Source organism: Xiphias gladius, chromosome 19 (genome assembly GCF_016859285.1).
Source record: "Xiphias gladius isolate SHS-SW01 ecotype Sanya breed wild chromosome 19, ASM1685928v1, whole genome shotgun sequence".
NCBI classification, from domain to species: Eukaryota; Metazoa; Chordata; class Actinopteri; order Istiophoriformes; family Xiphiidae; genus Xiphias; species Xiphias gladius.
The window spans coordinates 5432985-5685252 of record NC_053418.1 but is presented as its reverse complement, the minus strand read 5'-3'; the positions used below and the strand labels follow the sequence as shown (position 1 = coordinate 5685252).

General features: G+C 41.1%; 6 protein-coding genes, 1 long non-coding RNA gene and 1 other non-coding gene across 16 annotated transcripts; 3 read left to right on the top strand and 5 right to left on the bottom strand.

The window, feature by feature from the left end:
* Positions 1-29514: 29514 nt before the first annotated feature.
* On the bottom strand, positions 29515-125692 carry ksr2 (kinase suppressor of ras 2). The gene is made up of 19 exons (XM_040154335.1): positions 125519-125692; positions 113360-113500; positions 112411-112567; positions 98663-99164; positions 75027-75199; positions 61798-61867; positions 60342-60425; positions 59902-59987; positions 58620-58726; positions 55217-55385; positions 53805-53846; positions 51080-51149; positions 45942-45990; positions 44477-44838; positions 38923-39019; positions 38698-38831; positions 36232-36366; positions 33571-33700; positions 29515-32321 (listed from the first exon to the last, which is right to left on the bottom strand). The coding sequence occupies exons 1-19, from the start codon at positions 125690-125692 to the stop codon at positions 32175-32177; spliced, it is 2829 nt and encodes a 942-aa protein (XP_040010269.1). The 3' UTR covers positions 29515-32174.
* Positions 125693-127014: 1322 nt separating this feature from the next.
* Positions 127015-128217, bottom strand: LOC120805145. Its single transcript, XR_005709519.1, has 2 exons — positions 128107-128217; positions 127015-127180 (listed from the first exon to the last, which is right to left on the bottom strand). It is a non-coding gene; the product is annotated as an uncharacterized LOC120805145 (long non-coding RNA).
* On the top strand, positions 127744-133926 carry rfc5 (replication factor C (activator 1) 5). Its single transcript, XM_040155062.1, has 11 exons — positions 127744-127927; positions 128637-128701; positions 129095-129231; positions 129378-129457; positions 129570-129643; positions 130667-130826; positions 131370-131451; positions 131649-131778; positions 132240-132317; positions 132885-132939; positions 133069-133926. Exons 1-11 carry the CDS (start codon positions 127881-127883, stop codon positions 133166-133168), a joined length of 1008 nt encoding a protein of 335 aa, XP_040010996.1. The 5' UTR covers positions 127744-127880; the 3' UTR covers positions 133169-133926.
* On the bottom strand, positions 133888-155960 carry wsb2 (WD repeat and SOCS box containing 2). Of its 2 annotated transcripts, XM_040155060.1 has the most exons (10): positions 155651-155960; positions 155238-155549; positions 153401-153706; positions 151562-151852; positions 148016-148300; positions 147547-147660; positions 147376-147388; positions 145628-145770; positions 145423-145517; positions 139116-139213 (listed from the first exon to the last, which is right to left on the bottom strand). In XM_040155060.1, exons 1-9 carry the CDS (start codon positions 155700-155702, stop codon positions 145423-145425), a joined length of 1611 nt encoding a protein of 536 aa, XP_040010994.1. In that variant the 5' UTR covers positions 155703-155960; the 3' UTR covers positions 139116-139213. The 2 variants fall into 2 exon arrangements, with proteins under 2 accessions (XP_040010995.1, XP_040010994.1); XM_040155061.1 differs by lacking the exons at positions 145423-145517; positions 145628-145770; positions 147376-147388; ... (4 more) ...; positions 155238-155549; positions 155651-155960 and adding exons at positions 133888-134526; positions 135305-135421; positions 135536-135625; ... (3 more) ...; positions 142617-142785; positions 142987-143283 and having other exon boundaries at positions 139014-139213.
* A 2267-nt stretch (positions 155961-158227) lies between these two features.
* Positions 158228-160163, top strand: pebp1 (phosphatidylethanolamine binding protein 1). Its single transcript, XM_040155082.1, has 4 exons — positions 158228-158458; positions 158763-158872; positions 159289-159389; positions 159697-160163. Exons 1-4 carry the CDS (start codon positions 158324-158326, stop codon positions 159912-159914), a joined length of 564 nt encoding a protein of 187 aa, XP_040011016.1. The 5' UTR covers positions 158228-158323; the 3' UTR covers positions 159915-160163.
* A 766-nt stretch (positions 160164-160929) lies between these two features.
* Positions 160930-231044, bottom strand: taok3a (TAO kinase 3a). 7 transcript variants are annotated; one of them, XM_040155075.1, is made up of 23 exons: positions 230945-231044; positions 230452-230623; positions 230139-230292; positions 204702-204832; positions 195441-195680; positions 191886-191957; positions 190967-191068; positions 190564-190609; positions 189751-189847; positions 189103-189216; positions 188194-188285; positions 187870-187963; positions 185077-185158; positions 181248-181415; positions 179541-179738; positions 177486-177623; positions 170987-171223; positions 169645-169773; positions 168468-168671; positions 167606-167845; positions 166847-167059; positions 166164-166346; positions 160930-162295 (listed from the first exon to the last, which is right to left on the bottom strand). In XM_040155075.1, the coding sequence occupies exons 5-23, from the start codon at positions 195570-195572 to the stop codon at positions 162134-162136; spliced, it is 2703 nt and encodes a 900-aa protein (XP_040011009.1). In that variant the 5' UTR covers positions 195573-195680; positions 204702-204832; positions 230139-230292; positions 230452-230623; positions 230945-231044; the 3' UTR covers positions 160930-162133. The 7 variants fall into 7 exon arrangements, with proteins under 7 accessions (XP_040011009.1, XP_040011010.1, XP_040011008.1 ...); XM_040155076.1 differs by lacking the exon at positions 230139-230292; XM_040155074.1 differs by lacking the exons at positions 230452-230623; positions 230945-231044 and having other exon boundaries at positions 230139-230352.
* A 1665-nt stretch (positions 231045-232709) lies between these two features.
* On the bottom strand, positions 232710-232782 carry trnar-ccu. Its single transcript has one exon. It is a non-coding gene; the product is annotated as a tRNA-Arg (tRNA).
* A 1771-nt stretch (positions 232783-234553) lies between these two features.
* Positions 234554-243363, top strand: suds3 (SDS3 homolog, SIN3A corepressor complex component). Of its 2 annotated transcripts, none has more exons than XM_040156325.1 (12): positions 234554-234771; positions 236527-236596; positions 236728-236783; positions 237565-237636; positions 238418-238437; positions 238562-238718; positions 239036-239131; positions 239391-239452; positions 239552-239573; positions 240186-240291; positions 241160-241244; positions 242573-243363. In XM_040156325.1, exons 1-12 carry the CDS (start codon positions 234660-234662, stop codon positions 242669-242671), a joined length of 957 nt encoding a protein of 318 aa, XP_040012259.1. In that variant the 5' UTR covers positions 234554-234659; the 3' UTR covers positions 242672-243363. The 2 variants fall into 2 exon arrangements, with proteins under 2 accessions (XP_040012259.1, XP_040012260.1); XM_040156326.1 differs by lacking the exon at positions 234554-234771 and adding an exon at positions 235070-235603.
* The last annotated feature ends 8905 nt before the right edge of the window (positions 243364-252268 follow it).

Sequence of the window (252268 nt, the reverse complement as noted above, 5' to 3'; positions counted from 1 at the left end):
ACGCCTTGCCATTATAAGGCGCCGGGTGCCCTGCAAGGTGTTTTTTTGTGTGGCCCGTGTCTCGTGGAGTGGCCCTGCGTCAAAATATAGTTTTGACTGCGCTCCCGTGGCAAGTAAAGTTGAGTTTGAATAACTGGGGGGTCAGTTGGTGTCATTCCAAGTGGCTGGTCCTCGTTAGCCCTGTAGTTAATGGGGACGTGGAGGCTACAGGAAACATACTGTGGGTGCACATCAAGCAGAATGTGGGGGCGACAATAGGGGACAAACAGCAGTTGTTGTTGTTGTTGTTGTTGTTGTTTTATTTTCTGACCGGATTAACTAACCAGTTTACCATCATCCCATGCGGCAGCGCCAAAACAAACACATTTGGAGGAAAGGTTTCAAGTCACCACCGCCACTAAAGCAAAAGAAAAAAAAAAAAAACTCAAGATCACCCAAAATGGTGCCACATTTCATCAAAAACTTCTGACTCCGAGAGAAATTCCGTTCGCTCCCAGTTCTGCCGGCAAGAGAAGTCCAAACACAACAAACGAGCAGCTACAGAGTTGCGTGTTGCCGCTGAGAAAAGGGCAGTTAACCAATCTCCAGGAAACAAGATACATCTACACCAAAATGCAAAGAGAACACAGTGGCTTTATTGGAAATTCGAAATTTAAAAAAAGCAATGCCTAGCGATGTCTACGCACAAAGAAGCTCCGGGACTTGAGAAAACGCGCAGGGACAAGTCATTAAAATGTGTAGTTTGGCTTCATTTCTGCACCGCTCCCCCCAATAGGCATCAGTGCAATCGGCAAAAATGCACAAGATGTTCCCACCGAGCCTGAAACTGGCGGGTATTTCCCAGAGCAACAAGTTCTGGCGACACTTTTTGTGTGTGTGTGTGTGTGTGTGTGTGTGTGTGTGTGTAAAAAACAAGTACAATAATAACAATGAAAATAACACCAACATCAATAAGGCCACAGCTTTTGCACATAAGATCAGGAAGGCTCCATCCATCCTCAGCAATAGCTGTTCTACATCCTCATCCACCAGCGGAATGCGCAGCCTCGTTTCCCACGGACACAAAAGAAAGGGAAAATAACATAAAAGGAGCACAGGGAGTTAAAACGGACATCAACTCACCCCCGAGAACAAGGTCGCTGTCACAACGACCTGCTGCAGTGAAGTTGGGCTAAAACTCCTGCGCTCCCGCGTCTCTCCCCTCAGCGGCGGCGGCGGCACAGCTCTCTCATCCACCAAACGTCTCCCAAGTCGCGGCGGCGCGCTCTGCCCCTCTAGAGACGAGGCATGCTTGTGGCTTTCCGCGCACCGGGGCGCCTTATAAACACAGAGCGACGGGAGACACGGTGACGAGCTGGGGAAGAGCCGTGCTCGGGCATTCAAATGAACTGTAGGTGGGTTTAGTAATGTCGGCTATCGTCATCACACGGCATGAAACAGCCGTCTCTCCTCACAGCCACACTCCTCCTAGAGCCTGCAGCGGGGCCTTCAGACGGAGGGAGAGGGAGAGGCGAGGTGTGCCACTGGCACAACATGACGGCTTTTGGTGGTGATCTCCTTGAACTCGACCTCTAGGTCGGGGATCAATCGGGGGGGGGGATGGAGATCTGAACACTGATCGGTAATAAAAAGAAGAAAAAAAAAACATGAAAACGAAAAAGGAACGAGAAACAAAAACCTGAGGAGCAGAAGTTTTGACTGGCAACGCAGCTCGGTTGTTTGAAAATCCCCTCTTCACTTCTTATGCACTCAACAGACCTTCTCGCATCACAGTCGCATACCACCGAGTTAAAAAAAAACAAAAAAAACCCAAACCAAACAAAAGCAGCCTCGGCGTTATTTTCATGAGAAGAATCCATTGCTTGTGCAAAACTCCTGTTGCTGAGTACGCAGAGAAATGAGCGAAAGAAGGGCTCAACACAAATGTAATCAAACTGACAGCCTGTTTAGAGATTTTATTACTTTTTTTTTTTTTTTTATCAAGCCTTGGTCCTGTCCAAGAATCCCATTGAAATTAAAATCCTTTATTCAAAAGTCCAATCGCAGATACATGTCAGGGTTATAAATGAAACCAATAGCCCGTCTCTTCGGGGTCTTTGCAAGGTTCTTGAATTGTGACCTTGCCTGATCCCTTTAAAATCACGATGCAGGGAAGATCAAGTAGAAGGGGCAAAGTGCTATACGGCTCTGTAGCTCCCCTCTACTACAGTATGTGCAAATAATGGGAACAAGTCGTGTAAATAGGCAGCTCTCCCAGACTTTGGAGAAGTGCAGTGGCAATGAAAAGTAAGGGAGAAATAAAAAGGAAAGTGACTGAAACAGTCAGAGAAGGAGAGCGAGGGGAGAGAGAACCGGCCGGCTCTGGCACACCGTGATGAGTAAGTGATTTCAGGTTGATGTCCGTAAGGCTTCAGTTTACAAAAGCAATGACTTGGAGCTCAAACCCCTGTAATTAACCAGGGGGTGAACAAAGAAAAAGTAAAATGAACCAAACTGAATGAATGCAAAGGCCGCGTCTTCTCCTCATCTTTCCAGTACGAAAAAAAACATAGTTATTGAAACAAAACTGTACTTTCAGACTTTTCTGTTACAAAGTTGTCTATAGGTTTGGTAGAGAGCTGTGATGGGACCTCGACAAGAGGCAGGAATAACGTGAGAGTGACTATCCTTCCTAATCTGTTGTCCAAGAACCAGGAAGGATTACTAATAGCTGGGGGGGGGTGTTTAAGATCTGACCCATTTCCGGACACTTTCACTGCAAGAATTCTTTACCTGGTATATTGCAAAGGTACAGGTACACATTGCTCCCCTGGGTGTCACTATGGCCCTTATCAAACAGGAGCCACAGGTTACGGTGTAATTTCAATTCATTTCAGAGCTCAGTGAGACACATAACACACCCGATCGGACCGCTCTGTGTTTTAGGTTGTGCCTGTGTGCTGGGCTGACGTTTCAGGTCAACTGCTAGATCATCACATCTCATAATATGTCTTTTTCTTTTTGTTTTCACGTTCTGTGTTTTGAAAATGTGATGTTTTTCTCGTCTCGCTTGCTGCTTATTGGAAGAGGTGTGGACCTGTGCTCGGGCCGTTGGAAGAGAGAAATGCTGCTATGGTAGTAGAAGCGACTCTATAAGTAGCAGCAGTAGTTGTCGAGCTACTTATAAAAAGTTAAAAAGAATTAGTAACTTAGGTCCATAAAGATCTTCTTTGGACAAAACCACCCAGTTGTCATCATACTCAGTGTTATTTCAGTATCATGGCTGTCATATTTATATTCTTTACCTTACTTTTCACCTCATCATAGTAGCACCTATCAACATTACATAGCGGTTCACGGTATAAATGAAATACCGGTACTATGTAATTGCTATCTCCTGTGTGACGTATACAAAACAACCTGTCTTCTATCATTCTTTTAAAATCTGAAATACGATTTTAAAAATACCTTTTACTCTGATGTGTGTCACGTGCAGCCATCTCCAGTATACGAGAGAGAATCAAGCTATAGTTGAATCTATGATGAAGTCTAACTGACAACTCACTTTAAATTAAAAGTAAAACTGAAAAGCAAATATGTCTGTGATTGGCTTCATTATTTGGTTGTAACACGCTGACGACGTATAATGAAATAATTTTACCCTTGAGATTAATTGGAAAGTACCAATTTCTGATTAGGAATGACCTTTAAACTTGGAGCCACAGACAATAATTGTGTACTTAACAGATGATTATAATCTCACACTGCAAGTACAGAGCAAGTATCGCCCTCTCAGTTTTCATTTCAGGCAGCAAACTAATGTTCCACCACAAATATTCGGAGCTAGACGCATTGAGCTAAACAGTCGGCGGTGCTAATTTTCCAGTCCAATGCCACTTAACTATTTCAGAAAAAGTGGATGCAGCGAGATAACGCATTGCGCCAGCCAAACTTTAAATGATGGAAAACAATGTGGAAAATACGATTGATACAGGGTGTTTATGTGTGGTTCATCTATTCATTCGAGAGACATTTTAGTGTCCACTGATGTTTCCGTCTCCGTAGCGGAAACCTGAGTGACATTTTAAGCCACCAGATACAAGCATAAAAACATTAGTTTCTGGACATTTTACTGTGGTGTCAATGCTTTTTGTGTTTCTTATAAACAGAAAATGTACATAAAAATGGTGGATGAAAACTCACTTCCTGGGGGGGGGTGAGTGTCATGCTCAAGGGCGCTTAGGCAGGGAACACGTAGCTGCCGATGGATGCACTTTGGCCATTTCGGGAATCAAACGTGACCTTATGGTTGCAGAACGCCTTGTGCAACCCCTCCCTCTTGACATAATCACAGTGAAAATTGGCCTTTGCCTTGCACCAGCTATCACTCGACATGCAGACATAACAGGGTGAAGTTCCCGCACATCACACACACACGCGCACACACTCGTATGCAGAAGAGTAACATGCTCTATTGAAAAAAAGAGATTTCTCCGAACCCACTTCAAGGATGTGTCTTTGGACACACGCAGGCGCGCACGGACTCATTCAGTACGCACATACACACACATTCCACGGTCGGCCTTGTCATTATGTCAATCACTTCCTGCTTGAGTGGTACCATCTGCCCTCTCATAAAGCCACACACCATGTGGATCACTGTGCAAAGCCCCTGCTTAGCCCCGTTACATCGCACATCGAGTTCAGACTCTGTTTAAAATTACATTGGTTTCTTTTTATACATCTTCCCCTCTTCTTATTTATCCTTAGACCCTTAGTCTTTTTTTCACATTAGAGGAAAGAAACAGAACTGTCTTGCATGCGTGTGTGTGTGTGTGTGTTTGTGTGCGTGTGTGTGTGTGTGTGTGTGTGTGTGTGTGTGTGTGTGTGTGTGTGTGTGTAGCTACAGGAGATTTTATATACTATATATGCCTACACGAATATATACTATTTCATGCCTACACGAATATGTGCGCCAGTGATTTCCTCATCACACGAAATCCAGAACAACCATAATACACATGTCGTAGATTTCAGTCTCTTCTTTCAGCACAATGAACCAACAACCAGTCCTTTACCAGACTGGGAAATTATACAGTGGCACATTCATCCCCAGAGCCGAGGATCTGAGCATATTTACCATACATTTAGAGGAACTACTGGTATTATCACAGCAGGGGTGCAGGCATATCCGTGAATGTACAGTGAATATAGACTATGATGACCCAATTTTGCAGATGCATGCGCATCAGTGACATGCAGTAGATACAGGTATGTCTTTTCTTGTCTTACCACTAAAGTGATTTCCCACCCTACCTTTTTCCAACATTGCTAAGAAATTTAATTAGTCATGTCTAGGACAAGTGCTCTGTCTTTTGTTACTATGGCAACTTTTAATAAATCCCCCCCTCCCTTTTTTTGTGATTTCATTGTTACCGATTACATTAATTTGTGCACTTCTATCAGCTAATACACAAAAAACAATTATATGATTCTGTTTCCATGCTTTCAAAATATTTCAAAATATTCCATTTTAATGTGTATGCATTTGGAAAAACTGAAAAAGTAAACTAGTATTTTGTACTTTTTTGTCATTAAATACAAGAATGTTGCTTCCAGACTAGTTTAGACCTTCCTAAACTGGCTGATCCTGGAGGAAGTAAATATAGAATATCTTGTAGAGTACCCCAAAGTCCTTCTTTGGCGCTCTTTTAGTCAGTGTCAGTCTGTTAGTCAGTCGGTTGGTCTACCACTTTGGCCCAGAATTAAATATCTCAACAACTGTAAAGGATTGGCATGAAATATTATACAGACATTCATGGTTCCCTGAGGATGAGTCGTAAATACTTTGGGGATTCCCTGAGTTTTCATCTAACGCCGCTTAACCCTAATTTGATGAGCCTCTGACTTTTCTTGACATTTTCAACCACTATCGGACAGATCGCCACAAAACTGTGTACACACATTCATGTCCACCTCAGCGTGAATTCTAATCACTTTGGTCATAATTGAGTCATCATGTCAGAATCGTACTCAAACACTTACATATGGCTTAGGATTAAATACATGCAAAACTAATGACATTCCCATCCGCCTCAGCTGAAATTACACCCGCTCATCATCAGCATGTTAGCATAGTCATTGTAAGGATGTTAATATGCTGGCATAGCATTTAGCTCAAAGCACCACTGTGCTATAGTACAGAATCATAAAGCTACTGGCACAGCTGTAGACTCTTAGTCTTACTTGTCTCTATATGCAGCCATTAGGTTTCAGTTTGCAAACTTGGTATCTGTTTCCATTATGCAGATGATATGCCGGCCTATATTTCTATTTCACCTGATGATCTCGGCCCTGTTGACAATGCTTTTAAGTGTAATCATCATATCAGTGAAGGGATGGTTCAGCATTGTCTCTTCACTAGCAATGTGGGGGAAAGGTGACAGAGGGAAACTGATCTCTTACCTTACTGTACGTTCTCACAATTGTACATCCCCCGCTGAGAATCTGAGGGTTTAGATTTTTGTATACTCTCATTTCCATTACTGTAATGTATATAAATGTTCCTTTGCATCATGCCAATTTTGGTTTCTTTGCCTTCTTCTCCTTCTGCCTCTGTTTCTTCTCATTCTTGTTGTCCTAATTTTTCTCCTCATTATTCTCCTTCCCATGCTACCTCATCTTCTTGTGCTCATTCCTCTCCTCCTTTTCTCACTGTGCTCTTTCTTCTTCTGGTCATGTTTTTTCTTCAACTTGTGCTTCTCCTCATTCCTTTTGTGCGTCTTCTCCTCTCTCTCTCTCGTCATTATTTTAATGTCTTGGTTGTTTGTTGTCATCTAATTTTCAGCCATTTTTCCATTATTTTTATGTTTAACTTTGAGCTTCTGTGTACCTCTGTATGTCCGTTTCTTTTACTGTGAAGCAATACCAAAAACAACTGAGAGAGAACTTTAGATAATGGCAGTTCAAAGACTTTAGATTTAAACAGGAAATGTCTGCCACTGTAGACAGTTTTGGATCTGTCATTTTGAGTTATATGACTACCACTCAGATTTTAAATGCAAGAGAAATCATGAGTTTATTCAATTTTTTCCATTCTTGCCAGGTCTATTGCTCGAGGCTGATTTACCTCGCTCTTTCCATAATTTAGTTCTGTATGCTTATCAGTGATAAACTGCATTACAAAACAAAGACACTGAAAGGACAGACGGCCTCTTTAATGTCCAGTATATATGCTTTTTAACCAGTCCCATGATTTAGCCTTGAGCTGCTTCCCCCGAAAACATAGTGCAGGGTATGGTCAGGAATAGCTCAAAGACTGTAAGAAATAGGGCACCATTCCTAATGCTATGCATCAATATGGCTAGTACAAAAGGGAGTTACTTCACTTAAAAGTCCATTCTGAAATTTAAGATGTCGGTTCATGAAATCATATAGAAAAAGACTGCATAGAGGATCTTGTCTTTTCACTGTTTATATCTTTAGTCCTGCAATGTACAGCAAATGATAAAATTCAAAGACATTTTCAATTTTAAGCAAAATAATAATTCTACATACATGTCATGCTTCAATTTTATGCAACAATTTGTCTCATTTTGCCTGCTATGACCGTATGCAAGTACCCGTTAGACGTTGGTGTGAATCTGTGTGATTTTGTTTTTATTTTGTTTGTATTTTGTGGCGCCAGACGAGCAATGTAAATATCCTAAATTTCTGAAAAGGTTGTTGTCTGATATGGCTACTTTTAAATTTTTTGAACTGGGCTTTGTTTGTTCATACAGTATGCTTAGGGCCAGATTCAACAGATTATGATCCATGGGCAATATTGTTGAAGCTCGGATGTGGTACATACAAGCTTCCAAAAGGAGCATGTGAAGGCAGATAACCCTGTTCATCAAGCACAGACTGAATGTTTCAGCTCTAAAAACTACTCCAAGCTGACACCCTCATTCCCTGAGGTTCTTTCCGACAACTGCCTTGATGGACAGGAACAATGCGATGTTTTTACTGGTGCCCGTATTGAATACCCAATCTGTGCACAAATAATTAAACTTGAGTGTGTTTGTGTTTGCGCAAAATATTTATTTTGCCTGAATGAGCTCTTCATCAAATAACAGTTATGTGGGCATGATGGCATCATCAAAGCAAAGCCATTTATTGCAAAATGCAAAATTCATGTGCATTCCCATCAATTCTAACCAAGAGTGATTTCCCCAAAGACCAAAAAATCATTTTAGTAAAACCACTGGAAATTCCCAGTTGGCAAAAGGTAAGAGGAATTCTTTTTTACACTATCAACTCTCAGAGAGCAACTGTAATATCTTTTCTCCTCAGCATGAAAGTTGGGGGCTCAGAAGTTGTCAGCTTTACTACTGATGTAGCTGTGCTGGAGAATTCAAAATAAAGTGGGCAATGCAGGCAAAATGGTGATAAAAATGAAAAGGTCTGAATATATGCAAGACCGGGCCAGCGGTTTCCCACTGGCTATGATGTGGAGAGCGTGTTGCTTTTGATGTGATCCGAAACATTACATCAGTGTTGATTCCTCTGTAGCTCCCGGGTGAAACTGAAAATCTGTAAAGACCAGTGGGCCAGTGCGAGGCAGGAACACAGCCAGGGCATTTCATGCAAAATCTATCACTTGAAAAGAAAACACCCACTCTTTGTTGGCATTGAGATTGTCTTGAAACCAACAAATTGAGCACTGCTAAAAGGGTCACGCTGCAGAGCCAAAGACAGAGGATTGAAAAGGGCCAAGGGCAGCGCTGAACATGGAAATGTGCTGTTTGCACTCTGCCAAGGTCATGGGGCAAAATCATTATCGAAACAGATATGCTCCACTTTGTTTCTTGTTTCTCAGCTTCACAACAGACTGTTGAGGATGATAACGGTAGACTGTATGGTTTCAGCCCCAAAAAGCTTGTGGGTGGATTCGAAGAGCTCGCAGTGTATTCAATGTGGGAAGTCTTTTATCCAAACCATATCATGTTTTACTGTACTCCTCTTGACATTTCTGAATATTTTATTATGTGCAGTAGCAGTCCACATCTGCAGCTCAATTTCATGAATCTGAAACATCCAACTATCTGTATTTTACAGCCATTTCATTTTAAACACATTAAATCTAGTTCCTGGAGCACTGTATTCCGAAAACTTTGTAAGAACGACACACCACCTTGGAGTGCGTTGTTTCTCTTGCTTCTAACCAAAATCAAGGAACAAAATTTAAATTTAACATGGATGCAACAGTTCTAATGGCACAACACAGTTTATGGTGCTGCCCATTGGAGAAAATTCCCCAAACTCCCCAGTTGAATACTCAAAGCATGGTACAACACTTAATGGTTGTTTGTTTTCCGAGGATCATTTATTCACAGCAAAATTTTAGCCCCATTAACCTTCCTCAGACTTCATACTGAGCAAGTGACACATTTCTTAAAACCCCTGGCACAGGTTTGATTCAATTTGTGATCGACAGATGAATCACCCTCCACACTCTTACAGGCCCTTTTCACAGCAGACATTTTGACTTGTCATAGTAAGAATAGCACATTAACGATGGCTCCTTTCTATTCAAGTGTGCTAGTGAGCATTGACCGTATGACAGTAAGCCAGCATGCACAACACCAGGACCCTGAAACTGAAGCAGCTAAATGAATTTCAGCCATTATTATCTGTGCTTTTGCTACTTTGACATGTCAAAATGTCTTCAAGCTAAAAAAAAAAAAAAAGGCCCATCAACTGCCACAGGTGTGATTCAATTAACAATCAACAGGAGAGTCTCGCTTGACACACTTATGGTTCCTTCCATATTTGGTCACTATAGAGGTCCTCTTACATATACTGAATACGCCAAGAATAGTCGAGACAATTTTATTCCTGAGATATGTACATGCCCCCCCCAGTTTCCAATCTTTATGCAGCGCTAAGCTAACCAGTGTCTGCAGGGGGCTGGACTTGAAGTCAGCACCATAAAGCATTATTTTGATTTAGTTGTGGAAAATAAATGTACTTTATTGTTCAGTATTCCCCACGTGTCTCCCATTCTTGCCACAGTCTACGGTTGTGACGGTCCTATCAGATAACACATCAAAATTATTCCCTGAGTGCAGAAACTGTGCTGACATTTGCAAGCCGAGAGGAGTGGATACCAACTTCTGATTTAAAATTTGCACTGTGAAAACTAAAACCATGTTATATGACCTTTCAAAGAAATGTGTATGCCATAAAAAAGAAAGTGAAGGCACCTTTGTACAATTAATTTGCCTCTTGAGCCCTTCAAAGTGTTTCTTTACAAATTCAAAAGCAATAGTGGGAGCAAAGACTGTGAAATCCTCTTGCATTTGAAATCGCTGGATATGAAAATTTAGGAAGGAAACCTTCTTTCACTATGGTCTCTGATGACTGGTGAGACCAAGGTGCTCACCAAGTCTTAAACCTTCTTTCATATTGTCCTCTCGAGACCATGAACACAATATGACCAGATGCATTATAGTCCACATGGGGCTGCTTTGACCTATTAGAGAGAACTTTTACTGCATAAGGTATTGAAATTACTTTCCCAAATTCCAATGAAAAACAATACGGGTTTCATGGGAGTGGCGCACAATTTCAAATTCATAACCTACAAGTCGGAGGAGGAGCCCACTGGTGCTATTGTTCTCCGGAACTCTAAATTAGTTTTGCAAAAACTCTGTCCAAACGAGTGCAGTTATGAATTCTATTTGCGTTACAATGGTCTTAAACAATTGACGTGGCTATAGCAAGCAACCATAATGGCTCCAGCAAACATTTATAAATATGTTAGAATCTCTGTGGGAAAATAACAACGCAGATTATTTAGATGAGGTGAACAGGATGAACCATTATCCGGTGAATGCTTCACATTATCATCATATTTCGAGCGCTACCTCTTGATGGCTTGTGCCGGGCCACTTCCATTTTCACCCCACCAACATCTCTGCACCAAAAAGGAAGCTCACTGCAACAGCCTCATCTCTCTATCTTAATGTAGACAATTAAAGTTAAAGACCCGCTTTATGTGTGCATGTGTATTTTAGCATGTTCCCATCTGCTCCTGCCTTCCTTCAAAAATGCTGCCAGGAACAACGGTGACTCCAGTCTCCTCCTCGCCCCAAAAGGTCAAACTTGTCATTAGCTGTGAGGCTCTTCACTGCTTCGTTTCACATAATTCAGAAGCTCTCTGCAAAATAATTGCTGTAGGAGTTCACCCCAGATTCAGGAAGCTGCGCAGTGTCATAGAACACAATGTCCTCTCTGCATTTCGTATTTCAACTGTGATGCGGCAGCTTTAAAAAAAAAAAAAAAACAACAACAGCTCGTGTTGTGTCAAAGTCCTTTTTACTAAACAATGCGAATCAGAGCTCTCTCCAGAATTTACAATATTTAATCACACTATTATTTACTAATGACATATGCAAATAACACACCTATTTATTCATAGCTTTAATGGATTTTATTCCATTGACTTACTATCTATCATATTACTCAATTCGTTTCATAAGTTTGAACTCAAGTACAGTAAAACTAAAAGTAATTCTTCTACATACCGTACCTTTTTTTCCAACTGCACAACGAGTGGTTGTAATGCTGTTAGTCACTACAGGAGTAAAGAATATTGTGTTTTTTCCAGTATCAGATTTCAAAGAAGTGGTTTTCATCCCTGATCCTATGATTGACCTCCCGCTGGTTTTCACTGGAGCTGTCTCATCGGGGAGTGATGTACACAAGGTGAATGAAAGGTGAATCCAAATAACTGCCATTAACTGGAATTAACTGTAATTAAGTGTGTGGTGGGACAGAAAACCAGCGGTAATCAGGGAAGGGATTAGGAGCTGCTGGTTTCCGCTCTTTGAATTTCAGTAACAGAGGCGCAGCTAATCCAAAACAAAAAGACTTTTTTCAGCGCACTTCTGTGTATTTGATTGAAGCAGAGTTAACTAAAAAAAAAACTATGACTACCTCGACTCCTCCAAATTGATTTTCATCAGACTTTGTTGGGCTCCTGTTTCAATCAGTGCACATGTGGGAGGGAAGTTTCTCAATATTGTTTCCCTCACCATTTTACACTGAAGCACACAGGTGTGGTTCAGTGATCCTGGCTGTTAGTCTAGTAAGACAGACAACAAATTCTCCAAATCATATATAATACCACACAAAACACTCGCTTTCCTTAAAATGACAGCAAGGATCAATGAACTGCATCTACACCACACCAAATAGGGTTTTTTTTTCTATTCTTGAGTAAAAACCACATGAAAGGCTCTTATTACAGAAACAATATTCCCCCCCTACACTTGTCTCGTGGTGGTCAGAAGGCAAATTGATGTTTACTTATGGAAAATTGAGATGGGAGTCCGCACAGGCAGAAGCAGTTTCAGTTTTTATTTTTATGTCCACTGATTTGCATTCCCCCTCTGAAGTACTCATTTGTATCCAACAGGGAGGTTCATGAGCCAAACACATCTCAAGCTGACAGAGTTAGTGCCATTCTCATAAACATGAGGACTATGTGCCTCTCCAGATTTCCATTTTCTGACCAAGGTGACATCACATTATACGAGCTGCGATCCAGCTGAAACCTGCAGAGTCTTTCTTCTACCGAATTGTACCGGAGCTCTGGGGATACTGAAATTCTTTGTTTGTTTTTTTAAACACTGGAAACAGGGGCAAAAGGCTGTGATAAAGAGAAGCATTATGTCAAGGATTATTATCTGAGACTCTGCCTCTCCTGGCTCCAGTTTCTGACCAAAGTGACATGTGCCACATCACATCACATGAGCCGTGATCCAGCGGAAACGTACAGAGACTTTATTCTACAGAGCTGAAACAGAGCTCTGGGGATAAAAACCTTGAATGTGGGGGTAAAAGGTTGTGATAAAGAAAAACCTATCAAAGATGATCATCTTTGCCTATGCCACGGTGGTAATGTTTTTAGTCCTAGCACCGTACATTGTGCCCATGACGCCTCATGGGCATAGAAGCAAAATGATGTTTTTCATGGATTCTTCAGTCCAGTGCATATCTAGGCATACAGACCATGGCCATTTCGATTCTCACAAATTTTCCAAAAGTTAGTTCTTGCATAATTGTGGTAAAGTACTGTGGTTTGGTACAGTGACATCCTCATGGAATCATGGCAAAAAAAGGCAAGATATTGAAACTTCGTAGTGTCCAATATTTTTGTTGTAATCCCACAATTTGATCTGAAGAGTCTCAAAGTTTATTGGATCTTCCTAAAAAATTGTAAAATAATTTTGGATTTGGATTTGGATTTGGACTGCCTGTGTGCTATAACAAAATCAGGGAATGTATTTTCCCTTCATTATTTCTAATTTTGTTCTTCTTAACGTTCAACAGAAATTGTTAGTTTTCTCTCTTATTGTTAATTAAAAAAAAAAAAAGCAACACATTACTCCCCTTCACAACTACTAATATTAATGAAGTTCCATGGAGCGGGTGTACTTGACTCACAATGACAAGCAAGCAAAAACCCAAAGATTATTACATCCCCTCAGCAACTCATTTAGGTTTTTTTCAATCTATCATATCCTAAACTGTATATAATGCCTTGGGAGTTTTCCTTTAAATTATACAAGTGCAATACACTCGTTTGCAGCCGTTATCACTATTCTTAGATATACTATTCTTAAGGGGTTGCCAGTTTTGAGAACGGACAGGATTTAGTGGGTTATATGCTCATCAACTTTGGTCAAGATTTCAACCACACTTTTGGCCACAGTGATGGCGTGGCTATATGGCTGTCAAGTCGGTTGGTTGGTTGGTCCATCTCAACAGCTAGGGGATGCATTGATGTTAAATTTTGTACAGACAGTCATGGTCCCCAGAGGATGAATCCTAATTATATCGGTGATCCCGGAGATACCGCTTGAACTGATTGTGTCAAAAATCCTACTCCTTTTCAGAGTCTTAACTCATGTCATGAAACACATATTGATGTTCAGTGTGACTTACATTTCCCGAGAACATCATTTTCTCTGATGTCTATTGCAAATAAACTACCATAAATCATCCATAAAATGTCCAAAAAAGAAGCTTAAGAACTTGCCAAAGAGTCATCACATTTTCAAGTTTTCTTCAGTATCAAAGTAATCCAGTAATAGTTGTCTGTTTTCATGTGGATCATTTATCCACAGGGACGGGGGGGGACCAGTGAATTTGCTGAAAAACCGTAGGTATTTTACCTGGATGGGATTAAAATTGCTGAGCAGCACAGGTAATATTAAAATCATCCCACCTCCTCCAGCGAAATAAATCCGGTCCAAATGTGGCTTTAGTCGTGTTTTTAAAGGAACACATACTGTATATTTAATGCTGAGCTTTGCGCAGCAGTGTGGTGGTTAGAATTGTCACCTCACATTTTGTCTTACTGTGGCTTTCTCCCAGTGCGAGCTGGAGCGGCCCCTTGTGTCTCTTCACTGGATCGGTGAGTACAGACAATAGATGGATGGGTGGCACTTCAGGATTTCTCGACATGGATATTTAGCATTTTGGAAAGTAACCTTTTAACTGCAAAAGTTTAACAGATGATTAACATGCGAAAAAAGGCACACATGTTAATGGTTTGGCTCGCAGAATGCCCGGTTTTAGATTTGAGAAACCGTGTGTGTGAGTGCTATCCTTCAAATTTACTGCCATGAGCTATAATAGATTAGCATCAAATGAGTTCACTTGGCCAATCTTGGTCAATATCAATAGAATAATAAATGAGCTTTTCTAAATTTAATGTCAAGGCAACATAAGCTGCATTAATAGCAACATTAATGATGTCTCGGGGCACCGTATGAGTCAGGCTGTTTGCTTTTTTCTTTTTTCTTTTTTTTAAACATCAATCTTGTCTACGAACAGAGACAAAGGCTTGAAACATGAAGGAGGTGACCTCACTCAGTAGTGTCGCATGAACGTGGGTATTCTAAAGTTTTCGAAGGCATCATGTCTTCTGTTACATTTCTAGATTTACTGTTTGAGTCCCACTATTCGGAAAATCCAAAGGAACCAGAGGGGAAGGTATCTTCACACAAACAGCATGAAGTTATCACTGAAAGTTTTTATTGACAATTTTTTCTTCTCTTCTGGACAGTAGAACCAACCCAAATGTTGCACAAAAAACACAAACTTTATAACAAGGCCTGCAAATTGTAATTCATTGACATTCAGTTCAACAGCAGAAACTAAATAATTTCTGGAAGGGTAGAAAACTTTTATAAATTTTACTGTACAAATTATACAAATGAAGATCCGTTACAAGCTTGAATGACAGATATGCTCTTTCGAGTAAGGACAGCATTACGTTTTGTTGTTGATGTTACTCTGAGGATGGAATCGAAGGCGGGAACCTGGATGGGGAGAAGCATCATGACTGTGTTGCAGCAAAGCATTTTAGGTACAACATGACGACAAATGAGGCAAACAATAGGATATGGTTTACGGAGGGATGGGCCCTGGACAAAAATACTTCTCCTGTACAGCGCACAGTATCCATTCAGGGGCTGAATCACATCTGATTCAACAGTCTGACCGACAATCAAAATATAGACCGTTTTAAAGCAGTTGTCAGCAGAAAGGAGGTTATACTGTACAGTATATTTAGGCTAATCTGTTCAGAGCGGAACAACACTTCCCTTTTGGAAAAGCTGCTTGTATTTGACATCATCCTGTACACTCTCCAGTTTTCATGACTTTGATTTGATGACAGAGATACAGTCACCTTTCACACCCTTCAGAAAAAAAAAAACTGGGAACAAATAAATACTGACAGAACCACTGCGAGAAGCCCTTTCAGTGCGCTCCCTTGTAACAGTCGAACTGAGGGCAATTTCACGTTTTTTTTTCGTGGTGCCAGATGCAGCAACAGATTTCAGTGTCCTCCCTGCTGAATGTCTTTAAAGGAATAGTTCAGTATTTCTGCAAATATCAGCTTATTCTCTTAGTTGACAAAATCAATACCACTCTTAGCCACAGTATACATTTACCTTAAAGACACGAGAGTCACATCAGTCTCCTCATCTAACTCCCAATGAGTATTTCCCAGAATGTGAAACCATTCCTTTAAAGCAAATTGAGATTCAGGATCTTTAATCTTCACCTTTACACACATTTTGTTGTTTTTATAATGTCATGTCCTTTTTTACAGGGTTTAAATGATACTGTTTCGGTGGACAAGTGTGCACATTTTTATAGAACACCACAGACTTTGGGAAAATTCATGTATCTATACATTTCCTGCAGCCCTGTCATGTTTGTCACTGTTGCTGTCAGCAATGAACCGTGAACATTTCTTACCAGGAAAATAATCAAAACTACTCATCTGCGCGGACTCATCTGCATTTGTCAGGGAAAGCTGGCTTCCCACGGATTACTGTGCGGCACGATACCTGTGTCACCTGAAATTATTTTTTTGAGCTACAGAAGATTAGGTGAACGGGAACAGAGTTCATTTTGCAGTCTTCTGTGAATCATGTTTTTCTTCCCGTTCCTTTTTGTTTCTTTTTTAGTGATTTCTTTATTTTTTTAGTTGTCTTGCCACTGTGCTTGATCTCAACAGGGCCCTATTATCCAAGTGCATCTGGGAAGGTTAAGCGGAATTGCGGAGAAAAAGCTCTAACAGGGCTTGTCCGCTGCCAACGCTGGGCACGCTCATACAGGACGCGGAGCTTCATTGCCTAAAATGAACTGTGTTAAACCAGCAGGAGCTAGTTAGGACAGAACTTTCAAGCTTTCAACTAGCGTGGGTGCCAAGTTAAATTCATATTTGCGTTGTGTGTTCATTTCCTTTCCCTCTTTCCACATCACATCACAACAAAAACACATCAATGACCGTGACTGCTTTCATTACCACGAACACAAGCATTGTAGTTCTGAGTCGGCCCCACATACACCGTCCTGCTGTCGTAAATACTCAGCGGTGCACCAAATGTGTATTAATTCACTGCTGAAAATAGTCCCCGACTCATCCGCTATTCACTCTGTTTGAGTAACTGTTGCTAAAAACTACAAAGTCCAGCTTGTTTAGGAAATTATTAAGCATTTAAAAAAAAAAATGAAACTATACATTTGGACCAGTTTTTTAAGTTTCATGTCTTTGGTAGGAACCAGTGGGCTTGAGGCTTAATGCCACAGACAGCATAGGGAAGACAGAACATATGGAGTTTTGATGGATTGACACACTGTTGATTTCAGTCTTTTCATGGGATTTGTTGACATCTAGAGAACTATAGAATATCATCGGCTTTGTCCTTTACTGCCAGCAACACATGTGAAGCATAATAGTTGTCGTTCCTCTAACTGGTCAGGCTGCAGGTTTCAAACCAAAACAGTAGGCAGCAGGATTCTGTAAAGCTGCAGGCAGAGCACACGGTTCAAACGTCTCCCCTGTTTGCATTGTGTAACTCTGCCCGAAGCTTTTTAAACACAGGGCCTGTTTAAAAAGAATCGCCTTCTTTCATATACGGTGACTGTGTACTGTTCATTCTGAATGAGAAATTCAGACATTTTGGAATTTTCTGTTTATCATCTTATAGTTGAACAGTGGCAGGAAAAGGTGAAAATAAAACAAATAATAAAAATAATTACATGACCCATGTAAAAATGCTGTTATTAGCTGGAGTTGTCATAGTATGAAGCCATGTCAATGCCTTAATCAAACTCTTACTTTGCTCACATTATTGGTAACAAATACATTATTGTGTGGCTGTAAAAGTAACCCATGTAACAAACAGATGCAGGGCAAACCAGAGCTGATATAATCTTCTCTATCGAAGCAATGGCATGATTACTGTGTATCCTTTTTTTTTTTTTTTTGCAAACAGTACGGTGAAGATGCATTGAATCTCTGTTAATTGAGTGCTACAGCCCAACCCTGAATCATGAATAAGATTTTTCAGGCCTCTGTAGACCACTGGGAAATTTGCAGGAGCTCAGCTTCGAGTGGCCTCGTCAAAGAGTGTACAGGGAGGTTGAATATTTTATACTCGGCCTTGATTAGCAAATCGGACTTAGGCCTTATTGGAAGATATGTTCCCAAATAAAATCAAAACATAGCTAAAAGTTGTGTAAAAGTTGTAGGTGTATTAAAGGGGAAATATGTATTATAAGTATTTTAGTTTAAAACATTCAAAAATTAACTAAGATTATCAACAGAATTTGAAGAAATAACAGTTTTGACATCATGTCAAACACGACTATGTATTGTGTTGCCGAGATGTCTGCTGAAGTTAGCATGCTAACCAGCTAGCCCCGGTCCTTCCCCGTCTCATAACACCACTTTGTACCTCAAGAGGCTAGAGTGAGTCACTGTAGCGTCCATTCCGTCTTCAGTCCAACACGAGAGGATGAAGAAGTAGTCCTTGCGAGTAGGCTATCAACCTGTGCCGAAGCCGTCCTCTCTCGGCGACGTTCCTCCTTTCCTCAAGCTCAGCAATTGATGCTGCTGCTCCAGCTGCTCACGCTCACGTTACCCGACCTCTCGTGGCTCTTCCTATACCCCCGCCACCACTAGATCCTCCCTGTCTCTCTGACTGTGTGGACTGGGTTTGAAATCGTCGGCGTCAGTCTAACACTAGCCAAAAAAAAAAAAAAAAAACCAACCTACCACTTATAAGAGTGCTGGTAAACCTGTGTGGAAAACATTATTCCCCAGTCCATGCAGGCTTGGCAACACGTCAACAGCTGCCCTATACTGATGTTAGATTTGTCAGAGGTTAGATTTGTTCAAGCTAAAATTAGCTCAACGTGAGGGTGAGGGTTGAAATTTGGTAGTGAGTGGCCAGTGAGCCCAGTCCCCCGACGCGCATCCGGAATGACAGGTACACAGAGAGGGTCAGTAGAGAGACTGACAGGGCCTGTGGGCCGTCAAAAAAAAAATCCATAAAGTTTTCACCGGCCCTGTCAGTCTCTTTACCGACGCAGCCGCCCACCGGGATTTGCCCGAAGGCCAGTCCCACTATGGCACAGGGGAAAGGGAGGGGAGAGGAGCGACCCAAGAGGGCATTTCTTTGTTTCTTACGAGAGGGGTGGACACCCCAGCTTTCTGGTGATATGCTGCCCCTCTATTTATTTGGAGTATGAATTTGACAGTTGGCCAGTTCTTACACGTTGTCCCATTTGAAAGACAAAAAAAGGACTTTTGTTTTTGATTACCACCAGAAACATGTTAAATGCATACTCAAAACTGTCAATGACAATTATCTAAGTCTATTTAATCAGCACTTCAGTAAAAAATGTGCCTATTTACCTTTACCCTTAAGTATTAAACCATATGTTTTCTTTATTCTAATTGCATAGCCTGAGTTCATTAGACGCCTACCTGTGTGGAGGAACAGTTTGAATAATCTATTAGCTCACTGACTCACACAAACACACACATAAAAATACTCTGTCCAATTATCTGTATTTCAGTGACGGAGAGCACGCACACTGTGATACACAAAAACTTCATAAGTCACCTGGAGATTTAATGTTTCGCTTCAGAGTAAACTCAGAGTAAAAGAGAACTCGCATTTGTTCCACTGAATCTTTATATCAATAGAGATATTTAAACATTTGTGTGGAGGGTGGCAAGTTTTTGGAATTCACTTGGAATTCTTCATTCCCTGGCAAGAGATTAATTTGTCAGCCCAGACAAATGGGTGTGCTGATTTCCAAGTTAGCAGACCATATAATAGAATCAATTAAAATGAAATATTCTCTTTGGAAGGTTTGTTTCAATCCACCTGCATTTGCTACGTCTCCACCTTTTCTTCACAAGTGATGACGTGCTCAAGCTCGCCCAGTAAAGCTGAGGAACTATTTTAAGATGTGAGATAAATAGCTTCGTTTCAGTTTTACAATTTCTCTGCGAAACAGTGGAAGAAGTAACTATGAGTGACAAAATAACTTTCAGTATCTACAGATAATACCACGAGCGGTGAAACATTGGCTTTTGGGAGAATTATGGAGCCAGTGAATTTAGAAATTCACACCTGTCTGCATTCAAAAAGAAATGGATTCAAATCCTGGGAAAATTGGGTGACAAAAATAAAGGATCACTTTTTCCTTAATAACCGCTTCTGCTGAGATGAACCTTGAACAAGGCACTTAACCTACCGACTGCACAGATGCAGCTGTTCAGTGGCCACCAATAGAAGTCTTTTGATATGCTGGGCAGCTTGCAGGTCTGAATGTCTGTGCAGCTGTGTTTAATACGTAGCATTCACACGACTGCACGGTGCTCAAACTGTTGTGTCATGTCAACCCTGCCTTCTAGAAATTATGTTAATATACTACTAAATTGTTTTGCAGGTTACGTGGTATGAAACATAATCACTGCCTTGCGTGGGTCGTGTTCTCGGGCGATGATCTTGAGTGAATGAAATGCTGCACTGTAGCACATCATCGTAATTTCTGGGAGACTTGCACATTGTGATGTGGGAGTATTTTTTTGTTACAGGCACATTAAAAAAAAAAAAAAAAAGAAGAGAAAAGAAGAAGAAAAGAAAAAACAAAATGCAGTGGTGCCGTGGCGAAATACAGTCTTCGAAGGATGGCAACCAAAATTACTGACTGTGGTTATCTCAAAAGGTGTCCAAAGGACTCCTTTGCATAATTTGTACACTCCAATTGTTGTAATTAACAAATGCGTAGGGTGGGCTGTTGTGAGAATGTCTCTCAGGGGCTACATAGCTGAGAGTGATATGTCGTACGATCATGGTATCAAAAAACATATTTGCAGCCGGAGATGAGTCGTCATGATGGTGGTGTATGCATGTTGAAATTCCTCAACAGAAAGACAAGGGTGTTGTTTTGGGGAAGGGCTTCAGGCATAGAGCGGAGAAAGGCCTCTCTGTTTGAAAGTCTGCGGTGGCTTTTGTCACCCACTCTGGCAAAGTGGGCCGATACTGACAGCTAAAGGGTCCAATCAGGCATTAGGGGAAACACGTATGTGTCAGAGCTGGAGCGAGAAGGGCGAGCAGGAAAGGTGGGGGGTTGTGGAAGCAGGGTGGGGCAAGAGAGGGGTGGGTGGTTGGTAGGGCAGGCGGGCGGTGGAGCAGATGTTAGTAGAGCTGAGGACGAGCTTCACGCAAAGACACAGTCCCATCGATGCCTCCGTTACAGCCTGGAGCAGGAAGGGGGAGGGAGGAAAAACAGAAACATTATTAAATTTGAAGCCCCGCGGGACACCACACTGTTGACAGACTATGTCCAGACAGCCAACAACGCAGAGCACATGAAATCGAATTTGAAGCACATCCGAATATTTTCAATATTTCAGGTGTTCTTTTAATTTTGGCGTGGACAGCAGTGAAGAGGAAAAACTAGAGTCTGGAAATGAATGCATGAATAGGTTCTGCACCGTGAGTGGAAGCTTTGTCATTGTTATGATAAATTACAAAGAAAAGAAACATTTCTAGTGTGCTTCTGTCTTGTTGCACTAAGCTATCATTACAGAAAATGATGATTTTTTTTCTCACTCAACTTCTCTCTATGAAGAGTAGAATTCCACAAGAGCATAAGGTTTTCTGCCAAAGTTAGAACGGTTCTGGTTATTTCACACGAGAGGTTTTCTTTGTTGTTTATTTTTGCCTGTGCTTTGCCTTGTGTAGTGTTACTACGGTGTACCAACCACAGTATTTCAAAAATGAAATTGTATTAGTCTGCTGTCTGAACATAGCCACACAAGAACACAGAGGCCTAAAGCATTAACTCATTAATGATATACGCACTACACCAAAAATGTCAAATGACTTTGACATAATTGCGTGAAAGAAAAGGACGTACAGTAAATACATTTGCATTAATTACCAAAATTAAGTAAAGGCAAGAGCTAGTCAAGCTTTAAGACATTTATAGTACTTATTCCCACATGATGTGCAGATTAAAAATAAAAACTTTGCATCCAGGAAACCACAATGGGTCTTAGCAAGTCTGAGTGACACTGTCGTTGCACATTATCTGCCAGATGGGCCAGCGTAGGGCCTGCTGGAGGGGAAGACAGGGTCACATCCTCCATCCTCTTGCATTATGTAAGATTTATTTTTGGGATGTACAGTTCAAACTAGTGTGGGTTTGCCAAGTGGTTGTCAGACATTCAGCCACTCTCAGTCTCTTGAGCATGATGTGAAATCACCACAGTTTGACCGCCAGAATCTTCCTCCCCAGATATGTCAGACAGGCTGCCTTGCTGGTTGTAGTTATTGATAACAACAGTATTTCTGGCCTTAGTTTTAAATTTATGCGCTCACGGAATCAGGCCAACTGCTGCGTGGGACTTATTGCAATGCATATACAGGTGTTGCCAGCATGTTTCTTAGCCTCAAGGCATAACAAGCGTTTCCTTGTTGGCATGGCTTTGGGCTCAGCAAAGCTGAACCTTTAGGACGCCCCCCTTTATGTGGCAAACTTAGCAGTGCGTCTGTGTTCTCTCTCTTTTTCTGCCTGTCTTCCAGAAACCCGCTCTAATGAAATACATCTCCGGCATAATAAGCCATGTGGGTGTCTTTAAATGAATAAAGAGAACCCCATAGTCCTTAGAGGCTATGTGGCAGAGCTAATCTGTTTCTGTAAATTGGCTATTTTCAAAGACGTAAACTGTCTGCTTTTGTAGGCCTTCATCATGTTTGTGAAGGTGAACAGTGAATTGATCTAATTAGCCATATTAATCTACCCAAGGGCCTACAAGAAGAAGAAACTCTTTTTAGATTGTCATGCGTCTTCAGTATGTGATGTTCGACGCAAACTGGGATTTGTTCACTTGTGTGGTGCGATTATTGGATTCTGTCAGGTGTCTTTCTAACAACTTGTCTTTCCCAGGACTACGTGACTTGGTGATTCCCTACATTTCCCAGAATACCTCATTAAAAATCCTCAGAAGAACTTGTTTGCACTCAGCTGTGGGTTGTTACAGTACTGTAGATGTGGGCAGACAGAGCAACAGTCATAGCATAGTAAGAGGAAGAGAGAGAAAACATGTGAGTCACACCAATGGCTGTAATAAGAGAGCTGGTTAAAGTTGGGCAAAGTCAGCCTTGCTGCCATTTTGTCCCAGTGGCCAACTGCAGTACTGCAACAACAAAAAAATCCTTATTTAAGAAAAAAAAAAAAAGAAAATCACTATTAAAGCAAGACTATTTAAAGTTTGCTGCACAGTGTCCACGGTGGCCACAAGTGTGATGACAGGATAATGAGCCTGATTTTCCTTTGTCCAGAATTTTCTTGATTCACTTGCTTTTTACATCATCTCTAAGCAAGCTGACTGAGACAGACTGAGACTGCTTAAGTTGTGTTTTGCTTTTGTGATAAAATCATTTATAGATTTACCTGTGACATGCAAAAACACTGTCTACCCCTAGCTCAAGTTACAAAAACTCATAAGGTCAAGCAAACTGATTCAGGTGTGTCAATTACACAATCAAAATATTGTGACCGTTATGTACTGGTCTTTCCAGATTAATGGCCCTGCCACACCAGCATCGGAAACATCAAACCCTTCTTAAACTTTGACACGCAAATTTTCGTCATTGACCAGTAGCAAGCCGTCTTTTCAGTGCGGACCTTTGATGAAACAGAGAGCCAGGAGGTCCGAATGCAGGACGAAGCTGGCGCAGCTTTTAAGTGGCGTTGCACCATCCAATTTAATTTCAACCTCCTCTGTCAGCATATAAACTGTTGCATGACAGAAGCAATGGTGGCAGGCAGTTATGAGACAGCTGTCGATGGTACGAATATGTCCTTTGAATAAATGGTGTGACCTTATTGCCCCATTAGATAACGAGCTAAGGAGCTTGCTAGATGACAGTTAGTGGAGCAAACAGCCCAAAGGAGAGAAAATAGAAAGAACCTTGCTGTATTACCGGTCAGCTCACCGGCTACAGTAGTTCACGAACTAGTCCTGTGAGTAGTCCCAACATTACCAAGCCTCTAGAGCCACATCTTTCGCAAACTGCGCACATGAATTTTGCTGTGCCACTTTAAGGTGTGACGGGCCTTTAAGTAGGGCTTGAGGAGCAAAATCCCTGAGTGTACTGAATTGAGCAAGAGTGCTTTTTATTGCTTATTTATTCAACTTTTCTTTCTTCAAAAAGAATTTTTTTTATTTCTTCTCTAAAATGTTGCGTAGGCTCCCTTTAAAGACTCATATCTAAAACTGTCATCACAATGTCTTGAATGGCAAACAAGATAAGTTCTCTTTCTTAAAAGATGCAAAATTTTTAAAACATTCCCAGAAGCTAGAACATTTTTTTTTTAAATGCTGTGTCTCATGTATGATCTGGCAGGTTCTGGGAAACCAATGACACTAATGCACATGTGCAGTGGTAAAACATAAGCCAACCATTAAGAAATATGACTGTTTTGGGCTCATGCACCAAAAGAAAAACTACATTTAACGACCATCGGAGTGAATAGGTGCCATCTTCTAACATATCCAGTTCTCATAATACATCCATGGTCACAATTACAACATGGCTAGTGGCAGGAATGCATTCTAGCCATTCAAGGCCATCTGCTTGCAGCAGATTTTCCATTTAGGCCTCTTATAAGATGGTTCTTTCCTTTTTTTGTTGTGGCTGCAAATTGGTGACATTTACCACTGATGTTTTATAGAGCTGAAATTTGTGAACGTTTAAATTTCACTAACTTTCTGGACATGTTGTATTTGTTTTGTTTTTTTTTCTTTTATTCTCTTCTATGATGTTCATGTTTGTTGCTGCCATGAGGACCAACTCCTTTCATAGTTACTCTGTTATAGGAACGGTTTGATTGCCAAAAACGTCTTCCCCAGAAACGTCAGACAGGCTGCCTTGCTGGTTATAATTATTTAGCCAGTAAGACATTTCCTCCTTATTAGATAACAACAGTATTTCTGGCATTAGTGTTAAATGCATTTGCTCACAGAATCAGGCCAACAGCTGCGTGGGACTTATTGCAATGCATATACAGGTGTTGCCAGCATGTTTCTTAGCCTCAAGGCATAACAAGCGTTTCCTTGTTGGCATGGCTTTGGGCTCAGCAAAGCTGAACCTTTAGGACGCCCCCCTTTATGTGGCAAACTTAGCAGTGCGTCTGTTTTCTCTCTCTTTCTCTGCCTGTCTTCCAGAAACCCGCTCTAATGAAATACATCTCCGGCATAATAAGCCATGTGGGTGTCTTTAAATGAATAAAGAGAACCCCATAGTCCTTAGAGGCTATGTGGCAGAGCTAATCTGTTTCTGTAAATTGGCTATTTTCAAAGACGTAAACTGTCTGCTTTTGTAGGCCTTCATCATGTTTGTGAAGGTGAACAGTGAATTGATCTAATTAGCCATATTAATCTACCCAAGGGCCTACAAGAAGAAGAAACTCTTTTTAGATTGTCATGCGTCTTCAGTATGTGATGTTCGACGCAAACTGGGATTTGTTCACTTGTGTGGTGCGATTATTGGATTCTGTCAGGTGTCTTTCTAACAACTTGTCTTTCCCAGCACTACGTGACTTGGTGATTCCCTACATTTCCCAGAATACCTCATTAAAAATCCTCAGAAGAACTTGTTTGCACTCAGCTGTGGGTTGTTACAGTACTGTAGATGTGGGCAGACAGAGCAACAGTCATAGCATAGTAAGAGGAAGAGAGAGAAAACATGTGAGTCACACCAATGGCTGTAATAAGAGAGCTGGTTAAAGTTGGGCAAAGTCAGCCTTGCTGCCATTTTGTCCCAGTGGCCAACTGCAGTACTGCAACAACAAAAAAATCCTTATTTAAGAAAAAAAAAAGAAAGAAAAAAAAAGAAAATCACTATTAAAGCAAGACTATTTAAAGTTTGCTGCACAGTGTCCACGGTGGCCACAAGTGTGATGACAGGATAATGAGCCTGATTTTCCTTTGTCCAGAATTTTCTTGATTCACTTGCTTTTTACATCATCTCTAAGCAAGCTGACTGAGACAGACTGAGACTGCTTAAGTTGTGTTTTGCTTTTGTGATAAAATCATTTATAGATTTACCTGTGACATGCAAAAACACTGTCTACCCCTAGCTCAAGTTACAAAAACTCATAAGGTCAAGCAAACTGATTCAGGTGTGTCAATTACACAATCAAAATATTGTGACCGTTATGTACTGGTCTTTCCAGATTAATGGCCCTGCCACACCAGCATCGGAAACATCAAACCCTTCTTAAACTTTGACACGCAAATTTTCGTCATTAACCAGTAGCAAGCCGTCTTTTCAGTGCGGACCTTTGATGAAACAGAGAGCCAGGAGGTCCGAATGCAGGAATAAGCTAGCGCAGCTTTTAAGTGGTGTTGCACCATCCACTTTAATTTCAACCTCCTCTGTCAGAATATAAACTGTTGCATGACAGAAGCAATGGTGGCAGACAGTTATGAGACAGCGTTGTGATGTGTCATGTTTGTTGCTGCCACAAGGACCAACGCCTTTCACAGTTACTCTTATAGGAACAGCGTTCAGAAAGGAAGTTGTATTACCTGCATCCTTGTTGCTTTTATATTTCCTACACAATCAGCTCAGACATTACAACAATCAAAAGATGGATTAAATGAAAAATGGGGACTGATGAACAAAAAATCATGAAGAGATCAAAAAGGTGTCACCCAAAAGGTCACTGGCAAACATCAGGACAAACATGATGAAAAATATCACAAAGAAATATTTAACGAATGACTTACGACATATATTGTTTTCTGGGAGAATTATTTTCCTTTGGACTCACGTTCAGCTTTCTGGTTAAATTCCCTTTCTTTTCTCTCTTTGTTTCTCTCTTACTCGTTTTGAATGAAGCTGTTTTTCACAAAACCCTTCAGTTTCTGCTTTTTTTCTTCTTTTCAATTCAACTGCAACTATTATGTAACCACAGCTGTAACTATAAATACTGAGAGCTTAGATGATACATAAGTTACCGAGCATCTGTTTGGGACGCTGTGGAGCCGCCAAATCTATTGATTCCACGGGATTTTTTTGGGGAGTTACACACATGCTTTCAGTGTTCATTGATGTAATATTAATTTGGATTTTATTATGACAAACATTGATTGAATTATCAGTTATAAAGTCAGTCTGTGAATGTTTTACCTAGTTTAATTATCTCTTCAATTCCAATTGCTTTTATTTTTTTATTCTTTACATCTGTATGTGCTGTAACTAGAAATGCAGTGAACCTTATCAGGTTTCAACACTTTTAAGAATCTCGACAGACACCAAACATCCATGCTCCGATGGGCTTCAGCCGGCATGAGGGGTGTCGTTTTTTTTTACGCTCCAGCAGTCGAGGCTGGACTTCGGAGGTGGAGGTAGAGAAGAAGGAGGAGGAGGACGGGCTCTGCGGACAGGTAGAGCTTTCATCTATCTATCCATTTATCTATCATTCCATTTCCCTGCTCTATATACCCCCACCAACTCACTCACTTTCTTCGACCAGTGAGTCACAGGTCTGACGTTGTGTGCCCCACTCACACGCACACAAAAAAAAAAATCAAACACACACGAGCATGCACACACTGTCAGCAGTATACCAGATAGTTCCGCGGAGTTGAGACAAATGAAAGACGGAAACACACCAGATCTCGGGATTTGAACTGTTTGAACAGCTCTACAGATATAAATTCCTCCATATTTACATTTAAAGCTAATTTTTTTAAAGTGCAAAAAGTGGACAGATTCAGTATCCTTGACACCACTATGGTTTTTCTACAATGTGCATTAAATGATATTCCAGCCAAGCTACACAAAATAACCATTATATACAGAGATGTGAGAAGTTGATGCCAGTCGTTCGCTGGTATCACCCTGTTTACACCTGATATTAACATATGATCAGTATCTAGATATCGTACCTGGATAAGGAAAAATGCATATTGACGTGTGGTGTGAATGCCTGCAGAGCGTTTTGTGCATTCTGCGTGCATTTACACTTTGCATTAACAGGCATCTTTTCCTTATCCAGGCAGGACATCCAGATACAGATCACGTTAATGCCGTGTATAAATAGGGTCTTAGAGATCACTTTTCCCAGCTCCTCTTTGTTTCGGATTACTCTCCCCTTTCAACCATGGAGGGAATCTCTAAAGGCCAAAAAGCTTACAGTATAAGTATTATATTATTATATATAGTGCCGTATTATTACTGAATTTTGTACAGTGTTGGTATATTAGATTACATGCTACATTACATGACATTTTACATTTCTTTTGGCTCTGCTCTAATTAAGCATATCATTCTTTTTATATCACTTTTATATTTCATATTACCGTTATTTATTTATTTTTAAATGTCAATTTTGAGGGTTGTGTCAGAACCAACATCAGTACAGATTGCTCATCTATAACAAAGGTTCACGAGTTCGTACTCCATGTGACTTAAAGGGATAATTTGGCTTCAAGGGAACTGTGCTCTATTTGTTATTTGCCCGCTTTCAGTAGGGTAAACTTATGGATGTCTTTCTAATGTCCCTGCATTCGGGGTGAAGCACTTCCAATGGATGTAATGGAACCAGGTACTCTCCAAGGAAGAGTAGAAATAAACCAGTAAACCTCAAACATAGATGTCTGTGACCTCGACCTTAACAGCTTGATTGTTAGAGCTTGTTTAGGATAGGTGAGTCTCAACCTATTTTCAGAAAGTTTTTCCTTGAAAGGACAATAGTTTAAACAGGTTTTCACGCTAATTGTTTTTTGTTTACTGCTGCAGGATGACACGTATAAGGTTATACAAGGTTTTCTCTTAGTGTGGACACCTGGGAATATTCCTATGCTAATAGAGGCTAAATTTATCTTTTTAGGTCACTGTTTCACAGCGAGCGGCAGAGTGCCTGCTTGCATTATCATTTGCTCACTGCATAAGCAACAGTGGGAAGCAGTATACTTTGGCATAGTTTATCCAAAATGTGTCCCAAAAAATGCATCCGAAAGACTGTCCCAAATATATATCATACTAAATATGGACAAAAACCACACAGACAATGTGGAATAAGATCCTTTTTAAAAACTTTAAAGCTGCTTAAAATGGAAAATTGGATTTTAAGGGTTAAGATGCTTCTGTGTTTAGTTTTTTTTCTGCAATAGAAACACCTGTGGTAAATTGTTTCCGTGTGATGAGTTCAAACTGAATACGGCTCCTGTTCTCTGTGGATAATCAAAGTAGCAGATTTTTAATAGCCATCTTTCGAGCCTACAGGAAATCAATGATTAAAAATATATTGGGTGGAGTATTATGGCACCTTTAAGTATTTAGACCATCAAAAGTTTCACTTTTTAAAATCAGAACAAGGATCACATCAAAAGAAAATTACTTAATGAGTAATCATAAATGATTAAAATGATTATTTTGTTCGATAAATTGGTTCTGTGAAGATGTGTTAAAAATTACAACCAAAGTAAAAATATGAATAAGGGTTGAGTAAGATAAAAGATGACATAAAAGAAACAGAAAACGTCCAAAATGAAAACATCTTTTTATTGTCATACACTTTGTAAAGGATGAGAGCAAATAAAAGAGCTTGTGATCAAAATCTACTCATCACTAAGCCATGGACCATAAGGCATCATTAAATACAAGCTTTTTGGAGCTATCATCTACAATACAAGGACGGAATCAAGGGAAAAAAACGACACAGCATCAATGCTTATGCAATTTGAAGGAAAATGGAGGAAAAGAAATTCAAATGAACAAAAAAACAAAAACGACCAAAAAACACAACACAATTTGTACATTCAAAAGAAAGAAGTCAAAAAATTCACAAGGAATATTAGTATTACGGCAAGTGACGATAAAACAAGGTCTACAATCTGTTATGTACACTTGGCACTAATGTTAGATCTTTGATTGTTGTCCAGTCAGGTTGTCAACTCTAGCATGTGCACAGGTCGTACCTCTTTTTATTTAAATGCTAGTCTAATCCTTTATATACTCTATAAACATACTGAAACAATCTCAAACAAAGCTTTTGAAAAGTTTTGCAAAGCCTGATGTAAAACTTCATTAGGTATTGAGATCAAACGGCTCAATGGACAACAATTCATCAGAAAAATGCTCACATACTTTTTATATATATAGTGTTGAAGGATTATTTTTTTTCATAACAAGAATCAATCTTTGATAGTCCATCTCATGCACTTGAAAGTTGTAAACAGTACAAATATAAATGATCCACTTACAATATTTGAATCCCAGCAATTCCAAAGTAGACAGACAGACTCCAAAAAACAGCAGCAGATTGTTCGTATGCATTTTCCAACACGGGCAGACGTGTAAAGAATGAGGTGGAAAATGGCTATTTAACATGATTGGATTGTCTCTGTCTATTCGACGTGGCTAGAGAGAATCAAAAACAGTAGTATGAATGATGCCACAACTTCCAATTCATGGTGACATGACTCAGATTTGCTATATCTTTAAAACATACATTTAAAATATATTATGATATACAGTTTGAAGTAGAAAAATGGCCTGGGGTGTTTTTCAGCATCCTGATATGTCTTTTCTGATATGTTAAAGGGAAAGTTCAGCCAGATTAAGATACCTACTCGTTCCTTTAACTTTATAATCCAAGAAGTGAATTTACTCTTTAGGTTTGTCTAAATACAATCTTTAATGATATATGTATGTATATATATAAGAATCACAATAAGTGGCCTATAAATTCCAATCAGACAGAAAGTGACATATGGTCATTGTCTGTTGAACAAATCACACAACATTTGTTTTTAAGGTTCATACAGACTGAACACGAAGCATATTTTTATCTTAAGTAAAAGGATTTTTGGATAAAAATTCAAGATGAGGCAAGATTTGAATTTCAAGGCTCCAATTCAAAGAGACCACAACACTGCTTTCAAGCCGCTCCCAACAAATTTGAACAAGCCAAAAACAAACTCAAAGCTTACTTTGACTTTTTTGCCCTTTTAAAGGTCACTTGGTCTCCCTTTGTGTGTCTAACAGTCACATCATTACTGAACTAGGAATCTCAAAACTTCTTTTTCCTGTACAGATCCAAATCATTCTGGTCCTCGGACCCAGGCCCGTTGGCAACAGGTCTTTAATCCATTTTAAACTAATTCATAAAAGAGTTTCATATACTACGCAGAGAGCTAACATGTCGTTTTAGGTAGTTTGTCACTGATTAAGGTCTACAAAGTTCACGAATCGATTGATTTAACTTAAAATCACTGCATTGACTATACAGTTGCAAGCTTTAGATTTTACCAGTAACTATTATATTCTGTATCTATCAATAGCTATTTAAAGTGAATAATTTACATTTACTTCTGGGAAATGGGGGATGGGTGGGCTCAGTGATAGCATTTCTGAAGGGTAATTAGTTCTAGTTCAACAGTTGATGAGATACATTTCAAGTGTCAGCGATTTCACAGAACAGCGTCAAGTGAGGGAGTCCTGGTCTGACCAGCGGCTTCTTTTTTCCAAAGGCTGTTATTGTTCAAACGTCTCGCTTATGTTCACAGGCAATATTCAAACCACAAGCTGATCAGAGAACAGTCTCCCATCAATGAACCGTGCCAACGCAGCTCCACGCAAACAGAGACGCTGGCTTCTTCACATTCAAATGGTACGGTGTAAATAAGAGGACATTTTAAGATAAATAAAGCTTTGAGCTTTGAGACAAACGTGTGACCTTTACAGACATCCACACATGAGACAATGAGGTAACACTGACAACATGGTCTACACAGTTGACAGACATAAGGAATGGCAAAACAATGTTATGAGAATATTCAACGTGTGATGTACAACGGTTACATTCATTCAAAACAAAACATAAAAAAAAAGACATGGGAAAAAAAATCTACATTTGCTCTCAAATGTGTCTTTTAAGTCCAGTATGATGTGATCAGTTGAAAGTTACAAGCAAGATACATCAAGGAAGTAAATCAAATATTATGAAGGGAACAAGTCAATAGTAAAAGACAAAGAAGATAAAGGAAAGATATCCAGTATGGTTTAAATCAAACCAAAGAAAATATGAGTCCCGACTGCTTTGAGAAGCTGGACAGTCAACTTAGGCTGTACACACACATGCCAACATTCCATGAAAATACACACAGCATGGGCAGTTTTCATCACTGGGCTGGCTTTTGGATTCAGTGCATTCTTTAAGGAGGTGGGTTATTTATGTAGAGTTATGGCGGATGATTTTTAAAAGTTGCTGATTGTTTGCTGTTTTGTGTCCCTATCTCATTTGACATACTCAGCTGACTTCCAGAAGTGCCCTGGGTGAGAAAGGCGGCGGTTCCGTTTTGGCAACTTTTCCAGTAAATCTACCAGTTTGGAGAAGCTGGGCCGCTCTTCCTGCTTGTGCGCCCAGCAGAGAAGCAGAATGTCCTGGAAAACATGGAGATACATGGAAAACCGAGTTGTTAGACATCGCGTCTCATCGTCTTTAGATGTATCATACGGAATGCATAGTTACTGAATAAATGTTGTGCATTGGTCTCTTTTATTTAAAAAAAATGTACTTAAAACAGAGGGTTTCAAAGAGACATGAGGCAAAGATTCCGCGTGCGGCAACACGGATGTGTGCATGCTGGTGGTCTGAAAACAACTGGAAGTTGGTTATTTTAGTTTGGCCCAGCGGAGGACAGCTGCGACACACAGGTCATGGAGGCGATCAGCAAAATATATCCGTGTTTTGATACAAAGGCCATAGCAGCCTGACCCTACAAGAGCTAAACAAAAGGTCGGGAACATGTACCCTGAGGTGGGCTTTACTTGGACAGACTAAAGTGATTCACAACAGCCTCAATGTGTGATTTGTAAGGAAATACTAGCAAATAGTGGCATGAGACCTGCACAGATTTGCAGCCACTTAGAGACTAAGCAAACTGAATTAGCGGGTAAACCTACAGATCAGTTCAAATGGAGACTGGAGGTCTTTCAAGGAGAGAGGAGAGGGATGGAGGAGTTTAGCAAGGTGAACTGAAGGCAGCCGAGGAGTCATACCATGTTGCACTGTGCACTGCAAAGACAGGAAAGGCCAATGCCCACAGGGGAGAGGCACAGTTGTCACGATTTCCCACGAGGGGGGCCGAGAGTGTCAGACAATGAAAACCCCTGGTCTATAAGACTTAACTCCAACCTGGCACTCTTTGTAAATATTAGAACAGAAGTTTTTAATAAACTGAAATTCTTTCATGAACTGATATATTTTGTTACCACTGCCTCTTAGTTAAACCTCTTTTATCCACGCATATTAAAACCACCAGGGTAATTGACATGCATTTATGCAGAATTACATAATGGTGGCTAAAAAGTTTCTAATTGTCCTCTTCAGAAGGTTTTTTACTTGAAATTCACTTATGAGCATTCTTCTAAAGACTCTTTGTTACTGGTTATGGTATTAAGATCCATTTAAAGAGCACTTGTGTGAATCCAACCCCCAGACTGGTTATTGCATTTGTCATGCAAAGCAAATTTTTCAGGGATTATAGAACGTGTTTGAGCACAACGACTCTAGAATTCATGGAGTGTGTAAACGTGAAAAATATGCATAAGTTTGAAAAGAAGTTTGAAAAAAAACAATGACCAATGAATTGTGACAAATTAAAAAGGCAAAAAAAAAAAAAACCCTTACTGATATCTCCTTTCCCATGCCAGTTTGGGCGAGGTTGGGCTTCATCCCGCTGCCAATCTGCCATATGATCACCTCCGCTGGCTGACTCTTGTAAGGCCACTCGCGTGCGTGTAACTCGTACCAGATGGTGCTGGGAGGACAGAGGAAGAGAGCAGGTCAGTGCTTTGGACTGCCTAGTCAAGAGAATAATACCGGTGTCTTCAAAACACACCTACAGGGGGTTCACATCCCAGCCGGTGCCAACACTACCAGGCAAACTTTCAGTCACAACAGCTTCAAACCATCAAACTCAATGGTTTCAATCAGCTTTCAGTTGTAGATGATGCCTCTGTACAACAGGATCACGATCTATGCAAAAACTTGCTTTTTGTGAATGAATGTTACCTCGAGCCTTTTAACAAGTTTTGAAGAAATTTCATCCAGAAGTTACTGGATGAGCTACTGCAAAAGCAGAATTACCACAAACCACCCTCCCTGTGCAAATAAGAAGTCGTTGTCATTCTCCTCCCACACATCAAGTTCAAGCAGCATAAAAATAGCTCTTTGCCAGAAGTAGGGGAAAAAAATGACAGCTGATTGTTGATGAATATGTAAAACAGCCATGGGGGTCACCTCAAGGTAACCCAAGGGCTAACAGAGCAGCTGGACATTGTGCGCCAGCACTGCACTCTTCCCTGTAAAATGATATAGTGACGAAACCTCCATATGGGTGACCATCTGAAAATGCAATTGTGTTAGGAGTCAACAGAGCAGGGTTCACGCCCACAAATGAATCAGCAATGGCAGTGGAGGAAGAACAGGAGTCGTGGGGATTTTTAATCAGCTTAGGACGGATGAAAAAAATGGGCTTTAAAGGAGGAGAGGGAGAACACCTTGGTTTGAGAGCAATCTGTATGCAATAACTGAGGGAGCTGGTAAAATGATTTAGGTCAAAATATGTCATATATCACATATTTCTGGTGAAAGAGATTCAAGGCAAGCCGGTGTTCATTACATTTTGGGCCGATTTAAAAGATAAGGCTACTACAACCACCTTAAATGCAAGGCAGAGAAAGGTTTGTTCTACTAAACCAATAAATGCATTTGTTTGATCAAGAATTACTGGAATATTTATAATAATGGACAATATGTTTCCTTACCTCCTTGGCCTCTGTGGTGTGTGTAAAAAGGAATAGTTTGACATTTTGAGAAATAAGCTTATTTGCCTTCCTGCCAAGAGTTAGATAAGAAGACAGAGAGCTGGGCTTGGCTAAGTGTTCTCAAGATTTGGAACATTTGAACTACTACTTACAGAAATCCTTTTACAAGCAACATCCTCACCACTACCATGTGGTAAACATACCCACTATGACAGCTCTGAATGGATAGAGCTATAATAACAGGGGGGAAACAGTATTTCTGAGGAAGTAAAGGTCATGAGAATTAAAGATCCGTACGATATCCTGAATGGTAAGTTGGATTTGGATGTTTCAGTGTGACCAGAAATTGAGTTCCCGCATTTCAACTACAGTGAAGAAGGTAAAACAAAGCTTGAGGGCATACAAGAGCTCACACACTTGTTCCTATTTAAATCCAGAATTTGTCAATATAACCCAAAGTCATAGGGACTTGAGTACGGTTGAAGGCAATCGAGCTGGAGTCACTTAGTAGATTCAAAAGGATTCTAGGGTATGATTTAACCTGAAAATGTAACAAGCCTGACGAAGCATGGCACCGGTGTACGTAGTATCTAAATTTTGGCACCAGGTTACCTATTGCCTGGTCCAATTGCAGTTATTGACTTGTTTTTCTCTCTTTAGCCTTCAGCCTATGCAACTCAGGAGGGATTGACCATTGTAAATGTCCTTTTTCTTAGATGGAATTCACACAAACTGTTGCTGGTGCTGCCCTGAATATAAAACCCAGCACCTCCTGTGCAGCTGAGACTTCACCAGGTAAGCACTCACACCAGACACCAGTTGCGTGGAAGCCCAAAAGTAAAACCTTCCATAGGACTCAGCTTAGCACAGGTTCAATCGGAAAAAAACACTTTATTTTTCTTTTTCACACATTTTTCCCTCTTCCTGCAATTACCCAATCAGTTAAAAAATCAAGAAGGCAACTCCCTCTTGGTTTGTAATGTTCGTTAAACTTAACTTCCAAACCTTCTCTCGTACCCACATGGGAGAACCAATCACTTAACAGTGTTCTCTTTATCTACTCCAATCAGTCTCTCTGATGTGTCTTCCAGCTGCCAAAGCTTATTTGTGCACCATTTCCTTCCCCAGCAACATCATATCCATGTCTCCATTCATGAAGGCCAAGTCACTTTGAGAATATGGGATCTCACCGGTAAAGGGTTATATGGGACAAAGTGGTGTATATGTCAAAGTCAGATTAATTTTTAAGCAATTAACTTGGACATCTAAAGTCTGACAGTAACAGAAGCAAAGTTATCATTTAAAATATCACACATTATTACATTATCTGAGTCTTTGTAGAGTAAGCAGGTAAAATCTGTATCTATAATGAGATCTGAAAACCAGTTACTGAGGGTTGCCTCTTTGTCATGTGATGTGGAGTTTGAGGGCACTGCTCTGTAAAAGATGGACTTGATGTTGAATTCACGTACATATTCGGGATTTGTAAACCCCCTCTGTAACTCAGAACAGAAACACTCACCCAAAAGCAAAGACATCTGACTGTTTGGAGAAGGGAAGTTTGTCCTCCTCCGTTTCCGGAGAGAGCTGCTGGATGATTTCTGGGGCCAGGTGACACAGCCAGCCATTGGGGATCCTCAGTTTGTCTTCTCTCCGGCTGCAGAACGAGGAAAAGTGGAGACGGAGACATGTCAGGGTTGATCCGCTGCATCATGCTGCCAAGCCATTAAAGATGTTAAGATGTATGCAAGTCACACTGCAAGATGGGTCTAATGAAGTCTTGATCACAGTCTGTGGTAAACTGTACAAATATCAGTTTTGATACGTGTCAGATTGTGCAAAGAAAGTCTACTGAATTGTAACACTGATGCAAAGGGAAGAGAAAGATGCAAGCAAAGATGTCATTAACTCACACTAATTCCCTGACTAATTAGAAACATCGATCCTTGATTAAAAGAAAATTATGTTTTGTTTTGGTCTGTTTTTTTTTTTTTTTTTTACAATTCTTTACAATCTCATTTTCATAGTTTTTTAATAGTTTTGGCTACTCATGTTATGTTGAATATTCCCGTGTCTTCAAACGTTATTTGATATGTTGCTGGATAAAATGTTATCATAACTGATAGGCTTGATGGCCAGGACTGCAAAAAGGTGACGTTAATTGTAATCATTGTATGAGCCAGCGTAAGAATGACTAGTTGGTTTTACTGGGAATTACATGCGGTATTTATCTTTTGGTAAACTGCAGGCACGCATGGCGACGAGAGTCTTGTTGTCGTGGTGATGTTGCCAGGCAACCAAATTGGTTTAAAGAAACCAATCACAACATGCTAATTACTGAGCTTTAGTGATGCTGGTAGGCTAGCTGTTTCCACCTGCTTTCAGTCTCCATGCTAGGCTACGATAATTAACTCCTGGCTCTGGCTCCATAGTTAATGCACAGACATGACAGTGCTACCGATCTTATCGTCTAAATCTCGACAAGAGAGCAAATAAGACTGTTTTTCTCTTACTGAACAATAAAGCGACAGTAAACGCAGGAAAATAACGCGTAGAACTTGTAGAAAGAGCTTTCAAACACTATTCAAATATCTAGGGTGGACCGTGAAATTGTGTGTTATTTTTTGCTTTCCCACCAACTTACACCTTGCTGATACGTTCTTCACTTGAGGAATAATTGTCTTAGCTTTTAGTGGTTGGACACAGGAATGGTTTGTAGGCACCTTACTCAAATCTGATTAGTAACAGTATGATTTGTAAACCACTGTAATATTTTAGACCGATTTAGTTAAATAATCCGCCATGTATATGAGAGAATATATCACTTTTAACACAACCCTGCTGTGCAGAAGGACTGCCTGGCGACGGTGTGGGTGTATTCAGACAGCTCGCTGCGCTGCTTTCACTGGTCTCTTTCCAAAAAAGCTCTCACTACCTTGACTGGGGGGTTGATGAAAGCCTTGGACTCATGAGGTCAATCTTGAGCGGATGCCATATGTGATTACAGGCGTGCTCAGCCATGACATGGTAAGTGACAGAAAATAATCTCTATTTGTTAGTGGAGTGAGAGCCAATTTAAAGCGTTTTGATCATCACCAGTGATTCAGTTTTCTTTGTATGATATTTCTGTTTGAACCCTGCGCTTTCAGCCTTATTCAACCACTAGTTCATTTCTCTGCTCATTAGTGACCTGCTGCTCTTTTCTCTCTCTCTCGTGAACACCTCTCTTTAACACTGTTCATGTTATTGAGTGGAGAAGTAAAAATTTCTTCCTTGGCAACAGTAAAGATGGACAGAAGACAGGGACAAATAAAGAGGCAGAGCAGTTTGCAGTCAATTTACACCAATTTAAGTTAAATGATCACACTCATGTAAATTAGCCATGCTATACTTAGAGTGCTGAATCAATATTGTACATAACATCTTGAACTTTGAGTTATTGTTTTTTTCAATACATAGTGCAATGTCATCCACACTGGTTCCTGTAGAAAACAGGATGTTTATACACGATTGCCTCCTGCTGATGATCTAATTGCTGACAAGAGCAAATAAGCAGAAAGGACATTAACATTAAAGAAGAACAAGAATAAGGTTTAAAAAATGTAAACATTTGTTTGATTAAAATTTTTTTAAGTTTTCCATCAAGCAACAAAGCAGATATTCAGTGAAGAGACTCCCAGCCTCTTTTAGTTTAGTGCTGTTTGTTTATGATAATTAAATAGGCTTAAAATGAATCTAGTAATAACAAACTGGTGTTAAAATATGTAAAAAAAAAAGAAAAAAAGAAAAATCTGGCTGTTGTCAAAGAATTTAATTACTGTTTAAATACTGTCTTCTTGTAAATATGTACAGTGCCCACTACCTACACCCCCTGAATTGTGTGTCAGTACTGTTATAAAAATATCAGCCTGTCTCAAAGACAGATTCCTGCATTGCACACGCTGAAAAAAAAGCGCTCCTGTCTCTGATGTGTATTGACCCTAATTACCTGCCAGCTTGCAGAACCCCAGATATGGTGAAGAGTCCAAAATCAGTGATGACGACTTTGCCGTTATCATAAAACACGTTCTTGGACTTCATGTCTTTGTGTAAAATCCCCTTAGCGTGGAGGTAGCCCATCCCCTGATGACAGAGAGAGAGAGATATGTGACTGTTCTGTAATATGATGTGTACCGCCGAAGTGTTCTGGAGAATCAGTGTTGAGTTGTTTTACCTTGACCATCTCTTGTGCGATCTGTCGGGTTTTGTTAACATCCAGCACAACCTTGGCGTCCCGCACCACCGAATAAAGTGTCCTGCCTTTACACAAGCTGAGAGTAGGGGAAAAACACAAGGATACGATATTCAGTGACTGTGTTTTTCTCAACTTCAAAACATTTCACAAGCTTTACAGGAGGGTTTGTGAAGATTCTCGGTCATCGAGGTCATGGTATTCTGTAAATGCTATGCGAAGGCAACTGGACTTGCTTGAAGTTCTTTAAGACGTTTTGCCTCTCATCCGAAAGGCTTGTTCAGTTCTACCTGACTAGTGGGGAGTTTCAGGTATCTATCCTCTGGTGAGATCAGCAACAAAAGTGAGTTGTTGAGGTCACACGAGTCTTTGACCCTCCCGGTCATCATGTGAGTCGTTAGAATCTCACGGGTCCAGGTGTGGATGAGTGCTAACACCTTGAGGGTCCTTAGGGTGACAAGTGAGTCGTTGACCCACCCTGCCAGTCACTTGTCAACTCACTTCTCAACGACTCACTTGTCACCCTAACGACCCTCAAGGTTCTAGCACCCGTCCGCACCTTGACCCATGTGACCTCAACAACTCACTCAACTCACGCTGATCTCACCAGAATATAAATAACTGGAACTCCCCGCGAGTCAGGTAGAACTGAAGAAGCCTTTCGGATGACAGTCTTCAAGAACTTCAAGCAAGTCCAGTTGCCTTCACATGGCAGTTACAGAATTAAAAGGAGAGCTTACCCAAAATTTAGCAAATTTCACTGATGAAAGCCAGTTGATCAAAACACAGTGATCCCTTCTTGTCATTTACTGTTACTGGTCTAATCTGTTGTAAATGGTAAATGGACTGCTCTTATATAGCGCTTTACTAGTCCTATCAACCACTTACCAACCAAAGCGCTTCTACACCATTCACCCATTCACACACACATTCATACAGCGCTCTTTTCATTACATATGGCGCACATACTCACACACCGATGATACATCGGGGGCAATTTGGGGTTCAGTATCCTGCCCAAGGACACTTCGACATGCGGACAGGAGGAGCTGGGGATCAATCCACCGACCTTCTGATTAGTGGACGACCCGCTTTACCTCCTGAGCCACAGCCGCCCCTACATTTGTACATTTGTGTGATGATTTTCTCATTTCGTCAGAGTTGACAAAGTAACAGGTGGGGATGGAGATTGATAAAGCCATGCGAGCGCTGGTGAACATCTGTTATGGGCCACAAAAAGTAGAGAACGAGCATCCCTCTACCACTACCATCCAAGAACATAAAATACTGTGCAGCATCGAATTGAGCTTGAAATGTTGCTTAAAGGTTTTCTGTTTGCCTTTCACTGCCTTTTAATAAATTCAATTTGGGACAATCCATTTATATCTTGCACTGCACTGTAACGGCACTGTTATCTTGATTCTTCCATTTATTTATTCTTGATTCAATTGTAGCTTAGTTTGAGCCCCTTATTTTATTTTAAATCCTATTCAAATGCATCCTTTTATATTGCCTTTTATTTCTTTTTATATCTTGTCTTAAGGCATTTTTATGTCTTATGTAAAGCACTTTGATTGCCTTGTTGTTGAAAGGTGCCATTCAAATGACCTTCAGTGAGGTATTTCATCTGATTTTCTCGGTATTGCAGACATGTCGGAACAATGACAGGAAGGAAAACGCCCCACTGTAATGACGCACAAGCATTATTTCAACATGGTTACCACACCCTCACTATGGAAATGAGCCTTAAGTTACACATGCGTGTAGCAATTTTTTAACAAAGTAAACCAGATAAGAACACACTGTTAAGGCTTTATATAGCTAATTTTTATTTGCTAAATCAATTGTATAAGTGTTGGTGATACATTTGATTTACACTGAACTGTTAGCGGTGGTGTTTGGTGCTATTTTAGCACCAATTTTTCGGCACGTGGGAGATATTGTAGCCGTCAGAAAATCTTTGTAATTACAACTAGGAGGCTGATGTTTTTACGGTCTGTACGATGAGACGTCAACACAGCATAACCATGCGTGAACGCCGCTAATGATGTCACGACACAGTCATTTTCTAATGGCGGGAGTGAGTGTAGACTGTGTACTGAAACCAGTTCTTCACCAACTTGTCTCTTGTAAAGTTTCTTGGTCCGAATGCAAATACAAATACATAATGTGATCAAATTTTTAAGCAGACTGCTCCTGGATTCAGAGTGAACTTCCAGTGGGAAAGCATCCATTGTTGGAATACTGACACACTATTCAGTGTTTTAGCGTTTCAGATACTCTTCTTTCAAATGACTGGATAAGATACCGTTTATCTTCTCAGTTCACACATGGCTCCACTCACTTCATCTAACCCTCCTCATCACCTTTTAAACGTTCAATGTGTGTTTTTTCCCCTTTTAACCAAAACATAGTTTACCCTGAAGTTCACGTGTGTGAGACATTGTCAGTGAGTTAGTGCTGTTTGAGATGTTGTTAGAGGATAAAATGCCATCATTCTGAACTGAAACGTAGGCCAACTTGGTGCCAAGGGGAAGCTGTTACACTGGTTCATGGAGGTGGTGTCACATTTCTGGAGGGCTGCCATCACAACAGCGCATTAATAGACAGCTCAACAACCACCCCCTGCCTCACACCTGAAGCCCTCAACCCTGACTGTGACCAACAAAGGACCCAAGCCAACAGTTCATGCATATTCATTCCTAACAACCGCCTGACAGCAGCCACAGTTCTAGTACCCCTCTTCCCCCTGGGCCTTTTTTAACACAGAAATGAAGCTTATGGCTTTAGTGCTTTAGTGTCACTTCATTTGAAACCTTTATGTGAAAAACGTCTTACCACAAAAAATTACCTCTGCACCTCAGACGCAGGGAATTCAGCTATGCTGAAGAAAAAGAGGCAGCATTTCATGAAACTCAAGATGACGAAAAGCTGACAAAGCCTCCTCAACATGTCGAAAGTCACCACCGTACTTAGAAACAAATAAAAATTGCCATACATGGATAAAAACCCAGGAGTCAAAACGCAGATGACCCTGTGTTCTGTATGCTCGGTAAAATCAATCCAGTCACTCGTGACAAATGAAAAAAGCAAAGAAAAAAGAAACAATCAATATTCATATTTCCACTAATGCAGCCTTAAAAAAAACCCTCATCCTTAATAACCCAATAAACCTTTTAATTTTACTGGCTTGTCATGTTGCACTTTGGGCTGCGAGAGTATGATAATGACTGCATGGTTTACTTGTTTTACTTTTGAACTTCGCTTCTTGTAATACAAGAAGCAGAGTATTGGTGGCTAAAAAAAGCCACCTGTTGCACTGACATTTCATATTATTTTCAGCAATCAGCAGTGGGGATTTACGAGAATCAGCCAGCTCCCCTGCACTCACAACAATTTCAGCTGGCACTCAACCATCCCAATCAGCCAGTCAATCATTCAGTCAATCAGTTATTTAAAACATATTTACCACCGTTATGAATGTGATGGGGAGGGAGTACATTTTTTACATTTAGCTTTGTTTCCTGACACGTTTTTCGAGCCGTGAATTCAGCGTGGAAATCCTTCTCTTTCTTTCTTTTCTTTCTTAATAGGAGAATGAAAGAAAAAAAATAATTTCTTCCACAAGTAAAAAAGACATGAGCGGAAACAAAAGGGCAAATTATTATTTTACCGAGCCTTTCCTTCTTTGTTCACAGCGTGTGTAGATGACAGTGGGAGAGTGGCAAATATCCGAACAATTTCCTTTTGAACATTAATAAGCTGTGCCAATTAGTTAAACAAGAGAGTATTCCTTGTGATGGTCTTTAACAAGAACACAGCCCCGTCTTCCTTGTTATGACTGAGAAAATACTTGCTGCAAGAAATCTGAACACTAATCCGTGAAATAATTAAAGTTGTTCACTACGTGAGAGAATTCATTCAAGTTCAGTCCGACCCTGTACACTTGTATTATCCGCTGTCACAGACTTTAGTCGAGACAGATGTACCATTGCTGTGAGGTGTGGGTGGTTCATCCATTCAGCAACAGTAGTAGCCTGTTCTAATCATAACCTCTGCATGCTTCATTGTCAGCCACTCTAAACTCATTGTCCCGGGGCTTGGGGGGGGGCGCAGATCTATGGCTGATTTAAAATGACTCCCAGGGGACAGGGACTTGGCTCTGGAGGCCGAGCAGCTGCCTAACCACAGAGTAACCGCTCAGAGTTCAGAAGCCGAGCAAACCACAGGTTTCCGAGCGTTGATGTCAACTTTCAGGGGACTCGGTGGCCAGCAAGAAATGAGTGAGGGACACGTGACGATAGGCCAAGTTTTTCTTTTTTATTCTGCATATTTATATCCCTTTTCTCTCAATTGGGAATACCAAATGACTTATGTGGAAATGTTTTGACACTGGAATTTTTTGGCATTGGAAACATAGTAGTTCAACAGGCCGTTGCCTTCATAAATAGTTTCATTGCTTTGGATAAATGCATATTTTTCAGTATGGTTAATACACAAAGTAGGGATAGCCTCCAGGCCAAAACACTTTGGCAGTGTTAGGTTTTATCCACACTTATACTGTAATGCGCATTTGCACATCATATTATACAGCTGCTACAGCTGATTGCTTTATATTCTAAATTTTTACACAATTTTATACATATCAAATATGGTTATAGGTTATTTATATTCAGGTTGCGATATTTTATACTGTTGGCATACTGATATTTTTCAAGATTACAGTGTTGTTTATAAAATCCAACTATCCAAATATATTTAGAAATAACTATATTTATATATCCTTTAATATATTCCTGCGATACATTCGCCCTCATACTGGAAAGATTCCGCATAATGCTTTTCGTCTGGACGCTTTTATTGAATTATTACTGTATTCTCTCTGAATAAAAGTGCTGAAATTCAATAGCATACATTTACATAAACTTACCATATAGTGCTTTTTTATAATTGTAGTTAACGCTTCACATTTTGTAATGGTTGTATTTGCTTTCATTGGATCTTTATATTATATTTGCTCTCATGTTCTTGTGTGTTTTTTGTGCACTGTGCGGCCAATGCTTCAAAACTAAAGCTGTGTCCCAATACCATAGTACATACGCGCGTTTTGAGTATGTAGTGTGTTCACATGTGAAAACTGGAAAAGTATACTCGGAAAAGTCATTGATGGACACTACTGCACACTGGGGGTGAGACAGTATATAAATCTTGACATTTTGTTTTTCTCTTTGTGAGGTTATATTCGCAGTGGCATTTTAAAATCCATGTTTGACTGATGTCAGTCGGTGTGTTTTATGTGTCACGTTGATTTCTTACAGATTAACTGCAACAACAGAATACTATAGAGATTAGAATATAGCATATACTAAATAAGGTTGGCTAATTCAACTGAGGGAAAACATTACTTTTTGCCAGGGTAGTGTTTTTCTGGACATTAAACCTGTAACTATGAGACAGCGCGTTCTACCTACAGCACCTGTAGAGTTGATTTCCCAGTGTATCTGTAAAACACGACCTGTTTTATCTTCATCCTTACCTGGTGATGATGGCCAGATGTGGCGGGCTCATGCAGGCCCCCATAAACAGCACCACATTCTCGTGGCGAGTGTTGCGGTACGCCATCACCTCGCGCTTGAAGGCCTTGAGCTGGTCCTCGTTGTCCCGCTCGATGTCGATCAAGCGGATGGCGACCTCGCCGTGCCAGCGTCCATGGAAAACCTTGCCGAAGCGTCCCTTACCGATCATCTCCCCGATCTCCAGCTGCTCGAACGGGATGTCCCACTCCTGCAGGAAGATGCTGGTCTGGCTGGCCTTGCGTGGGAAGTTGCGCGCCGACAGGAGCGACAGGTTCATCTCCTCGAACTCGTCACCGGAGTCCTCGTTGTTGCCATCCTCGTTCTGTGTTAAGACAAACTGAACTGTTCTTTGGAAGCTGTAGGCCTACATTTCACATTTACACAGATTTTGCAGCTGTGATAATTAAAAATGCCCCTATGCGACACAAAGAGGCCGTGTCAAAATATTCTACCAAGATTTCAAATGCTTATATTCTCACAAATGCCATTCAGCATCTTGAGGATTATAATCTGCTAAAACCTCCTCCAAACTATAGTAAGTAGGAGTTTTACTGGTAAGACAAGCTCTTCATAGTTGCTTATCTGACAACTGAAATGCTTTGTAGTGTCATATCATTTTTATACATTGCTACTATATATATTCAATATCTTTATCTTTTTTTTAATGAACTTTATTTGACCTCTAAAGTTGGACAGCGGTTAAATCCTAGGTCTTATTGTCTTTCAAATGTACGTACTCAATAGATTTATGTACAGTATTTAGGGGTCATCAGAAATGATGTAATGAGCACTGTTTGTTATCATAGATAAGCTGTTTAAAAAAAACCCATAATAAACATGCTTATATGTTGCCTCTACATAAAATGGCACATCATTTTTGTCAAGCTATGTGCATTTCAAAATACTAACTTCTGTTTAGGCCATTACCCACAAAAATAGAGAGTTATGAAAAGGGAAAGCAGCCAGAGGGAAAAAGAACTGGCTGATTTATCTTAATTTGATTTTAAATATAATGTACCGCAGAAGTGAAAGTGACCTATTCAAAGATGCCAGCTGGATTATTATTCAAGGCAATATGCATCACATTTTCTCAAATTATATATCATTGTTACAGGAGCAGCAATGACAAACAGGGAAGCTGCGTATTTCCCTCCTTGCTGCTTTTGACGCATAACTTACCTGGAGGCTCCTCAGAGAGCCGAGCCAAATTATGCTAAATGAGAGAACAGTGGGGGAGACTGTGACAAGTGACGGTGAGAGCTGTATTTTGTCCTCATTCAGATTCACAAGTAATTTCACACTGATATCACCGACAGGAAAAAAATGTGGAGAGGTTGAACAACGTAAAACGCGTGGAAAACTCGCATTCCCATACATTCAAAGGCGTCACAAAGTTCACACTCAGAGATCAAAAGAAGGACTCACATCTGACGTAGGTTCAACTTCGATTTGAAGTAAAGGGTTGCCTTCATTCCTAAAAGCAAGAAGAATAGATGTAGAAATAAATCTCTAAGAAAACAACCTCAATAAAGTAGATCTCTTTTCACACACAACTGATGAGCCTACATTTTCTTTTTATTTAATTTTTTGCTCCACTGATCAGGTTTTGAAATTGTGTTTTGGTTCTTTATTGCCCTAACAGAGTGTGAATGATCCATTTTTGATCTCTAGTGTCCTGACAGTGTTGCATTCCTGATTGATGCCTCCAGAAAGGCTTGTTTTTGCACAGCTGCAACGTTGGGTGTTTGGACACTCGGCACTACCTCTGGGAAGGGAGACTGTGGAAGGAAACTCTTTCACACGGAGACCAACTAAATCTTCATCCATAATGCTGTACCTATGCATGGACTTAATCAAGATTTTAATATTAAACCTTCTGGGTAATGTGTGAATCTGGCTTGTTTTGCATAACTATTTTTTGCCATAAGTATGTTGGTTACTTGTGAACTTTATTGTTAAACTATATAGTTGAATAGTTGTCTAGTGATTGCATTTCTTTGCGCAGGCCTGTTTACCACACCTATATACTATTAAACTATGTGTACTGATCTATTGAGTAATATTTTTCTGAGCAACATAGATTTATTATACTGCATTCTACTGGTTGATCAATCGACTGATGCTTGGATTTAAACTTCGCATCTTTTAAATATTGTAACATTTGTGGATGAGTTACGTGTATAATGCTGATGTAATTGCAGGTAGAAGTTGATCTGGAGCCCACACCTGTGTTCAATCAGAGCAAGTCCGTTCGTGTACGCCGAATGACCCGATGGACGATGTAATATCATAGCGGTATCAAATAAAAACGTTTTGGGAACATCGATTCAGTGAGCAGGGGCCTTGCTCTAGAACTGTTTTTGCTTTCTTGCCAATCCGCCTGATCGGTTATACCGGGTTGTCTATACAGCACGTTGTAGCAATATTGGAGTTTCATGATTTAAAGCAGGATTTATCAAGTTTTACTGTATGCGGCAATGATAGCTGACCTTTCAGTAGGTCAGTGAATGTAAATACTAAAAATGTGCAAGTGCCTGGTGTTGTAACACTTCCACTTTCTACTTTACTGAACTATTATATCTATTATTGAACTGATGGCCCACTGATTGCACCTGTGCCTGCCGAAACTTGGGACCGAACTGTTTGTCATTCAGTTTAGTCATGCTTTTTTTGTGCACCAAGAGCAGTTGTACGCAATGCAATAAAGCTGCAAAGAAAGATATCTCGATCTCAGCTGCATGGTCGGATTTGGGCGGCTATTTTATGAGCGGATAACCTTTTCAGTCTTCTTATAACAAGATACTGAAGACAAGAGGCAGTCTGTTGATGCAGAATTTATTTGTTATAAGGAAGGTCCTTTACTAGGGCAATTTTAATGACTACGAAATGAGCCACTTTCAACGTGACTAGCGAATTGTTTTTTCACTTGTTTTTACACACACTTATTTTACATCATTACACACCAACTTTTTTTTCCTACCATTGCGAGCTGGAGACAGAAACTAATATATACATGTTCCCTCGATTTCCAAGTAGTCCAATTTCCAGCTTTTATTTGATGATAATTTTTTAAAATTTTATCATCCTTAATTTTTTTTGTTTAAATAGTTGACATTTCTTTGGTACTATTCAACTCAATATGGCTGCAGTTGTTTCTGAAAAATTGCTAGACATTTTCAAATTACACTGGAAAGAATTACTGTAGATAACCTGCAGTGGCCCCAGTGTAGCAAAAGCACATTATATCAAGACAATTTGAAGGATAAATGAATAAAGTGTGAACAGGATGAAATGCAAAAAAGGGCATTCCTAATTACTGGCGGCATTTCCTGACCCTAATTTTTATTTTCACAGTCGTTTTATGAACTTTCGAGTGCATTTGCGCCCTGAGTCCCTATTAATTTCTGACCCCAGCATGTACACTGTCACCTACACCGTGGGTGCCAATGACACGACACAAAAGAACCGCTTTTCCGTCTTCAACCCATCCTCCTTCGTCCGCATATCCGGCTGTGTAACATCAGTGTGTAACCTCTCACAACCTTCCTGTGGATCGCAAAGCAATCCCGGACTCTGTGCAAAGACCACAGGTGAGGCAGCATATAAAATAATATGTGATTCCTGTGGCGCCAAGGGCCCCTACCACCGGTTCGATCTCTGCTCTAATGAGGGGATCCTGCCGGGTGTTGGGGTCTGAGACAGGCCCTCATTAACCCTGAGATGAGGCCATTAAGGCCAGAGAAATCTGCCAGCTGCCACTGCAAGAGCATACAAAGATGCGGCCAAGGAGGGACAATAGCATTAATTAAATCAGAAGAAAATAGGTTTCATAACCGTGCTTTTCATAACCGTACTTCAATTTGTCAAAAGGCAAAGAACGAGAGACTGTAAGTATGAGAAAAGGAGAAATAATGAAATAGTAAAATTTTGAATCTACAGAAATAGTAATGAGTAAATGGTCAAAGACACAAACCTGTTGGACGTTTTTCATGTATATTCTCAACCCTCTTTCAAGAGATTTTTCATGATCTCTTTTAACCATTTCTAAATATTCACCTCCATGCATATGACTGCCAGGGAATAAACTGGGGGCATACTGTATCTTCCCAGCTCTTGAAAATGAGCCCAGTGGGGAAATTCATATTTCATTCACCCCCTTGCAAGGAGTTTGGATTGCAGAGCGAGCTACTGTAAAGGACAACCCCTCTTGAACCAGTGGTTCCCTATATGCAGTTACAGTTTCAGGATTTCTCAAGACTTACTGAAAGTTAGACCTAAAAATAGTTTTCTAAGGAGTTAAAACTACCATCTCATACAAAGGATGTTTGGAAATCATCCTTTTACAGTGAACAGGACAAATTAACGGGACACGGGATTATTTTACTATTCTACTCTATTTTCACTCCCGCTCTTTACCGTTAACAACCACGGACGACGAGTGGTCATTGATCGGTTTGGAATCAGTTACCTGCCTCTCTCAGTCACCAGATTAATCCGGTATTTGTACTGGACTTTAAAGACATAAATGTTTTTGTTCAGAAGGAATTCTTTGCCAGTTAATCAATCTGTCTGGAGCCATTTTGGTCCTTTCTGATGCAGCTCTATTAAAACTAAGAAACACCACATTACAAATTGGAAAGTTAGCACTTGCTGGAATATATACGACTTTATATTAATAGCTAAAACATGGCCCTACAGAGACATCTAAATCAGTATCTAGTTAAATGGGTATCTAGTCCACTGCTGTGCTGACTGTAAAATTAAACTAAAAAAAAAGGTTAAACTCTTATTATTATGCTAGCAAGCAACAAAATGAAAAAAAGCCACATGGGAGTTGTAATTGCTGTTTCATGTAGAACTGCACAGATTTTACATATCCATTTGGCTAAAATGGGCTGGCAAATAGCAGTCTGTGGACAAAATCTCTGCCTTGACCAGCTGTTTTTTACTGCCCATCTGCCCAATGAAATAGGAAATGCTTCCTATATAAATTAATATATTTACATAAGGGTCTATTATATCCCCATTAAAAAGGACCATCTTGTCTTCAATGAGTTTCCCTCCCCTAGAGATTAACTGCCTACACAGCTGCAACTCATTCACAATCAGCCCCAGAGAGTCTATAGAGACCAACCTACAGACGGGTAACAAATTAAAGGAAAAACCTAAATAAATGATCGGAGAAACATAGCAAATGCGAATGCCTCAACAAAGGGCACGAGGGGTTAGTGAGTGGTGTGAACCATATGCTGCGACCTTTGCAGTCACCAGATCTCAACCCCAACTGAACACCTATGTGAGATTTTGGACTGACGCGTAGGACGGCACTCTCCACCACCATCATCAAAATGCACGAATGAGGGAAAGTCTTTTGGAAGAATGGTGCTCCAGCCCTCCGGTAGAGTTCCACAGACTTGTCGAATCGATGCCGAGAGACATTGACATTGGCAGCTGGTGGTGGCCCAGCACCTTACTGAGACACTTTATGTTGGTTTTTCCTTTACTTTGTCACCCGTCTGTGTCTTGGCCTGATCCTCTCTGTTGCTTTGTTGCTCTAAAAAAAATAAAATACCTACGCGCATTTGTCGCACCCGGTGCAAAACTGGCATTCGAGCCTTACAGTTCAATAGCTGAATATAATCTGAACATACAGAAAATAATCTTCCTGTCATATCATAATATTTGTGGTAATGAATGTACCAGTAATCCCCAGACAATTCTATCCAAACACAAAGGGAGCCTACTGTGGTGTGTTAATACCATTATTTGTTGTCATATTTTCTTCTGATTCTTATTATTTCCAGACATTGCTTTCCATTTTTTTTTTCTCAAAAGCTGGCAGGTTCTACAGGAATGTGGTATGAAGACATCAAATACAGCCTTTTATTAAAAAAAAAAAATCCAAATACATCACTAGCATGTGCAGCTACATGTCCTATGCTTTAATTTAGAAACTCATACCATTTTCCTTTCACTACCTAAGACCTTTTCAAGACTGTGTTGATATTTCGAAAATAAAATTAACTGTGGCCTTATTTGCTATTGATTAATCCATTACAATCCATGGGTACGGTCCATATTTCATCACAATTGACCATCAGCTTGTAGAATGAGGTTCTCTTGCCCTGTTTCTTGTGATAGATTGAGATCCTAATCTAATTAACATCTGGGTCGAAAGGCATCTCATCATTCCTCCTCCTCTTCCGGTTGTTTTCCCATGACCACTGGCTTCCTCAAAGAGCCAGTGGAAATCCAGTTGGCATCCCTAGTGTAGCATGAACTAAAGGCCATGCTAACATTAGTCTCTGAGTATTCGTCATGTCGGCCCTCGCACTGAAATTGTCGCCCAAATATCTGTGCTCCAATAAATTTGACTTGGCCTTTGACCAGCGGCCACAGAGAGAAAGAGAGAAGATAGAGGAAGAGAAGAGGGAGCATGCAGCTGAGAAGAAGATAACTGAAAGAAGAGATGGATCTAATGAAGATCAAAAGGACTTTCTTAATTTCTTTAAATGTAGCCATGTGGTTTTTATCGATTTCCATCTGTAATAGATTCTACTCACCCTGGTTCAGACAGGACAGGGTGCAGGATGACCTGTGGTGCTCTGCTGGGAGGAGCCTCTGGAGCAACATCTGGAAATATTAGAGTCACAAAATATCACACCCACAAATCAGAACCAAGTTTTGTTCAGTATTAAATCCTAAGTACAGTTTATATTCCTTTCAGCGTTTTAGAAAAATGGAAGGTATCAGCTATAGGTCAGACAGATTTATCTCTATCTTGATTGCCGGATTTGTGGTTCTGCATTAAGGGGTTGAGGAGTAGCTACAGAACAGCAACCTGTGTCCCTGCGGCGGCTAAAGAGATACAAACGTTGAATGGTCCGCTTGGGCTGACGGTGTTTTCTCCTACAAGTTTCTGATACCAGCTGTCATTTTTCATTGTGAAGATAGTATCAAGTAAGGTGACGAAAGGCTCGGAAGTCTTCTTCTTTTCGGCAAGAAACGTAGAAAAGCCATCTCCACTGCGAAACGAAAATGAGATGAGCTAAACCTTCCCACTGCTGCTCATATCACAGAGTAAATTAAATAATGTAAACTCAGTTACTGTGGGAAACATAAGTAAAGCAAGATACAGCCTAACTATGTATGAAACATAGTATTGTGGCAGTGCTATGAACACTATGGTATCTAAGGCGGGACTCCCTTAAACCCCTTGTGTCAAGTAAACCCAGCTTAGACAACCGTTACAAACTTCTAGGATACCATGGAGTCCACTGCTCTCTGATCTGCTTGATGTAAAAGATCATATGACAAGATTGTTGTCTAAAATGTACTTTAACAAAATCCGATCGGATAAGGCTAAAAAGAAATTTCATTGGATACTACCAACCAACAAACAACACTTTCAAAAATCCTGTCTATAACTTTTTCAAACTTCTACATGGAATATATTTCAGTCATTTCAACATACTTTTTATGACAGTTACTTCAACTGACCAGGCTAGCACATTTTTACATATGTACTGAGAATGAGTTTAGGGGGAAAGTAATTAGAGGTTAGCATGAATCCCTCTGATTTACTTATATATTTATATCAAAATACCTCGGCGATGATCGAATCAACAACATATTTTTTTGCTGGCTTGATGGCAGCAAAGGAAAGCAATAAATTCCCTAACACTGTCGGCACTAAGTTTTGGTTATGGGCATTTGTCAGGCATCAAATCCACCATATAATGATGTATTGAGAATACATTGTGCATTTAGTGCCTGACGAGGGTCCATGTCGTCAGTGTGCAAGAATTCAACACTGTCTTTTGAATGATTTTTTTTTCCCTATGCACCTGGTTTGCACTAGAAAAAAATACAGGATAGTCTGACTGGAGCAGAGAACAACGGCTGTACAACTGAAAACCTTCACATTCTCTAAACCACATTCAATGGCTGTATTTTTTTTTCTTTTTCTTTTTGTTTAAATCAGTGTAGTCAATTGCCCCATGGCTCGCTCTGCAGAGTGGAGAGATAATGTGCCGATATAAGGCAATATGATATCACTCTGCTGCGCCTTCACAGTGTCTCTCTTAAAGTATGTAAAATACATTTAATTTGATCACCATAAAATGACATTCAGCAGGTACCGTACATCATATTACAGAGGAAGAGTAGGTTGAATTCTCCTTGCTACTCTTTGGATGCACTCCTGATCAACATGTAAGATGGAGTAAGGTCAGCCGCTGTGTTGCATCTACCTCTGAAAGACATCAGAGGATTCGCTGCCACGCTTGGCGCCTGTGTTGGCACATTCTGACGATTTGTGACACGAAGTGGGAGCCACAGAAAACATTCCCTTTGTGTTATGGTGCATTAGTAGATGGCACCGCTGCCTCACAGCAAGGAGGACCTGGTTTTGTTTTCTGTGCGGAGCCTGCATGGGTGTTTGCATGGATTTACTCCAAAGACCATCAAGCCGGGAGGAGTGGAGGCTCTAAACTGTCCGGTGGTGTGAATCTGAGCCAGTCACGTATTGCTATGACTGTGATCCCTGTGACAGACTGACAACTTTTTCAGGTTATTGTCAACGCTTTCTGCCAAAACAGCAAGCTGGGATATGCTCAAGTTCCTTGTGATACAGAAAACGAGCACTACGTTAAGTCCTACTGTAATTGCCCCTGGGAGGCTTATGGAATTTTTTTTGGGGGGGTTTGTTTTCTTTTCCTTTCTAAACAAGAGCCAGCATTTACAGTAAATTCAATTCGACATGAATGCGGCATTACTTCCACTTACATCATAATGGTTTTAGATTGATGGGACTAACAGTAAGTGGTAGTGTTTTACCGTGTTGTTATGCAGCTCATAAAGGTAGCTGATGTAATTTAGGTGAAAAACAGACAACAGAATATATAATAATCAGAACCTGGGTACCGCCGTGTGCTGTATATTTACTCATTTTCCTAAAACCTGTCTCTCCAGATCTCAATTACACTTCTTTCCTTTTCTCACACCACTCCAGGTTGTCTCGGCTGTAATAACCTGCCAAATGAGTAAAGGCTGTGTGGTACCGGTGTGGACAAAAAGCAAGGACTCCAGGCACTGACAAATCATTAGGATGCCCAAATGAGAAAAGCAATGAGTGGGTGTAGGGGCCAAGAGCCTTAAAGCAGGGGCAAGGAAAGAAGATGAAAATCACCGCCAACATCAAAAGAACCCTCCTCCTCCTCCTTACTCATCCTGGGCTAGTTGCTGTGCATTATGGGTAGGGGTAATGATCAATTATGAGGTCCTTACCTGGGAAGATGAACTGTTGTTTGTATTTGAAATAACTGGAGGCTGCAGAAAGAAACAAAAGGAGAGCTAGAGTTTTATCTGAAGTTGTGTAGCCTTGCCAGTTTTATGTGGCTGTTTGTTTAGTCAGATTAGTTCGTGGAAGGATTATGACACTCGGTTCGGCTTCACGGCACAAATTTAAAGTTCACACAGAGCTTATTTCTCAGTATTCATTTTGGATTAACCATTTAAACTTGGTTTTCACTTCCCTTTATTTACAGGATTTTAGCAGAATCACTACATGTTGTAGCCAGACATGCCATATATTCCTGTTTTCAGAACAAGGTTCACTAGTCAGAAGTGCCGTTCATTTGCATGTAAGTTGGGCATGAGTTGTACATATTCTAGGACTGCTTAGTTTTATGAAATTGCTAAAAGATTTTAGCCTTGCTAGCAGTATCACCCTGGGAATGGCAGTGTCAGGCCGTCTGTCGGTCAGTCCAACACAATACCTCAACAAATTTTGGATGGATTGCCATTAAATTTTACCGACATTCATCATTCACAATGTATCCTACGGATATTTCCTCTAGTGCTACCATTAGGTTGAAATTTGTGATTTTGAGAGAATATCTCAACAACTTTTGGATTCTATTGCCATGAAATTTTGCACAGACTTTTCTTCAAAATTTGTCCCATACTTGGTTTTATACTTGGTTTGACTAAATACCTGCAAAACTGACATTTCACAATTTGTCTTTTGCGCTAATTAGCAAATGTTAGCATGCTAACATGCTAAACTAAGAAGGTAAATATGATAACATTATGCCTGCTTATGTTCTGTATTGTCACTGTGAGCAGGTTAGCATGCAGACATTAGCATTTAGGTCTAAGCACTACTGTGCCTAAATACAGGTCTCACAGAGCTGTTAGCATGGCTGTTGCTTTTAATTCTTGTCTGCTTGTATGCTCACAGATTTGCACATCTGTTGTTTTTGCTTTTTTCTTTCGGGATATTCATGTTCTAATTTTTTGGAACCACAGTTCCCATAATTTTTGGTGGATGCAAACAGGAAATTTAATGTTGCCGTGGAATCGGTAAGTTAACTGTGGCCTACAAAGTAAGTGCTTTTTTTGTTTTGTTTAATTGTTTTGGCCTATATTTGTTTTAAGTCGCCCATGGAAACAGACATTTGTCAGTGAGTTACTTTTGGCACTGAAGAAAACTTCAAAAGGTAAAGATTATGAGGCAAAATCTTGAGTTACAAGGAGTGTCTTTTTTTTCTACTATTCTCAAGCTTATTTTATGTGGGATGGACATTGGATATATTAATATCCTGGTTAACTTTTAGTCAAGGCTTAGGGTTTATTGCCTCCTCTCTGATAACCCTGTCAAATATTTAAATTTGAGTGTCGACGGGACAGTCTCATACCTGTCAAGTTGAACTGTTTCTGTTGCCGCGCTGACTGCGGGGAGGGGTGTAGTGGCGACGGAGGCGTGGCGCTGCTGGGCAGGGGAGGAGCTGGAGAGGACGGAGTGGAGGAGGTGGTGGATGAGGGATTACTGCTGGAGTCTGGTTGGTACGGAACCGGGATGTGATCCTGAGAAGAGACAGAAAAGAGAGACGCTTTACTCAAACTTCAATATTGGTGATTTTGCAAGTCTTAGTCTGTTAATCACAAAATGCTTGAACTCTACTTTATTGTTAGCCTCGATCTGAATCATACCACCAAATTCCTAGATTGATTTTCTACCTCCCAGGCAGCAGTGTGTTTTCATTAATTTCAGCTTGCAAAGACTTGGAACTTGCGTGACAGAGGCAATCCATCACAATGAGCAATGTGCTGCCTCTTTTTTTCCGACAAAGTTATGCTATTATTGTGTCGGGAAGGAAGCACTCTCAAAGCTATCCTGAGTGGTGCTTTCAAGGATGCACCAACATGCAGGGACATAAAGTTAGCTAAAGCTGAATCAGGAAAACTACTTTACATTCATATTTCCATCACATTTGTGCATATTTCACTATATTGGCTGACTCTTAGTGTTCCAGCTGTTCACTTAAACCGATCTGGTCTCACCAAGACCTCGGGTAATTATTCAAGTTTTTGCTGGGAGAATGTAAAGCAGTTCTTCTTTGAGCTGCTTTTGCCACTTCCTATGTTCACCACAGCCATTCACGGACTGTCACTGAAGTCAAGGTCCAGTACAATCAGTTTCTCTGTTCAGTTCTCCAACTGAAGATGTAACTTGTGGAAGAAACAAAGTCTCTTTGTTACCGATTCATTTTTAGGTCTAATTCCAAATTCTATCAATTCTAATACAGGTTAAAGATAATGATTTCACAGTGGAGTCTAAACAACCAAAGCCTGTCTGTCTACCACTTTCTTTCAGTAATAACTTCTATAATAATCACTTTTTTCAATAAGTCTTTCCCGATTGCACTGACTCTGCTGAAAAGCTCTTCATTAAATATATTCTGAAAATTTAATCCAAAAGACCAAGCGTAAGCAAAACTTGGTGGAAAAAAAAAGTCAACTCTTTAAATCTCAGATGTCAGAGCATCCAAGAATGCACCAACAGTTATAGGTTTTAAAACTGTTCCAACAGTTAACCGCAACGTGATGATAATTTGACAGAACATTGAGAAAACAAACTTTTCATTTTGATGGATTATGTTCCTAAGCAAGTCTCAAGTTGATTTTTGGACACCACCAAAAATCAATGGCTGCCTGGAAAGCGGGAAATGCATTTTTATGCTCTGAAAAATGGTCTGAAACGATGCAAAGTATACGCAATCTGTAATGTGAATGAGGTAAAACTGGTGTACAACCAACTCTACAATTTAACTTTTCTTCCCAAATAAAATGACATCCGGTTGCTAAGCAACGTGATATTTGTGGTTATTCTCATCTCTTTGATATCCTTGAAACAATCGCACCATCAGTCCAAAGGATTTAAGTAAGTGGGATAAATAGCTAATGGCAATGACATTACTATCGTTTGCTGCTGAACGTGTGGACTGACTATGAATGTAGCCAAAAAAAAATATACAAAATATCTTTCCTTTTCTATTTGCTCAATGTGTGTTACCCCTCTCTCGTGCGTAGTAGCTGAAGTTGGCGAGAAACTGTACCCTTACTAAAGTGTGTCCCAGTTCAAACAGAACCCTGGATACTTTGAGCCTAAAATCCACTTTTTAATAAAAGTTTAAGTAGACTCTTTAGTTTTGGGTTCATTTAAGTATGACCAAAACACAGGATTAGAACCTGCTATTACTGCTGCACTGATTGACAGGTCTGTAATTTATGTACAAGCACCAGACAACAAAATCAAAAACTGAAAGGCAAAAGTTAATAATTTCTTTAAAAGTGTATTTACATCAGTACATTTGCAAAACACAGAGGTTAGGCAGGACTATATTTTCAGTTATCTTCAGTGCACAAACAATAATTGTTTTTCAGTTTTCAGGTTAAAAATAAGCATATTTGATCACTTAAACACAGATATAATCAAGGCTTTTATAACCTCGAACTGCAAAAATTCACTTCGCAAATTAGGCATGCCACGTGGGAGATATCAGAGACGACCGACAGTGCCCATATATCCTCGTGATGCCAACATTAACTTTTTACTTAGTCGGATTTTTTTTTTTTTTCCCACATTAAATTTCAGAACAAGGATTTAAGTTTTAAGCATTGTATTTAATCATGTGTCTGCACATGCGGGCTCAACTGTAGTCATACATTTGCTCCCGGAGCCCCTTGCAACTTAGTTGGAGTTAGTAGTTACATAAAAGCACTTCACTGAACTGAATTAAGACATTTTTATCACAATCATCATGAAGCTGGTCATTGTGTCGCTTAGAGACCGTCCAACTGTAAAAAATGACCCCATAGATGATCTGTACAAGCAGCTTATTACAACCAATAGTTCTGTTTTATTGTTAGGCTCTAGCAGCTGTAGGAAGTAGTATAGAGTCTGCATTTGGAAGAGGCTGGGGTGGATGGATGGGTTGCCCAAAGACAAGACTTTCCGGCAGGGCTTTCATTTCCCATTTCAAACCCATGGTCATCGTTTTCTGTTGTTTTTTTTTTACCCATGACTGTTCCACAATCTTAACCACGTGTGTATCGATGTGACTGATCCTCTAACCTCTAAACTCTAAGTACTTATTTTAACCCAGACCACGATGATTGCATAAACCTGACCATCTAGTTTTTGTGGCTAAACCTAACCAAAACGTTCTTGGTGTCACTAGGACTTCCAGGAAATTCTAATTTCTAATTCCAATTCTGATTTTCTAAGCCCCCCTGTAGCCCTTTTAAAGATCTGCACGTGTTAAAACCTCCGAAAATTGAGAATAAGTTCCATGCTGTGTCAGGTTATATTTTAGAGTTGCCACTTGCCTTCACATGCAGGAATACGTACATTTATCTCCTGTTCATTCGTCATCCCATAGGAAATATCTAATGGCAACAAAAATGTATAAACATCACCTGATTATGTCCTAATGTCTAATTAGATGTGATGGCAAAACAGTGAAAAAGTGCAGACTCACCTTTCTTAAAACCTCAAATCCGGCATCTCCACTAGTTCTACCACTATAGTTGAGCAGAAATTGCTAGATAAGCTGTTTGGAAAATATCCGGTGGCTGAAAACAAACCCATCTGTGTAAATAGTAATACTGCTGAATTTATTTTTGCATGGTTTCACAATCCCCTGAGAAAGACTGGATGACTCATAACCATTTTTTAGCCCCCAAAAATGTAAAAAATGTGACATGTAGGACAGCTTACACAGAATTTGCAATACACAGTTTATTTTTTACACTCACCTTGTTGATTTTATTGGTTTTGGGGAGCGTCTGACTGATGTGCAGGTCTGTGTACCTGAGCGGGTTGTTGATGTCACATGGCACTGATTCGGTCCGTACCAGACGAGCTACTGCAGAAAAGAAGCACAGAGGAACAATGTAACACTGTGGGAGACAAAAAACAAAAAAAAAAACAATACTCACCTAATAGCTTCAGTAAAATTAGGAAAAACTCATTATCAGGACCTGCTTCTAATGTGAAAAATGAACAAAATGCCCTTTCTTGAACACCATCCATTTGTTATCACATACAGACACTTTGTTAAAAAAAAAAAAAAAAAACTTTCCTCAAGCAAACTATGTCATTAAGAAAATTGTCACTCTTGCTTACTAAAGTACAGTAGAAGAAGTCTAATTAGTGTTCTTTACCTTGAGTTATTCCTTGGTGATCTTATTGGGGGAGAAAGGGAGGAGGGAAGGCAGAGAAAGAACAAAAGAATCTCAATTCCAATAGCAGATAATGGGAATTTTTTTCAGTGCTGTCTCTGTCAGTAAAAACAGTGCATGACGCAATCACACTTGTCAACCCTAAGTGCCTTAATTAATCAGCAGATAACTTTTTATCTACTTAAACCAGCAGAGGCCCTTTCAGTATTTTTTAAATGGGGGCTTGGCTGAGGAAAAAAGTATCTTCAGTAGCTCTATGAATAATCACGAGGGCAGAGAGCAGAGAGCAGCTGAGTTTAAAATCTAGAAATCTCGTTCCGGTCCTAATCCACTGAATATCCACATAAACACAACTCATTGTTAAGCTATTGCCTCTTTTGCAAGGGGTTGGCACGGTAATGACCTTCAGACTGGGATAGTTCCTTTTTCTGGTCAATAGCAGAATTTGTGCCTGACCATTTGTTTGCTAAATGAGTCATTACATTGCCTTTGTCACAGGTGCTCCAAAGCCTCCACAACCACACATCCCATATTCTGTTAAAAAAAAACAAAAAACACAAGTGTAAAAAAATGTGACATTGTGGTTTAACAAGCGGTGGGCCTGCATTTTGAAGGTATTTACTGACCATCAATGGCTAGCTTTGCATGGTGGTGGTGACAGCTCAAATTACCCCACAAATCCCTTCTCCACTGAACAAAACCAGGGGAATGACAACATGTAAATCGGTAAACTCTGGAACTACTGGGAGGCCTGTTTCTCAAATAGCAAGAGGTGCATGTCTTATTTTGGAAGAGGAAAACCGCCTGCCCATAAACACGCGTCGAGGTGCATTCGGTGCATTCAGTGCCTCAATACCTTTAAAGGATTCTCGTCCGCCTCGCTGTATGATCAGTAAATGGCAAGGTGGGGCTTCTTTGGTGCATTTGTTGTGGCACTTCAGCCTGAATTCATACAAAAGGAAAGGAAACTTGATTAGCGTTTGTCTTGCTGTCGCTATTATTTTTTGTTTTGTTTTTTTTACACAGCAGTGAAACCCATGCAAAGCAGGAGCATTAACACGTGGAAAAACAGAGAAGAGATGAAAGTTGCTAATTTATTCAAGTGAGACAAAAAACAAAAGGGTTTGTGTCATCGACGTGTCATCGAGAAAACCAATCAAAAAAGAAAAAAAGAAATGCACAAAAAAACAAGCAAAATAATAACAGATATCAGGAAACGTGCGGGAGCAGACACAAATCACTACCAATGCTGGACTGAATGATAGTTTAGAAAAAAAAACTCTCTTAATTACGTACTTGCAGTTTTTACATTTCAGTCCAAACAACATTCCCTTCCCACATACTATGCATGTCTGGGACATCCAATACTTTGTGGAAAACCTGCAGGCAAAAGAAGAGAGAACGAGTTAAGGACATTTAAAAAAGTCAGGACATCCCTTTCAGCTTGTTGCACATCTATATGACATGACGGAGCTGTGGATTACCGTGAGGTGAACGACGCTTCTGACCTTTTGCCTTTCATAACGTTCTCTCATTCTGACAGACAGCTTATGCCAAAGAAGGCCTCACATTCCCTGCCTAACCTTTCCGTGAGGATAACAGATGCCCGAAGAAGCAACTTCAGTGAAAGTGTTTACCTTCCTAATCTCCCTCACCTGCTGATTTAATTTGGGCCCATTTCATTTTCATTTCTTCGGTAACCCTGTGCAAATGAACATCTTAGACAGTCGCTCTGCAGCGCAGGACTGAGGCCGTGAGATTTACATCAATACAATCAGTCCAAGGGATGGGAGCTCGGAGGCCCCCATCACTCTTAAAGAGTCCAACACAGTCACTTGTCAAACAAATCCACGGTGTGCTCTGCAGTAACCAATTCCCTGCACAGAGAGTCTGAGCGGTCTGAGCACGTATGCGACTATTGGCTGTATTTACTGATGCGACGGCTGCATGCCAGCAGTGGGGCTGGCTGGCTAATGGCAGGTGACTAATGCAGTTTGACAGAATCCAGATCTCTTTATTAGGCCCCTCCTTTGCCTCCATTGAGAGGCACAAATCCACCCAACCCCTGACGGATTCTTTAGTGGACCTTGCTGTCAAATATGAATGATGATGTGACATTAAGGGCAGATTCTGCATAAAGAAATGCTCATTAAGCTCAGACGAGGCCCTAAAGCCACAGTGGTGCTTTGTTTACCAGCTACGCAATTGCACTTACCTTAAGAGGCCAACAATGCCATCAAGAGCACAAGTTAGAAAAATGCAAATTTGCACGTCAAGGAGATTGTTGGATGGAATAGCGGCATTTCTCCTAAAACCAGCCTTAATCTTCAAATAAAGCCTCTATAAATTACATTTGCATTCAGTTTGGCTGCGTATGATGATGCCTAGAGCTTCTCCTTCCACCTCTCTGACTTCCAGCAGGCGAAACACCCACGTTCTGGAGGTTGCTGAGGTCCCAAAACTAATACGGCAATGTTTTACTTTTTAGATCACTACTGTTTGGAGTCAGGCAGGGCGAAAGAGAACGAGAAGGAAAGACAAAGAGATACCAAGAGTCGAGATGAGTTATGTAAGAGGCCCTTGTTAATTGGAACTGGCATTCTATCACAGATGTATTAGTGTATGCACATAGGCAAACTCGCGCACACACACACACACACACACACACGCACACACACACACACACACACACACACACACACACACACACACACACACACTCGCCCACCCACACACTTTCTTTTAGGCCTACCTGTGTTTTATTGAGTTTCCCAGATCTCTTCGAGGAATCTGTGGGGACCAGCGAGGCACTGAGAGAGTGTCTGGAGAGGATGAAACAGGAGAGAGGGAAGGTTGTTATGTTTGTTATTATCTTAGTTTTAGTTTTAGTAAATGGTAATACTGACACAATGTCTTTCAGAATGGACTAAATGTTTTGCATTTAATAGTCATTTCGCGCATATGGCATCTCAGAGGATGAACTGATTTTGTAGCAACAAACAGACATTTTGGTGTCAGACTCAATCAGCTGCCTGCATATCATAGCATCACAATAGTTAAACAGATGCATACATACAGGGCATACGTACATAGTGAGCAGTCATTCTGACATGTATTTAAAGGAAGTGCATTATAAAGAGAACTCAGCCTGTACAGCATTTTACATCGGGCAACAACAAAGACGATATAAGGTAACATAGAATGAAAGACAGCTCTTTCTCGTGCACCCTCACAGGCCTTTGGGCTGAAAACAGAATCAGAATGTCAACGTCCCATTTGAACCGCCTGTTAGAATTGTTTGAATATGTACACAGTGATATCTCATATGATAAGGCTACTTTTGTGCTACCTGTATTCCATTGTGAGGAACACAACCAAATGCTTGGTCCATTAGTGCCTGCGATGACAGCCCAACACATGGTGACAATGGCAGCCTACACAGTGTTGCTAGCGAAGGCGGTCGGATGCGTTGGATATGCACTGAGATGATAGCGCATTCTTATGATGAGCCGTCTGACAATGATTCAATAACAAAAGAGCCATGGTGAAAAAAGCTGACCGAATCATAGGTCACGCTGGAAAGTGCATCACGCAAGATCGTTTTTGTTCTTTTGTGTTTTATTTGGATTTCTGCAGAAAACCCACGTATGACAGGCCTATTTATTTTATTTTATTTATATATATAACACTTTTGACAATTTAGAAATTAACAAATACAGTCAACCGAAATAAATCGTGGAAGAGTATAATTTTCACCACACCAACATCCTTTGAAATTTTGCCTTAAAGAATACTCCACCGATTTAGCCTTGCACTCCTATAATCATCATCAATGCAGAAATCGATGATGCAGAACCACAGATGCTGTCTTTTTTATTCCATGCTTTCTTCTTCCTTGTCAAAACCTACATTACCCACAATGCACATTGACAACCAAAAGTTTAATTGGAATTTCGGGTGTGTTATGGTGGTAAAAGCTAATGTAGCCTTGAGCCTCGAGATGAGGAGCAGGCTAGAGATGTCTGTAACCTCACTTCTTTGTCACTCCACACCCCCAGATTTTTTTCATTATCAAACTTCAGCCCCGACCAGCAATGACTCCAATGACATCACTTGGGGGCAATTTACACAGCTCCCTCTGGAGCCACGAATGGCTTTACGTACCTTTTTTTCACATATGCAGTGGCACTCCCAAAGACCTGTAAATAGTCTTTAATGTGTAAAATCAGTGGTGGACTTCCCCTTTAAGGTTGGTGCTTTGTATGTCTATGCTTGTAGAATAAACTGGTGTTAAAGAGACAGCATAAATTTGCATAAACTGTTCATGTGCATGCACATTGTGCCATCTCTCATTCTTTGCCTTTTCTTGTCATTACCAGTATAGAATTGAAGTCAACAAATGTGCAGCTTTGAATTGACAAAATAAAACCAAAGACAAGAGGAAAGGATACAAATATGAGAGAATCTGTGCTGAAGAGTCTCACGAGTCATTTGTGTAATAATTGAGTAATTTTCTGACAACCGCTATGCAAAGTTATTCATGAGTATTATGTTATTTAAGCTGGAAACGAAGACGGAAGGCAGAAGCAGAGGGGATTTGAGATTTTTGTGTGTTTGGGGGTCCAGGCGGAAGAGGAGGAAAAAAATTAATCAGGGAATTGTGAGAATAAAGAGTAAGCAAACAAACAATTACAAGAAGCTCTTTCCTAAATGCATCCAACTCATAATGCCAGGAAAAGGGAAATGTTGGTCGAGGTGTGCACTGAGATTGATCTCCATATAAGAGGACAGAGGAGATTCATTTCAATTAGGCTGAGAGAAGAAAGATATCTCAGCTGGTTTCAGGTGGAAATCCCCACAATGTTGCCCAAAAAATGAATTGTCTATGGATTTGAGGACATCTTTGTCAATTGTCATATTCATATGCTCTTCCTAATGTGTTTTTATTTTAAGGAAAAAGAAAAGACATTAAGATTGATTGCTTAGGTGCCAATGTTCTTCCTAGAAAACTCTTGAAGACTTGTGGATTGGAGTATTCAGATGAAAACTGTTCTTAGAGACCGGTGGCAGAAGTATTCTCACTGGCTTTCTTTAACCTTATTGGGTAAAGCCAAGGTACCACAGGCAATGGCAATAATGGTTCTTCTTTCATCATCATGAGAGAACCGCAGCTTTGAACCGTTGCTGGACACCTCTGGTTCTATGCTAATTTAGCCTGGCTGGGTAATGTAGCTTTGATGGATGCCAGCAGGGAGACGCTGATATGAACAAGAGATCCAAAACAGACCCACGGAAAACCTACCCAAACCTGACAGTCAGACCTGTTCTTAGACCTGACCTAATTTGTGGTTGACCGAAACCGAGCCTAACAGAGAGAGCACTACAAACACTGGCAGCAGCATGATGCCCTATCAATTAACAAGCAGCCATGGTCAAAAAGTGCAGCGATATTATATTAATGTCCCTAGAATGAATGTAATGTCAGTCAATGTAAGTCCTATTTTCACCTACTCCAACAAAATACTCTGCAGCCAACTGAGCAATAACATAACAGCCAATTTCATAGATGTGAATAGCTGTGAATCACATTCTGAGAGAAAAAATAGCATTTACTGAAATTAACTGATTTCTTAAAACATTTTGGCCTGTGTATGTATGTATGTATGCCTGGATCCATTCAGATCCAGCTGGGTATTAAACGTACTGACACACAAACCTGAGACCCATGGCAAGAAACTGCCAAGCCTGACTTAGTATATTCTGGACTCAGGTCGAGTCTTGTTTGACTTAGGACTGACTCCGTTCAAAGGTCTTCCTAAGTGCTACTGACTTACACCCGTGTGCCTCCTTTCACAAGACTCATACGAACAAATATCTCTACTAACTGATGTGAGACTTCCTAGAGGGATTTTCACTACGTCTGCACTTCCAGCAAGTGTGATGCTGTTCTGCATGTGTCTCCACCACAGACTTGGTGGCCTTAAATCGACACATAAACATGTGTAAATCTGATCCAAATACTTAAAAAAAATATATACATAATTTCCTTTGGACAGCATTGTTCAGAGTTAGTATGTTCTGTTTTGGTATTGATCTTAATGCTTTCTTGTGTAACATTAAATGGTGTTTTGTTCATTAAAAGAGATTTCTTTTAGGGGAACAAAGTCTAGCTCACACAAGCTTGTAATTGGCGTTATGTATGTACTCACTGTAGTCATAGACTTAGTAGCAATTTGCACCTAGTTTATGTCTCCACTTTCTTAAAAAATTATTGGTGATGGACTGAAGCAGATGCTCTGAGCTCTGACGACAGCAGGTAAGATAAGAAATCTTCCTGTGACTCAAACTTCTCCTCTGGTGAGGGGCTCAACCAGTCTTATTAGCTGATTAAGAGGCAGCTAATAATCGTCAGTTGTTGTCAGTGCTAATCACATGGCCCTGGTGCTTTATAGTATTTCCTGGTTCCTGAAACACCCTTCCTCCCCTCCTCCGCCTCCTCCAGTCTCTCCAGAGGCTCTCTGCACTCCGATGCATTGCTCAATTACACTCAATCAACCTGATAACTCAATAAAGAGGGGGAACTGACATCATCTGCTTCTTGTCGGCCTTGTTGGCGACTGGAAGATGATTGGACCTGTCAGCGGCGTGGCCAGGGCTGTTTATCATTGTGTGTGTGTGCTGATGAGATCGCTGCCTGTCTTCGGCGACAATAGTTGATGACTGTGTCGTCTGTCTGTCACGACAATCTTTGATGATCCGACCATTCCTCTGAGAACGGGGAGGTGTAGGTATACGTCACTAATTACTCAAGAGAACAAAGTCGTACACACATGGTCACACATGCCAGTCATGCAAAAACAAAAAAATCAAAAACTTGAGAATTGACAGAAACTTTCAGACATGCAACAGACATGTAGCATTTATGACAAGGACTTGATTTTGTGCCTTTGATGTGAAAATGGGCCTTGGGCGGCTAAATCACAGTTCAGGTCAGGGGATCTTTACAACTAGGATGATGACTAAAATTATAATGGAGCTATTCATCTGTTTTGTTGTATTTCGTTGTGTTGATGTGGATATTTAATTGTTGGTTTGTCGTCCCACTGCCTTGCTTCCCATTAAAAAGCATTCAAATGACACTGGATGCCTTTTTATTGTAAAGCAGTCACAGGAAGCACATTGCATTTGTCATCGCGGTGAACGTTGATGGCGATCATTCATGCGTCCACAAAACAAGATAAGTCATTCCCACATTTTTTTGTCAGTAAATCAATTTAAATTTTTTTATAAGGGAGTAATGGAAGAAGAAGTATTAAACTGGACTTGCTGTTACCCGGTTAAACACAGGTGTCGCCAAATCAACCGGGACTGAAATTGTTAGGATTACAACTTTAACATCTTGGAATCATGTTGGAATCATGATGTATAAAATAAATGTCATCGAAATCAAACATTCTCCTTTCCCAACCATCTGAAAACCCCCACAACATCTACACCAGCGTGAAGTTTAAACCCATGACCTTGAGAAAAACCTTAAGATTCGCTGCTTCGATGCCAATGTTCCTCCTAAAAAGCAGTGTCATGCTTTTTTCCAACAGTTTAGACTTGACACATTCTATTTTCCTGCAGGTGTAATAGCAAAACATTAAAAAAAAAAAGACACAATCACGTTATTTTTGACGTTTCCGTGATATCTCATTAGGCCTTGATGCCACATAAATGCTGAGTGGAAGAGTTTTAAACATTTGTAAAAACGCAACAAACTTCCCAGCATCTCCGTAGGTATCGCCATTTGACATTCCGGGGAAGAGAAACAAAACTGTGAGTGTTGCTGAAGGTCAATAAAGGCACATGTACGAGCACATGCTCTCACACATATGTTTTGATAAACATCCAGTAATGCAGACAAAGTAAAACCATGAAAACTGTAGGGCATGCAAGAACAACATACCAAAACAAAATGGGGTGGGTAGTTTCTACATGCGTGTGTGAATGCGTGTGTTTGTTTGTGTGCGTCTGTGTGTTTGTGTGACAGATGAGCCTGCAGGAGCTGAGAAACCCCAAGGCGCCAGACAACAGTGTCCTCCTCCATCTTCTCTTATTGGCCTCAGCCTAATTAAGCCTAGGCCTTCCTTTCCCCTCCTCCACTGGCCGGCCACATGACACACAGCAGGACGTGGGGTTGAGCGCCAGTGCATGGCTGTGCGTGTGTGTGTATTTTTCTCGTGGGTTAAAAAGACAACTACACGGAAAGACGAAGGAATATATGTCTCTGCCTGTGTGTGGGTTAAACATGGGGTGGGTGGGTGTGTGTATGTGCACAAAGATAAAAAAGAGTACCCAGGTCTAGGAGCCTATTTAGAGCCAAATATAGTTTATTTGACGTTGGAGATGCTGAGATGCCTCTCGGAGTGATTGACTGAGTGCTAAACACTGCTATTCCCCACGGAGGAGAAATTTTTACTGCGGGTAAAAGAGGAAAGAGTGGAGCGTGTGACAATTAAAAAACACAAGATACATACAACACGGGAAAAAAGATACACACACACACAAATTCGAATTTATCTAATTTTTGACACTGTCATCTAGTCGTCTCACCCCCACCTACTCTCATCATTATCAGAATCATCAAGGTTCTGTAGCTCCATGGGCAGAGTGTAGCAGTTTGGCGGCTTGGATGAAAGCTTCGACCAAATCCTTGAACGCAATCAACAGCTAACTGACGCGGTACTATCAAGAGATAATCAATAGCTTGAGACGGGAATACCAAACGAATTCATTAATAATCGACACGAGAACACACAGTTTTAAAGAGAAGCTGAAGCCTGTTTAACAAAATAAGAGTCTGACATGATGGTACATAGCAGAAGAAGTGAACAGGACTGTGAAAAAATGTGTGGGGGCGTTTGCTGCTCAGTGTGCTGCATTATAGCACATGAGTGTTATATGAGCGATATGTTACAGGCTGTTGCGCACTATATTCTCATCGCTCCTCATCCATGAGACTTTCTACAAGGTGAAAGCGCACAACTGAACTGCAGCAAGAACGGAACTAAGAGAGGGGTGGAAAAAACTGGAGGGGTTTTTTTTTTTCGATCCCTGTGTGAGGAAAAAAAAAAACTCCTCCGATGAACAAGAGACAAAGCCAGGTTGCACAGTTGCTATGGCAACAGCTACACGCCGATCAGCCTTTTTTGCAGAATATTGTGCTGTCATCTCTGACAAGCGAGAACACACACACACACACACACACACAGACACATTTACAAATAACCCACATACACACACAAAATCCCTATGATAAAATGACAATAGCAATCCCAACGCTGGAAAAACAGCAATTATCTTGGATGAAACAAGTATCTCTGCAAGGCCTTATAGGTAGTGGGAGTCTTTTAAGAGTGGCGGTTTAAGTGTGCCAGCGAGACAAGGGGGAGGAGAAATGGGAGAACAGATGATGCCTGGAGGCCTCATGGTTCGGTAGGCACTTCCTCAGTTGGAGAACTCAAATGGCTCACAGCACGCAGGAGAGTGCACCGACCGACAGACAGAGCAGGTTTCGGCGGTGAGGCCAATCTGACACTTCGGAGGGCTTTCAAGTGACGTAATGCATCTTCTGGCAGCTACATCAGAGGCCCGTTGCTCTTGGACACCACTGATGAGGAACGGCTAATTGTTTTGGTAAACACACAAATTTGCCATCTCATTAGACGCGAATAGGAATGGACCGTGTCTCAACCGTGATGCTATCTCACCCGCAAGCTGTTCTGTCTCTCAAATTGAAAAAAGTGCTAGAATAAGGATCCCAAAGTGGACTGGAAAGATGCTTAGTGATGCTGAGAGATGGGATCTCAAACATGCATGCAGCATTTAATGCATCATGAACAAACACAATGAACACTTTTACCTCGTACTCTGTCATTTGTAGAGGAAAGCTTTGTTGGCTGGTTGAATGTTATTAAAGCCTGTTGCTTTTTTACACTACCCTGCTGGCTAATTGGCTATTGAAGCAGTTTGTTTGGATTAGCCGCGGTGACAAGACTAAAGGCTAATTTATCGTTTTCTCGCTGCAGAGTTTGCCAGGTTCAGAGTGGGATCGGTGGGATCTTTTGCAAAAAGACAGCATTTCAATATAGATGCAGTAGCAGTAAAGTCTTCACAAGGACTTCTCTGACTTGTGACACCGTTTCTAACACCTGCCCTACTTTCCTAGGAACGAACATAGTAACTATTGACCAGTCCACCTGCTTATTGATTGGAATTTATGACCTCCTCTGCAGGGTTTCGGTAGGTGGAGTGAGACAAGAGCTTTGCACCAGAAATAGAGTAAATTAAGTCCCATGTGCAAAACCTTTACCACCTGGAAAACAGTTTTCTTTACTGGTGACCTGATGCTACAGGAGAAGACATGAACTGCACATTTTTGAACAATCCAGGGCCTCGCATTAAATGAAATTGTCTTGGTTTACCGAGAAAAATACAGAACAGAATACAAAATCATAGAGGATTAACGGAAAGTGCATTACATTATGGAAGTAAAGATATCCTTTCATGAGGGCATTTAAGAGCAAGATTTATCTCTTCTATTCTGCCTACTCTTCAAAAAAAAACAAAAAACTGAATATGTTTGGCTCTCCATGAGTCAGCATGTCAACGTCCATCTCCTCAGACCTATAACTCTATGAAATGATGGTAGAATTACCAGGATTTGCATAAAACTGCGCGTCTTTACTGAAATTCTGAATTGACGCCAACCTCAACTGTTCTTCTGCGATAGCTCCTTTTTTCTCACCCTGTTTTAAATTTAGCCGTTATTTGTAGCCATTATTTATCGTCCAATTCTCCGAGGGACCTCCAATGCGGTGCCACGTTCGGTTGCTAGGAGATCTGTGACGCGAGGTTAGGGAAAGTGGGTGACGTCATTAAAACACATGTAGAAATAAACAGGGTGAGTTATGCACAAGGCGCATGAAGAACATTTAAGCCGTTTATATCCACAAGCACACACTCACAGACTCCCACACTCTCTCTCCCTTTCTCTCTCTCTCCATCTCTCACACACACACACACACACACACACACACACACACACACACACACACACACACACACACACACACACACACACACACACACACACATACACACACATCAGTTTTTCAGCAGAGGTGTGTGTTGGTCCAGTCCCAGGGCTGGTGCATCACAAGCTGGGGCGTCTGTCCGCTCCGACTGCGTGAGCTCAAACAGCCTGAGGCCCTCGCAGTGAGCTGTCCGTGGAAAATGTCCCTCTGTGACCACCATAACTTTCCACATTGGACAAACAATGATTTATCATAACATCTGGAGCAAGTGCCACAACACTGAAACCTGAAAATGTATCATTCGAGTTGACCATGGGGGTACACAACAAAAAACCCAATAGGACGTTTCATGCTTGCAAAAATGAAATAAGTTTTTAAAACTTCTGTTGCGCATACATAGACATAAGCAGACACTGTGCGAGAAAATGGACATGAGCGTGGGTTTACCAGTGCAATAGCCCACCCGACTCCCTGTATTGGCACGACCACTCAAGCTCATTCTCTGCAGACTTCTGTCGATGTTTTGATGAGCTTTTCTAAATTATTTTTAGTTTTTGCAAGCAACGGTCTCTCTTCTTTCTCCACGGTCCAGGTTACAACCCCTTCTTTCCCCACTGCATTTTATGAGCGCATAATAGGAGCAAAATGCAGGGTACAAAACAGGGAGCTAAACAGGTAAATGTTAAACGCCCTGCACGCCCTCACAGGTGTTATTTTGGCTGATCATAGCTACAGTATACTGTTTGTTATGGGAGGTCACAGGATCTCACTACAACTCCATGTACGCTAACAGGAGAGTCAGTGGCTGTGTACAAAATGCACTCTGTTTTCTGTCCGCCACTGTCTTTGGGCATCCAAATTATGAGTGTGAAATTTCTGTACTATATAGTGCCCACAAAGGTTCCCGCAACGGAGCAAAAAATGTCTCCACAGCATGATGATTATTCGAGCAGTAACTGTTCAAAATCTTTTAATTTACTGCTCGCTCTCGAGTAAGCTACAGAGTGTTTTATACAGGGAATAGTGGACGGAGTGATTAGCGACACAGCCAGGGAGACGTCAGACAAGCTCACTCTGTGCACACCTGCACAATAAGTGAAATCAACTCTGTGGGTTTACTATGCGCAGGGCCTTTAAAGAAGCGTTCTCTACCAGGACTGGATTGCTAATCAGTTTGCCCACCACTGATTTCTTTTTAATCAGGCTTCGGCAAGTTGGTGTTTTCCAACGCCACGAGAACAACTTTGTGTTTAAGAGAAGTTCTTGTGTTGATTGTGATTGTGTGTGTGATTTGAATCAGTAGGAACTGGGGGAAAGTCAAAAAGTAGTAATAAATGGACTAACACATTGTGGGTCTTGGTCTTTCCATTGGGTTCATTTACAATAAGGAAAATATAGAATAATGTCAGCTTTATTCTTTTAGATTTCACGCAAAACTACCTGCGTCTTTTCTACAGAATCCAACTATGTGCCAAAGACCTCCCGAGCAAAGATACACTGGTGTGAGTCGTTTATGCGATCTAACTAAATCGTAACCAGACTATCACGAACAGTATCTGGAGGTGGAAAGCCGACCAAAATGTTAGGAGGGTGCTGACGTTTCAGTTCCGACTGGGTACTGGCCTATCCTGAGCAGACAGGTTTGGTCAACTCAGCCACGTGTTTGAATTCAGATGACTAGAGATGAATGTTAAGGCTGGTGGCTGGAGGGTCCTTACGCATGAGACGGCAGTGACACCATAATCCCAAGCACAGACCCGGTACGAATATTTAGCCTGGCTGCCCGGGGCGCTCATACAAGCCTGTACACAGGCTCACGCACGCGTTCACATACAAACATGTATGCCATTCCTAAAATAAGAGCTGGAGATCCCCAGGCCAACTGGGGGGCTATAATAGAAAAAGAAAAAACATATCATTTCTTCGTTATTCATTTTTTACAATTAAGCACAATGAGCACTGAGTGATCAGATGTTTCACTATTTCTATACTATTAAGTCCTACTTTGTCACATACACACCGCTACATAGCATTACATTTTCTTACTCATTTTACCAAACCATACAACTCTAACGTCTGGATAAAAACGTTAAAAAATTGTACCAATAAGTAAGAAAATTGAAAACCTAAATAAAAAGAAATATTTGTGAATGAAAGGGTGGAAAGTGGATTTCAGTAAAAAAACAAAAACAATAACTTGCAGCTTTAAGGGATTGAAAGATTACATGTTACGCAGTGTAAGTTAAATGTTGATGATATGACAGTACAGACAACAACAATGACAAGGTGTGGTGAATTAACAGACAAGGCAGAGAGAAACATTATCTTATCAGTGCCGCTGCTTTTGTTGAATAACACAATCTGATAAACACAGACAGAGGAGCTGATCAAACAGATCAGCGCCTGATAGTCTTGTTATGCTACGTAAGGGATCAGGCAGGTCTGATTACAGTGTTCTGGCAGTCTAGCCTGTATTTGACAAAACTATAAGGCCTGCCTCAGAGACGTACCTCCTATTTACGTGAGAATTGACAGGTGATACTGCTGAGCGACTGCTCCCGGAGAGCCCGAGGGAGCATATAAAACAATATATGACTCCTTCAACCTTCAGAGCTGTCCACAGCGGAGAGCTTATCTTGGATTTTAGGTATACAGGCAGGTTTCCAAACAGAGCTGCGATATCCACCGGGTCTAATAATGCTTTCTAGTACAGCAGGATGAAAAAAAAAAAAAAGGAACACGCACCTCCTCCTAAAAACTCTCCATCTACGTAAGAAGTGCTATCTCTGCTGTAGCTTGGAGCAGACACTGTTAACTTGGAAGAATCCAGCTCAGTGGGTTGTCAGTATGCACTCCCGCGTCATACAGGTGGAGACCTGAGATGGCTTCATTGCGAAGGACTGCAGGGTTATGAGCATTATTTACTGCTTTGTGATCAAATATCATGTCCTTATTTGTTTAACTTTCAGATTTAGATACTTGACTTTCCCAATCCCATAAAAACCTGGGTTTTCAACACCAGTACTTCCGGTGTCAAGTTGGGGTTTTTTTTCAGAACAATGTCAAGTTAAATGTGGCAAGGCGCCTTTATGTCTCAATGACAATGGTGGCATTAGCAGCACTGTTTGAATGACACCAGTGTGGTTTGTTTGGACGGGTGATATTTGAGCTTAGGTACATGAAAAATAATTCTTATTCAACTCCCTTTTCGAAGTAAGAATATAATCCAAATTACGTCCCCTGACAGTTTTAAAAGACTGATGCTGAAGTCCGGTGGACGGCAGCTCCTTATGCCTGGAAAGCTCATATTTAGCCGTATAATCATGTGTTCCAATCTGGAATTGAATAGCAGAGAACATAAACTTTGGCGAGAAGCACAAATACCATAATGTCATCACACCTGAAGAATATAAAGGACCTAGAATCACTGCTGCCCAAATCTGCAGTTTAACATGGTGGGGATGAGAACATAACAAAAAGGGTCAAATACAGCTAAAACCTATTAGTAACCTTTTGGGGGCCGCCATATTGATACAAATCTCTCTAAGTGGTGACTCATCAATGTCCGAGTCCTTAACAAACCATTAACCAATAAGTCTGCAATTGGTTGGTCACTTTCTATTACGCCAACAGAAAAAGCTATTAAGTCACTGTTTATCATAAAGCATTTTTTACAACAATTCTTTTAAGTCCTAAATTGTGAATATTAATAATGTATTAAAAAATTGATTTTGGTAAGTTATAGGTATATTTTTGGGGCACTTTTCCAGAGGATCAGAGGTCAAACGTTGACGTGAGGGGTTGTTTTCTTAGGATTTATTTTTACTAATGGCTTCCAATTGAAGCATTAGTAAATGATTTATTAACCACTGATAAAGCCAATGATTACAACGCACAAATCCTTTGCATAGAGTACCTCATTAGAAAATCGTACTGAAAGGCCTTTCCACTATGGTTTGGGGCAGTGTTCCTTAGTGTAATTGCTCTGCTACTCTTAATACACATGCATACATTAGAAAGTGAGACTATGGAAATGAATTTATACCTGCCGGGGTGCTCTTTCACCTCCACATCTGAATTTTTTCAATCAAATGCACCCTTTTTTTCTGGGTCCCCTCACACATACGGTGCGTGATTATTCCATGTCATGCCGCTACCAAAAATATGCACTGCCGTGTCCCAGATACCTGTTAGTCAAGGTCTACAACTCTCCACAACACTAAGTGACGACCATACATCACTCCTTTCTTTGGCACGACCTCCATTACTTTCTATTCTGTCTGCCTTTCCCCATCTCTTCCTCAGTCTAATGGCTTCCGCAGTGTGCCCATAATGCATCAGCCAATAAGGCCGCCGATGTGCAGCAACACACACCTCCGGTCATTATGGCACAGCCTGATTGTTCATTTGTTGCATTTTCCAACAGAGCTGTACTTCAGTATTTTTTAACGGAAAGAATTATGTTGGTAAGAATGATTAAAGCACGTGAGTGCTCTTTTTTTTAATCACTACGTACCAAGATGTCAAGGCAGACTAATACAGCAAAGTGGAATACTAGATTAGACAAGTGTTGCAAAGCTTATTTTAGGACAAGGGTAAGAAATATACTAAGATGCGATCCGACTGTTTCATCTTTGAAGAGATGACACAGACTAATTTGGGGATAAAAATGTGGATAATCTCTCAACCCAAGTTCAGTTTCAGACCCCAGAGTTCACCAGACTTTTTTACTTATCCAGGCAGAGAGCAGCATGACATCCCAGAAATGAAACAATGCCTGAGAACTAAATAAGCAGATGGGATTAGAATATGAAAGAGATATATTAAAGTTGTTTAAAAAAAAAATCTCATTTCATAAATGCTTGAGTGTGAGCTGATTAAAAAAGAAGAGTTCACTTACTTGCAGAGGGCGTTTCAGCGTGGACAGGAGGCGTGGAAGGGATGAAGGAGGGGAAGAAGAAGGATCGCAGAGATCGTTCATTGTGGAGGGGTGAGCGCTGCGTGGGCAGATTCTCACAGCTGCCCACGCTGCTATGGATCTTAAGGTTCAAGGGCTTGGTCTTCTTCTTGGCTCTGAGGGAAACAAGACAAGTAAAAGGAAAACAATGTGAGTAACATATAATGGCTGTACCCTATATCAAACTTGGGGTAGGGAAAAAATTGCTATTGCAGTTCTAGTATATCTGGACCGACACAGTCTGAACATGTTTGCTTTCATCATTAGGTTTGAGAATGTACCCTGGCCTTACAAAAGGACACAACTTCAAAGCTGAATGGAAAGTTGTATGGCCCTCAAGTGATGCCCAGCTCTGCTATATTTGTTTTTTTGAGGGACAAATTCAAGCCAAATTAAAATACAAAAAATGTTTACAAACAGCTAACGAGGCATCTTGGCCGCTCGGTTAGAAAGTATTTCTTATGCCCTCAGATGGTTGAAAGACTGTAGAGAATGTACATGAAGAGAAAGAGAAGAGGAAGCATGTGCAGGGTGAGAGAAAGGTGCGCCAATACTGTCGTTGCAAAATATCTCCTGGAAAGCACTGAAGAACACACACTGACGACAAAAGCTTAATTTTATCTCACGGTTTTATTTTTCTTTACCTAGTACGAACATGTTGGAGACAAATGTTCGTTTTGACTTCCCCCACCGCAAAAAGTCTTTAGCTGGGCAGGACGCCGGATAACCCATTGACCAACAAACAAACTACTTGTGAATCCATGCCCACCAGCTCTGGGTCACTTGTGATTTTAAATTTGGCAAACTACCTGCGAGCTAGCTACAATGCAACATTTTCTGCACAGCCAAGGGAAACAAACTGCAAATTACGCAGCGCCCACAGTAATTACAGTGTGCTGTAACAACATGGTTACGGGGTTATGATCACGACACCGTGAGCACAAGCCGCTGGCAGAAGGCCAAAAGGAAAACAAACTGCTGACGGGATGGCGAAAAGCATGCGGGATAGGGAGAAGGGAGATAACACGAGAGTACACAAAGAACAAACATTATTTGTTATGTGTATATATATTTTTTTTCTTTTTTTTTCTTATAGTTACATACATAGTCATCGCAAGGATTATCTAAGTGTCTTAAGAAATCTTAAGAAAAAATGTTGAATAAATCTACTACACGGATAGTCCCATTATTTCAGCGGACGGAATAATAGCTGCAGCATTAGCAGTATAAGTAGCGGAGGAATTGATCCAACAGCAGCTTAGTGGTTGTCATAATTTTTCATCAGTTTCACAATATCCACACAATTAGTCTGCACAATCTTACTCATTTGAAAAGACCTAATATACGGACACCTGAAGGCATATTCAATAATTGTAATATATTGCTGCCAGGGATAAAATAAAGTTGTTTTTTTTTTACTGTCTGGCAATTGTTAAACTTGACCATGAAGAGGGTTTGACTTGAGCAAACCTTTCTGTTCTAACAACGTCTAATCAATTACCACATGCAGAAAATGTGCGCTGTAATCCAGCTAAGTTAAAGAAACAGCGAGTGTAGTTTCAGAAAAAGACAGCCAGGTTTTGAGGGAGGCAGCCAGTAGTAGTTTGAAGTATTATCGGTTTCAAGGAAGGACTTGAAACCCGCTCAAACCATCTGAGACGCATCAGTGTGAATCTGAAAGTGGAAGTTTGAGGTTTATTCTGTGACAGGGGAGATGGGATCACGGCTTAATGAATTTCCTCTTTGGACTGAGCTGAGAAGGGGTGTTACCGCATAACACCCAACAGCTGTCTGTCTGGTTACAGCCCTGCTTTTTCGGCAGACGCTTGTAAATTACTTGACAAAGATCTTCTTAAATGAGTTTTTCATGTCAAATCACAAGTCACCAATAATTTTATTTAAAAAAAAAGGTCACTACGACCAGAGTGAACTGAATGGCACAACCTACTCACTCGCTCAGGCTCATTATGAGAGAAAATATGTATTTTTGAAAAATATCTTAGTTGACTCAGAGTACAGACTATTCCAACTTCTAACTTACTTATTTATTACCATTTGGGCTCAAAACACGAGCCTTGTTGAAGCCAGGAGCCTGTATCAAAAAGCAAGATTACTGGGTGACCCAGCAGTCTTTCGGTTTAACTCGGGTTTTTCTAGCATCACGAAGCAGGCTCGCTTTAAGCAGGGCTAGATCATCGTGGTAACCTATGCTGCCGACCAAAACCTGCCAACAGACCCACCCGACATGGACAAAAGCACTTCGTTTACAACAGGACCTCTAACAAACTGAGGACACCACACTAAATACATAATGATGACAATTACAGCGGCATTTAAGCTGCAAATTTGTTTAATCCTCAACAGGATTCCTGACAGTGTAGATGCGTTTAGACTCTTATTCCATCACTGCAACTCAGGATAGGCGAGGCGACTTTGTGATGATAATTGGAAATAAATACCCTCCTGTTTCCTTACATTAGAAAAATAATCCACTCACTGTTAATTACCCCCGAGTAAATTATCAATGCAAAAGACAGATATTCAGTCAGAAAGACCTTATCAGGACTCTACTTCCTTCTCTTTCCTCTCCTCTCTGCTCTTGCAGCAGAAACAGTCTTACATTAGTCTGCTTTTTCATTTATTTTTTTTCTGGGAGGTGTAAGTCCAGTGGAATGATATAAATATGTGTTTCAGGTCTGTTAAGACTTGGCTGTGTTATGACTTCAAGTAGAAGTACGATTTTTCACTCAAATTCACGCAGTATCTTTGATTCCCCTTCAGTTCTCCGGCATCCCCCCCTTGTTTTCAGTTTTCTCTTTTGGCTTTGTCCTGCAGAATGTCCATGTCTGTTACAGACTATATCCTGTAACTTCCCGATGGTTAAAACGCGGTCTGGAGTGATGAGTTAAATTACCGAGGAGCAAGGTGAATATTTAACACCCCACTTCCCCCTGTAACGTTAGTCATGTCCAAATTGGGTTTTAGCTGAACTTGCTTCGTGACAATGGCCCAAAAAGCAAACACACATTAAGAAATACACACAACTAACCCCAGGTGTGCAAGCATATAGCAATTCATCAAGAGACACAAAAGTAAATGCCCCTCTAACCCAAGGAACAACACTGTTTCCTCAGGCTTAGCTGAAGTGGAATGACATGTAGAAAAGTGGCAGCAATGGCTGATTTTTAAGTCTTTAAATGGACTCGTAAACTGATCTGGTCAAAGAGATGCATAGAGACTGAGCCACAAAACAGGTAGGAAACAGAGGAAAGCTGTAGAAAAGAAGCAGAGAGAAGTAGTACGGGTGACAAACAGAAACACAAATAAAAACAAACACCAAACCAATGAAAACAGGACGCAGACAAAACCAGGCCGATATGCAAACAGAAGAGAAGACATTGGTTGAAATCCAGAGACAAAGATGAAAGAGACAGGTGAGAAAAAGTATGAAAAGAAGTGTTTATCCATCAAAAACAGATATTTAAAGTGATAAACGTACGGCTGTGAATCCTAACTTATCATGCAAAGTTACCACTCATTACATGTTAAATCCCATAGATATTTTTTCCTCCCATGTCAGTCTGTCCCTCCCTACGCTGACTCACGTAATTAGACCTGTAAACCAGCCCAGCACTTCACTCCCATCTCCTGCAACGAGGAAGCAGGCTGCAGGTTATCACTTCTCCGTCATAGAGCTTTTGTCAGATATTCCGATTAGCCCACTTTATGCCATTTAAATCTTAATTAAACCATTCATCTCCCGTCATGCATGCCTTTATTCTCCCTCCGAATGATGTGTGGATGTTCAGGGAGGGAAAAGTGAAAATGAATGTAGATATAAAAGGAGAGGATTCCCAATTTTTGTTTTGAAAACGGGTGTCGGTGAAGAGGGGCAGGCAGATGAGGGGGGGGGTGTCAACTCCATAGTGGTTAAAAAACGTATTCAGATACATTTTTCCACTCAGCATATGAAAAGTTCAAGGGAAGAGAAATTTAAAGAATACGGGAAGACAGAAGAAGAGGGAGGTGGGTGACTTGTCAAGTGTCAAGAGAAATCAGCAAAGGTGTGAATAGTTGAGTTGTCCTTTGATCTAGTCTAGGACTGTACTTTACGATGCAGCTCTCACGGATGGAAATCACTGCATGTTTGCTTCACATTTCAGGTAGCATTTTTGAGCCTTTTATCCTCCCGGGTCTTCCATACTGAGTAAACAGGAAACACCAAAGTTTTCTTCGGTATCCTTCAGCCATTTCCACTTGACATATTGCAATGATTCAATTACCCATTGTGTCGTGTTCATTACCTGCTTCCTTCCAGTTATATTCTGTTACAATGCCCCAGTTCTATTGTATCTACTCTGAAGTGATTGGAAGTGCAATATAAAGTTTCCATAACATGCATGGTTACAGGTATGTAAGTATTTGGACAGTGACACAATTTTCATAATTTTACGTCTGTAAACCACCACAATGGATTTGAAACGAAGCCATCAGGACGTGATTTAAGCGTAGACTTTCAGCTTTAATTCAAGGGGTTTTATCTTTGGACCGCATATTGAGAGTTCCTATGAACACCTACCGAATGCAAATTCAACACTTGGAATCAACTCCAGACCTTTTATCTGCGTAACTTGTCATGAAATAACAAGCGAACAGGCCACACCTGACCATGAAACTTATTACCAGTCAAATGTCCAATTACTTTTGAGCCTCTGAAAATGACGGGCTACGTATAAAAATGGTTGTAACTCCTAAACAATTAATGTAATTTTTTTGTTAAACCCCTTGAATTAAAGCTGAAAGTCTTTGCTTAAATCACGTCTTGATGGCTTCGGTTCAAATCCACTGTGGTGGTTTACAGTCGCAAAATTATGAAAATTGGGTCACTGTCCACTGTCCAAATACTTACGTACCTAACTGTATCTGTGTTAATCCAGGAATCAAAAGTCGATGCGATGTTTGTAGATGATATTTTGCTTTCTCTTGCTGATGATCTGTGTAGGTTAGACTTTGACTTTGTCATAAGCTCTGTCAGAGGGAATCAGTGTCGATTTTTTTCAATTTTGACTCTTTGATTTTCATAAACCCATGAAGAGGGATTGAAGCTTTATCCCAAGTTTCCTAGAGTATTACATTTTTGAAAGATGCGATTTTTCACTTCAAAACATGCAAGCAAGCCAGCAAAAAAAGGAACATGACATTCAGGCACACCCACACATGCATTCATCCACCCACTCCCTCCACATCCACTTCCCCCACACTTGCAGAGACACTAATTACAGTGACACCTTCAAGTAAAAGCTCCATTTGATCAAGGACAGAGTGGAGAGCGGGAGAGCGATGATCCTTCAAATGACATATTTCCTTTACTTTCTGACATATCAGGAGGATATTAAAAAGGCTGGGTCATGAATATTGCACAGCTTTCTGCCTAACTAGCAAGCAGTTGATCACTATCCAACTGGCATATCTCAACAGTGATGCTGTGATACTGCGAAATATTCTAGCTCCGTCTAATTAACACGTGTGTCCATCTAGGAGAGTAAATTACTTGCAGGATTCCATCTGCATACCTCCACTTTTTACCTCAGAATTATGCAGAAAGCTCTGCCGAGACCCATATGGCAAGAAAAGCACCCTGTTGCTTTTTATGCAAATAGAAGTGTGGAATAATATCTCTGGCAGTCACTGCTCTTTGCTGCTTTAATAAAGTTGGTGGGAAATGAAATAAAGGTGGCTAGAATAATGATTAAAGCAGAGAGTTACTGCAAGCCCTTTGAGCAGTTTCATCCAAAGAGAGTTGCCTTGCTTTCGTAAGTCTGTGGCATCAGTCAAGAGTCAAATAAAACCTGGGCAGGGTTTTTATTTTTATTTTCTGAGGCAGTATTGTAAAGCAAATGCCAATATAACCTAAAAAGAATCTATTGTTATTGCACAATATGTACAACAATCCAAACGTTCTTAAACTCAATGCATTTTCTAAACTTTAAATTCTCACAGCCACAACCGGTAACTGGTTTTAATGTTGTGGCTCATCGGTGGAAAGCCCCTATGTGTGAGGCAGGGCAAAAAACAAGCAGTCGAACAATCAAACAGGCGGTACATAAAATCCCCAGGTTAGCCAGACTTATGTGGAAAAGAAAACAAAGACTGAGTTGGATATTATTACCCTAAACTATGGGAAGAAATGGGCTCCCTGGTTTGACCTACCATACTTGCCTTTGTGTCCAAACATTTCACGGGCAATAATGGGATTATTACCATCATTTTGGGTGTGGTCCCCTTAAATTTTACCTCTAAATAAAGTGGTTCAGATAATCTGGCTAAACTTTTTGGCTTGTTTTCCAAACTGGTTTGAGACACGTTGGGTTGTAACAATGTCCCCTCATTCCCAAATATCAGCAATAACCTTGGCGAGCACAATGCTATTGTAACCAAGAGTTTGGGTTGGAGAATGGCAGGGACCCAGTTTAAAATACACCTGAATTATCAAAACTGTTTCACTGACAGTTCCTTTTAAGGAGTGTCTATCAAACAGTATTGTATCTCTTGCAAATTCAGTGATATATTAGAGTCACAAAATCTACAAACCTCAACAGTTTGGTATCTGTAAAAGGAGGCACCGAAAAAACAAACATATCATGTAAAAGCTCAACCCTCACTGCTACAGAGGAAGAAGTATTTTAACAAAACTGTCTTGCTGGCTGGTTTATTGTTTTATATAAATGTTATGTATATACAGATCTTGAAGAGTCTCAACCACTGTACCGCTGGATCATCCAAGCAACCATGAGACACTGCCATTGCAGACGTCACTACTAAATATAACAGCATGTTTGTTAATACACGTGTTTCACAGACACATGAGAGGGCGTGTCTGGCAGCCCAGTGTGTGTAGGTGTGTGCGAGTGCCCACGAGCTTTGTTCTGGTCTTGGCCTGATGTCTCAGCATGCCGACATCTGCTGATCACCTGTTGAGATGGTCAGATGATAATAACGCAAGGCTGAAAAACTCCCTTTCCCTCCTTCCCTCTCTTGGTTTCTCCTCTTTAACTGTCAGCATCTCCCACTGGGATACGGGTGGGTGTCAGTGCGCTGTCAGAGGCCAGGGGAGGCACAGCGCTCTCAGTGGGGATGGAAATCGTGCGCTTGTTGCGGATTGAAAGCTGAACGTGATGCTGAGGAGACAGCAAGGCACCCAAGGTGAATAAAGAGAGTGAAACAGGGACTGAAGAAGGGAGCGAGCCTGTGAGAGAGAGACAATGAGAGGGAGAGCGGGGTTGGGAGAGCCAATGACCAGATGAGAAGCGAGATCAGTGGTCTGGGGACCGGGGAGCAGGGGCAGAGGAGTGACAAGTTGACATGTAGTTTTGTCAGTAGTTTCTCAGGGATGTGTGTCTCAGGGACCCTGTCTGGGAAAATAGTTTTATTCCTATATGCTACTGCCATGTGAAGTCATGAGCAAGGATATGGTAATGTTGTTATGGGCATAAAATGTGGTTTATGTTTTCATTCTACAGGATTGTTGTCTGCTTGCAAACCAGTAGAACAACAACTGCTTGTTAGAAAGAATGAACTTCACTAGACACTCTCAAGAGAATGGTTCTCTTAGTAAGTAACTACTGGTATTTGCAGTACCACTTCAAACTACTTCCACTTCAAATCAATGCACAATTGATTATTCAATTAGTCGATTCATCCAGTGTGACAGTTCCTATGTCTTATAAATCTATTAAGTAAATGACCTGTCAAGCAAAACTGTCAAATACTTAATGATCGCAGCTTCTCAAATGTGAAATTTGCTGTTTTTTTCTGTTTTATATGACTGTAAGTTGAATATCTTTGGGTTCTGGACTGTTGGTTCAACAAAACAAGCAATTTGAAGATGGCACTTCTTGTTGTAGGGAACAGTTTTTTAGCTGCCCCAGTGGCATGGCTGTAGGGATGTTAGTCTGTCAGTCAGTTGATCCACCACTTTGGTCCAGATTAAAATGTCTCTACTGGATGAATTGCCACGAAAATTCAAGGTATATATATGTATGTATATATATATTGCTTCATTCATTCGAAAAAGAAATTGCCTATGAATATAATCCAGCCGGTTACATTGCCACGGCAACAAAATTAGGAAAAATGTTTAGTAGTATATGAACATAACTGCTAAAAGAGAGGGTTGGTAGCTTCCACTCTATAGCAATGCAGCGGGAAAAAAAATACCTAGTGTTGGTTAAAATGCATGAATTCTAAAAGGCAGTTCAAGTCAGAAATTGTCAGAAAAAGCTTAAGTAGTCTGCATTGGCCCATCAGAAGCTGAGATGGTGCGTGAGAGCAGTGGAACGTCAAAAACCATCGGGTCAAAGGAAGGACTCCGTAGAGAGTCAGTGCTTAGCATGCTGCTCTGTGAATAAGCATGAGATACTAAGAAAAGATAATATGCCCCAGTCTCTGCATTCATTTGCGTGCCAAAGATTTAAACTTAATTTGCAAGCTACTAGCTAAAGGCAGCATTCTTTTGGTATATTCAATTCAAAAAAACTTGCAAGCATTTCATTTCAAGCATTTGACCCATGATATCTGTTGCTTGAGGACCGTGGGACAGACACTTACACTTGACTGAAGCTTCAAACTGCATATACCAAAAGAAAGCTGTCTAGCTTGTAGCACTGCTTCAGACCTCATTCATTCCACAATCTGTCAAAAAAAAAAGAATTGTGCTCAGTAGGCCATGGGTAATATGCAGTTAGCCAAGAACAGAAAAGTATAATCTAGTCTGATATACACGTGCACTTTCTTCTGGATATAACACCTGTATTGACACAAGGTCTATGGGCCCAGAGTCTTCGATGTGCCATTATATCTGAACAACAACAGCAGCGAAGAGCCACTTACTCTGACTGCAACACCCGTTTTGCTCTTTGCAGGATGCACTAATCTACACAGTTTCAAACTGTGTGACGGAAGCACACGCCCAGTGAGAAAGTATCGGAAGCAGAAGTGGAGACATGGGAGAGAGTTGTTGTCATGGAGATGGAGGACAGCTTCTCCGCTTGTCAGTCAGATGTGATACGGTCAGCGTTAGATTGACGTTTTTGCATCGTCAGTTTAAGCCCTTCTTGTTGTGAACCAATGAGATCAGGTGACAGATTCTCTTGCAGAAACATTTCTTTGTAGAACACAGTTTCTTTCTCTGAAACACCCGATATTTTGTTTTCCGGTTTGGGCAGTAGAGAGTGTGATCCCAAACAAATCAGGAGTCCTGATCCTTAAAACCCTTCGGTCTAGTACCATTTCTTCAGCCGCCATGGTGTCCTGTCTTTGCTGCACATCAGGAATCTCCTCCATCTGGTGATAATTTGTTGTTTCAAGAGACATTATGTGGTCCCACGAAAGAGTCTGTATTGAACTCAGGATGACAACAGGATTCCTCAGTGCAGAAATGCTCTGAATCAATGATGAAATAGTCTTGGCAGCCAACGTTTTGGATGTTTGCCACTGATGGACTAGATTCAAAAACTGTCCTCATGCCTTTTGTACATCCATATAATCTGTTCTGTCTATGTGTACCTCATTTGCCATTGAATTGTTTGGGATGAATAGGAATAGAGAACCATTCATCTCCAAAGCTTTAAAATACAAACAGGTGTTCCAAGATCCTTTGTCCCTACATGTACAAGACCCCCTCCCAAAATAATCCCAATTTGATGTTGTTGGCACAAGTCCTTCTTAATTTTTCGACATATGCAGTAACTGTCCAGTGTGCTATGGCCTTGGATTCTAATCGCAACTGCTACTTTGCTTGCTCTTTTAGTTTCTAGAGCTTTGTCACAGCAGAGTCCAAGGTTGCACATGTGCTACAACAGTTCATCTAGACCTATCAAATAATGTACGTGTCAGAAGTTGTTTCAGTTTGTTTACCCACATGATCCGTTTCAGTCTAAATGAATCGTTTGAAAACAAAAAGAAAAGCCCAGATACAACTTAGAGGTCTTGGCGAGGACAATTAAATTTTCTATTAACTGCATTATGATGCGTAACCTGTTTCTTTTAGTTCTTTTAGCGCCCTTATTTTTTGAACAACTGTATGTACATTGCATTATGACATGACACAGGTTATTTAAATACCTTCCCGCATTTATCCTCGGTCCTAGTTGATTTGGCAGTATCCGTAGGTTTGATGGTTCTGCTTAAAAGTCTGCATTTGTATTAATTTAGCTTTAATAAAGAAGACTATGACGACAGTCAGTAGTGCCGTCTGACATAGTAATACTGACTTCGTGATTAAATTATGTCAAATGTGCCCATGCGCCGGCTGCCAGTCTATCCAGTGCTGGGCCAGGTTGAGGATAACATATTCAATGAAGGAAAGAGTGGAGAGTATTCAGACACTGAACTGAAGCTCCCAAAACTTTATTGGACTGGAAATAAGAGGATGTTTCCACCCTACCCAGTCTTCATCAGGCAAAATGGTTTTGGTAGCTTTAATCCACTGTGCAGATACTCTCCGTTTTTCTTCTGTTTCCTTTAAATGCGTGGGCACACAATTTGAATCCCGCATGGGAAAGATGGACTCTAGTTGTAATAATGAAAAGGCAATTTCAGAATGCAAGTGCACTGAATGGCTATTATTGACAAAAAATTTCAGTAGTAAGTACTAAAATGGTACTTGATATAATGAAAATCATAAGCATTATAAATATAATGTTAATATGAATAAAGTCAATATAAATTTATAAAAACTGTTGTAGGCATTAAATGCATTATATAACCATAGCCAGATGGCTACCATTAACAGGGGTGATAGAGAATCTCCCATTACAATGCACTTACTGAGATGGAAAACGCCACCGTCTTGAACCAGATGCAAAGGAGGAGATATAGAAAATGAATTCCTGCGGGAAGCTCAGAGAGAAATTCCTTACACTCCTTTAACCATCCCTATAAGGTTTTCATCTCTCATAGCTACTCACGTCTTCTCCTTTTATGTTCTATTATGTTGATATTTTTCCCATTGCTCGTACGTCTAGGATTGATTTGACTGCTTATTTGCGTTTTATACTCTTTAACTCTAAACTATAAAAGGTTCAATGGTCATCATGGTCTAAGTGAATTGTATCGTAATTATATACATTCAGTACAAGTACATGACTAACAAGTTTTGTTTTTTTTTTTTACAAATAAACACAATATAGTCATCTTATTATGTAAGAAACCAGCATTTTAAAATCATGAAGTTTTCTCATGTTCCAGCCTCCTGTCACATGCACACTAGCATGTCCGTGTGTGTACTTAGCTGTTGTGCATTTTCCTCAGTATCCAGATGAATCAGAATTTATTTTCTCAATTCAGCCAAAATGAAACCATAGCTCAAACCTTAAACTCTCTAATCCAAGTATTAAAGCAACAGTGCTGGATGCGAAAGCGGCTATCTGGCCTACAGCCATGTGGGTTAAGTGGTAGTTTTGAAGCACAGGCGAGGCAGTATATAACAGTCAACCTAAAAAGAAGGAGGGGGTCAGGGACAATATGGAACCTAGAGCAGATATTATCTGTCTTGACTTTAACATCAGAGTGAAACACTGAGATGAAAGCCTCCGCTTGATGGCCTGAGTGATGAATGATGGTAATAACTCCCTGTATGGTTGTCGGGGAGTAAAATCATACTCTACTGTTAAATAAATCATACGGTGGCTGTCTGTCAGCGCTTGGTCTTTGTCACAGCAATGTTTGACATCATTTGCTCACTCCAGATTTTGAGCTTGATCTTCCCCGCAAGACACACTGAATTTAACTTTAATGATCTTGTTGGAAAACTTCAAGGATTCATATAATTAAATCAAAAGGAAAACAAGATTTCCATAAAATTAACTAAATGCTTTGTGCACAGTGTAAATGCTATAAATCTTTCCTGTGTACTGCTTGGTAATTTCTTAGAGTTCCTTTTTTTTCTTTTTTTTCTTGTCTTTTTAGAAAAGAATTGCGAAACTTTTAAAGATAACTTCTAATCACCCACTCCAATCCTGTTATCCACCCCCAGCCAGCTCCCACTCATTCACAAATTACCACAGAAAAACCATCAGCCTAATAAATGCATTCTCCACCAGCAACAGTGGCATTTGGGCTATCCGCCACTCCTAAACACTCATATAAATTCATAATCATGACTCCAATTTCTGGGCCGCTGGCAAAGGCCGGGATGAGTGATCATTACGGGCCGATAGATGGTTGAATGGATGGAGGGGAGGAGTGGTATCTGTCTGGCTGTTAAGGGCCTGATGTTGACATGCCCTCTCACCTGACTTTTCATTAATGGCAATGGAGCCAAAGCTCTGATTAACATGGATGAGCTTTCGTCCACAGAGAAAAGAAGATACGGACTCGCATATTCCCCCTTTACCCACAGACGCCATTGCTTTGTCCTCCCTTGCTGAAACACACATACATTATTCCATCGGTCTGACATGCGGGGCTTTGTGCATTACACTTGTACGCAGTGAATGTCTTACACGGTCCCACACGGCAGAGCATGTGGGACCAATAATCCTCGAGGGTCAGAGGTCGTCGGCCAGTGTGGCGATGTGTGTGTCCTGGGAGAGGCAGATTTGTATCTCACTGGGTCGTCTGGGGAGCAGCTAAATTTTCAGAGAACACTCGTGAGTTTTTTTTTTCTCCACAAAAAAAGGCAATAAACGTGTCTTCTGATTACAGGTCTGTCCACTAAACAAGGCTCAGCAGCACCAAAAAGGAGTCATTTTAGTCGACTGAATCGAGAAGCGGAGTTCACGCATTTACTTGTGATTTTTTTTTACTTTTTGTATCCTGGAGCTGCCGTTGTACTGGAGCTCCGGCCACTTCTGGTGTTTTATGGTATTTCATATGGACAACTATTAGAAAAACAAACATTAATACCAACGTTTAAAATGTAAAAACACCTGTTTCTGATTGGCCGTCATATGTCTGTCCAGTCCCATACTGGACAGCTGAGTTCCAGTCAACAGTTTCGTCCTAAACCCCAGGACCTAAATCAGTGCAGTGGGTGTGTTAAACTGCAGGTAACCATAGCGACTGTACTTCTGCCTCATTCTGTGTTGCCAGATTAGCCTGGTTTTCAGACCTCTGAACCGTCACCCACGTCTCAGATTTGTCCAGCAACTCAAACGGGGCTCGTGTTGTGCCTACTGACGGCTGCTCTGAAGCAGAAAAGACGTGACCAATCAGAGGTTAGCGGGCAGGGATTAAGAATGGAGTTGTCAGCTTCCTACATAGCTAGTCAGCTTCCGTGCTCCGTTCATGCAAATTAGCAGCAGAAAATTGCCGACAAGCGCGGATAAGATTAGCACAGCTGTAAAAGTTGTTGTGAAAGCTGTAATTCGACCTACAGAAATAACAACTCCTGGAGTAATCTTTACCGTAGTCTTTAATTATATCCTCCCTATCTATTTAGGGGAGCAAAACAGAGCTGTAGCGAATTTAAAACGCTTTGTCATTGCAGTTATGAACACTGTTCCATAATTACTGAATCCATCCAAAACTGAGCCAGAATCTGAAAGTGAATTAGTTTAAGCTGCATATTGAACAATCAGTTTTCTCAGCAAAGTAAAAAAAATTGCCAATTGTGGCAGACATAACAGAATTTTATGTATCTTTCGTCATCCTGCGTTTTTATATACACAGGCTTGCACCTCTGACTATTTATCAAAAGCCACATATTTTCTAAACAGTTGTTCATCTTTTTCTACTGATAATTCCACTGGTAGAGTTTCCAATCCAAGCCCCGCACGCATCTCTTTTAGGACCCCATGTCTACGTGGGTTTAAAAGTTAGGTATCAACGTTCATTCCTGATCTCTGAAACGATCAAATAACAACAGGTCCACTTACTAGCTTTTCTCCGAGCTTGGAACTGTATCACAGTGCTTCATCAGCAGATGGAGTCATAAATCCTGCCAAGGGCCACTGTCTTCCCATTACTGCCTTGTATATGTTTTTTTGTACTCCATGCTATGTGAATGCGTTCTTGACTTAATAACATCTAAAACTGAATCAACCTTGGACAATTTAAAAACATCCTCTCTTTTTCCTCCTTTAGTCAGTGGCCATATAATAATTGCAATAAATCACTCTGAGGTAACCTGGGCTAGAAACAATGGACTTGCTTCACCTTGTTGTGTTCCTTGCTTTGTTCTAAACTTTTATCTCATTAGGACATGTTGCTTACTTGCTACATTTCCCTCTCTTAAAAACACAAGTCCTTTGTTTTTTATTATTATTGTATAGATTAGATGCATACGCACACACATAATTTGTAGTGTTTGTCTCCCTAAAGAAAAAGTCAGCCTTTGCTTAGTTCGGATCACATCATAATTGCAAATTATAGATCTATTTTACTGCTGTGTTTACAAACAGTCCTTATATAAACAAACCTTAAACAGCATCAGACAGGAAAACATGAACTTGTGCTTGCATTAAGAAACCTGAAAATCAATTTGAGAGCAATAACAGGTTCCAGTCCTGCATAGGGGTTTAGCCTATTTGGATTACAGATTGTACCTTAAAGTATCTAGCACCTCATAGCTGCCCTTTAGTGAATTCCCTCTGAGTGACGTTCAACATTTGCCGTCAGTCCACGAAAACCCCGACCTCATCACAGGATCCTTCGCACCAGTGAGAAAACTAAATCCAATACAAAAAAAAAATGTATTTTCTGACTGAATTGGTAGATGTTACAGATGACGGTAGAATAAAACATTGACATGTTCTCAAAAGAGATGCATAATGAGAGGGGTGAGGGGAGGAAGAAAAGGAAAGAGAGAGAGAGAAAGCGGAAAGGAAAGGAGGGAGGGAAATATATGATGTGTACACTAGCGCAGTGAAAGCAAACAGCTAAATTAGTCATGGAATGGATGCAAATTTGCTTCCCCTGAGTGTTGCATGGTAGAATTACCCTGAGAGGAGCAGAGGGTGAATCATGCCAACCCCCGGCGCCATGTGATTTATTAGCAAACATCCAATTCAATAAGAAAGTGTTTAACATTCAAAAAAAAGCTGTGAAAGTCTCATAAGGTGGCATTAACTATATGATATTACCATTTCGGGGCGGGGAGGCATGACAAGATCCCGTGGAAAAACAAACACGCCCACTTTCCAGAACGGTCTTGGCGTGACGTGCCTAGTGGGACTGTGACAGACTGAAAACTCACTTGGCCTTTTCCACGCACACGTTACTACTCATTAACATAGACAACGAGGTTCATTCATTGACACTCCAGCCCAAAGAGCCTCTCTGCTTTGAAAAGGGCACGGTGAGATGCGGGGTGGGGGGGGCGTTGAGAAATAAAGACAGGAGAGGGAGAGAGATAGAAAGGCTGCAACGTAAGCAAAATTAAATTGCTAGGGCACTTCTGCCTAGATATTAAAGTTTAAGTGGTGCTGGGCATCCGGCGCACTCGTGTTTTCTAAGTAAAACTATTAACATGTTGAACAGATAACGTCGGCTTCAAAGAAATATTCCACCCGCAGACACTTCTACGTCGTGTGATATAATCATTTTGCGATGATCAGTGAATTTCAGGAGGTGTTTTATGGCAAAGTTGTACATTTTTTCCAAAGTATTCTCTCTCAAAATTGTCGCATTCGCACTGTCAATATCTACAGGCGGCTTTCCAGAAGGGGAAAAGATGCAACGCCAGACAAAACAATTGAGCATTTTGCGGCATTTTATTCTCCTCAGACCCTACCATCATCACAAAAACTTTCCCACAGCAGGAACTTTTCCACAAAACTCGAGAACCTTTATAAGGACTCCGAAAACGGGCTCGGCCTACCAGGGATTCACAGAGTGACTTACGTATAACAATCATTCGCAGGGGAGCTACTGTGGCATTGCAGCCCTAAACGTCACTGACTGTTCAAACACGGGCCTCATGGCTGCTGCAGCTCGTGTACAACATTCACACAGTAGTCTACCACTTTGTGCAGTTACCCGCTGGTCGAAAAAGACAGAGATAAAAAGAGAGGATGGGAAATCGTGAGAGAGTGGTTATCTGAAAGGTCGGAGCGAGTGAGGCACGATTTGTGCACTTTTGTGCCAAATTGAACTTTTCTGGGGAGTTTCTGTAGATGATTGCTTTTATTCCGATGGAAGTTTTATTGTTGTTGTTGCCGGTGGAACAAAAAAATCTATTAGGCAGTTCTCATCATAGCAGTGAACAGTATTTCATCCCCATCATTGGCGTTTTCAACGACATTAAAGTGTTTCGGGGGATTTTTCAATGCAGTGGAATATAGAGGATCATTTAGTTTTTTAGTGCAACAGTGACAACAGGATAATCCTTGAAAGACAGATTAGAGAAAGATTAGCAAATCTCTTGACTGTGTCAAAAAAGGCACTGCCGGTTTGACTGATTTACAGAGTGTGTGAGCCTGAGCGTTTGTGTTGCCTGCAGTGTGTGTGTGTGTGTGTGATTCCGTGTTTACAGGTGCTCAGCGGGGTGGAAAGCAATTAATTGACTGCAGAAAATGGGGCCCACATTTCAATGTCAAATTAGTAAATGTCGGGAAAAGGACGACATCATTAAGTAATTCTCGCCTTACTGTAAAAATAAAATACACTGACATAAAAAATAAAAAAAATCGAAATTTCTGTCTCTTTAGATGTATGAACACAAGACGGCAGTTTATTTTTTAAAAACGAATCAGAGACATGAGTTGAGCCACACCTTAGTGTATTTGTTAAGATTTTCAGAAATCGATTTTATACTGGACGCGACCAATCATCTCGTGTAAGGTTAAGAGTGATTTGATTACATTTTCCCAGCGCACCAGCAGATGCCTCAGTCATCACACCAAAACAAACAGTAAATCTGGCACTGCATTGATCCCCCGGCAGCGCTCTTTAACCCTGTCTGTTGCAAATCCCTTCTGGGAATAAAGGGTTGCCAAGATGAACATGTTGACAGGAAGTACATGTTTTTTGACTGATGACCAGTAGACGGTGATTTCTTGTTTAGCTTGGAGATTAATTTATCACCCAATTAGATGACCCTTTCCGTTTAGGTTAATGAGTTTCCAAGTCAGGTCTTATTACTTATCATGTAGGTCAGAGAACACATCTTATTTTTGTCTTCTTTAAATGAAATTGAAGCAAAATTTCCATTTCTGTTCTGTAACGGTTGGGTAACAGCCTATTACACGCCCCCTTCTTGTAATTTAACTTCATAATAAATGACAAAATAACTGAAATTGTACAAAATTTTGTGCTTTGCTTTAAGCTCATTTCAATATATTGGCCTTTTCAAGAATGAGTAACATCTGGCTATCAAATGTCAACATCTTCCCTATTGTACCTGTATAACCTCAGAAGCCAGAAGTATTTGCTGTCTGAGATTTTATTAACAGACTACTACTTCCTCAACAAAGTACCCAAAGTCTACAATTGTCTACAAATAAAAACACAAAGGAAAAGTAAATCAAGTAAAAGCAAAGTATTTAAATATGAACTGTAGTGCTACTTGTCAAAACAAGTTGTAATTTTGCATTACATTCACTGTGAATAAATATGCATATATATATATATATATATATAAATATATATATATTTATATATATGACTCAGACTATTTTCAAACTAATTCCTTCCCCTACACTTGGACTTCTTCCTGCACTGCATACATGCTTCAAGCTTTCAACAAAATCTTGCTTTTGAGTCAGAGCAAGTAATTTTCTGGCAAACTGTTGTTTTAATGTACAATAATATAAATGCTACAAATGCAGATCAAATGTTTTACTGTATCATAACCAGCCGAGTAAAAATGTGAGCTCTTAGGTGCTAATGTAGAGTTGGACCAAGTAAAAAAAGAAAAGGATGCAAAAGTTCTTTATTGGCTTCAACTGTAACAGAAAGGACACCGTGTCACTTTCACATGCTACTAATTGGCAAGATTATGCTACTTGTTAAAACAAGTTCTAATTTTACATTACATCTATCAACCAAGAGCCTGAGTCATTACCATAGGAACAAGGATAATCTGCTCATAGGAACAAGCAGATCTGCTGGAAATTTAAATGTAAATTTTATCCTTTGAAATGATCCACCATAGAAAATGTTATCAATATCAATTGTATCTTCATTTTCCGTTAAAGGACTACTAAGAAAAAAATAGATATATTTAAGAAATATTATGTTTTACAAAATGTTAACATATTAAGATCTAGGTCAGAGGTTTGAAATAAAGTATTTTACTCAATAGAGTGAAGGTCCCCTTGTAATAAAGGCTGCGGATGTAACAACCATGTTCAGACTTTTCCTTTTGGCCTCAACACTTAAGGCTTGATGCTGAAGTTGCTTTTGTCTGGTGCAGGGGTAAATATCAAAATTACTTATGTTTTTTTCAATACTCACAGTTAATCAAAGTTAAACAATAACTGCACGATATTTTTCAGTATAGTCCAAAAAAAGTCATACTGGTTTGCAGCGGGAAATGAATAAAAACCTTTGGGTGAAATCAAGTGGAAAAATGATTTAGTGCTGTACTTTTAGTAATGCTTTACACTGTTTCTCTGTAACTATTTCAATCCCTTTTCATCTATTTCTATTATTCTATTTTTGTGTATATCTTTAACGTTGAGATGAACACATTAGTCCACCTTCGATACGCACACTTTAACATTTTGTCATTTTGAGGCCTTCTTCCCTTACCACAGTTTTGTTTGCTTAAGACAACAGATGCAAACAAATTAAATGACAAAATATGTTGTTTATCCACGACCGCTGGAACAACTCGAATAGAAGCCTTTTCTGATCAGCAGGATGACGACATTTGTCTTTTCCTTCCAAAACCATTTCTAGGCACAAAAGTGACTTGGTTTGGGAGAGATCGTGGTTTGGGTTAAATTAAATTTTTATTAAGGCTAGGGGACCTTTGTCCTGATGGCTAAAAGCGACTAACATTGATTATCGGTAGGAAACAGGAAACAGACAGCAGCGTCCTGATTCATTACTACTTCGTTAAGGTTAAGGGACCTTCATCGTCATGGTTACAATAATAACCACGTGTTTAACTTTAGAGAAAAGTCGCAATCCTTTGCTCCCAACAGACAAAAGTCATTATTACTATGGCAACTGGAGGTCTTTGTCACTTGAATGTAAACATACAGTATGTTCTTTTGGGGGATTTGCTGAAATGATGCAACCGTTTTTTTGTTTTTGTTTTTGTTTTTTCTTGGGAGGAAGGTCTTGATGCAATATGATACAAAATCTTTATATTTATTTAAGGGTACCTATTATGCTCATTTCCAGCTCTGTATTTTTATTCTACTCCACTAGAGTAGCTTTGCATGATTCACAGTTCTAAAAAAGTCCTTATTAAGCCCTACTCTGACTGAAACATGCAACATTAGCTCAGGCCACCTTAAGAGGCCTTTTAAGGAGGCCTCCTTTCTTCTGAATGGCCAAACATCTGGAGGCCTGCCAAGGGGCAGCACAGCCAACATTTGTGAGCACCGCCTCATCCTCTTACCAGTGTGGAGGTTCTGAAAGCAAACTGTAAAACTAAGTAACTAGTAACTAAAACAAAGTAACAGAACATGACCAATTAGAAATGGTAACTTCTCGAATCCATTTGTACACATTCAAGCCCGAATCCGATCTGGTATAAGAAAGTGGACAAACATCTGCAGCAGCAAAGATTACAGCAGGACATCTCTGTCCAGAAAATATTACACCCATTACCTGACTTATTGTGTGACATAATGGCAGATTTAGTCTTTTAATCACAATCTGTGTATACAGTTTTTTTCTATATATGTCCCTGATAATAGTTGTACAGGTGGGAAATGCACTAAAATTCTGATTGACGTGGAAAATGTCTGCTATCAAGAAATACAAAAACTTACCATTGCTAGTAAAATATTATTCTGCTTTCGCCAAACGACTGTATGGTTAACCTGCACCGTCAGTTATTTGTATGCTGGAGCACATTAAATGACTGTAACGCTACTAAAGTAGACTGTTTTGGGAGCAGTGCTTGGAGCGAATGACCACATAAAGAAATCTGTGACGAGAAAGTGGACGGAAGCGTTGGAGACCTAGCATTAAGACCAGTCTGACACCTGAGCTTTCTCTCACAGGGATTACTTTTACAAAAGTTTACCTCAATTATTTGAAACTTTAGCCACGTTTATTGTGAAGGTCTGAATTGTAACATTATATATGTGACAGAAAATGAGGAAATTAAATGTATCAAAAACCAAATCCAAAAGGTGGATTCATGTATTTAACTGGAAAACTGTTTTTTTTATTTTGATTTTGGTCCAGATTGCTGGCTCTGGGGAGAAATAAGAATTGATGGACATTACATATAAAATTCATATTATATACTATATGTAAACATTTATTGTTTTTCCTGGTTTTAAACTCCATTAACCAATGTTTTTAAACTAAATAATCCCCTGTTAGTACTGCTCATTCTACTGAGAATCAATGCCTCAATCTACAGCTCTGTATAATCTTCTGCTCAGTCCCTTCTAAAAAATAGAAGCCAAAAATGATCCTAACTGCCCAGGTAAAAATGGCTAAAAGGGAAGAGAACTGAGCATCAAGCGAGCCAAACAGACCCAAATATCTATGTCAGTAGACAGGAAACCAAATCGGTTCTAAAATACAAATGAATATGAAATACAAATACATATATTTGGACTTGCACTTGACAGTTGGTAGGAAAGAATAGCCTACTCCAATCTCCCCACACAGTTGAATATATGCTTTTATAAACATTACGACTTGCAAAATTGGCAGCTGTTTCATCTCGGAGTGAGATTTTCCTGGATCCACAGATATTACTGAGCACATCAGTAAGGAGGCAATTTGCTCATTATTTCTAGGGTGGGATAGAAAGCAGCCTGTGGTTCACTGCAAGCCGAAAGGAAAACATATTATCACACAGAAAAACAGATTAAACCAAGAAGCGCAAAGCTATAAAACAGAAGATGAGGGTCCACACAGACAGACCAGATTATTTGCCACATTTTTACGATAAAAACAACTGGAAACAATTTTCAGACCATGATTGCAGAAACACCCTTGTACAGTATCTGAAAAACACATCTTGGGCAGCTAAAAACAAATTACCATTGAAATAAAGGCTATTACATCTTAGAATGGCCATTAAGAGTCCCTGAAAGCACTTAATGCCAACTCTACAAACAATACACAATGTAGCCATCATTAATAAATAAGTCTTTGTGTGTATAAAGCCAGAACCTGAATATTAACCGTATCTGAAAATCAATCTTGCTTAGATTACCAATTACCAGTGCAATTTGTCCTGTTTTCATAATGTAGTGACTATGACATACCAATAAGAGAAAATGCTCTGCAGAATACAATTAACATAGATTCATATGTCCATATAAATTGTTTGGTACTGCAGATAAGTAATCTTTTAATCTTTTGATCCGAAGTTATTGGAACTACTTGAATGTTTCCAAGGCAAAAGGACGATGGGCAATTATAGTATTTCATTAAATAAAATGTCACTTATCTATCAGTGCCAAAATCAAACCTGAGTTTTCCTTCAGCATGGTATGCCAATCATTCATGCACATTCCACTACACAATCTTTGCGCTGTATTATGGAGATATAATGAGATATCAGGCCATATCTCATTAAGATAAAGGGAGAAAAATGTCTCTTGAGGTCAGAGGGTAATCTCTGGTTAGTGTGTCCTGGCCTCGGTGCCAGGCAATTAAGCAAGAGAAAATGAGGACCTAAAGAGCACTATGAGCTTATTAAAATCCTGAGGTTGGTGACAGTGGGAAATATGCATAGTATGGAAGGAACAGGGTATCGCAGGAAAGTGGCCATTAAAGTATGAAATGTTAAATATTCTTTTCCGGGCTGGTTTGCTCTGCCAAAATTTTTGTAAATTGTTTTTCATCCTGAGCCATTAAGTGAAAAACAAGGTGAGGAATAATAATCTCAATGAAGGATTTAAGGAAACGTAGTCTGGTATGCACTTTCAGGCTTCAAACTTGAGGTATTTACTCTTGCATCATGAAAAAAAACAGATGCCAACTCTGCAATGAAGCCAATTCCCTTGCTCATTCAGATATGAAACAAACAAGTATGAGAGCCTCATGCCAGAACTGAACCACCATGTTGATGATTGCCAGCACCGCCCTCCAACCAATTATGATGTATTATGAGAGGTACTTGGCTACCAGAGAAGCCAGCAGATCTGCCCTGTCTCGATGAGTTGCAACATTTCCAGGCACACACAGGCCATTGATTAGAGGGGCTCAACTCACAGCCTGCAGTCTATCAGTGCTCAGGGACCGGTAATCAATTCTCTAATGCCGTTGGAGCCTATTCACTGCAGCTATGATCCACTCCTCACGGTGCAGATACACGCACACACGCTCACACGCACCGAAATGTGAATGTAGTCCTGTCCACAACCAAGCACACACCGAATATAACCCAGATGGCCATCGTAAAAGCAGAGGACAACTTCCAAATATTAACTTATGAAGTGAAGTAGTGATAGGGCACTGTCATCTAATGGCATTATCAAAATGAGTGCAGCTCTCCTGAGGCGGACTGTAGTTCCTGATTACCTAGCAGTGGTGGACCCTGTTTGTGGCCAAATCTGATCAGCATAGCACCAGACACAGGCATTGCCGGTGGAGAACTCAGCCCAAGGCCCCTTATCTCTACCGACAGGCCGTTGGTTCTTTATGGGCAATGATGTCCTCCTAGTAATTAATCTGATTGGGCTCTGGTGGAAGATTATGTTCTAGTAAAACTGCTGAAAGGAAAGGTGGGGCCCAAACTTTCTTTCTGTGCTACTTGAATCAGATGGAATTAGTGTGAGCCCTTGTACACGTCAGGGAGAGCGAGTAGTGAAATCTCTGGACGTTTGCTTCAGGCAGACCATTTGCTGAAGTTGACTGACCAGTGCTAACCTGGAATATCGTCTCTAAGAAACTTAATGAACAAGAAAATTTTGACAGTGAAACAAATTTGTGCAATAAGAACCATGTAGCAACATCGGACATCATTAAACGCCCAATTCTTTAAAGGCAAACTTAGGTTTTTAAAGGCTTTGTCGCCACTTGAATTGTCACTAAATTCATTACTCAACGCCTCATCTAACACAGTCTTCAGCTTATAAAATACAACGCATTTTTAAAGATGCAACTACCCTACAGTATATAAAGTAATTAAAATTAGGTCTATCTCGACCAACTACGACAATCAGTAATAATAAGTACTAATATAATAAGTAATAGTATAACACTCACAGGAGCCATTTCTTTGAATTATAAGTCCTTGTGGTTTTGATACTTTTGCCGATAATGCCTTTGCACTTTTACTTCAGTGGCATTTTTATTGCAGGACTTGTACTTGTAGTGGAGATCATTTTGGGGGTGTTAGCAGGTCCCAGTCCCAGGTTTTGAATTTTGGCAGTAGGCAACGCTTTTATTTACATTGCAGCATGGGTTGACTCATTAAGAAAACACACAAAGGTCCGAAATAGCCACCACTATTTGCCATTAAAAATCCAGAGGGGTATAACACTTACTTTGGTGTCTGCGTGTCATCCAAACGATTCCCCAGCTGGAACTCGTGGGATTTGCTGCGGTGCAGTGCAGTGAAGCCCGGCAGCAGATGAATGAGTTTGCGGCTAGGCGGAGGTGGTGTTCCTGGGGCCTTCACTTTGTTCCTTCGCCGCATGGGAGGAGTGCCTGGTGGGGTCATGGTGTTGATCACCAAGGGAGTCCGAGGAGGTGTGTGGCCAAAATGTCTCTGGCGGGGTGACGGGGGCAGGGAGCGATGACCGGAGTCCAGGGTCGGGAAGAGCCCTGTGGCAGGGCTATCAACGGTGAGTCGATCGACGTACAAAGGGGGGGCCAGGGCCTGGGGGCTGTGGCACATGTGCTGGTTGTACTTGGACTGGAATTTGGGGCTTTGGGAGAGCTGGAACCGGATCCACTGACTGGCCTCTGGCTGGCACACCGGAGTGTTTTCTTTGCCCGATTCAGAGGTGGGCCACTGGATTGACCAGTCCTGCTTTGCCTGGCTCCCTGTTGGAGGAGTGTAGAGACAAAGACTGTCCTAAAACCAATATAACACCTGGTAGACACACTGACACACTGCGTAAAATGCTTGGTGAAGGGGTTCATGCTAATTATGAACCCCTTTACAACAGAACATATTTTCTTGCTTATTTGTGCTGGTATCAAGCCACGCAAATAGTTTTGGTGTAATTGGTTCTGATTTAATTTGCCTAGGTTTTGAGATATTTGTCTGTGAGCTTTTTGCCTCTACGCCTACGCCACAGAGGGAAATGGAATTTTGTTGGTGTTGCTCACAGCTTTTTAAAAATAAAATCTGAAAAGTCAAACAGCAACATTTCCAGAGACCATGAATTTAACATAATTTTGCAGCACTGAGAGTACTCTGTAGATATCTCAAGGGCAGATATCTCAAAACTTGGGCAAATAAAACCAACACTATCTGCATGTCTAGATACCACTTGGAGACTGAGAAAATGTGTTTTTTTCATAATTTGGGTGAACACTTGTGTGTAGTTTGGCGTATCAGGTCAAACTAAATTGGTTGTTGACATGCTCTTAATACTAAACCATCCCTTAGCTCTACTTCTTGATTCCAGCAGTAAGAGAAATCCTGGCAGCAGGCAGACATTTACGACCAGCAAATGTGCTCTATTTGGGAAATGAAGAATTAACTATGTTGTTATCTGATGTGAGCATATTAGTAGTGCAGTGGTGTTCAAATACGCCGATGCGGAGCAGATTAAGCATGAATGGATGGAGCAAAAAGAGTGACAGAAATGGAAGAGTGCGCCAAAACAGAACAGGGCAAAGCTGCATGAGTCATAACACAAGCCGACTTCGACCAAAACTACAACTACTTTCTGTTAAATGAGAAAGAAAGAACATCAGAGGCAAAAACTGGAAGGTGAGCAGCCAGAATGAGTGTTTTTGAGCTCAGATGACAATACTTTACCTCCGTTACTGTGAAATTTATCCTCCTCAAGTTGTTCTTCAGAGAGAAACAAAAAAAAATGTCTTTATTGATCTGGCAGAGGCACAGCTGAAATTGTCTACATATTCTACTCGTCTTTCCAACCGTAGTTATGCAGGGACAAAAGGCTCATATACAATGTTGGTAGAATTGATCCTGGGTACGTAACAGCAGATGCAGTATCTCATGCATGACCGAGTCCACCCCACAGTCTTCAAAAAAAACTGCTATTGACCACCAAGCCACCATTTATGTAAATCTCTGTCAACAACTTTCCACTGTTTTTCTTTTTTTGTTTTTTGTCATTATTTTTCTTCCCTGGGACATCGTCTCTAAGGAACTATGAGCATCAAAAACACAAACTTCAAACACAATATCAACACCAGCAACATCAAATGAACCACGAAAAATATCTCTTATAAAAGGGCCCAGGGGAACTGCAAAACTTGATGAAAAAAAAGCCTGCAGCCCTTCTTATTCTGTAATGTTATGAAGAGGAGGCCACAAGGAACAACATGTTGTGGGAAGAGACAGCTGCAAAGGCACAAGGGACATAATATACAGGAATTTTCAATGGGGACATTTTCCCTTTTAAAATATTTTTTATTTGTCTTGACTTGGGGTTCTTACATTTCCCTGAAAAGGTATCCAGTGTTTAGACTCTGCAGGTTGTCATCCACCAAAGGTCATGTCCAATGATACTCTGGACTATTAAAAGCTGAATTAATGAACGTTTTTGAGTTAACAGTGGGTCAAATGACTACACGTAATGTGAGAGGGCTTAATCATAGTGCAAACCCACAGAAAATTATCACTCGACTCTGCAGTCCCCTCAGATATACAGACTGTGTTAGCATCTTTTAGCTCATATTTTTGGTTTTATGGCCTGGAAGTTTGCTGTTTCTGTTCAGTCTCGCCAATCTCATCAACCGGCAGAAGCAGGAAAGTATGGCTTATGTAAAATTCTGAATAACCTGCCCAACATCAAACGGCTAAAAGAAAAAGTTAGCGACTAGCTGGTGAACATAGTGGCCCATGTAGCAGCTAAAGAGCCAGATATTTTTCTCAGGCATTGGTGAATGTTGGACTTACATCTACTGGATGGCTAAAAAACGAGACTCCAGATGAGAGTTAATGTTGCTATTTTCCTGCTAGGTATGTAAGGGAAATGCTTGCTAACGTTCACGATACCAACTACAGGGTGATAAATAGTCAGTGTTGTGTTCTTCCACAGCCCCAGGTGGCAAAAAGAAAATAAAACTACTTTAAATCAGTCATTATCCACGATGCATTGTGGGTACTGCAGGCGCCAGGTTTTCACAAGGAACAACAATGCATATATCTCTGGTTCTGCTGCATCGATTTAAGTTTTTTTTTTTTTTAATCAACCTCCATCATGAATCCAACAATGTTAAAGATGTGCAATGCTTAATAGGTGGATTTTTCTTTTAAACTATCCAGGAAACTCCCACCTGCGTAATTATTTTCAAACGGGAATTATCAGTGGTAAAAATACTTCCAGAATCAGAGGCCACACCTACTTTGTAACTCTATAGTTGTACCTGTGAAACATCCACCAAACAGGATCACAAAAATGCAACACAAACGCATAACATTGCAATACAACGAATTATGTCACTACTTAGTTTGTGCTCTCTGGCTAAAGTTTTCTAATTAGCGATACCTGGTGCTATCTTTGTTTGTTATGGAAACCTGCTGGTTTTCAGCACTGAATGGCACATGGTTTTCTATCCACTGCTCATAATATTTTTCCGTGAACAGTGAGTAGTACAAAATGTGAAATGGGACACTTAAGGGGCCAACTTTCGAAGGCAGTCATATTAATAGCATTAGCTGTCATTTTTAATGTTGATTGATGTTCCTGAAATACAGATCTCATCTGCAAGGATTTATTAACCTCATGAATACACAGCCCGTTGATGGCTGTAAATCCCAACTATGGATATTAGTCAGTAGGGCGTTTCGAGTCAAGCTGACGCTGCCACTCCACCTTCAAAACGGCTGCCTGAGGGCCACACTCACACTTGTGCCTGAACCCACATTAAGAGGCCCACATCTCAACCCCAAAAACCCCTTCAGAGGGATATCAAGATGCAGAATGGATGAGTGGGCCCGAAAGAGGGCTCATCCACAAATGTAGGAAAAGATGAGGAGGATGCTTAATCAAGGCTCCTTTATTAGCAGGAATAAAAGCATTCAGAAATGTAAAAGTTAGGCTTGACCCCACACAAACCACTACAACTAATCAGCGGCCATCGATGAACTCATATAACTCAGGCTGAGCTGACTGAATTTGGTCAGGTCTATAGGTGTTTTATACCTGACACATAAGGTGTCAATTTGTACGGTCCATTACAAAATAAGTACCTTTCAAAATGGAACCAGATAGTTCTTGAAAATTTCAACCAATCATGTTTGATTTAAATTCTGAGCTTGCCTGTGGTAATTATATTCTCGCATGCAGCAGTCTCATTTTAAAAATGCTTTTCATAGTGCTTATCAAGCTGATACGCAAGTCAAATTTCTCTGCAAGAGAGGCAATGAAATTGAATCACACTCATGAAACTGTTGTTTCAAGTAATGAGTCAATTCATCAAGCGCACTAGTATCTTAGCAACTGCTTCAGCAAAATAGTAACAGGACTTGACTTGTGAGTTTCTTATTTCACATGATCTCAACTAAGCAAAAGCCTCAAGCAAACCAAAAACAGCTCGCCACTAAATGAGTGGTAGAACACAGACTGAGCATAACCCCTTTGAGAACTGTGATTTAAGTTCATTTGTGTGGCTTGCGCTTGTAAGAGAGTGAGCTTTAGAAGTTGTTTTTCATGGAGAGCTTTGATAGAAAAAAAAAATACATGTAAAACTTGTAAAATATCACGACTTCCAGGGCCTGAAAGGCATCCCTCTAGGGCAGAACCTGCTCTTATCAAGTCCCCAATACCATTAATCAATTTCTGTGAACGCATTCCTACTCTGCTCCCGAATTCAAATTACATTTTGCTTACATATTGCTTTTCTATTTACCTTACAGCTTATTTTCTTTTAGATGCATTGAGTAATATTTAAACTGTATCATGATACAAAATGATCATAATACGTTTGCAAGCACTTTTCATTTTCAAGTGTACAAAAAATCACGATGGTGCCATGAGCAAGCAATCAACGTCACATCGTCCAGCCAAATCATAAGATGGTATCATGGTTCGTCTTGAAATATCACCTCTCGGCTAGACATTTCTGGCGGAGCTAACGTTGGGAAAGATCGGCCTGGGTGGGTCTTCTTCTCCAAACGTAAAACTCCTGCAAATTAATGCAATCCGATACTTTGGTATTGACTGCTCCTTCAGGCTCGGCAGGAGGTGGCGAAAGAGAGAAACTCGGGGTTTGTTGAAGAAAACCTGCCAGCGAGCAGGTTAGGTTCAAAGAAGTAAGTTACTGCAGTAACTGGCTCAGAGTCAAAGTCATCTCAGTTTCTGGTGTGGAAAACACAGAGTTTCCCCTCATCTCTGGGTTAAAGAAACTCACAGTTTTCACTAAAACCCACTTTCCGATACAGGCCCCCGGACAGCAGGATGTGGGTGTGGTTTGATCGGACAGTAACCAAACGGACAATCACCTTTTTCTACATTAGCCCGTCTTACCTCCAACCACTGAGAAGAGCACAGAGAAATGTTTTGTTAAACGACGAAAACTGTTCTAACTTTGGAATAAAACACTGTTTATATAGGATCCTATCACTCACCGTAAAAAAGATGATTGAGAGAAAAAGGTTTTCTGGGCCTCCGATGCATAGATATGCGTGTTGTAAAAACATGAATAAATGTACTGTTATTCCCAAAATGTCAAACTCTGCCTTCAACAAAACCTCACCGACCGATCTTTTTTCCCCACGTATTAGCAGATGCTGCTCAAGTATATGCATAACTTCAGATGCAATTCCGGAGCCACATCATCATCAATCTTCCATTTTTCTCTCCTCTCCCCTGAATAACTGCGTCTCCACATCATCTGATGAACCAAACAGTGCACCTGAAGCATTTCGGACCGCTTCTCCCCTGAACTGATTAATGCAAATAGCACACCCCAACACCCTTACTGGTGCAATCTTAACATGCGGGGAGGCTTTGAGAAAGGAAGATAACAGCCTCATAATTGGACTAATTACCTCTCGATGTGTTGCCTCTTTGGGCTAAATGGCAGTGAAATGCCAGCTGGACAGTTGCTGGTCTTTATTACTGCCACTGCAAACAGGATTTGGCGAAAAGGGCAATGGCTGCGTTCAACAGATGCAGTGTCCCTTTTCAATCTTGACTCTTTTGAGTTCAGGGTTTGTGGATGTTCTCGCAGTGTAATCAGTGGGATACAAAGTAAGACTCTGCTAATTAGTTAACAGCCGATAAAAGCCACCTAGAGGTGTTCAGGAAGATGGGTGTCGGGGGTTCGGTCAGTGCTTCGTCTGGTCGCTTTCCCTCCCTGACGCATCTGCTCTTTTCTTCTCGACACGACTATGTTTCTCCTTCACCTCCTGTTTCCATTGCCTCCTTCTCACCCTAATTTTCTCTCATGTTATTCAGCGTCCTTCTTCCCCGACTTGCCTCCCCCCTTCTCTTTACTTTCCTCGCCTCCTCCAATCCCCGTTCTCGCATCTTCGCTGCTTCCCTCTCCTCTGCCTTTCTTCCTTTATTTTTCTTGTTGATGGCATTTGAAGCCATTTGGGTGTTTGTATGCATGTGAGGCTGTCTCATAGCAGGGCATGGGGACATTTCCCTTTCGCTGTCAAAGATTAGGGAACCTGCTGTACTAAGCAAAGATCAGCACTATTAGCCTGATTAAGACAGGAGCCCATATCCAAGAAATTCTCCATGTGAAAATGTTTGTATGCGTGTGTGTGTGTGTGTGTGTGTTTTAGTGAAGTCTCTGTGTGTGTCGACTTGTCTAGAGGGGCGGGCTGGATAATGTGTGTATATTGCGGCACAAAGAAACGACCGGCTGCCTCCAAATTGTATGACTCATCCTCGTTGCAACTCGTGGACTGCAATCCCAAGAGCCTGTAGTGAAAAATTCTATTAACTTGCATTAGTTTCCTTCCTCCGCCATTACACCACAGGGCGACATACATTCACTTATTATACCTCTATTCACAAAGTATATGACTGTCCATGTTCATAATTTAACACACACCCTCGATGACCATAAACTGAGCAACATTATTTTTTCAAACAGCATAACATAAATCTGTAACTCTCCTTTCATTCATTGTTGGACTATATATTCTGGCCTTTTTTGTAACAACCTCCAGATTTTTAAGAGAAAAATATAACTCTTTAAAAAGACTTAAGATTTCTTCGGGCCCTCTGACTTTTTGTTTAGTTGCGTTTGGTTCTAAATACTGGGCTGTACTCTAAACATGCACTTCATTCTTTCAGATGCTTGACCCCCTCAGTGTCACCACGCCAGTTCCCACCAATGCACACACACACACACACACACACACACACATACACAATACACACACACACACACACACATACACACACAGATGATCATGTTTCAAAGCTATGACACATCTCGCTCTCCAAGCTCCATCTGGGTAGGAATATGAAGAATGCTTCTGCACACCCTGTATTTCTCTCGGCCGAAAGTGCCTCTCAACGCTCAGTGCGGTGGTGTAGTGGTGGCGGTGTTGCTGTGGTGCATTCACACATCTCTAGCCGCCACCCCCCCCCCGTTGGAGAGCCCATTAGTGGCTCTGTGAGGCTAGACCCTGCCTTTGGAAAGCCAGAGAAATGGAGGGGAGGGAGGGAGGTGATGGGAGTACGGTTGAGGCGATGAGCAAAGAAGAGCGGCAGAAAAAGAGAATGATAAACAATAGGCGGGAGGACAGGAGAAATGGGAGGAAAAAGAGGTGGACGGTGAAGAAATGAATCAAATGCAGAAGAAATCAGAGACAGGCCAGATGTTAGTAAGGAACTTTGGCTATATGATAACAGGTGGTTGTATATGGGAGGGGATCATAACCCACAACGCTGTTCAAAGACAGAGTCTTGGGTCAAACGTAAATGGCCCCTGTGATCTTTGACCCCTTCCCAGTCTATGCTATGGCCGTCATTCTTCATTTGAAATTCATACTACAGTTCTAGCGTGGGAAAAAAAAAAAATTTAACATTAAATCTATAATGATATGCTGGAATTGAAAATTCACAGTGTACACATACAGAAAGCTTTGCATCCATTGCATGTCCTGTTTCTGTCTCACAGAACTAGCTTCTAGCTAGGTTCAGTTTATTCATCCATTATAACATGGATGAATATTGTATGCTATACAAGAAAAATATAATACTTAATTCTACAGAGGCGTTAGAAGGCTACGTGGGGTGCAGTTGAATTAAGAGGACCTTTATGAGGCCATTCACATCCGACCATTTTTTGAACAGAGACAAGGGTTTATCACCTCCTTTTGCTATCGAGTCACCTTTTATCAAGTGACCAAAGTTCCCCACTGGGGTCAAGTGATGACAACGGAGCTATCTCCGTGGCAACTAAGCAAACTTCAACCAGTGAAGAGGGCGAGATGAGGTTGAGAGCTCCGGAAAAAGCTAGAAAGTGGACATTGAGGGTTTTTTGTTTTTTTTGTTTTCTTCCAAGGTCAAGGATGAACCTTTGTGCTCGGCGACGATTCGACTGTTGATTATCAGATGTTGATTATAAGAAAAAATCTTGAGGGGCATCTCTGCTCAAGGGCATAATGCATTGCTGTGGTGCGAGGGCAGCAGGTTGGGGGTTTCAGGGACAAGACAGTTAGCAGCTGGACAAATCTCTTCCATTCCAGCTTATTCTGTTTAGAGGCCTGGGCTATGGTTTTAGTAGGCCGGCTGGTCATAGCCGTCTAACTTTTGTAATGGAGTGCCTGAAAAAAAAAAAGGTCAGTAATGAACCTTCAAACCCATACCACACTCATACCAATACAAACTAAATGTAATGGCGATAAAGATAAATGTTCATTGTTAAATCGGTTTTTGGATATATGCTCTTCCTCTTTGTTTCAAAACACATTTATAGTTTGTTGCCTCTGTGTTTTGACTGAACTGAGACATTTCAAACCCTTTATTATTGTTAGGTTTGACTGTACTCCCAGTTCTAACAGTTCTCTCAGAGTAATCGTATAAAATTTTTGTTATCATCATGTTCCATTTTGCATGTTCATCTCATGCCTCGAGATCTAATTGTAAACCACCAGATTGAACGATCAATACTCCGGCACGGAGGAAAAATCAAGGTTAGGAAATATTTTTGGATCCAGTGTGAGCACAGCCAAAGTCCTAGACAGTAACAGCAAGAGCGTGCTGGTCTCCAGAGACGCCTGAAGCCTGACTGGTCTGAACCCAGCTGGTCTGAGGCACGGCCAGTTGGGACCGCCTGACGGACCGTGCCAGGGAAACGCCGGCCTGCCCGTCTGTCTGTCTGTCTGCCTCAGTCCCCAATCAGACCAATGAGGCAGAAAGGTTGGAAGGAAGTTGAAGAAGCACACGGTAAGGTGGGCAGCTCCAGGAGACAGACTGACCAACGAGCACGGGGACTCGCAGAGAGCCGAGAGTATTTCGAGGTGACAGCTGCGTACCTGCAGACTTACAAAGAACCTGGTTTTGAAGGTTTTTTTGTAAAAAAGACCTGTTTATCTGAATGTCTGAATGGTTTTTCATTACATAAAAAAAAAAAGAAATTCAAATTCTTTGAAAAAAAGCCAAGTTAAACCTCTTCTAATACATCAATACTTTAAGAGAGCGCTGTTTTGTTGAGGGCACATTGAAGAAAAACTACTCATCAACTTAATTTGCTTAATTATTCAGCAGAGCCTTCCGTCTGAAAGGACATCTGTTACAGGGTGTGTGTGTGTGTGTGTGTGTGTGTGTGTGTGTTTGTCTGTGTGTCTGTGTGTCTGTGTGTCTGTGTGGGCCTGTTTTAAAATATTGTTGGGGTCCGAAAACTGGAAGCCCACTCGACTTGTGGGGTCCAACAGCTTTGTGGGGACCAAAATGCTGGACCCTCAGGTTTCGATAGCTGTTTGAGGGTTAAGACTAGGTTAGGGTTAGAGTAAGGCGCTAGGGAATACATTATGTCAATGACGGGTCCCCACAAATACAATCAAACCGGGACCTGTGTGTGTGTGTGTGTGTGTGTGTGTGTGTGTGTGTGTGTGTTTGAGTAGGAGTAGAGGAGAAACAGATATGTTATCAAACAGGTTTACAAGAGGTTGTTACTAAACCCGACAACACAGTTTCAGTGAGGTTCTACTGTCCCCTTCTGGTTGCTTTGTATCATTGCCAAAGCTGTAATCTAAGAGACTGACAAGAAATTACGGTCTGTAACGCCACCTGGTGTGACACCGTGAAACAAAAGAAATGCACTTGTGGCTCCGCAGCAGTATTTTAGGCTCAGCAAGTCCCCCCCCCCTTTGACTGCCAAAGTCATCGTCCAAAAAAACCAACAAAAAAGACCAGGTGACTATCTTTGAATTCATTCTTGGCCTGGAAAGAAAAGGGGAGGACACTGTGAAAACAGGAAACCTCTAGGAGGTAAACGTGCTTACAAGCAACAAAAAAGGAGAAAAATGTTGGTGAGTATTGGCTCCTCTAACACACTTAGATCTGATAGAAGAAAAAAAAAGAAAAAATCAGTGCCATCAGTGCCACCTGACCCACTAGAGCAAAGTGAGCGTACTTGGCTTTAGTGGGTCAGGTGGCACTGATGCCGGGCTGAAGTTTTTTTTTTGTTTTTTTTTTGCCCTCCATCCCCAATCAGACCCATGAGGCAGACGGGCTGGAAGGAAGTTGAAGAAGCACACGGTAAGGTGGGCAGCTCCAGCGGACACACTGACCAACGAGCACGGGGACTCGCAGAGAGCCGAGAGTATTTCCAGATGACAGCTGGGTACCGACCTGTACGCTCGAACCACATCGCTTTTATCACTCAGTTATTTGTAGCAATGCCGGCATGGAGTCGACAGAATGGACCTTGTGGTGAAATTATCTCCAATTCAAACTGACACGAACAAGATAAAATTCCAGCAATTCAATTGACTGGGAAAAGTCAGTCTGTTGAGAAAGATCTGGAACAGCTACTAAACCGAGCTTGTGTTTGAGACCGTCCTGCAGTCAGAGCAGGGGAAGTGGCACAACCTGGGCTTTAATGAAGGGGTTTGAAACTTTCTCTTTTACAGAATCTCACAAATAAAGTCAATCGGCGGCAGTGGATTCAATGATTAATTGATCATGTACAGTAACGTACAGCTAGGAAAAGTGTACTGCAGTTCAGTACAGATAATAATTGCGTTTGAGTAGTTGGTGGGCATCATCATGCCAGTGTTAATTACACTGGGATCGCTATGGATAACAAAAGATGCATCAGTGTAGTAGAGCCTCATGCTGTGATCATGCTACTTTATATCTGTTAATGTCTTACTACAACATAATAAATATATGTCAGTACATTATAGTACAAAATCCTTGCAAAGAAGGAAGCGTGTGTATCCACATGGTGGTGCTGGTTAGTTCGCATAAGAGCAAAAAAAAGGCCAAAAGATTATTCAAGTCAGAAAAAGTGGTGTCGGCTGACTTTTCTACGCCACAACATAGTTTTCACATGAAGCATTAGTGACCACTTTTTATGTGATCACGGCGACACATGACTACTTGACACGGACGCTTCAAGGAACACCCCGCGTATCCTTTGCACAGCTATCCATGATTGCGGTCGTGATGATTCATAGCAGAACATGACGGCGATGCGAAAAAGTTCTCATTCCTGAAAAGGAGCTCCGGCACGGAAGTAGTGAGGCAGTGTGATTTTTTGATAAGAATAAAGGCAGAGAGGGACTGAATAGAATAATTTTTTTTTTTAAAGAAACGGCACCACCTACTGTATAGAAACTTTCACAACTGTTTTGATGAGTGATTTCTGGGAGGGGTAGGCCTGTTAACACAGACCACTTTTTATCGTCTATAAATTAAACCTGGATTATGGATTATATTCCAAACAAAGTTTCCTTTTTAAATTCCCGTAGCACTGCCACAAACATATCTATCTGTACACAAATAATCTCATATTAAGCGGCAGATTAGCCACAGGAGCTGAGTGCTGCCGTTGATTAAACACTGCCCCTGAACTTCAGTTTTCGGTTCACGCTGGGGGTAGACTGGTCTTATTCTTTTCAAAAGCTTCCTGCCACAGCAGAACCACAGTGACGCTCATCCCCACAAATATTATAGAAATATCAAGAAAACATCTTTTTTTTTTTTTTTTTTTTAAACCAGAGCTATTCTGATATCAAACATATTTTAATTGTTTTAACTGTACTAATTTCAGTGTTGGCGTATCGGAGCTGTATTGCGTACGACGTAAGAAAAAAACAAAATAGAGACAAAATAAAGCAAACTTCAGATAATAAATCCTGCGTAAGCAGGTACTCAAAATTAAAATATCGCGAGCAAAAAAACTTGTGATCAGGACACCCCTTCCTTTGACTTAGGTCTTTGACCCTGTTCCAAAGAGGAATAATAATAATAATCACTAAATAAAAAGGCTCTGGCCATGGGGCCCCCTGACCCCTTGGGCCCCCGGAGCCTGAACCCAGTAGGCCCTTTCAGTAATCCATCCACGAGTGTTATCTCTACTCAGTATTAAGTGTCACCTAATTCCAAATACACTTCCATCTCCCCCGTCATGATACTCTATATGACATGTTGTGCGATATTTACATATTATGGAGTTAATCTCTCACTACAGTTCTTGTAGAATCATATACAGGACAATGGGGTAACTGTTGATCGTTACGTTGAATATAGTAAGATGTAAACAAGCACCCTGCTCCAGAACATAATTACAGCACATTGTTGAGTTTTAAATAATCACGTGGTCTTGTATATTTTGGCTCATTAACTACAAACTGTTAACATTTTACCTCATTGCTGACCAGTGTCCAAGCCACACCGTGTTTTTAGATTGATTTCCTACTTTTAAGGCAGCCGCTGATGTTGACGAATATCAGTCTGAATGAAAATCAGATCGCAGACCCTGACAAAATTACCTGAGATAAGTGACAGAGCTTACTTCTTTTTTTTTTTTTAAAGTTCCATTATTGAGGGCTGACGTTACACTTGCAACCACTGACCGCAGGTCTTTGTTGGTGCATTCGAGGACGCTCCGCCATCTGAGATATGCAATGTAGCTGCCAAAAGTAATAAGTTATCCTGTCAGGAAACCAGACACGCACAGGCTGAGAAAAGGATTATGTGAATTTGGTTGTTTATAACATTAAATTATTTTCTGATAGTTGCCTGCTGATGGCCTACAGGTTTAAGATGCTGACAATTTAATTGCATCCCGAGTCCGTCTGGGGACCTTTGTTACATCTCACATCTGCTCTGTCCCCTCGTTTCCTGTCAGCTCTCTACTGTATACTGTCTAAAACAAATGAATAAATAAAAAAACGCTTAAAAAAATACTAATAAGTTGCTATTCAGCGGCCGGCTCTCCAGGCTTAAATCCAGTTTGTACCAGAGAGAATTTTCAAACAACAGTCCCTGATTCAAACTGTGTTATCATGCAACGACAACCTAACTTTGGTGAAACAAGGTGATCATAATTATGTATTTAAAAAAGTAAAAAATAAAGGCGAGTTAAAAGTTCGCTCTGATTGATTATGAACCGGTGGCATCCTGGAGGGTGGAAAATCAACCGAAAAACATTTTTTGGAAACTGTCAATAGAAATGTAAAAAATAGTCTACATGATTTGCTTTTAATAAGATTATACCACCAGAAGGCTTCTGAACATTGTACCAGTCATCTAGTTTGTTCCTCTCATTTGCATATTAGATTATTGCTGCCACTCATTTTCATACTGTATGGAAAGCAGCTGGACTAGAACAAGATTATTCCCCACAATAAACATGACTTTTTCGATTTTATTTTGGTCAAAGGTGTGATCACATTAGATTATGCTTCACTTACTGCTCTCTGCCAGGGAAAAACACTCAAAAAAAACAAAAAAAACCTACCTTCGAGCTAGGTAGAATCACATTTGAAAAGCAAAATTTCACATGACTGGAGGATGTAGTTTACACATAGACAGTGGTAGTAAATGGTGATCATTCTTAAGGACATCAGTATTTTCCTGTAAACACATTTTGGGCGAGGGCAACCGTGTTACGGTCAGGTGCGTGTGTTTTTGTGCGGGCTCATCTCTGCGTGTTTCGGGTGGACCCTTACCGAGCTGGTGGGCCTTTCTGAGGCAGGAGAGGGAGGCGTTGAGTCGGGCACACTCCTCGTCGTTGGCGCCGAACTTTTGCAGCAGCTCACACACCTGCTCCTCAGTCATCTCCAGCAGGCCCTCCAGGGTCACCTCACCTGGGCTCATCTCCTGCAAAACACACACACACACACACACACACACACACACACACACACACACACACACACACACACCACAGATACACATACATACATTTGGTTTTAAAAAAAAATCTCAACTGACAACAAAAACTTGGGATTAAATTAAGGGCCTAGGTGGTGTTGAGCTGAAACAGCTGTAAGTCCAGCAAACAAACATACTATTGTCATATTAATAGCAATAATAGCATCAATTGTTCTGCTATATCATCATCTAATAGCAGGACAATTACTCTCCAACCATCCACTAAAACTGATACTAAAAGAAGTAAAATTATCTAATGAATGCTTACCGGCTTGCGGAAAAAAAATATAAAAACATTTGTTTTTCAAGAAAGAGGCTGGTGGATTGTCTTTAAAACCAGCATCCAGTGGCTTTTAGAGGGAAAGCAGTTTACAACACAGGCGAAAATAAGAAAGGACATAAGCAATGACATGCGACATTGTGAAAAAGAAAAAAAAAAATAAGTGAAAGATACCAAACATTAAATACTAACCTGAACACAAATCAAACACACAGCACACTCACATCTCAGGCAGTGCTCACGATATGAGAAAGGTTGTTAAAGGGATGGAAGAGGAAAAAGACAACGATAATGGCAGAATAATGGCAGAATAATGGCAAATCCATCTTATTCTGGCAAACAATTTTATTTGTCTCTTGCCCAGACCTGAATTTTAATTTGAGTTACTATGTTTTGTTGTGATAAAGGACAATAGGCAGGGTGTTTTTTTTTTTTGGCTAAGCATCTTCAAATCATACCTGTGTGACCTCTTTCCTTAGGTTGACGATGCGGAACCAGTGGCCGAGGCGAGGGAAGTCCTCCAGCTCAGCACTGCGCTCCTCTAAGGCCACTTTGCACTTACAGGACAGCTGGCGGCTGAAGTACTTCACCAACTTCCCCTGGGAAGAGAGAGGGACAAACACAGGGAAGAAGGGCTTCTTAAATGCTCACCGTACCTCTTTTTTTTTCTTTTTACATTTTTCACGTCTCCACATATATTCCTTTTGCAACAGTTAAAAAAAACATGTTTAATTATTGGTGTTAGTTTGTCCAAAGTATAACTTCCCTGGACAGCATCAAACCCTGTTTGCTAAAAATGCCTTGAAAAATACCATAGCTGATTTTGTTTTTTTTTTACCACCACAGATTGAGATGTGTTGGTATTTGTCCTGACTCAAAACAAAAAACCTCGTCCTTGTCTACTGGACCTATCCTTAAGACTTTACTTGTCTTATATTTCGGACGAGGCTGATTACGCAAACCCAACAGCAGAAAAAACATGCTGTACAAGAATGGTGCCCTTTTCTATAAACCAAAAAAAAAAGCTTTAATTTAAGTATCACATCTGTTCACCAATAATGTCAAAATAAAAACAGAATTTTTCCGCAACTTTCTGCCTTTTCGTCCCAAAGTCCCCAAAATCCTGACTGCCAGGAAGCAGCAGTAGTTTCACAGTCAGAGTTGCACACTGTTTACTGCAGAGTCATCGAAATCCCTGGGAAAGCCTGAATAACCAGCGCAAGGAAAACAAATTCAACACTGCCGTTTCCCTCAAGCGCCACCACTAAGGTCACGCGACGCCTGTTCGGTCCAGTGGAGCTGCTCCGTGGTTAGTGGTTGAAAGCTGTGGTCACAGTGGGAAGGTCACATACGGTGAAACGAAGAAGTCAGGCGTGGGCACACATGGAGGTAGATACGTGTGTGTGTGTGTGTAAGCGTCAGGTATTTGCAAACAAATGGCTTTTTGGTGGAGGAGAGCCTAATCACACCATTTGAAGAATACAAAACAGCAATTGGCTGTAGCCCTGCACTAAAGGTCTTAACTTTGTACGTGATAGGAACAACGACGCCACATACTGTACACAAACACTGACTTTTGACTATTCTTCTAGCGTTTAAATGGATGGCTTGTCTCCATAAACGTATCCAAATAGCAGGATTCAAGTAAACCACAGCACTGTTGAGATTACACTTTTTTTTAAATTTATTTTGGAAGAGAACTGTTCTCATATGAAAACTGTCCACAGTGAGATAAGTGGATTACCCAGAGTCGCCGATGTTGTCTCTGGAAATGGGCAAGTTTTTCAAATGTCATTTTTCAGTGCTTGAGCAAATCACACTACATTGTTTTCACCTCCATTAAAGTGGAGGAAGAGTGGTGGAAGAGGTCTTTGCAGTTGATATCTACAAAAACTAATCTTCAAGTTGGAGATTATGAATCATTTAGTCTTTTTATTATTGTTACCTTTCTTTTTAGTGTTGTTCAATATGTTTGCCTGTTTTGTGCAGCAACTTTTTACGCTGCCTTTTTAGCCACATTTTCCCTACAAAAGAGGTTGAGGACCCAACTGGTTAAGGCGTTTAGTTGTGGACAGACCGTGGACACAAGGTGATCGTAAGTATATCCACACCAGTGCTGACAACAATATGAGGTTCAATCTCACATTCTACCTAGGTATGTAGTTATATTTTAAAATATCTAAATAAAAATACAGGTATATGGTACCAGGAGTATCACCCTGTACTTTTACTAAATAATGTACTGGGTATTTATCTTTTCGGTATTTTCTTATTTACTCCTACTTGTAATTGATTTGCATGTTGTAAGTGTACAGCACAAAATTTCTGATTAATGAGCTTCATCTCACTTGATCCTTACTTTTAACCCCTAGCAGCCCTATGGAGCGATGTTTCTAGCGTGGGCCCCTGTTTAGTTGGTATAATGCACACAGCTGCGGACGCTCATGCGGACGTGCGAGCGAAGAGGGGCCACGATTCACATCCTACCACCGGTTCCGAGCTATTCCACCGATCAACACGAGGTGGCCGACCTGCGCCAACAAGCACAGCAATGCGCCAGCAAAGACGGCGAAGACGAGGACAGCCAGCAAGCAAATGTGAACGTAAGCAATGCAAACATCAAATAGTTTTTCCAAATCTGCTCGGCAAATTTCTTGATGAAAATGAAAATGCACTCAAGAGAACACATTTTGATAAGAAACACTGAACGTAAACATAACTTTTTCGATTACAAGAAAACTCCAACTTTACAAAAACACCACAAGCATTACTTTTATATTCTGAAAGATCCAATATTACTTGTTTGGCTCTGGTATCATTCATACTGTAGCTTGACCATCTTTCGACCTGGTTTTTACTCAAACTCGGATTTGATTTGGTAATTGTGGTCCTATAATTATTTACACAACCATAATAAAGCTCTAATATTCTTCTATCAGTATTCTTATTGATAGGTAACATTTTGTGATTTCAAAACTGTATTTCCCTCCAGTCTTATTAGCCCTGGGGAACATTCACATTCTAATAATATCCTGATTATCGCAATCTTGCATCTTATGAGAACATAATCAGTGTTACCATAAACCTATTGCTATCCTATTCCTATGCTGTCATGTAAACATTTTACTATTTAAGTCACTTGTTCAAAGTGTGTTTTTACGTCTTGTAGGTGGCTTATCTTCAGCAACTGCATTAGGTGTCAAAAAAATGACTAACTCTGGTGACACCTCTGACATTAAACCCTTCTTTATATGGCAGAGCCACAGTTGGAAAAAATTAGTGTAAGTACAGTAAAGTCCATAAAGTATAGCTTCAACAATTCAGAGCCTCTCTAATCACCAACAAATTCACAGGTATTATCGCCAATGTTGTGGTTCAGAGAGACTCTGACAGGAGAGGGCTGTCCCACCGACTCTGCGTTTCTGTCCACATAATGCACAGTTCTACTCAAGGATCAATGTAAACATTTTTGGAAATAGATTTGAAATGCTTACAGTAAATAAGCAATTACATGTATTAATATGCAATGGGATAAATGGATGCAGGAATAAATAGTGAAATAAATAAGTTAAGTTTAAGAAAAAAAAGTCTTACTATATTAAATGAATAAGTAAATAAACATATGAAACAAATAAATAAAGTTTAATCAGTGTAAGTGGGTTATACACCTTTTTATTAATTGAGAATATCTTTTTGTTATTTATTTCTATTTATTTATTTCTATATATTTTTAATGATTCCTGGATAATTGCTATTTGTCTCTTTTACCATCCTATTTCACCCTGTGTTTATTTCCAATTTTTGCTTTGCCAAATATCACTTTGATAGTTATGTATTGATATACTGGGATTTTATTTAGGATTTGGCCTTTCAGTCATCATGATGGTGGCAGACCTAACATTAGATAAGAAAATCAGTCCTCCCTGCTCTCTGCTCCTCGGCCAGTTTGAACTCCAGTCCAGACCGACCCCTAACTAAGGGATGACTTTTCGTACAATCTATGGCACAACAGATAGGGTCAGTATCGGCACAATTGGCACAAAAGGACTTTAAATTTATTGCAAAGGGATAGTGCAGGGTATACAATACATGACAAGCTGTACTTATCTCCCACATGTACTTTATGCAAATAAGGCAGCTTAGAATTCAGGTAGAAAGCCAAAAGGCATCCTGTGCTGGCAAAAACCCCAGCATGAAAGACACATTAACAGAAAAACACAAATATCTGAAAATAAACAAAACCAAAAAAATATTTGATAAACCCTTGATGAAAACAGAGCAATTAGCTTTTTTTTTTTTTTTAATTATTTAATAATTTACACACCTGAGAAGCAAGAAATTCTACAAAAAAACTCGTGAACCGGTTCATGACAGAGCTATTTGTGTCCTTCCTGTGCACACAACTCTCTAAAAAGAACATAAAGGAAACCCACATAAAGGAAAACCACGGAACCACAGCATCAAGAGCATGTCCCTTTTGAAGGTATACATGATCTCTGTTTTTACTATATTCTGTAGCTGAGTTTCTTCCCAGTGTGCTACAAGCATAGCTACAACCAGCCAGGAGGGAGTAGGAGGAAGGAATAATCATTTTGATTTACATCTTTTCACTGACATGCCTTGTTACAGTCAGCTATTAATGAGATACTTTGATTCTATAAGACTGCACTTAAACCTCACACCGTTGCAAGCAGGATATACAGAATACTGTAAGCATCTGTGCTGTGAAGTAATGTCAAGCTGAAACAATTGGTCTGATTGAAAACGGTGGTAAAATAAGGGTCCGGGCCCAAAGTGGTCGACGTGATGCTTGAAGACTTGAGGATGATGCATGTGGATGGCCCCATTCCAAACGTACACCTACAAAATGACTGCTAGAAATTAGAAAGTGCTGGCCTACATCGGCGCATGCAGAAGCAGTAGAAACCAGTGGAGGAGGGCCCGGCAAGTCACCTCTGAATGCATAAAAACCCTACAGCAGCTGCCCACGGCTGCTAACGCTCTGCCCGATAAGGCGACTGCTCAGTCCACACCTACAGACAAACACACATTCACCGTGGCTAAATGTGTTGACTTCTCACTGTATATCATATTCTTACAATATATCTTTAGTCTAATAATACATTTGCTTAAAATATATCTTGACATTTTTAACTGTTTATGGGATAGTGGCATACATGCAACAACATAACGAGATACACCATATACCATACAAAGTACCTGGTTCTTGTTTAATGCAAATGGAAGGAGGAGGATAAGTGTGTGAGAGAGAGGGAGTGAAGGAAAGAGGGACAGAAAGACAAAAAGGCAGAAACTTTTGAAGATAACTTCAGTATCAATATTTCTATCATCAAAATGTATCTCCTGTCAGTCCTGCGGATTTTTTTGTAATGCTAAATTTCTTTTTTAGCCATTGTTGCGGCATGGCTCTGTGGATTGCGGTGTCAGTCTGTCAAGCTGTCCGTCAGCCGATCCGCCACTTTGATCCAGACTGAAATATCTCAACAAATTTTGGATGGATTACAAGATATTTGGTTCAGACATTCATGTCCCCCTTGGGACGAATTGTTAACACTTTGGTGATCCTCTGATCTGACCAAGTACTTTGGTTTATGACAGAACACCTGCAAAACCAATGACATTCCCATCAGCCTCAGATGTTCTTCGTTTTTATTCCTAATACTAATTTTGTGATTTTTTTTACCTCCGCCAATGACGTTATGTTTTCAACCGTGTCTGTTTGTGGGTTTGTTTGTTTTTCAGCAGGATTACGCAAAAACTACTGCATCAGTAGTTTTCCCTCGTGGGGCATGGGTCAGGGAAGAACCCATTAAATTTAAGATTGGAGCTGAATGTGACTTCTCTCTGGCTGCTTCTGCAAGGACAAAGCTGTCATTGTCAAAGAACACAATCTCAAGTGGTATTAGGCCTTATTCTATTAGACATATTGAACAGTATTATAGGTACAAGGAAGAGGAAAGGCAAAAGGTAACTCCTCAACTTTGGAGTGTATATAGTTGAAATTCATTGTTGAAAAAAGGTGTGTTTACACTGAGCACTCAAGAAGCCCCCCTTGGTAAGAATAATGTGGCTGGCGTCCCCCAGGTCATGTGAGTTTAATGTAAAACCAACCACCAAGTGGTATCGCCATCCTAAAGCTGCAGTCAGAGAAGATTTCGCAACACAAACTTTACTCCCTTTCTGTGGCGAAAACCAGAGGGACTGAACATATTGTACCGTGGCTGCTAGGGTTAGCAGGCTGACAACATCCTCGTTTTTAACACTTCATTATTTTACCTTCCGACTCTGCCCTTGCACGGACTGCTAAAACCCTCTGATTAATGCTGCTTGTATTTTTTCACTATCGAGTTACAAACAATCAACAATGCTTTCTGAGCAAGGGGTCGAACCCATCCAGTCTCTCAAACTGCATTGGTGAGTCTCTAAGGTGAGAAACATTGGGGCTAGAGTACAGTTTTAGTGCAGTTAGAGAAATAAATAAAAAGATGAACAGCCCCAAATTTCTTAAAAGGAAAACAAAAGTTAAGTTGGAAAAATTGATCCAAAGCTCAGAAGAGAGAATTTGTATTTGAAAGTGGCTAAGACGGGTAAGGTCATACGGATGCTGGGTCAGTCTCTGAGCATCACAGTAGCTAAATCCAACATTATAAACTACAATTGTAAATCTATTCTACAACTAACTGGAAACCATTGTAAAGATTAAACAATAACAGCAATGTGGTAGGTTTTTCTGGTTCATGATAGAGTCCCTTGGTAGCAGTTTTCTGATACCACCTCTACATTAGGCTGGCTAACATGAACCTTTTACTTGTATGAGCTTTAATGGATCTTTTTCTGCTGATGATGAGTGTAAGAAATGCCTATTTATATAACCTTTAATGCTCCTAAACAATAAATCCAGGAAAGGTTCTGCTTATAGGCACGGTAACTCTGGCCAACTTAACTAAACGAGCATATTTCCAAAAATGATGGAGTGTTCCTTTAAGCAGACTTTTGAAGTAGATGAGCCTACATTATATGGTGCTATTCCCATTTGAGACATGAGCTAAACCGACCTCTTCACAGCTGCCACACTCACAGACAATCCAGATAAAGTAGAACACTTAAAAATTGTACAGCAGACTATAATTTCAAACCCAGCTTTATCTGATCAGCTAAACTAGAGTCCTGTACTTTCCTGCATAATAAATGCCCAGCACCATGATTCAAGCTCAATCAAGAGCACAATAAACGGTCTTTCGGCAAAGGTTGGTGCAATTTGTGAGTTTAACTTCAGTTCAGGTAAAGTCACAACTGAAGGACAAGAAGCTTAATATGGTCACAATCACCAACCGCTAGTACCCAAGTTTAGCCCTAATGAGCTGCAGGATACCGAGGCAATTAAAAGTTTATCCAAAAAACTGGCTTGTATGTAAAAATGAACCGGGAAAAAGACATTGCGTGTGTAAAGGCGTTCTCAGTGTACTGATAGGTGCTGGATCTTGATGACATCATCAGGGTTATTTTTCAGATTTTAGAAAATTTCTACAGAGGACATTATGAGTAGTACTCCTCACGGCGCGTACACTAAACACGCAACGCTTCGAAGCCGCTATAATCGATTATTTTTTTAATAGCAATGTTTCATATGAAAATAATGTGACAATGTGGGACAAAGGGGATCGCTTGTAGTTACTCTACAGAGTATTACCATCTGAATCTAAAGTTCCCCTCAGCTTTACAGAGCTTAACAGTAAGAATCAGCTCATTGCTTAGCTGCACGGACCACAACTTTACTTTTTAAGTTCACCCTCACCACTTTCTTAGCGACGTTTTGCGCGGCAGCAGGCGGCTGTTTTCAGCAAAAAAAAGCTCTAAAAACCCCCTGTAAACCACCCGCCCGGCACTAATCAGCAGACAGACACAGTCAGCAACTAGAATTGCACTCAGTAGAGCACATACCCCCACCAAGGCCAATGTCAGACAACATATACCAAAGTTAAGTGGTAAATGATCTGGATCTGCCCCAAAATTTAATGGGTTCTTCCATGGCCCATGCCCTATCCCTCCACCATGTTCAGCGCAAATCGGGTCTGTACTTTGGGCATAATCCTGCTGAAAATTAAAACAACAAACAAACCAAAAGACACAGGTGAAAACAAAACCTCCTTGGCGGTGGAAACTAGCTGATGAACATAGTGTAGCACTTGGCAGCTAAAGAGCCAGGTATTTCCCTCAAGTGATGGTGGAGACCAAAATAGAGCTAAAAAGAAAGTGAATATAACAATAGGCTTTTTACACACCCTTTGGGTGTGGCCATTCGGAACAGGTGTACATTCTTGTGCCTTTAGACGTGGTCGGAAGACACTATATGACCTACTTTGCCTGAAGCATAATGAACCCTTTAGCCCTCTAAGCTACAGTGCTTGAACTGTTCTTCATAGCCTTTCATCTTCTGGCCCTGAGAAGAAAAATTCCATGGTTCCACCTGCGAGGCAGAAAAAAGCTGATGCTACATTTCCTATTCAAATAAACATTGTAAAGCCTTTACCCATCTCATATACAGCACTTGAATATGAATGAATAACAACACTTGTTTTGACCTAACCCCACTCTGTTACATCAAATATCTAACTGGATCGCATGTCACGCTCTATCATGTGTCTGAATCTCTATGAATGCCTCAAAAAAAAAATCATTCATCATGTTCGTTGATCATTCCAGTGTATCCAAGGGATACTGCCGACAACGTAAAATCATATTAATGGAAACCAGTATTAACACTTCATCCAGGTAATGATATACGAAGCTATTCTCGGTAAAGCTTTTGGCTAAAGAAAGGTCAGTGCTCAACGCCTCCAACAGATTGTGTCTGAGGCACAATCCGGGTCCGCCTGGTTGAAAAAACAGAGATAAATGTCGTAGAGGAATCTCCCGTACACAACATGCTCAAAAAAGATCAGGACAGGTTAACGAGGAAGGCTTTGCGTATGGCTGACGTCATTGTGATCCTGATCAAAACCCCTGGTGGACAACTCATTCGTCGTTGAAGCAATAAGAGGACCGTCATCCTGAAAGCCTCTCCATCCCTGAGGATTTAAGGAAGATTAGACAGTTCTCAGGAGCAATTCTTTTGTTGCACTTGTGAATAAACTGTCGAATGTGTTTTTCTTTGTTCTCACTCAATTCTAATACTTGTTTCTCTCTGATGAGCATTTCTTTCACATGTTAGTTAATTTAATTTCTACCGAGAGGCGTTTCACAAAATTAAACACAAACAACAGATAAACTGATATATGCAGTTCCACCCAGACCAAGTTTCTCCGGTAGCATAAGCCATATTTGTATTGGTTCCCAGATATTGATTAAATGTGTTTTACAGGGCGATTGTAGCCTAAATTTAACAACAGAAGAACTGCAGCCCACAACAGTACATGACTACCGAAATATCTCACTCTGACTTGAATACATGTTGGTGTTTCTATTATTTCGTCTGGTGGGCATAAACTTAATAAAAATGTGGCCAACGACTCTATCTTTTTAAAGCACTGTGAATGTCCTAGTAGCATATAAAACAATTTGTATATTTTACTTTTCTTTTCGCACAAGTTTATTTTGAAGAGTGCCACAACATGGTCAAATCACTATTAAGCAAAATACAGAGATACAACCTTGTGGTTGCAGTTGAACAAGGAAGTTTCGCAGATCACTCACTGTTACTGCTTCATTTAAAGCTTTCAGGTGTTTGCAAAAAAGTGATCGGATTACTATGCAGTTATAAAGAGAGAGAGAGAAAGAGAGAGAGAGAGTGAACAACCCTCGATGGAACATAAGTTGGGACATTAGTGGTCCTGGGGATTCACCATTGGGAGGCAGAGAATGGCGACACTGGAACACAGGGGGCACTGGAGATGTGAAATTTGACAGAAAACTTAAACCGGAGTAATCACTATTCTAATACTAATCATATGACTTTGTGTTATATGAAACACAATATCTACAGACTCAGTTCTCGTCAACTCTCTTTCCAGCTGCAGCGGGAGTCTGTTCTCAGAAAAAACAGCAGTGATAAACCTACTGTACGCTACCTGCCACAAGCAACAAACAACACGCAGACACTGTAGCAACTAGCTAGTGAATGTCATGGAGCCAAGGAAACAGATCTTTTTCCCGGGAGCTGATGGAGAACAAAACAGAGCGAAAAGAAAAGTGAATTTTGGACTTTTATTCATCTAGGGGCCAGAAACATGACTTCAGATGAATGCTTATATCCCTCTGTGTCTGATTTGCTATCGCTTTAGCTATAACAACTTTGTGAGGCAATATGTCAGGCGTTTTGTTTTTAAAAAAACAAACAAACCTGTTAACGCAACTCTAAATAATAATTGTATTAATCTGGATCTGGTGGACACGCTTTGCCGCAGGATCCATCATACATGTCGTAAATGATGGCACCAGTTTTAGACTGGAATAAAATAATGATGATAATCAACCGCAACTTTCAGTATGATACATAGCTTGGGTTCACTTAGCAAATCGCTTGCGTAGCTAACTCAGCGGAAACAAGATTAGTATTTGCGACTACGAAAGGTACGGGGAATGTTTTCTGAGTGTACAGAAAAACAAAACTTAGTTCTAAAGAGTTCATAGGATGGAAGCGAATTTGGACATCGCTCTGTGGAAGCCATGAAAGTGTATTAGGTGTGAGGTGAAATTAGCACGATAAATGTTGCAGCAGAGCGCGGGATCAGGTAGAAACAGATTTATAACTTGTGAATGTTTTGGAACCTGCATTGTCTACGCTAGCTTGCCAATGTCTTCCTCTTCTTAATTGGAACATTTGCCACCTCGCATTTCTGTCCTCTGCAGTCAGGAGACACGTGTTTCACATCAACCGTCATGCTCAGTAAAGCACTCCACACTCTGAAATGCTGGTCCAAAACAATGCAAAGTCCCCTTTTACCACGCGGACGTCACTTTTTAAAGGATAATATCTTAATGGAACTTCTAATGGGCACCACGAGTGTAAACGTCAATAAAACCCTGCCCTAGAGAGACAGAACAGTTGTCATTATGGCAAAGTTAACCCCATTGAACCAAGTGAAATTATCTTTTTGATGTAACACTTACAATACCTTCTTCTTTTCCTCTCTGACCTCCTTTACCCACTGAATCATTTTTTGTACAGTCCCTTAGCTATGCAGCACAGTTTGTGGTGGAGATTTGGTACAGATACATCTGCACATGCTGATCATTTATGCTTCACAACGGCCCATGTATATTTTTTATGAAGTGATTCTTTCAATAAAGGCAAATCGTGACACATATCAATCAAACCTTAGTTTGAAAAAAAAAAATCTGTTCACAGAGATCAACCGGGCTAATTTTAACTTGTTGTAACATAAAAAAAGGGAAATAAAAAAAACCCTCTGTAATGCTTTGGACAAATAATCCAGTACCCACAATGCTTTGCAGGGGGAACATAGTGAACGTTTATCTTCGCACTGTAGCCTGCCCATTGCTGGCAGCACATTTGTACTTAGTATTAGTTGTGTCTCCTCGTGGATCACATTCCTGTCCCCTGTCTGAGCAACACTCGCGAACTTCGCTCAACGGCTCCGACACAGCGATTGAATATATCACTGTATGTTTATACAGCCTCGTATTCCCTCTGGGGTCGCGGGACTAGCGCGTCGTACCCCCCACAAGTGACTCGAATTTACGGCATTTTCTACGGAATATCTCGATTATATTCCCACCGGGGATTCAAGAGTGTGTTGCTGAGTTCGCGGCGACCTTTATCGCTCTCAATGCCGTTTGTTTCAGTCACCGTAACGTTCTTACAGGCCCCCCGATCCTGGCGCTGTGTCTGCGGTGCCCGAAAATCGAGTTTTCGGAGACCTCAGCGCACTTTATGCCCCCCCCCCCCATGTCCTGTAAAAAGCCTGTCACCAGCGAAGGGTTGGGGGCAGGGGGTGGTGGGGGGGTGGGCTGTGTGACTGGGTTAAGTGGTCTCAAAACGAACAGTCTCATATCTCCAACACAACACCGGGATATTATGGCCATTACGTAACGCAAATTACGGAATACCCCCACGGGCCAATTAAACGGATAATGATATTCTGCAACAATCTCAGTCGTCTGCTCCACTTGCGTAACTGCGGGGCCTGGATGCGCCGGGAGGACAGATGCGCAAACTGGCATATTGCTGGTGGACTGTAACTGTAAACACGGGCTGCCCACAGGCCTCGGCTGCCTCGGATGGCAGTCTGACGGAGAAGAGCCACCTTCGCTCGCCGCCACCTGCAGAATGCGCAAGTCTACAACAGCCCCGCTGCAGCCCCCGTAGCCTCCTGATTTATTGCACTGCACAACACGGATAGCGGTTGGCGTTAGCGGAACCCTTTTGCATATTTACGCACTGACGGCGCCGACAGCAGAGAAAAAAAAACAAAAAAAAAAAAACAGTGTTTGTCGCTGAAAGGGGGGGGGGGGGGGGCGCTGGAAAATATGCACGGGGGGCCTAGAAATGAGTAACGGACGGTGACAGCCCTACGTACCGATTTAGATGAAGATGCACAGCAGAAATTCAGTCATTCCGCTCAAAGGGCGCTTACCTCCAGCGTTCTCATCTCTTTCTGTGTCAAGTCGTTGGATGTGGCACATTTGGTCCGTAAACCCTCCAAACTAGAAATGCTTATGTCTATCATATTTTGCACCAGCTCGCACTGCTGCAAGGCTTTCTGCAAACTAAGATGCTGCTCCTCGCTTTTTGTCATCTCCTCGTTCATAGTTTGGCGAGCAGTGGTCGTTATTTTCCCCCTTTGCACTTTATGAAAAAAAAAAAAAAAAAAAAAAATTTAAATAAATAAGAAAAAACAAGAAAAAAAAATTACTAATAATGATTCAGAGAAGAGACGCGGGGAGGCGAGCGGAGCGGAGCGACCTGCAGAAACGCCATGAAACGAGACGCTGTAGGTTTACAGACGCGGTTTGAGCCGTGAGAGAGTCGACTCCATTGCAACAACAGTCCTCGTAGTTCCTGCTGTTTCATCAAGGTGTCTCTGGTTCGAGGCTAAAGCGAACACAATGTGAAGATACCGAGCGGGACTACGCGGTTGGCCGAAGCATCCATTGGGTGCCCCCTCGTTTCAGACGGGTATCTGTTTAAAAAAAAAGAAAAGAAAAAAAAAGAAAAAAAAAAAAAGAAAAGCTGCTCAGCGCATCATAAGCGCACGTATCGGGGGAAAGCCTGGTGGTTTCACAGGTGCCGATGTGTGGTCTGGATGCAGGTACTCCCTGTCTCCCGTGGCAGCAGCTGCATCCCGGTTCGCTCCCACCGCACCGACATGTTTCCTGTCAATCAAACCCACAGCAACAGCAACAGCAACAGCCACAGCATCGCCCGGGCGCCGCCGCGAGGAGCCGCTCTCGCGAGATCAGCGCCGAGTGCGGCGGGCGGGCGGGCGGGCGCGCACCGCTCCGTCCGGTCTCCAGGCCCGGACGAGGAGCAAAACTAACGCTTTTTTTTTTTTGCGTGTCTGGAGGAGAGATTTGCGGGGCTCTGGACGGATCCAAGTAACTGCTACATACACCCAGATGTGTACACGCAGGACACCTACACACACATAGTCTAAACTGCACCTACAGCCCACACACACCTCTCTATAGGCTAGTGTCCAGTGATTTTATGTAAGTTTTCCTTTTTTACTTAATTGACAAATTATTTACAACTTGAAAGTCTCATAACATTTAGATGAGTTTTAACTTTTTCGACCATTTTACAGATGTGTGTGATTGTTTCTGATGTTGTCTGTATCTCTGCTTTTTTTTAATTTCTTCTCCTTTACACAAAAGAGATCTTGATCTCGGCTAGACTGCCAGGTTTTATATCTGACTAACAACAAAGAGACTGGCGTGATCTAAACCCATGCTTACAGAAAATAACCCCAAAAAAATAAAAAAAATAAAAAATCTGCAAATTGATGGAAATTTTCTGTCTCCTTATTTGTCATTGGTTCCCAACCTGGGGATCAGGCTGCTGTGAAGGAGTCCCTAGATAAATCTAAAAGGGTCACAAGATGACTGAAGAGGTAAGAAATGAAAATGTGTATTTCTGTTACACAAAATTACGTTTATTTTTCTGACTTTTATCTCAGCGTTTCCTTTTTTCCTTTTGAAATACCGGATACTTTCACCACTTCAGGCCTCAAACAGTAGTTGGAAACTACTGCTGGAAGGTAATTGGGTGGGCTCCAAATCCAGGCCAATCCTTTCCTCTGAAAAATAAAATGAAATATGCAGGTTCGTGGCACTTATAGACATAAGCATACTTAATTGTCATCACAGCACTGTTAGGAGAATAAATTCTCCTGAAAACAATGCATATAATACATATAAAGTCAGTGGAGAAAAAGGGTTTGTGCGAGGTCTGAATGTGACACTGGACGTGGTTGGTGAAAGGTAAGACACCAAGTCCAAACATACTCTCAGGCTATGAGGCCCTTAGACTAAGTTGGTTTTTGTTTTGACCTCAGCCAGCATTGGATCCAGACCAGCTGGGAAAAAAGACCGACCGGTAGAGAGAGAGAGAACTAGAACAGCGCGTTGAGCTGAGTCTTAGTTTAGGCATTTTCCTTTTATCAGCATGTATCAGATGTTTTTAAGAAATGCATTTGTTCCAGAAACGTATTCACAAGAGTGGACCAGAGTACGAGAAGCATAAATGTTTGACGTTTTATAGCTTTCAGGGTTGCAATTTTTATGACACGCACTTTTTACAGTGGGCATTCATGTCACCGAGCCCCCCGCCCACGGGAGCAAACGGGGCGATCCGATTGGTTGCACGCCGTGACGTTGGACGCACGTTTCGTTGCGGAGCGCGCCAAACACGGCAAACGTATAGTAGAAGCGCCTGAAACTATAAAAGTATTTATTAACGCTAGCTTGGAGCTGAGAATTCACAGTTAACAGGACACGATGGCTTCTACTAGTAAAGCGCCGGTACAGACCAGAAATTTACCATGGTGAGTTTAAGGTCGTTGTTTATCACAGATGGGTTAAAGGAGTTAGTGCTGGCTAGCTAGCCAGCCCGTTTACTATGGGTTCAGGCTAGCGGCTGGCCGCAGCATGCCGATTTCTCTGCTCTGTGAACTAACGGCAGCCTTTTCTGGTATTTACAGATAACCTTAGATATCCCTCATACCTGTGAGATGAGTATGTGACTTGGAGCCATATGAGTTTCCCTTTAATTCGGCGTACTTAACGGCCAACGAATGCACCACGCATCGCCCTGCCGCTGCTTTAACCAACTGGCTCACCGGAAATGCTGCAGCGCAGCGACCCCCCCCCAAAAAAATGTCAACTTTCGTGTAGTACGCAGAAAAGTTGACATTTTGTTTAACCTGTTTGATGCGTGGTGCAAACATACAGATGCCGAGTTGAAAAGCGGTAGCCAACAATTTGAAGTCTCACACCGGTTAAAGTTCATTGCAACTGTACCCAAACCTGTAAATACGATGATTTAAAATAGACAAATTTAAATTAAGTCCGTTGCGTAGTTTACACCAGTATATACATGATACGTGTTTGAGAAGTTGCTAATCCGTTATGTTATCACGTTTATAAAGTACTGTACTTAGAGTAACTCCTGCAGGCCTCAGTCATTTAGAAATAGCGAGTATTTCTTATCGATAACGATACTGATCGACGATGTGTTTCTGCTCCGTATCCCAGGGTGGAAAAATACAGACCACAGAGACTTGATGATCTGATCTCACACAAAGATATTCTAAGCACCAGTAAGTATGTGGAAGGCCAGAATGAATGTGTTAAACTCGTTCCCGAAGCACAACAGGCTTTATCAGTTAACTGCTGCCCTATTTATTTTCATGTTTTATTACATTTATTGCCTGAAGCACCCAGATGGTACACAATTCTAAATTAAAATTAAAAAAGATTTAAATATAATTGTTTTACTAAACTCATAACCCTGTGTGAGGATAACTTTCTCTACTGTCTGTCGTTGTTGTTGACTTTTGTCTTTGTCGTTTACTGTAGTTGCGTTATATTTTACTTTAACAATTAACGCCAAGGTAGCCGCAGCTTCCAAAAATGTCCTCATGTTTTAAATTAATAATACCATTTCATAAGTGACCATGTGGTATTCAGACTGTTGTTTTTCATCTCTTCAGTCCAAAGGTTTATCAGCGAGGACAAGCTTCCCCATCTCTTGTTCTACGGCCCCCCTGGAACAGGCAAAACCTCCACCATCCTCGCCTGTGCCAGGCAGCTGTACAAGGACAAAGAGTTCAACTCCATGGTGCTGGAGGTATGCTACAGCTGCTCATTAAGAGCTTTTGATCCGTCAGGGTGTGAGGGTTTCCGCTCGTCATTACACCTGACATCTCCAGTAGTTTAGGGATGAAACCTTGTGGCTCTCGGATTGATATTGATATCTGATTCACTGTTTTGTAGCTAAATGCATCAGATGACAGAGGTATTGATGTTGTACGAGGTCCCATCCTGAGTTTTGCCAGCACCCGGACTATCTTTAAGTAAGACTAAAAGCACATCTACAACTCTTGTCACGTAGTTTCTATTCACAAATGAATGTTCTTAATGCTCTTTCATGTGCACCCCGTAACCATTGTCCGTCCTGTCCTCCAGGAAGGGCTTCAAGTTGGTGATACTGGACGAGGCCGATGCCATGACCCAGGACGCCCAGAATGCATTGCGACGAGGTAAGCCATCTGTTCGGCCAGGCAATCGCCCACTGGGAGCCACACGGCTCGCTGAGCAGCCAGACAATTTGGCTGCTGGTGACTTACAGGCTATCTGCTTGTTACACCCTGATATTCGTTTTAAAAATCAATACCTGTCTGAAGATCTGGTTTTGACTATTGATCGAGTTAAACTGGAACATTTTGTCAGTGGAGACATGGACAGAAAAAAAGTGTGTTGTGCTTTCAGCAAATGCAGTTGTATAAAATAGTGTTTGAATTCAGCTACTCCAGGAACAGAGGTCAAAGAATTTTCAGGCAGTTTGTGGCAGATTTAGCGAGAGCTGCAGAATTAATCCACGAATATTGAAAATGCAACATTAATAACTGGCTTACACCTTTTCTATAGATTATTACTGACAATAAGCAAGTTAAAAGCAATGCTGACCTTAAAGTTTTAAAAAAACCAACACAAAACACTTTATTTTGCACTTATTATAGCTCTTATATTTCATACTACTTTTATAATATTTATTTTTAGCTATTTTCGTGACAGATTGCTTAATCAGCTTTACCTAAGCTTGAGCTGTTTTTCTTTTTTTTTCCTTTTTTTTTTAAATGACCACAATGTCTCACTCAATGAATTTGTTTTAATTACTGTCAGCTCAGTTGCTAACAGACAAGTGGCGTATATAAACATTTATAAATATGCCGGTATGAAGTAAGTAAGTAACATAGCAGTGGCACGTAGGAAGTTCAAAGGGCTGTAAGTGCGGATATAACATTATATTATATTATTTTGGTAGACTCTTTTGTCCATGATTGCAGGAACTCAGCATCAATTTTAAAGACTTAAGTGTCTCAGCAGCAATTGGCAAAAGAGGTTTTTAAAAGTGAATTCTATGAGAGGACTTTGAGTGTCCGAGACATGTCAAGAGCTGACAGCATTTTACTCTTTTGGATGCAACATGGTAGTGTTCACATTTCTTAGGTAATTGATTTCTAACTTGTGCTTTCCCCGCCCTCTCTCTTTCTCTGCCTCAGTGATTGAGAAGTTCACGGAAAACACTCGATTCTGTCTGATCTGCAACTACCTGTCCAAGATCATCCCGGCCCTGCAGTCTCGCTGCACCAGGTTTCGCTTCGGCCCGCTGTCCCCGGACCAGATGATCCCCCGACTGGAGCATGTAGTCCAGCAGGAGAGGTGTGTCTTTGTGTCGAGGAATGAGTGCGTGTTGTGAATGTCTCCTCTCTATCTACATAAATTTAAACAATCTGAGGTAAAAGTGATTTCAAGGGGCTGCGTGTTGCTCTTTTTATTGTCACTAAAATATTTCTACACTTATTTTGTTGTCTTACTCAGAATAAGTGTGAGACCGAGTCTTTACATTCTTTTTGTCATTATGCTACTGGTTAAAAAAAAAAAGGAGGAACTTTTTTTTTTTTTGGACAGATTTCAGGAAGCATTTTCTTGTGGCTTATGGTGAAAGTAATAAAATGTTGATCTTAAAAGATAGTATTCTTTTTGCAATAGTGAGTAGTGCAAAGTGGCCTCGACACCAGGCTGAAATTGAAGAAACCAATCACCCTGACCTGGTGTTGTTTAAGCTATTTATGCAAAGATTTCAAAATTAATGATACATATGAAAATATTTATTATTGAACTATATTGGAATATAAAAAAAAGAGTACTTTATTCAGTCGTTTGAATGAGGCTGATTAAAACAGTGCATCTTTTTTGTGGCAGTATTGACGTAACTCCAGATGGAATGAAGGCCATTGTGACCCTATCATCTGGTGATATGAGAAGATCACTCAACATACTGCAGGTAGGACTGAAAGCTCATCATGATCATTGTGGCCTGTGGGGTTGTGTCGATGGTTTCTTGAAATTTTTCTCTTTTCATTCATATTGTGTTTTCTTTTAAAAAAAAACAAAAATAAATAAATAAATCCATTACACATTATTATATATTATGGTATAAGGGTAGACTGGACTAACTGTACTCCACCTTTGCGATTTCAGAGCACCAGCATGGCTTATGGGAAAGTCACAGAGGACGCAGTTTACACCTGCACAGGTCACCCCCTCCGCTCAGATATAGCCAACATCCTCGAGTGGTCTCTCAACAAAGACTTCACCACAGCATACAAGCGTATCCTTCACCTTGCCGTATCTTTAAGGAAAATTCACTCAGGAAGCTTTTCTGAATAATAATCAGTCTGTATTATTGTTCCATTTTACCTTTTTGAAATAGCTTTTTCCATCTTGTGAAATGTGAACCAGTGGGATTAGTATTATTCTGTACAGTTTAGAAAAAGCTAAATATCCTGAAGTTGCTGTATATTCAGTGCATTTCTTTCTTCCAGCAGATAATACTAATAGTCAGGTTGATATAAACTAGCTGTAGCTAAATGATCATTCAATCTGCCAGGTAATAACTAAAACTGTTTGACATTCAGATGGCCAGCAACTGTGGAAAATTAGACTCATTGATTAGAGACATTGATAAATGTTACCCACGCTGTACATGTTTTCCATGATTTGAGTTTTTGGCTAAACTCACTAAGACCAGCTCAGCTTGTGCTTTGAAGCTCTTTAACACCCTCTTCACAGAAATCCTTCAGCTGAAGACTTTGAAAGGTTTGGCCCTGCATGACATCCTCACGGAGGTTCATTTGCTCATACACAAAGGTAAGGCCGCTGCAAATGGCAACATGTTTAAAAAAATATTCAATCAGCAATTTCTTGAAGGGAAATTAAAATATTTAGTTTAAAACCAGGTACTTTGTTAGTGTTCTTATTGTGTTAACCAAAGATCAAATAAGAGTTTTACCTATAACAACAATTACCTGAGCTGTGGTTGGTAAAGTCTGTACTGTTCTTACTGTAGTGTGTGTTAAATCCATCTGTTATCTATGGAAGGCTCAGATTATTTAATATTTCTCATTTCAGATGCCTTTCAATTCTTTTGGCTTTAGCAGTTGCAGGTCTTTTTTTATGAAATGTCTTGGCGGAAAACCACCAGATCTGTGTTAGACACAGCTTCATTTTGACTTAGCCCTGTACCCGCATAGTAATGTTGATTTTTGTATCTCATATGGGGGTAATTGTTAGCTTAGGTTTAAGATAACGAACCTAAGAAATAACGGAAGTTGTGTTTTTCTCCTGAGCTTTGCAACCTCAAAGTCTTTCAGTATATTTGTACTAGACAGGTATTCCATTTTTTTTTTTTCCTCTGCCCCCCCCCCCAAATTCAAGTGGACTTTCCTCCAGCTATTCGGATTGGTCTGCTCATCAAGTTGGCCGACATAGAGTAAGTGAGAACTTATGCTTCGTCTCCTAAAACAAACATTAACTGAAATTGGTTGCATGTTAACATCATGAAGGCATCCGGATGTTTGGAAGTTTTTGTTTTTGGGCTGATCACGTGTCATCTCTTCAGACACCGGCTCACCTCAGGAACCGATGAGAAGATCCAGCTGAGCTCCATGGTGGCAGCTTTCCAGGCAGTGAGAGATCTCGTGGTCAGTGAGGCCTCCTAGATACAGTAACCGCTTTACCCCACAGCAAAAATCTGTCTCTTGAATGCCAACCAGAGCCATGTGAAGAGAAAAAATTTCAGCAATTCATTAGTGGCCACAATCACTCGTTTGTACCACAATGAAAAAACAAGTGCACCGTACTGCTACATCCAGAACTCAGGCAGTGTTTCGGAAAACTCAATTAGTCCTCTAAAAGAGAGACTGGTCTTTTATTTCCTTCTCTGCCATCCTGCTTCCTTGGTTGCTGTAACTAAAAACCTTTTTAAAACAGTACCTCCTGTATCCACGGTCCTTTCTGGAAGAGTGTATAGTATTCACTCATTTATTTCTCTCCCTGTGGCTGTGGTGTGAAATGATGCTGAGAATAGGTAGATTCCCCCCCCAGCCAAACGGGTGATTTCACTGATAAGAAATCTGTAAAATCACCAGTTTTTGTTTTTGGTTGCCTACCACCGCTCCGCAGACCGAATGTACAGTGCGGCAGATGTCTCGGACAAAGATGCTAGCAGCTATCTGAGCAACTCCCATCTGCATGCAAACTGAGCAAAATGGAAGACGGTTGATTTGTAGGTCTAGCACCAAAAATGATCCATCCTCCTGCGCATGTCGTAATCGTATGGACTTGAAAAACAGAAATTCCGATTATCGGAGTCAGACCAATTAACAGTCATTGATTAATCCAGCTATCCTTGGTGTGAGAATAATAGTTGTTGGACATGTAAATGTTTGAATCTGTTTAATAAAACTATTTCCTATAAGTCCAGATTTTATCATTTATATTAACATGTGCAGGTACAGTTGTAGTGCGTGTGCTGTTTTATGATGACAAACACAGGTATTAGAAATACATATACATTTGATATTTACACAATAAATTAACAGTATAAAAGTGTGATATTCAAGTCAAAATAAGCCCGTGAACATTGAGTTTATGCATCGTCCTACACTAGTAGTGCAATAAATGAAACCCTTGTGCGGGAATGTTGCATCTAAAGTAGATGACATTAAGAGATGCTTCCTGTGCTAAAGCATGCAGTGAAAGCATCTCTTAATCAGCAAACAAAGGCGTTTTTATAAAAGGAGACAGTGTATAACAATCACTTGCTGTAAATGCCGGCTGCATTGTATTTAATGTGCATATTTAACCTTCCCACTCCTCCTCCTCTTCTGAGGAGCAGCAGGTCTTGAGGTGTTCAGGGATGTTTCTGTAGGTGAGGTACTCCAGGATCCTCTTGGGGAGGGGCAGCGGCTCCATCTGGTGGGTGGAGACCGAATGGCGTAGGATGGATCGGCACAGGTGGCAGAGACTGGGCACCGTCCTGGGCGCCCTCCAGAACCTCACGTGGCCGTCTCTGGTTCTGACAGGAGAGGGAGATATAGATAGTGTTGCGGTTATATGTCGGCTGGGAGGGCTTGATGCACTGCAACTGAAGAAAAACGTGCAAACCAGAAAACGATATGTATTTTGCTTACACTGAAAATTGCAGACGTTAACGCTGTTGACCGGTTACAGTGTCTTTTAAAAATTTAATTGTTTGCATGTGAGATATTGAATAGAAGTTGCAGTTTAGGTAGAAGCACTGACAGCAGTTGAGCCAACATCTGACGAGAAAGGACTGAAAACAGTCTTCATTTTTTACAGGCGAATGAATGAAACACTGCGCGTTTCTCTTTTCGCAGCGTATTTCTGTGGGGGCTGTGTATGTGTTGTCAGATTGATGAATGTGTCCCCACCACACACTATCTAACAAAACAAAAAAGACAAAAAAGTAGTGAGATGTGGTTGAAAGCTCAAAAGAATTGTCAATTTTCAGTCAGTTCCTGCGGCAAACTGATTAATGTTTGCAGCACACTTTGCCTTTGGAAGGACGGCAGAGAAGTGGATTCAGCTGCAGGACTAGTTTGCGACGTTTCTGTGGACATTGTCATACTATTTTCTTTTTTTTTGAAGCTACTGTTGCAATTCACTGCAACCACCATTGATTCAAGCTGAATACAACCACTGTCCTTGTCAGGAGCAAGCTAAAGCTTTTTAAAAGCTATCCTTCGAGTCTACATGTGGTAAGTAGGTTGTGGAACTCTGACGATTAATGCCTTTTTAAAGTGTGACCAACGCTTGAGGATTTTTTTTTTTACCCTGTGGCAACCACTCCCCCTTGTGGATGGTAGATGCAGCAGAGTCCATTAGAGTCTCGGTCTGCTTTCGTCTGCATCGCCATCCCTTTCTTTCCCGGCTCCCAGATCCGAAGAGCTCTGCAAAACACAATTCATCTGTCTGAAATCATTTCATGCAGTGCGAGAAACATTAAATGACGACGTTATAAACAATACATGAGATTTCTTTGATGGAACCGGTGAACTGCTCACCTGCCATCAGTCACGATGGCCAAGTGCAAACCGTTGGGGGAGAACTGTATGGCTGAGATTTGGTTTTGCCTGTAATCTTCAAAGTAGTCACTGTGGATAAAAGAGAAGAGTCTCTAAGGATGATACTGAACCGTAAAAAGTAGCCGTAGTCAGGAATCCTTAAGGTTCAAGTCTTGAATGTTCACAATGAATACAAACAGTAAACTTCAAAATCAAATTTCTTAGAGCAAAATCAAGTTTGTTATTTGACATGTTTACCTACAGTACTAAAGGTGCTATTTATTGTGGTCATGTATCAAAAAAGTGCGGTCTAAGATGCCACTTAGCTGTGGGTTTGGGTAACACATGCCTTTCATTTGCAGTACCAAATATTCCGTCAACTTTGAGACTGAAAACTGAGTGTAAACTTACACCAGGGTGGCCAGTTTCTCTGCTGTGTACGGGTCCCAGAGGTCGATCCACCAGCTGGAGCCACTGAAGGCCGCGGTGGCGAGCAGGGCCCCGTCAGGAGAGAAGTCGCAGGAAGACAGTAGGTACAAGGTCTTCCGGGTCCCTCCTGTCAGGTTTCTGATGAACGTATATGAGCGGAGACTCCACAGACACACCATCTGATGAAGGCAAAAATGATGAACGGTTAACGAGTCTTTCTGCCTTGCCGTAAAGATTGCTTTTAATTTGAAATTAATTTTGTAGAAGGGATTTAACCAAGGCTCAAAGTCACCCTGCATTACAAACATTATTGCAGAAGTTGCAATGCTAGAAACTTCTAGCAGTCTGACCTAGAGTCACATACTAACTCGTCTGAATGTCAACAGGCCAGGCTGAAACACCGGAAAACAGTTTAAAGTGTGACCGTGATCTTAAAAGTCTGGTGTGACACAATGTCATGCTGTCTGCTTCTCCTCGCAAATGAGAACATGTCAAGTTAGCAGTTTGACAGGAGTGGGAAAGAGCTCCCCGGTGCTGCAAACGAAAAGAAGAAAGAATCAAACCGCTAAGCTTTCTGTCAGTTTCACAACAACTAAACACAGGAGTAGATGAAGATAACGGATCACTGCACGTTCCGGGAGTGACAGACTTGGCAAAACGCACCAACCAGTAAACTCTGCACTGGAAAGAAATGTCTTAAGACCTGTATGTAACAGTTGAATCCATTTGGACCTTCAGTTTCGTCCTCGCTTGTCAAAACACCAAACGAATGTTAATGCAGATAAAATCTTCCAAAAACTAGTAGCCGCCAAAGGAAATGTTGCACTCGTGATCAGAAAAAACAGGCTTGGGACGAGTAGCTCATGAAAAATGAATTTTTCCTTGAACATTTGCATGTAACAGATCAGCGAGGAAAACCCTTAAGAGGGAGAGTTAAAACCAAAAATCACTCTGCCTTTAGTTGAGAATCATGCCAGTGTCGTTGAAAAATAAACTTGATGCTGGACTATGTTTAAAAACAAAAAGAAAAAAAGTTGTTTAACAAAGTTGTTTAACAGGAGAGTTTTTAGTTCTCCTGAACTAAGATGCTGCCCTTTTTGCACGAATGTGGTTACTGGTGGAAAATTAAATTCACTGATTTGACACACAACAACTGACCGTACGAGAGAATCTAGACTGGAAATGGTCAAGGAGGAGGATAAAACAGAGGTTTGTTCTGTCAGAAAGATTTCAGACAGCTTGGAGATTTGGGGCATTTAGAAGAATCGTAGTTTTGAACTCTAACAAGTTTATAAAACAGAAAAAGTACATAGAAATAACACAGGCACAAAACAAATACGGTCGTTTAGCATTGCTTACGATGCACATTTCTGTGTTTCTGTACTGCAAAGTCTGGCTTTTATGACGTTTACGATGATATCACTCACTCTGTCAAATCTTCCGACGGACGCAATCATGCTGCAGTCCGACGACACGCAGCAGCAGCTGATCCAGTCCTTGTGGCCCGAAAGCACCTGCACCTTTTTACCTACAACACATAGAAGACAGAGTGTAATGGAATGTGAACTGAATGAGATGGACTATAAAGCATCACTGAATACAAAAAAAAAAAAAGACAACAACAAAAAACAAAACACTAAATATATAGTTCCTGACGTGGTGGAGACTTTGACCCCAGTGTGTGTGTAAACATGAGCGTTTGTTTGCTTTGACCTCTTCCATTCGAACAGAAGGTTTAGCTTGGCTGGACTTCGCCACTGTGTTAAAACACAGATGTGAAGTGATGAATACACAGAAAGAAACAGGGGAAAAAAACAACCCAGATTTAAAAACCTTAAATTGCACAGTCTGTTTAGTCATAGTTCACAATTGACTGAAGCATACCATGAGACTTTAGACCGATTTCCAACATCCAGGCAACCACTGGTTTCAGTCAGCGGGAAATTCAGTTTGCAGAGTCTTGAAACTATTTTAGCGAAGCTTCTGGGTGAACATGTCACACCTTTAGTTTGTTTTTGTTTTTTTTCTTAGCTGAGATACAGAAATATGCTCTGAGATCTGGCGAGTTGTCCGAGTAAGAACCATACTGAAGCAACACCGTACACGTGTAATGTGACATTAGTAGATTCATGCATAATAAAGGTTTGAGCTTGAAGACTGTTGAGGTTGTGAGATGCAATTGAAAGCTCCAGAAAAAAGCAAGCTGGACCAGAGATTTCGTTACAGAAGCTAAATGTCAAGGTTTGAATGACAGGTCTTCACACACGCCTTTCAACTCACCATCGAGAAGAGTTTCTGGATGGTGAGCCTGGTGATGTTACTTCGACCAAAAACAAACAAAAAAAAGGTTATTAAGAATGTGTTCTGGGATGGGAAGTTTCAAGCCTCTGAGCTGAATCTTGTACCTTAAATTAAACCATTGGCTGCATGAAAGACTGCATATCAATATAAGAACATATGATAAGCTTTGGGAAATGGTCTACAGGACTGGACACGAAATGAAATTAGGCAAAACACACACCTAAACGAAAGAAAAATAAAAAGACAGACAATATCTTTCAGTAATATCCGCCCGGAATTTGAGCAACTGCTATTTCCTTAAACTATTTACCCATGAAACAGTATGTTTTCATTTCTTTATGACGAGTAAACACCAGTCACATTAGTAAGGGTTGTTTGTGAACACCACTCGAAATTATGCTATCACGAGAGGAGGCGAAAACGATACCCTTGTGAAATGACTTTCAAGGCTTTCGTGTTTGAAGAAGTGGACTTTTCATCAGTTATTAACGTACACCACGCGGACTGCACACACACCTTTCTGAGCCAGGTCCCAAATCCTCAAGGTTTTGTCTCGAGAGGACGATATGAGCGTGAGCGTCCCGTTCTGAGGGAAGACCAGGTCCCTCACCACTCCCTCGTGTCCGTGGAGATCAAACACAGCATCACCTAGGCGTGCATAGAAAGCAATTTAAGAATCAGCCTAACGGACTTTAATTTCTGAACGCAGCACAGATAAAGCCCTCACCGGCGGAAATAAAGATCTCACCTGTTAATACGTTCCAGATTTTGATTACGCCGTTCTCCAAGCCTGTGGCCAGGAGAAGGCTGTTCCTTTTTGATGGTTTTTTAGCCAGCTGTGCCGCTGCAACTGATTTTGGAGGTCTGGGTCCGAAGGCGAGGCCCCACACTGGGTGACCACAGCTGAAGCTCTTGTCTCCTCGGTCGGTCTCTCCATTCTGACTGTCTCTGCGGGCGAGAGGGGCGTCAAGTATGCAGATACCATAAAGACAACCCGTCATGTGTGGGCTGTGTGAAGCTGGAGTTGGAGATTAAACGATGCTGCCTTTAAGTGCTGTAGGAAACGTCATAATCACATTTACAACAGCTGTAAACAACCCAGCCGTGAGGTTAATACAACTGGGAAAGTCTGAATTTTTTTTTGTTCCAAGGTTTATAATTTAGCTGAAAAAAAGAGACCGAGCTAATAAAACCCATTTGATCTGAGTCACTCAATATCGCCTCTGCTACCTCCATACTGTTTGTTTATCCAACTTTCACTATCACCATGGGCTGGTGTGTAAACACAGCAATGAATACATTGGACAGAGTACTGATCAATGTCCAGTTTCAAAATTTGGCATTAAATGTAGATGAGATCTTCTTTAGACTATATTTTATTTAGGTAAATGTGCTAATTTAACATTGGTGCACAGAGCAATTAGGAATATTTTGTTAAAATTACACACACAAAAAAAAAGGGGCTAAAAAGTTCATATTTTCCCAAACTAATTTATCCAAAAAGTATTGTTTTGCTTAATTGGTATCGTAACTCAGCTATCATATTGGCACAAACAAACCACCCCGCCCTAATGAACACAGGGAGATGAAAGGAAAGGGAAAATCCTTCCAGGGCACCTGAACTCTATTTTCTGGAAAAATCACAGACCTGGGTTAATCAAAGTTAGATGTTCAGAGGCCTGTTATAAGGGGGGGGGGGCAAAGAGCACATGATATGGAAACCCAAGGTGTTAGATATCAATCCGTAAAAATGACACTGAAATAATTAAATGCTATGAATACATACAAACAAAATATCTCATACAGCGATGAAATTGTGAAATAATTCAATAAATACAGTTAGGTACATAAGTGTTTGGACAGTGACTCAATTTTCTTAATTTTACGTCTGTAAACCACCACAATGGATTTGAAACGAAGCCATCAAGACATGACTGAAGTGTAAGACTTCCAGCTTTAATTCAATGGGTTTAAGAAAAATATCACATTAACTCTTTATGAATTACAGACATTTTTATACATAGTCCCTCGTTTTCAGAGGCATAAAAAAAAATTGGCCAAACAAACAAACATACATTCATACATACACGCACGCACACACACACACAAAAATGCTTTGCAGTCAGTGACTGCCTGCAGCCTGGAACCCATGCACATCACCAGATGCTGAGTTTCCTCTCTTGAGATGCTTTGCCAGGCCTTTACTGCAGCTGCCTTCAGTTGCTGCTTGTTTGTGGGTCTTTCTGCCCTCAGCTTTGTCTTCAGTAAGTGAAACACACGCTCAACTGGGTCGAGGTCATGTTACTGACTCGGCCATTGAAGGATTATTCCGTTTCTTTGCCTTGAGAAGCTCTTGGGTTGCTTTCGCAGTATGTTTCGGGTCACTATCCATCTGTACTGTGAAGCACCGTCCTACTGGTTTTGCAGCATTTGGCTGAATCTGAGCAGACAGCATAGTCCTGTACTACTTCTATCAGCAGCCACATTATCAAAAACCAACAGTGACCCAGTTCCACCGGCAGCCGTACATGCGCACGCCGTACCACCGCCTCCGCCATGTTTGACAATGATGTGATATGCTTTGGATCTTGAGCCGCACCTTTCCTTCTCCGTACTGTTCTCTTCCCATCATTCTGGTACAAGTTAATATTGGTTTCATCTTCTACCAGAACTGGGCAGGCTTTTGTTTTTTTTTGTTTTTTTAAGAGGGGCTCTGGCAAAGTCTTATCTGGCCTTTTTGCTTCGAGTGCTATCAGTGGTTTGCACCTTGTGGTAAACCTTCTGTATTTACATTCACGACAGCGTCTCTTGATTGTAGACTTTGACAATGATACGCCTTCCTCTCCGAGAGTGTTGCTGTCCTGGCTAGATGCTGTAAAGTGTTTTTCTTTAGCGAGGAAAGAATTCTGCCATCATCCACTGTAGTTGTCTTCTGTGGTCTTCCAGGCCTTTTGGTGCTGCTGAGCTCGCCGGTTTATTCCATCTTGTTAAGAAAGAAGAATCCGATTTGTTGATTTGGCCACTCCTAAAGGTTCTGCGATGTGTCGGACAGGTTTTTTCTGGTTTTTTTAAGCCTAAGGATGGCCTCCTCCATTTGCATCGGCACCTCTTTGGACCGCATATTGACAGTTCCTATGAACACCTACCGAATACAAATTCAACACTTGGAATCAACTCCAGACCTTTTATCTGCGTAACTTGTCATGAAATAACAAGCGAACAGGCCACACCTGACCATGAAACTTATTACCAGTCAAATGTCCAATTACTTTTGAGCCTCTGAAAATGAGGGGCTATGTATAAAAATGGCTGTAACTCCTAAACAATTAATGTAATTTTTTTGTTAAACCCCTTGAATTAAAGCTGAAAGTCTACGCTTAAATCACGTCTTGATGGCTTCGTTTCAAATCCACTGTGGTGGTTTACAGACGTAAAATTATGAAAATGCTACATTATCCTGCTTACGTTCACTAAAGCAGTTTATGGCTGCACATTTCTGTATCATTCCAGCAGCTCTTGTTTCCTAAGTCTGTTTTGTTTATATTGCACAATGACATTTTTCCCAGCTGACTGTTGAATTTGACAATGCCAGCTTTCATCACTATCTCTATGACTATCAGGACAAACTGGACAGTTCAGTGAATGACTTTGGCTTCGACCTAGATGAGCGAACAAACGGATTTTATGTACTCATATGACCATTTATTTCATAATGTCTTATTTACATAATGAACACTGAACACTTTGGCTCTCTATGATATATATATATATAAGCTATCCCAGAATCTGGTGGTGGCAGTCATCCCGGGGGGGGGGTTATGCAAAGCACAGGGGACTTCGAGTTGGAACAGGTCTTTGGAAAATTAAGTCGGTCATAAATTAGTGGCTGTTTTGTTTAGAGCTGGGGGAGAAAAAAAAAATGGGTTGATTAAGCAATTAGCTGATCAACAGAAAAATAATCGGCAACTCTTTGGATAATCGATAAATCATTTTAGTCATTTTTCAAGCAAAAAAAAAAAAAAGGGAGAAAAAGCATTTTACACATTCTCAGGTTTCAGCTTCTGAAATGACACGGTTTGCTGCTTATCTCTGTCACAGAGTAAACTGAATATCTTTGTGTTCGGGACTGTCGGTCGGACAAAAGCGAGAAAAACAATTTCTAGAGAAAACGATTAATTAATAAAAATAAATAATTGTTGGTTGCAGCTCTAGTTTTATCCCGGTGTGGATGGATTTCTCACCGGAGAACCAGCCGCCGAGCTACGCCTGCGCCTTTGACGCGAGCCCGAACGTACGAGGGGCACCCGGACGGATCAGGCGCCGATTAAATGTACGCGTAGTTGAAACCTACTCGGAGTCGAGGGGCCAGGCGACCACCCAGACGATGCCGTGTCCCATCGACCAGGCGAACCAGGCTCCGTCCGGGGAGAAGTCCACGCTCCAGGTCTCACAGCCCGCCCGGCCCACCAAGGACGGAGGACGCCTGGTCTTCAGCTCCAGGATGAGAGCCGGGTCGGAGGCTGCGGGAGGACGCAAAGGCAACATGAATTCAACGGTCGACAACGGTTGAGTCACCCCCCTCCCACGACACCGACGGGCAGGTCGTTTGGCCCATCTATATGCCGCACCGCCCGCCTCGCTCGGTTGCACGTCACCTCCAGACCGCCGCCTGGTTACGGGGGGTTGCGATGGCAACACAATTATGCATAAAAAGCACTTACACGTCGGCAGCAGCTCCGCGTTGTTTTCCGTGGAGCACATCGGGTTTTTTTGTGTTGTTCCTTTTTCGTTGTTGTTGTTGTTGTTTTTCTTCTTCTTCTTCTTCACATTCTCCGCTTTGTCGCCGACCTCCCGAGTCTATCTCCCGTGTGACTCCGGCCGGCCATTTAAATCTGCCCGGAGAGAGCTGGGACTCCCCGTGTCCCCGGTGGCCGCGTCCCGCTCAGCGAAGAACGCACGGTTTGGGAAACACAATGTTCAGCTGATTTCCGGATGTCCGACTCACTTTGTGCCATTGGCTAAATCCGCCCCCCCCCCACTTAGTCACGTGTTCATTGTCTTACGTAACCGCCCTCAGCCTTAACCCCCCCCCCCCCCGCATCACATTATAATGCACGTTCATCCTCTCGGTTTTGCGCTATTAAAGAGCGGTGGTGGCACACGTGGTCTCATCCGGTTATCCGGTGTTGTCATTATTTAAAAAAAAAAGACAGCCAGCTCTGGTAGCTCAAATTAAGAATAGTACTTTAGATTCTTGACAAGACAACTATATTAGAAAATGTTATTAAAAGAATAACAAAACATACAAACTATGTCAAAATGTCAGCGTGAACTACAGAGAAAAGTGTGTTAAATGATTCCCCAAACCATATTTCACATATTATGTAACCCTGACTATGTGTCTCAGCTGTACCCTTTTGACTTTGAAAAGCAGAAGCCGAGTCAAAAACCTCGGGTTTGAATCTCGGACCCCGGATTAATATTTCACAGCTATGTCCAACCGGTAACAAAGGGCTGCATACCACCCTTTTTTTTGAAAAACACAGCAAAAAAATTCAAGCTGGTTCGCCAACTGTCGTGGTCATTTCCTCAGGCCTCTACCTTCAGATCCAGACTAAAACACTTAGATTCTCCGCTGCCCATAAATGGATCTTGAGCCCCTTGTTATGTTACACTTAGATCTTGATCCGACTTGCTTTTATTTGCCGTTTTTATTTATTATAAAAGTTTTTTTTTATCCTTTTAACTTGCATAGTAAACATTTTATGCTGGTTCTCCTCTTTATGTTCTAATGCATTATGAAAGCACTTTTGTTGGCCTTCGTGTATGAAATGTGCATTACAAAAAACTTGCCTTGTTTTTTAAAAAATATTTTTATGGTTACAGTGACTTCACTTAAAAGTGCTATATACACATTCTGACTAATTCTATGACTATTATTATTAAAACATATAGATCATTTCCATATGATGTAATAGTGCAGCCATGAAAATGGCATTTGGTTTTGAGTATTTCACTCAATAAAGCATTCTCTACTTTGAATTAAGTGTTGTAATCCACTTCAAACATCCTTCTATTAATTTCAGGGGTGCAACTAAGTATTATTTTCATTACCATTGCATCTGCAGTTCCTCGATGAATCATTTGGTCTATTAAATGTCCTTTCCAACTCCCTGAGGCCCAAGGTCATGTCTTCAAATTGGTTGCTTTGTCTGAACAACAGTCCAGACCCCATAGTGTTCACCTAACTAGGGCCTAAGACAAAAGGAAAGCATCAAAGTCCAACAACTGAGAAGCTGGGACAAGGAAACGTTTGGCATTTTTGCTGGAGAACTGTCTTGAATGATTAATAAATTCGTTCGACGATGATAACAGTTGCAGTAGAAAGTGTTATCGTGAAATCGCCAATCCCTAGTTCAAACATTTACAAAGAACAAAGTCATACCGGTAGTGACATACCGAGTCAAAAGTAGAGTGATGTTTCACCCTCACCAGACCTCATGTAAACTCGGCTGGATTTGGGGAAAAAAAAAAACTGAGTTTCGCTTGTTTTCTCACATAACAAAAGATGAATGACAAAACTGACTCCACCACGTTTTTAAGACGGGTCCATTGTAGAGTCGCATTCCTGACCGGGATCAGTCATTTAATCTGTACATGTTATGTGTACAATACAGGGTGGAGATCTACGTAGGCCTATGAATAAGGAGTACGTTTAGAGTTACCGAAGACATTGTTCCCCCATGCAAAACAAGGCAACAATCTTTTTTTTTTTTTGATCAAACAGCTTCATTTACTGCATTAATCTCTGTATCAGAGCAACATATTCAAAATGCTGTACAAACAAATTAATCACAGAAATAAGCTCACAAAAAATTCACAACCCTGTTTGAAAAATAATATTAATATATATTATATATATATATTATATATATATATATATATATATATATATATATATATATATATATATATATATATATATATATATAAATATATATATATATATATATATATATATATATATATATATATATATATATATATATATATATATGTGTGTGTGTGTCTTCCACCAGTTCTGTTCACATTATCATTGGGAGTAAATGGTATTTATCTAAAAGAACACATTTATCTAAAAGAAAACCACCCAATACCTAAAATTTTACAAGATCCACCAGCTCTTCTGTCTGCACAGTATCTTCCTGCTGCTGTGGGCTTGCGTCAGCGGTTTCTGCATCCTCATGATCGCCTACGAAAAGAGGGACATTTCTACGTTACCAAACACTTCTGTACTTGATTTACAAATCATAAGAATAAAAATAAAAAAATTCGATATAAACTGCCGAGATGGGGCCCTACTCGACGGGATCCGGTGTATCTGGACAAGTGTCGTGTGGCATCCGTTGGTTAACGGAGGCAGCCGGGGAACGGCGTCTTGAAAGACCTGCTCGTCGTCTGACTCCACCAGACTCAGCACGTCTCCCCTGTCCTCCTCCATTTGCCTAGAGAGCAGAAACATGATTATGACGGTGGAGTGCACCTGCAGGTCATGAACCAGGCCATACAATAATAACACACACCCGAGACTCTTTGACACAGAGACAGAACAAGAAAAACTTTATTGATCCCCGCAGGGAAATTTCTTTGCTACCATTACCCTCTGGAGTTTTCGACCACTATTAGCGCTATGGGGCAATGTTTTGGTAGTATCTCGTGCACGCGCACAGGGACGCCCACGTACATGATGCACAGTCACGCTATTCAACTGATCAGACGGGTGTCGGCAGTAACGTGCCGAGGAGTGTTGCAACTTGCTAACGAAAGCCGCGAAGAAGAATACTGCTAGCTATCAAACGCGGATGTTAACAAGTAAAAGTTTGCTCTGCAAATCAAGAATACACACAATGCGTTTCGGAGATAAAGCACTGAATGTAAACAACATGATGTTGTTTGTTTACCAAAACAAAAAAAAAAAAAAAACACCACAACTCCACAGAGCACCTTTAAGTTTACTCCAAGGTGTCAGTAATAACTGCTTGATGTTGACACATTTGTCCCACAGCACAATGTGTCGATGGAAATTTAGGAGCTGTTCACAGCCGGGGGGAAAAAAAAAAAAATCCAATTAAACTTAAAATATTTTGCTTTCTATTTGTGAGGTTTTATTGACAGTGGGATCCTTCAGTATATGTCTTTCATCGTATCTAGCTGACAGAAAGCAGTAATGTAAATACTGATTTTTCCTGTATAATAAACTTTAAAAACTTTATACTGAAGGAAAATAGTGTGACTATATAGTACGGAAAAAGACGGCTGCTAGTGTGTCATCGTAGGATTGAAGGAGTCACTAAAAGGCGAAAAGCGTTTCCCTCGCTTTTAAAGGAATGGTTTGACTACTTGGGCTCGTTCTCTTTCCTGCAGAGTGTTAGATGAGAGGACTGACACCAATCTCGTGTATGTTAATTGACGAGCTTTAAAAAGAGCTGGCAGGGGGATTCTTTTTTTTTTTTTTTTTTTTAACCTTTGGACAGAGCCAGGCTAGCAGGCTCTCCCTTCCAGTTTCCAGTCTTTATGCTAAGCTACCTTCTGCTGGATGTAGCTTCCTATTTACCGTACACACGAGAGGGGTATCAAGCTTCTCATTTAATGAAAAAAAAAAAAACCCCAAAAAAAACACATTGCATTCTGGTCAACTGAGGCCAGTGTGGGTGCGGAAGTGAACGGGGACCTCTGCTTCTCTCCTGGCGAATTTATACCAGCATGATTAACACAGGTGCCAAACAGTGAGACAAGAGAGAAGCTCTGAGACTCAAGAGTCTGAGGTTCACTGTTGCGTCAAACATCAAACCGAATTCATTTCTAATTAAGCTTCAGTGGTAGTATTGTAACACGACATAGGAGCGTCCGTAGTGCATTAGGACAGATGTTTGCAGAAATAAGAAAAACAAACTACTAAAATAAAAATTTAATAAACTACTAAACAAGACAATAAAATGAAACCGGGATCGCAGCATGTAATAGCTGTTTTTAATCCCTTTGGTTTGCTGGACTGTGTCACTAAAATAAGCATGCAGAGGGTATTAGATAAGTAAATGTGAGATACTCACGCAAAGCCACCTCCTGAAACAAAAACAGGAACAGAAATTTTGAAATTAGCATTAATGGATGGGTACGATTCATACTTTTGTGACCGTGACCTAGGTTAAGTGGGTTAAGTCGTTCGTTGCATGCATTTGTAGCCTCCGTGCTTATGTTTGCAAAAGATGCACAGAAGTTACCCAGGCAAATCCGGTGTCGGCTGGAGTAAACCGTTTTAGCGATGATGACGGCTGATCCCACGATCACCGCGGCTATGAAGATACCGATGATCGCTCCTGTGTATGGAGAGGAGGCTGTCGAAGGGGGGGAAAAAAAAAAAAACAGGACACCAAACGAGGATTATGAAGTGGAAAAGAGGGAGGAGCAGCAGGTTTATCAGCATTCCAGAGGTGGAGTCGACACCTGCAGAGACTGGCTTTTTGTTTAAATCTCTGGTCCATATGTTGTAAGAATTGTGTGTTCAACTCATTGTTTATCAGTCATCACTCCCTCTGACGTTTAAGTTTGCATTTGTTCACATTTTTGTTAATATCTCTCTGTCTTGAGGTATTTACAAAAATGCAATGACACGCAAATACATTTTTTTTTTCTCTCTTTCTCTCTGCGACCATCTCGCAGCCCAAACCCTTCCTCTCATCTCAAACTCACTTCTCACAGTGAGGTAGACTTCCAGCTCGCTGACAGCGAGGGGGTTCTCGCTGCGGCAGAAGTAGAGGCCTTCGTCTTCCTTGCTGATGTTGTGTATGGTCAGCTTGAGGACGGGGCCCTCCACGGACAGGACATACTTGGATCCGCGCGCCATGTTGTCCTGCTGGAGCCCCTTTCTCCACGTGGTGTTCGCAGGGGGGAAGGACGTGGCCTCGGAGCAGGTTAGCGTTACGCTGGTCGCCTCCAGAGCCGTGACCAGCGGCTCGCCTTCAGGGTACGGAGGCTCTGGGAGAGAGGGAGAAACACGGAGCTGTTCTCAGACTCTTCTTTTTCAAACATGATTTGTCCAAACAGCTTGTAGTACTGTTATTCTAGTTTCCCCCAGTGGGATTCAAACCCCGCAACTGTAGCATAGGATTTTTCGATAGAAAAAAAAAAAATTGCATATTTATGACAATAAATTATTTGAAGGAATAGTTTGACGTTTTTTGGAATATTCAATTACTTGCTAAGAATTAGATGAGAGAATCGGTACCACTCCAACGTCTGTACGGGAAATATGAAGCTACAGCGAGGAAACAGTTAGCTTAGCGCAGCATAAACACTGGAACCGGGGGTAAACAGCGAGCCCAAAGTTAACAAAACTCACCTACCAGCTCCCCCCAAAAGCTCGCTGATGAACGCCTCTTTGTTTAATCCGTACTATCAAAAACTGCAGTGTGAAAACGACAATTTGTGGTTTTATGGGGCTAGAGCCAGGCTAGTCGTTTCCTCTCGTTTCCAATTTTAGTGCTAAGCTAACTGTGTCCTCGCTGTCGCCTTATATTTATCGTACAGACACGGGAGTGGCTCGAGCTTTTCATCTAATGCTTGATAAGTGAGCAAATAAATGTATTTCTCAAAGTATCAAACCATTTACGTCAAGAAAAATTGCTAACTTGAAAGGCGGCTGCAGCATCTCAAACGGGAGAAATTGCCGCTAGTTGCTGTTTGATAACAAAGTAAAATGAATATCTTTGTTTTTTTTTTAGGCTGTTGGTCGTCTTGGGCACTGGGAACTTATGTAATAAGTGAAAATACAGGTAATCCAAAAAGTTGTTGCACGCTCTGGCTCACGAGCACACAAATCATAATAAAGTCAAAATGTAAAACTTCGTCTTCTTTGGGGATTTTTTTTGTGCTAAAATATCATTAATGTGGTGTTTTAAGACTGTTGTCTTTATTGTTGGATTTTCTGCTAAAGTTTGAGTTTCTGTGGATGACACTGATGGTTATTGCGGCTACTTAACCACTTCTTTTTTTTTTTTTTTGGTTTATTCCTTTTAAATCCTGGTGCTGCTGCTAAAAACATAAAACCTACTGGGAATGCAACTAACAATTTTTTTTTCATTTTTCGATTTATCTGCCAAATATTTTCTCGATTTATCGTTTAGTCTATGAAATGTCAAAAATTGTGAGAAAAAAATTTTGAAAAAAAAAGGGGGAGCAGGAAAGCAGTGAACGCTCACATTTGAGAAAATGGAACCGGTGAATGTTTGGGAATTTTGCTTGAAGGGATTATCCAAACACTTTCATCAACTGATCATTTCAGGTCTAAACCTGGTAATTTTCATGTGCCGGAAGACACGAACCACCCAGCAACTACTCTAGAGAACGGAAAGCTAAAAGCCTGCACGGATTGCGCGTCGGTCGAAACATTACTTTGTCATTATCAATAAATAGGAAGCAAACCTGGTATACGATTACATTGGAGCGTGTCAAATTTCTTTTTGAGACACTGTGCTAGACAGGTAGAGTTCATGGATCGTATCTGACAAAGACACGGCTTGTGCTCGAAGCCCTACAGGCATCAAAGAATGCTGATAAGATAAGCTAAAGCAAACGTAGGGCAGTATATACTACCACACACGTCTGCGTCATCTGTGCTGTACTGCACAATCCCGTCCTGTGATAACCCTTACACTACTGAGTGACTTCACTGACTGTCCGCATGCCCCGCACGCAACGCTGTGTCCTCGCGGGCACGCCACCAGGTGCGTCTCTAAACTAAACATCACGATATTAATCGCGGGAAATTGAACGAGGAGCTTATGATGTTACCATGAAGTTTACACCGTAGGCAGAGCCCCGTGATAGAGGCGTGGAGAGTACGGGGATTTTAGCCCCGCTGCCGTAGCAACGTGCGGCTGATTTAACGTGCGAACGTGCGAGGCCTCGGTTTGACCTGGGCTGCAACGCTCAGCCTTGTTTAGCTTCGCTGAAGAGTCAGAGTAGGTGACATACTGTACATTGCAAACCTGGGTTTATGACGGGAAGGGCTGGTCGCCTACCGGGGAGGAGGTAGGCTTGATTAGTGACTAAAGTATGCGTGACTCACACTGTTCCCAAAACATATCTTCTCAAATACCTCTACTAGTATCTGGATGGTTTTGGTTTAATTTGGCCACAGAACACACTGGCAAGACCTATCACAGGGACTATGTCTTCGGTAGGAATCTTTTATGGAACCTACCGATGCTCACAGTTCATAACATCAGGACTGGCGTGGGTTCGTCTGCCGAGTCTCTGAAACCTAGAAATAAATCGGTAACACTTCATTTTACAGGTTCTTAATTTTCTGATATAATGTTTTCTAGAAAGAACTATGTAAATTGGTTAAAGTGCAGTTGTAAGTTCTGAGACAGCTGCTATTTAAGGGCCTTTTTTTGGGGGGGGGGGTAGAGATCCCGTATGGTATCTAGCCATGCAGGCAGTTTAGAACATTGGGATTTGGATAGATTTAGCTTTGCGGGATTGAGAGCAATTTTAAAAGTAAACAGGAATAATTCAGGTGCACCGGTCCCCTGGATAGTCCCCCGACCCGAGCTGTTTTCACTGTAACTAATTTCTATCAGATAAAATAGTCCGTATGAAAACTGTCCACTGTGAGGTCTTTGACTTGTCCAGAGTAGCAGGGACACTCTGGTGGAGAGACATGCTTCTTTAGTTTTGTTTGTTTTGTTTTTTTCAATGCTGTAATGCTGGAAGCAAAATCTTATCGACCCCCACTGGACTGGAGCGGAGGCGGAAATCTCAGATATCTCAAAGCCTCTGCAGATGAGCGCACGTTAGCCCCGGTGTTAAGAACTATCTACATGGCTGGATACCAAACTAAAGCGTCCCTAGAGCGACTCTGGAAAAATCCACAAAGCTCATTATGGACATTGTCATTTTTTAATAATGCGGGCACCAAAAACAAAAATCTCCTCTCCCAAATTGTTCTGGTGTGGAGGCAGATATTTCGAAACCTTAACAAATAAAAACTAACTACCTACGTCTATATTCGATTTGTGGTGATTGAGAAAGACCCTTCTTTTTTTTCAGGGAGGGGGTTTTGGGTGAACTGACCCTTTAAATTGTAGTAAGGTAAGTACTAAGGATACTGAGTGTGCAATCGTTGCACACTGAAGAGTCCCAGTGACCTCTACAGTGGAAAGTACATAAAAGATTCAGCGGGAGCACGTCTCACGATTGTTCCGAGGCTCATTTCACCACAGCCGTGCTTACTGAGGGTAAACGAACACCCCATCTCCTTCCCCGGAGCGAGCGCTAGGTGCTGCGCCATGCACCTCAGCGTCTCCCCGTCAGACAGCAGGGAGCGGTTCAGTGTCACCGACAGGCTGTCCGTCTCCTCCGTTGCATAAACGCGTCTTTTCCCGTTTGCTCCTCCGCCGCCCCGGTCTTCCGCCCAGCGCAGCGTCGGGGTGGGATACGCTCCGAACCAGGTGCAGTTGAACTGGACGTGGGTGGCGTCCTGTGCTGGGGCCCACATACACTCGGGGTGCCTGTCCGGGACATCTAGTCGGGGCAGAAACATCAGTAAGGAACTCAACAGGAACTCGTTCTGTGGTCTAAGGGTCCAGGTACAGTGGTTAACAGTTTTTATTAAAAGGTTCACAGTAGGGGTGTTTCTTTGAAGCACTGAAGCATTTAGTAGTAGTTGTTTCACATGTAACCTACAAAGATCCTCAGGGGTTAGATATCACTTTTTCACAAGCCTTTAGGGCATATCTCTAAAATACAAAGGAAGACATTAAACATCAGTAGTTAGGCCCAGAAAATTTCCAGAAAAACTTGCTCAACTTAACGCCAGGTAAATATTGATTTATTAATCATTTATTATTATTGGAAACTGTAGACAAACCTGCCTGTAGACAAACTTTTTTGCCTGTTATATATATATATATATCATATATATGATATATGATATATAATTATGATATAAATATATGATATATGATATATATGATATATATATAGATATATCTATATATAGATATATATGATATATATATAGATATATATATAGATATATATGATATATATATAGATATATATGATATATATGATATATATATAGATATATATGATATATATATAGATATATATGATATATATATATATATATAGATATATATATATATATCTATATATATATATATATATATATATATATATATATGCACCCCCCCCACACACAGTCTTGTTTACCCGCTGTTATTTTCCCCCCAGACGTTACGGCAAGAGATTACACCCGGAAATTCAAACTGTCCTCTCGTTCATTTCGCAGTGATTTAATGGTGAGTTGAAAGATAGATGCGAATGTTTGTTTTCATTATAATATTTCTTTGACGGGATTTAAAACTCCTTTGTTTTAAACAGGGTTCTGTAAAATCTTTACTCCTTTTTTTCCTCTTCTTATGATTTGAGGAATTATCCTTGCTTTCCTTTTTGGAGCAACTGTATTAGCACCGAGTTCAGTTTTGTTCACGCCCCTAAGATTGAGGATATCTCCATTTCTGGCCTTTTCTGGAAAATAATTGCGTCCCTGTGTACACGATTTGTCTTCTTGTTTGTTTTTCTTCTAAAATTTTATGAATCTTTTTTTCTTTTTCAAAATTAAATTTTATTTTTTATTACTATTTTCAAAAAAGTACTGAGCATTGGCACTAAGGGTTTAGTCAGATGTTGAGCCTTGTTAATTTTTTGTGTGATCATATCTTCTGCGATCAAAATAAGAACTTTTGTTTATATTGTCGTTTATTTTGAGGCAAAGTTCTTGTACATCTGCTTGTGTTAAGGCAACATTAATCAGTGATGTACTAAACAGTGTTTTGAATAAATAAATAAATAAATAAAATAAAAATCATGTTAAAATTCCTCAACCTAAGGAACTGAACTGTATCATTTTTGTACTGGACTCATGTTTAGTTTTTTGCCACCGGTGTTGACACATCTGAAACTAAAGTTGACCTGTATATTGCTGTATAATAAAATACATACATAAAAATAACACGTTTCTACGTCAGACCTGCGGCGTAGCCACTACGGGACCATTGCACCTACAGTATACTAGCAGCTGTGCGCTCTTGTTCACCGCCCGATGGGAGACGGTGTTGCGGGCCCTGCAGCTGTAAACTCCCTGAGCGCTGGGTTGAATGCCCTCTATCCTGTGGTCCAGCCAGGGGCCAGAGGTCGAAACCAGCGAGTCGTCGCCCGACGAGGCCCCTCTGAAGGCCAAGGTCAGCTGCTGAGAGGGGTAGGAGGAGCCGGAGCAGTTGAAGGAGACGGTCGAGCCCCGGTAGGCGATGAGCGTCCCGTTGGACAGGGCGGTGGCGGGGCCGATGGACACAGATACGTTTTCTGGACCACCTGAAAGAAACATGTGCAGTGCATCACAACGGTGCATAATCTCATCTGTCATTACGGTCACGTTCGTAACGTCAACATTTCAAGTTGATCAGCATTACTTGATCAACTTATTACTTAAATACCAACCACTATCAATAACCACAACTGGTCGGAAGTGATTTTTCAGACGTTTTTTGCCCTTAACTGACGCTGAAGAGCAGTGTTTTGATGAGGTGGTGGCATGATACGCTTTTTTGCTGATGGCAGAGCACGGTAATGCAGCGGCTGCTGGCAGTGATGTGGTGCATAGATATGTACCAGCAAAAGAGGAGAAGAAGAAGAAGAAGAAGAAGAAGAAGAAGAAGAAGAAGAAGAAGAAGAAGAAGAGACGTAATTGGCTAAATTATACAGGACTGCATGAAGTATGGTATCGTACCAGTAGGAACCAGTAAGAACTGTGTTCACACCGGATTCATGCAGTGAACTTACAGTGTAAATCGCATGCCGTGTTATCAGTTATTACCATTAAATCAAGAGAGTAACTGATAGTGACAAATAATGGTCATGTCGTAACCTTCGCTGGTGCATCTTTAAGAGAAACGTTCTCACTTTGTCCTGCATGGTATCCCTGGTAACGCTGTACACAAGGCTGGAGACGGGCAAATGCCAAAGGGGTCCAAAAAAAGAAAAAAAGCCCCAGGTTTACTCCATATCATTTGGGTCCGTATGATTTGATGAACTGCATATTTGTACCACTGAAGTAGGATAACAACTACGCAGGGTCCTCCATCCTCCATCCTGTGGCCCCCCGGGCCTTGTAGACGGAGCTCTGTGTCAAAATCTAGTTTTAAGACCTACACTGTTTCACATGATATTGAGCTCGTTTGTTGTCAAGTTGTGTTTTCTCAAACCGCTACACCTTCCCCCCCGTACGTCGAGTATAATTAGCAAAAAAAACAAAACAAAAAACAACCTGAAAACCTCGAGGAAGGTCGTATCAATCCGTCACAGAAGTACTGTAAGAATGCAACCAAGGGTTATGTTCATGATCAGCAGGTGTGAAAATGGTTTTCCTTTAGTAATCGATTGCTTTTTCAGAACATTAAATGTCAGAAAATTGTTTGTTTTGTTTTTTTTTTGTCGGACCAACAGTCATAAACACAGAGATGCTGAGTTTAGTCTCGTGGGAAACTGGGAAACGAGCAAACATTCGCATTGGAGAAGCTGGCACCAGTGGATTTTTGCCTCATAACGATTAATCTGTTATCAAGCAGATGATAATCTCTCAGTCAACTAACCGGTGGACCGACTAATCGCTTCAGCTCTAGAGTACTGGTTGGTTTTGAGGGGGGGGGGTCAACAGGGCCCCCTAGGCCTGGCTGTATAGAGTCACCTGTTTCCCTGTAACCGTAGGGTCTGTCTGTTATGTGGAAAAAACACTTTATATTTCCTAGAAATGCTGCTTTCAGGGACTCGAGTGAAAGCAGACCCCCCCCCCAGGAGGTCGTATCCAACTGGAACCATCACCGGAGAAAAAGGAACATTCACCTACCGGCCACCTGAAGCCGGACGCGCGCCCGAAAGGCGTTGTCTCCGGGTAGAGTGGAGTTGCACAGGTAGCTGCCCTCGTCCCCGGGCGTCACCCGCGCGATGTTCAGGGTCCCGTCGCGCAGCACCGCGAGGCGCCGCGCGGCGGGAGAGGGGCCCCGCGAGGAGCCGCCGCCCCGGGCGACCTCCCGTCCATTTTTCGTCCACGTCGTCAGAGACGGGGCGGCGTTACCGACGGCGTGACAGGGAAGCAGGGCGACGTCGCCCGGCGCGGCCGTCAGGGCCGTTTCGGTGGAGCCATTACCCGAAACTGCCGCTGTAACACGAAGAGGAACGAAAAAAAAAAAAAAACCACCGTAAGAGGGGATTTTCACACTCACCTGTCGCACCTGGCTGTCTGTTATCGTGAGAACTCACCTGTGGCAGACAAACACAGGTGTAGAAGCGCTACAGTTGCGACTATCTTCATGATTCCTACATCGCCTTCAAAAAAACAAAACCAAAAAAACCAACAACAACAAAAACAACAGAGGGGCTTCCAGTTCAAACCTGTCGGGCTAGTCCACCTGCGCGGGCCAGGTTGTGACACACTGCAGACACCGGTCCGCCCATTATAAACCCCGGTAAACAGAGCACGGTGTCAGCACCGGGGACCGGTCTGACATGATGCGACTTCTGCCTCTCTGCGGCACATTTGGCCGACGTGCTTTGTTTACTAGAGTATGCTGATCCGGAAACTTTGGCAGGAACAAACCACACCCTGACCTCACCTTTTTAAAGGCACAGTGACACCGTTTATTTCTTACTCTGTCGAAAGCCCGTAAAAATCCCGATTACTACATAGAAGCCCGAATCAGATCGTTGAGCAAATATAGCACTATAATACGACTCAGCCAAATCACAATTTCTGTAGCGCTGTTGTTATAAACTCAACTGTACACTCATTTTTCTGGCATCAACCCCCCCCTCCGAGTCAAGGTTCACTCTCAAAATGTAAAATACAATCAAATAAAGGTCACTGTGATTAATTACACAACTCCAGTCTCAGAAGTCTACTGACTGATTTCCATACAATGCAGAAGAGGAAAACCAATGGCAGCCTGACACAGAACGAAACCCACGTACAAAAATCTAAAAGTGTACATGCACCAATGAAAACGGTTTGTTCAAATGTAATGTTGGGGTGATTTGTAGTCAAGGAGCTAAAAAAAAAGAAAAATTGCAAACATTTTTTTTTTAATCCCTTTGATTTGTTTGAAAAAATACATAACTGTATTTTTTTAATCGACTGCAGGTCGATTAAAAAAATGCAAACGCGATGTCCACTTACTTTGTTTTTGAAGCTTTCGGCTACAACTCGGGGGCCTTCCTCGTCAGGTGGAGTTGCTCAGTTGCCGTGGAGATGGTTTAATTGTTGTCACATGCGAAAAAAATAAAAATTGCAAAAAAGAAAGAAAGAAAAAAGTCAATTTAAAGATCTATAATTCCATGACAACTGGGAAAACTGCATCTGCTGCTGAGGATCTTGTGATACGGCTGAAAGCTCCAGGACAGGTGCTGCATGGCCCTTGAGGTGAAACTGTTTTTTTTAATGGGACTTAGGGTGAGTTAGGGATTGAACCTGAGTATTGACCATGGCAGCCTGTGCGATTTATACACTTCTGACAGATTTTAACAGATTGTTAAAGAACAAAACCAGTGTTTTATTTTGCAGGTTTGGGCCTTTTAAAGTATCAATTCTTTATCCCTTACATCTTACCTGACCTTTTTAAAGTTGCCCTACTGTATATCATGTCTTTTTTCATATCTTCTCCAGGCAGCATTGGCTTCTGCACGGTACGATACTCAAATTAGTTTTCAAACTTACTTGAATTACGTAGTCTGGGTTTGTTTTTTTGTTGTTTTGTTTTTTAAGCAGATATTTGCCCAAGGATCTGATTGGCTTCTGATACCATAGCTTGTAGAGTAGATAAAAACATCGATTAGGCTTTTGTTTGATCTATGAGGGCGCGGCCTAATGTTTTATTTGGCGCCCTGCATTGTGGCACAGTACTATCACACTACGTGTACTGGTTTAACGTGCTGTTATTGTTATATTTTATAGTTTATATTGAGGTGTACTTATATTTATAAACCTGTCATTTTCATAACACACATGTACAAAACACGTAGTGAAGACAATCCAGTCGAATGCAATGCATGCAGGGAACTCCGGTTCGGCAGTTTACGCGACCGTGACAGCATTACACGAACAGTGGCCGATTTTTACCGAGGTGAGTATTTGCAGTGTGGGACTTCGGAGACGTGTTCAAAACCCACCGAGTGTCCGACCGATTTCAGTTTAAGCGTAAGTTCACTTGCTACAGCTGCAGCCTCTCACCACTAAATTCTCCCAGTCAGCTCAAACAGACATTCACGCGGAGGAGAATCGACGCGACAAAAACCTGTGTTTCGTCTGTGTGTGTGTGTGTGCGTGTGCGTGTCTTTTGCGGCCTGTGGCGCGCAGGATCTGATTGACAGCAACTTCAGCGAACCACATTACGCGCGGCAGCGAAGCGGCGGCGGCGGCGCCTCTGGCGGCCACCCGCGGCTGGTGCTGAAAGGTGACGTTCAAGTGTTGGACAGACTGCTAAGAATAAATAAGACTCAACTACGCTGCTGAACACAACAAGCATAAAAATTAAAAAAAAGTTAATTCACGTCCAGTCTGGCTTGGTGTTATAACTACGAAGTAATATCCGCTTATATATCAAATATATCATTACTATTGTCATGACGGGCAACAAACTTGGCACTGATCTACCAATACTGATAACATATAATAGTTTTCAATCGCTAACAATTAAATCACAAAACATGATTAACATCTACTATAGGTCGTTTAAGGCTGATTTGACTTTCATGAATAAAGATATGTTGGATTCGAAGTGGCTCAACTTGTAAAGCTAAACGCGCACAGCACAATCGATTCCAGGGACTACGTCTTTTTTTTTTTTGTTGGTGCCTGAACGCGGCGCTTTGGCCAGTTCCCGAGCTCCTGCTGCACCGGCCACAGTCAGTAGCGTCTGCAGACGACTCGCAAAGTCAAAAATGCCACTAGATATGAGCCAGTGGACCGACTCTCTTGCCCTGCAGGAGGTCGAGGAAAAGCCAGCACGGCCTCTGACGGTTAAGTACGATTCCGTGGAAATCGACGAGCTCGGCAAAGTGCTCACGCCAACGCAGGTTAGTCAGCTAACTGTTGTTGGCTAGCCGAGCTAACGACTCAGCTAGCTTGGCTCAGAAGCTACTTTGCGAGGACCTGGCTAACGCGATTTGTTTTTGTTTTTTTAAATAAACACCGCTTCGTCACTTGTTATTTTACATCAGTCCCCTGGCAAATGATTGTCCACAGTGAATTGGGTTTATGTAATGCCGCCGGCATGTCTGCGCATGCAAAAGACGGCGAATAGCGCCCCCGAATGGCGGCGAAAACGTCGAGGCGACGCGCCTGCCCTCAATGCGCCCTTTTCTCCTTGGTGACCCGCAGGTGCAGAGTCGACCCACCTGCATCGAGTGGGAAGGATGCGACTCCGCTAAGATGTACACCCTGGCGCTGACCGACCCCGACGCTCCCAGCAGGAAGGACCCCAAGTTCAGGTCAGAGGAGCAGCGGAACCCGGTAGAAGATTCGAGCAAACTCGCTTAAAAAAAAAAAAAAAAAAAAAAAGTGGGGACACATTGGAGTTCGAATACAGAAATTTACGTAAAAAAGAAAAATAATTGAATTGCGCCATTAAAATGCAAGTAATGGTTGGAATTGAATGGGGAGTCCGGCCTTTCCTTTCGCCAGAGAAATGCCACTGAGGGGAACCAAAAGGGGGGTCCGGTCTTCGGGGACACTAGCCCATGGTTTGGACCCAAGGCCGGATTAAATTGTCAGTTGAATGGCAAATGTGCCCGTACGGTTCGTCTCTACGTGCTAGGCCTGTGATTGATTGGCGCCTCCCCCATGACTCTCAAGCATGGATCATTAATATGAATGTATATATTATTTATTTTGTCTTTCACTAAAGGGAGTGGCATCACTTCCTGGTGGTCAACATGAGAGGCAATGACGTGTCCTCCGGCTGCGTCATGTCGGACTACGTGGGCTCCGGTCCTCCCAAGGGCACAGGTGAGAGAGAATGGTTTCCACTTGCACCTGTTGTGTGGGCGACCCCGTGGTTGGGCAGATTTTTGGCCATATTATGCCAAAATGCCCCACGATGTATCCGGGCTTAAGTTAAAGATAAATACTGGTCCTCAGCACGAGGAATGAAATGCCTAATCTGAAAGCCTCAGAGATGACTGACAAACGTATCATGTTGTAAAATGAGAGGAACTCGCACAGAATGAGTCCTAGTGTGGGTCCAACAGGCTTTCATCGGTCCAGTTCTGTGACGTAAGATTTTCATAACTTGTGCCTCTGCCCCCCCCCCCAGGTCTCCACAGGTACGTGTGGCTGGTGTACGAGCAGTCGGGCAGCCTGTCCTGCTCGGAGCCCGTCCTCACCAACCGCTCCGGAGACGGCCGCGGCAAGTTCAAGATCCAGAGCTTCAGGCAGAAATACAGCCTGGGAGCCCCGGTGGCGGGAACCTGCTACCAGGCCGAGTGGGACGACTACGTCCCCAAACTGTACGAGCAGCTGGCCGGAAAATAAATAAATCCAAAAAAAAAAAAAAGACTCCACTGTAGAGCGCTCAGCACTAGGAATTCCCATGGAGGCTTATCGTCTATAGGAAATTCCCATTCTTGCAACAGGCAAAAAACCCCAAAAGTAACAAAGCATTTTCTTTTTTTTTGTGAATGTGCCACTGAATAGAATTTTCTTTTCCTGCTGTTGCCTACTCATGCTGTGACAAAACTAAACACCCACACTCATCTGCAATAAACCTGTTATGAACACTGACAAGGTCGTGATCTGTCCAGAAAATGCTCTCTGATCCTGTGGCTGCCGCTTGAGGCTTAGAGACGCATCTTGACCAACTTGGATCCTCAGGAACATTTTGTTATTAATCTAATATTATGAAGTATTGTGATGATAAATTGTCATAAATGTGAGGAAAAATTTGAGAAGTTTGTTCCAGATATTTTTGCACCAGGAGGTGGATGACATTCGGCACCTTGGTTGCAGAGAGTACTGCAGACGCGGGTAACTGCCATGAACTTTGCTTTAGTAACCTTTGCTCTTGCTAAACAATGAGGTTTTTAATTTATGCACTGACCTCAGTGTGCTTTTATCGGTCCTGCAATGCGAGACGAGAACTTGTCATCCACAGTAGCCTGGTCATCAGACTGAACTGACATTCGGTTTTCACCGTACAGTTCTACTAGTGCAATTTAAAAATCGCTGAAGAAAGAGCGTACAGCACAGTTCTAGCTGGATTTCATGCGCTACAAGCTCGGTTATCAGGTAGAATATTGGAAACCCGCTGGCTACTTCTTCACAGGAAAAGTGATGAAATGTTGGAAGACTTGACCGACTCAAAGGTCAAACTGTGCACCGTCAAAACACAGCCTCCAAACTTGGAAATCTAAATCAGAAACCTTAAACTACTGGATTATCACCTCGTTTATTAACCTTGTCTGCTTTTTGCTGCTCTACACGGTGATTACGGTGATATGAGGGGTTCGTATTGGACATACATAACAACACGTCCTTAGTTTGTGTGATGAGCACTTTATTTACAAATATAATTAAAAGCTCTGACAGATTCATGCTTTCTTTTAACCTGGAAAAAAAAAATTAAAGTGCATGCAATAATAAAGCATCATACTGGTCTGGTTTATAAGAAATTCACAACTTGAGAGTTGTGTAAAGCCAAAAAAAAAAAAGAAAATCCCATTGATAGATGACTGAATCTCAATTACTATCTGAGGAGGGGGGAGGAAAAAAGCGCCTTTAAAAATTCTTTTTTGATATGAGTGACAGTTAAAATACGATACGAAAATAAGTAAAAGCTCTCCATAAATCCTTCTATACACAAAGTACAAGTCCCCCCGCCCCCCCACTATTGAGCCCTTTGTGCTAGCTGGGAGTTCACATGTCACATGTATTATTATTCACATTGGCTGCCAGTGCAGAGAAATCAGTACTTTACACATATTGAGTACCATGATTCACCCTCCCCTCAGTAATCAGATTCACCCGAAGGAGTCACATTTATTATAAATGTACCTATGTACATTGTGATATTTGTCTCTCAAAGTATCAAATTACTCAAATTTGTCATAAAAACGTCCTGATGAACGAATACCAAAAAGTGTTGAGAGAAGCAGCGCAGACGAACGACTGGAAGGATCGGCTGTTCGATTTTATCACTTTGAGAGAGATTTTTTTTTTTTTTTTTTTTTTTGCACCGCTCGAGACCAAAAGACAAGCTAATGAAAAAACGAATCACCTCTAAAAAACATGGATGGTTGTGGAGCGATTTCACCGATCGAACTGCCCTCATTTTTCTCTCCCTCCTTCTCTCGTCTTCCACTCGTAGTCACACCAAAAGTGTCATCATTGCACAAGAAAACAAGAAACACTGTGACTATGTTATCATTATTCTTACAAAAACATGACAACTACAGGAAGTTATCCAGCATATTTTTTTTGTCATCTTGTGACACCACGAGAGGCAAGTGGGGTGGAGGAAGTTTAGGTGGGTCTGGGGGCGCTCAAATCTGCCGTGGACTCTGTCTGACCGGCCCAGGAAACACACCGGAGCTGATTACTGGAGTCGTTATTATTGTTGGGTGTCTGTGTGTTTGAGTGAGGGCGTCAGCTGCAGCGAACACCCTCACTGTCAGGTCAGGTAAAAGGAGCGGAGAGGGTGTTCTGAGGCAGATGGGCGCCCGGGGACTACGAGAGACGGCAGCGGCAGCGGCCCCTCATCTGTAGTCGTCCTTGGGAAAGTCCAGGGTGCCCAGGTTGCCGAAGCCGAGCCGCATGCTCTCCATGTCGAAGCTGTCGGTCTCCCGCTCCTGGCGCTCCAGCAGGTGTTTGATCCGGTCGGTTCGCTCCTTCTGAAGGGAAACCAGCTCCTCTTCAATCTGTAGGAAACACAGGAACAAGGGATATTCGGGGTCGATATACTGGAGTGGAATGTTCCAATTCTTTCTCGCTTGTTTTCGTAAAGTTAAGTTATTATTTCCGTCGTGGTTTAGTTCTCGTTAGCATGATGGATTTGGTAGTTTGGGTGTCATCGTATAAAAGTTTTTAGTCCCAGTACGACATGTCAGTGAGCCAGCAGGTACAAATATATGAAATGCGGCCATTATCAGTGGTATTAATACACTTATGTTTGACAAGTCAAATGATCAGCTGTGAGAAACGTCTGCTGGAGGTGCAGACACCGCAGCTACCATATAAACCCATATTCACTTTATGAATGCACAAATAACACCTCTATCAAATATATCTCCATCTGCTTTTAAGGATGTCGACCATGTTCAGTTCTTGTTTGGGGTTTTGTTGACATCATTCATAGTTAATCATCTTTAAATTGTGTTTGGTGTGTAGCTGGTAATTTACCTGAATGGGCTTTCAAATGATTTCTCTCTTCCTGCGCCAACGGCCAGGGGTTTTTTGTTTTTATAGCAGGTTCATTGCTCGGTCCCTCGGACTGATCGCTGTTTTCTGTGGGGATCTTTATATACTCTATATGCAGGCTTGCTGTCATTCGTTTTGTGAAATGCCTTATGAAAGGTCCCACGACCAAAAAGCGCCGACGGCATGCAGCAGCTGAACTTTGTTTCTCCGACCAAATACTTCCACTAATAAGAATGTTAAACGTTTGAGTTGTTCTGTCCCATCGGGTGTAAACAAAATTGACAGGAAAGTGAGGGAGATGTCAGTCGAGTTCAGTCTGTACATGCCTCCGAGCAAAATGAGCAAGAACACTTTTGGCTGTGTATCATGGGTGTTGTAGGAACTTAAGCTGTGTTAATATTCTGAAAAATCCCTCTTTAAGAGTTCTCTAAGTTTTGGAATAGAACCTAATTTTTTTTTTTTTTTAGGTCTAACGTTTCATTTCTGTTGCTGGTATTTGCCTGAGGTTGACAATATTCAAAACACAACGGTACAAACTGCAGCCTCAAAATGAGAGTTGAGCCAACACCTCACTGGCACAGTCACACTGTAATGTTTGTAAATGCTTTATTCAGTGCAGGGCCATTGTGTCGTATTTCATTAAACTGCAGAGCTGTTCATCTTGTTTTGTTCACCGCGTGTAGTTGTTTTATCAGCCGGCTAAATGACGGTAAAGATGTGGCACGCTATGATATGTCCAGACTTTGATGTTCACTGTTTTACACTGTGAAGGTGGAAGCGGGTTAAGCCATATTAACCGGGTTTTGGCGGCAGGAGTTGTGTCCGCCGGATCTTTCAGGTGAACGCCCACATTAACTCAGCACACACATCCACAGGTGCAGACAAAGCACCGCATGGCGCAATACGGCAATCTGGCCAACTACTGAGCATGCACAGAAAACTCCAGACTCTGACCATGAACCGAACCAGAGGACAATAGTGCTTCCAAAACCATGACATCATCCTGGCCCCAGGGTGCAGATCCGGGCTCGGCCACGGGATGGCGACAGACCGCCACCGCCGGCACAGACTACACCGGACCCGGCAGAACTGGATCAGGGCAGCATTTCAAATGTCTCCTCCTTTGTTGTCGGAGTGCTGTCTACTAGACTGTGGCGATGACGTCGGTCCCTCTGGAAGGAGGCGTGCGCGGCCGTTGTAATCTGATCACATGTCACTGGTGTACATGGCAGGTCGGCTGAATAGACAGGTTAAAGACGTGTGTCTACCAGGAGAGCCTTGCGACCAGATTAGGGGGACACAGATTGATACCGTGTCAGATTTATGTAAAGACATATGTAAAATTAGAACAAAGTGTGAAAGATAGTCGCCAGCTTGCGACACAGCTGCGGACGTCAGGTTTAATACTACTCAATAATTGATACGTCAAACGTTACAGCAATAAAAATGTCTGTGGATGAGTTTGCGCTGGAGTGATTTTAGGGCATATCTAGGGAGTATGTGCATAAACTATTTAGACTGGAGCCATACAACAACCTATTAAGAACAAGCTATAATTACAAGCTGAACTGTATCAAGTGTGTGTTATCATAGAGAGAAGACGACAAAAATGTCGTGATGAGAGAACAATGCTGTCGTCTTGATATTTCACCACCATTAGGAGTGTGTGGGAGAGAATTGGTTGTCTGCTCCCCTGCAGGAAAGCATGCTACTGTCATCACCACCTGTGGTGAGGGAAATCTGTGTGTGTGTCTGTGTGAACTCATGAATGTCTGTCTGGGTCCCCTTTCATGCCCGCACTGCCTGCTGAGGTGTATGCAAATGTGTGTATCCGGACCCGTTCGCTTAAGCGTCGAGGCTTCCTCAAAAATCAGCACTTGGCTGTTTGTATTTCAACTTATTACCGCCCATTTGTGTTTGTCTACAGACATGCATGCTTCAGATCTTTAAAAGGTTTCTTTAGTGATGTACTCTTAAGTCCTTCTGGAGCAGGATCTTGGAACGACATAGGACAGGTTATTCTAAACTGTAAACAATTCAAAATATTAGCTAAGGGGAGAAGGACTGCTGGCTTTTGAAGGAGGGGAAGGATTTTTTCAAATTTTTACCAGCTGCGACAGCGTGGATGGTACTGTTTTAACCTCTGTGTGTGTGTGTGTGTGTGTGTGTGTGTGTGTGTGCGTGTGTGTGTCATCATGGCAAAATGGGGTCCTGGAGAAACCTACTGTAGCAGGATCCACCACAGAGCCAGTTTTGAGTAATTTGGCAGGTGTCTGTCTGTGGACAGATTTTGTCACCACTGAAGTGCCACAACCGTTAAGGATACAGTCGCGAAACTTTACAGGCGTCTAGTTGAGATCATAATGAAGGCCGAGCTCGAAGCTGCGCTTCATTTAATAATGTAGTAATGACTACTGAGTGCTCATGGGTTGGGAAGTCAACATGTTGACGAGTGTCGCAGCTGGTGTGATCCCATCACAAGATGGTGCCTAGTTGTTTTTAGTTTTTCTTTATGTCCTCTTATGCAGGATGGGGTCACTGTGTTAAAGTTAGTGACAGTAATTTTCCAGACAGTATCCTTTTTATGGGTTCTTTGAGGAGTCTTCGAGGGTTCAGTACGCTTCAAACAAATCAGGTTGTATGAAGTGTTGTCCCAACGCAACTCGAGGCAAAAACGTTCATAGAGATGGAAGAGACATGATGAATCATACAAATAGCGTTAACGACACACACTTTCAGACAGTCTCTCCTCAAAGGCATTCATGGTGCAGCAATTGGTCGTACACACAAAACCCTTGAATCATGGTGGCCTCTAACTGCCTCAACAGTATCATACATTTTGAAAGAGACAAGTTAGATAACTATTCAAATACACATCTTAAAACACACTGTTACTCGTTGGCCTTAAACTGTGCCTGACCTAACTTTTCTGTCTGGATATCTTCTCTTTTGAAGCCTTGGGTTGCTTCCCGTCTCTCTCTGTAGCTGTTGCTGTCTTGTAAATTATTGTTAACTGTTATGAATTGGTAATTTCTATTTTTACATTTTTCTTTCGCCCTTGGAAATGTCTTCTAATTTGAATTGGTGGTGGTCTTTTAAGTGAAACAGCAGGTTTAGGCCAGAAGACAGGTTGTTTTTACTCCTGTGAGGGAATAAATTCTCTTCTCTTCTTTTTTTTTTTTTTTTTGGAATCCTGTAGCCATGTCAATAAAGTGTCTAAAGTGTTTTAAGGAGTGTGCCTTGAATTATTTGGGGATTGTCTGTATTGATCGACAATGCCTGCAGCATAACTAAAGTGTGTCCTACAGAGCAGTAAAAAAAAAAAAAAAAAACTCCTTTAAAATGAGGAGATCGTTTCCTTCACCACACCTTTTGTTCCAGGTGAGCCCGTCGCAGCGACACCTTCTGCTCCAGCTTCTGCTGCTCACGCTCGTGCTGCGCCTCAGTCTGCATCTTGATCTTGCTTTGGTAGGCATTGAGCAGCTCCATCTCCTGCTGCAGCTGCTGCCTCAGGGCCTGGCACTCGGCTTCCTGGGCCTCGTCCAGACGCAGCTGACACAGTCGACCGTGGACCGCAACAGGGGAGAGGGAGGTACAAAGAGACAGAGACAGAGAGAGAGAGAGAGAGAGAGAGAGAGAGAGAGAGAGAGAGAGAGAAGGGAAGATCGGGGTGGGGGGACATGGATAAGACACACAGAAGGAGAGAGAGAGGAAAAAGAGGGAATAGAAAAAGAAAGAACATAAAGGATGGGAGGGGAGGAAGAAAATGGAAGGACAACAGGGACACACAGGACATGGAAAGACAGTGTAAAAGGAGGGGTAAGGGAAAGACAGGAAGAGAGATTGCAAATGAGGGTGAGATGGAAAGGGGAGGGAAGAAGAGAATGATACAGGACAAAGACGAGATACGAGATGAGTACAAACGAAGAGAAAAAAGTACAAGCAAAACCAACAGGTGGAGAGAAGGGCCTCATAATCTGCCCTCCTGCTTTTATAAGAACATCTACTTGTTGTTTAGAAGAAAATGATCACGTTAACGTCTCTCTACTCACCGCCTGCGAGGCCATCATCTCGTTGATGCTCTGCTCGTATTGCTCAGCCAGGATGGCCAACTTGCGTGTCTGCTCATCCTTCAGGGCCTTGAGCACCGTCTTGTGCTCGGCCTTGGGCGTGACTTCCATCTGGTGGTGGCGCAAGGCCTTGTACTGCTTGGTCTGCACTTTACATGTGTCCTGGAACTGCTTCTTGATCTGCAGCTCCAAAGCCTAGTGGAGAGGACAGACACAGACAGAAAAACAATAAGAAAAGAACATTAAGTGTTGAAGTTAAAGAGTAGATCTATTGTTCTACTCTCTGTCTCAAGTTTGCGTGAAGTCAAACCTTCAGAATTCTGCTGCTTAAGGTAAAAGGTCTTACATGGCCACAGGCAACAATCCCACCTCTAGTCTTCGTTATCCTCAAAAGCAAATTAAAATCAAATGACATTCAGAGATGACACATTTTGTATATTCTTTCACCATTCTTTCCAAATTAATTTGTTACATCCATGTTGCATCACTGTGTCATCAAAAACTACCCAAAACACAAAAGATGTTACTCATGGCTTGCGCCATCTTAGAGGTGGATCCAATTTGTCTTTTCAAAGACACAAGAGCATTTTTAAAAAATGTATCTAGAAACAAAAGCCTTTCAAAAACGTTTTGGTTTCTTACTGTCAACCATGCACTTCAAGCACATGTGTACTTACGACAATGAACACCACATCTAGAAAATCCTGGATTGAAAACTTTATCGTCTCTTTGTCGACTCACTTTGAGGTTCTTGGGCTGTTGCCGGAGCTCCAGCACATGCTTGCGGTGGAGTTCACGCTCACGTCGGTTGTTGTACTCGATCTGGTTCTCCAGCTCCGTCTGGTGCTGCAGGCGTATCAGGTCCATCCGCAGCTTCTGCAGGGTCTTCAGCTGCCTCTGCTCCAGTTCCTGTGTGGACTCGTCGTGGCGGATCAGCATGGCATGCTCCATCTCTTTCTGGGTCTTCTTCTTGTTCAGTTCCTTGGAGGACCAGGAGGAAAGATGGAGGAAGAGGGGGGAAAGAAGGGGAAGGATCCATTGATGACTTGCAGTAGGCGATATTGTAACACTGTTTGTTCAGCTTGTTTTCAATGTGACATTCACATTTTCACTTGTAGAAATCAATTTTCCTCTTTGTTTTTTTCAGGCTTAGAACATTGGCTGCCATTATCGACAGCTGAAAAATCGATAAATATCACACATTAAACCTCCATTAATTTTCAATTTAAACTCCGAAACATTCAAACTATCCTCTAAAGCGTGACTCAGCAAGCTTTTGGACCTTCTAAGACTTCCTCCACATATACACAAGAGCTTTTCAGATTATGACATTGCTGCCTTGCTTTACTCTGTAATAATCTTCTTATAGTTAACAGGAAACACCACACAGATCTAAAGAACAATGGGTGTAGTTATTAAGGACACACTGCTGTTTGCTGAGAAAAATATTTTGGCATCCCAAACAATAACAACTAATAGAGACGGATTTAACTTCAATTCAAACTCTTACACTGGACATAATTAAATGAAAAACCAAGTCCACTTTTAATTTATGACTTGCTGAATCACACATAATGTTTCTAAGAATGTACATCCTCCACACCTCTCGGATCTGTTCCTGCTCCAAGTCGTGCCTCTTAATCATGACTTTGCGTTTGAAGCCGCGACAGTTCCTGTCATAGAAAACCCTCTGCTGGGCCAGGAGATGGGCCTCCTCCTCGGCCTGGGAATGCTGCATGTTTTCCTTGTGCTTGGAAAGACGCTCCTGCTTCTCCTTCTTGGGCGTGCTGTGGTCCTCGTTCATCTCCTGAGATGGGTGAAAGTTCCAAGCAGAGGAATTATGAGAGGAGATTGTTTTTGGCAAGTACAGGATAAAAGGATGGTCAGAATCTGTAAAAGGCCGTAGCCAATGATCAGTTAATCTGAACTGTGATTGGTAGATTTATCTGACATTTTGGGTGGGTAATTTATCTGTTACTGAAGTTTTATTTGTTCAAGTAAGTTTGGGACTATCCACCATGGCCAGGGGGGGTGAGGAGCTATCTAGTTTGAGACATTATTTTAAACCAGTGGATATGTGAAAAGCAGATTTCTAAACTATGTATTATATATGCATGTTTCTGAATGTGGGAGTAAAAGCCTCCATACGAGTCTACATTATCAAGTGTTTGTGGAGCATACGGCAAACTCCAACTGACCTTCTGTCTTGAACTACAGCTGACTTTCGAAGCCAGGAAGGGATGAGAAAAAAAAGAGATAATTTCAGCCAAATCTATCCCTCTGGAGTATGAGTTCTCTTTCTCTTTCATGGGCTTTGAGGTAATCTACAACTCGCGCTAATGCACTTAACACACGAGTCTGATCCCTGCTCTCTGTGGTGTCTAATTCCGTTATAGCCCTCGGTTGGTGGGAAATATCTCTCCCTGCCAGCGACGCTTTCTTTTAACTGTGCTGACCAGTGTAACACACTCCCAGCCCACAGGAGTATTCTTTGGACTCAGTTTCAAAGTTGTGGAGGCACATAAATGCTACACTAGGCGTATGGATTTGTGGGTTTCCCTGTTTGTGTGTATATACGCATGTGTAGGTACACAGTGAGTAGGCTGGGTGACTCAACACAACTTCCCAATGACCACTTCGGAGGCACTGAATGCCCATGTTTGTGTGGAGGAGGGCTGATTCGACAGTAAACAGCATACAGGACCATGTGTCACACACAAGAGAGGCGTACAAAGGAGCTCGCCTGAGGAGGAAAAAGGAAACCAACAAACGTGGCGCACCTCCTTTATCTTCTCCTTGCAGAGTTTGTACTGCTTCTTTTGATTATCCAGAAAAGTGGTCAGCTCCTTCTTCTGCTGGGCCACAATCTGCTGCTGGAACTTCTTCTCATCCGCCAACGCTGTCTTCATCTGGGGGACACATGAAACAGGAGGAAAACAGGTGCACAGAGCTGTTAGCTGACCATATATTTCCTAACTGAATATAGGCTACAAGGTCGGCACTGAGCTTTGAACGAATACAGTCATACGCTAGCTTTTATGATACCAGCTAAAATCTACAGTATATCAAGATAACTAGAGTTACCTTGGTAATCAATTAATTCTCTCAGTCATTTTCAATAACATACATTCTCTGGTCACAGCTTCTCCAGTGAGAGCATTTGCAGTTTTACATAATTTAAACAGAGTATCTTTGAGTTTTGGACAAACCATACATCTGAAGACATTTCCTTGGTCTCACAGAAATTTAAACAGCCATTTTTCAAAATAATTCACCATTTTAAATGATTAAAAGAAAAGATTAATTAAGAAAATAATATAGAGATGAATCCATAATGAAAATAATAATTAGTTGCAGCTAACTTCTCGTCCTGTATAATTACAATATGAGCTGCGGCTAAAGATTTTGTTCTGTGGGCTGAGTGGTTGGTTCTGGTTAGGTGTCACTTGTTGGTCAATTTATAGACATTCAAGGAAACATGACTTTGAAAAGTGGTTGAGAGACAAGTAACAAAACATGGCAGACTTACTTGCTAAAGCAACCTATTTTCAGACCAGAGTAAGCCAATCTCTAGTAACCAGTAGGTTTAGCTGAGTGATGCGTCAACCCACATGTGATGTGACACTGTGTGTTTATGTTCCTTTTAAGGGGTGCATGCTGGTCTATATGAACAGATATACTATCTCCCTGGCTGGTATGGCACGCTGCGTGCTAATCACGGAGATATGCAGCTTGTTTTTCAGAGTGTGACATTCTGTGACCCACTTCTGCCCTTGTGTTTCATCATATGTATCATTGGGTGGCAGCAGTGTGCAAAGTCCTAACTAAACCTTCTGTAGTATTCGATGAAAGACTCATGTCAGAGCTTCATGGTTCAAACAATAACATTTTTGAACAGAATTAACTTTTCAAGAAACTTTCTTACAGCAACTACAGAATCATAATAATGTCGACATCATGTCCTCTCCTGTTTTTCCAAAGCAAACATTATCCCCTAGCCAACTGTTGCATGGTACATGTGATCATCTGTGAAATAACTTAGAGGTTACTGTACTTATGCATCCACTTATGCTTTCCACTCATGTACTTTAACCCACCCACCCACCCCCCAACCAATCCCACCTCCTTCTCAGTTTGCACGGCGTGGCGTTTTGCCAGCTTCTCCAGCTCGATGTAGGCGTTGTTGGCCTGCGTCTCCACCTCCTTCTGCAGCTTGAGCCGGTGCTCGTCCATCTCGGACTTCAGCTTGTTCTCCAGGGCAATCAGCTGCTTCTGGTGCTGCCGCCGCATGCGCTTGTAGCCCGACATCTGCTCCCGCAGCTCGCTCTCCTGCTCATGCTCATGGATCTGCTTGGTCACCTGTGGAGAATGAGAAGTTTGGAGATGTGGGCGCTGTGATATCTGTTTTTTTTGATCAGACCGAAAACCACATTATTTAACCTACACAAGAAATCGAAAGGTTATAAAATCTGGGGTACATCCAAAAAGCAATGCTTAACCTGTCGCCTGTCCTTTGTAAATATGCAGTAACAATTTTCAAATATTACAGTTCAGCTGCTGCAAGCAGTAAGCCACTTAAAAAATTTCAACCGGTGATGGGAAATTAAGACCATAAAAAAGAAATACTGTGGAATCTCTTCAGATGAAGTTACAACTAAAGCCACACAAAAGCTCCTTCATTTGAACATCGCACACACATGCACAGATCAGGCAACCAAGAAGGATCTGAAAATAATCTAGAGATGATTTTGGTTAAATCAGATGGTGCAAGAAAAAAAACTAAACAGAAAAATTAAAAGAGCTACATAATCATATTTAATCGAAGTGAAGGACCATACTGGATGTCTTCACAGAGATGTCAAATGTCATTTTTTAGCAAAGCCTACACCTGAAACACCAACCTGAGCACAGAAAGGGTTCTCGACATCTAGGTAGTACTCGCTCCGCATCTTCTCATAACTTCCACCTGAGCTCCTCAGGCCAAACATGATGGCTACTTTAGCCAAGTGCACCAGCATCCAGGAACCTTGTGCAGCATCCTATGCCCGACAGAACCCTGTCTGAGCTCTGATGCCACCCAGAGACTCTCCTCTTACTGGACGAGGACACCCCCCCACCCCAGTTCGCGCCCTGGGCACGCAGCGGCCAAGGCAGGCGTGTGAACTATGAATAAGGCAGACCAACTCCACAGGCCAACAAGAGCACAGAGCGGCTCTTTAGTCGGGCTAACGCTAAGCGGCGGACAGCAGGTGGGTCACATGAATACCTCATTGAGAAAGAGTGAGAGAAGTTGGAGGGGGGGGGGCTAGAGAGGAGCAGGCAGAGAGATGAGGGGAGGGGAGGGGTGATTGCAAAGGAGAAACAGCAGATGGAGAGTGACTGGGAGAGACTTAGAAGGGGAAAAAAAATGGAAATAATGAGAGGTAAAGTGAGAGCATTGGGGGGGGGGGTGTTGACTCGGAAATGAATGGAGGTTGAGCTCCCCTCCTGCTTAATCTGTGCTGAATCAATACCCCTACTGTAATAGCAGCTCCCAATCCCAGTCACTTGCTTCGCTGCCACCCTGCATACTGCCACAAAGGGCCAAGTCACGTCATGTGATGGCCTCTTTCACACTAGGCTCAGGGACTGGAAAGGAGATCATATTCGCGCGGGGGGGGGCATGCAAGCTAAAGGTGACTGTTCCAGTGAGATCAGTGGGAATTTGGCAGCTGAACTTAGTTATTGTGCTTACTTTGCAGTTCAAGGTGTTCTGTCTTAAATACATTTAGTGTTGTACTGAAAGGACGTGATTTCTTCAATAGGTTGTTGTGACTGATTTGTGTAATAACAAATAAGTGGGGCGAGCACTCACAAACTGTCTTCTTGCATTTTTCTTTGTATTAAATTAATAGCTACAGGCAGTTTGAGCTGTGTGTTCACCAGGTGTCAGTGAACATGAATTGACCCCAGCTCTTCTCTTCAATAACCAACCGTCCCCATTACAATTTTTAAACCGAAATTATCCTAAAGAGTCTCAAAAGTGTTAAATTCCAAAAAAAAAAAAATATATAGACACAAATATTTGAGCTATTGGCTGGTAACTACCTACTAAAAGACTCTTTAAAGGAAATTTAATATAAAGGGAATGAGTAGAGCCAGTTTTTTTTTCTTCATTTTTCTCATGATTTGAGTAAAAACCATTTACCAGAGCAGGTCTAGGTTGTTTTCCCGACAGAATTCAATGTTGCAAAGAAGGCATTCAACTTGCTGAAAATGCCAGGAGATAAAAATAAGAGTTACTTGACTAGACTTGCATCACTGTAATGTTCTTCCATAAGAAAAGTACAATGTTTCAAGCCTGAACTGGCTCTTTGTGAGGTATAACACAGAAAAAGAAGAAATGGCTGTACTTTAAATGTTGCTACAGATGTAAAGTAACATTCTGTGAAGTCACCCAGCTAAAAAAAAGGATGCAAAAAGCCTCTACAGACCCTCATTTATTGTCCTGTTTTCCTGTCGATGCACAAACGTGGGGGGCTCAGTATTTTCATATTTCTGCTGGGTCCCTAATGAGATGCAAATGCAAAAGAGGTTCACCTGGATTAACCACAACCTCTGACATTTAATGATTTTTAGTGATAAATCTTTTAATCCTTTTCTGCTTTAAAACTATATGGTAGATACCAATAAGGTATATTGCTATTTGCTATTATATTGAGTTATAAGCTTTGGCTGTTGGCAAAAACAGCTAACTGATGGTGAAGGTGCATGTTTGGACGCACCTTCAACTTGACTGCAAACTGCTGCAATGCTGTTGACTCGCTGACAGGTTACAACCTACAACCGAGAGCTGAAGACGAGTCAAGTGGCAGAAGAGGTGAAATATTTTACAACGATGATGTCTCTCACATCGCCTTACGCTTCAGTCAGTTACTTCATCTGACCTATAATAACCCCTGCCCTCCCTCTCACTCGCTACGTGTCTCACATTCATTCTCCTTCTCGCTTTACATCCATCTCTTCCTGCTGTTTCTGTCCCCCCTCATCCTTTTCTTACATCTTCCTCAATAATTTTTCATCCTCCTCTCTAACGATTCTTCTTTTTCTCGCCCTCTATTCATCATTTTTTATCTGCCCTTCTCTTCAGTTTTACCCCTGACTTTTCTCCTACTCCACTTTTCTCTGTCCAATGTTTTCCGACATTACATCAGATCGGACTCTCCGCTTCACCTCTGGGTGACGAAGCCCGTCATCCTCTTTTTGCCTCTAAACCCTTGTCCTTCTATGTCAGTCAAGATTTCAATCTGGACTGCTCTTTTGTCTCACCTCTGTTTGTTTATCTGTCCTTCTTATCCCCCTGATATCTGCCATCTGCGTCCTCCACCACGTCTTTACCTTCTCCTGCTACCATGCTCTATCATTTCATTCACCCTTGAATCTCTTCGAATCTCTCTCCATCACCATGATTTCCTCCTTTGTCTTCTGGAAATATGAGCAAGTTTCTCACTCTGGAATTTACATACTTGTGTTTTTGAGGATGCACCTTATTACTGGCAGCATGTTTTTCATTTCCCCCTTTTTTAATCCATTCTTCTTGTTCATGAGCTCTCTCTTTTCCTGTTTTCCGTCTTCAACTCTCTCTCTTCTCTGGTGATTCATCACCCCTCACCATCTGGACTCCCCATTCTTCTCTCTCCCTCTTTGTCTTTGTCTACCTGCTGATTCCAGTCTCAGCGAGTCGAGGCCAATCTGAGGACGTCTGCACTCGGCAGAAAAAGATGATGTCATCTCTTCCAGCGCCGGCGGGCACAACCAGTGCTACCACACGACAGAGATACTGTGGTTTACGCGACGAAACCTCTTCTCAAGACAGACAGCGTCAGTTACACAGAGCTGCCGACACAGTTGTGTGCCACCTCGGGTGCTTACAGCAGAGGTATTTGAGTTGGACTTTAATCCACAGCAATTTACAATGAATGGATGAGTTAGAACTCTGTAGCGTACTGATTATTTTTCTGTAATGTTAAGGTGATTCTTGAAAAGATAAATGATAGGAAACAAGAGCTGGGGAGAGGGAAGAATGTTTTTTTTCCTTTATAAGTTAAATTTATGTGAGTAGAGGACAGGGGATACAACTGCTTGCCTTTTGTGCATAAGAACAAATTTCCTTAAACTTAAGGTTACTTCACATGAGTGATCTGTCTCACCAGAACACCCTCCTCGTGTAAAATGAGGATGAGTTAGGCTTATTGTCACCATACACCACTAGCATGAGAACAAAATCTTTCTCCTCTCCCCACTTAGCACCAGGTGTTCTTATCTCTCAAGCTTGAGAAAGGAAAATTTGGCAAAACCTTACTGGGGTCAGGCAGCTATGGAAGACGTAGTTCATAGCCAGCTTGTGCTACCTGGCTGGTTGGACGTAAGCAGCTATTGGCTTGGTCAGCAAACAGTGGGGTGCTTGTTGTATGGTGCCAACTACGCCTAAGCTTGCGCTATGGTGAAAAGTAAGCTAAGGGAATGACAGGCACAGTTGGTGCTAGCATCTGTTGACCGAGGTGTTAGCTTGCTCTGCTAGACTTTTAAACTACGCACTTGCAGCAGCGCCAAGGGATGCTGTGTCGACCTTTTTATAGGAAAGGTCTGTGTCTGTGCCTTGACATGAGTGCCACTGCTGGAGTAATGGTATAGGGCAGTGATTTCCAACCTTGGGGGTAAGGAGCCCATGGGAGGCCACAAGATAACTCTTAGGGGTTGTGCGATAAATGGAATAGAAGTCTGTTTCGGCTACAAAGCTGTTGTCTTTTTGGAGTTTTTTTCTCTAAATAATGACTTATAATTGAGAGGAAAATTATGAACAGAGGATTGTGAGAGAATTTCTAATAATCATATGATAATATGTCAAAATAATGAGATAAATCGTGATTATGGGCTGGTAACTTTATGATAATATTACTTAATCATGAGTTATTAATTCATAATTATGAGGGGAAAAAAATTATATTACATTACAAAGCAAACACAAAATGACATTTTTTTTTTTGCTGGTTTTGTTGCTTTACTGGATAATTTTAACTTTTTCAGGCCTCTAAAAATCATCCATATTAAACAAGAGAGACAGTCACTCTTTGGTCACAACTGGTAGACATACAACCAGTGACGAGGGGTCACAAGAAGACCTTGCTTCCTTTTAAAGGGTCACAAGCCAAAAAGGTTGGGACCCAATGGTGTGGAGGCTTCTGAAGATAATGCTGAGAGAGTGTTCCCCCCAGTGGGACAATGAAACGAATGTTTGACAGAGAATTGACATGATGTTATCCTTTTTAGGCTACGCGTCCACAGAAGGAAAAGTACAAAATTAGTCAAGAAATTAAAGGAACTTGACAGCTTAAGTTTTGTCGGGTGTCTACTTCACAATAGCATGTTCCTATTTCCACCCACAAACTTTAATGGTGTACGCTGGATATGCAGTACCTTCAGATGGACTCATACAGATCCTGTCAATATCTATGTGACTGCAAGTCAAAAGAGACCACAACTGTAAGAATAACAAAACAAAAAAAAAAATGAAATCTCCAGTAGTGTGTGAATACAGATGAAGGTCACTGCTGGTCAATAGAATAACACACAGCCCTGGTCTATCAGTGGTTCAAGTACTGGTCAAGGACAGTATGAGGACACACACACTCGGCTACACACATGTCTTCCTTGCTCATGTTGTCTGATGTTTGGTTTAAGACCTGACAGCAGAAGAGACTCACAGTTAAAACCATTGGGTCATGGATGGGCAGACACACACACAGTCTCATACGCTTACACACAACACCACAACTACTTACTAGTTACTAGAGCCGGTTTCCATGACAACAGACAGGGAGGGAGAGAGAGAGAGAGAGAGAGAGACATAGGAGGAAAGAAAGAGAAAATTCCACCCCCTTCAACTCAGAATATTGAGTCAGATCCGAGAATGATGTATTATCAAGTTCAAGAGAGGGAGAAATAGAGGAGAGGGGGGATAGAGGGGAGTAGTAATGCGAAGCGTAGAGGAGAAAACAAAAGGAGTGCGGTGAATGAAGGGAATCGCAGTGGAGAAATGGATATCCGTGGCAGAGAATGGGCCAAAACTGGAGAGGCAAAGACCAAAAGATGGTGTGATAGGTACTAATAACGGGAGGAAGTAGAGAGAATACAGAAAACAAAGAATCAATATCAAACAGATGGAGAAAGAGATTTGAGTAAAGAAGCAAAGAGGGAAGGAGACTCCACAAAGGAAAGACAGACCTGCTTTTACAACCGACATGAACACAAACCACATTTTCTCAGCATGGAGACATTACATCACAGCCCAACTCAATGTCCTTCACAATCACGGACAGGTTTTAACGGAGAGAAACAAAAAACATTGCCTCCTCTCCGCCCTCATATGCTGGTGCAGTGTAAACATAACAAACATAAGAGAATGATTTTGGCTTCTGCAAGATGTAGTTTTTCCATTTTTTGGCTTTTTTTTTTTTTTTTCCAAGGTGAATGCTCCACAAATGCATGATCATGAAAACCTTAAACCAAATAAAAATGTGTTTTAGGATCTCAAAAAAAAATAAAAACAATAGAAAAGAGAACAGAGTTTTGTTAAACTTACCAGAGAGGCTGACTTTATTGTGGCAAAGCGGCCCTGGTTCTTGTAGTTTTGGGCCTGGCTGCTCTTGTCAGAGGATGCCAGCCTCAGCTCTGGCCGGTGGTCCCTGTGGATCCCATCGTCCCAGTTGTACTGATGGTCCTGTGTGAAACACAAAAGTGAGTAAAGCAAAACGAGTAAAAGTCATCGATTAAGTCACAGAATTGTCTTCTTTTAAAATAATACAAGAGCAAATGGCACTGATGTGAACAGGGTGTCAATATGAAGGTGAAAACTGGATTTTAACTCACTCGAAAGCGTGGCACTATTAAAACTCTTTAAATAAAAAAATTCCTCTTTGATTTTAATCAAACGAGATCTAAATATCAAAAGGAATCTTTAGCAATTGCTAAGTCTGTGTCAACTGTAACCCTGCAAAACATGATGAAATCATCATGAGTTGATTCATGTGAGGAGGGATCTTCGGCAGCATCTGAAAACAATGTGTGTCACTTTCATTTGTTCTCAGTTCAGCCCCTGAACTTTGAAACAACACACTGGCTGTCTGTTCATTAAGTGACATCCGTATTCATGCACTGTCAAAATACAAAGAGCAGATGAAGAAAGAGAATGACAGAGTAGTGACAGCCCTCTCTTCGCAGATTTTTAAGTCATATGAGATGAGAATGTCAGGCTTGGTGTTGACCCGTGTTTACTGAATTTGTGAGCGTATGCGTGTGTGCGCTGGATGCCGGAGTTGTAAGAGGGGAATTTGCTGGGAGTGTGGGTGCCGCTTGTCGACATGTGTACACAGCCTTTGTTCTTGGAGTGTGAACAGTGTCGGTGATGAACTTGAAGCAATCTGCCAAACAGTGAGGACTGTGTCGATGGTTTCCATGGTTTCAGGGGGGAGGGGATTACGCGTACTCTTGAAAACAGTGAGAGAAACCCAGAGGATGTTTGCAAGGAGCCATGTGTCCTTTCCATTTCTGGAGTGCAGTTATTACCTGAGAAAGGAAGTGACTGTAATAGTAACATGGCATTTGTTGATTATGCATGCTGTCTTTTTGCAATCACTGAGAAATAAGATTCTTAGAAACCTAGGTACGTGGCATTTTGGGAAAAGTGTTCACTGCTGCAAGAGTGATACTTAAGCACATCGAATAAGAGGAAAATTATTGGGAAAGTAAAAAGTTGTACTTGTCCTTAATCAGGAGGTGTGCATTTGTTTGTCTCTATATCAGAAGGACATCTCAAAAACCTGAATGGAAATCAATGGAATGTGGTGGGAAGACAGACCTTGGTTGAATGAACAATTGATATGACTTTTCTGGTGATCTGGATTCGGTATTTCACCTGTCAGGTACTTTTTTCCCTTTTTGCTCCTGATTAAACACTATAATCAGTTTATATATGTATTCCTGATTTTAGTGCCCTATAGTGTTTTGTCTGTGCTGATCTGTTGTGCCAAGAGTTTCTTTTTCTTTTTTTGAAAATGCAGTTCTAAACCAAGCAGCAGCACTTCAAAGGTGTGGCATCGTCATGAGCAGTGATTCCGTGAAAGTCTTCGTTCTGGTTACTAAAGTCATGTCTCAGCTCTGCTGTTTTCATAGCTTATTGTCTTTTTGTTTGACTGACATGAAGGTATGGCGCAGTAAAGATGTGATTTACAACTTTGTATGGATCTCACACTACACTGTGGCACAAGTCTCCCACCAACCTAATGTCGCATGCTGCAGTTTAAGAGTTTGTGAAAACTAGGATAGAATCACGCAGAGAGTTGGAAGTATATCTTCTTAGAAAAGATGGATGAAAAAATAATTGTAAAATTGTCCACTTTCATATTATCAATACTGTTGCATCCAGTTTAAAATACATTCAGATAAACACAGTTGGAACATGACAGGTGTTTGAGCTCATCTCATCAGACGAAAGATTTTGGGAGCCGCTGAGAATTGCTCACTCTGCCGTCCAGTTTCCAGCTCCAGTTTGGTACGGTGTGACTTTTAATCTGTCATCCAGCCCTAAACACTCACAACCTCCCTCCCACCACCCCCCACCTTCACCCCTGACCTTTACCTTCTTGGTGTGCGGGGAGGACTCCAAGGTGCTGCTGTAGTCCTGGGGGTGCATCATGGTCATGTCGGAGCAGCTGTCGTCCAGCACCTCCTGCATGCTGTTCACACTGCTGCTCTGGCTGCCCGTGCTGACCGAGGTGCTAGGGATGGAGTGGTTGCTGCCCAGGCTGTTCATCTTACAGCTGGCTGCCTCGCTGTCCTGCAGGTGAACATCCACACATATTCATAGAGACATGCTCCCACAAATGAAGACTCAAGAGTCATGCAATTGTGCACAGATGTAAATATACACACACAGACTCACATGTCATTCACCCTAATGTATGCAGGCCTCTCCAACTTCTATCATTAAACGCAGTCACCTTAAGACAGGGAAAATAACTAATGACCCCTGGAGTGCATTAGCGTCAAAGTCATGCTAAATTGCCTATCAGCCCATCATTGTTCAGATGTGTATGGGTTTGCATCATTCACCTTTGTCAATGCTTATGTTAATGCACATCGGTTTGACTGAGATGTCTTCAGATTAGAAGTCCACTTGAGTGTGTGTACATGATAGATAAAGGGAGCCACACTGCACGGCTTTTAGGTGGAGCAAACAAGTCTCCAGTAACAGACTTGTAGATCAGGATGCTATAATCAATCTTTCCACATGCACCGTGTCTTCCCCTGAAACCAGAAAGCAAGGTTTTGGGACTGCAGGTCAGTAAAGCCTTCGGAGGTGTCTTGTTGCAGTGACGTCTGGTGGCTGCTCTGAATTGCGTCAGGTGGTGTAGGATGACAGTACTGTGGCTGCTGGCTGTCCATGCCTGTTCATGCTGCCTCAGGGCTGCTCAGCTAAGGGGCATTTCATCTCAATGTCAGGCTACAGCGGCTGCGGGAGAAAGGCTTCTATAACATCACTTCAGACTAAGAAGCCCGTCCTCACCCTTTTAACTGTGAGTCTGAGATCATCTTTTGGTTGCAGATAATCCTGCCTGTTGACTCAAATCATGTGCATATTGCAGTACAATACAAGTCCTAAATTATAATAAGAAATTGATGCGCTGAAAAGATTAGCCGATTAATCTGTTTAAAGAAAACGTATCCAACAATTCTGTTAATTGTTTCAGTCGTTTTTCAAGGAAAAATGTCGAGCTTCTCAGATCTAAAAATTTCCAGATTTTCTATGTTTAATATCATTACAAACTGAACTCCTCACGGGTTGGGACTGTGGGGCGGGCAAAGAAATTTGTCCAAATTGGCCCATGCTCAGGACATCTGTCAACATTTTCAGATATTTTACAGGCTAAAAAAATTAATCTTTTAAATGAGAAAACAATCGGTAGATTAATAGATTGTAAAAATTATTGTCAGTTGTAGCCACAAACTGGTTTATGTATCCTGTGCCTGTCTGACTGTTGATTATTGATTTTTAGCAGACTACCTGATTATTATTCATCTCTGTTTTATCAACTACAGTATTGTCTCTGTTGGTGTGTGCTCCTGTTCCTGTGATTATACATACACCGTGGACTTGATGAAAATGGATGGACTGGAAATTGACAACAGATTTCTCTTTGAGGTGAAAGTTAGAGGACTGTGAACAGAATTTAAATGTACCTTAACTGGTTTCATGTTTTTAACCCCTTGTTCTCTACTGGCTCCTTCGACTGTTACTCCTTATCTAACTCCCCTTAATCTCCCTCCCTCTTCCTCTTCCTCCCACCTCCTCTTCCTCCTGGCTCTCTCCCATGGGCCCGTTGTGCTTCTCCTGGTAGAGGATCTTCTTCATCTTGCGGTACTGCAGATTGTCCAGCTCACGCACTGCATCCTTGGTCCTCTGGATGAGGTCAATGAGAATGCGAGGCGACCGTTCCCGACGAACAAAATCATGCTGGACAGACAAAAAGAGGGACAAAAGTGAGCCGGTGACTTAGTAAGTTGGGTCCAATTGTATCTAAAGAAGAATAGAGGGAAGGAAAAACTGGTTTTAGAAATTAAATTTTTCTCAATTAAAGTTATGTATTAAGTTCAGCCTACATACCACGCAATTTATGGATGATATGTTGTTAATTACAGTTAATGCTAATTACTTATTTTCAAAAATAGCTGAATAGCAATTTGGAAAATCGTCTGTGTTTTCGTATAATTTGTGTTTATCCAAAGTTTTCAATTCAAACTTTTTTGTTACAGACTACATCTTACAATTTAAGGCAATTTAACCTAATAATTTAAATATTAATAGTAAACAATATTTTGCACATAAATGTTTAAAGTCAAACGACAAGGTGGTGTTTTGTGGAAAGATGTGTGAAATTTAAATTAAATAAAGATTACTAACTTCTCAGTAAATATGAAAAAAAAAAATTATTTGAGAACATCTTCATTACTGCAAGACCTTAAAGCTTTTACATAGCACATAGCACATGATTTTCCTAAAGATCTTATAAATTGTGTTTAAGGGTGATTTTAACGCTTCAGGACTGCGTTGCCATCAGCTTCTTTCATCCAGTGTATTATTGCAACACGCACCACAACCGTGAGTGTCACTAGAGGGCGCCTGTAGGTTGTTCAGCTGGTCCTGGGAGTCCCAGCACTGCACATCCTCTAGTACACTGAACACGTGGATTCTCTGTAAGAGGTTCCATAAAATCGATTTTCACAAATACTCTTAATCCTCTTCTTCCAGATAAATAATGTCTTAACTGTATTTGCCTTGGCACCAAGTTAATGACAGCTTCAATTAAATTTTAGCAAGAAACAGAAACAACCGATGACTAATATGCTGATAATTAATTGAGAGGTTTCAGTCTTTGAATCTGTTTTTTTTTTTCTCTAGAAGGACTACAAACATTAACCTATCTGAAAAGAAAAAATAATTTAAGGGTTATTAAAAAATCATAATTTAGTAACAGTACCTGAGACCCCAATGTATATTCACTACTGTATTGGCAACCTGACATTTCTTACCAAAAGTAGCTGAATTCCTACAACAAGAAAGTTTAAGCCCAACAGCATTAAAATTACACAAAAGCTCAGTTTCTTTATAAAAACATGAGAATTTAATGATATTCCCTAACAGTTTTACACCAAACTGATTGATGAAACTCATTTAGATCCCATTTCTAAGCTGTGACCAGTTGTACTGTAAAGAACCAACCTTTCTGTAATTTGATGGGAAGTGTAATCTGGTGGAGGCCAGGTCATTATGCATTTATGTAATTATTTAGACCATTACATAATCATCAGGTCGGGGGGGAATGGGGGGCTGAGTCTGTTTATGTGTGGGTGTGTGTGTCTAGTTTTTTTTTTTTGTATTTTTAGGCAATTTACTGTACTGACATCAAGATGAAAATAAAAATAAAACAAAAACACATCTTCTCTCCCATGCGCTTCCACCCACTCCACCACACACACACACACACACACACACACACACACACACACACACACACACACACACATTTACACCTCCTTTAAGTCACTCTCATTCATAAAATATGGTGTGTGCTTAAATGGCTGAAATGTACCCAAATTCAGAGTACTAGACTAACATATATACATATAATGTACGAAAAAAAAATTTTTTAGGTACATTTCCAGCTCTCTCTCTGCACACCTTCCTTTCCATGTGACAGATGCTGGTGTAATGGGTTAGTCAAGACGCAGGGGAATGACATCACGCTCTGAAAATAGAGATGAGAGTGGTTTGTCCCGTTTTCTGACGGACCTACAGAGTGTGGGTGGTTGGCCAGCCCCGTCCCATCGACCAGCGGGAAGTTATCTACAGGATTCTTCCTCTTTATAAGGGCAGTGTTAAGAAGAAGTCTCCGCATTTCCACAGCATCTTCAGCCCCTTCCCTCTATGTACAGGATACTGTCATATTACCAGCTTGTTCTACCAGATTCACTCTGTCGGGTTTCATCAATTTATGATCTCAAATGCATTTTATCACATATTTATTATTAACTTTATAGTGTCTCTGGACTTTGGACTGTTGGTCGGAGAAAAGAATCAATTTGAACACATCCTCTTGTCCTCTGGGAAACTGTTGTTACACTGGGAATATCTGTGGATTGGTAGTTAATTTATGGGCTTAAAAAAATACACCCCAAACAACTCCCGGAGCTATTTTAATTGTTCAAAAGAGTATTTTTTGCGTAAACGTTGAGTACTTATGGGAGGAGGTCACTGAGTGTTTTTTATTTCATTATTTATATAATTACTATTACTCTGAATGAGGTATATGGGGAGAGAGTGTATTTAACCTGAAGCCAGAACACTGATAGCTCAAGGCCCCTAGATTAGTGACCTAATTTCCCCTTTAAAGAGCTTGGAGGGGCGTGTGCCTGTGTGTCTGTGCGTGTGTGCGTGCACTGAAAGGAAGAGTGATTTTGCTTGTGCATCTGAGAAGGGAAAGTGGGGTATTAATCATAAGCTGCACCCCAACCCCCAAAAAGCCCTTCAACATAAAGCAGCCCCTTCGACACTGATCCAAAGTCTGTTTGGTACTTATCCCTCTTTAATGGTTTTTTGGACGGGATTTGGGTCAGGGGTCCTGGGAAGAGTGAATTCCAGTCTACACGTCGCTCCTATCCTAACGGCAGTCCAGAGCCCCTTACTTAACCGCAACCTAACCTCACACCTTCCCTAAGGTGAGGTCAGTTTGAAAGCTGCTGCTGGAGCTCCCCCACCGTTGAGCGTGATCACCAAGAACATAAAGCTCTTAGCGGGCCAATAGGATTACCTGTTGGTCACACAAACAAAAAGATCAACTCCTCAACTACAGGGAAACACAATGAACATACACAGATTAACACCGTGTGTGTTCATTGTGTTTTTGGTGGGGTGCGTGTGAGGTGTTATGGGGAGGATGGCCGAAAAAATGTCATCATAATGACTGACTTGCAGCTACATTTCTTTATTACAAAATGTTTGCTTTTTCTTTTTATCTAACAGTGGAGACATGTGACAAAATTATCTAAATTTTTTTTCTTTCAGACTTGTTATTTAAGAAGCTTCGACTATTCACTTGTTTGTTTGTTTTTTCAAAACTCGAAAAAGTAGGCTTTTTGATAAGATTTTTTTTGTAAAAACCATCTAATTATTATATAAAAAAGAAAAGAATGGGGCTTTTCTAAAATGTGTCTTGTTTTGCTCATTTTCTGGCATCGAAAAACAACTGGAAAGACAGTGAATAACTGTATATATGATGGGTAGAAACGGCATTTAAAAACCCATATCAGTTGGACCCTAAACAAAGGACTGATGTGGAAGCAGCAAACACACATAAGATCTGTGGAGCCCTTAAGGACCATGGCTGCAAGGCGCGGCACAAGAAGCAGAGTTACGAAAAATGGGGGGGAAAAAAAGAGAGAAAGAATAAGCGGTTCTCAGCGGGGTGCTTGATTCCTGCGCTTGAAGAACACACTGTATCTCCTTGCATATTAGCGAGCCGTGGGTGGGTGGGAGTGACTCATCTGCAAGGCTCAGGGACTGACTGAGACAGGAAGTGAGGTCACAGCTAGAAGGATTACAGAAGAAGCCCACTCACTCTTAGCAGCTCCCCTGACGAGGGTCTGTCCTGAGGAATTTTCAGTAGGCAGTAGTCAACAAAGCTCCGGAAGGGGTCAGACCTGCGTAAAGAGGACAGGGAGATGGAGGTTATAGATTCCCCTTCTCAGTCAAACATATTTAAATCAGAATAAGTTAAGCAGAAACAGCAGTGACAGTCTGATAGGCTGCCTTCAGCCACACTCACTGTCAATGAACGTTTAACCCGATGAGTAATCTCTACTTCTGTTGTGGTTCGTTTATCCTATCAATGAATTAAACCAAAACAATCCTGTGTAATCTCTCAATGTAGCTCCATATACAGTATGAACCATGTATGTATTATGTAAATATGTGAAGCAATAAAAATATAGGCCACTGGAGCTGTGGAACACTGGGCTACTGACTCTTATCTAAAAATAAATTCATGATAACATGATATATGTAACACAGTGTGTTTAGGTTGTTGCTATGGGTCGTTAAAATAAATAAGCCTATGATGCTATTTAGGATTTTCATAGTCAATATGCACAGTCAGGGTCACTGTAAGGTCAGTGAGTGCAGGACCCCAGCACCTCTCCACCACCCAGCTCCACCTCAGCCTCTACATCTAATGTGCTCTGTGGTTATCCAAGGCATGTCAAACCAATGTGTATACAGTGCAGCCCTGTGTTTGTGTAGTGAGGTAACACTATGGAGCCGATGTCTCTACTAGTCTCATCTGGCGAGATGTTGCCTCAGGCCGCAGCAGCTCCTCCAAAAATACCACAACCCCTACGCCGCCCCACACAATCACTCCCCTCAGCACGATGTTAGAAACCAGTGGTAATTTTACAAAAGGCATTCTTCTTTTCTCCACGCACAGTCATAGGCAGCAAATTCTGACTTAAAAGACACCCCCTGCCTCATGTTTCTGATGACTTGATGTCTGTCAGTGCCCACAATGCATGCTCTCTTGTAAAGTTTAAAAATGAACCCTTATTTACTGAGAGCATGGGTGGAAGACACAGGAAGGCCACTGGTGCCTTCAGGCTACTCTGAGGCAGGTAGAGAGCAACATTCAGCTACTTGCCTCGGCTGTGCAGAAGATGCAAATTCTTACAAGAAACAAACATCCACATGACTCTGCATGCCTAGGACCTCAAACACTTCATTTGCTTTCATAACATGGTAGTGATAGCGTGAGAGAAGTACACAAAAGTGAATTACAGGGAGAAGATCAAACTCAGGGTTAATATTTCACGAGTGTTGTTCCCCCCCAGGACAATCGCACCTCACATGCACTGTGTGAGCAGTGGCTACAGCAACTCAAAAGGAACGGTGGAATATTTAGCTGCCTTGCCAATTTACTTTTAGTATCCATGTGATCATTTTTGCCAATTTAGTTCACCTACTTCTCTACACATTTCTACTGCTAAATATTTATCTTCTTCTCTGCTGAGCCAAAGTTTACATGGTTTGCTACCAAAATCCTCCATTCCCTCGACATTTACCTCCAGGTTTGTGAAAGCTCATACCGACTACATGTGCATCTCAAACAACTATGAAGTGGCTAGTATGTTGTGTAATGTACATTAATGTGTATATGGAGTAATTATCAACAAGCTAATATGGAGGATACAATGCAGAATGTGTTCATGAAGTATTTACCTGTCAGTTGAAGGTATGGTGGCTATGGTGATGGAGTCTAAGTGTTAATATTCATGCTTTAGCTAGCCCGAATCATTAATCTTCCTAAAATGGAGTCCTGCAAGCAACAATGAACAACTATTATGTTATTAATATGTTTTTGCCACAACTTTAAAAAAAGAACCAAATCAGTTTTATTCCTTTATATTATAAGCATATTAACAGACAGAGATATTCTGTATCAACAGAAATCAACAATTTCACATAGAGTTTCTTAATTTATTAGCTAAACTTGAAAACGTCAAATTCCACCATGATATCTGGTCTGACTGAAAAAAAAGGTGCTTCTTCCAACACTGTAGGATGGGCTGGTGTTGCAGAGAGACAGCAAAGAGCTGTTTAAAACCTGCTGGCCTAAATTAAATTGCTTAAAGTTTTTTTGATGTCTGGAAGGAGAGTCTCTAGAGAATCTATTAGCATCCACAGTCATGAGCTGTGAGACTGAGAGCAGCATAAAGTAATGCATAAAGCAAGCTGTTTTCCCATATTACATTTCGAACACAGAGTCTGTCTACAGAGAAAAATCGTAGTTAGTATGGCAAACGAAAGAAATGTGAGATATTTTCTCCTAGAATAATATTAGACCAATCACACAGCTTTATTTTGATGTTGATTTACATTAAAATATGCTATAGAGCCCAGCAGGAATGGTGTGGGTATTTTCACAGTATTTCTTTGGTGGAGGTTTCTCAAGTAATTACATAAGAAACTTGAGAGTGTGACCTTGCACGAGGCCAGTCGCAGGGATCACAGGTCAGCCAGATTACCACAGGGGTGTCTTACTCCGACTGAGCCCAGATCGGATTGGGCTTTAATACTCACAGTTGACTAGTGGACTGGAGGTATTGTATCAGCACTGGCTTTTATTTTGACTGTAGATAAATAACTTTGATAGTGTGAAAAACAGATTTTCTTTTAAATTTCATGACATTAGCATTTTAGGCATTAAGTGTGAGTTTGACGGATCACCTCGTGGACTGCATTCTGGGCTATGCATTTATAATTGAGGGATGTGATAAGCAATTTTGATATTTGGCTGAACTGGAGCTGGGGGAAAAAATAGAAAACTAATATTTGGTGTTCTATATAAGTGTTCTCAACTCACCACTCATTGGACTGCAGCGTAGGGGAGTCGTTCTGGGCGATGTGATATAAGGCACTCATGGCATTCATGTTGAACAAGGGCGGTTTACGCTCCGCTAAGATAAGAAATCAAGGGAGAAAAAGAGTCAGAAGGAGAAAAGGGTAGACGAGTGATGTTTTAATGACAACGTTTTCACAATCACCACAAGCTTGCTTCTCGTTGAATGAGGTAAATTTGAAATTAACTGTATGCTTTGTCCACTTGTCTCACTTTTAATCAGATTAGGTCTGTTGAATTTCTGAATGTAAGGGCCTATAAATGACCAGCAGGTAGATGTAGGCTCACCCAGTTCAATACAGGTGATACCCAGGGACCAGATGTCCACTTTCCCCTCGTACTGACCCTCGTCCATGGCTAGGATCACCTCTGGGGCCATCCTGAGGACAGAGAGGTGCGAACACACACACAGACACAGACACACAGACACACACAGACACACACAGACACACACACACACACACACACACACACAGACACACACACACACACACACACACACACACACACACAAACAGAGTTTAGTAAGTATGAGGTAAAATCCATGAAAATGTTATAATCTGTTAAGCCTCTCATAGCTTTTAAAGACTCTGGTATGCTGTGATAGCAGCTCAGTTTTTGGAATATATGTGTGTTTCTGTAAATGTGGAGTGTGACTACTTGTGTGTGTGCACGGATTTAACATGACAAGTGAGACAAAGTTGTGCTTTTGGCTGCTCATGACAATCCATCACTAGTCCAGCTGTTTATGTGATGATTTCATTCACCATCAAAGCTGTCAAGAGAGCTTGAGTGGATATTTTGGTGGATAATATGGAGCAGTTGATTTCTATATGAGGGGCAAAAAACAGAGGACATCACAGCAGCTTCTACACTATATAATAGACTGGCTACACTGAGACATAAACCCACTGCGGGACAACAGCAGTTGTCCATCTTGAGCATGAGGCTCACCCCTCCTCTCACAGCAGATACCCTCATTAATTTTCATTTATCAGTATTACTAGGTCCAACCTAAAATTGCTGTTGTGACTTTTATGTAAAAGCAGCTCAGGCGCTTACTCAGACATATGACCAACATTTATAACTGCGTTACATAAGAAAAGGTGCGTGTTGGTTCATGTTGGTCTTGTTTTGACCAACACCATGTTTGCTGCGCCCTACCATATGTCTATGACTTGTCTTGTGTGTACTAACCAGTAAGGTGTTCCCACAAAGGAGTTGGCAGGTGAGGCAATGGAGGCAGAGCCAAAGTCGGCCAGTTTGACCTGACCGAGCTCAGTCAGTAGGATGTTACCAGCTTTCACGTCTCTGGATGGGAAGAGAGGGATGAAGAGAGTGAGCATATGAAGAGAAGATAAAGGCATAGCAGACAAGAGAACCTACATCAGTTCCAAGAATACATTATGATTATGCATGGTTACCAGTCAACTATATGTCATGTAATATCATACACTAGTTAAAATACTATATATGACACTAGTTAGTCTTGGTCAAATGCAATGCATGTCTGCAAATGAAGATAAGGGTCTCCTTATCTTCACTGTGACTTGTGATGACAAAGGGATTCAGACAGCAACACAGATGGATGCCAATCCAATTAGTCTGCCATTAAAGATAATATTGTGGGCCCGAGTGAGACAGAAAGGTTGTTACCTCCACACAGTGATGTTCAAGAAGGAGGAAAAACTTAAGTAAAGATGTGAGATTTTACAATTTAAGTAGTAAACGCTGCACTAAAGGGAGGACATGAGTGTCTCTCAGCTCGTTTTATCATGTTTTTGCTAAAGTCACTGCATGTTCCTGTGGGGAAATGTTTTCCAGCAAGGACAAAAACTGACTCACCTGTGAATCATATTATGGGAATGTAGGTAAGCCAGTCCTAGCAAGGCACCGTGGGTAATGGCAGCAATTTCCACCTCTTGCAGTGGTTTTTTATGAACTTAGGGAGAAATAAGTACAGTGGAAATGAGTAGGAATCCTCTGAAGACTCCAATGATATAATAATGATCTAAAACGGTTCTACACAAAGGCCTATGTAATAAATAAAGTTTCTGCATATAGTTATGAGTTCCAGACTTCATGGCTGATCAACGTCCTGGCAACCAAAACATCACAGTTTTAGGAAAAAAAAAAAAACTGTACCAAGCTGTCCTGCTGATAGAGCAACAACAAAGTACTCCCTTGGTATCTACCATATGGAAAACATGTAAACAGTTGTGATACAGGGTCCTACGCTGGTTCCCTGTTGACTGCTTCAGTACAGAGAGTACATCACAAAGCAAAAAGGTCACAGCACAACTCTCACTGGGAAATTTCATACAGGCCGAAGTCCAAAAAACAACCCAAGGCCAACTGTCACGACAGTGTATCTACATCCGAGAGGAGTACACGTTAAGGTGCTTAAAATAACACATTAGATTCAGGTGAGAGAAGTTTAGATGGTGAACAGTTCGGGAGGTTCAAGCTTTGAAAATCTGGAAAATGTTTTTTGGTCTTTAAGCTTAATCATAAAATAGGAGGAAATACAGTAGGTAGCCTGTGACTTGCTGGAAAGATCTTAAGGTAAAAAGCCTGACATGGACAATAAAAAACAGTTTTATAATTTTACGTGTTTGAAAGTGTGGGCTCACATTAAACATTAATAAATACACTTACCCTCTAGTAAATCTGATGCGGAGCCCAGGCAGTACTCCATCACCAGCTGAAACAGAATATAGTTACAGCTGAATGATTAATCATCCACATGGTCTGCACTCTATCATAAAATATCCAAAATACAAAAGGTTTAAGTCAAGTTTGCAAAAACTAGTGAAGTTTTCCTCAGCTGCAAACTGATCCCATTATAATGTCTACAATGGATGTGGTTTTGATTACAACATATGCAGAGAAACAGCTGTAGGCAGCAGGAAAACACAGCCAATGGGAAACGAGACGAAGTAAAGACAAAGAGGAAAAGAATCAGACAAAGGGAATAGGAGGAAAAGATTAACAGTTTATCTTTGCGAAACTGTGAGAAGGGAACTAGGACAAAAGGAGATGTGAAGAAGGATCCACTAACCCAGGCAGTGTTGTCTTTCAAGTAGCAGCCTTTGTACTCAATTGTGTTTGGGTGTCGCAGCTGTCCCAAAAACTTGACCTCCTTAATGATGTCCTGCCACTTCTGCCAAACGCAAATTCAGACACAGATGGTTACACACTACAGGTACAATCACAGTAACACATAAGTGGGCATTGCTGTGACTCTGATTGCAATGGCGCAGCTGGCCTCGTTGTAGCAACCACTCGCACACAAGTATCATGGCTTTTATACATCTGTTACCATTGTACATAGACACACAAGGACGTCTTTTTTTAATGGCACTGCATCAGCATAAATACTAAACAGAGCAATAGAATACACAAAATTGAAACTACTTACAAACAGCCTGGCAATGTCAAGCAAGAGCCCTCACACAAAACAATCCCTCAAAGGTTTATAAAAAGAAAGTGTACTAAACCACAGCGATGTGGGCTCAAGTTCAGCTGTGGTATAAGCTGAGATCAAATAGGAGGCCTTCTGAAACACACTTGTGCCTTGAGCCTAAACTTTTTCAGAGGTTTACTTGAGGGAGGCACATGTTTGTTCAAAATTTTGCATCTGGTGGTGACTAATTATTTTTATATTATTTGTGGTCTTTTAGGGTAACTAACCACCACAAAAGAGACATCTCACAATCTCACAAGCTAGTGCTAAGTTTTGAGTGAAATAGTAGTGAGAATGGTATAACACTGCTTTTGCATTTTGAGCACTTGCTCTCCCTTTTCTAGATATTTGACCACAGCCTAACCAAATGCCCTGTTGAACTTGAGCCGTTTTGTGATATGTGTTCAAAGACACAACCACAAAATTGTGGTGGTGCAATCACAGTTGCACCTCGGTTTTTGAATACAAAGTTTGGTGTGTTGTCAATGTGTTCCTGTGTGCGTGTCTTTCTTACTTCGGTAGTCTGCTTGCCATTATAGGACATCTTTTTGATGGCCACAACCTCATTGGAGTAAGAGTTACGTGCCTGAAAGTTTGAAAATGGAAGAGGTCAGATTCCATGAAATTCTAAAAGTCTAAAGTCTAAAAAGAAAATCCCACAAACACTCATACAGTAATCCTCCCAAAAGACATCACAGGACTTTGTTTTGGTCCCCTGGCCATAAAGCTCTACAAAAAGAACCTGGCACCAATAAATTAGAAACCGACACATTGGTATAATATAATTATAAAGAGGTAACACACTGTATAAAAAAGTAACTTCACTGTTGTACATAGAGATCCTGATGCCTGATTGAGCAGGGTAACCAGTGGTTTTCTGTTCCAAACATTAAGTTTCATCCAAACATTAAGTTTCATCACAGAAACATCATAGAGAGCTATTGAAATGAATACGTACTGTATATACAAAGAACATTTTTTTTCAAAAACATCACATGCAATATTGTACTATATTACAACAGAATGATACAGCAGAAAACAGATTCTGTAAATTGAAAAGAAATTAGTTTTTGCTGGACACTAGCTTATGTATTGCTTCCAGGGAGGGTGATCCAGAGGTGAGCCAGATAGATTCCATGCATGCCAAACATCATAATGCATTCACAAAGCAATACATTTACAACAGGGTGATATGGCACTGACAGATTCTCTCTTTTCAATTGAAACAAATTTCCGCCTGATCAAAGCAGTCAACAGTGTGATTAGGGGGGGGCTGCAGGTAAGTGCTGCGTGCAAGCTGTAGCTACTGCAAGTGTTTGAGTTGTCTGTGCACATTCACATGCCTATGTTAAACCCGTGGTGTTAACCTTCGGGGGCATCTGACCTTAGGAACAGCCACGCTGCGGCTCAGCCTAAGCCCTTATCTCAGCTTCATCCCACTTACAAATGAATGGGAATTTCATGTTGAGATTCAAATGAAATTACAGTAACAGCAGGCAGTATTCCATTTGACTTTTTTTTCAGATTCATTTGATCCCTATGATTGTCTGTCATTTCATGCATAATAGCCGTTCCCTTTGGTGTAGTATATAAGTAGATGGCAATAGAGAAAAGAAAAAAAAAAATCATTTGATGCTTAAATACTGAAATATATTCAAGCTAATTGACATTGCAGAATAAAAGGGGGTGTATCAATAAATACAATAGACTAATTCATTCAACATACACTACAGTGGTGTGTGTGCAAAGCCCCGGCTGATGGGCCTACAAACTCAACACAGGGAATTGCCCATGTTCTCTTCTACAATGGAGTTCCTCCTTAGTCTTCCCATTCATTAACTATGAACGCACATACTGTACAATTGCACACATTTATTTGACTATGCATTCATGTACAGGAATAACCTAGAGAATATTCATGCATTTAAAGTGGTAGTCACTGCAATCTTGTATCACGCGTTTAACCTTATACAGTATTAGTACCGCAGACATTTACTTCTTTAGTGTTTCACAGTGCAGCCAAATCAAGTATTGAAGAAATACAGCTTATTGCCTGAGGCGGCTCATTGGGTAGGTTGTTAGTAATCCTGTCTCAGCGCAAGACGGTTTGAATAAGTTTGCATGTTCTTCCAGTGTTTCCATCAGTTACTTTGGGTGCTCACAGATTTCTCCCAACAGTGGGTTGTATGCAAAGGCATAATTTCCACTGATGATGGGGGCTGCGCTTTTTTACAATTTCACTGCGATTTTGTTTCTAAAATTTCTGTGTCCTCTGACTGCCCAGCTGCCAAAAGAAATTGCTAAAATGTTTGATATTCTCCTGTGAGTCACCATCAATTATTACAGTGTGCTCAAAGCAATAAGCTTAATGAGCAGCAGCGAGTGATTTGCAGACTTTTTTACCCTGGGTTTTTGCTTCTCGGGCTACATGCAAAATACCCCATTTTGTGGATGGAGGTTATTGGGACTATACTGTATACTGTGTGAGATGGAAAGAGCAGACACTACTCTAAAGAAAAAAGGAGTACTTCACCTCCCCAGAATTTTTTTCAGGCTTAAAAAAATAATGATTTAGTCAATGTTTTTATTTACAGTTAATATTCTCCTAAAGGATGCGACAATTGAACATCAATCAAAGATAAAGCGATGAAGCAGAAAATGAAACTATGATTTTAAGTACGGTTAGTACAGTAACAATTCCAAGATTTACACAGCATTTCTATAAAAAACATTTTTTTATACTACCATGTCAACCAATGCCATCATAATGTGATATTTGCTATGCATAGACATGTATCCTACTTATAATTGTTAGCAGACCATTCATTTCATTATTTAAACTTTGAAGAAAATGTACATCTTTATATGGAAAAAAAAACAAACCATGGAACACTTTGACTTAATCTGCTCTGGCTAACAGCTAAAGCTAGAAGTGTAGCAGTTGTAATGCGGACAGCATAAGTGTGTCAGTGAGCACTGGCATCAGGGCAGGATTTAGACACGCACTGGAGCCTGTTAGCCAGACAGACATGGGCACCAGGGCTACTAGTGATGTATTGGGGCTGTGTGTGTGTGTGTGTGTGTGTGTGTGTGTGTGTGTGTGTGTGTGTGTGTGTGTGTGTGTGTGTGTGTGTGTGTCCGTGTGTGTAAATGACATGGGATAGAAGGGGATAGTGAAGCCCTGGCTGCTGAGAAAATCCTACCCCACTATCGACAGCTTCTCTGTTTTTCTATACCAAGAGAACAGCTGTCTTAGGAGGGAGGGAGGAGGCTTATCGCCCCCAGCCCTGCATCCAGAGGGGGGGGCAGAGGAGAGAAGAGGAGAGGAGAAGAGAGGAGAGAAGAGGAGAGGAGAAGAGAGGAGAGAAGAGGAGAGGAGAAAGCAGAGAGATGCAGCATGCTCTCAGCCGCTCTCCACGCAGCTTTAGAATCAAAGGCCTGATGAGTAATTAGTGCTGATGAGATTAATAAGAAAGGCTACAGAGAAAGTGCTGAGAGGGGATCTCTCTCCACTTAATTGTATTCAAAGAGCCATATTGTAGCAGGCTACACTTACAGCTTGTGTACAAATCAGTGAATAAATAAATATTTAGAGTAACTAGTTAATATACAAAGCTACAGTGGCATACTAATAATCATTGTGTAGTAAACGTCTAAGTGTGCCTTACGTAGTGGTATTATTACTTTTAAATGGTCAAGCCTCTTGTTCACATGCTGTCTTTCTGAACTATAAAACAAATCGAACCAAAAAATAAGTAAATAAAATGAACCAGCCGAATAAATTCCAATAAAGCCAATAAATTTCAATAAATTACTCCCACGAACCGATAACCTGTCTTCAGTAACCTTTAAAACAAAAAGATGTACTGGATTCCTGACGCAAATGGCTGGGAAAAACTGTTCTTATTCCAAGACTCTGAAATGTACTGGTAAAACGGCCATGACAACAACTTGAAGTCATTTCCTATGGAATCTAAACAAGGATCTCTTCAACAGAGTAAATTTATGGAGTGTCCAAAGTCTAGTTTAGATGATTTCCATCAATCCGTGTTCGCGAATTGGTACTTACAAAGTAGACGGCACCAAAGCTGCCATGTCCGATCTCGTGCAGGTCACAGAAGACGTCCTCGGGGTCATCTTTGAAGAAGAGGCCGGCCAGCTCGGGATCCTTCGGCACTCCTTTCCGTGTGGACGACGGCATTATGGGCTGGACATGGGCTAGGCGCCGGGGACCGCGCTCACATGCACACTGCTGCTGCTGCTACCGCCACCAGATGTCCACAACGGGCCCGGCATTGGCCAGCTAGACCTGGGAAACAGAGCAGAGAAAAAGACAGACGATGAGCAGACATTTCTATTATTGTACACTGCACTGGACAAGATTATCACATTTGTTTCCTTCGGGCTAACTACTCAGATCCTCTTTCATGCTGTTGCCAGAAAACACATTAATTCCTGTGTGAAAGACAATTTTTACCAGACCCGAGAAAGCAAATATTAAAACTTTTATGGACAGGGTTTGGAGCAAATAACTATTTATGTAATCAGTGTTATATTACTTGCTATGTATTTAAACTAGTAACATGCATTCTAAAGCATTACTTAACACTGACACACACAACTTGGGCTGGTCATTGATACCTGGGAACATCCAGACATTGTTTGATCAATTGTAACTTTATAGTGCCTTTGAAGACTATCCACATTTGTGTGTGTTTTTGTGCGTGTGTGCACGCGTAGTGTGTGTACATGTGTTTGTCTGCGTGTGTGCATCTCATGGACAGTTGATAGGTGATGAGACAGGAAAAAAGACTGATGACAGCTAGCTGACTAGTCCTGTTGCTCATCCAAGTCACAGTCACACTTGCTCATGTAAACATGTGACCACACGTGTGCGCACATACACACAGACACAGACACAGACACACACACACACACACACACACACACACACAGAAAATATACTTGACAGCTGAAGCTGAGTCACTGATGAACCATTTCCACACATGTGCACAGTGTAACAGTTGCTTGTGTTTGTGCACACACACACACACACAAATGCTGAATGTTTTGTATCGCAAGGCTACAGCCAGGCTGTGAAGCGTGTACGCATCCTGGACACCCTGCTCCAGTTAGCTTCGCTGCACATGCAACACACACACACACACACACACACACACACACACACACACACACACACACACACACACACACACACACACACACACACACACACACACACACACTCTCTCTCTCTCTCATTCCCGTTTCTCTCACTCTTTTTCTGTTTACCATGAAATTTCTATGCACATCAGCCAGATGCAGCAAGCAAATCTGGCTCCAAAGGCCAGCCCCACACAGAGCAAGCTGACATACAGGCAGAGGCAGCAAGACACACAGGCACCCAGGCCAAGACACTAAGCATCAGCATCATCATAATCCCCTGCTCTTAAAGGGATCTAAGCCATCACACCCTCTCCAAAAATATCAGTCTTAAAGGCAAAGTCCTGTGCCCTCTCTTCCATGTCACCAGATGCATAAAGATGGAAGCCTCGAGGCTTTGGGGGCATTACTTTAGGTACAGTACGGGAATCTAGGGCTGCAATGATTTATTGAGGAACTTGAACAATGACATTAATGGGAATATCGCGATTCAAATTTTTTGCTATTCATATCTACACATTACATTATGTTTGGTAAAATCCAATCAAATACAGTGATTTTTTTTAAAAACAAAATAGCAAACCTTCCCTAGAAGTTGTAATATAAGAGAGGTGCTTAACACCCAAAGTCTGAAAGTGGCCTCAAGGTTCAGCATCTTCACTCACGAGGAAAACACAAGGCTCAAAGCAGCTCGAGGCCATTCTGCCAGTGCTCATGTGTTCAAGGCCTACGTCAAGACACGCTGGTTATTTGCTACTCTGCAGTGTTGAAGGAAAGAAGTATGTCATCATTTAGGATAGAATTTTATGAACAGCCTAGTTATGAGGCTTTCTGGACAACAGTTAAACAATATTTAGCATTGAAGTTGTGACTGTATAATTGGATAATTGGATTTGTTTATTCTCGCATTTATATCCCAAAAAGGAGGTGATAGGAGTGTTTTGGCCAAGAAAACCTCAACAGGGAGACACACGCTGCCTCTTGTCAGTTTACCAAAAGGCCTCCTGAAGCAACTGTGCCAGCCTGCTACCATCTACAAAGCTGTTATAAAATCTCAGCATCTGGAATGGCAGCCAGTTGTACTGTAGCCTGACTAAAGTCAATTTCATGCCTGTGAGCTCCGATTTATCTCTAAGACTGCTCCAAGAACATGCTCGGGAAGAACCACAGGTGGGTACATACACAACAGGCAAGGTTTCAGTTTACCTGCTTACATAATGTGAAAGACCACATTTGCAGGCGTACATGCTTATTGCCTTAAGGCATGTGTTGGTTGTAGAGGCTTTTCTGTGGAAGCATGAAAACCCTCAGCTGAGACCTCAGTGCCTTTGACAGAAGTGTGACAAATGATCAGTGAGCTACGGAGTACGGTACAGCAACATCACTGTATGCGTACGGCCTGTAGACTACAGATCTATATATGTACTGTTCATGGTTACTCGCAGTCCAATGAAAACCCCTTAGTTAAACTTCCGTAATCTGTCAGGCTCCTTAATGTGATGCTGGTTCTTCAGATATCTGATCAACGGATTTCTTCAGTACCAAAGGCTATAAAGTATCCATCATATGTAACACTGATTTGGTGAAAGCATCCAGAGGTTTTTCAATTAACCAGTTTTTCTGTAAGGTGTCAGAAAGTACTGAAAATTCTGATTGCAGTTAATCAACGCCTAAGTTGATTGATTCCAATTAATCAACGCCTGAGTTGACGTCTTGAAATTACCTGTTTTGTCCAACCAAACATTCCAGTGTTAGAAAGTAAATGAGTACCTTTACTCCAGAACTGAACTTTATGTGAGTATTTCCATTTTATGCTACATCATACTTAAACTTCATTACATTTCCAAGGGAAATATTGTACTTTTTACTCTAGCGCGTGTTTTTCCTAAGCTATAGTTCCTAGGTATTTTTCAGATTAGTATTTTTCATAAGAAACAAATGATCAGTTAAGAAATTACAATGCACTGTCATAGACCAAAAAGAGTATATGAAGCAATTACATTTGGCTCCACCTTGACCCACTACAACATTAAAGTACTGCTCATTTTAATACATCAATATTAATCATCCAATAATATAATACTGGAACACTGACAGGGACCATTCTCAGTACTTTTACCTTTAATACTTTAAGTGCATTTTGTTGTCAATATTTCTGTACTTTTACTTCAGAAATAATTTGAATCCAGGACCTTTCCTTGTATTTTTTAAAATATATGATTTCTACCTCTGGTTTTACTTAACTTTAATACTGGAAAAACCAACGATATTCAGTAAATATTATATAAGACAAAGAAATGCAGCAAATCTCCATATTTAAGAGGCTGGAACCAATGAGTGTTTGATTAAATTAATTTTTTGATGATTAATTAATTAAGTAATTAACTAATTATTTCAGCTTTACTTAACACCAACATGATTGTCTGCTTTTCACTAAATTAGGCAGTGCAAAAAAATCATAAAGGGTCTGTGTGTGTGATCATGCTTATGTCTATGTATATTTGTGCTTGCTTGTGTGTTGCTGCCTGTATTTGTTTCTGTTTGTGTTTTGATTGTGTGCACTTGTGTTTTATTTCCGTTCACCTACGATATGAACTTGTGTGTGTCCATGTGTGTTAGTGAATCTGTGTATGTGTCTGTGTGTCTACTGGTTGCATCAGCCCTGTGTGTCTCTCATCTCTCCTGCTTGAGCGCTCCAGATAGCTACTGAAATAAAGCGTGACACAACCCCCAACCCAACGCTCTCCCCATCAAAAACACACCTACAGCATGAGTGTGTGTGCACACACACATAGTATAACTATGCTGCTTTCGCTAATAGAAAATGAGACAAGAATGAAAAGGTTACAAAATAATAGAGAAAAACGAAAATTATGTAAAGAGTAGAAAATTGGGGAGAGAAAGAGAAAGATTTGACAGACAGACAGACAGAAAGAACAGACCTACTTGAGTAAAAAAGCAGCTTTACAGTTTGATAGAGCTTTAAAAAAGCAGATCTGAACCACAATGACAGAGTCGGTTGACAAGTAAAAGTCAGATAAAAATGGAGCAAATGAACACTGAAGTCATGTGATCACTCTAGCGACTGCACACCTCCCTCCCTCTTTTTCCACTCTTCCTCCTCCTTCTCTTCCTCCCCATTTAAGATGTGTGAAGTGATGCAATGTGGCAACAACAGGTTGTAACACGAGGGGCTTAGTAAAGCTGTTACTAGTCCGGCAAAGCCCGGTGTTTGGACAGTTAGCTCTGTGTGTGTGTGTGTGTGTGTGTGTGTGTGTGTGTGTGTGTGTGTGTGTGTGTGTGCGTGAGTGTTTGAGTGTTTGAGTGTGTGAGTGTGTGAGTGTGTGAGTGTGTGTGGTTACTGTGGATCTATGAATGGTATTGTGCTGAGAGAGAGAGCTGATTAGGCAAATGGCTTAGACAGATTAAATGCTTCGTGTGTGTGTGTGAGTGAGAATTCTTTACTTCATGTGCACTACTACACCACTGCATGACGTATTTATATGTAGGTTTGCATCAGTGTGTATGTTCAGGGTTACCACATGATTTGCAAGCATGCACTGGTGTCTAAGTAAATGAGACGGTGAGTGAGCGGGTTACTGTGAGGTGCATAATGGGGCTAAAAGATTTGCAATATACAATAAACTACATATCATAAAATATATATATGTAGAACAGATGATACGGTTTATGCTAATCTAGCCTGGACTACACACTCTCTCTCTCACACACACACACACACACACACACACACACACACACACACACACACACACACACACACACACACACACACACACACACACACACACACACACACAGCTGAAAACACTGTAGGATTCAACATTTTTTGTGGGACAATAAGAAGAATATTGCACTGATCTAAAAGTTTGGACAATTTCTGGATCAAAAAATTTCAAACACAATGAATTTAAGTGTTTTCCCTACATTTTATTCTAAAAAAAAAAAAAAAAAAATCAGGAATGACTCAACAGTGACTGGCTGAGATCCAATACTTCACACAGGCCATTGCAATTACTTTTCAAGTCAGTAAACAACAACAATCTAATAAAACATAAACAAATGATCTAAAGAACTTTTTCTGGGACTTCTCCGGTGCTTGTACCTATACATGAACACATGCAGGCATATACATATTAACAGTAGGCCAAAGTTTGACATGCATACACAAGAAACACACACGCAGAAACACACAACCAAACACAGACACCCTCACACCCCCAGGCCCTGTGTTGGTGTTGTTATGACTAATTGATGTACGAACATGTTGTTGTAGGACTAAGTCCATCGGGCTGGTGGATATGGCTCAACTGTATACCATGTGCTACAACGGTCGTATCTAACTGGGACACCACATTGTCTGCTATTTGCCAGTTATATACAAAAATAAGATATATGCACCATGAACAGGAAGATCGCTCCACAAATCCAACGTAGAACCACAGTAATGATTTCACTTGATGCATTTTTAGAGGGAACTTAAAAAAGAGAGAGAAAAATATCCCATCAGACTGAGCCACAGTTAGTGGACTGGGAAAAAGTTTACTTTTTTCACACATGTGAAAACACGGTCAAATGTGACATGTTTCGCAACATTTAGAACTAAAACCAAGCCCCCCCTTGACTGACAGAATGTGCAAAAATACTGTGAAGATCAAGGAAAAAGAATCTTCTTTCAGATAAACCACAGAAGGCTGGACGGGGAATTAATAGATACTTAACAGGGATGGCACATACAAGAAATAATTGAAAATAACAGAATATAATATGACGATGTATATATGCCTTTGTAGACAATATGGATACATGTGACACATGAACATGCATCTCCTCGAAAATGTATAAGATAAAGTTTGAAGGAAAACAACTTGACAGAAACTCCAAGTCTCTTCTGCGCTGACAAGTGACTTTATCTGGTTCTTTCTCCATCTTATTTTACATTCATTCCTTCAGGGTTCTCTATTACATCCTACAACTCTTTAACACTTTGTCTTCAATTCTCTTTGTAAGTGCCCTCGCTCTTATCAGTTTCTTTAAAAAGAAAAGCTTTGACAAGAAAGAAAATATGCAATTCTTATCATTCATTTTACACTCTGTCTCCTGGGTTTGCCAGTATCCAAAATAAACTCTTATGAGGGTACAAGTAAAGTACATTCTTCTGAGGTTGTGTGTATCTGTGTGTGTGTGTGTGTGTGTGTACTGTATGAGACTGCATTATGCATTACATATTCCATATATGTATATTATTATGTGTATGTCACGGTCTGTAAAAAAAAAAAAAAATTTGCAGTGTCGCCAGTTGGAGTGTCTGTGTGTGTGTGTGTGTGTGTGTGTGTTGTGTGTGTTGTGTGGTGTGTGTTTATATTTTTTAAGCCCCCCCCCCGCCCCCAGGCAGGAGCAGGATTTAGGCAGACTAGCAGAATTCTTACTGGGATTGGGATTCAAATCTAAATACCAGAAAAAAAAAAAAAAAAAAATCAAAAAATTGACAAATTTGAAATTGAGAAATTGTGTGTGGTGTGAGTGTGTGTGTGTGTTGTGTGTAAGAGGAAGGAAATAAAAGGCGTAAGGATCCTTATCCTTAATTTCATTACAGACGAGAGAAGAGCTTTTGTGTGTGTACACACACACTGTGTATGTAGTGAGCAAGGAAGCCTGGATCATACACTCACTCGTAGAAACAAATGAAAATCACTGCACTTCAGTAATTGTGTCTAATAAAAACCTAAAGAGTGTGAACAGATAGAGCCTCACATCTTACCAGAGTGCAAGGTCCCTGGCGAGTACTGTATGCGTGTGGGTGACGTGTACGTGTGTGTGTGTGTATATGCCTCCTGCATGCCTTTAAATGGGTCAGTCTTGTTATGAATAATATAGAAGCCTATTTAAATGCAGGATGCAGGGTTATATGGTGATGACTAGCCAATTTAAAGGGGCCAACTGTGTTAGGGTTGTTTCTTATCAATTGGAAAGCTGAGTGTGTTTTTTTTCCTCCCTGTGAAGTGCATGCTCTGAGTCAATACACATGGCCATGCTCGGATGGAGATTCATAGATGCATACACGCTGACACAACCTCAATAACACAATAGCTTGATTCAAATGCCAATCGTCCAGACTGGACCCTTGTGGACTTCAGTCACAGGTACTATGACGTCACCACCATTACGTCAGCTTTATTTAGTATTTTTCTGAACGGTATCCACGCTCACGCAGGATGTAGGACGAGTTTGGTTTAAGCGAGTATATTCGAGATAGACCTACACTGAGTGCTATATTTGATATACACAGGAAACCCTCTCATTACTTTGAAATAGGTGAGTATTGCACTGCCATTATTATTATTCTCTTAACCCTCAGATCAAGATCCTAAGGCCTTCATTTAATGATCAGCAGAATCACGTAACGCCGCAAGAGCCCATGTTTTCCTAAGGAGAGAGCAAAGGCACTTAACCTTGCATCAGCAGGGCGCTCAAAGTTGATTCAGTGTCCCCTTTGACCTTGTTTGGCAGTGACTCTTTGTAATGTACTATCAGTGAGATGACAGCTGCCCATAACCTAAAAGTGAACGGTGGTCGACAAAGTTCATTCTCCATTTATAAGTTTCCAGAACAGTAAAACACTCCCTGCAAATCATACCATGACCTTACCAGTAATAAAACAGCATGGGGAACTGTCAACAGTCAGACAAGGCTTCTCTGCAAATGTAGACAGAGGAAGATGTCAACCAAGCATATTTTGCATACATCTCCCTAAAAAGAGGCCTTATCAGACAAATAAGTGGGTTGACCATGGGTGTGCATTGCCTTTAAGCCACCAAGAGCCTTATTGTTGACGTTATTTTGGAATTGGAATGACAGAACCAGTCTTAACTTCACAGGTACTCTGCCCTCAAGTTCACTAGCCTGCAAGTTAGGGGAAGTTCAATCATTTGAAATCATCCTTCTTCTTGCTTCGAGTATCGTTTTGTAACCAAAATTGTTCCAATCTACCACACCCAATCCCTTCAAGCTCTTTTCCCCACTCAGGGTGTGACTCAGCCGCAAGATTTGCCCACGGCACAGAATGTACACTTAGACACACACGCCTGACTTTCCACTGAGTCCAATTATTGCTGTTGGCTCTCTGTGCGATGATGACAAGTTGACAGAAGGATTAACATTATTGCCCAATTTACAAAACACTCCAAACCAGAGACAAACCTCAGGCTTCCTTCAGTCACTACAGCTTAAAGATGCCTGAGAAGGCTGCCTAAAGAAAAATATTTCAAAACAAGACAAGCAGTACTTTAGAATCGATGGTTTAAAAACAAAAAGTGCATTTTAAGGCCACCATTATCCACCACAATCAACTGCAATATATACATTTTAGTCATTTAATAAACACAATGACTACAGTCTTTACTTAGCTACAAGAGGGTACAAGAGACGTATAGCTGCAAATTACAAATACTTAGTAAAAAAAAAGTTAGATACCGTCAAACACAAGACTGGTCTGGTCTACCAGGCTTCCAGTTTAAAGTATCTAACTTTTTTTTTTTTTTTTTTTGCATGCTGCCAACAAGCAACCACAAACAGTTATGCTGCAGCAAAGCCCACACAAAGGAACTCAAGTGTGCATGCACGTGTATGCACACACACAGACAACTTGAGAAAGTTAGGGTATACAGTAGGCACCGGAGAAACTTTGCCTCCTTCCAGACTCAGCTTAGTGTAATTTAGTTCAGTTGTGGGGTGGGTGCTGTGTTAGTACATCAGTGATCAGGAGCTTAAGGAGCCAGCTTTCTACTAAACAGACAAGACCCACTTACAGTCAGCTGGTGCCTGCGCTGAATGTCTTACTGCAACATGAAGGGGATTCTGACACACAACACACACGCGCCAACACACACACGCGCACACACACACACACACACACGCACACACACACACACACACACACACTAATGCCTTTACTGTACAAAGAGTGAAACTGAATGACCTGCAGGGTGACCTCAATGAGACAAGTCAAAAAAATCACATAGCTTGTCAGAGATTTTGCTAGGTTCATTTATTTGCATGCTGGAAGTTATAATAAAATTAAAAGATGACCAACTTTAGTTGGGGTGCCCTTATATAGAAGAATAATTGACGTAGGAGTCAAACCTACCTGCAGGAAATGTGTAAAGGGGGGTGTCGGACTAGCCTCTGTCTCCCTCTCTTTCTCCTTTTCTCTCTCCTCAGTTTAAGTCCAGAGTTGACGTCCTGCCGACTTTCCTCATGACTGGAATAATACTGTACCTGAGGTAAGAGAGAGGCAGAAACAAATCAAAGGTTAGATGGTTGGATTAAGATTAAATAAGTACATTTTAGTTAAATACATTAGAAAATTGTACCTGTGATAATGTGGCTAGAGCTGAAATGATATGTGGATTAATCAATTAGCTGATAAATATAACATTAATCTGCAGCAATTTTGATTATAGGTCAATCATTTAAGTATTTTTTTAAGCAAAACTGCTAAAAATTCAGTGGTTACAACAAATGCAGAGTTACTGGTTTTCTTAGTCTTCTCTGTAAGTAAATATCTGTGGGCTTTGGATTAAAAAAAAAGGGTTTGAACCTCAGGAAATGTGATCAGCATTATTCACAATTTTCTGACATTTTATGCACCAAACATTGCCATGTTTAAGAGTCTAATAAATTTCCTTTGTGTCTTTACGAGACTGATGATGATTTGATACACTTTGTGGCTGAGTGCAACTTCTGCAAATACATAAATGCCAAAATAGAGATTGTCTTCCCTTCCCTCTTTACTGAGACATTACCTCACACAACGCCATGTCGGACAAGAGGAAAAAGCCTCTACATGTACTTGCACTGCTATTTATACATTTTATATCATACACCACAAGTCAGATGTATAAGAAATCTGCAGGATTACTTTACAGCACAGAGGGTTGCTGCTTTGCATCTCATAAAAAACGAGAGGAGCACGAGGAAGATGATGTTCTTCCAGTACAAACAGAGGTAAAACATTCAGATTTCCTCACAATAGCAGATGGTGGAATGACTTAACAGCCAATGAAAATCTCTTTAATGATTGTCAGTTATTATCCTCTCAGCAGCTCCAGGATCCACAGCAATGATTCCTTCTTTTATCAGCTTCACGAAAGATGACAACATAACCTCAATTCTTAGAGGTATTGTCAACAGTATCACCAGTGTAAGATAAAGGCTGTTAGGTCTCTTAGTCAGGTGGTAAAAATACACTACACATGGTGCTGTTGTCTTAAAATGGTGAAAGTATCACTTCATTTAGTGTATGATAGTAAGATAGGAACCATCTTCATGTTAATTAATTTTCTACATCTGCTTGTCCATATTCAGGGTCACAGGGAGACCACTGTCTATCCCTGAATGCATTGGCCAGGTCGTATCTCAAACTAAATGTCTTGTCATTTTAAACAAGGGGAGTGCCTCCTGTTTCAAGCTTAACACATCCTCTTTCTCCCTCCTTCGATTACACGAGTTCAAGGACACTACACACAGCGCTGTGGACAAACACAAGCTTTCACACACCCACAAGCAAGCACAAATACGATACTTTGCTTTCTCCCACACATACACACACAGTGTCTCACACACACACACACACAGTATACCCACGCGTACGCGTCAAATCCGAGCGAGCTGTTCTGACAGCGGAGCGCTGCCAGCTACTGGACTATGTTTCATTATGACAAGCAGGTGGTGCAGCATCCAGAGCATTACAACTGAACACAACCTGACCCTCTACCGTACACATGGTGATTTACAAGGCCAGCACACAATAAAACCAACTGTTGTCTACCAGCAGCCTGACAGTAAGGAATTACATTAGATCCATTATTCAGCAAATAAATGACCCTGTGACCTCTGCTTTGAGCCACTTAATTTCTGTGTGTAATCAAATTGGAACAACTCCTTTCTTCCTCTTCTCTATCTATCCCATTTTATCAGTTTTTTACCCTGCTCTTGGCTTATTGGTTTCACCCCCCTCAACCTACTCCTCTCTCTTTTTGATAGTGCAGAGCGGCAGATTGGGTGCTCAGAAGAACCGCATTCAATAATAAAAGAAGAAGAGAGGATGGAGGGATGAGAGAAGAGGGATAAAAATGTTTTGTGCCCCTTCTGAGAGTCCCTGAATGATTTATAACACAAACTGACGCTTGCATGAGCCTCTGGGAAACTTGTGGCTGCACTTCTTCTCCATGCTCACTCCACCCTTCTTGGCATTTGTGACCAACCAACAACAAAAACACATAAATAGATAGAGAGAACGAGTGAGAAAAGAGTGCAAGGGTGAGAGTGTGTTTGTGTGTCTTTTACTCAAGTCCATCTTCAAGAGGACTTCAAATTTATTTTATTTTAAAAGAACGATCCGAACATATAGTACTTTCAAGGCCGCAGCTAACGATTATTTTCATTCTCAATTAAACTGCCCAAAAAAACACTGATTTTTTAGTTTATAAAAAGTCAGAAAATGGCCCATCACAAGTTTACAGAGCCTGAATTGACATCTTCAGATGTCTTATTTTGTCAGAGTTTCAGTCCAAAACACAAAGATAGTCATTTTACAACGTTACAAAAATGATAAAAGCAGCAAATCTTCACATTTGAGAAGCCAGAAAGAAGAAAGAAAATCTAGTTTTTGGTGGAATGTCATAAAAGACATGTCACTTTCATTCCTTAGGAGTGTAAACACACCTTGCACATGCCAGGAATATATCCATAACTACTTGATTTGAAGCAGTAACATAATTTTGTCTGCTAATGTTTTTAAAAATATGCCATTTTACAGCTGAGCAGAGGATTTGAAGTAGCTAAACAATGTCGTTGCTGAGGAGTGATTATCATGAATCTTATTATCATTAAACCTTAACATTTTTCCAAATAAGTAAGAATTTAAATTCTCTGTTTTCTAAACACTACATAATGTCCGCACATTTGCAAAAGCAGAAATAAATAAAATTAAGTTAACAGGTGTTTTGGCCTAGTGGTTAAGAGGTATACCATATACCCACTGCAATGTCAACTAAGCAGAATTCAGTGTGAGTGTGTGTGTGTGTGTGTGTGTGTGTGTGTGTGTGTGTGTGTGTGTGTGTGTGTGCGTGTGAGTGTGTGTGTGCGTGCGCATCTGTAATTGTGTTCGAGGAAAAGACCGGGTTACAGAGGTCGGGGGGCCAGCTGTGGCGTGGCATGGTAAATATTTGTTAAACACAAAGAAAGAGAGAGGGAAAAAATCTGAGAAAGAGGCACAGAGGATCTGATCGTGTCCTAAACGGTAATGACATGAAAAGAGTTGAGAGAGAAAAATTAGAGTAGGAATGAAGAAAGCATTGAGAGATCCATGTGACAACTCTCTGATCTCTAAGCTCGCTTGTGTATTTTTTGTTTAATAAGAAGCTATAAGACAGAAAAACACAAACAAACTTAACAGAACAAAACAGTATTTGTGTGCATGTGGTTTTTCTGTTTTTGCTTTCCTGTGGATGTGTATCAGGTATCAAACAAGGACTTTGGCCAAGTTCACGCCTCTTTCTGTTTCAGTTTGTCACATCCAGACTGCCAAGACTTCATGAAATGTTGACCAACAAAGGGGCCGCTGCAGGTATCTAAGATGACCTGACTTCCTGAATGGAAACCTAGGGATTTCTGTGTAGAGAATTCCCTTTTGTCAGCAGCCTTTCGAGTACTCTTGAGCAAGTCACTAAACATCTAATTCTTCTCAGAAAAATTGCTCACTACCTCTCCGTAGATTAAATTTACTAAACTGACTAGCTCTTAGATGTAAACATATTTTGTGAATCTGAATTAATGTGCACACTTAAAGCACCACAAACATAAAACTAGTTATAGTACTTTATCTGTCTTTATAATAACTCTGAGCCCTGATTTGCCTGAATTTAATCAGTGATAATGAGACTCAAGTGTGCACAAATTCAACACTTCGTGATTCCCAGAGTGACTGATGATGTCTGAGGTGGGCTTTTGATGAGTCATGCTGGAGGTAGGTGTGCTTTAAAACATGTCCCATAGTGAAATACTGCTTTAAATAAAGCTGAGACAACCGAAGATGAGGCAATTTCCACAACATACAAAATTCTCCCAGGATGAAAATAAACTAATCCAGTGAGATAGAAAGAAACTAAACATTATGTCCTGATTATCCTGCCAGGGCGGCATGGTGTGGATTTTTATAGCAGTGACTCATTTTCACGAAGTGAAGAATACACACACACACACACACACACACACACACACACACACACACACACACACACACACACACACACACACACACACACACACACACACACACACACACACAAAAAACGCTCTAAAGCAGGATTTGGAGACTTCAGGGCAGCTCTCATCTCGGGAGCTTAGTGACACTGTTGAGACATGCATGCATACAAACACACACATACACACACCCAGACCAAAGACTGTTACCTTCTCAGATTAGCTTTAAGGCTAATACCAACATAAATGTGGGTATTGCTGGATTGAGGGACAAATAAGAAACAAATAAGTGGCCTATCCACCAACTTAAAAGCCTGGCCCAACTCTAAATCTGTAGTTTATTTGAACAGATTTCCTCTTGTTGTCTTAGAGCAACAACAGCCCCAAACCTCACAGCGGCTATTCTACTTGTGTAGTGGATGTTCAAAAGTTGAACTTGGCACCAATGACCTTTTATAGGCCTCTACATTTCCATCCTGCTAGAGCACTCTGGGGATGAAGAGCAGATCAGAGATGAGATTTTGGGCTTTTCAATCCTGACTTTAACTATTGCAGATACAACAAATGTACTAAGTATCTTTATCAGCAACAGGTTTTTGTCTTTCCAAGTACTAGATGGGAAAAAATGAGCGTGGAGTACTATTGAGCAGTGATCTTGCCCTCATCAGTGCCGATTCAAACTGGTCAACAGCAGAAATGCGATTAAGTTGAGCAGTTGAGCTAAGATGCATATTCACTTGCATTCAACATGCTATATGTCACCACGTAAAGGAAAATGTTGAAGGAACAGTTTGTTATTTTGATAAATACACTTATTATAAACATAAAAGATATAAACATATCATCTTTGTTAAATCCACAAAAGAACTGAACTGTGAAAGCGACAAGTAGTGGCATTACAGAAGTCATGTACCGGACTATTTCTTGGTTGGATGCAGTGAGTTACCTTTGAAGAGAGCCAGGCTCGCTGTTTCCTCTTACGTCTAGTTTATGCTAAGATAGCTTTATCAATTTGGCTTGATACTGCACAGACATGAGCGATGCATTAATCTTCTCAGTAAACTCTCGGCAAGAGTTTACTGAAAAGGAATAAGTGTATTTCCAAAAATGTCTATTAACTATTTCTTTTAGATTTAAATAATAATAGATTACTTAATCATCCAGTCAAGAGTTTGAATAGCTGTCAAAAAGCCCTGAGTTGAATCTAAGTTTCTCAGTCAAAGCATAAAACATCCTAATTTTTTTCACTGCAACATGCAAAGATGAAGAGACAGACACCAGTGACATAAACTCTCGCTCTTTCCTTTGCAGGTCCAGTCGTTTTTTCATAGACTGGACCTGCAATAATATCTGAGAAAGACGGAAGCTGTCATTTGTCCATGGACAAATGGCAGACTAAGAACACCACACTTTGTATCAAATATGATTTGCTGTTGTTTTAATAAAATAAATCATAAATGCTGAAAAAGTTCAACTAGAAAGATCCAGGATAAATGGATAAACAGTATGCATCACCAAACAGGGGTAGACAGAAAATGCAGTAGTGCAGGCGGACAGACCAACTGGATGGCTGGTGTCATACCGTGTTGTTGACTGTCTCCAGACAGCTATGTTGTTATTTCAATGCAGTTAACTTGGTCAATCCACAGTTGTGAGAGGATGCTGCCTAAATGTTAGAGGAGTGTTTAAGTGTTCATTCATTTCCTGGACACGACTGTCATCAAAACAAATTTTAAACCACTAAGCCATGATTCAATCGCTGTCATAAGTGCATAGTGCAACAACCCTCCCACAGAAATGTGTGAGAAAAAAGAAGACAGAAGACAGCAGCTCCACTCTTCACCCTAAAGCTTTAGGTCAATAACAATCTTAATCTCCATATTGATGTAGGAAAGTCACTTGAAATGATGCAGACTTACAGAGTATTATATAAACGGAAAGAGCACACGCACAACCACGGCACATGAAAGGCTTCACACGTGAGAAAACATTTCACACCATTTTTACCCCCTTGCACATGTCCATATATAGGATCTGTGTGTAAAGTTGCAGCTATGCAATATTAAGCTAGCCTAGGGCATTTGTGAGGTGTTTGGGAGTAGCCAGGGGCTTTGTGGAAAAGACTATCCCTCCATTATGGAGCGTTGAAATTTTGTATGCTATGGCACTGTCAGTATATAAACTTTTAACATCATAATAGTGATATCACTCACACAAACACATAGACTCTAAATGCACATGAAACATTTTGGCAGAATTACCCATTTTATGAAATATACTTGCAGAGAATGATCAGCTTTAGAGCTAAAATGATTAATCAATGAATCAATGAATTAATAGAAAACAATCATTTTTACAGCAAAAAAAAAGGGGGGGGGATCACAGTAAAGTTGATAAAGTAAAATTTGGGTTTAGGACTGGTGTTTGCTAAAGACAAAATATTCAAAGACTTCACCATGGGCTCTTGGGATGGTCATTTTAGCTCAGCTTAGTAGTGGCTTTTTCCTTGAAACCTCCAAGCAATAAATGAAAGCCTAATACATTATTACCAGTTTCCTTAAGGAGCCTGCAAGGTGTAGTTATGTGGCTTTCACACAGGGCACGATAATGTCTCCCTTCTTAAAATAAAGTCATGCTTAAGATAAAGTGCAGTAGGAAAGCTGCATTTATCTCAGTGCCCTGAGAATCACCAATGGTGAGAAAACAGACAAAGATAATTCCAGCAAAATCAAAATCTAAGCTTGCACAAGGATCTCTTAGACAACCTTTGACCACTGGACAAGACCTTGTAATTATTTTCAGTGGCCTTGGAATAAGCTCTCTCCAAAAAGCTACAAAAGTCTTCTCTCCCAATCTGGAGGCTTGTAAAAAAAATGCAGCAGTACCTAAACCTCCCCAAATATAGGGTGAAGACTGAGATCTCTTCATCTGTACTGAGGGCAAGCACTAGGGAAACGTGTGCTACCTGAGAGAGATGTCGGTTAAAGTACTGCCCTATGCATTGGACCGACACACACACACACACACACACACACACACACACACACGAAAACCCACCCCCCATTCAGTGTGAAAGCTTCTATAGAACAATCCCATGAATCCAGAGGGGTCGGTGTGTGTGTCTGTCCCTCCGGAGAGAAGCCTGGAGTATTCTCTATTACAGCCATTCATCGTCTCTGGCAACTATCAGTGCTAGCGCTTTTTTTTTTCCCAACCTGGTCAATAGAGTGTGTGGTCTACTATCTTGCTTTTTCCAAGCCCCCCCAGTCTTTCTCTCTCTCTCACACACACACACACACACACACACACACACACACACACACAAACACGCAGTCTTTCTCCAAACCCCTCCCCCTTAAATAAATACAAACACGCGCACACACTGGATGAAACAAGCAAACACACTAAGTGCAGTGTCACAGAGATCCGTCGCCAGGCTGTTAAATTATTCAACGGTCCCTCACAGACAATTTTGCACATCAGAGAAAGTGTGGGGAGGAGGAGCAGGGGGTTGTTCATGGGTACCACTAGCGAGGATTGAGTGTTAAAAAAAGATCCAAATCAACAGGTTACACAAACACACACACACACACACACACGCACACACACACACACACACACACACACACACACACACACACACACACACACACACACACACACACACACACACACACACACACACAGAACAGGGGAGAGACCTGAAGAGCTGGAGAACAGCACCTCTAACTATAGAAGCTGCAATTTAACCAAACCACAGAATCGGATCCTATTTCATGTTTGACGTGAGAATATTACACATCCTTTTACTTGACATACCCTGTAATCCACTATAACCACGGACTAAACAGTGATTGTTTTAGCTCTTCCACTTTTGATTTTTTGAGGGCTGTTGGAGTGCTCCATGGACCTGCCAAGGTGACGCCCAAGAATAGCCACGGATACACCGAGACATGTAAACACACGTCTCACATTTTTAATTTTAGCTTGCTATTTTAAAACTTTTTGTTCTTTTTTTTTTAACCATGCATTATTTCAGGATTCTTGATGAGTACCTTTTTTTTTTTTTTTTTTTTTTGGGCCCACCCTCCACCCTCTTTAATAAAACATTAAGCATGTTCAGCAACACTAACCATAATAGCTTTGATAAATGTTTAACTTTTATAGTCATTTACACAGATTTCTTGTTGTAAACAGAAAAGAAGAAGGGATTACAACTGGACCACCACCTGGAAAAAGCTATAAAAAGGGGAGGAAATTAACTGAACCTTGATTGCAAGCACACGCACACCTTTGTTCCATCTCTAATAGCCTGAAACACTTGTTTTTTATGTCCCAGCGTTCTCAGATAAAGACAGTGAGAGGATGAAGACAGATTGTATGTGTTTCAGTTTTTATGTGTTGTGAATTCATGTAGAGTTACTTAGAACTTTATTATGTTGTAAAACTGCTAAGAGTGTTTAAAAATTCCAAGACCCCTATAAGTAAAACTAAAGATTTTTTTCCTATTAAAAAAAATATATATATATTTTTTTAAATAATCTTGTTTTTTAGATCCAAAAAAAGATGTTTTTTTTTTACTAAAGCCTTTCTGTATTAAAAAAGAAATGTACTGAAAATGTATCATTTAGGAACTGGTATTTGAAAGACAATGTGATGATACTGGTACCATTATCAAAACATTTTAAATCATAGCTAAACCTACAGACAGTTTGTTTATATTTTCATCACTGTACTTTGCGAGCACTTACTGCTGTACCATGTGCCTTCCGTGACATGCCTTCAGTAAAACACATGTCTAAATGTGGGGGTTTCATGTTTATGTAATTTCTTTTTTCACAGGCAATCATTTTGGTCAAACTCTATTTTTTGAAAACCCTTGTAGGCCCAGCACAGTACCAGTTCATAATTTTCAGAGCACGACTCCACCAGCGCCACCTCCTCTAAGCTGACTCACGGAACAAGCACGAACATGCACGAGTGTTGAATTTTATGAAAATTATGTCTGAAAATCATTCAATTAATCTGAAGCAATTTGCAAAGACTGCGCATGTGCACTTTAGCCACAATGTCCTAGTCCCCATGAGAATCTGAGACAAACAAATAAATAATAAAAAATATTAAATAAAACCTAAATCCCCCCCAGGGCTCACACTAACTTAGATCTTCTATTTCCAACTTGGACAAAAATTATCCTACATTTGCTTGGGTTCTGGCCGTGTGTCAGTAAGCGTATGTACAGGTTGAGTATGTGAGAGGACAATTTCCCATACGAGTGTATAGGCAGAGTTTGTAGGACAAGTATAACTGCATGTGTGTTTGTGTGATGTGTGCTAATAATGCCTCTTTGGATTAAAATGAAAGAAAGAGATAAAGAGGTCTCTCAGAGAGGATGAAAAACAATGAAAAACAGAGGCAAAGAGAAAAAAAAAAAAGAGAGGTAGGGAGGGAGTTGGTTCATGACCTTACAGAGGGGAGAAAAGGTTGAGGCTGATGAATCTCCATCTCTGCTCCTAGTGTCCATAATAATCAGAGGCAAGCCAAAATTTACTCTACATGAAAGAATACATGCGAAGAAATGTAAGGCAATAAGAAAGTTTTATCCCAGTGGTTCCCTAACTTTTTGGCCTGTGACACTTAAAACAAAGCAATGTCCACTCGCGAACCTGCCCGTTTTTTGTCATTTGTCCAAGCACTGAACACCACAAAATAAATTCTTTTCAACATCAGTGCCTTTTTATAGCAGTTAATTTGACATGTCATAGCAGGAAGAGCACAGATGTAATTAATAACATTAATAATGACTGCACTGCATTTAGGTGTGCCAACTTCAAGTGCCTGGTATTTATGCTTGCTGGCTCAATCACATGATTTACTGGAATACAAAAAGAAATTTAACCCATCATTATTGTGATTAGTTACACCTGTGCTTTCCTTACTATGACAAGTCAGGATATTTGCCATAATAAAGGATAAAGATCAACTAACCTGATTAAGCCCTTCTAAGGTGGAACAAACAAATATCTGCAAAGCAAAACAACATGGAGGACAGCGAGCAAAGACAACAGCGGCAGTGAACGGAATAGGAGTGATGTCCTTTGTGGGAAGTGTTGCACGCAAGATATCATTACTGTTTTCTTGTTCTACTGATATCGCCATCTCGAGGAAGAATTCAACAGCAAGTGGAAGTTTTTCACTTAAGTATAATCTTTGCCTCGGTAGGAATGGACTAATTTAAACCTGAAACAAACAAGAATTTCATCCACAATTACATCCACCATACACTCTGTAAGCCTATGTTCAATTTGTCCAATCTGATCAATATGAAATTCTAACGGCAAGTGTGGACACAAATTTACTAAGTTCAATATAAGGAGAGGAAACACGATTGCGGTGCAAAATGTTATTTTAATTTTGCTTGGCTTGTGTAACCAAGCAGGATGCTTCAAAATTCTAACTGAAAAACCCGTTTGGGGCGTCTTGGTCCCATTGACTGAATTACAAGCCTCTAGGATTCAACCACCAACCACAGCTCATACAATCTCAAATTAATACAATTATTGCAGATGCAATTCTTCTTATCATCAAGAAGTTAGATCAAAAATCTAAGTGGAAACACATTCTCTGACAAGCTAAACCCCTTTGGCCTCAAAACCTTTTGTTCCATCTTTACATTTACTGCGGCCTGTTCAGGTGGTGGTCCTGCTGGCTAATGAGCCCATACCAGGAGTTAATGACAGGGTTGGGTGACTGGAGACCAGTCAATCAGAGGGTTAACAGGGTGTAATCTGTAAGGCATTGGCCCACACACAAGCCAAATTTAATCCATAAAGCTGACCTAAGGTCACCGGGTTCAACAGAGAATCAGTCAGAATCGGTCTACACCAGCTCAGTTTCATGACACCCACTCTCAACTGCAAAATGAACATGTTCTCAGCGCTCACACTGCTGGTGATAAATGATTTATTACGAGTCCCAGTATCAATGTCATTGCACCAGTTTTACAATGACATAACCCCCTTGGAATATTAGCTAATTCAAAAGTTAATAGTATTCGCCAACTAAAGGCATGCACAATGTGCATAGGTAACAAGAAAAATCTAGCATTTCAACAAGGGCCAAATTTAAACTACAGACATTGCAGTTTTAATACTACAAGAATACTTCAGGGAAAAGAAAAACACATCTAAAAATAAAACAACACATAATTATTCAACTTTTAGACTCTTCTCCCACTGGGACATTTCCCCTGCTTTTGTATGCTTACACCATAACAGTATAATTAAAAACAGCACAGTCACATGGACAAGCAAATTATTCTCTCAGCTGGAGTATGATCTGAGGGAAATTCAATCTAAACAAACGGTATTTACAAGGATTTAAGTTTGTGGCTGTTAAGTTAAAAAATATGACAAACCTGGTATTATGGTTTATTCCAATACATGGATTTGTTCCAATGTGTGCATGAGAAGGATGGTTATGTAAGAAAATGTGAAACATGACACTAAATTTAACACAGGGGAAAATCTGAGGGATTTATTTAAGATGTCTTTCAAGTTTATGTTGTGGTGGAATATAAATACAGGCAAAATAAAATTATATTCCTGTTGCTGATTCACAAAAAAAGGGAAGAAAAGAGGCAGACAGCAGTTAAGAGTAAATGTCAATTAGGTTTGTTCATTGAGGTCTATGCCTTTGGGGTCGAGTTGTTATTGACCCTGGGTGACACAGCGGCTGCTGCTGGTGCTAAACTGGTGTGAAAGTGAAAGACGGGCCATTTGATGAGTGCTGGTGTTTTCATCAGTGTGTGTAACACTCACTGCCACTGGCCATATCTAGGCAGGCTCAGCTGGGACTTGGTGACTAGATGGGCAATATTGTCTAGGCAATAACCCAGGGCCTGTTTATGACACTATCAATTCCTAGCCGTATTGATTTTCATTGTGGCTGCAAAAATACTCTTCCGTTGCACACCCAAACACGACAGCTGTGGAATCACAGATGCACACACAACGATGTGCAAGTGTACTAAGGCACGTGTGTACACAATGACTGAAGACCTATGTTTTGTACAACTATAAACAAATACTCAAGTGCATACACAAATATTAGCTCATACATGGTGGTATGTCAGAGAATATAGCAGTGAGGGTTATCAGTTTGGGAATGTTTGACATCAAGGCCACATGACAATGACATGCCAATACAGATTAACTATGATTTGCACCCACTGTGTCATGGCTGAGGTTTGAGCCCCCGTATCATGTGTTCTGGCCCTTCAAAGACTCATGTGTTCTTTGCATGTGTCTTCGGAGAAGACTCATGCCGAGATAGTCCTAACTTTGTCCCTGACACCACACTAACAAGTGCCTGTGGTCAAAGGCCTACACGGGCTAGTGAGTCATCGTGCTGCTGTAGCCCCATTATGCTTTCCCACAAGGCCATGCAAAATGCATGAGAGTACCAGAGAGTTTGAGCATATGAGAAAAAATGTGCAAACACACATTGGCTTGGCACATGTACACAGCCATACATCCATTACATGAAGTGATAAAGTTGTTAAATCAGCAGTGTGCATTCACACACACACACACACACACACACACACACACACACACACACACACACACACACACACACACACAGACTTCTTCTCGTGGAAGTACACACCAGCTGATCTAGTTTCAGCTCCAAGTGTGTGTGTGTGTGTGTGTGTGTGTGTGTGTGTGTGTGTGAGTGTGTAAGGGGAGGGCTGAGCGTCAAGTGAAGCGCTACTCTAAAGCCCAACAGGATTTTCCAATCAAGAGCAGCAGAAAGATTAATAGAGGCCTATTGGCTGCTCTGTAGTGAAAGCAGTGCAAAAGTGAAATTGTTACAGTGAATAGGACATGCAGCTGCCACTTGCTGGGTTTTTCTCATCATGAACTATTAAAAGAGACTCAAATTAACAGACAGGTTGAGCTGCATTAGCTGGAGTGTGAATGATGCTCTAGTGCCGTGAATGGCAGAGTCAAGCTACGACTGTCCTTACATGTGTCCACCTTTACCAGACCGGGTGAGTGAATCAGGTTCCCCCCCCACTCTGTGATCTGGTACAAGAGCCTGAGAACTAAGATTTATATCCCTTGCCTAAAGAAATATTTTAATCTTTTGAACGGAATTATTTCCCTAATCTGCCACCAAGGTTTGCCAGATGCAGAGCAATACTGACTGCCCTCCAGACAAAGCAAAAGCAATGAACACAAGTCTATTCTAAATCTTCCAAACAGCTCAGTGAATGGATTCCATGTAAGACATCTATGCTGGGTGAATGAGACGCCCTCTCTGACTTTCTTAAAGGCCATGTTCTTGGAGGGAAAACAATGATGTCATGTAGTCATTCGCCGGGGCCTCACAGGATGGCGGGGGATGTTGTGATTCACGGTTATACATTTATGGCCAGGACTCCCACAGCTGTCAGCTTCATAACAGACTGAACCAGAAAATGCGCTCAGCAGAACGCAGACCTCTGCCAAGGCTAATGTAAAAAAAAAAAAAAAAAAAACATACACCAGACTTCAGAGGAAAAAATTCAAATTCATAGTAAGTGATCCAGATATGCCCCAAAAATTGGCTCTTTCCTGACCCATGCCCCATCCCTCCACCAAGTTTGGTGCCAATCGGTTCAGTAGTTTTTGCGTAAACCTGCAGACAAACAAACAAACAAACAAACAAACAACAAACAAGCAGACGGCGACACACCCTGAGTCCAGTTCTGCCAGAGGTTTCTTTCTGATAAAAAGGAGTTTTTCCACTCCACTGTCACCAAGTGCTTGCTCGTGGTTGGAACTGTTGGGCTTCTCTCTTTAATATTGTAAGGTCTTGACCTTACTCTGTAAAGTGCCTCAAGATAGTGTATGTCATGATTTGGCACTATATGAATAAAATTGAATTTAACTTTGAATTTTCTGAAGGAGCCTGTGGCTTTCAGTTGACTGTGAAGAGAAGAAGACCAAAAAGATGGGGTGGAGGCATGGGGATTTGTGTGTAAGAGTCTGCAAATGGTTCCAGACAGACACCACAAACTTTGTCTAACTCACTGAATACTAAAATGACACAGTGCCTCTATTGTTCTCATTTGAACAGTGTGATGGAAGAGCTGTTATGTGTCAACACGGAAATGGCTTGAAGTGTCTGAGAAGGTGGTTGGTAATTTGACTCATCTAGCAATAATGCCTCAATGGATGCGATGCAGCAGGAGAGGCCTAAGCATGCTAACCTATAACCTTCTTTCCCTCCTTTCCTTATAAAAGAAAAGAGAGAATGATGAGCCAAAATGAAAGAGAAAGACGGGGAGGAAATTAAGCAGAGGAAACCCCAAAAAGGAAACATGCATCTAGGCCACTGAGTCATTTCCCTTGTGTTTTGCCTCTTCCCCTTCTTCTTTTTCAAATATACACTGACAGTATAAATTATGTACATCATCACTGGGGTTTACACAGAGTGGGAGAGGGCCCATGGGTTTTAGGCCTTAGGATTTCAGCTTTTTATCCCCTGTAAAGTCTGCCCGCAATTAATTTGGGAATTAATTCAGGCTCAGAACTTAGCCTCCCCCTGCCTCTTTTAGATCTGTACTGATTCATCCAAGCCTCTTTCACACACAGACACAGACACACACACACACACACACACACACACACACACACACACACACACAAAGAGAGGGGAGTAAAAAAACATATATCATCTAGCCTGCGGAGGACAGATTTTACCCACACAAATGCCTTAAAGGTATCACTTATGTGGTTTAATACATTAAACTAAATGACATGTTTACTAAATTCATTTTTAAAATGGCTATTTGCATGTGTAGAAACAGCTGTAGAGGATCAGGCCAATTACATAAAAAGATTCAACGTGCATCAATATGCCAACTGTAGCTAAAGCGTTGAGTCTTTAAAACTTCAGGCACTGAAGTATTGATGGGTCGTGTTAAACGATTGTTTGTGAAAATGAAACTACCCACTAAAAACAGGCCTAAACACAGGCAACAGCTTGGCTGGGTTAGACCAGGCTTTATCAAATAGAGATTTTCCATCCCCATAAAAGGTACTTGCAGTAGCCAGCCATCGACGCAACTTGTTTGGACACGTAAATGTCATGTGTGTCTCTGTTTGTGGACATGAGTGATTTGAGACCGTCCAACATTTTTCACCATCGCTGATGTACAGTGGTCAGGAAATAGCGATCATTTTCATTATCAATCGATTGGTCCACTCTTTTTTCAGTAAAGCAATTCACTGGTTAGTTATTAATTACAATGTGGGAATATCATGAACCATTCCCATTACAAGTTCTGACAGCCAAAGGGGAATTCTTTAAATTGCATGTTTTGTCTGACCAACAGTTAAAATCCAAAAAATTAATAAAAAAAACAAATAAAAGATGTGTACACAAGTTTGAAACAGATGGCTTATATCTGTTAAAATGCCCTCAACCAAAATCTTGTGTACAGTCAAGCTCTCTGCATGCAACTTTCTCACCTAGTATGCTTTAGAAGGAATTCAGCTGACCACTAATTGCAAGTTGACTCAGTTTCTAGCTCAAAGACATAGACAGGCTAAATGTGGAGTTCAGTACATCGGGGTTATGCACTTCACTTTTTATTTATTCATTATTTATTCTGCTGTTTTCCCTCATCTCTAACATTCACTGTTGGTCCAAGCTTGCTGTTCCTAGTGGGATCCATTAACTTTTCCAACCGCTCACACCCTGTCTCTTTGGGAAGGGGGAATGGAAAGGGGGTTTAAGAGCACTCACTAGTTCCTCCCAGCAAATTTTCACTATCACTACATCTTCCACCAGTCTGATCTCACAAGTATACACAGATCAAACGTCATTACCCCTACAATCCACAAAACCGTGCAGTCGTGTGTGTGTTGTCAATAAATAATTAATCAGGTAAATCTTTGTATTGGAAATATTTATCAGAAAAAAAGGAAGGGCCATAAATTAATAACAGGAACCTTTTATTTATACCACAGAGCAAAATAAATCAGAGAGAGAGAGGATGTGTGTGTATGGTTAAGAAAGAATGAGACATATACACACAATAGCTCTTAGACTAGATGGATGTCAGGGAGCATCATATGCAGTAGACCTACTTGGTGTCCATTATGGCCCTCAATCATGGTTATTATCTTGACTTTGGCTGTGTGTGTCTTTGTGTGTGTGTGTGTGTGTGTGTGTTATCAGTATTAATCAGTTCACAGCCCTGGCGTCTTTAAGTTTCCTAGAAGATTTCTTGATACTACTGTACAATTGAAAACTCTTAAGTCACAATGTCCGTCTAGACTTAGATGCTATCAACACTTTCGAAGCTAATCTATGAATGACTGTTTAATTATCTTGTGTGTTACAGAGATCACAAGGAGAATCAACAAAATCCACCGTGTGATTATTGGTGAGAACAGTAACTTGAGCCTTGAAATCTAATCCGGCAGTAATATTGGCCTGCTTCCTGCTCCTTTACTGTGAATTGATTAAGAATGTACAATAGACTTTCCTATCTGACATAGCCCCTCTATCACACCACAAAAGAATAGCTGGACACGGGTCATGTAAGCCGTCGTCTATGAAAATCCAAGAAGGGTGTATGCATAAGCTTCTTTGATGCTCTCATGGCCTGATAATTTAACCATTTCCTCATTTGCCCTCTGGGACGATATCATCCCTGCAATTATCCTAAATTTCATGGCCTCCTGGCTTTGTAGTGCTGCACATCTGGTTCTTTTGTGTTTGTGTATGATTAGAACTTGTGTGTGCGCGAGTGAGAGAGGAAACGAGAATGAGTGAGGGAAGTTGAGGGGCAGGGTGTTGACTGGCAGAGTTTCCTCCAAGTCACAGTTTAATTGGACAATTGTTCAATTTAACCTCGGGCTTTCTGGGTTCCGAGAGGCATACAAAGCCATCCTAATATGGACTATTAACCAAGAAAAGGGTGGCAGAAGCACTTGCTTTGGCTTACTTTGCATTCTTTTTCCTCACGAGAAACTCCCATGTTCCCTCATACAATACGATACACGATTTACATCCAGTCTGATGAATCAGAGGTTTAAATAGCTGTGTTGTCCAACAGTGTAAACTCCATAATTTGTTGGCCTTGATGTTATCTTAAATTTAAAATCATTGTTGTTGTTTTTTTTGTGGGGGGGGGGGTTCCTGCAAAAAACATATTCAAGCAATCTAAGGCACAGACTTAACTAAAAAAATAAAATATAAAAGTCACATTTAGCCTGATTCACTGCTGGATTGCAAGAGCACAACACATCTCGCCCATATTCATCAGAGGCAAATCTCCACTTGACCCAATGGAGGCTGTCCAGTCATAGCATTAGGGAAGCACAGAGCCTGGGCAGAGGCCTAGTTTCTCTCGGGACTGGGGGGATGGGGTGGGTTTGGCGCACACTCTGGTAGCCCAACAGATGAGGCGTTATCAAGCATTTACATCAAGTTCGGTGGCAGCCAGACCAAAAATGTTCAGCGCGATCTTCCCAGATGACAATCACCCTTAAAATACCTGCACCATTTTGTAATGGTATGGAATGAAAGCATTTCAGCAATCATTAAATAATGCTAACTTGCCAGCACTGGCCAGAGTGACCACTATTGTGCTGACCTGGAAGTGCTCAACCAAAACACCAATGAAATGTGCTCTGTAATGACACTTAAAAAGAAGTAAAAGACAGGTTCAAAAATATGTTTAAAATATGATGTAGAACTGTGAGACACAAAAGCGCTTTGGGCAGGCAAAGGAAGCTCCCAAAATAGACCAGTGTGGTGCAGTGTATTACCTCACCCCCACTCACATCAGCAAACATGTCCATCGCAATTATGCATCCAAGCCTTGCTGACATGCCCCACTCTGCTAAGCTAGCAGTGCATATAGTTTTCCCAGCCGGTTGCATGCAAGGGAGAGTCAGCAGAATTGATGGAAATTGTAGGCCTAAGACATGACACTTTCAATTTTTTAAAGACCCCTATTACAGTAAACCATGTAGTTCTAAAAATACGCCTGCCTAAGCCCTTTCCTTCTTTCTGCTGAGCTAAATTAAGCCCCAGACCCAGTAGGGGTGGTGGTGGGAAGAGATAACACAAGTCAGCCATCAGCAATGGTAATGTCTCTTTGGGTGATGATGATGGCTGCTCATAATTCCCCAGCACTACTTGGCGTAGTCATGGAAGAGCAGAGAGAGGCTTGCAGAGCTCTCACATGAGAGCTGGAGACAGATGTAGCCAGACATAATGGGGGTTGAAAAGAGGGGGAGGGAGGGTGGAGGGGCCAACTCATGGCCACAGCTGCAGCCTCGCCAAAGGATCGGAGGCGCACTTCTAATGAAGGGCTGTAATCAAGTTGCTCGTGCTAACCTCCCACACCCAGTCAGGCTGACTTGCCAAAATGCCTCTCTTATGACAGAAGGCTTAGTATGCTGGAGGAAGAAAACAAAGAGGGGATGAACAGTCCATATAATGCAAATGAAAGAATGACGTGTTTAACAACCAATCTGTTCTGCATTTTGGCATATAACATATCAATACTACATGTGGTAAACAAGTTAAGCCAGATGTCATGCTAGCAGAGAGTCTGTGAAATACGTGAAAAGGAAAAAAAAAATAAAAATGATTTGACATACTAAGTATATAAAGGATGGCATGCACCTCCAGACACAAGCCACAACAAATGTCCTCTAATGTGTGCAATATTTTCAGCTGTTCAATGGTTGACAGCTGGATTCTACCACTCGCCAAAGAACTAAACAAGATGGTCAGACTAAGACAATTTCCAGCAGTATGAAGTGGCGAGTGAACAGCAGAAGTGGCACACTCACTAGGGAGGCATTTGTTGATGAGACATCTGTTGGGCACTGACTTCCTCCCCTCCGAAACAGCTTTCAGTAGACCAAGGCCATGACTCAGGTCTGCACCAGCTGGTTGGCCATGACTAGATCCATTTCATATTATTCCCTATGACTCCTATCATGGTCAGTTGCGCAAATACAGTTTCCAACAAATCCAGAAGTAAATGCTGATGAAGGAGTTTCTGATTATGACCTGGTCTTTTGGACTTCGTGGACATGGACCACCAAATGGATAATAAAAAGGATATTTTGCTTAGGAAGTGAAGACTTTCAAGTGCATTTACAAACACACAATTAAATTGAGAAGGTAGATGGCTGAGTCAGTCTTGGTTACAAACACTACGTTGATGCCCACCAGAAAAAAGCTTTGGGATCCACCTAGGGCTGTGCCATATGACCAAAATCTCATATCCTGATATAGGTCATTTCATATCCACATAACAATACATATCAAAATATAGCACATTTTCTGTAAATTCAATGAATAAATAGTTTATACTATACCTATTAGCACCAACTCAAGGAACCCCGTTTCTACACCGAGTAAATTGGGCCCATGTCTTTGCAGATGTAAGTCGCAACAGCAGCCGCTATCTCCTTCCATCTTTTTGATTCTTTGCCACACTTGTTACGCGGGCACAAACCTCTTGCACTTTCTGAGTCTGGGGTTTGTTTTGAGCGCTCAACTACACTTTTGTGGCCCTCATACATAGACTCTCTCCATACTGTTTGACATGATTCTTGCGTAGGTGGTAAAAAAAGGTTAGTGGTGTTTGAGTCTGTTGTGGGGACCAGCCTGTGGCATTATTTGAAAAGTATGGTTTTCTGGTCCGTGTCTGACTTTTCATACCCAAGCCACATCCATGCGACATTTCTAGGCATTCTTTTAAGTACAAGCTCCCCGTTTTGTCTTGGCTGGTTGGAGTCCTTCCCTGTTTGGAATTACCGCATTCTGTGTCACGTTCACTTTCCTCCATGTTTGTTGGTGTTGTTGTATTAAGCAAATTTCCTGTGTGCTTTGGAGCCGTGTTGTGGGGAGGAAAAGCGTCACCCAAATGACGTAAAATGTTACCGAGTGCGATTTGCAACACAACAAAATAAACGATAAAATATAATACGCAATGACAGACGTTTTTCCATCGACAGAGAATATATCGTCATAGCGGGCAGCCCTTGATCCACCCACTGTGACAATTGGCATGTGTATGCAATCCTCATGTTTGGGTAATCAAATTAAGTGCCACTGCTACCGTAGACTAATCCTGCTACCAAATATCTCTGCTTTCTTGCTGGCTTCACAAGACCATGATCTAGCAGCAGTGCAGAGTTTTGCTGTCTTTTGAAATCATCATTAAAAGCAGTATGCATGAACACATCTGCTAGTAGAGGAGAGGTGGGGGTAGGGAGGGCACTATTCTCCTTGTCATCTGAGACAGCATTCCCATATTAGACATGCTAAACCAGATCACAGCAAAGCATTAAGCCTGACAGCAGTGCTTTAATATTTGATGCTCTCTGCTACCATGACATAAACCACAAAACTGCTGTAGCACCGTCTAAACTGTCAATTCTGTAATATATTTTTCAACAGTCAACCCTCTGTCACGTGGAAGTGGAGAAACATTCATCGCTTTCAGCAGAGAACTGTGAGAGATGCTGAGGTGGATTAGTCTGCAGTAGTGTTTTCAAACTTGGCCAAAATTACGTTTGATTATTCTTAAAAAACATACAGGCTCAAACCATTTGAATATCTATTTTTGCGCATTATGTCCATAAGAGGGCAAACCAATACAACAAGAGACATAACTATTTGGGTGCATAGTTTTGAGATGTGCCCCCAGGTTGTTAGTGCTGGAATGGTCAGCTAACTGTAGCTTACATGGCTTGCATACAACTTTATCTCGAGGCTCCACAATTTTGCCGTCTACTGACCAAAATCCGAAGTGTTTCCAAGCTAGGCTTTTTAGATTGCTCAAGGTGCAAATCACTCTCTCTGCTGCCAGGTTGGGTTGGGAACTCTCTGCCATCATAACCACAGGGTGTTTGCTGAATTATTTGCTCATTTCAGCTTGACCTATATTTCATTTTTAATCAATGAAAGTGACATGTGACTCCTGTCCTTCATGCAGTGCATTTAGTGCAGTGGCCCAGGCCCACGCAAGAACTCACAAAGGCAGTAAGCTGCGTTGGTGCTGCTTTTTTTCTTTTTTCCTCACAAGTGAATATTAATTTTCAACAAACAAATGTCTTTTTTAACAATTCGATTATAAAATGCAATTTGGAAAATTCGTTAACAGCGCTTGTCAGCAGAGAGGAGTAATGTGTGTTTTTCACTTCAACAGGTTGCTCTAGATGCAAAACAAAACACACTAAGACTTTCCCCACTGACATCAAGGGTTTCAACTTGTGAAAAATATCAAAATGGCTGTCTCAGAGATATGCTGAGCTGACGTAGTGCACAACCACTTAATGCATTACGGGGTTGGTGGCAAGCAATAAGAGATATGAGCCTACCAGTGGGCCTGTCATGATTCTTCCAACACCAGAGCACGTTACTTGTAAACTTTGACACGCAACTGAGCCCGCACAAGAGGAGGATGCAGAGTGAAGAGTCAAACAAACTGAGAAGACATCACTGGCTAGATATTAGCTGAGACAGAGGTGCCTGTGTGAAACACTCTTTTCGCTGCTAATTAAAATAGGCCCAGGTTCTGCTTTGCCACAAGCCAGCATTTATGCCTTCTGGTTGCTCTGAAATTAGACAAGTCACTACAGCACATTAGAAGAGCTGTGCAACAGAAGCTTAGACAGGCAAATAGAGGTTACAACAACTACAACTACTATAGCCTGTTTGACAGCGGGCACCTGCAGAAACCAGAAGTGTTTGTAATTAATGAGTGGGGTTTGAGGTTTCTGTTTTGTTGAGTCTATCTTTAATCTTTGTGTTAATATAATAAGTTAATGTAATAATTTTGAGCTAACATAAAGACAAATTTTCTCATCAGGATCAGATGTTAGGCTCAGCAACATAGCAAACAGTGTCTTTCTCAAACACTCTGCAGCATTTTGGATACTAGCCACCATGTGGCCACTAAATTTGGGGATGGCCTTCCCACTGTTCTATATCATGCTGCTTTGCCTTCCTACTATGCAATTTAAAAGCTTTTCATGAATTTACTGCCTCCATGAGCAAATCCACTGATCACTGTCTTCAGATTATATGACTTCAGTACAAAATGTTGCCGTCATAATTACTGGTGTGACCGCACTGTAACTACTGTAAAACGGCCCTCCTGAAAGTTTTAAGGGCTGAATAGTTGGAAAGGAGAAGCACCCACTTCCTATTCTGCTTTCAGCTTTCTGTCAACTATGGTTCTCTCTTCAACTGCTTATTTGGAATGCCAAAATAGAGTGATCAAACAGTGCCATCTTCTAACCTCAGCTTGGTTTTATTAACCTGTGTCAGGCTACTTCACAATCACAAAACATTAATACGACCAGTGGCGTCAGTACACCAACGGAGGAATTACTGGTTACCTTGATATTTTATATATATTCAGTTATCTGAGAACAGAAACTGAGAAACAGGCCTTCACAGTACGTCGCTGCTCTGCTGCTGCATCATTGGCAGCAGCAGTTTTAGTGATAGTTTCTGATTGTTTCAGGTCCTCTAATACGACTGACATTGTCAAATTTGTTAAGTTTTTTTCTGTTGATTTCTGAAAGCACGACATTAGGCTCTGCACGGTGAAAGGCTTTTTACTGCTTGGTAATATTTTTTTGAATGAAACTTGTCCACAAACAGAGCAGAACAGGTAGCCTTATATGGCAGTTTTAGGGGTGTTGATTACGCTATTGATGAGATCTCATAAACACGCATCCCCTCATGAACAGACGGCATTCATCAGGTTGAAATGAACAATTTTCTAACAGGCATCTTTTACTATTTTCCTGGAGTTTTATAGACAAAACGGTTAATCGATTAATTGAAAAAAATAATTTGCAGATTAATCGAGAACCACTCTTCTTGTAGCATGTTGCCGGCACAGTCCTATAAAATGTGTGTTCGCACAATTTGACTCAAGCCTGACCTTGAACACAATTTAAACCGGTACAGTGTGGGCGCCTGCTCTTATTATGAACATGGTCCAAAGTGGGAGCAACACCCCCCCCAGCCCCACACACCCTGTCACTGACAGCCATATCAGCCAATTGTCAAGAGCAGCTGATGTGTCCTTTCCCAGTGCATCCACCAGCGCACACGCACACACACACACCACTGAAACTCTAAAGGATTTGTGCAAATTCATGAAAAGACCCCTGACTAATAATAATCATTAATTATTCTTATTACCAATAATCTCTCACACAGCTCTATAAAAAGACATGACTGTTAGCAATATACTTATGACTGCCTCTACCTGTCTAAAAGAAGCTTGTTGGCACTTATATGTAAGACAACTTACAAAAAGGTACAGAGACGTGTGTCATTCAGTGTTTAACAAAGGCCAAATGAAAGCAGAGGAACACGTAATAATTTATCCATAATAGTCTATTGATTACGTGCCTATTAAAAATGACTCTCTTCAATTTCTTGGCCCTTTTACTTTTGGTCTTGAGAAGTCTCACATTTCACAACCTGCCCTATAAAAAGCTTTTATCTCACCAGATGTAGCTAACCTCAGTCGGGTCCATAGGTACTCGAGACGAGCATTTAGCACGTCATGACCTGTGTATCATCAGCCTGCAGTATTTGGCACCAGCAACCTTTCTGTATCAGTGCTGGATGAGTGAAACATTTACCTCAAAAATGGCACAATCAGAGTAAAATCATAAACGCCGAACTGCCCTAGATACCATCACTCATAAGGAAGTGTGTCGCTTTCAGTTCCCTCTCTCGGTTGCATGGTCAGTGGGGTTTGAGAATGAGCCTCCTAGATATGGGTGATGTCAACAAGGGAGAGGGTTTGCACAACAGTCCTGTGCCCTTTGAAGGAAAGGGCTGCAAATCTGAACTAGGGCACTGAAACTCTTGACTAGAGACATAGTGGCTAAAAGATTGTAAAGAAAAAGCACAGACCTTGACAACTACTCGAAAACTCACTCGTTTCCTCAAAATATCTTATCTTCTTTAACTGATTTCAGTTAGACACTTCTTGCCCAACATCCACGCTACATCCCTTTCTGTGAACCTCGGAGCAGAAAGAAATACAGTATAAAAAAAAACAAAAAAAAACCAAACAAACAAACAAAAAAAACGCTCCACTATAAATCGATTTGAATGACATGCAGGTGCAGTGTCATAATATGGGATACAATTCTGGTGATCCGTGGCAGAATGTGCGTGGGCAGGCTTCTTGAAATAAATCTTTACAAGCGGCACGGTTTAGTAGCGAAGCCCGGGTCCTGCTGCCTCTCACTCATGCGCCCTACACACACACACACACACACACACACACACACACACACACACACGAGAGATGACATCATGTTGGGTCAGCTCGGGCTTCAGCGCTCGGCTCGCTCCCTACATCTGCCATTTCGAGCGCGTCATGTCAGCAGCCTACGTTGGCTCTCACCGCTGCTTTTTTTTTTTTTTCTCCTTTTTCAAAACCGATGCACTATCCCCCATGCAGGTGGCGACCACTTGCAAGCTTTCACGCCAGGGAAGGACTTTCGAAACCAAAGGTTAAATGGCGTGCGTGCGGTTATTGCCGCTGGCTTAAAATGAATGCGAGCCTAAATGTTACGATCGAAATCGTAAAAAACCAAAAAAAAAAAAAAAAGTGTCAAGGATGCAGATAATGCTCGCCCGGTTAACGACCGCGGAGGGACGTAGTAAAATGTCGTGGCTCGGGTCGTGTGCAGCGGACGTTACACGCCGTCTCAACGGAAAGCCATTGTGACTGTTGCCTTGATAGTAAAAATCTCACTCACAACAATGTAGGGATGCAATGGAAGGTACCACGGTCGTTTTAGACGCGACAGACTCACGCACGCTGACCCACATTGCAAGACGACGCTGAAATAACCCCTCGGACAAGTTTAGTTTTTCAGCGTCAAGTCGCCTTGACTTGACGCTAAGAAAAAAAAAACAACAAACCCCTACTGTACACTTCATTACAACCTGTCATCCGTTTTTGCGCCTCGTACTTACCCCCACCACCACCACAACCACCCCCCCCAGGAACAAACCAAACAGGAAAGCGCCTTCCCCGTCAGTTCAGAGCGGTGAATATCCAAAATTCAGCGTAGATTTTCGGCAGGTGCAGGGACACATCAATCGACAAAAAAAAAAAAAAAAAGAAAACAAAAAACGTGCACTTCGCTCAAGACCGTTGGAAAAAAAAAAAAAAAAAAAAAACCCCAGCGAAAACCTACGCACTTAACCCCGGCGAGCAGATGCTGCTCTCCGTACTCACCGCCTCCGAGTAGAGTGGCGTTCAAACAACAACCCGAACAACGTCGAAACCAGGCGATGGTGGTCATTCCCCAACTTCAGGTGCAGCCCCCTGTGAGCGCCCGTCTCTACTCGTCTGCGTCCACTTTTACCGCTCTGACATTTAGCTGCGGTAGCTTTTAGCCGTTGAGACAAGAGGAAGTGTCATTTCAGTTTGAGAGCGCCAGCGTATAGCACGAGCTGGTAACCGTTAAAGAGAGAGAGAGGTGGGGGGACCAGTGACAGTGACACAACAACAGAGGGGGGGGGGGGATAAAAAAAAAAAAGCGGCTCACCTTTAGGAAAAGTCGTCGTGGTGGAGAAGCGAACGCACTCCGAGGGCATTTAGTCCGACTCTGAAGATGTCGGTGTGACTTCGCGAAGTGCTGTCAGTCGGTCTGGACTTCCTGAATGACGGAGCGGCGGGAGCACAACCCCTCGCCCGCGTTTGACAGCTACTTTGACAGACTGGCGGAAATAAAGTTGTCACATGTAGTGAAGGATGAGCGCTTTCCAGGCTGTGGGTGTTTTGTTTGGTTTTTGGTTTTTTTGTTTGTTTGGTTTTTTTTTGGGGGTGTTGTTTTCTTTTTTGTTCATTAGGGGGGGTTTTTTTGTACAGAATAAATACTAAATTGATTGTTTTGCGAGTATCTTATGCTCAAGTGGTTCACCCAAATCAAATGCAAAAATAATATATATATATATATATATACAGCATTACATGTCTCCTCAGTAACGCTGCTCTGAATAACAAGATAAGTTAAAAGTTAACGGGCGGCAATCCTTCACCTTATTTTCTTTGCAGATCATTAAAGATGCATGGACTGAGTCATCCCGATTCCGTTGCAACTTCGTCGACGGCAATCCAGCTCAGTCGGCGTGAATGTAGCCTACTTAGTGCAATGCTGCCACCTGCTGTTTCACTTTCGAAGTTCAACTTTAACACCCCGATCGGCACCGTATCTTGAGATCAGGTTACCTATTAAGACCACAGACCTTGAAAAGGAAAGGAAAAAAAAAAAAAAAAAAAAAAAAGCAAAGCCATAAGGATGTACCTGGAATTATGGGCGAAAATGGGTCCTTTGTAAAAAAAATAGATAAATAAAACACTCAGAAAACACCTCTTTATTTGTTTTTTGTAGTTCATTGTATTACAGTATATATAGAAGCAAATTATAGCGGTAATAATTTCAATGTTACAGGCAACTGAATACCTTGTTGTCCTGGATGGATTATAAGACAATGGGCAGCTGGGGACAGACGTGCAGAAGGCCCCACACAGCTCCTAGATAAGAGCAACACATGCCAGATTGAAAGAGATGCAACGACATATGGTTTTGCATCTCTTTGTAGTGTTTTTTCGTCTCTTTGTGGTCATTTTGCTTTTCGTGCTGGTTTGATGTCTCTTTGTTTGGCATATCTTCATGGTCTTTTTGCTTCTCTCTGGTCCTTTAGCCTTTCTTTGTGGCTGTTTTCATGTCTTTTTATGGCGTTTGGCATTTCTTTGTGGCTTTTTTCCATCTTTTCAGGCTGTTTTATGCCTTTTTTTTGTTGTTTTGAACCTCTTTGTAGTCATTTGATTTACTCCTCCAACGGAATATGTTAACAGTAAGTCTACAGTAAACAGAGGTTCAGGCCCAGCGGCCTTCTGTATCCTTGGGCCCCTGGCCTTTGCCTGGTAGGCCTGTTCAGTAATCCATCCATGATTACTGTGAAACTTCAAACATTGCTAAATACATCATTTTGAAAATTAAATGCCACTTACTTAATAGCATTTGCATATCTTTCTTTGAAAGTCATCTGTCTGAATTTATGTGGCTTGAATCGCCCTCTTGAATTTCCCCTTTTGCAAAAAAAAGTCATTTTAAGTGGTGTCATTTAAAGCATTCAGTTGTTTGTTTTAGACTGAAAATTATTCAGCCGTCCAATAGTCAGATGAATCAAATTAAATTAGTCAAATTCCGGTCTAAAGATTCAAGTAAGGTCTAAAAATCATGTTGCTCAAATCGGATTGGTGAAATTCAGAGACCAAATTTCAAGATGTGAAATTCAAACTCCACCAGGGGTAAGCGGGAGAGCCTGAATGGAACTGATCAAACCTCTGTCATATCAGGTATGGTTTGACGGTCATGTGATCCAAAAGGTCTAATCTGTTCAAGTTTGAATTTTTCATCTTGAATTTTGGTGTGCACAGTATCTGTTTATATTGCCATGACGCTGCCTCACAGTTTCTTACGTGTCTTCTCAACATAATACAGTAAAACAGAGCTGCATGTCTCCTGAAAGGGCCAGGCACTGAGAGACCACGTACACTTCCGCAAGTAGCTGGTACTGACAACATAGTGATCAGAATTAGGGCTGCAACTAATCATTTTTTTCTTGTTTTTTTTTTTTTCAGTTAGTCAACTAACTATTGATCTATGAAACATTTGAAAAACGTCTGTTAGAGTGCCTACAAACAGTCCAAAACTGAAAAATATCCAGTTTATCTGTATAATTGCAGTCCCAATCCATTTATTGGATTGGTGCTACAGTGTCAGCACCTTTACTACTTCACCCCAGATGGGACTTGAACCCACAATCCCTGGCTTAGGAGGCCAGTGCCTTATCCATTAGGCCACTGGGGCTGTTCCAGCTCTTAAAAGCCACTGTCGAGAGTGTAGTGTATCCTGGTATTAACAATGACACTGTAATCCTTTTAACGCAGGGTCCGTTTCTATGAACAGGGAACAGCCTTTGTGTGAAGTAAAATCAGGGAAAATGAAAGTGTTCAGTATCTGTCTGGTGTTGTCCGTTGTAACCTACACTGCAGACAAAAAAAAAAAAAAAAAAAAGAACCAGTGAATTTTTCTCATTTTTGGTGATCTTCTACTGCAAGTGTGATCTTAATATACTTTATGTACCCTACCTGAAAAACAGCACTGATACTAAGTGGTTAGTCCTGCTGAAATAAATTGAAATAGACTGTTACCTTTGTGGTGGTTGCAATTATGATATGCTGCATGGCTTTATATTCCGGTTTTTGCTTATTTTAAAAAGGCAATGTGCTAAAAAGCATGCAACCTACAAATTCTCGGTTGTTTACTCAGGCATGCAGTACATCTATTGACATTGCTGCCTACTGCAGCTGCAGTTGTGGCTGTTAGAAAATTGCTGTAAGGTGCACAGTGTAGACTGTCTATCTTAAATCGTAGTGAAACACAACAAATGTGAGGATATGCTGTTGTGACTTAATTTTTGAGCATAAAATGGCAACACTTCCTGGATTATGTTTCTAATAAAACCCTTTAGGGTAATTATTAAGAGGGTCCTTGTGTGTGACCGTAAGCTTGAGACAGGCAAGGGGTAGCTCCAGGATCAGATACCAAAAAGAAAACTAAAATGTCACCCACCAGGGTCTCAGAATACAGGTGATTTTGGTGCAGGGATATGGTATCAGATGTTAACTGTATCACATATGTGATTTTGCATGTACACATGGACCTCAGCGTTGTAATACCACACCAGTAATTGGAAGAGTTTTTTCCATGGCACGATGAGACTTTCAGTGAGCATTGGTGCATATATACTTAGAGTAAAGTTAAAAGAAGTATGGCTAAACACAGGACCATACCTACCTTTAAAGACACAGAGGTCATGCCCTCTGTATTGTCTCCTGTAATGTAAGTTTCACTCAACTTTTACATTCTAAATTTACACACACATTTACACATTGTAGGCTATAAGTACAACTTTTTTTCCGACCCTAAATAAATAGATGAATGAATAAATAAATAATCATAAATCGTTTAAGCAAAATAAAATATTTACATTTACTCATTTGACAGATGCTTTTATCCAAAGCAGTTTACAAGTGAGGAAATAGATTATTTTATTAAGTATTTTGTTCCTTGTGCTGTAGTGAAGGCTTTGAAACAGCCTTTATATATATGGCAGATGACAAACTTTATATTTCCCATATAACCACTCAGTGAAATGACTAAATAGATACTAGTCAAAACATTTCTCAGGGGTGATGGGGTTAACTACTGGATAAGTATGTTTAAAAGAACTGGAAAACAGACAGGTCTTAGGAATACATCTTCGGGTGGTGGCTTAATTGAAAAACACTCAATTACACTAATAACCACCCATTTCCTCTCGTTTCTGAGTGTGGAAGAACTAGAGGTGTTGCGAACCGACCGTGTGCCAAAACAGAGACCCCACAGCCGCTCGGACAGATGCCTGTATAAATGTTTTACCATAGTTTCGCAGATTTAAAAAAAAACATGCCTATTGTTGACCGGTATACTTTATCTTAAAATCTTTATTTCACTTGTTAGAAAAATTAGATTAAATATGTTTTTCCACATTTCACGTTAATATTACAGAAATTATGTACAGGCATAAGGTCAGACAGCTTGATACTCGGAGGTCCTGCCAGTTGTAGGCGCTGTTCCAAGCAAGCTGCAAAACACAAATCGATTGTTTATTTTGTGTTTGTTTACATTTTCGAAGCGAACAAATGGCTTCGACTTTGCTATCGCCCATGGTGGATTATTACAATGATGAAGAAGAACTTGATAGTGTGGATGACGACGATGATCGGAGTTTCAGGGGAAGAGACTCAGAAGAAGGTAACCTTAAACGAATTTACCAAAAAGCTCCCTGACCGTCGGGCTTTGTCTACTTGTTGGAAAAGAAACGGAAACGCGCGATTATTGCATAAATGTAGCTTATTTTTTAATACAGCGTCTCAAGCACTCTACGATTTAGGCTTGGCTGGAAATAGTTTTTTCGTACAGTGCGACATGCGCTATTTTAGTAGTTTTATGTCAAATTTTAATTAGGTGTTTTCAAAGCTGGAAAGCTAGTCCAATGTGAGCTTCAGCCGCACACAGTTAGCTTGTTAGCTACATAACAAGTTAGCTACCCGCCAACAAAATCCCTGCCCAGAAACATTTCAGAAGCAGGTGATGTAAGCTAAATGAACCGCTTACACTGGCTGGGCTCTTCCAGCGCTGGCAGCGCTGCGTACCGATAACATGATATCACACATAATCTCGTGTTTGTTTACATGCTAACTAGCTAACGTTTCAAAACTAACATTACGCGTGAGGCGTCATTCAGCTTTGACCACGTTATCGCCCAGACAGGCTAACGTTATGGTGCCATAAACAACAGAAAGTAAGAGTAATTTAAATTAAGCTAGAGCTGCCCTGCTTTCAGATGACCAGGACTAATATACAGTTTTAATAAATGATATCTAAAAGGGGTAGCTACATCGCGTTAATTAGCCAACTAGCTACGTAACGTTAGTTCCGAGCATTGACAGGTCCCCAGGCGGGCGAAAGCCTGCGTGCTGTGTCCACTGCACTGCCCTTTTCACACTATTCGGTGAGACAGGACGGACTGCAGTGAAAGAGAAAGAAAGCCAAGAGGAAGGCAAGGCGATGACAACACTACAAGGTTAGCTAGTTTCCTGGCATTGTCTTTCCAACGAACAGCTGGGCTTATTATTTTTTTTTTTTTACTCCTCCGGATATGTTGACGGTTCTGTTGTGCCTAACTACGTGAGCTAGAATCGGGTTACTCTTCAAACAGCAGACCGAGCTAACTTAGGCTAGCACATAAATGCTAGCCGAAAATGAAAGCTGCTGTGTCAGCTTAACACGACCGGGCCTTACCTTTCTCGTCGGGTGTCGGGTCTGAAGGTAAAGCTGGCCGACCTAGGTTTTTGCCGGTGATTATAAACTTGACTCCCAAGTTTGCCACATCGCAGTAGCCTCGGTTAAACATGTTAGCGTTGCCTTGAGAGGGGCGCCGTTGGACTGACAGCACGGCCAATTTAGCAGGGGACGGTTTTTGAATAATCTTACCATGCGGCAAATGCTTGACTCCCAAAGTAACAGCTACGTTTATACCGCTCGTTATATCAATGCCATTGAATAAAACTTACAGGCACCGTTCGCTGGATAATAGGTGTGCTCACCTGAACTTTTTCTCTAATGTCGATCCGAGGAGAATATATAGGGTATGATCTTTCGTGGCAAACATCGATTTTTCCCGGTCTCCTTATCTAACAAACCAGAGGGCATTCCCAAGCAGGGTGTTCACCATTACCTTATCAGTGCCACGCACGTCCTTAGATCTGCACTGATCTCTGCTGTCTGTCTGTCTGTGGACTTAGCTTAATTGCATCAAGTCTTTGTTGGAAAAGCTTTAAAAAAAAAAAAAAAAAAGACCCAAAACAAAACAATCACCTCGTGGTACAGCATGTCGAACTAATCAGGCCTGGAGTATTTTAAAAACCGAGATTCAGTTTTTGAATTTTGGTTGAGAAATTGTTCTCAGTTTTGAGTCCATTCTTCTGCTGTCATGCCCTTTTCCAGACACAGAGGATGCCAGTGAAACAGACCTTGCCAAGCATGACGAGGATGACTATGTGGAAATCAAAGAACAGTGAGTGTTTCGCCAACCGTGGCTCAGCTGTTAATAAAAATAACTTGAAGGGGAAAGTTTTGAATGTTTGCCCCTAATGCTGCAGGCAGTGGAAGGAAATGTGATATTACCTCTGGTTTAATTCACTGCAGAATGTACCAAGACAAACTGGCCTCCCTGAAAAGACAGCTGCAGCAGTTACAAGAAGGTAATCGCTCGGATTTTTTTTTTTTATTAATATTATTTCTTCTTATGATTGGAGGAGTCAGGAATTTTCCAAACGTGAGTGACTGGTGCAATGTATCTTGTGGGATTTGTGTGAAATTGAGGATTGATTTTCATCGGAGATTTTTGAAGGACACAGCCAAATCCTTTCCTATTAGTCATGGTAGTGGTTAGGTATTACATCATTAGTCCATTAAGGCAGTTTCATAGGTGGTTTAAAAGTGCAGCCATATGCCCTGGCTAAAAAGAGAAACCGGCTGAGAAATGGATGATAACTGCTGACAAACTGTCCTCCGCCATGGACAACCCGTGTTAAATAATAAAGACTGTCTGTTTTTCACCGATACAAACTGTTTCTGAACTGCTGACTGGGTTGTTTCAAGGTAGTATAGCACCATCGACTGTCCCATGAGCTCTTTATTAGACAGACTGCTGCTGAGTGGAGAAATCGGAGTGTGGAGTGTTGGGGGCCTTTTGTAAATTCAAATGTAGGTGTAATGTCAGTGTAATCCAGGCTACAGTGTGGATGGGTGCTGAGATTATACAGTCTGCAACATCACAATGTTGCCAAATAAATTGTCTATAAATATTGATGACGTATTTTAATAAAACAGCTTGTATTGGAGATTTAATAACTTTAGAATTCCCTTGCTTTCACCCAACACAAACACCTAAACCATAATTTGATAATAGAATAAATTCTTAAAGAAAAAGTTGTGATTCCCTGATCATCACTTCTGCTAAATGACACTTCCACTTTGCAGGTACACTGCAGGAGTATCAGAAGAGGATGAAGAAGCTGGACCAGCAGTACAAAGAGAGACTCCGAAATGCAGGCAAGTTGAGCAATATTTAGAGACAGAACTTGCTGTGTTGCTTCTGATGCATCCATACCAGCCACACTTGGCGGAGATTATTCAAATTCCGTAGTGCTTCCTAATTTAGATTTGTTTGTTTGGCGAGGAGAGAGCATTGGCACGTCATCAACGATCAATTGAACTGTACAGCGCAAGCACAGAAGTCGTACATTTTAGTTGTGCAGACAGGGTAAATAAAACCGGTGGTGTGGCCGAACACAACACAACACGTTAAAATGACTGAAAAAGTGCAGTGGAAACACAGTTAAAGACATCATATTCTAGTAAATTTACAGGAACAGAAATCACATATATTTTAGAAGGGATGAGCCATCTTCCTCTCGCTCTCTCTCTCTCTCTCTCTCTCTCTCTCTCTCTGTCTCCCTTCTCTCTCTCCCTCTCCCTTCTCTCTCTCCTTCTCCTCCCAACCCGCCCCCTTCTCACCGTTTGACTCTTACAGTCATATTGGCTATTTTCTTCATGTTCACTCCGTGGCTTGTGTATGATCAGTTTTTTTTTTTTCTTTGCTTGCTGCGTGTGCCAGAATTTTATGTACTCTGATCAAAATTAGTACAATTATTTTCAACTGACAACTGAAAGGGGAAAGTCAAAGGGGTCAAACGCAGTAAAAGATTCATTCCTAAAAAAATTTTTAATCAATTTGTAACTTGAATTCAGCTGTCAAAAGTCAGATATACTGTGCCAATGATTAAGTTAATGACATTCAACTGATGTTTGTGTTTTTCCTTCCCTTTTACAGATCTGTTTCTCCAACTGGAAGTGAGTAATATTCATCTTGGTGACTGACCGATGTAGTTCCTACGGAATTGACCTTTATTTTTTGGGTATTACAAGGAAACCATCCCTTCTCTTTCCATCATCTCCACCTTTCAATCTTCTGCAGACAGAGCAGGTGGAGAGGAACTACATCAAGGAGAAGAAGGCAGCGGTGAAGGAGTTTGACGATAAAAAGGTGGAACTGAAGGAAAACCTAATTGCAGAGCTGGAGGAAAAGAAGAAGATGATTGAGAACGAAAAATTAACAATGGAGCTGACAGGGGGTAAGGGAGCCAGAACAGGATTAATAATCAGGAACTTGTTCAGCAGAAGAGAGAGAAATGGAGTAAAAATTTATGTGGGCGAAGTGAGAGTGGTTTTCCATACAAACTTTAATATTAAAATGTCTGATCAAATTAGGAGTTTTTAGATACAGTAAATCAAGATGTTGCTGTCCCTTCTCTTGAATTGTCTGTGTTGGAAGTTTGGGTATTTTTTATAAAATAGGAATGTGCTTTTTGAGAAACATCAGACACTATTTGAATGTAATTTTTCATTTGTTTCATTTCATTTGTATGTTTTTTTTTTTTTTCATTTATAGACTCAATGGAGGTAAAACCTATCATGACTCGGAAGCTGAGGAGACGGCCCAATGATCCAGTCCCAATACCAGACAAACGAAGAAAACCTGCACCAGATATCCTGTGTATAAACTTACAGTCTCAGGCTGGCTACAGTTACCTGCCACCTTAGATGAATCTGTGAGGGGTGAATTATTCAGTATTATCTGTACTGGTAGTGTTTGTACTTTTTTCAAGATACTTTTTGATTCCCTGAAGAGAAGTTTTGTTTACAGTCAACGTGAGCTCAGAGGTCATCATCACTTCCATCTGTGGAACTGGCTAAGTTCCTCAGCTAAGCTGTGTTTAAAAATGCCTTCCCTTAACTCTTCACACCTCAGCTAAATTATTTGTTAACAGATGAGCAGATAATGGAAGATCTAAGAACACTTAATAAGGTACGTGTCTCTGAATTTCTTGATATTATGCATAACCCTGCTGAATGTTACTTCTTCTAAGAATTTCTTTTAAAATATTTCACACCTTCTCTTTTACAGCTTAAGTCACCAAAACGGCCAGGTATGTCAGCGCTCACCTTTTTGTAGTTAATGTCCACTTGTCATGCACAATGAGTTCTCTAGTTTAAGAAATAGCTTGTCATTTAGGGAAATAGACTTATTCCCTTTTCTTGCTGACTTAGATGAGAAAATCAATACCACTCTCATAGCTGCATGCTAAATATGAAGCTACAGCCTTGCCATCTTAGCTTTGCACAAAGACTGGAAATATGGGAAACAGCCAACCTGGCTTGATCCAAAGGAACGATTTTTTTTTTTAGGAAGTCTGCCAGTCACGAAACAGTCCAGAACACAACCCCGCCATAACACAGCAACACGTTATTTTTACATTTTGGTTTTTGTACGGATTAAACAAACAATAACATGTGAATTAGTGGGCTTTGTAGGTGCCAACAGGTGGATTTTATCACCTGTTTCCAGTCTTTCTGCTAAGATTAGCTAACTAGCTGCTTGGTAGAGTGGTATTATTCTTCTCGTCTCTCTCTCTTCTCAGCAAAAAAGCAAATAAGTTTTTTTTTCCCCCAATATGTTCCAAAACTGTCTTTTAAAAACATTAAGCTATTTCTACATAAGTTTGCATGGTGATACTAAACAGATGGTTCTCCCTCTTTAGTGTCTCCCTCGTCCCCAGAGCACGTCCCCTCGGCTCCCCTGGAGAACCCTTCCCAGCGTTACGAGGCCCGCATCGAGGAGGGGAAACTTTACTACGACAAAAGATGGTGAATTTGAAGTTTTCCCCTGACATTGTGCCATTTCTCACATACATGTGGCTTGTGTCACCACTAGATGGCCACATTGCCATGGTTTTGATGGCTCTCGTGTTTGGCGGGTCCCCAAAAGACATTTTACAACCACTTTGATGGCAGCCTTTTTTTTTTTTTTGTCTGGGCTACAGAAAGAGGTATTACTTAGGAACAACTGAATAAGTGCTGGTGCTTCGAAGCCACCATAAAATTACATATTCAGAGAAGGTGGATGCATCAGAACGCTGTGATGCCTATACACAGGGAATGAAAGTCCTTGTACAGACACAGCTCTGATTACCCTTCTGTTTGAGAGCAGAGCTCTGCATTAGACATATGTCAGAACATAAAGCAGTTATAAGAGGGCTAAAAAAAATTACACAATTCTGTCTTATTAGCTGCTGATACAGACAAAGGGAGGCGAGACGCGCAAGCTGTGAGGTATGTGCACTGTTCTTTAAAGGCAAAGTCTCACTTATTTATCGCTATAGAAAACACCACCACCAGAAAGCCTCCTTAAAGGGCTGCAGGGAAACACATGCATCATTATTCTTCAGTGGGTTCTTAATGATCAATTGCTTTGGTTGTCAGCCTCTTCCCTTGGGTCGGTTTTGTCCTCTGACAGTTTGGAGCAATTTAAAAATAACAGACATTTTTGTTTTGACTTTCCAGTCCAAGTATCAATTTAGTGCCATCTCAGGAGAAATGTGGTTTATTCAGCTGGGTAAAATTATGGATAATGAACCCCTCTCCTGTCTGCACTTATGAGTATCCCTCATTCCTCACTGTGAACACCAAATTAATGCTGTCTGTTTGGTTTTTTTTTTTTTTTTAATGCTGGCAGGTACCACAAGAGCCAGGCCATCTACTTAGAATCAAAGGACAACACAAAGATTAGCTGTGTCATCAGCTCAGTGGGGACAAATGAGGTGAGCTTTCCTTCTCATCCAGCTCCTGGCGCATACACAACCAGGTTTACTGCTTAAAACATAAGGCTGCTGTTTTTATATTTTCCTTATTGTCAACAGATCCTATGAAGACACCTCTGTCTGAGTAGCCAAAGCTTGATATAGTTTATTCCTCTGTGCCACAGAGGTCCGTCGATGTCCCAAAAACATTTAAAACACATCACTGAGCCACACTGTTGCACCGGGAGACAATGTCCGCTCATTACCAGGAAAACACACTGTAGTTCGACTTAATACCACATACACCGTTATGCTGCTGTAAATACTCACCAGAGCACTGAACATGTATTAATCCACAGCTGAAAATAGTCTCCAACAAATGTACTATTTAATCCGGTTTGAGTAACATTTGCCCAGTTGTTTTTGGAAATTACAGAGCTTTTTATGCGTCCGCGCCAGCGACAGCCGTGGCCGGAGGCGTTATGTTTTCGCTTGTCCATCTGTCCATTCCATTCTCCTGAACGCGATATCTCAGGAACACCTTGAGGGAATTTATTCAAATTTGCCACAAATGTTCGTTTGGACACGGGGATGAACTGATTAGATTTTGGTGGTCAAAGGTCAAGGTCACTGTGATCTCAAAAAACACATTTTTGGCCATTACTTAAGAATTCACACGCTAATTATGACAAAATACACTTAATACCTTTTATTAAATTCCTTCAAAGTCTGTACTGCATAAATGAATCTGGACAGACATGGATGTAAACTGCAACTTCACTGCTTGGCGGAGGCATACATCCGCTAGGAGGTAATTCTAGTTCTAGAAATGACACTAAATATTTGTGACCCATTTTTAAAGGATGATGTTATCCATAGAAATTAATAGGTTTGGGTCCGAAGCCACAGACAGGTTGGGAAAGTCGGTCATTGTCAGCTCTGGTCTTTCAGTGGGATTTGTTGACAATAGAAAAATGACGGAATAACACCAGTCTTACCTTTTTTGATGTCGGTTGTGGAACAGGAAGAGAGACCAGCCACAGAATTATTTTACAGACTTTACTAGGGTTTGACTAGTAGGGCATGCTAATTTCCACTGTGAAGAAATGATCACTGGAAAAGGAAAGTTCATCTTTCCAGGGAGCATTTTGACAAAAATATAAATTGAATTTATTTTCTGCAGCAACCTGGATTTTTAGTTGAACATGGAGAGGGAGAATGCAGTTTGGCTGTCTTCTCACAAACCGGCTTGTAGTAGATAATGGTGTGTTTTGCCAGCGACAGCTGCTTTCGATCGCATTGTTTCGAAATGACTGTACTGAAGGGTTTTCTTTGTCTTTGTTCTCCAGATTTGGGTGAGGAAGACAAGTGACAGTACAAAGATGAGGATCTACCTGGGGCAGCTGCAGAGAGGAGCATTTGTCATCCGTCGACGGTCGGCAGCATGAAGCATTACCTCACCCCTCCTCACCCAAACCCCCCATCACTTCATTTATCCATTCATCCACCTGCTCATTCATCCACCGTTTCCCTATTTGGTGCATCTCAGTTGAGTATGACATGTGGCCTCTACATCATACACCCCACCCCCCACGACACAAGCATAGACACACACAAACAGTTTTCCATGGCCAAGGATATCTCATCACATTTGTTCTGTTTTTCCACATCAAACAAATGCGTGTACAGTTAAAAGCGGTTATATACACAACTGACTGTTTCCCAGCATTATTTGTCACTATGTGGCATGTGTGTGAAGGCAGTTAGTGGTCATAAAGGAGGCTACTTTGATAGTTGTCTCATGCTGTCAACAGAAATCTTTTCTACACCATGCAGTTTTACTTACATTTATCATTAAGTTATTTTTCTTGAACAGCCTCGTGTTGACCCGCAGAAACAGCCTTCAAGCCTTTCAAACTGTCTTCACTGGTGACTTGTAACAAAGCAAGCCCTGAAAAACCTTCTTGACAGGATTTGTGGTATTATTTCTACAAAAAAAACACAGATTTGGCCTGGACCTGTCTAATCAAATTGCATCTGTTGAGATGAGGAATTGCTTCAGGTTTGATTGAATATGATTAAACCTTCAAGTGAAGAGTTTAGTTTCCTTATAACCAGGTATCATGCCATTTTCAACATTAAGACACGGAGGCTTGCTATGCTTATTTGAAAAAAATGTATTTTGAAGTTTTTATGTTAATATTTTTTATGTCACACTGTCATCTTCTCCATATGTGAACAATCTGGATTAGTTCAACTGTATTTGCATGTGGAGCATCAAGTTGACTGTTGATTTGTACTGTGTTCCATTTTATTAAAATGTTTTCTGCCTTTTATCAACTTGATGAGTTTCACTCTTTGAATGACTCTGAAATTCGCAAACAGGTTTGCTGGCATTAAACGAGCTTTGTGATCTAGGCAAAAAATGTTGATAAGCATTACCTCCAGAAATGTATCCTCTAAAGACTTTGCCTTGACCTCAGCATCCATTTTGTACCAAAAATACAATATCTGATACTAGTACGTCCCGTTTTATCAGGGCAATGTTGATGCTCATTTGTAGCTTGTTTATTTGGAGTAGCCTCTTGGTGAGACCGATTCTCCAGGTCTCTAGGTCAATTTGTTTTGAGTATTGAACCCCTTTTGATGGGCTGACACACCCTTAAAGAACTCCTCCCGGACTACTGACATCGCCAGCTTGACATTCGTGACCACACCTGTGCCTGAGAAGCACAAGTACGAAGCAACATCCAGTCCATTCAGCCAGCTGGATAAATCTGGGATACGAACTAATCAGGCAGCCAATTGTTGTTTCTCTCCTTCACTTGAAGAGAATGGAAATGCTCCGGCTGTTGAGGTCCATGCCGCTTGAAGATGAGCTCCTGACGTGCTTTGAGCCGCAGCAGTGACGCTGGAAAGCGAACTATCCAGTCTACACTGGACGAGTTTCAGCCATTTTTTTTTTTTCGCCTGCATGAACAGAGTCACAGGGAATGAGATGAGAACCACGCTCTCTGAGCTCTTTGCTTGGCACGTGCAACACACCTGAGCGGAGTGAAGGCTGAAGAGGGCCCTCCCTGGGGCGGTCAGGTTTTGACTGCCGGCATGGTAAGAACCTCTTACATTAGCATTATGATATGAATTGGCTTATATGACGATATGTCAAGCTTGGGACTGTAAATCAACCTGTTACGTTTGGGTTGTTTTGATCTGGCAAGTGCAAGGAATCACAATTTGGATATAAAGTTAGGTGTGAATGTTTTTTCCATGCAGTCTAATGTTAGCTAGCGTACTTGTTGCTCCAGATTCCACTTGTATAACGTTACTGACGTTGGGACTCTGTGACTACTCATTTAAATTTACCTTGGGACGGTTTTCCCTTGAGTTGTAGTGGTTGTGAAATCAATTTCTAAACATCATATCTTAGCCCTATCTATTCTTCGACCAAACATCATTTGTAATAGCGGTAAAGAGACAAAAACCACATTAACCACATTATTTTTACTAGATCACTAGTAAAGAGTAAATAGTTTACCACTATTTCTCTATCTCAGTGCTCGGTGTCCATGTCATCTGTAGGGAGATATTTTTCCAGATGACCAGTGACTCCATGTAATCAACCTGACCATGTCAGCTCAAAGTTCCTCTCCCCTCACACGGCTGCTCTCAACCAAACCTCCGCTTTGTAAACAGCTGAATTATTTGGCATTCAGCACAGCTCTCTGCCGGCAGAGAAGCCTTCCTCTTCCCTTTTTTTTCCACGTCCTGTCGCTTCAACCGGGTGGCATGTTTCACCTTGCCTGACTTAATGACACAGCCTGTCAAAGAGGGCAATTACTGTTTTGCCATGCTGCACAAAAATGCAAGGCTCATCTCAAAAGGCTTGTTGTCCAAAAGCCGTCAGGAATGACTGCTCAGTCTCTTTCGAGGGCATGAAATAAGCTGATAGTGAATGTGATCCCTTCATTGCATCCCATGTCCGGGCTTTTGGTTGTGGCCAGAATAACATTCTCTTAAGACACTTAATTGTAAGATGTACAGGTTATCGATGACTTGTGAGTAAAATTACCACAAAGGGTCAAAAACCGACCACAAACAGATGAAAAACAACCACTAAGAGATAATAGCGATGGTGTAATTACGTTGTTTTGTGTCTCTTTCAGTCTTGGTGTCATGTTCCTATGTAGAAGGGGTGGGGGCCCATTTTCTCATAATCTCAATGACTGTAGGCTATTTGGAGTTACAAATAACTTACTTGATAGTATTTCATATTAGATTTTTTAAAAACTTGTTTGTTTGGCATTCATTTATTACACTGAATAAACAATGCAACTATTAATAATGGACAGTTTATTACTGCCAGGAACCAGGGCTTTCATTGTGAGTCTGAATTATTCCACCACCATCCCCACTTCCCACCGTTGCTCTTAAGTTTTCACAACTGTTCAGACTACTCCCACGTGACTTCAGTGTCTTTCCTACACAAACAGATTACACACACACTTAAGTGGTGTGTCGACGACCCATTTTACTGCCTCAAAATCTCCACATTTAACCAAGCAGCAGCCCTCACCCTCCCCTCTTCATATCCATGCCTTTCCAGTGTTCAATTTCTTGCTCTCTGGGAGTGTATCAGTCTAAAGCTTTCACTGCAGGTGGCTGTTTAAACTGTCTTAAATCAATATGCCGAATAAGCAGGCGAACAAGTAGGAGCACACAAGGATGTAGGCAGTTCTCTGGTGATGAATCAGTTTTTCCTCATGCGCCATGTCTGTTCTCCAGTGCGTGTAAAACACCTGCTGACACTCACCATGTGCGAAACAAAAGGAAGCTCTCCAGTCTTCCATGACCAGAAGTCATTAAAGCGCTCTGGCTGCGGTTCGGGTTTGTTGGTAAGTCTTGCTGGCGCTGTAATACTCTTTGGTGGTTATTGCTTGTGTGCATAAAAAGTCACCAAGGGCATCAATAAAAATCCCCCTTGCAGTTCCCCACCAGCCCCAGTTCCGGCACTGAATTCCCTCTTTCATCCTCTACCCCCTAAATTGAGCATTCGCTTCACTGCATGTTAGCGCTTCGATGCACGGCTACAGGGCGGAGAGCTGCATCTCGCTCTGCACTATCTGGTGGGAACCAAGTAGGATCCAGGCAGACTTAGATTTGCCTCTGAAGAAGGGATGGTAGCTCCTTGACAACCCTGCTAGGCCCTGCATAAGTGTGTGTGTGTGTGTGTGTGTGTGTGTGTGTGTGTGTATGCCTGTTCCTTCAGTTTATCACTCTCCAGCAGGTCTGCGCTGGGAAAAGCATTTAATTTACAGTACAAGCTTCTCTTTCGACTCTTGATATTTGACCCCAGGTTGTGGAATAGAGTTCCAGCCTCACTGGACCATTTGGCAATATTGATAATTTTAAACATTTATGTTGTTAAGCAGCTACTGCTCATTACAAAATCAGGTCATCGTATCAGTTATTTATACGCTCGGAACTATTCTGTTTAGCTGCTCTTTTGATGTTACGCGCTAAGACGGCATAACATCAAGCAGAGCAAAGTTAAATAAATCATCTGTCTCAGAAGCCAGTGTGTGAGCTTCAGAAGTGGTAATACTTTATTTCAAATAACAAGTTTTTTGTACTGAAAGATTCTTTCATTTTTTGCCAGAAACTGTCCTCAGATTCACTTCCTCCGCTTTTTAAAGGTCCCGTTTCAAATGCTTCCAAACAAAACCGCAGCAAACCATTTGAGTAAAGCTTAACACCATTAACAGTATCGTCTCCTTTTTGTTTGTTTTTTCCACCAAAAATCTGGCCCATGAATAGCCTATTAAAAGTACTCTACAGAAATAGTTTGTTTTCCCCACTTATTGGAGCCAGGAAAAGTTAAGCTTGTACAAATTAAACCTCTCTCTGTGTGTTTTTCTCTCACAACCCTTCTGCTAATTCAAAGAGAATTGCCTAATGATGATGGTCTCCTTTAAACAACGTCTATGTTTAGCACTCTTAGTACTTGAAGTGTGTCTTGCAGCTGTTCCCACAGTTTTAAATTATGCAGCATTATCACAGCTCACATTTACATTTGAAACTTAAAGTTTGTAAGATCCCCACAGTGTCAACCACGTGATTTCCTGAACGTTAATTTCATCACCGAATCATGAGAGCAATTACTGAATTGTGCGATGTAAAAAAAAAAAAAATGAAAGTGCAGTAACTTAGTACGTTTACTCAAGAACAATTTAATGATTTTAATACATTTTTGAGCTACCCTCACATTCACAGATTAAAAGTTAAATACAAAACATATGATCAATGTACAAGTATAATGCACTGTTATCCATCACAACTACATGAAGATCTGGCGAGAGTTCAATAAGGAAGATCCCTCGCATTCTGCCTTGTCCTGTATGGTTTAACGTTAGCTATATCCTTCTGATCCTGCACTTCCACTTCCCCGCGCTGTCAAAACCGTCTGCACAATTCCTGACCAATGATCTTTCCGCCCGCGTTCTTGGAGCCGATCAGTCACCTGATGCCGTTCTTTAAATATCGTCGCAGTTCTGCCCATCTGTCTGTCTGACCTACTACTGCAAAACCCACGTCCTCCCCATCACCACCAAATAGGCACCATGGCGTCCAGGGACACTCGTCCAAAGGTTTCCATCAACCCCTCGTTGGCTGCACTCCACCACCACCATCGTTTACACTCTTAGGCTCTATCATGTCTCTTATCTTCATATGGGCCTAGGGCTTAGGGAGGATGCCTCACTTCCATGGAGTCTAATCACCGAAACTCTCTCCGTTGCTTACCTGAATAAATGTTGTTGTTCACTTCCATTTGATCTCTCCTTATTAAACTAACAGCATGGCCAGATTGTCCTGCAAGGGGCAAATATGAACCACTGGGCCCCTGTTAACCCCCCCTTCCTCCCCTATCGGTGCAAAGTGTACAGGATTCCTATAATGGAGTATAATATTGCCCGAGGTTTGTTGTGTGGAGGTTTGATCATCACCAAACTAACTTATGGGTAAGCACCATGTAAACACTTGCGGTTGGTAGTTTGTTTTCGTGATGCATAGTCCCACATTTCTAAAAAAAAAAAAAAATGCCAGTGGTGGAATGTAACTAAGTACATTTACTCAAGTATTGTATGTAAGCAGTATGTCAGGTAATCACTTTACTTGAGTATGTGCATTCTATGCTAATTTATATTCCTACTCCACACATTTCAGAGGCAAATACTTGTACTTTTTACCTCATTACATTTAACAGCTTTAGTTGGTAGAGATTAAGAATTTATTTTACAAAATATATCATCATTTTGTATTTTTGGATGGATTGTGGTAGCTGAAACTTCCCAACAGTGTATAAAGTATTTAAAAAAAGCTCCAACCTGATAAACCACAAAAGCACTATTATACTTATACATAAATGCATCCAACAACAATCCAATAATATAAAATATGTTCTAGGGATTGGGCCCATTTTTCTACTACTTTTACTTTTTACTTTTGATAAGGTAAAGCATTCACATTTTTCTGAATGTTTTCTTGTATCACAGATAAATCTGACATCAAAGCAAATCTAATGTATTCAAATACTAATCTATATTTTAATTGTGTCTAGCTATTGTGGCATTGCTACTTTTACTTGTGTAAAGGATCTGAATACTTATTCCACCACCCCTGTTTGGTCACCGTAGGAAAAGCCCTGTGAGTCCTTCATTCACTTTATGAGAAACTCGCCGAGATTTACACCTCATGAGCTGTTCTGTCTTACAATATAAAGTGCCTTAAAAAGTCATAAAGTTGAACCTTTATTTTTCTGCCTACCATAATCCATCTTTGTACATTCATCGACCTGAGGATAACTATGGATGTTACGTTCTGTCATGTCCTGTGCCCTTGTCGTCCCCCATACATAGTCATCCAACCTTGGACGAGTACAGGACACGACGATAATTCAAAGCAAATATCCCCAAGAGGGAATTTTTCACTATCATTGGCACTAGTGGTGGAACTCCTAGCTACAAGGTGTGGACAAGTGCCGTAGTGGCCATAATCACTTTAAGGACACCCTCGTGGGCATTATGTTTTTATACTTCAAGGACTAAGCCATGTGCGGTGTAAAAGACAAGAAAGCTATAAAGATAGAAAAGTAGCTCCCCGGATACCACTAGATTCAGCATACGTAGCAACCAATTCCAGTTTTTGCTTTAGTTAATGTGAATTAGCATGTCTGACTGATCAGCTTCCCTCGCTACAATTACGCAAAGAAGTGATAAAAGATGAGATAGTGTGTGTCACAGAGCCACACCATCATCTTGACATAAATAATTAAACAGGGGAAGAGGGTAACAAAGGGAAAAGCATCGAGAGAATTCGTATCCCATGACTTGAAAAAAGGAAGTGTGATGTAATATATGTATGCTGTTTGCATACCAGCACTAATTCTACTGCGGCTTTCTGCGTCATGGTGTTTGAATTGCTGTTCAGAATTGCACACAATAATGGAGACAGCAAAGTTTTACAACCCAACTGTCGAAGATGACCTTGGCTTTTTGTGTCTTCAAGGTCAGTGCATGTTTGGAGATTTTTTATTTCACTCGTTAGAGCTATTGTGTAGCTCTGAACTCATTTTTGATACCCCTGACACCGTTTTAAAAATTCTTGTTGCACAACAACCTCTGAAATCTGTGGATGAAATCTATTGTGATTTTGCCTTCTCAACAAAGAGCACATGTCTACTAATATCCTCTCTGCTCTAAGCAGTAACCTTCACGCTGACTTTGACATCCAGTTGGGAAAGTGAGATCACTGTTCCACTGATAAGATTTGCGCTGATAAGAGAGAGATATCTACTGAACCATCTCGGTCTCCCCACAAAAGGCCCCCAAAGGAATTAAAACTTTGCTCCCTCTGTAACCTGTATAGAGGTGTATCAGCTTTCTGCATATTTTATTCAGAGAGCGTTCGAAGACAAAGAGAAACATGGGGCAAGGTTGGAGGGGGCTTCACGGATTGAAAGATGGACCAAGCAGTCATCTGTAAATAGCTATTCAGAATAAGTTTGTCATGCAGTTTCTACATTCATGGGGCTCCTCGAGGTGCTCTATCACCTCACGAGCGGTTCCTACCTTGAAAAGACAGATTGTGTCTTGCATTCTGGGAGGTAGGGAGGCATATAGGAGATGCTGCCAACATATAATTCATCTCTCCTTTGACCAGTGTTGTATTTTTTGTGCTGCAACCATAAAGGTACTGAAAGCAAGGATCCTCCCTTTTCTGAGCTTCATCAGATGTGGACATAAGGAATAGTTAAAGAAACTGTTTGACACTGTGGGAAAAATCATTAGCATTTTGCGAAGAGTTACGTGGCAAAATCGATGCCACTCTCATGTCTGTACGTTAAATAGGAAGCTAGCGCCAGCAGGCGGTTAGCTTAGCTTAGCTCAGATACTGGAAACAGGGTAAAACCAGCTAGCCTGATTTTGCCCAAAGATACCAAAATTACTTACCAGCACCTCTAAAGCTCACCAATTAACATGCAGCATCTTGAAATACTCGCGGACATAACCCCTCTTAAAACAGCAATTTCACAATCGGCTTTGTTTCCACTGAAAAGAGCCTCGCTAACTGTCTCCCCTTGTTTCCAGCCTGTATGCTAGGCTAAGCTAGACAACGGCTGGCTGTAGCTTCATATTAACCGCACAAACCCACGAGGGTGGTATCATTCTTCCAATCCGACTTTCGGCAAGTAAGTGAATAAGCTTATTTTCCATAATGTGGACCTAGACCTCTAAAATGTGAATCAGAATGGGGCAGAATGGGGCTGTCCAGTTGTGTGTACACAACTGGACTGATATATCACACACTAAATCTGCCTTTGATGAATAGAGAGACACAAGAAGATGTAGCTGACTCAGAGTATCAGTCAAGAAAGCAGCCTGACATTCTGCCCTTGGTCCATTTTGTCAGACTAAAAGAGCGTGAAGGTGTGTTGGCTATCGGATGTTGACATCTGTCCTTCTTACCAAAAAACCTTGCAGGTTGAGGCTGTTTCCTAGAATACACTGTCACACAGTACAAATCTCCCTAAGGTTTTACATGGCTATAGACAAAAACACAAATTTATTGGGTGTCAGCTGAGCTGAAGTGTTGTCGTCACCTAATTAAAGCTGTAAATGCGCTAGAGTTCAAATAAACTGGTCCAAACATGCCAGACGATCTGAATTAACTGAGGTTACTAGTCCAAACTAAAGAGCAGCGTGCAGTGCCACTTGCCAGGGATAGTGGGACAGACACATCCTCATTTTTGAATTGATAAGTGAATACTGACCAGTTGATCCGTGGTAACTGAGGAGAACAGATTAAAAAATGACTGAGATATATTTGATTTAATGACTAACATCAAATGAGCCTGATTGTGTTGAGGGATATTTTTAAGGCTTAGGCAGAGGGATGTTGTTATCTAGGATCTACTCACTCTCTTTTCTTCTGTTTCTCTAAGTGTTATTCACATGGCAAAGAGTGGGATCGTTGCAACGGATCAATATTCTCTCATATGCTCCTGGTGTAAGCCAGTGTTGGCCCCAGATGCCCAGACCAAGTGATTTCCACACTGTATTACATATTCATGATTCCCGATCAATAATTAGCCCTCTCAATGGACAGTGAGAAGGCCGTGGTAACCAAATGAAAACAATACCTTTGACACTAGACTTAAAACATGCCAAACTGATGCTGTATTTTTTAAATCTCTACTAATCAATACTTTTTATATAGATAATAAATCAAATGTCTGCATGTGATGGGGTCACATGCAATGACAAATCAAACTCTGCAGCTCGTTGTTTTGGTTGTATGGTACATATCTGCTGATATTATCGGCCAATTTCAGCTTTTCACAGTTATATCGGTGTATACAGTACATCATCATATAAGTAAGCAGACGGTGCAGAACAGAAATACCAAAGAGTTGTTTTAAGAAATTTACAAAGTGTTGCCACTAACATAATTGATATACCAGAGAGCACTAACAATATTATTTTTTAAAA

What these genes read in the sequence shown, in the direction of transcription:
- ksr2 (XM_040154335.1), bottom strand. Translation starts at nt 125,692, where the DNA reads ATGAACGAGGAGATGACAAAAAGCGAGGAGCAGCATCTTAGTTTGCAG. An exon ending in GATGACACGCAGACACCAAA is followed by an intron (nt 75,200 to 98,662) that starts GTAAGTGTTATA and finishes TGTTTCCCTCAG; the next exon opens with AGCCAAGAAGAAGACCAAGC. An exon ending in GGGGTTCTGCAAGCTGGCAG is followed by an intron (nt 36,367 to 38,697) that starts GTAATTAGGGTC and finishes CTCGTTCTGCAG; the next exon opens with CCGGAGAGAAGACAAACTGA.
- rfc5 (XM_040155062.1), top strand. Translation starts at nt 127,881, where the DNA reads ATGGCTTCTACTAGTAAAGCGCCGGTACAGACCAGAAATTTACCATG. An exon ending in TCAACTCCATGGTGCTGGAG is followed by an intron (nt 129,232 to 129,377) that starts GTATGCTACAGC and finishes ACTGTTTTGTAG; the next exon opens with CTAAATGCATCAGATGACAG. An exon ending in CTTCACCACAGCATACAAGC is followed by an intron (nt 131,779 to 132,239) that starts GTATCCTTCACC and finishes CCCTCTTCACAG; the next exon opens with AAATCCTTCAGCTGAAGACT.
- wsb2 (XM_040155060.1), bottom strand. Translation starts at nt 155,702, where the DNA reads ATGAAGATAGTCGCAACTGTAGCGCTTCTACACCTGTGTTTGTCTGCC. An exon ending in CGCACAGCTGCTAGTATACT is followed by an intron (nt 151,853 to 153,400) that starts GTAGGTGCAATG and finishes TGCCCCGACTAG; the next exon opens with ATGTCCCGGACAGGCACCCC. An exon ending in GGGGTGTTCGTTTACCCTCA is followed by an intron (nt 148,301 to 151,561) that starts GTAAGCACGGCT and finishes CCTCTCTCCCAG; the next exon opens with AGCCTCCGTACCCTGAAGGC.
- pebp1 (XM_040155082.1), top strand. Translation starts at nt 158,324, where the DNA reads ATGCCACTAGATATGAGCCAGTGGACCGACTCTCTTGCCCTGCAGGAG. An exon ending in AGGAAGGACCCCAAGTTCAG is followed by an intron (nt 158,873 to 159,288) that starts GTCAGAGGAGCA and finishes CTTTCACTAAAG; the next exon opens with GGAGTGGCATCACTTCCTGG. An exon ending in CGGTCCTCCCAAGGGCACAG is followed by an intron (nt 159,390 to 159,696) that starts GTGAGAGAGAAT and finishes CCCCCCCCCCAG; the next exon opens with GTCTCCACAGGTACGTGTGG.
- taok3a (XM_040155075.1), bottom strand. Translation starts at nt 195,572, where the DNA reads ATGCCGTCGTCCACACGGAAAGGAGTGCCGAAGGATCCCGAGCTGGCC. An exon ending in CCTCCCCGCACACCAAGAAG is followed by an intron (nt 177,624 to 179,540) that starts GTAAAGGTCAGG and finishes TGTTTCACACAG; the next exon opens with GACCATCAGTACAACTGGGA. An exon ending in GGGCTCACCTGGAACAAAAG is followed by an intron (nt 162,296 to 166,163) that starts GTGTGGTGAAGG and finishes TGTTTCCTACAG; the next exon opens with ATTGAAGAGGAGCTGGTTTC.
- suds3 (XM_040156325.1), top strand. Translation starts at nt 234,660, where the DNA reads ATGGCTTCGACTTTGCTATCGCCCATGGTGGATTATTACAATGATGAA. An exon ending in ATCTGTTTCTCCAACTGGAA is followed by an intron (nt 238,438 to 238,561) that starts GTGAGTAATATT and finishes AATCTTCTGCAG; the next exon opens with ACAGAGCAGGTGGAGAGGAA. An exon ending in AACAATGGAGCTGACAGGGG is followed by an intron (nt 238,719 to 239,035) that starts GTAAGGGAGCCA and finishes TTTCATTTATAG; the next exon opens with ACTCAATGGAGGTAAAACCT.